The sequence below is a fragment of the Lagenorhynchus albirostris genome, chromosome 2, assembly GCF_949774975.1.
Source record: "Lagenorhynchus albirostris chromosome 2, mLagAlb1.1, whole genome shotgun sequence".
In the NCBI taxonomy this organism is placed as follows: Eukaryota; Metazoa; Chordata; class Mammalia; order Artiodactyla; family Delphinidae; genus Lagenorhynchus; species Lagenorhynchus albirostris.
This window is the reverse complement of record NC_083096.1, coordinates 55,669,875-55,958,232: the sequence shown is the minus strand read 5'-3', so window position 1 is coordinate 55,958,232 and position 288,358 is coordinate 55,669,875. Positions and strand designations below refer to the sequence as shown.

Sequence of the window (288,358 nt, the reverse complement as noted above, 5' to 3'; positions counted from 1 at the left end):
CACCGCTCAGCCCCCTGCTCGCCGCCCGCCTCCTCCCTGCACCAGTTCCTGCACGTGCCTCTCGTTGTGTGGCCTCTGCCCCGCGGCGGCCGAGCGCTGCTGGCTGGCCCCGACCCTCCGGCCCGCCCTCCGCCGGCCATTGGATCCTCTCTCGCCTTCCGTCCCCCGCGTGGCTGGGCCGGCTCCGGAGTGAGGAAGGGGGAGGGGAACAAAATTGGGACCGCGCAGGTCCCGGGTTCGGGAGGCCGGTGCGGAGGAGAGCTCGTCTGTTTGCCTCTGTTTGGTAAACTGTGCAAGTAGTATGGTCCAGCCGAAGGCCGGAGGGGGCAGGGGCCGGGCAGCATCGGCGGTCAGTTCCCCGGTACTCGTGCCCAGGGTCGCACCTCCTCCCTCCCTCCGTTCTGGAATTTGCTCCCTGGGGAAGGTTGGTGTCCAAAGCCAGAGTCAGAGGACACTGCTACTGGCTGAAGGTTCAGGAAGGGCCCAGCGTGTTATGTGAGGGTTCTACTTGCTGCAGTGGTATTTGCAGTCTTCTCAGCACAAAAAATTTGAAACCACCAGGTGCCAGATAGTGGCTGAAAGACTTTTTGCCCAGAACCTCCCCCAGCTGCTAGAATGTGATTTGATAACAGCTTTGGGAGGAACCCAGAACACTCTGTATGTGTGTGTGTCCTTCATTCCAGAACTTGCAACACCTTGAGGGAAGGGCTTTCTGAGGTTGTTCAGTTGCAGTGGCCATGGATAGCCAAGCACCTGGACACCCGTACCTCCCCCTTTGAGACCCTTTTGTTTCACTGCAGAGTGCCTCTCACTGCCCCTTCCCCCTTCTGCCTTGCTTCCAGCCTCAGGTAGACTTGCCAAATTGGTGACCCATGATCTAGCCTGGCAATCATACCTTTATGACTAGGAGTATATTGGCGTTACTGTGGTTGTACAGCTCCTGAATCAGCAAACTTTAAGTTGATTAGATTTAATGTGAAACATCCCAGATGTGTCTAGTTACATTATAGTTCTGGAGTTCCAGTGGCCCCACTACACTGTGGTCTAAGGTGTTAGAATTCCTTCTTGCTTTGTATCCCTTTTATATACAGTGTCCAGGTACATATATTACAGACAGAGGGTGCAGTTTATGAGATTAATCAAGGATTGGACAGGCCTGTGCAGAGCACCTGGGAGAGATTCTTATACCTTAGGCCTAACCAACCCCTTACAGCCCCTTAAATCCATTTTCCAGCTACTGATTAGGGGAAGAGCTAAGTTTTTTGCAAGAGAGGACTAGGCTAGAGAAAGGATGAGAAATGGAACATTCAGGCAATAAAGGCAGGGAAAGAATTCAGAAATACACACTATGCCCAGTCTCATACTCAGAATTTAGGTATTAGTATTTCTCCAAAACTCGATGGGATTTTCAGATAATGTTCCTTCCCATTCCTGCCTACAGCCCTCACCCTCATAAAACAAAATTTTCCCAGAACTCTTAGGTTGCAAATAAATATTAATATAAAGCATATTTACTGTAGCAATAGTTATAAATGATGTCACTATTTAAGCTAACCCTATTTGTTTGGGACTTTTTTGTTGTCATTTATTGTCCTCGATCTATCTTAATTTGACTAAAAGTGGTACCTTCTCAGGGAGCCATAAGTAGGAAAATGAGAAAACTATCTGCATCTAAACAAAAATATACAAGTCTGCCTTGGGTCAGGCATGGGATAGTACTATTTCCTGCCCTACCCCGAAAATAAGTTTGAGCCCTTTATATCATTGTAATATATGGATTTTTGCCTAATATAATTTTTCCAAACTCCATTCTTAATGTGATTTCAATTCATACTATCAATTTTTGATCCAGGTGTGTTCTGGAGAAAATTAAAATAATTTCAAACGTTACAGGTTCTACCCTGCCCCTGACAACTGGAAACAACTAAGGGGTTTGGGTGCTGCATTTAGTGAGTTTATTGAGCCCAGTCACTGTTTCTGTATGTGTGGGGTATAAGCAGCTTCTTCACAGTACATCTTCACCAAACAAAACATGGGTTTTCCCTGGGTTTTCTGGGGCTTAGTGAGTGGGGACCCCTCCCTTAAATGAAGAAACCTTTTTTGTCTTTTGAAAATGAGGAAAAAGGAAAGGGGTTAATGTAATTGTATTCCTCTGAAGAGCAGCAGTAGGGAGACTTAGAGGAGAGGCAGGCCACAGTAAGACATTCCCAGAGTTTATCCTGTTCCTAGCCATGTGGCAAACTAGAGTTTTGGCTTCTGGGAGAGGGGAGGATGTGAAGTGGCCTCAAACGAGTTCCTTAACATGATTCAGCAATACAGTCTCCTGATTCACAATGGAAAGAGAATGCCTGATTTTTCTAATTAATCACCTCTTTAACAATACAGGAAGAAGTGCCCTGCTCATTTTTTCTCAAGTTCTGGAGACTTTCCTTAAGTCTCATCTGACCCTTAAACAGATCCTTTACCACAGACTCTAAGGGCTACATTTTACTCATAGCTAGCTTATTTCAAAACATACTTAATGTCTTATTGCCCTTTATCAAAAGTAAACATGCCACACCCCTCCACAATCTTAAAAATATTACCCCTCTCTTCCCAGTCTTGCCATAGGGCCATCCATCCTTTTTGTAAGGTGGTCTTTTCCTTTCCTGAAACCTTGGGAGTTGAGTGGCAAATGTAGCCGGGAATTAGGTACTTTGTCTCTGCTTTCTTCTTTGTGCTTCAGAAAACTTGGCAATCTTTAGGGAAGTCAGCTTGGCTTCTAGGCTAGAGTTAAGTCATCTACTAGTTTAGGATCCTGCTTTAATGTTGTTAAGTCAACAGGAGTGTGGAAACAGTGTGTTAGGTTTTCCTTTTCAGTCGAAAGAGTAGTTTCTGTTGCCCAGGAGAAGGAAACAGTACTCCAAAGTTCTTGGTGACTTTTAGCTTGAAATGTACTTAAAACTTACACGAATTTAACCTTAGGCAATGATGATTTAGATATTAGTATTTCCCTAAGAATCTGTAGTTGTAGAAATCGACATTGGAGGCTATCATTTTCTACCCACTTGGTCTAACGCAAAAAGAATAATAAACTGCAAATGAAGAGATAGGTAAAACTCTTAAAATGCTGTTGTTTGGTCAGGGTACAAATATTGGATGTCCTATTTAGCAGGTTAGATCAGTAAACTAGTTTTACAGAAGTTTTTATATCTGTTCACTTCAAAGAACCAGCTGTCAGCTTTAATTTTACATATAAATAGAGGATAGAAGCCTATTTATTTCAGATTACATAATCTGTTTATTATTGTAGTCAGGCATTGGTCTAGATTCAGGGCATATTGGAACATCCATTACTGGAGGTGAATGTCAGCATATCTGTGCTTAGAAAAAAATGTAGAAAGAGTAAAAAGAAAAAAAAATTATTTCAATAAGTACTTGGTTTGAGTAGCACAGATTTTATTAGCTGAAAAGGACTCAGGGTGGCTCTAGAGTTATTAAAGGAGGCAGCATCCTTATAGTCTTTTTAAATATTTATCATGTTGAATTTCATATCTTTGATTGAATTGGGCTTTAAACATAGGCTTTTCTGGAGATAAGAAGATCAAAAAGCATTCCTCAACAGAAAAGTTTAAAAGTGATGTCTTCATAAGCACTCATTTGAAAAAGAAAGTCATTTTTGATCTAGGATTTGTGATTTTTCATTGTACGTGATGCTGGTGATAATCTATTCATTCAACTGTGACCTTCTTTTCCTTCATTCAGATGGGGCATTCTCTTCTCCCACCCTCGGGACTTTACCCCAGTGTGTACCACGGAGCTTGGCAGAGCAGCAAAGCTGGCACCAGAATTTGCCAAGAGGAACGTTAAGATGATTGCCCTTTCAATAGACAGTGTTGAAGACCATCTTGCCTGGAGCAAGGTACAGTGCCCGTTGGCATATGCTTTGAGGTTACAGATTAAGCTATAAATTTTATAGAGTAGCTTGGTTTTTTGAGGTGAAGGTACAAGTAAGGCTCAGATTCAGCCTTCACTGATTATTTGAAAGTCTGACTTGGACTGCACAGTGACCTCCACCTTGCTAAATCCAGTGGTCAGTTCTCAGCCCCCTTCTTTCTTGGCTTCCAGGACACCACTTCTCTAGCTGTTCCTGCTCATGTGCGGCATGAGCTTCCTCATCTCCCGGCTCCTAATACTGAATATATGCTGGAGTTGCCCTGGACTCACTTCTTGGACGTCTTCTCTTTTTATCTACATTCTTCACCTTGGTAAACTCATCCACCCACATCTCTATGCTATGATTCCCAAATTTCCATCTCTAGGCCAGACTCTGCTGGCTTCCAGATTGGTGAAACCACCACCTACAGCATCTCCCCTGGGATGTCCTATCACCTCAAATCCAGCATGTCTAAAATGGGACTCCTGTTCTTAACCCCGGGGGTCTTACTCATCTCAGCTAATGGCATCTGTATTTTTGTAGTTGCTCAGGCCAAAAATCCAGGAGTCATCCTTAATTCCTCTGGTGTTTTCACTTCACATGTCTGATTCATCAGCTAACTTGCCTGCTCTACCTTCAGAATATATCCAGAATCCTGTTTGGAAGACTCTTTCCCCAGGGATCTTTGTGGCTTGCCCTCACGCCTTTCAAGTCTCAACTCAAATGATACCCATTAAGGCCACCCTTGGCCTCCTTATCTAAAATTATAACTCCCCTCTGTACTCCCCATCCTCCCCTGATTTGTCTCCTTAGCACTTGTCACCGTCTAAAATACTCTGCACATTGCTGATTTCGTTTGTTTGTTTCTCCCCACCAGAGTGGAGGCTCAGCAGGGCAGACTCCTGTTTCGTGCACTGCTGGAACAGTGCTCAGTACTCAGGACCTCCTAGGCAGGCAGGCAGTCTGTATTTGTCAAATGAATGAACTGAAGGACCTGTGTTCTCCCAACAAAAGGATTTACTTGGATAGTAAATGTGGTGGTCTAGATTTAACTTGAGAACATTTTAATGACTTTGCTACAGTGTCTACTAAATAATGATAGGGAACTTTCAAAGGATGCTTACTGTGCACTAGGCACTATGTCGAGCACTTGACATGAAACTGAATATACGATGTAGTACTGACTTGTGAGCTGGCCACCTGGGCCTGCATCCCATGCCACTTTATACCAGTTAATTCTAAGTGTCTGAGATTAGAAGAATCATGTATAGGAGAAAAGGGAAGGCATTTCTCTTTCTTGAGGTGGATTGTTTTCATTCCTTACACTTGGCTGTGAATGGTCATTGGCATTTCCACAGTATCTCACAGGCAGTTTCTTGTTAGTTTCTGGGAGCAGCCCTGTAGGGAAGGTATATGGTTCCTGCTCCCAGCTTTTCAGATGAGAGTACTTTTTTCACCCAGGCAGTTGGAAGGACACACTAAAGACTTCCCTGCAAGAAAATGGTGGCAGTGGGATTTGAACCCCAAACTAATACTCTCTTTGATACTAGATGATAGAGAGTAGGAATTTGCTTGATTTTAGGATAAAGCCAAAGCATATTGTTCTTTGCTTTTCATGGGTGTAATGTAATGCCTATCATGCAAATGGCAGGGTTGAGAATTACTGCAGAGCAATCATTGCAAGTACAGGTGGCTGAAGGAAGAGTTTATAGCCAATTATATAATACCCTTCAAAGTATAGGAACACACCCAGGTTCATTTTCACTGGTGAGCTTGTGCCTTAGAATTTTCAAAATTGTGATTGCATTAAATAGGAAATAAGTCCCAACTTTCAGAAGCAGTGTCCAAACTTTGACACACAACTGGTTACGTAGGAAACCTCAAGGTGCCTCTAGTATGAAACCATATTGATTATTTTAGCTGTGGCGACCTGATAGACCGCCAGTGACGGCAGAAGGGAAGTTAAGCTAATAAAATTAAGAAACATGTTAAAATTTGTTGTTATCCATTTCAAAGTTCATGAATGCCACTTTTATCCTATGGCATCTCTGTTGAGAAATCCACAAAGGTTCATATCTGCTATGCCATCAACTCCTGTTTTACTTTCAAGGCTCCACATAATAAATCGACCTTATTCCAGCTTTAACGCCTCTTTTTCACTACTTCCTAAAACTCTACCCAGATAAATTCCTCTTTCGCCAGTCAACAGTTTATGCTCAGACTTGCCTACATGTTTCAGTAATATTGCTCCCCCTCCCTGGAATGCCTTCTCTTGCCCTGTGAAAATCTTATCCACCCTGCAAAGGCCCAGGAAAAAGTCATATGCCTTTCTTGAAGTCTCTCCTAACTCCAGCAGTCTTACAAATGGGGATGCTGGTGTACTTCAGCATTTGCCATTTACATATTACCGTCTTGCGTTTGTTGCTACTTCTTACGGAAATCATCCAACTAAATTAGAAGTTCCTTTAAAGGCAGGAACCATGTCTTCCTCATTTGCATCCCACACGTACTTACCATAATGCTTAGCCCACCTTAAGTGCAATGTCAACACCAGATCAAATAACGAAGCTAGATTTTTTTTTTTCCCCAAAAACTTCCCAGAATAGAAAAATGGATGAAGTTTTTAACTAGGGGAGGAAGGGATAGAGAGTGGAAGCAAGTACATTATTGTCCTTTAGTTCAGACTTGGAATGCTTTGTTTTTTATGTGGATTTCACCCTAGTGTAAATTCACCTCTGCCTTTTCACACATTTTTACCTTTGACTTGTCCTTGAAGTGAATATTCAACTCTCCATTCTTATGTTTGCTTTAAGTTTTGTGTTTTCTTTTCATGTCTTAATATCTTTGTTACAGTAGCTTAATGTCTGAGTCAGGGTGCTTTTGAGGCAGGGGCCAGATCTATAAAATTATCTTTGCATGTGCTTTAATTTCTGGATGTGAACTCATTGCTACTGATGGTTTTTATAGTATTTGGGTACGCATAGGTACCCTGGATTGAAGTCTAACTCTATATTATTCAACTTTTAAAGAGTTTAATGCTGCTTTCTCAGAGCAGTAAACGCATGCTGAATTGTAAGAGACTTGGGCATGAGAAGGCTCTAGGTTATAACCTAAGTACTACACCCTACCGTTATTCCTGTCAATGAGCAACTGGGATGAGGAGTGTTCATTCATTAATTTTCTTATTAAAATTGCTTAGAGAAATTATGATGATTATGGTCCTCTCTTCCCTGTCTTACAAGACAATGACTGTTAACTGATTGAATTCAGAGGATATGCCTGGTTTAGTTTCCTCTTTTCTCTCTCCCCTGTGTTTCAGGATATCAATGCTTACAATGGTGATGAGCCCACAGAAAAGTTACCTTTTCCCATCATTGATGATAAGAATCGGGACCTTGCCATCCAGTTGGGCATGCTGGACCCAGCAGAGAAGGACGAAAAGGGCATGCCTGTAACAGCTCGTGTGGTGAGTTGTATACATCCATTACATAGTCATTGCAACTAACCAGGCTACATATGTCCAAGTAAATGCTTGGACCAACTAAAGGAAATGGGGGACTATGTCCAATTAGGATATAAGTGTCCTGGTGGCACTCTCACTTCTTATCTAAATGCTGGTACAAAGTAAAATTTTTCAGCTAAACTTTTAAACTGCTTAATTCACAGCTTTTGAAAATACATAAAAATAGTTATCCTAGGGCTTCCCTGGTGGCGCAGTGGTTGAGAGTCCGCCTGCCAATGCGGGGGACACGAGTTCGTGCCCCGGTCTGGGAAGATCCCACATGCCGCGGAGCGGCTGGGCCCATGAGCCATGGCCGCTGGGCCTGCATGTCCGGAGCCTGTGCTCCGCAATGGGAGAGGCCACAGCAGTGAGAGAGAGGCCCGCGTACCACAAAAAAAAAAAAAAAAAAAAATAGTTATCCTACGATGTCACCTAAAATTGAGAAATCTTTTTCTGTAGTCCTCCTGACAGCCCACTCTTTAAGGCGGTGGGTCATAGCCTTCTTCGTAAGGCATCCCTGGTTTTGAATTCTTATTTGTTCTGTCCTTACCCACTAGGGAACAAACTTATTCCCACATCTGCAAAAATATACAACAATTTGAGGACCAGGATCAACTCCCATTAGTATTATTTTTATGATAATCTTCTGTAGTTAACATAGTACCTTCCTGAGGCCTTTCCTGGATTCAGTTCGCAAATCAGTGTTTCTTGCTGAGACAGCCAGAGCCAAATATAATTTCCTTCAAGTTTAGAAATATAACGTGGAGAAGAAAATCATGTCTACTCCAGCCACCCGGTTTGTTTGGTGTATCTTTCTAGATATTTGCAGATTTCTGTTGTTGTTTTGTTTTGAACATTTTTAATGACTTAAGAGCCTTCTGAGAGGCTTTAGTATCAAAAACATTCAAAGAGTTCTTCCTGTTTATGTGTCTATGTGCTTTGCAGGTATTTGTTTTTGGTCCTGATAAGAAGCTAAAACTGTCCATCCTCTACCCGGCTACCACTGGCAGGAACTTTGATGAGATTCTCCGAGTAATTATCTCTCTGCAGCTGACAGCAGAAAAGAGGGTTGCCACCCCAGTTGATTGGAAGGTAAAGATGTTAAAAGGGCAGATACCCAGCTTGCCTGGAAGGCCTATGGGGCCAGTCTCTCAGTGGCTACCTCCAGGGTCAGTGTTACGTGGGGCTCTTGTTTCTGGCATGCAAGTACACTGGGAGGGCTTTTCCTCCTGGCTGAGTTTAAGATTTGCTGAGAGGCCATTTTCAGGGTCTTTAACCCCTTTTATACAAACTCCCTGTATTTCTAACTTTTACATTATTTGGACAAATTAATTGGTCAGAATCATTCCTTTTCCTAGTAAAAGGATTTTTTAAAAAACCTTTAACTCTTCCCTGATGGCAAAATATTTATAACAGAACCTAGACTGGCCACTTAAGTCGTGGGTATAAACCTATGTGGTGTATTAATGTCTTGAAACATTTCATTTCTCTTAAGCTTCAGTCTTTTAAACCTATGTAGAATTCTCTGAAACCTGTTCATGAACTTTTAATCTCTAAGATTCCTGACATATGTAGGACATGGATAATATCACAAGACTGTCTTAACATTGCTACATTTTTTTAATATGCTAACCTGAACACCTGGTTTTGTTATTTTGTTTCTTCTGACAGGCAAACCATTTATATTCTGTTTCCATTCTTTGACCATATGTTTATTGAGCGCAGACAGTAGACACTGGGATGCAGCAATGAACAATCAGTGTAAAGTCCCTGCCCTCATAGAACTTAAATTCCAGTTGGTAGAGACAAACAATAAACAAGTTTATAGTATATTAGGTAACGATAAGTGCGACAGAGAGTAATCAAGGAGAGGTGGGGAGAAGGGGAGCACAGGTGGGAGGGTTGGTTTTATATTTGGCTGTCAAGAAAGGCCCTTCTCTGAAGGGACCTTTGGGAAGGACGTGAAAGAAGTGAGAGACCAAGTCACGCATATTTAGGAGGGAAGAGCACGGCAGGCTTGAAGGAACAGCTAAGAAGCTTTTCTAATAGTGAGCTTGGCATGTTCAAGGAATAGGAGAGCCACCGTGCTGGAAAAGCAGCAGCAGGAGGTGGGGGGAGAGGCCGGGGATGGGAGAGGAAGCCGGATTCAGTCACGCAGGGCAATGATAAGGACTTAGGTGGCAAGCCATTACTAGATTTAAAACAGGACTATTTCTTGTTAAGGTGGGGAAATACTTCCCTTCCGAAAGTGTCAAAGATCAACTTGCGAAAACAAAATTCCTCAGAGGGGATAGAGCAAAGGAGATTTGATTATTCTCATCAGCAACTGTAGCTACTTTTCTGAAGTTAATTATTGCCTTTAGCCTTCACTATAAGATTGAATTTCACCATTCACAATGTCTTTTCAATAGAATGGAGACAGCGTGATGGTTCTTCCAACCATCCCTGAAGAGGAAGCCAAAAAAATTTTCCCTAAAGGAGTCTTCACCAAAGAGCTCCCATCTGGCAAGAAATACCTCCGCTACACCCCCCAGCCATAGGCTGGCTCTCCACGGAGTTGGTGCTGGAGCTGCTCACTGAGCACCATGAGCCAGAGGATGCCAGCTGCCCATCATGTTTTCCTGCAGCAGTACCATAAAAACATCCTGGTGTGATCACAGCCAAGGTCTTTAGGTTGCTATACTACTGGCTTATTAAATGAAAATGGCACTACAAATTCCTTGGGATTCTTTGCTCTGTGCCTTTAGCAGCATTCTCTTCTGTTCATATATCTTAACATTCTCTGCTGACTCTCTTTGAAATCTGAGGCTCATCTTGTTGGATCTCTGCAGGGTTTATGACCAACAAGGTGGTATCAGTTTATGGTTGAAAAAGCCTGCTTTGCTCCATCATAGAATGAGTATCAGGTTTTTTCAGCTGTTCTAATCAAATCCTCTCTTCTGTTACCCATTTTGGGAAGGAATAGAACTTGGGGTTCAGCTTCCTCTGTACATATCTACATATGTAACCTAAGAACTGAGTAACCCAGATGTTCTTCAATATTTCATGTTTTGATCACAACTGGGGGCAAAACCTTTTCAATTCTGTAATTTTCCAGTAGATAACTGAAGGATGAGCAGGGGGAAGGAATCTTTAAGTATTTTGCTATCAAGAAAATTTTTCAATAAATTTCTATTGAAAGTGGGAAGCTACAGAAAAGGTTCCACTTGCCTGCCAGGGAGGTGTACCAGAGGCATGAGCAACACGACAGTGCCAGGTGCCTTTCAGAGTATTTCTGGATGTCAGTTGGCTCTACGATGAAGTGCACATGAAAGGGCACACCTTGGGAAGAGGGGAGAGGGTGACTGAAAATGTTTTATTATAGATTTATTCTTGCAGTGGGGGAGGGGGACTATTTTCTGAATTTTACTTCTTAGTGATCAGCAAGTAAATCCTTTATTAAAACGTGATCAGAAAATTCTGTTGTCACATTTTCAAGTACTAGTTCGGACTCATGTCCTGAGGGCAAATGTTTCCTTGCTAGATTTGACATGCTTTTCTCCAAAGACAGACACATAAAATTTCATATAATGAAAATGGAGGAGCGGCTGATGAAGATGTGATTCCAGGGACTTCCCTGGTGGTCCAGTGGTTAAGACTCCGTGCTTCCACTGCAGGGGGCACGGGTTTGATCCCGGGTCGGGGAACCAAGATCTCACGTGCTGCCCAGTGCGGCCAAAAATAAAGTAAAATAAAATGTGTTTCCTTTGCTTTGTAAAACAAAATAGAAAAGAAAATGTATTCCACCCCATCTCTTGGCCTACTTTACTCCTTCATGTTACTTGCCTGGGTCCTGTGGAATTTGTGACCCCCACTACAAAGAACTCTCCTAACCTGATACCTTAAAGGGATTCCTAGATTTAAGAATATGAATCTTGAGGATAATGGGACATCTTTTGCTTTTCTGGAAAGAGCACTAAGTATTCTGAACTCATAGTCTCTCAGACTTATTATGCTGTGCTAAGTCCTGGGTTTAGAAGGAAGTGTCCCATACCTGGTATAGTCTCTTGCATGTAGCCCTCTATACTTTTACTGAGTATAATAATGTAAAAGCTGATCCCTGGTGCCATGTTTTAGAGAAGTCAGTAAGCTTTTAGTTTCCTTGATTTCTGCACATGTAAAATTTGGGTGACACTAAGAAGGTTGAGAAGGAAGGTGAAAATTCCAAGTTACATATCCTGGTGAATGCTGGTCTGAAAGAGACTTAAAGGACTGGCATCTTGCTGTCATCTCTTATCCAAGTCACTATATTTTTTGGCCTTAAAGAACTAAGACTATCTGGTTCTCCTTAGCACATCTCTTCTGAACTAATCCCTGAATCCTCGCATTCTGTCACCTCCCTAACTGTGAGGTTCCGCACTGCTGTCTTCCCTTGGCTATTTGCCTTCTTCAGCCCTTGTCTCTCGGAGAGTCTCGCCTCAACTTTCTTTTATGGTGACAATTCAAAGTCTAAGTCTCCAACATTAATTATTCAAACTTGAGTCTTATCTTTACTGATCGATGGAACATTGGCCATTGAATTTATAAATTCAAAATCAAATTATCAGTTCTTCCCCCAATAAATCTATTGCCCCTTTTATCACTCACTCAGGCACCCAAACTTTGGTGGGCTATATCTACTCGACCCACATAGGTGCTGCCACTGTGAAAACGCTGAAAAGCTCAAGGAAAAGGGAGGTCATGTACCCGCAAAATGATCTCTGGTTCTATCATGAAGCAGCCATGAAGCCATAAGACTGTGAAAGTATTCTTCTCCAAATATAAAATGTTACATAATGAATATGCATTGCCATAGTATAGTATAGTATATTCTTAATATACTATGGGGCTTGGAGAGGAGAGTTCCCCTTTCCAGGATTGTTGCTCTGTTTTCATAGGGAGAACAGATTTAACAAATCCGAAGATTTATTAACTGTAAGTGAATTATACAGCCACTGTGGCTATGAGAGAAGCATAGGAATTTGAGAGGCAGTCCACCATGTGCCTTCTCAGACAATCAGCAAATGTTCTGGCTAGAAGAGATGGTCATCTAAGATTAGCAAAGTGATCAACTTGAGGCTCCTGTGTGGTCTTGCCAGAAGTCTGACCTCCCCTCCAACCTCTACCCTAAGGGTAGGAATATGCATTAAGAAGCTCAGGAAAGGGTAAGGAGCCAGAATGGCTGTGTCTAAAGGGCCAAGTCAAGATGCCAATTGGATGCAGTGAACTGGCACAGTGATTTACCCCATTTGACCCCTCCACTTTGGGGCAATGCAAATTGAGGAAGTACAGCTTTGATTCAAGCTTAAAGGGTGCATTAACTAGTTAAGAGGTCATTGCCACCTTCTTCTCAGTGATTGGTTCAGAAATGGGCATTGAGACACAAATAGAAGACCAACAGAGCTTCTGCAAGAATTCTTTCTCACACGAGAGCTACTGGGAGGCATTTTTCTCTCTCACACTGAATATGGACAAGAAAACATTAAACTGCTGCTGGCAGCCATGTTACAGCCTGGGAGCAGGGATCCAGCCATAGAATGAGGCTGTAAAGGTCAACAGCCAAGTGGAGAGAAAGAAAAACATCTGATTCTTTATGATCTTCACTGAATCTGCCAACTGTGAACCTGTCCTACCTCTGGACTTCTATTACATGAAATAATAAATAACCTTAGTGTTTAAGCTTTTTTGAGTTGGGTTTTCTGGTACCTGAGGCCAAAAGCATCCTAACTGATATGCATGGAATGAAGTATCCTCTAGCTGTTTCAAATACATGGCAGTGTGCCTCGTAAGCAAGATTGTAGAGCAGACATCTGTTTTCTGCTACTTCTTTACCCCCTACCTTAGGCATCTCAAGCTTCAGTATGCATTAAATCACATGAGGAATGGGTTAAAATGTGCAGGCCAGGGGCCTACCCCCAGAGATGGATTCTACAGATGGCCAGAAGTTCTTCATCTGTAACAACCCTATACCAGGTATGGGCTTGTGATGCAGAGTACAGCAGACACTGCAGTTCACCCAATATCCATTTCCCCTTATTCTTTACGAAAAATACCCAGATTGTATTAATGGTGGCAAGTTGAGGTGCCAGTTAAAATTCATCTTAAGATGACAGATCAGTGTGGTCATGTGATAGTGCTGGCCTGGGATGGGGTCCCTTCCTGACTAAAAGGCAAAGCCTAATAAAGAGAAAGCACCTTGCCTCACTGAAAAGCAAATGGGATGCCCAAGTTACAGATGTCATTTTGCCACCCTGAGGATAAAAGTCACAGGCCAAGGATGAAGGAGAAGGAGGCTACAAGGAGACTGGGTCTGTGATAACTTCCTTAAACAGCCAGGCAGTCCGGTGGGTCTGTAATGTGCAGCCACACCTGACATTTGTTGACACACAGGTGCTCCGCAGGCCACTGTGAGAAATACTGCCCTATTCTAGGTATCCAGAAGGTTCGTAAAAGGCTTGACTTTTTCTCTTACGTTTCCTTCTATTCTTCTATTATGGTTTTCCCTGGAGTAGAGAATCATTACTATTTTTTTGTAACTCTTTATTTTATACTGGAGTAGATTCTTTTAAAATCTTGTTGAAATGAAAAGGAATAATAGATTCTAAGTAAACAATCAGATCATAAAATTCTATTTTATTTGACTTTTTAAAATAAAATGAAAAGTGATATCAAACAGTACTATGCAATGTAAGATTGTTAACTTCTCCTAAACTGTGCTTTCAATAACTAAAGTTATGGAACCTATTCCGTTTTTCAATATTTACTAAATTGGGGACGGGGGAAATAATTTTACTCTGAAAAACATTAGGGAGGCACTAATTGTAGCAATATCACAAATCAAAATTATAGGTCCTATGCTTTAGATAGTAGTATGTTAATTGTACAGTGCTTTTGATAACTCCTGCTCTATTATAACTTGCTCTCAGCTGGATGCAGGATTTCATTTGCTAGGCCATAAGCTTTAGGATATCTTATATTATCCTGAGGAATTGTGAACATCTTAAATATAATGCAACTACTTAGAATTAGAGCTTTTGCAGCAGTCCATCAATTGCTTGTAAAATAAATGCAGCAGTAAATTGTTTTAGCAACTTCTAAGTAAACTCCTTGCCAGACAATCTTTCAGCACTTGAGTCAGGATATTAGCTCGGTCTTTAACCTGACTCCAGGTATCACATAAGTGCCATTAACGTCCTTTTCTAAAATGGTATCCAGTTTCCAACTATAAAAGAAAGTCAAAAGTAAAATATTTGACTATGAGCATTTCAGAAAAAAACTTAAGTGCAATCAGAAAACTTACTGAAAAGTTTCCATTATCTGGAACACTCCCTTTAAAACATCTTACATATTAAGGACTTTGAGTAAGTACATGTGCAACTCTATACCATCAAACATCATCTTGTAAAGAGAGATACATTAATTCAATTAGAGTAGTGTATCAAAGGCGCACTTAAAGAGCAATGTTAGGAGAGTTGAATTCCAGTTAACTTTGTGACTGAGTGCAAGGGAAGCTGGAGACTTCTTTCCTAAATTGGAATGAGCATTTTTTTAATAATGGGGCCTGGAAAAGACAGTGGCAAGTGAGGAGCCAAATCACTAGACTCCCAGTGAGGTTCCCCATTTGTGAAATAGGGTCCCTTTAAGAAAGGAGAGGATGGCCGAGGAAGACCACCTAAAAAGATTTAAATTGCTTTGTTTAAAGGAACAAAGAACTGTCAGTTTGGTCAATGCCACTGTCCTTCCCCCAACAAACACTGCAAACCACCGTGATTGTCATAAATAATAGTGGCAGGACCAGAATTTCTATTAGGAGGGTCTTAGGGTGGCTATCTGGTTGGGGATGTGATGGGCCAAGGGACTTCTCATGAAGCTGCCTTTACACAGCACATCACTTTTCCTTAGAAGACGTGTATTTGGAGTGACTTGGCAACTGGGGGAGGAAGGGTGCTGAAGGCCCCTGAAGCCCATTCTTGGCACCGTTGCTGCTACCTGGCCTACTTCTGCATTTGCCTATCGCCTATTGCTCTGTCAGAGCTGTCTTCTCCTCCACCCCACTCAGCAGTGGGCTCTGGCCCAAGGGAACTCTGTTAGGGGCCTTCACAGAGACACCCCCCACCCTTGCAGGCTACCCTTCTCCCCACCAGATTTGCCTCTACCAGCCCTCTCCCTCCCCAACTCTAGGCCTGGCTTCCAGCACTTCTCAGACTTTTCTAAATTAGCTCTGATTGCTGAGGAAACTAGGAAAAAATGTCAGGGCAACACATAAGTGACTCTCCATAATAAAATGTCTTGTTTCATCTTAAATTCACACAAATTTGTCATCCTACTCCATAGTGTGTTTGTTTCAATATAAAATATTTTAAGTAACCTAACAGCAAAATGAGTTAACTTCTCCCTTTGAAAGACTGTCAAATAAAATTGATACCCTAGGAAGATGCCCGTGATCTACCTGTGTGCCACCCCACCCCCAGCCCCACCCCCCACCCCCGCCAGAGAGACCCACACATCCATGGGAATGCGCACTCCAAAGAGAGAAGCATCCATATTTACATACTAATGTCTAACTGTGTGTATGGTGAATGGCCCTCCCCATCCTTAATCCCAGATAGCCCTACTTTTGAACTAAATATCAGGGGGGAAGGGAGTTAGGAGGGGGGAAATTGGGAGGGGGGGCTAGGGCAAAATTACAGTTTTCAAAAATATTCTATAATTTTAATTGTTAAGTAATTCAGGTGAACTTTAATCCCAATTTTCCCATATTAACGAGCTGCCATTTTTCTCACCACCTACATGTTGCTACTTGACTTTACAATTTATTTTCGCTGTGTAGTTTAATATTCACAGTAAGAAAAATCTAATCAAAGTGTCAAGTTTATTACCTCATTTTTTCTCTTCCAGTGATAGTCTCTCTTGGTCATTCCAAGACCGGTGTTGACTGAGCCAATCCAAATAAATGCATTAAACAGAAAAACTGAATTAGGAATTTAAGAGTATAGGTAGCAGGAGGATATTTTGAAATTTCAACTTACTTTCTCCCTGTAAGTGTCGCCTTTCTCTTCTCCCCTTTCAAACAGGCTTTTTACTTTTTTCCCTCAAGGACATTTGTTACTAGGCTCCCGAAAGTCCAATACAAGGGCTGGCAAACCCAAATGAGAGGAGGCAGGTCACACAAACAAAATGGTTTGGATATAACACAAGAGGGAGTGGACTGAGGCAAACCGTAGAGCATCTGCTTCCCCTGTAGGAGTCAGAGGTGCTCAGCTCTGTCTGATTGTTGCCACACATAGATATGAGGACCGAGGGTTGGCAGACTTTCTGATTTTTTTTTCAAGAAAAGCTCAAAATCTGGATTTTTTTAAATGTGAAATTTCTGGATGTTTACATATTTGACAATTTTAAAAGAAAACATGTATGTGGGCCAAATCCAGTGTACTGGCTGGATCAAGTCCATGGGCCTACCATTTGTGACTTTCCTCCCAAACACATCGTGGAATGCAGAGTGATATATATTTCCCTCACTCTAAAATAGCCCTCAGGGTGCCCTAAGGGGGCTGACATTAGACCCTGAGCTCCCAGCCTTGCCATACACTCCTGTGCCCCAAGAGTGCTGGGGAAGTAGCAAAGTGGCAGACCTAAAGACACTGTGAAGGCTGGGGTGATGGTCACCTCAGTGTTAGCCAACTTGGACAGGAGACCCAGGAGCAGAGGGAGCTCCCAATATCATGGTGCTGCGTATGACCCCCAGAACAGGGCATGCAAAGTGAGCTGTAAGAATGTCTGAGGTTGAATTTGCTTCTAGAGGAGAAGTGAAATTACTTCTTGAATATCTCTCCTCCTGACAAGGGCAGAGGCCTTGTTCGCTCACTCACCAACTAGTGCTTTGCACAGTGCCCAGCAGCATACTGTGGGGCTGCATTTTATAAGAATTATGCAAATGAGTAACACTGAGATGTAAACTATTGATAAAATGTGCCCTTTATGCACACAATTTGAAATCACGTAACCACCTCCCCCACAAATTAACAATTCATTAAGAATGCCTGAGCTAGCAGGTTACATGAATTGTAAGCACTGGGATGGTGCTAATTAGAGGAGCAAATCAAGGTTGATTGTGTTTTCAAGCTGGGGTAGCTGGGAAAATGGTGACACTAGGCTTGGTAAGGCAGGATGCTGAGCACTGAGTGAAAGATCTCGAATGTATTTTCCCTACAGCAAGGCCTTCCTATCTAGTCTTCTTTATAGTATGCTTAGCACCATGATATAAGCAATTGGGTACTAATATGCATTTAGTGACAATAATTACTTAGTGACTATCAAAGTGCACCTCAAAGCAAGTCACCTGAATTGTGGCTATGACCGTGGCTTTCAATGAGCATGGGTCAGATTCTATATTCCCTTTGGTCGTTGAGAGAAAACCGGCTCCCACACCTGGGCCTGCTGTGTGAGTCTATCCCCTCCCCATTCCTGCTCTGCCCCCAACAGCACTACGGGGCTCCAGCCTACAGGATCAGAGTACAAGGTAGAAGCTGCTGTCCTCCCACAAGGTTGTGGAGGGAAAGGCACGAGAGAGAGTAAGAGCCACCTGGATTTCAGTGTCTGGAAGTCTCCGATATGTGACCTCCCAGAAGCAATGTGGCAGCCAGGGAGGGCCCAAGAATGGAGATGGATGATAAACCCACACAACACCCTCAAACCATTTTCTTAGAATATCAATCTTACATGTAACAAAATTCCTTCTCAGTGGTTTTCTTACCACTAAAGGGCTACCCCTTACCCATGACCTTGGCATTATTATTATTTTCGGCAGGTGCAGGTGCTTGGATAACCAGCAGCTTGCTTAAATCTGAAGTTCCCTCCACCTAAAGGAGAAAAGTCAAAATTAGTCAAAAGAGCATTCTTTGATCTCTAAGATGGCTGCTTCCTAACCTTTCCAAAGAATATAAGAAATAAGCCAAAGCCTAGAACTCAGCCTCCAACCTAAGCTCTATCTTTCTCATTTCAAATCCTCTTTAACCTTGTTTCAAAAAGTCTTGGACCAGGAGGTTATCTTTTGGATATTTGTAAACATCAGAAAGGAAATTTCTACACCTTACTTGGAACGAATTTGGAAAATGGAATCCCCAGCATCCACTGAGTTACTTTTATTCTGACACTGACATTCAAGGGCTCAGGGCCCAGCCTTCCCAGATAGGAAAAAGAGCTCTCTTCCTCAAGCTTTTGCCCCATGTGCCACAGAATCTGCCCTCCCAGAATGCAAGGAGCATACATAAGTAACAATTATAACTATCAATAATTTCTAGATATTATCACATATTATCTCATTGAATCCCCACAAGAACCTTATGAGACGACTGCTGCTATTATCCTCATCTTACTAAGAGGAAACTGAGGGTCAGAAGGCACCTTTCCTCTGCTCACACACCTAGTGGGCACAGGTGTCAGGTTTTAAATCCAAGTATGCCTGACTCCTAACTCTAGTGTCTTAAACTAAACTGTGGGATTGCTCCCACTGTTCCCCACCCCTTGTTTCAAAGCTAAATTTTCATTTTCTGTTTAAAAAAAACATTTAAATTACCTTCACCCTCTGAATTGTTCAGAGGTTGACAAAATAAGAACGTTGGTTAGGAAAGTGGTAAATGCACTTTTTAGGAGATTTACCAACTTTTCCAGGACGTAAAATTTCATTAAATTAGTGAACGTTCCCAGCCTGAACAAGCAGAAAGGGTCCTTCCCAAACTTTTTACCAGATTAAAGAGATGTCAAGCTCTTTTCATGGCCTCTTGGTCCTCCTCATTCTTGGGCTCTGTCCTCACATCACTCCTGTGGTCCGACAGCATGGCTTGGCCCAGTAGGGACCTGGCTTCTACTCTTCCCATCCCCTGTTTTGTCCCAGGTGTTCACACTTCCCCCTTCCTTACAGAGGCGTGGAATGATGAGGCCCAGGGCCCTCTATCAAGTTGTGTCCCTAGCCCCTGATGTGTCAGCAAAGTGACATGGCCCCAATGCATCTCCCTTCTTATCAGCCAGCGCAGATAACTTCCAGAGCCATGCTAGCAAGCAGTGTCATTGCCTTGGCGTGAACTAGGAAAAGTGTACCCCATCCTTCCGCTGTGGACGCACAGCCCATGCCAGGACAAACAGCTTGGCAAGTAGAGAGCAGGCAGATTCCTGCCCCCCTTGTCCCTCAGTGACACTCTTGTGCGGGGCACAACTTGTACAACAGTACACAGAAGCCCTGGGTACATTTCGATTGTTTTGTTAAGGGCAGGTGAGAACTGTAGGGTCTTTCTAGGTTAAATTTCTCTTTAAGGTGGTTGGTTGAGTTTTAAAGTCACTTATGGGGCACAATGAAAAGCAAATGACTCTTTAGAAATGATCCTCCTTACCTGTTCACAGGTTTTAGGTAAAATGCAAGGTGCAAGATATGGTACCTCTGTCTTAGTATCAATAACACTGCCGTATACAAGAATAACGAATTTCATGTTCACATTATCAATAGTCATTTCGTTATAGCTTGATAAAGTCTCCACATATGCATGATTGAGGGCCACGCACTTCTGAAACTTTAAGTCCTAAAATAAAATGAGATTTTGTCCTATAAATCATACAAAATGACACACGGTATTAAGAAGAAAGCATATCCCACATGAAAAGATGCTCGACATCATTAATCATCAAGGAAATGGAAACCAGCTCACACTTATCAGAATGGCCATCATCAAAAAGACAACAAGTAAGTGTTGGCAAGGATGTGGAGAAAAGGGAACCTTCGTGCGCTGTTGCTGGGATTGTAAACTGGTGCAGCCACTATGGGAAATAGTAGGAGGTTCCTCAAAAAATTAATAAAACTACCATATGATCCAGCAATCCCACTTCTGGGTATTTACCCAAAGAAAATAAAAACACTAGTTTGAAAAGATATATGCACCCCTACGCTCACTGCAACATGATTTACAATAGCCAAGATATGGAAGCAACCTAAATGTCATTGATAGATGAATGGATAAAGAAGATGTGGTATATATATATATACTGTTGGACTGTTGGACTGACCTCTAAGTCAGTATATATATATATGGAATGAAATACTACTCCGTCATAAAAAAGAATGAAATCTTGCCATTTGCGACAACATGGATGAACCTAGAGCGAAGTGAAATAAGTCAGATAGAGAAAGACAAATACCATATGATCTCACTTACATGTGCAATCTAAAAAACAAAACAAATGAACAAACAAAACAAAACAGAAAACAACTTAAAGATACAGAGAGCAAAATGGTGGTTGCCAGAGGGGAGGGGAGGTGGGAGGTTGGATAAAATAGGTGACGAGGGGGCTTCCCTGGTGGCACAGTGGCTGAAAGTCCGCCTGCCGATGCAGGGGACATGGGTTTGTGCCCCGGTCCGGGAGGATCCCACATGCCGCAGAGAGACTGGGCCCGTGAGCCATGGCCGCTAAGCCTGCGCATCCAGAGCCTGTGCTCCGCAACAGGAGAGGCCACAACAGTGAGAGGCCCACGTACCGCAAAAAAAAAAAAAAAAAAAAAATAGGTGAAGAGGATTAAGAGGTAGTAACCTCCAGTTACACAATAAGTAAGTCACGGGAATGTAATATACAGCATAAGGAATATGGTCAATAACATTGTAATAACTTCGGAGCAGGTGGTTACTAGACTTATCATGGTGATCATTTCATTATGTATGCAAATGTCAAATCATTATGTTGTATACCTGAAACTAAGATAACATTGTATGTCAACAATATTTCAATTTAAAAAATAATGACTAAAATAAATGAAAGATCAAAAGTTTAAAAAAAGAAGAAGAAAGCAAATTCACTGATTTAGCTGAGTTCTTTGAGGGTGCCAAAGGGCAAATAGACCCTGGGGCCAACAGATAGAATTTATTTGGAGTTCAGAATGACTTCTGACAAGATTCTGAATTCAGAACTTTTATACTGACAAGATTCTGAATTCAGAGCTTTTATATTGCTACTGTTTAGTGGCCCTGAATGTGGTTGCCCAGCCCTGATTTATTTATAATCAGCCACAGCAGGGCAGTCAGCTATGCCTCTTGGATTTCTATTCACACAAGAACCAGAGTCCTAAATATGCAGAGGTTTTATCTTGCAGTAAGCAAAGGTCCCACTTGACAAGGAAACAAACAAAACAAAACAAAACTTAAGCATACGCCAAGTCTCATAAACATAGATTTTAGAGCTAGAAGAGAGCTGTTATGGATTGAATTGTGTCCCTCCAAAATTTATATATTGAAGTCTTAAACCCCAGTACCTCAGAATGTTACCTTATTTGGAAATAGGGTCATTGCAGATGTAATTGTTTAAGATAAGATGAGGTCAAACTGCAACAGGGTGGACACCTAATCCAATATGACTGGTGCCCTTATGAAAAGGGGAAATTTGAACACAGACATACATACAAGGGGAACTCCATGTGAAGATGAAGACAGCTGTCTACAGGCCAAGGAGGGAGGCCTGGACTAGATTCTCCACCATAGCCCTCAGTAGGAACCAGTAGTGCCAGGACCTTGATTTCAGATTTCTAGGCTTGAGAACTGTGAGACAATAAATTTCTGTCATTTAAGTCACCCAGTTTGCAGTACCTTGTGACAGAAGCCCCAGCAAACTAATATAGGAGCTTAGAGGTCAGTCCAACAGTAGTAATCTCTTGGACGGTGCCCTGACAGCAGCCATCAACTCATTCTGAACATTTCCAGCCACAGGAAGTACACAGCTACATGATTCAGCCCTCAGATCTTGGTCCCTGACATGCAAATCAAACACTTAATTGCTGAGGGCACCGGCATAGTTGGGGCACCAAAAACATAAGAAAATTAGCAAACTTATCTAGAATTTTACAACCAGAAAAATCTCGTAAAAAGCTATTTTGGTTTTTAAATGCATATAAAATTTGAATTGTGTGGTCTAGAGGAGGGTGTTCAGCATAATCTTGTTAGTCTTTGGGGGTTCTAAAAAGTCTTAATTGGTTAGTTCTTTAATGAAAAAAGACTAGAAGGAAATAAGCCAAAATGTTAAACAGAGATTTTCTGGGGAGTAAATTGGGGTAGAAAATTATTATTATCTTCTTACATTTTGTAACTGTGTTTTTTAAATTTATATAATGAATATGTGTTGCTTGTGAATTTTTAAAAAATGAAAGGACATTCACCTTATTATTGAGTTAAGTCTCACTCCATAGAGTTTCAACTTTTGGGTCCCAATTCTCTCCTCTGGAGTTTCAAAGTAGACTCTAAACTTGTCCTACTGCTCATGAAGAGGCAAAGCAAAAGGAAAAGAATCTACATCTCCTTACCCTTCTGTTAAAGTTTTTCTGAAAAATATTATTGCCACATAGTAAAAGACTGACTGCCTTAGCATGATGTGCTAATTTTTTAAGACAATTTTTTAGAGTAGTTTTAGATTCACAGCAAAACTGAGAGGAAGGTACAGAGATTTCTCATAACCCCCTGCCCTTATACATGCATAGCCTCCCCTATTATCAACATTCTCCACCAGAGTGGTACATTTATTACAACCGCTGAATCTACACTGATACACATAATCACCCAAAGTCCATAGTTTGCATTAGGTTTCACTGTTGATGTTGTACATTCTATGGGTTTGGACAAATGTATAAAGACAGGTATCCATCATACATGTATCGTAGAGTATTTTCATTGCCTTAAAAATCCTCTGTGCTCTACCTGTTCATGCCTCCTCACCCCAACTCCTAGCAACCATTGATCTTTTTATTGTCTTCATAGTTTTGCCTTTTCCAGAAAGTCCTATTGTTGGAACCATAGAGTATGTAGCCTTTTCAGATGGCTTCTTTCACTTAGTAATATGCATTTAAATTTCTTCCATGTCTTTTTCATGGCTTAATAACTCATTTCTTTTTAGCACTGAATAATATTCCATTGTCTGGAAGTACCACAGTTTATCCATTCATCTACTGAAAAACATCTTGGTTGATCGCTTCCAAGTTTTGGCAATTATGAATAAGGTATTATAAACATTTGTGTGTAGGTTTTTCATAAACAAAACAAACAGAAAACCTACAGAATGGGAGAAAATATTTGCAAATGATGTAACCAACAAGGGATTAATCTCCAAAATATACAAACAGCTCATACAGCTCAATATCAAAAAAACAAACAAACAAATCAAAAAATGGGCAGAAGACCTAAACAGACATTTCTCCAAAGAAAACATGCAGATGCCCAAAAGGTACATGAAAAGATGCTCAACGTCGCTAATTATTAGAGAAGTGCAAATCAAAACTACAATGAGGTATCACCTCACACTGGTCAGAATGGCCATCATCAAAAAGTCTACAAATAATAAATGCTGGAGAGGGTGTGGAGAAAAGGGAACCCTCCTATGCTGTTGGTGGGAATGTAAATTGATGCAGCCACTGTGGAGAACAGTATGGAGGTTCCTTAAAAAACTAAAAATGAGCTACCATATGATCCTGCAATCCCATTCTTGGGCATATATCCAGAGAATACCATAATTTGAAAAGATATATGCACCCCAGTGTTCACTGCAGCACTATTTACAATAGCCAAGACATGGAAGCAACCTAAATGTCCATCAACAGATGAATGGATAAAGAAGATGTGGTATATATATTCAATGGAATATTATTCAGCCATAAAAAAGAATGAAATAATGCCATTTGCAGCAACATGGATTGACCTAGAGATTATCATACTAAGTGAAGTAAGCCAGATAAAGACAAATATCATATGACATCACTTGTATGTGGAATCTAAAAAAAACGATGCTACAAATAAGCTTATATACAAAACAGAAATAGACCCACAGACACAGAAAACAAACTTATGGTTACCAAAGGGGAAAGAGAGGGGAGGAATAAACATATACACACTAATATATATAAAATACACACTACTATATATAAAATAGACAGACAGCAAGGATCTACTGTATAGCACAGGGAACTATACTCAATATTTTGTAATAATATATAAGGAAAAAGTATATATATATATATATATATATATATATATATAACACAATCACTTTGCTGTACACCTGAAACTAACAGAACACTGTAAATCAAATATACTTCAGTTTTTAAAAAAATCCATGTGTAGGTTTTTGTGTGGACATAAGTTTTGAACTCCTTTGGGTAAATATCAAAGAGAGTGATTGCTGGGTCATATGGCAAGAGTATGTTAGTTTTGTAAGAAACCGCCAAACTGTCTTCCAAAGTGGCTATGTACCATTTCGCATTCTCACCAGCAATGAATGAGAGTCCCTGTTGCTCCATACCCTTGCCAGCATGTGGTGTTGTCAGTGTTCCAAATATTGGCCAATTAATAGGTTTGTAGTGGTATCACATTGTTGTGTTAACTTGCATTTCCCTGATGACATAGGATGTGGAGCATCTTTTCCTATGTTTATTTGCCATTTGTATATCTTCTTTGATAAGGTGTCTGTTATGATCTTTGGCCCATTTTTTAATCAGGCTGTTTTTTTTCCCTACTATTGAGTTTTAAAAGCTCTTCATATATTCTGGATAATAGTTCTTTATCTGATGTGTCTTTTGCAAATATTTTCTCCCAGCCTGTGGCTTCTCTTCTCATTCTCCTGAGACATGCTAATTTTTTAACCCAATATTTGTATTCATATATATATATATATATATATATATATATATATCTCACAATTCAATGAATATTGTTGAACTTCAGGTCTGTCACTTCTCCAGTTGCTGACTCATGGTAGGGGCTCAAAAAATTACTAAATGGGATGTAAATATGGGGTTGTAAATTGTGCAGTCCAAGAACAGACTTGAACCACTACTTTCTGGAGAGAAAGTTCATAGATGAGGCTTAGTAAACTCAGTAAAAATTTGAAAAGGCAGCAGATTTATATTAACGTAGGTAGATAGAGTAGACTATAATAAACACCAGACTGAATGCTCATTAACTCATTCTAATTAATGCTATGTTTGATTCTTGGGGATCTACCTATTTAAGATTTGCTGACTTTATTATTTTTAAGGGATGACTGCAGGTAGCCTGGGAAAATCAGCTGTCACAAGGGGACTGATGACCTATAGGAAGTCAGGATAAGCAAGTGATGAGGACTCTGAAATATTACTTTGAAAGATCAGACACACCTTCCTTTCTTTGTCTCCAAAATATGAAATGCATTTTGTAAAAAATACAGTAAATAAAATTTCATTCATATTTTAATCATGCAACTTACCTCATCAATGAGACTTGATTCAAAATACTGATAGGCAATACTGAGAGCCAGCTTCAGCCATATTTTATATTCCAGGGATGGCCAGAAGACATCAAAGCCTTCATATAAATCCTCCAGGGAGATAAAGCAAGCCTGAAATTACAAGGTATCAAACAGTACGCTTGATTTGAAACTAAATGACAAGACCATCAGAAAAAAAAAAAAAAGCCTGTAGATTTCATCTTCACCTAACCTCCTAGAAAAAACTATCAACTCTAGTATAGTAATTATGATACTCTGCCGTTTAAGCATAAGATGATAGAATGTACAGTCCAATTAAAGCTATAGACTTAAAAACAGGACAGGAAACTTTATACCAATCAATAGGTAGGATAATCATGAGCCCAAGATTAAGGAACTAAGCCACATAAACTTATCTATTTTTATTGTCACAGTAGGTCACGTTGGCTCATTCATAGTATTTGTTTCCAGCAAAGTGACAATCCAAATAAGGAAGACAACTCTTTCAGAACTCACTGAAGTTCATTTACCTGAAATTCAGTGAATTCAATTCAGCCTTGTGAATACATTCATGCCTTCTATCCTCTTCCAAAAATGAAATGGTATGAAACTGATAAGGTGACATTCCTTTCTGTTTGTCACACTCCTAAGACTCTGGACACTGCTCTGTTGCATCTATCAGTCCCAAAAGCTTGAAAATTTTTTGTAAGTGGGAACTTTCACTAATTTCAATTTGAATCGCCCACAGCTAGTGCAATATCAGGCCATTTATTTGTTAAATAAACTTCTTATTTAGCAAGTGAAAAATGGAAGACAGAGGGTTGAAACACAAGTATACTTTAAAAACACCACTCTCGTTATGGTGGCCATTTATTGAGCATCTAAACGTGCCAGGCATTTTACATATATATTTTCCTTATCTTCATAACATCAAAAGTTAGATATTTTCTCTTTTAATAAAAAAAACTGGCATAGTCTCCTTGGTTAAAATATCAGCCTCCAGATCCCATAGCAGATGTGAGACACTAAACTGGCCTCTCTCAGCTAGTCTACACCTGCTTCACAGTAGCTGGTTGGGTGACTAAATAAGATATCAGAACCCAGAGGAACAAAGATGCTGGCACTCCTTATTGACTTGAGGAAGAATTAACTAACAACTCACAATATATACTGAACCAGTTTCTTACCTGTAAAATAGTTTCACAGATGGCAGTATATTCAATTTCACACTTAAGCAGACAGCTCAACTCTCCAATTATGTCTCCACTAGTACAGTACTCTGTAAACCTGGTCGCGGACTCTCTATCAGCCCTTAGGCTCCTGTCTATTCCAAAGGTAGGAGGTGAACTCTGCAGCTGCAAAGGGGAAAAAATTGTGCCAAGGGAAATATAAAATTAAAAGCCCTTGACCAAACCCCAGGAGCTCCCAGTTTTTCTTGCAATTATTACAATGGAAGGAAAACATTCTTTATGAATCCTTTCAGGTGTAAAGGAGGAATTAGGCTTCACAAGAATCATGGTTCCTTTCACATTTCAACTCTCCAAGGCAAGATTGTTTCTAATCTTTAGCTTTACAGATGACCCCTATTTACCTCCCTTGTATAAAAATTCTACCAAAAGTAGTCATTGCAGTCTGCCACTAATGCCACTCTATTAGATATTAGCATAATATCTATTAGATATTCTTAGCATAATAGGCTAGTGTCTCAGGTGGAAAAAACTTCTGGTTGCATGGATGCATAAATCGGATATCATGAATTAATATGCCTCCAAACCAAGCCGTGATTTCAGTAGAAGCCTTGCTTCCCTGAAGATGCTTAAGAATAATTACCATGAGATATTAACAGGAAAAGGTTTTAGGATGAACACAGGATGGTTGGGTTACTTCAGGAAAAGAACTGGTTAGGTGTAGGTGGGGGTAAAGAAAGGTATCAGATTTCAGGAGGAAGATGCGGGAATCAACCAGAAGGATTACACAACTTTCCAGAAAGTTTAGCTGTAAATATCAAAGAGGAAAGCTATTGTTCAAGACACAGGAAACGGAAAAAAGGTCACTGAAGGAGTTGCTATGAAAACTGTACCCTCTCCTAGTGATTATCATTCAAACTTTCAGAGGCATTCATGCTTCCAAAGGACTTGATTTTTTTTAATTTAATTTTGAATGCAATTCAAAGGCCTTTTGAGTAATCAAGAATGTCTCTGCTTTTTTGCAAACCAAGGAAAGGGGATAACATCTGTGGTAAGCAGAATTCTAAAGAAATCCTTCCAAGATTCCTGTCTCTTTGCTATTCAATCAAACATTTATCTATGAACTGCTGTGAAGGGATTTTGCAGATAGAATTCAGGATACTGCTAATCAGCTAAACTTAAAGAGATGATTCTGGATTATCCTGTTGGGCCCAATGTAATCACATGAGCCCTCAAAAGTAGAAGGGGGAATAGCTGTCAAAGATTGGTGGCGGGGGGGCGGGTGGTGGTGGTGGAAATGAATTGATTTCTCTGTCCATTAGTTTTCCACCTTACATGAGGTTGATGTAAGGATTCAATGTCATAACATATTGCCATTCTCGACCATCCTTTTAAATGTCACAATTAGCCATCTTCATCTCTCCATCACCGCTAACATACTATATATTTAACTTAGGTATTTTGTCCATTGTCCCATCTCCTTCTATGCCTCTACTAGAAATTAAACTCTAAGAAGACAGCGATTTTTGTTTTTGTCGATTCTATGCCTAGAATGAGCAGTGCCTGCTGCATGATAGTAATGAAGTAAATATATGTTGAATGAATGAGTGAATGGAAAGTGCCTGACACTTAATAAACTCTATACATGTGTTAGTATTTATTATAATAGTTTATTTCCATGATTAATTTTGGTATTTTTAAGGTCTGAAACACCCATTCCAAAAATAGAAAGCCAAATATATTATTTGCACTGTAATAAGGGTTTGTCACTTGTAACTGTCATCTAGGATCTAGGAATTATGTTGGTCATAGCTAGGGCTCACCCGTGGATTCAGCTACTAGTATTCAGTTTCTAAAGGATTCTTGTCCCTATCATTCTACTGACACCAAAAGCCTCCTACTGGTTAAAAATTGTATGATTTTCATCCTATCTGACCTCTGGGAGAATCTGATGTTGTGGTCTATTTCCTCATTCTTGACACTCATTTCCTTTAGGTGAGTAACCCAACCACTCCAAGTATTGGGTTCCTTATCTGAACGTCGAAAAGACTGTTCCTCCCAGGACTGTTGTGAGGAATAAATAATAATTATGAAAGCATTTTGTAAGATGGGAAGCACCTTTCGGATGGTGGGTATTATAATTATCTCTCAGCTGTAGTGTTCACTCTGAACAGAAATGGTTTCATCTGGAAAACAAATTATGTTAAAAATTTCAAAATATCTTAGTTCCTAAATTTCTCCTTATGTGATAATTACGTATTTCAAAATACATTTTCAGTAAATAATAAATAGTCCCTTACGATCGCCATTCCTGAAATAATTAAGTAGATTCCTTGTGGCATTTCACCTTCTTTACAAATGACATCTCCATAGTCAAAACAGGCAAGTTTGGCTCTTTCCTGAAAGAAAAAAAAAAGAAGAAGAAAAGAAAAGGAAAGAAAAAGAGAATTAACACAAATCTTTACAGTCTACTTCTCTAAATAGAAATAAATTTTAAAGCATAAAAACAAACTATATTCTCTGGTTTCTTAATGAATTACAACATTTTTGCATACCTCATTAACTTTTAGGTAAAAAAGGGACAAGCAAGCAAATTGTAGACTTTTGCTTAGGACCTAGCAGAGTGATAGAAACACCCAATAAATGCTAGGTTGGATAATGGTTACAATAAAGTGTAATAATTCTGATCAGGAGACACGGGCATGGCACTCTGGGAAAAAAATTCAGAAAGGTCACAGGACCCTGTCTTGGGTGTCCATGGGAGACTACACAGAGGAAGGAACAGCTAAGCTGAGACCTGAAGGAAGAGTAACAGATAGCCAGGATACGATGAGTTGATGACCATTTACGGCAGAGGATTCAGTTTAAGCAAAGATCCAGAAGTAAACAGAATAACTGCACTGGGGGTAACCATAGAAGATTCAATACATCTCAGGCAGGCAAGGAGGGGTGGAGACCAGGGCTGAGTTATCCATTAGGCATCAATAGGCACAGTGTCCAGGGTTCACAATACTTTTCGGGATTTACAACAATGTTTTAGTTTCTTTTAAAATCAGAAGAAAATAAAAGAACTTTTAGGTAGAGTAAAATGTCTTAATACTAAAACATCTAATACTAATATATTCATCTTTATACTAACACGATCATAAAGTATAATTTTTTTAGTGCTTTTTTACGGAGGAAAAGGCAGAAGTGCCTGGGGCCCAGGAAAGTCATATTGCAGCCCAGGTGGAGGCAGGACTGGAGAGGTGAGCCGAAGCCAGGTCTCCAAGGGGCTCACAGGCACGGTAAAAAGTCTGGGCTTTTCCCAAAACCAGGGGGTAGCCACTAAAAGGTTTGTAACAGGAGAATTATGGTGACAGATTTGCATTTTACAAAGATGTGTGTGAAACATACTTTTAAGTCATGCATAGTAGTTATCTCGAAGTGTGGGGTGGGGAGTGAAAGGTTTTCACTTTTCGCTTCTGATTTATTTTACAGTGTAGAAATAAACATGCATGACTTCACAATATTTTTTTTAAAAGCTCACCTAAAGCCAATTATCCCCCTTATGTATTATTCAGACCTTGTTTTTTTTTTTTTTGGCAGGTGCCATTCTTTTTTTTTTTAATACAGCAAGTTTTCATTAGTTATCTTTTTTTTAAACATCTTTATTGCAGTATATTTGCTTTAGAGTGTTGTGTTAGTTTCTGCTGTATAAAAAAGGGAATCAGTAATATACATACATATATCCCCATATACCCTCCCTCTTGCGTCTCCCTCCCACCCTCCTTATCCCACCCCTCTAGGTGGTCACAAAGCACCGAGCTGATCTCCCCGTGTGATGCAGCTGCTTCCCACTAGCTATCTATTTCATATTTGGTAGTGTATACATGTCAATGCTACTCTTTCACTTCGTCCCATCTTACCCTCCCCCCTCCCCCTGTCCTCAGGTCCATTCTTTATGTCTGTGTCTTTATTCCTGTCCTGCCCCTAGGTTCATGAGAACCATTTTTTTTTTTAGATTCCATATATATGTGTTAGCACATGGTATTTGTTTTTCTCTTTCTGACTTATTTCACTCTGTATGACAGACTCTAGGTCCATCCACCTCACTACAAATAACTCAATTTCATTTCTTTTTATGGCTGAGTGATATTCCACTGTATATATGTGCCACATCCTCTTTATCCATTCATCTGTTGATGGACAGTTAGGTTGCTTCCATGTTCTGGCTAATGTAAATAGTGCTGCAATGAACACTGTGGTACATGACCCGTTTTTTAAAAATTTATTTATTAACATCTTTATTGGAGTAAAATTGCTTTACAATGGTGTGTTAGTTTCTGCTGTTACAACAAAGTGAATCAGCTATACATAAACGTATATAACCGTATCTCCTTGCTCTTGCCTCTTCTTCCTACCCTCCCTATCCCACCCCTCTAGGTGGCATGACCCTTTATAATTATGGTTTTCTCAGGGTATATGCCCAGCAGTGGGATTGCTGGGTCATATGGTAGCTCTATTTGTAGTTTTTTAAGGAACCTCCATACTGTTTTCCACAGTGGCTGTATCAATTTACATTCCCACCAACAGTGCAAGAGGGTTCCCTTTTCTCCACACCCTCTTCGGAATTTACTGTTTGTAGAATTTTTGATGATGGCCATTCTGACCAGTGGGAGGTGATACCTCACTGTAGTTTTGATTTGCATTTCTCTAATGATTACCGATGTCAAGCATCTTTTCATCTGTTTATTGGCAATCTGTATATCTTCTTTGGAGAAATGTCTATTTAGGTCTTCTGACCATTTTTGGATTGGGTTGCTTGTTTTTTTGATATTGAGCTGCATGAGCTGCTTGTATATTTCGGAGATTAATCCTTTGTCAGCTGCTTCATTTGCAAATATTTTCTCCCATTCTAAGGGTTGTCTTTTCGCCTTGTTTACGGTTTGTTTGCTGTGCAAAAGCTTTGAAGTTTCATTAGGCCCAATTTATTTTTGTTTTTATTTCCATTTCTCTAGGAGGTGGGTCAAAAAGAATCTTGCTGTGACTTATGTCACAGAGTTCCGCCTATGTTTTCCTCTAAGAGTTTGATAGTGTCTGGCCTTTCCTTTAGGTCTTTAATCCATTTTGAGTTTCATTTTGTGTATGGTGTTAGGAAGTGTTCTAATTTCATTCTTTTACATGTAGCTGTCCAGTTTTCCCAGCACCACTTACTGAACAGGATTTCTTTTCTCCATTGTATACTCTTGCCTCCTTTATCAAAGATAACGTGACCATATATGCGGGGGTTTATTTCTAGGCTTCTATCCTGTTCCATTGATCTATATTTCTGTTTTTGTGCCAGTACCATACTGTCTTGATTACTGTAGCTTTGTAGTATAGTCTGAAGTCAGGGAGCCTGATTCCTCCAGCTCCGTTTTTCTTTCTCAAGACTGCTTTGATCATTCAGGGTCTTTTGCATTTCCATACAAATTGTGCAATTTTTTGCTCTAGTTCTGTGAAAAATGCCAGTGGTAGTTTGATAGGATTGCATTGAATCTGTAGATTGCTTTGGGTAGTACAGTCATTTTCACAATGTTGATTCTTACAATCCAAGAACATAGTATATCTCTCCATCTGTTTGCATCATCTTTAATTTCCCTCATCAGTGTCTTATAGTTTTCTGCATATAGGTCTTTTGTCTCCTTAGGTAGGTTATTCCTAGGTATTTTATTCTTTTTGTTGCAATGGTAAATGGGATTGTTTCCTTAATTTCTCTTTCAGATTTTTCATCGTTAGTGTTTAGGAATGCAAGAGATTTCAGTGCATTAATTTTGTACCTGCTACTCTACCAAATTCATTGATTAGCTCTAGTAGTTTTCTGGTAGCATCTTTAGGATTCTCTATGTGTAGTATCATGTCATCTGCAAACAGTGACAGTTTTACTTCTTCTTTTCTTATTTAGATTCCTTTTATTTCTTTTTCTTCTCTGATTGCCATAGCTAAAACTTCCAAACTATGTTGAATAATAGTCGTGAGAGTGAGCAACCTTGTCTTGCTCCTAATCTTAGAGGAAATGGCTTCTGTTTTTCACCATTGAGAGTGATGTTGGCTGTGGGTTTGTCATATATGCCTTTATTATGTTCAGGTAGGTTCCCTCTATGCCTACTCTCTGGAGAGTTTTTACCATAAATGGGTGCTGAATTTTGTTGAAAGCTTTTTCTGCATGTATTGAGATTATCATATGATTTTTATTCAATTTGTTAATATGGTGTATCACATTGATTGATTTGCATATATTAAAGAATCCTTGCATCCCTGGGATAAACCCCACTTGATCATGGTGTATGATCCTTTTAATGTGCTGTTGGATTCTGTTTGCTAGTATTTTGTTGAGGATTTTTGGATCAATGTTCATCAGTGATATTGGCCTGTAGTTTTCTTTTTTTGTAACACCTCTGTCCGGTTTTGGTATCAGGGTGATGGTGGCCTCATAGAATGAGTTTGTGAGTGTTCATTCCTCTGCTATACTTTGGAATAGTTTCAGAAGGATAGGTGTCAGCTCTTCTCTAAATGTCTGATAGAATTCGCCTGTGAAGCCATCTGGTCCTGGGCTTTTGTTTGTGGGAAGATTTTTAATCACAGCTTCAATTTCAGTGAAATGGAAATTTCAATTGAAAATTCAATTTCAGTGTGACTGGTCTGTTTATGTTTCCTATTTCTTCCTGGTTCAGTCTCAGAAGGTTGTGGTTTACTAAGAATTTGTCTATTTCTTTCACGTTGTCCATTTTATTGGCATATTGTTGCTTGCAGCAATCTCTCATGATCATTCATATTTCTGCAGTGCAGTCGTTACTTCTCATTTTTCATTTCTAATTCTGTTGATTTGAGTCTTCTCCCTTTTTTTCTTGATGAGTCTGACTAATGGTTTATCAATTTTGTTTACCTTCTCAGAGAACCAGCTTTTAGTTTTGTTGATCTTTTCTACTGTTTCCTTCATTTCTTTTTCATGTATATCTGATCTGATCTTTATGATTTCTTTCCTTCTGCTAACTTTGGGGTTTTTTTTGTTGTTGTTCTTCTTTCTCTAATTGCTTTAGGTGTAAGGTTAGGTTGTTTATTTGAGATGTTTCTTGTTTCTTGAGGTAGGATTGTGTTTCTAGAAACTTCCCTCTTAGAACTGCTTTTGCTGCCTCCCATAGGTTTTGGGTCATTGTGTTTTCATTGTCATATATTTCTAGGTATTTTTTTATTTCTTCTTTGATTTCCTCAGTGATCTCTTGGTTATTTAGTAGCATATTATTTAGCATCCATGTGTGTGTATTTTTTTACAGTTTTTTTCCTGTAATTGACATCTAGTCTCATAGCGTTGTGGTCAGAAAAGATACTTGATAAGATTTCAATTTTCTTAAATTTACCAAGCCTTGATTTGTGACCCAAGATATGGTCTATCCTGGAGAATGTTCCATGGGCATTTGAGAAGAAAGTGTATTCTGTTGTTTTCCAATGGAATGTCCTATAAATATCAATTAAGCTCATCTTGTTTAATGTCTCATTTAAAGCTTGTGTTTTCTTATTTATTTTCATTTTGGATGATCTTTCCATTGGTGAAAGTGGGGTGTGAAAGTCCTCTACCATTATTGTGTTACTGCTGATTTCCCCTTTTATGGCTGTTAGCATTTGCCTTATGTATTGAGATGCTCCTATGTTGGTTGCATAAATATTTACAATTGTTATAACTTCTTCATGGATTGATTCCTTGATCATTATGTAGTGTCCTTCTTTTTCTCTTGTAATAGTCTTCATTTTAAAGTCTATTTTGTCTGATATGAGTATTGCCACTCCAGCTTTCTTTTGATTTCCATTTGCATGGAATATCTTTTTCCATCCCCTCACTTTCAGTCTGTATGTGTCCCTACGTCTGAAGTGGGTTTCTTGTAGATGGCATATACATGGGTCTTGTTTTTGTATCCATTCAGCAAGCCTGTGTCTTTTGGTGGGAGCATTTAATCCATTCACATTTAAGGCAATTATCAATATGTATGTTCCTATGACCATTTTCTTCATTGCTTTGGGTTTGTTTATGTAGGTCCTTTTCTTCTCTTGTGTTTCCCACTAAGAAGTTCCTTTAGCACTTGTTGTAGAATTGGTTTGGTGGTGCTGAATTCTCTTAGCTTTTGCTTGTCTGTAAAGCTTTTGATTTCTCCATCAAATCTGAATGAGATCCCTGCCGGGTAGAGTAATCTTGGTTGTAGGTTCTTCCCTTTCATCACTTTAAATATATCGTGCCACTCCCTTCTCACTTGTATTGTTTCTGCTGAGAAATCAGCTGTTAACCTTATGGGAGTTCCCTTGTATGTTATTTGTCGTTCTTCCCTTGTGGCTCTTAATAATTTTGCTTTGCCTTTAATTTTTGTCAATTTGATTACTATGTGTCTCAGCGTGTTTCTCCTTGGATTTATCCTGCCTGGGACTCTCTGCACTTCCTGTACTTGGGTGCCTATTTCCTTTCCCATGTTCGGGAAGTTCTCGATGATAATCTCTTCAAATATTTTCTCGGGTCCTTTCTCTCTACTCCTTCTGGGATCCCTATAATGCAAATGTTGGTGCGTTTAATGTTGCACCAGAGGTCTCTTAGGCTGTCTTCATTTCTTTTCATTGTTTTTTCTTTATTCTGTTTTGTGGCAGTGAATTCCACCATTCTGTCTTCCAGGTCAGTTATCCGTCCTTCTGCCTCAGTTATTCTGCTATTGATTCCTTCTAGTGTATTTTTCATTTCAGTTATTGTATTGTTCATCTTTGTTTGTTTGTTCTTTAATTCTTCTAGGTGTTTGTTCTCTAATTCTTCTAGGTCTTTGTTAAACATTTCTTGCATCTTCTCGATCTTTGCCTCCATTCTTTTTCCGAGGTCCTGGATCATCTTTACTATCATTATTCTGAATTCTTTTTCTGGAAGGTTGCCTATCTCCACTTCATTTAGTTGTTTTTCTGGGGTTTTATCTTGTTCCTTCATCTGCTACATAGTCCTCTGCCTTTTCATTTTGTTTATCTTACTGTGAATGTGGTTTTTGTTCCACAGGCTGCAGGATTGTAGTTCTTCTTGCTTCTGCTGTCTTCCCTCTGGTGGATGAGGCTACCTAAGAGGCTTGTGCAAGCTTCCTGATGGGAGGGACTGGTGGTGGGTAGAGCTGGGTGTTGTTCTGGTGGGCAGAGCTCTGCAAAACTTTAATCTGCTTGTCTGCTGATGGGTGGGGCTGAGTTACCTCCCTGTTGGTTGTTTGGCCTGATGCAACCCAACACTGGAGCCTACAGGCTCTTTGGTGGGGCTAATGGCAGACTCTGGGAGGGCTCACGCCAAGGAGTACATCCCAGAACTTCTGCTGTCAGTGTCCTTGTCCCAGCGGTGTGCCACAGCCATCCCCTGCCTCTGCAGGAGACCCTCCAACACTAGCAGGTAGGTCTTGTTCAGTCTCCTGTGGGGTCACTGCTCCTTCCCCCTGGGTCCTGATGTGCACACTACTTTGTGTGTGCCCTTCAAGAGTGGAGTCTCTGTTTCCCCCAGTCCCGTCGAAGTCCTGCAGTCAAATCCTGCTAGCCTTCAAAGTCTGATTCTCTAGGAACTCCTCCTCCCATTGCCAGCCCCCCAGGTTGGGAAGCCTGATGTGGGGCTCAGAACCTTCACTCCAGTGGGTGGACTTCTGTGGTATAATTGTTCTCCAGTTTGTGAGTCACCCACCCAGGTGTTATGGGATTTGATTTTATTGTGATTGCACCCCTCCTACCGTCTCACTGCAGCTTCTCCTTTGTCTTTGATGTGGGGCACCTTTTTTGGTGAGTTCCAGTGTCTTCTTGTCAATGATTGTTCAGCAGTTCGTTGTGATTCCGATGCTTTTGCAGGAGGGAGTGAGTGCACATCCTTCTACTCTGCCATCTTGAACCAATCTCCCAGGTGCCGTTCTGAAATCCTCCCTCTAGCTCTTTCAGACCTTTTTTTTTCAACTTTTGTCTTCAGGCTTATCTTTGTACACTATTACCTTTTTAATTAACCACATCAGTTCGAGGGTGAAAGAAGGGAGGAGTAGTGAAAATTAACTATTGTTGCTGTGATGGAGACCAAGACTGAAATCAATGTCTACAATGAGGGGTGTTTGTTTTATTTATTACAGGAATTTTAGTTATCCATGCAATCCCTGGGCTGTTCCTAATGAGAATAATGCCCATATGCTCCCAATTCATCACATTTTTCTTTATCCTAGTGAAATCTGATTTAAATGGCTATTAAGAACCAACATATTAAGGAAAAAGGCCACTTAAAGAGTGAGCCGTATCTGTAAATGGGTAGAGAGGGTCCGGCAGCTTTGCATTGGCATGGCAGGTTAAGGAGGAGAAGAAGGTTGTGCCCTGGATATATAGTCACCTCAGGTGTATGGAAACCATTAATTTCTGGAGTTCTCTCTCATTGTTTTTCCCATCCCTCCCCCATTCACTGCAGGATGGTCCATTAATTATACTTGTGAAAGTATTACCTATAAAGAACCCCAAATTCAAATTTTATTTTCAAGTTGGATATTTTAAAAAACTGAACAGGATGCAGATTGTAATAAACACCCTTTAGATACCTTCTTTCCAGTCCAGGCCCATCCCTCACCTCCCACCCTCATTTATTTGAGGTCTGTTTTCCAAACTACCCCCAATGGCCCCTGCCCGTCAGGTTTCCTCCTCCTCACAGCCACACTTGTACTTCCCAAAGCTGGAGATCTGGTTCAAGCTAAGTCAGTTGGATTTCTCCCTTAAGAATTTGAACTGAGGGACAAAGAGCCTGGGAGTTGAGAACTGAGTCATCATAGCCAAGTGCTACAGGAAGGGTCCACAAATTCCTACCACTGATATCCCAGAGCTGGCCTGATTCTCACCCTGCTCAAGGTTAGTCAACTGTTTCTTAGCTTCTGTATACCACCACGATATATTTTCAGTAAGCTTCCCTTTTGCTTAAACTAGTTCAAGTAGGGTTTTGTTACTTTCAACCAAAGAAGTCTTAATCTAACTAAATACGAAATCAATTTCAAAAGAAAAATTCAAATATTTCTGGCATGAAGAAAACACTAGTATGGCCTAAATGAAATCAGATATTCAAAGCTCAGTAGAAACTCTACTAGGATCGCTGTCTTTCTAGAAAACAAGGAAAATGTCCCCTCGTTATAAATAAACAGATGACATAAATCTCCATGACTAGACAACAAGGTACAGTACAACCAAATTTGTAGTAAAGCAAGTACTGTTCTTCATCACAGAGTTTTCCTGATTCCAAAAATCTAACAGGTTTTAACAAGTTGACAAAAAAGTTATTATCCCTATAATTCATATAATAGCCACAAACTGGTGGTCCGTGAGTCACACCCAATCCACAGATATATTTTGTTTGGCTTGCACTGTATTTTTAAAATTCTGAACTTGTTACCAAGTTTTAAAATTTTGGAATTTTCACCTAAAAATTCAGATTTATGGATCCTCTTTTTTAAAAAACTGACCTCTACATTATTAAATCTAATAGTCAATTTTCAGTCTTCATCTTATTTGATCTCTCAGCCTCATTTGACATAGCTGATCACTTTCTCCTTGAAATATTTTCTTCACTTGGCTCTGGGGCACCATTCTTTTTTATTTTCCTCCTATGTGATAGATAACTCAATTCTTTTTTTCCCAGTTTTATTGAGATATAATTGACATACAGCACTATATAAGTTTAAGGTGTACAGCATAATGACTTGACATACACATATTGCAAAATGATTACCACAATAAGTTTAGTTAACATACATCACCTCATATAGTTACAAAAAAATTTTTTCCTTGTGATAAGCACTTTAAGAATCTACTCTCTTAGCAGTTTTCAAACATACTATAAATATATAACTATGTAACTATAGTCATCATGTTGTATACCCAGTATTTATCTTATAACTTGGAAGTTTGTACCCTTTGACCCACTTCTTCAATTCACCCAGCTTCGTCTCCCCACCTCTGGTAAACATCAATCTGATCACTTTTTCTATCCTCAATTCTTTTTGCTAATTCTTCCTCATCTCCCCACCTCTAAATGTTGGATAGCTCAAGACTCCATCCTTGAATGTCTGTAATAATTCCTTAAATTATCAAGTTTCAAGACCTTAAATATCAGCTCTATGCTGACAACTCTGAAATGTCTTTCCCCAGCTTGGCCTCCCACCTGCCTTCCGGTCATGTATCTAACTGCCTACTTAGCAGTTCCACTGGGATGTCTAATAGCTTGCTCAAATTTAACCTCTTCAGAAGCAAATTCTTGTCCCTCCCCATATAAATCTTCTCTTCCCCATCCAAGTAAATGGTTACTCTATTTTCAGACTATTTTCTAATTTCAGACTAAAATCCTAGAAGTCATTCCTTCTCTCTAACACTCACTCCATCAACATCTATATGCTTTCTCTTCAAAACCTATCAAGGGGGCTTCCCTGGTGGCGCAGTGGTTGAGAGTTCACCTGCCGATGCAGGGGACACGGGTTCGTGCCCCAGTCTGGGAAGATCCCACATGCCGCGGAGCGGCTGGGCCCGTGAGCCATGGCTGCTGGGCCTGTGTGTCTGGAGCCTGTGCTCCGCAACGGGAGAGGCCACAACAGTGAGAGGCCCGCATACCAAAAAAAAAAAAAAAAAAAAATCTATCAAGAGTCTTTCACTCATCCAAGCCACTGTCATCTCTTGCCTACATTATTGTAATCACCTCCTAACTGGATTCCCTGGCTTGCTCTTGACCCCTTACAGCCTGTTCTCAACACATCAACAAATGATCGTTTCTAAGTATAAGTTAGATCATGTCTCTTCAAAACCTTTCAATCTGTTTCCATTTAATTCAGAGTAAAAGCCAAAGTCCTTACAATGACCTACAAAGTTCTACAAACTCAGGCTCTCCACAACTGCTTAGGCTTCATCTCCTCCCTCCATCATTGTTTCGGCCACAGGGGCCTTTGTGATGTTCCTTGAACACAACACACCTCAGGGCATTGCACTTGCCTTCTCCTGGGTATCTATATGGCATGCCCCCACACTTATTTCAGATCTCTTTCCAAAGGAAACTTATTAGCGCAGTCTTCCCTAACCACCCCTATAAAATAGCTGCCTAACTATATTCCCTTTTTTCACCTTTTCTCCATATAGCATTTGTCACCATCTGACAGACTATACATTTATTCGTGGATGTGTTTATTGTCAATCTCTATCCATATAATACAAAGTCCATGAAAGCCGGAACTTATTTATTTTGTTCACTGCCATAACCCCAAACCTAGAACACAGAGGCTAAGATGGAATTGGTAATAATCAGGTAACATAGATAACTCATCCTAAGCAGATACGCAATTATAAAAAATATTTTTGCCCTTCAGGCTCAAAATGAAATCTACTCTTCTGGGTTTTGCTAGGCCTCTGTTTTGACTTACCCTTCACTGGACATTAAAGGATTCTTGCTTTGGATAAGTTTTCTTGTTAATCTTGCATTAGGGAGTGGAAAAAATGAAAACCAATTATCATTGAACCTGAGTTAGAATAGAAGACAGAATCTTTACCTTGAAGAACTCAATGAGAACATCTTTATTTTCTAGCCAGATGATATTATGAAGATATTTGTCAGGAGTAGGGGGAGGAATTGCCATTGGAAAGTTATTCAGTGATTTTATTTTTGAAAGAAGCACCTAAAAGAAACAATCAAAATAATAGTGATCAGATCCTGTAACAGAAAAGGGACATTAGGTAAAAATGAAGGAAATCTAAATAAAATACTGTTATGCAAATCTAACCATGATTTTGACTCAGAGCTTCTCTCACCCTATTTAAATTGTCCTCTAACTTTTTTTTTGTCCCTATTCTCCCCCTTATTACTATCTTTATTACTATTCCCACTGGTATATTAACTCATATTGAATTTATCATTTTTATAATCCAATTAACAGTTGTAGTTTACCCTATCTTAAACTCAAATTATCTAAAATTCACAGTTGATTACCATATGATTTAATGCCACTTTCTCTAAATTTTTTTTTCATGTGAATAATTTGCTTCTCTAAGTTCTTCTAATTTTGGAGGATATATTTCTAGTTTTGTAGCCTCTTAGAAGCCTTCCCTGACTCCCCCCACCAGTAAGAGATAATCACTTATCTGCCTTATTCCCATGGTATCTCTTACAAATCTCCCTTATGGAACTCATTACATTGTAGTATTATTATTTTTACTTATCTGTTACATGTAACTTTTGTTGATTGGCTGAATAAGTGACTAAATGAAAAAGAGAGGAAGAGTCCATGGACTTTTCAAGACCCCATGGCATGTAGTAGGTGTTCAACAAATATTTACTCAGCTAAACTGGCTAGATTTACCTAGCTCTTTATGACCTGGGATTGATAATTATATCTCTTTAGCTGACAATTAGGCAGTTGGTAGGCATTCAATAAATAACTGTTGAATGATTGATTTACCCATTACCTTTCTAAATAAACCTATAGGAAAAAATAGCCCTCTCTTCATAAGGGCTATTATTTATTTATTTTAACTAATGGGTATCAAGCATTCAATTGAATCTTATACAATATCCAAAGTAAGACGGGAACAATATACAAAAATACAAAACACAATGTGCACAGAGGTGTAACTTGAAGAATACTGTAAAGCGGTCTTTTTCACCCTTTTGACAGACACTAAGGAGAAATCATATTACCCATTTAGTCCTGTGCCATGACCTTATAGAGACTAATGAGGTAGAGCTATGACAGGGAAAGCTGGCCGGTCCCACGCCCACTTCCCTTCTGGGGCCATGGAGAGGGACTATGTGCAGGAAATATCCAGAAGCACAGTCCATGTGGCCTGTGGCTGAAAGGGACCAGTGACAAGGAAAAGCACTGACACCCAGGAGCAGCTTATTCTTGGGAATACACAGGCAGAATGTGGGACCAGAACTTCCATTTTTCTTCTCTATGCTAGGAGGCCAATAGACCCTTGTACAGAATAGAAAAAAACTTTCCTATTTTCACAATTTGCAGTCTGGATGGTAGAAGTGATAGAGTGGTAGGATTAAACATTAGATATTTTTTCCTCTGTCTTATGTTCCGAATTTTTTTCGCGAATTTATAATTTTTCAAAAGTCCATTTATCAGCTAACCACTTAGGGTGTCTTCCTTGTTCCTCTCAGAACTGTTCCCTCCCTGATCTTCACCAACACACACACACACACACACACGATGGTCCCCTCCTGTCTATGTTAACATTAGGAAATTACCACCTCCCTTGCCACAGCTGGTGGGCCTGGGCACTGCATATTCCACCAATGGACAGACAGGCAGAAAAATCTAATGACTTTGTAGAGGGAGCCAAAAGAAGATTCCACAGAGGGGCAACCCTGATAAGAAATGGAGAATCTGAAAGCTTTCTAGGTCATTGTTCAAGTCCCTTCCTGAGGCCTGGCCATGTGGTCTGGCTACCATGGGATCTGTAAAGTGCTCTGTGTCCTTATAATAAATCCTCCAACTCCATTTCTTTGCTAAACCTAGCTCAGATTGGTTCTGTTACTTGCAACCAAGTGGTTTTGACATGGATTGAACCAGGTAGTGCTGGCACTAGTTTCCATTGGCATTAACAAAGACTTAGGCAATTATAAAGTTTACAACTGTCATGACTCACCCTTTTCCCAATCTCCCTCACTAATTACACTCTGCTAGAGTAGCACTGCAGGCTTGAGTGCTCGGCTTATGGAATCCAGCAATATGGAAAATTGCTTTCTTACCTTCTTACCTTTTACCTATTACCTTTTTACCTTTTACCTTTTACCTATTACCTATTACCTTTTACCTTATTACCGTTCTTACCTTATTCATCTCAATGCCCTCATGTTTATCAATAATGCCTCTTGACCAAAGGAAGGTGAGGCTTTTCAGAGCTTTAGCAATCACGTTCCGGATTGCCTGCTTAGTTTTCAAAGCAATGACAACATCACGACCCTCATGCTCTATGAGTCCTGAAGCAAATAAAATTATCAGTAAGCAAACAATTCAATAACCACAATAATAACAAATATTTGCATAATAGTTTATAATTTCCAAAGTATTTACACAATATCCTTTCATTCCTGTCTCATATAGAACTTGTGAGACCAGTAGGACTAAAGTTATTTTCATCTTTATTTTACAGATGAGAGAATTGAAAAAAGGCTTCCTTCACCAGCTAAGAGAAAATCACTCCATCTTATTCCCATGGCATCTCCTACATATCTACATTATGAACTCATTACATTGTAATATTATTATTTTTCCTTATTTGTCTCATCCTCCATATTATATAATTTTTGGTGGGTGGATGAACAAATGACTGAATAAAAGTGCCCCTGGACTTTCGCTGGTGGGTCTTTCTGAGATCAAATCTCATATTCTTCCTCTTTAACAAGCATGAGAAATCAAGGGATTGACTGGGAGTCAAGGCTTAAACTGCATCTGTTTCATCCTTGTAATCCTAACCTTGAGCACAACACCTGACATCTGGAAGGTACTCAATCATTTTTTAACTGAATGAGCTGAGCAGTGAAATGAAGGACAGCATGGTGGAGAACATAGGTTTTAGTGTCTGATACACCTGGGCTTGAGATCTAGCTCACCACTTACCAGCCATAGGACCTCAGGGGAGTTAACCTTTCTAAGGCTCAGTTTCATTATCTATAAAATGAAGATGATAATAGTATTTGCCTCATGGAGCAATTATATGGATTAAATGAAATAATGCATATAAAGCCCTTAACACAATTCCTGATATAATTAGCATTCAGTAATAGGTTGCAGTAACCACACAGGAACAGGCACTCCCTTTCACATGACTGAATCAAGAAAACTTCGTAATATTCCATAGTGATCTAAAACATAAGACAGCGACTCCTAGGCCCCTAATCTTTAAAAGCACGGAAATAAAAATCTGCTTAATACATAAATGGAAAAAATGGGTCCTGGATTTTCTGAGACACTGCCAAAATATTCTGACCTATTGTCTCCAAACTTACAATTTCGTTCATTAGACCATGTTCTTTCAGTTTTGATGTGAAAAGTATGTATGATCCTCATAAATCCATATGGCGTCTTACAGTGTGGTTATGAATACAAAGTGGTTTTGCTTTATTTCTTTTATATTAACGTCCATTTGTTAGGACGTTACCATATGCCAGGCTCTCTACTAGATACTTTTGCACACACTGAGAGCTTGGCCCACAGCCCCCATATGAGAAAAACACACCCGAGAAGTTTTGTATAAAATCCTAGGACTCCCCTGTAGATTTCAACTCCAGCAGAGTGACTGTAGATGCTCAAAAAATGATACCCCTTGCAGCTCCACATTCCTTTGCAAAGTAAAGCAAAACAAAAACAACACCCTCTGTCAAAGGTAATCTTCATGTGTCTTTTTCTTACAACCTTAAGGCAGGGGTCCCCAACCCCTGGGCCATGGAACAGCACCAATCCGTGGCCTGTTAGGAACCAGGCCACACAGCAGGAGGTGAGCGGCGGGCGAGCGATCAAAGCTTCATCTACATTTACAGCCATTCCCCATCACTTGCATTACCGCCTGAGCTCCACCTCCTGTCAGATCAGTAGTGGCATTAGACTCTCATACAAGTGTGAACCCTACTGTGAACAACACATGCAATGGATCTAGGTTGCGTGCTTCTTATGAGAATCCAATGCCTGATGATCTGAGGTAGAGCTGAGGCGGTGATGCTAGTGCTGGGGAGCGGCTGCAAATACAGATTATCATTAGCAGAGAGGTTTGACTGCACAGAGACCATAAAAAATCAATTGCTTACAGACTCAAATCAAAACCCTATCAGTGAGTGGAAAGTGACAATTAAGCTGCATCTGGTGGCAGGCTTTAAGTCAGAATCCGACAGTTATTTTAGGCCGTGCATGGCCCGCCCGTTATTTTATTTTATTTCTTTTACCCATTATTTTATTCTCCACCTCCATCCGCACCTCTTTCCCGCACTCCACACTTGTCTCAATCACAGTTTTGGTAAGCCCACAAGCTAACCCTAGCCAAAATGAGTAAAAAACAAGCATCACTGAAGGGCTTCTTTGAAAACGGGTAAAGACCTGATGATGATACAGCAGAAGACTCTAAGACTGTCAACAAAAAGAAAGCTGCATTTAAAAGAAAATACTGGGGGTGGGGGTGGGGGGGCAGAGTCAAGATGGCAGCATGGGAGGACACAGAGTTCATGTCGCCCCACAACTAGGATGCCTGCTGGACACTGGTGGGGGAACTCGATGCCCAAGGAGGCGGGAGGAACCCCTGAGTGACTGGATAGGATGTGGGGGTAGTGAGGGGGAAGGAGAAGTGGAGGCCGGACAGGACCAGCACTGCTGAGGGGTGGCTGGGAGAGAGGAAGGGTTCCCATGCCTGCAGGGACCCTCAGGGATGCAGAGGAGAGAGGGAACCACACCTAGTGTTTTCCCTGCCCAATCGGCCCGCAAGAAGCCTGCTGGGCTTCCAGGCTGAGTCCTTCACCCTCTAAGGCCCCCTCTGAAAGATGTTGGTCCTGGGCGGGGGGGTGGCGGGACCAAAAGGAGAAGCGGACAGGGAGGGGCCCTCCGGGATTGGAGGATCAGGGGAAGTACCATGGGCGTTTTCCCCACGCAATCGGGCCCCCAGGAAGCCTGCTCCTGGGCCTGATCCTCCACCTCCAAGGCTCCCTCCAGCTGCGGGGGTCCTAGGGGCATGGGGTGGGGGCCAGAAGAAGAGAGGCCAATGGGAAGGGACCCTCTGGGATCAGAGTTGGGGGGAACATGCCTAGCGTTTCCCCCACCCACTGGTGCCCAGGGAGCCTGCTGTGGTCCTGGACCTGGTCCCCTGCCCACTCCTGGGCCCCTCCTGCCACATTGAGCCTAACCCTCACCTCCCACCCTTCAGGACCTTTTCAGGCCCTGTGGGACCTAAGCATAGGCCCTGCCAACTGCCTAAACCCTGCTCCTGCCTAAGCCCCACCCACAACAGCCAAGACCTTGTCCCTTTTTCTCCTCTTTTTTGCTATTGTGATTCTGTTTCACCTTCCAGTTGTATTCAGTATTTTTATTTTTTTATTTAAAAAGATATTTTTATTTTTTTATATTTTTACTTTTTCTAACATATCTGTTAGTTTTCTATATATATTTTTATTTATAAAAATACATGGAGAAATTTCTGTTTTTTATTTTTATATTTTTATTTTTTCTAACATATATATTTTTTTTTCTAACATATCTGTATTTTATCTATATTTCTATTTTTTCTAACATATCAGTTAGTTTTCTAATCTTATTTTCTGTTTTACTCTTTGATATTGTTCTGCTCCTTTTTTTTTTTCTTTTCCTGCTCTGCAAGGCTTGCAGGATCTTGATTCACGAGCCAGGGGTCAGGCCTGAGCTCCTGCAGTGGGAACTCTGAGTCCAAACAATGGGACTAACACAGAACCTCAGACCCCAGGGAATATTCATCAGAGTGAGGTCTCCTGGAGGTTCTCATCTTGGCAATAAGACCCAGCTCTACCTAACAGCCTACAAACTCCAGTGTTGGAAGCCTAAGGCCAAACAACCAGTAAGACAGGAACAAAATCCCACCCATCAGAAAAAAAACAATGAGATGACAAAAATATATGTCACAGATGAAGGACCAAGGTAAAAACCAACAAGACCAAATAAATGAAGAGGAAATAGGCAATCTACCTGAAAAAGAATTCAGAGTAATGATAGTAAAGATGATCTAAAACCTTGGAAATAGAATGGAGGCACAGATCGAGAAAATAAGAGAACTGTTTAACAAAGATCTAGAAGAACTAAAGAACAAACAGAGATGAACAACATAATAATTGAAATGAAAAATACACTAGAGGGAATCAAGAGCAGAAAAAATGAGGCAGAAGAATGAATAAGTGAGCTGGAAGACAGAATGGTGGAAATAACTGCTGAGGAGCAGAATAAAGAAAAAGTAATGAAAAGAACTGAAGACAATCACAGAGACCTCTGGGACAACACTAAATGCACCAACATTCAAATTATAGGGGTCCCAGAAGAAGAATAGAAAAAGAAAGAGTCTGAGAAAATATTTGAAGAGATTATAGGTGAAAACTTCCCAAACATGGGAAAGGAAATAGTCACCCAAGTCCACGAAGTGCAGAGAGTCCCATACAGGATAAACCCTAAGAAAAACACACCAAGACACATATTAATCAAACTAACAAAAATTAAACTCAAAGAAAAAATATTAAGAGCAGCAAGAGAAAAACCAAAAATAATATACAAAAGAATCCCCATAAGGTTATCAGCTGATTTTTCAGCAGACACTCTGCAGGCCAGAAGGGAGTGGCAGGATATACTAAAAGTGAAGAAAGAGAAAAACCTACAACCAAGATTACTCTACCCAGCAAGGATCTCATTCAGATTCGATGGAGAAATCAAAAGCTTTACAGACAAGCAAAAGCTAAGAGAATTCAGCACCACCAAACCGGCTTTACAACAAATGCTAAAGAAACTTCTCTAGGTGGGAAACACAAGAGAAGAAAATGACCCACAAAAAAACCCATAACAATTAAGAAAATGGTGATAGGAACATACATATCGATAATAAACTTGAATGTAAATGGATTAAATGCTCCAACCAAAAGACACAGGCTCGCTAAATGGATACAAAAACATGACCCATATATATGTTGTCTATAAGAAACCCACTTCAGACCTAGGGACACATACAGACTCAAAGTGAAGGCATGGAAAAAGATATTCCATGCAAATGGAAATCAAAAGAAAGCTGGAGTAGCAATACTCATATCAGATAAAATAGACTTTAAAATAAAGACTGTTACAAGAGATAAGGAAGGACATTACATAATGATCAAGGGATCAATCCAAGACGAAGATAAACAATTATAAATATTTATGCACCCAACACAGGAGCACCTCAATACATAAGGCAAATGCTAACAGCCATAAAAGGGGAAATCGACGGTTAACACAATAATAGTAGGGGACTTTAACACCACACTTACACCAATGGACAGACCATCCAAACAGAAAATAAATAAGGAAACACAAGCTTTAAATGACACAACAGACCAGAAAGATTTAACTGATATTTATATGACATTCCACCTGAAAGTGGCAGAATACACTTTCTTCTCAAGTGCACAAGCACTTGTTTCTTCTAAAGCATTGTTTCTTTCTTTTTTTTAAAATAGATCTTTATTGTAGTATAATTGCTTCACAACACTGTGTTAGTTTCTGTTGTACAACAAAGTGAATCAGCCATATGCATACACATATCCCCATATCCTCTCCCTCTTGAGCCTCCCTCCCACCCTCCCTGCCCTACCTCTCTAGGTCATCAGAAAGCATTGAGCTGATCTCCCTATACTACGCTGCTTCCCACTAGCTAATTATTTTACACTCGGTATTGTATATATGTCAATATGAAGCATCTTTTCTTACCACAATGCTATGAGATTAGAACTCAATTACAGGAAGAAAAACCTGTAAAAAACACAAATATATGGAGGCTAAACATGCAATACTACGTAACCAAGAGATCACAGAAGAAATTAAAAAATACACAGAAACAAATGACAATGAAAACAGGACCACCCAAAACCTATGGGATGCAGCAAAAGCAGTTCTAAGAGGGAAGTTTATAGCAATTCAATCTCACCTCAAGAAACAAGAAAAATCTCACATAAAAAATCTAACCTTACACCTAAAGGAACTAGAGAAAGAAGAACAAACAAAACCCAAAGTTAGTAGATGGAAAGAAACCATAAAGATCAGAGCAGAAATAAATGAAATAGAAATGAAGAAAACAATAGCAAAGATCAATAAAACTGAAAGTTGGATCTTTGAGAAGATAAACAAAACTGATAAACCTTTAGCCAGACTCATCAAGAAAAAAAGGGAGTGGATGCAAATCAATAAAATTAGAAATGAAAAAGGAGAAATCACAACTGACACTGCAGAATACAAAGGATTATGAGACTACTACAAACAACTATATGCCAATAAAATGGACAACCATGAAGAAATGGAAAAATTCTTGGAAAGGTACAATTTTCCAAGACTGAACCAGGAAGAATTAGAAAATATAAACAGACTTATCACAAGTAAAGAAATTGAAACTGTAATTAAAAACATTCCAACAAACAAAAGTCCAGGACCAGATGGCTTCACAGGCGAATTCTATCAAACATTTAGAGAAGAGCTAACACCTATCCTTCTCAAACTCTTCCAAAAGACTGCAGAGGGAGGAACACTCTCAAATTCGTTCTACAAGGCCACCATCACCCTGATACCAAAACCAAACAAAGATATCACAAAAAAAGAAAATTGGAGACCAATATCACTGATGAACATAGATGCAAAAATCCAGAACAAAATACTAGCAAACAGAATCCAACAACACATTAAAAGGATCATACACCATGATCAAGTGGGATTTATCCCAGAGATGCAAGGATTCTTCAATATATGCAAATCAATCAATGCGATACATCATACTAACAAATTAAGGAATAAAAACCATACGATCATCTCAACAGAGGCAGAAAAAGATTTTGCCAAAATTCAACACCAATTTATGATAAAACTCTCTAGAAAATGGGCATAGAGGGAACCTACCTCAACATAATAAAGGCCATATACAACAAACCCAGAGCAAACATTCTCAATGGTGAAAAACTGAAAGCATTTCCTCTAAGATCAGGAAGAAGACAAGGATGTCCACTCTCGCCACTCTTATTCAACATAGTTTTGGAAGTCCTAGCCATGGCAATCAGAGAAGAAAAACAAATAAAAGGAATACAAATTGGAAAAGAAATAGTAAAACTGTCACTGCTTGCAGATGACAAGATACTACACATAGATAATCCTAAAGATGTCACCAGAAAACTATTAGAACTAATCAGTGAATTTGGTAAGGTTGCAGGATACAAAACTAATGCACAGAAATCTCTGGCATTCCTATACACTAACAACAAAAAATCTGAAAGAGAAATTAAGGAAACACTCCCATTTACTATTGCAACAAAAAGAATAAAATACCTAGGAATAAACCTACCTAAGCAGGCAAAAGACTTGTACTCAGAAAACTACAAAACACTGATGAAAGAAAACAATGACATAAACAGATAGAGAAATACACCATGTTCTCGGATTGGAAAAATCAATTATTGTGAAGACGACTATATTACTGAAAGAAATCTACAGATTCAATGTAATCCCTATCAAACTATCAATGGCATTCTTCACAGAATTAGAACAAAAAATTGTACAGTTTATATGGAAACACAAAAGACCCCGAAGAGCCAAAGTAATCTTGAGAAGGAAAAACGCAGCTGGAGGAATCAGGCTCCTCGACTTCAGACTATACTACAAAGCTACAGCAATCAAGACAGTATGGTACTGGCACAAAAACAGAAATATGTATCAGTGGTACAGGACAGAAAGTCCAGAGATAAACCCACACATCTATGGTCGCCTAATTTATGACAAAGGAGGCAAGGACATACAATGGAGAAAACACAGCCTCTTCAATAAGTGATGCTGGGAAAACTGGATAGCTACACGTAAAAGAATGAAATTAGAACACTCCCCACCACCATACCCAAAAATAAATTCAAAATCGATTAAAGACCTAAATGTAAGACTGGACACTATAAAACTCTTAAAGGAAAACATAGGAAAAACATTTTTTGAGATAAACCACAGCAAGATCTTTTTTGATCCACCTCCTAGAGTAGTGAAAATAAAAACCAAAATAAACAAATGGGACCTAATTAAACTTAAAAGCTTTTGCACAGCAAAGGAAGCCATAAACAAGATGAAAAGACAACCCTCAGAATGGGAGAAAATATTTGCAAACGAAGCAACGTCACAAAGGATTCATCTCCAAAATATACAAAGAGCTCATGGAGCTCAATATCAAAAAAACAAACAATTCAACTAAAAACACGGTGGAAGACCTAAATAGACATTTCGCCAAAGAAGACATACAGATGGCCAAGAGGCACATGAAAAGATCTCAACATCACTAATTATTAGAGAAAGGCAAATTAAAACTACAATGAAGTATCACCTCACACCAGTCAAAATGGCCATCATCAAAAAATCTACACACAATAAATGCTGGAGACGGTGTGGAGAAAAGGGAACCCTTTTGCACTGTTGGTGGGAAAGTAAATTGATACAGCCACTGTGGAGAGCAGTATGCAGGTTCCTTAAAAAACTATATATAGAACTACCATATGACCCAGCAATCCCACTACTGGGCATATACCCTGAGAACACCATAATTCAAAATGACACATGGGGGCTTCCTTGGTGGCACAGTGGTTAAGAATCCACCTGCCAATGCAGGGGACAAGGGTTCAAGTCCTGGTCTGGGAAGATCCGACATGCCGCAGAGCAACTAAGCCTGTACGCCATAACTCCTGAGCCTGTGCTCTGGAGCCCGTGTGCCCCAACTACTGAATCCCATGTGCCACAACTACTGAATCCCGCGTGCCACAACTACTGAAGCCTGCACACCTAGAGCCCATGCTCTGCAACAAGAGAAGCCACCACAATGAGAAACCCGCGCACCGCAACGAAAAGCCCCCACTCATCGCAACTAGAGAAAAGACTGCATGCAGCAACAAAGACTCAACACAGCCAAAAATAAATAAATTTAAATAAAATTTTTTAAAAAAAGGACACATGTACCCCAATGTTCATTGCAGCACTATTTATAATAGCCAGGATATGGAAACAACCTAAATGTCCAACAACAAATGAATGAATAAAGAAGATGCAGTACATATATACAATGGAATATTACACAGCCATAAAAAGGAACGAAATTGGGTCATCTGTAGAGATGTGGATGGACCTAGAGTCTGTCATACAGAGTGAAGTAAGCCAGAAAGAGAAAAACAAATATTGTATAGTAACGCATATATGTGGATTCTAGAAAAATGGTACAGATGAACCTATTTGCAGCGCAGGAATATAGATGTAGATGTAGAGAACAGACATATGGACACGGGGGTGGGGAAGGGGAGGGTGGGACGAATTGGGAGATTAGGTTTGACATAAACACACTACCATGGGTAAAATAGATTGCTAGTGGGAACCTGCTGTATAGTACAGGGAGCTCAGCTCGGTGCTCTGTGATGACCTAGATGGGTGGAATGGGGGCAGTGGGAGGGGGACCAAGAGGGAGGGGATATAGGTATACATATAGCTGATTCACTTCATTGTTACAGCAGAAACTAACATCACATTGTAAAGCGATTATACTCCAATAAAAATTTAAAAATTAAAAAAAAGAAAGAAAATACCAAGAGTCTTACTTATAGGTTCATTGCAACAGGTGATTCACATTCTCCAAGCCCACTTTGTATAATATGTGGTGACCTGCTATCCAATGAAACTATGAAACCTTCAAAACTGCTTTGCAATCTAGAAACAATAAATGCTGGAGAGGGTGTGGAGAAAAGGGAACCCTCTTACATTGTTGGTGGGAATGTAAATTGATACAGCCACTGTGGAGAACAGTATGGAGGTTCCTTAAAAAGCTACAAATAGAACTACCATATGACCCAGCAATCCCACTACTGGGCATATACCCTGAGAAAACCATAATTCAAAAAGAGTCATGTACCAAAATGTTCATTGCAGCTCTATTTACAATAGCCCAGAGATGGAAACAACCTAAGTGTCCATCATCGGATGAATGGATAAAGAAGATGTGGCACATATATACAATGGAATATTACTCAGCCATAAAAAGAGACGAAATTGAGCTATTTGTAATGAGGTGGATAGACCTAGAGTCTGTCATACAGAGTGAAGTAAGTCAGAAAGAGAGAGACAAATACCGTATGCTAACACATATATATGGAATTTAAAAAAAAAATGTCATGAAAAACCTAGGGGTGAAACAGGAATAAAGACACAGACTTACTAGAGAATGGACTTGAGGCTATGGGGAGGGGGAAGGGTAAACGGTGACAAAGCAATAAAGAGGCATGGACATATATACACTACCAAAAGTAAGGTAGTTAGCTAGTGGGAAGCAGCCGCATAGCACAGGGAGATCAGCTCGGTGCTTTGTGACCGCCTGGAGGGGTGGGATAGGGAGGGTGGGAGGGAGGGAGACGCAAGCGGGAAGAGATATGGGAATATATGTATATATATAACTGATTCATTTTGTTGTGAAGCTGAAACTAACATACCATTGTAAAGCAATTATACTCCAATAAAGATGTTAAAATAAATAAATAAATAAATAAATAAATAAATAAATAAATAAATAAATAAAAAACTGCTTTGCCACATGGAGACCAAGCATGCTGCATTAAAAGACAAGCCTTTGGAGTTTTCAAAAGAGAAAAGTGTGAACACGAAGAACAGAAGCACTTATTGAAGGCCACCATTTCATCAAATGTGTCTGCACTGAGAGCATCATTCTTAGTGGCTAACTGCATTGCTAAACCTAAGAAGCCCTTTACTATTGGTGAAGAGTTGATCCTGCCTGCTGCTAAGGACATTTGTCATGAACTTTTAGGAGAGGCTGCAGTTCAAAAGGTGACACGTGTTCCTCTTTCGGCTAGCACCATAACTAGATGAATTGGTGAAACAGCAGAGGTTAGTGAGGCACAACTGTTAGAGAGGATTAATGAGTCACCGTGGTACGCAATCCAGGTTGACGAGTCTACTGATGTTGACATCAAGGCAACAATGCTTGTCTTTGTGCGATATATATTTCATGTGCATGAGGATATGTTATGTGTACTTTTGCTGCCAACCAACACCACAGCTGCAGAACTATTCAAGTCTCTGAATGATTACATAACAGGAAAACTGAATTGGTCATTTTGTGTCAGTATATGCACGGATGGAACAGCTGCCATGACTAGACATCTTTCTGGTTTCACTACTTGGGTCAAAGAGGTCGCTTCTGAATGTGAGTCTACGCACTGTGTCATCCACAGAGAAATGCTGGCTAGCCGAAAAATGTCACCTGAACTTAACAACGTTTTGCAGGATATGATTAAAATTATCAACCACATTAAAGTACATGCCCTTAACTCACGTCTGTTCGCGCAGCTCTGTGAGGAGAGGCACACACGTCTTCTCTTATACACAGAAGTGAGATGGCTTCTAAAGGTAGATCACTGGCCAGAGTTTCTGAGTTACAAGAGCCGCTCCAGAGATTTCTTTTAGAAAAACAGTCACCACTGGCAGCATATTTCAGTGACACAGAATGGGTCGCAAAACTTGCTTACTTGTGTGACACATTCAACCTGCTCAACGAACTCAATTTGTCACTTCAGGGGAGAACGACAACTGTGTTCAAGTCGGCAGATAAAGTGGCTGCATTCAAAGCCAAACTGGAATTATGGGGGTGATGAGGGAACACTGGGATTTTTGACATGTTTTAAACATTAGCAGAGATTTTGAAAGAGACTGATCCAGGGCCTTCTTTCTCCCACCTGGTGTATGATCACCTACCTCAGCTTTCAAAAGAGTTTGAGCATTACTTCCCAACCACAAAAGACCCCCGAACTGGGAAGGAATGGATCTGCGACCCATTTGTGAATAAGCCAGGCGAATCGACTCTGTCCCTGCTAGAAGAGGATCAACTGCTTGAGGTGGCAAATGACAGTGGCCTTAAAAGTACGGTTGAGACAACTTCAAATCTCCATAGGTTCTGGATCAAAGTCAAGGCAGAATACCCTGAGATTGCCACAAAAGCACTGAAAAGCCTGCTTCCATTTCCAACATCCTACCTTTGTGAAGCAGGGTTTTCTGCAGTGACAGCCACCAAAATGAGATTACGGAGTAGACTGGACATAAGCAACACAATGTAATAATAATAGAATCATCCCGAAACCATCCCCCCCACCCACCGTCTGTGGAAAAATTGTTTTCCAAGAAACTGGTCCCTGGTGCCAAAAAGGTTGGGGACCACTGCCTTAAGGAATCTGATCTTGCCACCTTAATACACTTTCTGCACTCTTCATTTTTTCTTTTATGCTTCCATAGCAAATAATAGAACTCCTCTAACTTTCTGCAATTATCTATTGACATGCTCACACTTCCCACCAGTATCTACACTTTATGTACACCTGGCCCATTAAACGGATTCAAAAAATGCTTATTGAACGAATAAATGAATGAGTGAATGATTGAATGAAAGCATGAACTTGTCTTCCTTTGGTTAAATTATGGGATGATAAGGTGTGATTTCAGGAAATTAGATATTCCAACTACTTACCTAGTTCTTTGACAGCATCTCGTTTGTTGGTTTCCAAAATTTCATATAATTTCTGTGAAAAGTTAAAAAAAACATTAATTTCTAATTACACCAAGTGCATTACTGGCTTTAAAACCTGAGAAAAAGAAGTATGGTAGGGGCTTCCCTGGTGGCACAGTGGTTAAGAACCCGCCTGCCAATGCAGGGGACACAGGTTCAGGCCCTGGTCCAGGAAGATCCCACATGCCACGGAGCAACTAAGCCCGTGCACTGCAACTACTGAGCCTATACTATAGAGCCTGCAAGCCACAACTACTGAAGCCCGCGCACCTAGAGCCCGTGCTCCACTACAAGAGAAGCCACCGCAATGAGAAGCCTGTGCACCACAACGAAGAGTAGCCCCCGCTCGCCACAACTAGAGAAAGCCCGCGTGCAGCAATTAAGACCCAACGCAGCCAAAAATAAATTAATTAAATAGACAAAATTTAAAAAAAAAAAAGAAGTACGGTAGAAGAAATCTCACTTAGATTAGCGTTTGGGGGAGATATTTAGCTCAAATCTTCCCTCTCTGTCAATTCTGCTGCTTTCCCCAGGCTCACACTCATAGTGCAATGGATGCTGTGTAGTAGCTTACATAACTACTGTGCCTAATATTTCTTAGAAAAGACTAGTGTACACTCCACTGTGCATCAAGGAGAATTCTCATAGATAGCGTGCCACGAGAGGGTGGCCAACAGAGAAGCTGTTTGGGAAGCCAGTCTATCGGGAGTGCAAAAACGAGTGGAATAATGAGAAAATATGGTGTCAAGTAGGTCATGTTTCCTACAGATAACTCCTGACATAACTGAAGAAACAGGTCCACTCTGGGCTAACCCATCTCTGTTCATTCACACAATAGGTATTTGTCCAATTCCCACCATGTCCCAGGCATGGCTCTACATGGAGCTTGCCCTCTAGGTTTGAGTCCTTCTGGAGCTTCCGCTTGGCCACATCAACAGCTCTGGGACTAAACAACTGACAGTTCTCTAGGATGGTCAGGTACAGATGGCTGAAATTCTGCACCCAAATCATGCATGGTATCTTCCTATTTACAAGGAACAACTGATTTGTTATCTAAAGTTTAAGCAGTTAAAGTTAAGTGTGTGTTGTTTTGTTTAGAGAAGTCATATTAATCACTCATTTTGGATATAAGAATGAAGTATACAATTTTTTTTTTTTTTTTTTGGCCACCGCATGTCTTGCAGGATCTTCGTTCCCCGACCAGGGATGGAATCCGTACCCTTGGCAGTGAAAGCACGGAGTCCTAACTACTGGACTGCCAGGGAATTCCCTGAGTATATAGTTTTTATTAAATTATTTCTTCTCACTTGATAACACTGAATCAGCAATGTGAAGGTACCAAATTATTAGCCTGCACATGACACCCACATACTGTGCTCCAGCCCTGCTTGCAACAGTTCATAGACAGCAGCTAAGCCCCCTTCATACTACCAGCTCTGTAAAACTGCCACAGAATGACGTTGCATAAGACATCATTAGGAACCGACTCCTGCCCACAAAGAGAAAATAACCATGAAAGCCTAGACATACATGCGACTTCTCTAAAGGTGAGCTGCCACTGGCCAGGTTCTTGAACCGTGTCACTTTCAGAATAAACACCAGTCTGATATCTAAACACATCTCAATAAGACATTTAAATGTTTACTGAAGTCTCCTTTAAAAATGCCAAAGGGGAATTCTTTTCATGTCTTACACTTCCTGGCAAATCTCTGCCCCCAAATCGCTATGCCTTCACCCAAACTCCTCAAAGCACATTCTTAACTTCCCCCACTGGCTCTTGTTTTTCTTCTCTCCTCTTCCTGTTTCTGAAATATTTTCTCCTGTGAATAGCTTTATGTTCTTTCTAATAGAGATCAACCTAAACTTTCAGTAGTTCTTTTAATTTTCTTCTCCAATATTCTAAGTAAATCAACAGGATAGAATTCTGTTGCACATTAATATTTGATCCAATAATCAATACTCCTGTGATAAATCTAGATAATATTTCTCTATCCAGTCTATAAGGATATCATATAAGATGTCAGATGCCTTCCTAAAATTCAGGTATACTCTTCCTATAGTAGTACCTGATTATAAAAAAGAAATCTTAAATGCTAAAGATATTTAACAATATATCTTTTATGTATTTTAGAAATGAAAAATTAAAACATTAAATTAGGTGTCTTCACAGCCTCTCCCTCTCCTGAATTTGATAAAGAAAGAGGCTCTCTTTCTTGGCTGAGAACCTGAGGCAACCAACAGTCATCACAAAAAATAGGCATAACAACCGGAAGACATAACCCCCAGCGCACCCTGATTTTGTTTTTACGCACACAATTATAAGATCTAGGGCTTCAGTAATTAGGATTTAAATTCATTCTTGGATTAAAACTCAGGAGTCTCACTTGGGCTGAGAAAACACCCTTTAGCTATTGCTACTACTCAATTTAGATTTTCATCTACATATATGAAAATATAATCCCAAATCACCAAACACTGGGTGGAAAAACTGAATGAAAGATAAGAACCAAACACAACAAATAGAAGAATGAACCTCAAAGAAGCAGAATTGAAACAGGAAACAGAAATTCTTAAAATAAAGAGGTTCAAGAGAATATCACATTCTTTTAAAAACAAAAAAGAAACAGTTACTATGAAAAAGAAGCAATCAAAGTTCTTGATTGCTTGACAAAAAGTATTTGCCAAAAACAAAGTTAACAGATGGACTGAATAACAGAATAGACACAGCTAAAGACTGACTTAGGAACCTGGAAAATCACACTGGGGGTTCTCAATACAAAGAGGAAAGAGTTGAAAGTTATGAGGAAAGTTGAAAGAGGGACTCAACACAGATATTCAAAACTCTTTAAAAAGTGCCAAAAGGAGAAAATAGAAACCACAGAGGGGAGAAAATAATCAAATAAGTAATGGAAGGAGGATGGTAATCTTCAGATTATAAAGGCTCCACCATGTGCTGAATGGGACAAATTTTAAAAAAAAATCACACGTAGACATATCTTGGTGAAATTTCAGAACTCCAAGGATAAAAAGAAAATCCCAAAGACTTTAAAGAATGAGGGAAAAAGTCACCTACAAAAGCAAAAGTAAAATCAGTCTTGTATCAGCAATGCTGAAGACAGAGGGGCAATGACTTCAGGAAAATGGTTTTGGAGAGTCAAACTATTAAAATCAAAATCAAAACAAAAAGAATTTTGGACTTCGGGAAAATTTTTTGTACGTATGGAAAAAATTTCTTATGGACATAATCCAGCATAATAGAAAGGAAAGTAAAAAGGGAGCTCACATGAGACTCCAGAAAGAGTGGCTGAGGAATATAACCTAAAGGAAGAGAAGGAAGGTATTGTTAAAAAAAATTAATTCATTTGCTGTTTCATAGAGAAGAGTCTCCTTCAAGTACAAAAGGTTTAATGACATAGCATCATATTTCCTCTGTTATGGATTCAATCAAATGATAGGTTCTAGAGTGAATAACATTTATACAATCATAATATTTATATAATCATAAAGTAGAGGTTGTTTTTTGGTTTTCCATGTATAGAGTAATTTACTGAAAAGAATGAAGACAATTATACTTACAGCATAGAAGGTAAATGTTATAAACCGTCTGCCTGTAAAAATAATAGCTCCAAAAATTTAAGAGAGAAAAAGAAAAGGTTAAAGGAGATGAATGTTTAATCTCCTTATATTGCACAGCAAAGAGTAAATAAAGGCTGTTTAGAAATAATAAATCAAGAATTAGATCCAGCAGAGGGCAGACAGCAGAAGCAAGAAGAACAACAAACCTGCAGCCTGTGGAACAAAAACCACATTCACAGAAACATAGACAAGATGAAAAGGCAGAGGGCTATGTACCACATGAAAGAACAAGATAAAACCACAGAAAAACAACTAAATGATGTGGAGATAGCCAACCTTCCAAAAAAAGAATTCAGAATAATGATAGTGAAGATGATACCGGACCTCAGAAAAAGAATGGAGGCAAAGATAGAGAAGATGCAAGAAATGTTTAACAAAGAACTAGAAGAATTAAAGAACAAACAAACAGATGAACAATACAATAACTGAAATGAAAACTACACTAGAAGGAATCAATAGCACAATAACTGAGGCAGAAGAACGGATAAATGACCAGGAAGAAGGAATGGTGGAATTCACTGCTGTGGAACAGAATAAAGAAAAAAGAATGAAAAGAAATGAAGACATCCTAAGAGACCTCTGGGACAACATTAAACACAACAACAGCCGCATTATAGGGGTCCCAGAAGGATAAGAGAGAGAGAAAGGACCCGAGAAAATATCTGAAGAGATTATAGTCGAAACTTCCCTAACATGGGAAAGGAAATGGCCACCCAAGTCCAGGAAGCGCAGCAAGTCCCATACAGGATAAACCCAAGGAGAAACACACCAAGACACATAGTAATCAAATTGGCAAAAATTAAAGACAAAGAAAAATTATTGAAAGCAGCAAGGGAAAAATGACAAATAACATACAAGGGAACTCCCATAAGATTAACAGCTGATTTCTCAGCAGAAACTCTACAAGCCAGAAGGGAGTGGCATGATATACTTAAAGTGATGAAAGGGAAGAACCTACAACCAAGATTACTCTACCTGGCAAGGATCTCATTCAGATTCGATGGAGAAATCAAAACCTTTACAGACAAGCAAAAGCTAAGAGAATTCAGCACCACCAAACCAGTTCTACAACAAATGCTAAAGGAACTTCTCTAAGTGGGAAAAACAAGAGAAGAAAGGGACCTACAAAAACAAACCCAAAACAACTAAGAAAATGGTCATAGGAACATACATATTGATAATTACCTTAAACATGAATGGGTTAAATGCTCCAACCAAAAGACACAGGCTTGCTGAATGGATACAAAAACAAGACCCATATATATGCTGTCTAAAAGAGACCCACTTCAGACCTAAGGACACAAACAGACTGAAAGTGAGGGGATGGAAAAAGATACTCCGTGCAAATGGAAATCGAAAGAAAGCTGGAGTAGCAATACTCGTATCAGACAAAATAGACTTTAAAATAAAGAATGTTACAAGAGACAAGGAAGGGGACTACATAATGATCAGGGGATCAATCCAAGAAGAAGATATAACAATTATAAATATATATGCACCCAACGTAAGAGCACCTCAATACATAAGGCGACTGCTAACAGCTATAAAAGAGAAAATCGACAGTAACACAATAAGAGTGGGTACTTTAACACCTCACTTACACCAATGGACAGATCATCCAAAATAAAAATAAATAAGAAACATAAGGTTTAAATGACACGATAGACCAGATAGATTTAATTGATAGTTATAGGACAGTCCATCCAAAAACAGCAGATTACACTTTCTTCTCAAGTGCACATGGAACATTCTCCAGGACAGATCACAACTTGGGTCACAAATCAAGCCTCAATAAATTTAAGAAAACTGAAATCATATCAAGCATCTTTTCTGACCACAATGCTATGAGATTAGAAATGAATTACAGGGAAAAAAACGTAAAAAACACAAACACATGGAGGCTAAACAATACGTTACTAAATAACCAAACGATCACTGAAGAAATCAAAGAGGAAATGAAAAAATACCTACAGACAAATGACAATGAAAACACGATGATCCAAACCCTGCGGGATGCAGCAAAAGCAGTTCTAAGAGGGAAGTTTACAGCTATACAAGCCTACCTCAAGAAACAAGAAAAATCTCAAATAAACAATCTAAACTTACACTTAAAGGAAGTTGAGAAAGAAGAACAAACAAAACCCAAAGTTAGCAGAAGGAAAGAAATCATCAAGATCAGAGCAGAAATAAATGAAATATAAACAAAGAAAACAACAGCAAAGATGAATAAAACTAAAAACTGGTTCTTTGAGAAGATAAGCAAAATTGATAAACCATTAGCCAGAATCATCAAGAAAAAGAGGGAGAGGACTCAAATCAATAAAATTAGAAATGAAAAAGGAGAAGTTACAACAGACACCGCAGAAATACAAAGCATCCTAAGAGACTACTACAAGCAACTCTATGCCTATATAATGGACAACCTGGAAGAAATGGACAAATCCTTAGAAAGGTATAACCTTCCAAGACTGAACCAGGAAGAAATAGAAAATATGAACAGACCAATCACAAATAATGCAATGGAAACTGTGATTAAAAATCTTCCAAAAAATGGAAGTCCAGGACCAGATGGCTTCACAGGTGAATTCTATTGAACATTTAGAGAAGAGCTAACACCCATCCTTCTCAAACTCTTCTAAAAAACTGCAGAATAAGGAACACTCCCAAACTCATTCTATGAGGCCACCATCTCCCTGATACCAAAACCAGACAAAGATACTACAAAAAAAGAAAATTACAGACCAATATCACCGATGAATATAGATGCAAAAAATCTCAACAAAATACTAGCAAACAGAATCCAACAACACATTAAAAGGATCATACACCATGATCAAGTAGGATTTATCCCAGAGATGCAAGGCTTCTTCAATATACGCAAATCAATCAATGTGATACACCATATTAACAAATTGAAGAAGAAAAACCATATGATCTTGATAGATGCAGAAAAAGCTTTTGACAAAACTCAACACCCATTTATGATTAAAAAAACTCTCCAGAAAGTGGGCATAGAGGGAACCTACTTCAACATAATAAAGGCCATATATGACAAACCCACAGCAAACATCATTCTCAATGGTGAAAATCTGAAAGCATCTCCTCTAAGATCAGGAACAAGACAAGGATGTCCTCTCTCATCACTATTATTCAACATAGTTTTGGAAGTCCTAGCCATGGCAATCAGAGAAGAAAAAGAAATAAAAGGAATACAAATTGGAAAAGAAGTAAAACTGTCACTGTTTGCAGGTGGCATGACACTATACATAGAGAATCCTAAAGATGCCACCAGAAAACTACTAGAGCTAATCAATGAATTTGGTAAAGTTGCAGGATACAAAATTAATGCACAGAAATCTGTTGCATTCCTATACACTAATGATGAAAAATCTGAAAGAGAAATTAAGGAAACACTCCCATTTACCAATGCAACTAAAAGAATAAAATACCTAGGAATAAACCTACCTAAGGAGACAAAAGACCTGTATGCAGAAATCTGTAAGACACTGATGAAAGAAATTAAATATGATATCAACAGATGGAGAGATATACCATGTTCTTGGATTAGAAGAATCAATATTTTGAAAATGACTATACTACCCAAAGCAATCTACAGATTCAATGCAATCCCTATCAAATTACCAATGGCATTTTTTACAGAACTAGAACAAAAAATCTTAAAATTTGTATGGAGACACAAAAGACCTCGAATAGCCAAAGCAGTCTTGAGGGAAAAAAATGGAGCTGGAGGAATCAGACACTCTGACTTCAGAGTCTACTACAAAGCTACAGTAATCAAGACAATATGGTACTGGCACAAAAACAGAAATACAAATCAATGGAACAAGATAGAAAGCCTAGAGATAAACTCATGCACATATGGTCAACTAATCTATGACAAAGGAGGCAAGGATATACAACGGAGAAAAGACAGTCTCTTCTATAAGTGGTGCTGGGAAAACTGGACAGCTACATGTAAAAGAATGAAATTAGAACACTCCCTAACACCATACAAAAATAAACTCAAAATGGATTAAAGAACTAAATGTAAGACAGGACACTATAAAACTCTTAGAGGAAACATAGGAAGAATACTCTTTGACATAAATCACAGCAAGATCTTTTTTGATCCACCTCCTAGAATAATGGAAATAAACAAATGGGACCTAATGAAACTTCAAAGCTTTTGCACAGCAAAGGAAACCACAAACAAGACGAAAAACAACCCTCAGAATGGGAGAAAATATTTGCAAATTAATCAACGGACGAAGGATTAATCTCCAAAATATATAAACAGCTCATGCAGCTCAATATTAAAAAAACAAACAACCCAATCCAAAAATGGGCAGAAGACCTAAACAGACATTTCTTCAAAGAAGACATACAGATGGCCAAGAAGCACATGAAAAGCTGCTCAACATCACTAATTATTAGAGAAATGCAAATCAAAACTACAATGAGGTATCACCTCACACCAGTTAGAAGGGGCATCATCAGAAAATCTACAAACAACAAATGCTGGAGAGGGTGTGGGGAAAAGGGCATCCTCTTGCACTGTTGGTGGGAATGTAAATTGATACAACCACTATGGAGAACAGTATGGAGGTTCCTTAAAGAACTAAAAATAGAATTACCATATGATCCAGCAATCCCACTACTGCACATGTACTCAGAGAAAACCATAATTCAAAAAGACACATGCGCCCCAATGTTCATTGCAGCACTATTTACAATAGCCAGGTCATGGAAGCAACCTAAATGCCCATCAACAGATGAATGGATTAAGAATATGTGGTACATATATACAGTGGAATATTACTCAGCCATAAAAAGGAACGAAATTGGGTCATTTGTAGAGACGTGGATGCATCTAGAGACTGTCATACAGAGTGAAGTAAGTCAGAAAGAGAAAAACAAATATCGTGTATTAACGCATATATGTGGAACCTAGAAAAATGGTACAGATGAACCGGTTTGCAGGGCAGAAATTGAGCCACAGATGTAGAGAACAAATGTATGGACACCAAGGGGGGAAAGTGACGGGGGGTGGGGGTGTGATGAATTGAGCAATTGGGACTGACATGTATACACTGATGTGTATAAAACTGATGACTAATAAGAACCTGCTGTATAAAAAATAAAATAAAATTCCAAAAAAAGAATTAAATACATATGCATATTATTAAAATTATTATTGCCTAATAGTAGAGGAATTTAACCCAGGAGTGGTGGCTTTGGGGCTGTCTCTGGGAGATGGTAGAGTGGAGGGCTGAGAGGGATAATTTTATTTCTTTTATTATATTATTTCCAAGTTGCAAAATTATGCATGAATATTTTTTACCATAAGTGTTCTGTGTGTGTGTCTGTGTGTGTATATTCAAAGATCTTACCTCTTAGGCCATGGAAGTGAATACTCTGAAGCAGAAAATCATATATGAAAGTTAAAATAGCCCTTTTAGGAACGTGACTCTGCTAAATTGCAGAGGGGCCTGAAGTGGACAGACTGGTGTGAGGGAAGCTGGTTAGGAGGTGATTCATTCCACCTATGAGTTCCTAATGTGCTTACGTCCTCATCTCCCATTTGGTACTTAACTCATACTGCCTGGAAATGAGGAGGATCTTGAATGATAAAAAAATAATAATAATAAATATGACCACTCATGCACTCCTCAGTACCAGCATTTGAAGTTTTCACTGTCAAATCTTTGTTCTCTTTCCCTCTCTCTCCCGCCACTTCAGACCTACCCTTTCCTTAAAGCCTTATTCACGTCTCATTTCCTATATGAAGCCTATTTCAAGTGTCCTACCCTTCGAGAGTGTTACAAAGACAGAATCTTTACTCTGCACTCAGAAAATAAAAATGAATAGATTTTCTTCTCTGAAGATCATAAATGAGTTTGATAATCATAGCTGAAATTTAAAGAGCAGAGACTGTTCTCTGCAGCACCTCGTATCACATAATAAACAACTGAATCCCTTTCACTTGATATAATTTATATGTTGGGTCAAATACATGCAGAAATGGTCTTAAAAGAAATCAAGACACCTAAGTGATGTTTTCCCCAAATGACCAGTGCTTGTCTCTCACCTGATTTATGGATTTTCGGCTAGAAATTTGTTTTATTAAAAACTTGGTATCCTCTTGACTTTTGACATAGCCTTTTGTAATACTATACATCAAGCTGAGGCGCTTTTTGATCTGCACATCTACAATATTCATCAGCAGTGGTATTAGTACCTGGAATAACGGAGAGAAAAAAACTGAAAATTTAATGAGGAAAAGCACCCTCTAAGGCAGATGTTCTCAAAGTGTCATTTCTAACAAGCTTGTTAGAAACACAAATGCGACACCATTGCTGAAACACAAATTCTCAGGCCCCACTCCAGACCTGCTGAATCAGAAACTCTGGGGATGGGCCCCCATATCGGTGCTTTAACAAGTCCTCCAGGTGATTCTATGCACGCTCAAGTTTGAGAGCCACTCTAAAGAAATGAAAGCTCAATGAATAACTGTTCTGTAGCTTTAAGGGGAAATCCCTACCCTGCGCTTTCCCTCATTCTCCATATCACCAGTTTTCAGGGGACAAGAGAGGTCACCCCAATAACTTGGGTGATAGTAACCAACTGAATAAATCTCTCTACACCTCAGTTTCTCCACTTGTAAGATAAGGACCTTAGGGTATCTAAGATCCTCCTTAGCTCTAAATTTCTCAAATCATAAGCTGAGGAAGGAGAGTGCAGTGACTGAGGAGAGTGGGATTTTTAAATATAAACCTCCCTGGGTTCAAATACCAGCTCTGCTACTCACCAGCTCTGTGACCTTGAGCAAGTTACTTAGTGACTCTAAGGACTCAGTGTCCTCATCTGTTCAATGAGGATATTAATACCTAAGTACCAGAATTCCAGTGGAGTGGCCCTCACGAGCAATGCAGTGAATCACAGAGACAGATGCACATCAGAGCACAGGGAGGATGGTGAGGGGCCAGGTAACACAGGAGGAACATGTGACCAGGAAAAGGACATCACAGAGAAGGAGTCACAAGAGCAGAGAAGGGACAGATTTTTTTAAAACTGTTATTCTGGTTGTGAAACTTTGGGCAGAGGGAGAGATATTAAAGAGGTTTTTTATAAAGTTTTATTCCATGATGCACTGGCACCCCCTGGGCCGATCTGAAGTAAAGGTCTCCAATATTCTTCAAAGTTTTCCAATACAGATTTGTTTCTTTTGAAAGCCACACTCTGCTGAGACTGGCTATTAGGACACCTAACTTGATAGAGTGGTGACACCTACTTCACAGGGCTCTTATAATAATTTAACTAGATAATGTAAGTAAAGTGGTCTGCACAGTTCCTTGAACATAGTAACTGTTCAGTAAACAAAAGCTAATCATGACTATATTTACTTAAATACACTCCACTGGGACTTGTCAGAGCATGTTAAACAGAAATAGCAACTAGTTCACACTTTAAATAGGGTTGACTTCCACAATAACACATCTTTAAATCTTTATTTCACTCAGAGAGACTTTTCACAAAGTATTCCTTCTAAAATAATTATTTTACATTCATCTGCATAAGATCCCTGTATAAAAACTGCTTATCTAAGGACACCTCTACCTTCCACATTAAGACTTAGCCACATTCTACATATCCTCATTTCTAGAGGCGTTTGTATTATGGTGGGTTATACCTTATGTCGACACTTTGCTCTAAACTCAGCTCATAGGGAAAAAATCATAAATAAATTGTGCATACAACTCTGTAGAGTCATCCTTATGAACACTAAAGTTTGGTAACATTAATAAAGAATCGAGGAAGGAACAAAAAAAGGAAGTCAACAAGCACAAGTCTGGGCATTCAGACGATTTTGCCTTTAAGATCACTATAAAATTGCTTGGAGAACGGGGACTAGATGGAGGATTCTAATGTATGCCTTTTGCCGTCAGGGTTTACAGCAATGTTTTTTCATATTAAGCCTCTATAACTTCAATACATACTAAAAGACTTATTTGATGTAATAAGAATTAAGCAACTCAAAAATATGGAGTGGCAAGTGAAATCATCTAGAGCACCCAAGTTAAAAGCTTATATAGGGCTTCCCTGGTGGCGCAGTGGTTGAGAGTCCGCCTGCCTATGCAGGGGACACGGGTTCGTGCCCCGGTCTGGGAAGATCCCACATGCCGCGGAGCGGCTGGGCCCGTGAGCCATGGCTGCTGAGCCTGCGCGTGCGGAGCCTGTGCTCCGCAACGGGAGAGGCCACAACAGTGAAAGGCCCGCGTACTGGAAAAAAAAAAAAAAGCTTATATAACGCAACTGCATTGGAAAGAGAAAGGAGGCTTAAGAACGGAGACTGAAAATCTGAAGCTCTACCTTCAGAATCAAAACCAGAGCCACGAAAAGAAGAAATGGTCATTGTTAAGGAGATTGAAGGCCACAGTAAAACTGAACTTCATAGGCAGTGGGCTATGTAAGTAGTGTGGGCTCTAGGGTAAATATTTTTATGCTTCTGCACAGTTAGGGCTTTATGAGCAAATTTTACTAAAACTTGGAGAACTTGTTTCTGGGTAATCCTGCTGCAGGGGCACCACTGTTTTCATTTATTCATTCAATACATAACTTATTAAGTACTAACTATATACTAGGTACCATTCTGGAGCCACAGGTTACATCAGTGACCAAAACAAAGATCCCTACCTTGTGGAAAGCACATATAACATACAGTAAAAAAGTGATAAGTGCTACGCAGAAAAATTAAAATTTAAACAAGTGGAGGGGGATCAGAGAGATGGGTGGAACACGCTGGGAGTATGGAGGGCAGGTTGCCATTTTACGTAGCGTAAAAGAAGGTCAGGGAAGACCTTCTCCATGAGAAGGTGAGATTTGAGCAATGACTTGAAGGGAGTGAGAGAGTGAACCATGCAGATACCTTTAAAGAGAGGGTTCCAGGAGAAAAGACAGCTCCCTCCCTCATTTCTTTCAAAATAGTGAGGTTTCTTAATTCATTTGACAAATAGTATAGGAAAAAAAAAAGTATTTTAAAATTTGAAGTTTTACCTTGATAAGAGGAATAAATCTAATTATTCTGAAATAACCTATTATTACTGTAAACTGAATAAGAACCAAGTGGTCTGGTCTCAATCTGACAAAGTATATACAAAATATATCAACGATTCCAATAAGCACGATACAAAATTCCAAAGTATTCCAATGTTGATGAAAATATCTGCTTTTCAAAATTGTTATCTGTTTAGAAAACATATAGAATGTACATCATTTCATAGCACTATACAATGATATGGGGAGGGGATTCTTTAAAATTAACAGTTAAATCCTCAACTACAAATGAGTTATATTCCAAAAGATGGGTTTTAAGTCATTCATTTGAAATTCAAAAAAATCCTACATCAAAAATTATAATTTGATTCCAAATATACATAATCTATTATGAAGCTGTAATGCCAAAGAAAAGCAATGAAAAGTACTAAACAGATTCACTGCAATACTATTAATTATAATTAAAGTATGAAAATGTAATGCTGATAAATCATCTTTGAAGCATTTATCCTAAAAAGTAGTTCTCATCTTATGACAAGTAACTAGCAAACCATTTTGGTTTTATTCACTTATTTATTCTTTGCATCATTACAGGGAGTATTTGAGGGAAACAGCAAATGTCTAGATTTTCAATTCTTTTTTGCCTGATCTTTGAGATTCTCTCCACTTTTATACTTCTCTTATCTGATATCCAAGACTAACTGTTTTACTGATTTCATTATTAAACTCAGAAAATTCAAAAAGATTACTAAAATTCCAGGATCCTATCAACTGCTACAGCAAAAGGCTTCTAGTATCAATTATTTCCAAAAAATGACAAAAATAGATTCAAATTATCTAAACTGTTCTTTTTATAGGATACATTTCTATTTTAAACAGTACCTTCAATGCTGATTCTAACAGATATAAAAATACAAAATAGTAGTTTACTAATATCAGTGCTGACACATTTAATTCTCTTGCCATTGGCCATAGATGCATTATCATAGGATAAATGTACATTATCCGTATAATATGTCCTGCATATTCAAATTCTTCTGAAAATACAATGTGATATATAAAAATCAGAAATTTATTATTCCTGAAAAAAAACAGATCAAATAAAATGTCAGATCACTTTAAAGGTATAACAATTAAAATCTGAAGTTCATTTGTTTAAATAAATATTAACATTAATTTGAAGAAAGATACAAATAATATGAAACAATAGCTAAGCAAAAATCTAAACCATACTTTCTAGACATAAAAATCATAAGGGAAAAAGATAAAAATATGGCTCTTGGTAATCTAGATCAGGGCTGAGGAGCTTTTTTTTAAAGTTAATGTCTTATGCTTATTATTCACCCAGGTAGAAGAAACATTTTCATTAACCTCTGCCAAAACATTAGGTACTATAAATACATATTCATTTGGGAGGGTGGCTTTTGGGGGTGTGTGTTTTTCTTCCAGTTTTCTTAAGATATAATTGACATACAGCACTGTATAAATTTTAAGGTATACAACATAGTGGTTTGGCTTACATACATCACAAACTGATCATCACGGTAAGTGTAGTGAACATCCATTATCTCATAGAGATGCAACATTAAACAGAAAATTTCTCCTTGTGATGAGAACCCTTAGGACTTACTCCCTTAACAGCTTTCATATGTAACATGCAGCAGTGTTAACTATATTCATCATGGTGTAATACATTACCTCCCTAGTACTTATTTATCTGACAAATGGAAATTGTACCTGGTGACTGTTTTCATCCACTTCCCCCTCTCCCACCCCCCACCTCTGGTAACCACAAATCTGATCTTTTTTTTCTATGGATTTGTTGGTTTGTTTTTGAAGTATGATTGACCTAGAACACTATGTTAGGTCCTGTTACACAACACACTGATTCAATATTTCTAGACCTTTTAAAATGATAACCACAGTAAGTCTAGTTATGATATGTCACCATACAAAGATACTACATAGTTACTAACTATATTGCCCACACTGTACATTTCATACTGGTTACTCATTTATTTTGCAACTGGAAGCTTGTACATTTTAATTTCCCTCACTATTTCTTTCCTCCCCCGACCCCTCCCTTCTGGACACTACCTGTTTGTTCTCTGTATCTATGACTCTGTTTCTCTTTTGTTACGTTTATTCATTTGTTTTGTTTTTTTAGAACCCACATATAAGTGAAATCATACAGTAATTGACTTTCTCTGTCTGACTTACTGCATTTAGCATAATACCATCTAAGTCCATCCACATGGCAAATGGCAAGATTTCATTCTTTTCTAGGGCTGAGTAATATTCCATTATATATATGGAATATATACATACATATTGAACCATCCTTGCATCCTTGGGACAAATCCCACTTGATCATGGTGTATGATCCTTTCAATGTATTGCTGAATTTGGTTTGCTAATATTTTGTTGAGGATTTTTGCATCTATTGATATGCTCATCAGTGATATTGGCCTGTAATTTCCTTTTTTTGTGATATCTTTGCCTGGTTTTGGTATCAGGGTAATGCTGGCTTTATAGAATGATTTCAGAAGCGTTCCTTCCTCTGCAATTTTTTGGAATAATTTGATAAGGACATATGTGTTAACTCTTCTCTAAATGTTTGGTAGAATTCATCTGTGAAGCCATCTGGTCCTGGAATTTTGTTTGTTGGGAGTTTTTAAATTACTGATTCAATTTCAGTACTGGTAATTGGTCTGTTCATATTTTCTACTTCTTCCTGCTACAGTCTTGGGAGATTGTACCTTTCTAAGAATTTGTCCATTTCTTCTATCTTATTGGCATATAACTGTAGTACTCTCTTGTGATCCTTTGTATCTCAGTGATTTCAGTTGTAACTTCTTTTTCATCTGATTTTATTGATTTGGGCCCTCTCTTTTTCTTGGTGAGTTGGGCTGAAGGTTTATCAATTTTATTTATTTTTTCAAAGAACCAGCTCTTAGTTTCATTTATCTATTCTATTGTTTTTTAGTCTCTCTTTCACTTATTTCTGCTCTGATATTTATGATTTCTTCCTTTCTATTAACTAAGGGCTTTGTTTGTTCTTCTTTTTCTAGCTCCTTTAGGTGTAAGGTTGGATTGTCTGTTTGAGATTTGTCTGGAGAGCATTTTCTAAAATCAAGGCTAATCACACATAGGAACAATGCAAAAATTCATACATCAAAAGCAAGAAACAAATTAATTTTGAGAAAAACATCAACACTGCTTAAAATTAGGAACAGAATGAAATATTCTATTCAATATTACTATGACATTTAAAAAATTTTTTTCTATTCATCTAAAGTAGAAGCTGACAAAAAGAGGTTACTTGGATATATGTCAAGATCCTAGGGTTTTAAATTTTTATATTTTTCTGTAAACTTAATCAATGGAAGAAAGTAAAAAATTATCATAATTTGTTACGAAAAGCATGTTAACACCCACTTAAAATTTATTAGCATTAATGGTCCCAGTATTTTCTCATTTGACATCTTTTTTTTTTTTTGCAGTACGCGGGCCTCTCACTGTTGTGGCCTCTCCCGTTGCGGAGCACAGGCTCCGGATGCGCAGGCTCAGCAGCCATGGCTGATGGGCCCAGCCGCTCCACGGCATGTGGGATCTTCCTGGACCAGGGCACAAACCCATGTCCCCTGCATCGGCAGGCTGACTCTCAACCACTGCACCGCTAGGGAAGCCCTGACATCTTTTGTTAGTAGAAAAACCTTGTCTTTCTGCTCTAAAAAGTATATAAGCTCACAACTTATATAACAAAACAAACAGTCTACACAAGTTAAAAAAAATCTGTATCTTGCGTTATTTTGGACGTTGTTTATAATTATTATTAAGGCCATGCTGTGTTTTTCCTAATTATAGACATCAACAGAACTATCCCATGGCACATGAAATTAAGTTGAGAGCTAGATCTAGTCTTTGAGTTTGCTATTTCTCACCCCTGCTCATCCCAGAAGAATATGAAAGAAGTCCAACATGTAATGTGACCCTAAGACATGGTAATTCAAACTTGAAGAATCCAAATATGACCATCCTTTTCATCTTTTTTCTACCCACTCTCTAATAGAGGTGCCAATGAAATTGGTAAAACAGAATGGAGAAAGAGAAGCAAGAACTTTGTTCCTTCCGCACTCAATCAATAAGACTTGACTATAATATTAGTTGGGTTTTTTTTTTTTTTTTTAGGGAAGATCAAAGTAATCTATTCTGACAATGTAGAAAAGGTCATATTTTCAAGTACATTGCTATTACAGGTTCACAGTACTTACCCATATAGAGAAAGAGGTGTCTTATCTTCATGATATTCCAAGAAAGTTAATATGTTTTTAAACTTCATAAGCCAACTTCTAGCTCTTACATAAGTTGAAACATCATAAATACTCATGAATCTAATAGAGAAAAATATACATATGTGTTATAATGAAAAGCAAGTGCTATACCTTTGGGTAATATAAAATAGAAAGTTATACTAAACATAAATGTAATATGGGTTTATTAAATATGCCTCTGTATCCATCCACCTACCCACCCATGGTCATAGAACAGAAACATTTTTAGTGGGAGACTCCTGCTGTCCATGTTCCTGGAACTATCTGTGACCTGAGGTAGAACATAATTAAAACTTCAGAATCCAACTCTTTGGGGTTTAGAATCAAGCTTCCTTTTGTCATGCCTTGACTAGCCCAAGATTCTCCAAGGCCCTGAAGTCTCTGTCCTTCCCAAACTTTATTTAGGAATTGATGCTACATCTCCCAGATATATTACCAGGCTGCTGAAATGTTAACTATCACCCAGACAGAATCTCCTATCACTGTTGCCCCACAGGTTTGTCTTAGACCATCCATTATCTAATGTTTCAGGACTGTAACCAGGTATCAATGTATCTCTAAGATACTGAGCTTTTCCCATCATATTAATTGCATCTATCAGTTCCATGGGTTGGATCAATTCCTCCAGATCCTATGATCCTATTCCACCCCAGAGAGCAGTTTAATGTCAGGCTCCAGGCCTCCTTACTTCCCCTATGCAGTAATTTAGTAAATATGATATAAAGACAAAATAATTATCACCATAATTAAAACTATATGGGTTCTTTTTCATGGCTCCCCTTGTCTCTCATATAATTGCTCTGTAGTCAAATCTTCCTCCAGAAACTCCCAATGTCATCAAAGTTATGAATTTTCAGGGAGAAAAGTATAAACAAGAAAAATAGGAAGTAAAATAGAAAAGTAAAGTAAAGTAAAATAGGAAGTAGATGGATGGATGGATGGATGGACGGACAGATAGATAAGATAAAAAGATTGATCAATCTGGACACTGAACTCTCAGTTTCTTCATTCTCTATCACATACCCATTCAATTTTGGAAATATCAGTTAAAGAAGTATTACACTTACTTTCCTTGGATGTGGCAATAGCTTTTGGTTGCACCAATTAATGTCCGGGCTGCCTCTACACTGAGGACTCCGTCATTACACTGTTTTTCAAAGCTACTCTAAACATACAATTTTAAATAAAAATTACAAAGGATGAAAACATTAATGTAATGTACTCTGCTTGACCTTTACATACCCCTCACTATTATTATTGAACTCAATATATGAAAATATACTATTCAAAAACTTCTAGAGCAAGAAATAAATTTCATTCAATTTAAATATTTACAGAATATTCCATTTTTGCAAAGTACTCTCTCAGGAAACTCAAAATCTATACAACTCAAAGAGTTTACTTCAGATGTTCAACATCACTAATTATTAGAGAAATGCAAATCTAAACCACAATGAAGTATCCCCTTGTACTGGTCAGAATGGCTATCATCAAAAAGGCTACAAGGGGCTTCCCTGGTGGCGCAGTGGTTGAGAGTCTGCCTGCCGATGCAGGGGACACGGGTTCATGCCCCGGTCCGGGAAGATCCCACATGCCGCGGAGCGGCTGGGCCCGTGAGCCATGGCCGCTGAGCCTGCGTGTCTGAAGCCTGTGCTCCGCAGCGGGAGAGGCCACAACAGTGAGAGGCCCACGTACCGCAAAAAAAAAAAAAAAAAAGGCTACAAATAATAAATGCTGGAGAGAGTGTGGAGAAAACAGAATCCTTGTACACTGTTGGTAGGAAATGTAAACTGGTGCATCCACTAGGGAGAACAGTATGAGGTTCCTTAAAAAACTAAAAATAGAGCTACCATATTATCTAACAATTCTACTTCTGGGTATATATCCAAAAAAAAAAAACCCCAAAACTCTAATTCAAAAAGATACATGCACCTCAACATTCATAGCAGCACTATTTACAATAGCCAAGACATAGAAACAACCCAAGTGCCCATCAACAGATAACTGGCTTAAGAAGATGTGGCATATATATATATATATATATATATATATGAATATTACTCAGCCATAAAAAAGAATGAAATATGCCATTTGCAGCAACATGGATGGACCTAGAGATTACCATACTAAGTGAAGTAAGTCAGACAAAGACAAATATTATATCACTTATATATGGAATCTAAAAAATAATACAAATGAGTCTATACACAAAATGGAAACAGACTCACAGACATAGAAAACAAACTTATGGTTACCAAAAAGGAAAGGTGGGGAGGACAAATTAGGGATATGGGATTAACAGATACAAACTACTATACATAAAATATACACAATAAGGATTTACTGTATAGCAAAGGGAATTATAGTTAACATCTTATAATAACCTACAATGGAATATAATCTGAAAAAAACCAAACTGAATCACTATGCTGTATGCCTGAAACTAACACAATATTGTAAATCAAATATATTTCAATTTTTTTAGAAAAGATAACATGCAGTGGGTCGTTACATGGGATTGTTCGTTTAAAAAGTAAATGTGGGGGCTTCCCTGGTGGTGCAGTGGTTGAGAGTCCGCCTGCTGATGCAGGGGACACGGGTTCATGCCCTGGTCCAGGAAGATCCCACATGCCGCGGAGCAGCTGGGCCCGTGAGCCATGGCCGCTGAGCCTGCGCGTCCGGAGCCTGTGCTCCGCAATGGGAGAGGCCACAACAGTGAGAGGCCCGTGTACCGCAAAAAAAAAAAAAAAAAAGTAAATGTGGTAGGTCATTAGAACAATGGTCCCAATGTAGCATGCCTTTCCCATGCCTCTTTGTAACTAACACTGCTGCTCCTTCCTTCAAAGGTGGGGTCTTCACTCATTGAATCTGGGCTAGCTTTGTGATTTACTTTAACTAATAGAACGGGGGTAAAAGTGATGTTATTCAATTTCCAGAGCCTAGGAGATACAGAGGGCTTGCAGCTTGTCCTCTCACCCTGTTGGAACCCAAAGACCACCATGTAGTAAAGAAGCCCAGTTCACTCTACTGGAAGATAGGAAGCCATGTGGAGGAGAACCAAAGTGCCTTTAGTCTACCCTCTCAAGCAGACTAAAGGCTTTCTCAGACTCACATTGTCTGACATGTGGCCTGTATGAAAAGGAATTGCAGAGTAGAGTGGACTACAATGCGACTCATTGAAAACACATGAGTTTTTAAGGAAATTGTATCAGATTGGACTAAAAAAGACAGTACGAGTTCTAAATAAATAGGAATTTCCATTTCTACTGGCAGAAATCAGTCTGAGAAGGTTACTCAGCCACAAACATGGGTTATTTCCTATGAAAATGTAGAGAATGGGGAGAACTGGGACATATGCCCATCTGGATTTCAGAATTGCCAAGGACCAGTGATTAATCAGTGCTTCCTGTTCTTCACCTTCTTGAACAGAGGTGTCTGTTGATCACCACTGAATGTTGTGGGTGGAGGTGGGGTAGACAGATAACTTCTCTTTTTAGTCCACAGGTCTCTGGATCAAGAGGAATCATACTTAAGGAGATACAACCAAGAAGCCTCAGCAGACCTAGACTAAATGCTCATCATGAGATACTGGACTTTGAATCTGATACCATAATAGGATGAAGGCTTGCCAGGGTTCGGGGTGGGCGTGCAGTGTCTTAGAAAAAGATGAGTGTGTTTTGCTTCGTAGGAGGGGTAAAAATATTTGTGGCCAGTGAGTGGAACATTTAAATATGGTCACAAATTCTTTGCATCTCTTACCATCGCGAGGTTGAATCTACTGTCCCAAGCCTCAAATTAAAGTGGCTTCGTTCCCAAGTCTGGTAGTAGGGTACTGACTCTTGGCTGTATGCCTCAGGTTACTTCTATGTGGCCTCTCATTCTTCAGAGGCTAGGCCAGCTTCCTCACATGACAATCTCAGGGTGGTATTCAAAGTGGAAGAAGGGGGAAATTGCAAATCTCCTCAAGGCCTAGGCTCCAATACATGCCCAAAGTCCTTTTGCTACATTGTACTGGTCAAAACAAATCACAAGAATGCCCAAATTTAATGGTGGAGAGGGATATAGACACCACCTCTTAATAGGAGGTCTTACAAGGAATTTGTGACCATACTTTACCTCTCTGGGTAAGAGCCTTTCAAATTCTGAGAACATTTTAAATTAAGTACAGAAATGTTTTTAAAATGAAAATATAGTGTTAATATTTTTGTATTAAGAAGAAATATGTTCTTCAACAGAAAAAATAAAAGGAGGAATTTATAGATTAAAAGAGACAAAGTACATATTCATTCATTGCAATACGTGATTTTACTGAAATGCAATTTAAAAATATAAACTGTGAAAATACACATTGATCACATTTATGAGATAATTGGAAATTTGATCATCAACCCAATATTTGATGTTATTAAGGAATTATTAATTTTTAGGTGCAATATTAGTATTTTACTATGTTTTTAAAAAGACCAAATTTTAAAAAGACTAAATTTTAAAAATTTAGAGATACATACTGAAATATTTGCAGATGAAATGATATAATATCTGGGATTTGTTTCTAAATAATATGGAAGATGGAGGAGTGAATGAGGGTGCAGATAGGGCACAGTTGGTCATGTGTGGATGGTTTTTAAGGCTGAGTGATGGGTACTTGGGAGTTCATTACATTATTTTATCTACCTTTGTATATTTTAGAAATTCTTCATAATAATAAGTTCTAAAATGAAAGTAAAAAAGAAGGATTCTGAGCATAACGAGTATTTTATATACTTGTAAAATTGAATAAAATTTGTACTATTAGAATAAAACCCCAATTTTAAATGTGCAATTTGATAAGTTGATTTAAACTTGATTTTACCTAGTAATCTTCCTACGTTTATAACATTTAAATATTAAATTGTAAATATTTTAAGAGAATTTTGCTTCATTAGATTTATTTTAACTCATTAGATTTACAAGAGTTAAATAAGCACTTGAGAGAATATTGTATAAGAGGAACTCAAATACGTTAAATTTATAAAAGCAGTTTCAAATATTTGAAGAATTTTAATTAAGTACATAAATGGCACCAAACATTATTCAAAGACTCCCCAAAAGTGAACTGATAAAATTAGCTAGACTTAGAAATAGAATAACATTTGTGACTTGAATTTAAATCCTAAGAGATTTCTTTTATTTTTTAACTTTCATAAATCAAACATAAATTTTAACAACCAATCAAAAGATGAAAATATATCTTCTAGTCACCTGAAAACCATACGTAAGAATTAAAAGCATTGCAAGAATAATAAATAAATAAAAAGCAGATTATGTGAAGGGTACCAACCATTTGTATTATAGCTACATGCAATCTGGCCTCTTCTATTAAAACTTCATCTGTTGGGGACTCCTCCTTCACTTTTTTATCACATGAAACATGAGGAAACTGAACAGTATCAGACTAAGTTTAAAAACACACAGAGATAAAGTTACAAATAAGTAAAAATGATTAGGAGCTGTCAAATACTTCGCTCAACCAAGATTCCAATAACTCAAATCAGAATCGCTAAAATGAAGGGGTGTATAAGTGAAAAACGTTCTCCATATTAGAAATGTTGCTTTCAATTGTGGCGAAGTAACTATTCACTTGGGGAGATTTAGAAGCCAAATTCTTCCCCAAGCTAGTTGTATGCTTGACTGCTCTCTGGAGCAGCCTATGTTTTCTGTTTTGATAGTACTTATACAGGGAGAGATCTCTCACTTCCTCAACCAGTTGGAAACATCACCCTGGCAGAGGCCATTCATAGTTACTCAATCAGCCAGTTTGTAAAAACACCAGTTCTCCTGTATTTGGCAAATAAGGCTAGATCACCAACACCTTCTCTTTAGAGACAGAATTCAAACTATTTTGCCAATATAGCAAAGCTAGTAAATGTATCTCCCTTCAGTATCCTGACATACAACTAGCAGAATCAAGTTTTTTATAATAAACTAAAGAAAAAGGCATTTGCATAATTTTTTGCCAGGTATCAACTCACAGGAATGATGTATTCAATCTTTGTTTTTTCTTCTACTAAGGTCCAGTTAACATTTGTCAAAATTTTTTCTGTTTTAAATAAAGTTATTCTGTTCTGTATTATCTTCTGGATGTGCTTAATGGCATTTTGCATGGCCATTTGTCTTGGAAGGGAGATGGCACACAAACCTGTGACAAAGAAAAGGAAGGGCCTTAATAAAATACAGTGAAGATTGCACAGGGAAGAGAAATGTTGCATAATGTAGTGAAATCTTGGCATCACTTGCATAGCCAAACCAGAGTACTTAGAGCAAGGACAACTATTTGTCCAAAATTTTCCAGAAAATTACCCAACAATCCATTTCCTTTTGGCTGTACAGCTCAACTTTTTCTGACTCAAGTGCTAAAGAATGTCTTCTTAGTTTCTTTTTGTTCCCTATAGCTAGATACATGACTCACTATTTAAAGGCATCCAATCAGTATTTCTCCAAGTATTGAAAGCTACCTGTGTCTACAGGTAAAGGAGCTGCCTATTAAATTATGCAAATTCCTGAGCTTTACGCCATGTCTGGAGAATCAGAGTGGCCTGGGAATTTGCATTTTAACAACTTCTCCAACTGATTCTTATACATAATAAAATTTAATGGCCACTGCAATAGAGATCCCTCAAATTTAACATCTCTATTTCCTGGCCAGCAAATCTACATGTCCAAAACTTGTAGCAGTTTGTATCATCTTGAAGTATCAATTTGAAGTTTTAGATATGAGGCTTGCTTACCAAAAAGAAGAATTTAATTAGTGAGTGAGCTTAGTCTACTCATTCAGAATTCCATCTCAATAAAACTGTTCTCAGTAAACAACAAGGTTCTACTGTATAGCACAGGGAAATATATTCAATATCCTGTGATAAACCATAATGGAATAGAAGATAAAAAAAGAATGTATACATATGTATAACTGAATCACTGCTGTACAGCAGAAACTAACAAAACATTGTAAATCAACTACACGTCAATTAAATAGATAAATAAATAAATAATAAAACTGTTCTCTCTGCATAATTGCATATGAGATGTCTCATAAAGAGTTTTAAATGTTTCTAAATGTTTCAGTTTAACTTTATTGCATTCTCTACAGGACACTGTGGTGGCTGTATTTCAAATTTTCAGGGATTCAAAAAGGTTTGTAACCATATCCCTCTCAGTTCTCTACGGTCCAGAGCAAAGATGCATCTGACTGCCATGCTAAAGAGTTAGAACGTGTCAGCTTTGGATTTAAAATTTCCATGGCTGAGAGCACACAAGGAGAAAGTTTATTCATTTGCCTAATTACATCCCACCCATTAGGATGGAGCAACGGCCACTTTCCGGTTGCTCTGGGGAAACATGGGTATAAGTGGACTACTCGATGGCACCAGTACATTTGAACAAACTCCTGTGTTTAAGATGATCCTGGAAGAATATGAGGATAGATCTCTCTCTCTCTCTTTTTTTTTTTTAAATATTATTGAAGTAGAGTTCATTTCCAATGTTGTGTTTAATTCCTGCAGTACACCAAAGTGACTCAGTGAGATATATATATATCTAATATATATATCTATATATAGATATATAGATATGTGTGTGTGTATATATATATGTGTGTATATATATATATTCTTCATATTCTTTTCCATTATGGTTTATCACAGGATACTGAATATAGTTCCCTGTGTATACAGTAGGACCTTGTTGTTTATCCATCCTATATGTAATGGATTGCATCTGCTAATCCCAAACTCCCAGTCCTCTCCCCTACTCCCTTCCCCCTTGGCAACCACAGGTCTGTTCTCTATATCTGTCAATCTGTTTTTGTTTTGTAGATATGTTCATTTGTGTCATATTTTAGATTCCACATATAAGTGATAGCATATGGAATTTGTCTTTCTCCTTCTGACTTACTTCGCTTAGTATGATAATCTCTAGGTCCAGAGGATGAGTCTCTTAAAAGCATTAGACCAGACGGAAGAAGTTGGTCTGAAACTCTTCCTGATAAAACTCAATTTTGTCAATTACCTGTTAACTTGCGAGTGTTTCTAGAAAGGATGAGCATTGATTCTGAGGATAAAGTACTTGCCATACATGTTTGTTTCACAATGAAAATTCTGAGGTTCAGTTAATACAATAAAAAAAATTGTATGGGAAGAAAAGGAGAAGAAAAAAATATTTCCATGATAGTAAAACCTCTTGCTCTTGTCTTTGTGATTATCAGAGTAAGAGCAATCTCAAGAAAGCAAGCATGGGAGAAAACTAGATGTTATATCATAAGCAAAGAGAGCAGAGTGGGTCTGGATCCCTGAAAGTCAAAGAAAACTGGTGGGAAGGGAGGTGTGAGCAAACCTTCACGGACCGAGTTAACTTTACTCATGCTCCAGGGTAGGCTTTTGCTGATCCAACCTCTACTTTCCACTGCAAACAAGAGCAAACACATAACGTGGGGAGAAGGAGAGCTGCCAAAAATCTGCCCCATTTACTAGTCCTATTTGCATATTGGGACCATGGACTTTGAGGTAAGCTACCACAGGAAGTTCTGCAATAGTGTAGATGGGGCACCGTTTCAGGAGTGGGCAGAACTGTGAAAAGACACAAGCAGAGGGGCTAAATTCACCAGGCTACTTCCCTGTTTATAAGAACTCTCCTTCAACATTACCCTTCCTTGACCTCTCACCAGTTCCACGCTTTCCAAGAAACCTTCTGATTACTAATTTGATTTATCAAGGAGATTGGTATTTAGAGGTGAATACCCTGAATAATGATCACAATTATTTCTGACATAGAAAGAAATCACCCTCATTATAAATTAATAACTTGATTTTCTGCTGCATCTGTATTCTCCCATGAGTGCAATATATGTAAATTTCCAGCCTTTTGATTAAGTCTAGATACCCTGACAAAATCAGGTCTCTGCACCAGCAAAGCTGAGGACCAGGCCACAGGACACTGGGGGATACTAAGGCCCTACTCTAAAACTTTGTGTAATCCCACCCTGCCCTTTCTCTCACCCTTGACTCCACAACCACTGATTATCTTACCCTGATTTCTCTACTGATCATCGGTCTATTTGTGATTTTATTATATTTAGTTATTTTATTATCAACAGCTTCAATTTTTTTCTAGAAATAGGCAACTGTGGCAGAGCCTGCTGACTGCTCCCAATATTCATTCTTCCCTTCTTCCTTTAACAATAGAATCTCTGAGTTTTGGCTAAGCACATGGACAGTCAGTTAAGATAATATTCCCCAGCTTCCTTTGCCCACGTGTGCCCATGTGACTAAGTTCTGGCCAATGGACTGTGAGTGGTAATGATATGTACAACTTCTGGATTGTGCCCTTAAAAGGAAGCTGCTTACCCTCCATTAACACCATCACCACCACCATCACCCCAACCCGATCTTCCCTTTCTAGTTGATTGGATTGACGATACAGTGGCAGTGAGCCAGCATCTACCCTGCAGACAAAAGCAACACCCTGGGAAGCTGAGAATCAACAAAGGAGAAGGATCTGAGTGAGATCTTTGGACAACCTTGTGGAACAGAACCATCCCACTTCTCTGGACTTTCTGGTGGAGGGGAAAAAAACAAACAAACAAAAAAAAACTTTGTCTTGTTTAAGCCACGGTTAATGTGGTTTCTGTTAAACTGGCTGAATCAATATCCCAATTCATACATCATCTATAAATAGGGAGTGAATGAAAATGAGTGATTTCATAATCAATTCCTTGAGCCCCATAAGAAATGTCTCCACCACCCCCCAACAATAATCTCTTTGCATTACTCTCCCCAATTAATTAGACTTTACCTAATGTCCTGGCTGAATAAGTCATCATGTATGAATTTATTCCCATAGTCATTAATGATATTACTTGTATATACAGTATAAACTGAAAAACAAAACACAGAGAGTCAAAACATTAATAAGTTCTCCAAAGGGAATCATTGTTCAGTTAACCACCAACAAAATTCTACCTTAATCCACATTTTAAAATCCTGCCTCTGATAAGAAGAGGCAAAAGGGTTATTTTGTGGACACTGCTTGAATATAATCCACTGGGGTAGAAATCAGTTCTCAATCAGAGTAAGAAAAAAAAATAGATTTTGTAGTTTCTGAGAGGGATAAGGACACTGAGAGAGGAGCTCTCCATGGTTGCTGCCGTCAACAGTGGCCATGCAAAGCCTGGAAAGCCAGCACGGTGGTTGATTCTCAGACGTTGCTGTGGAACCTACAGGGCTGGGGAGCAACCCCGGCAATGGCAGGCAGTGGTGATAGGGAAGTGCACCTGCCACAAGCATTTACTACAGCCATACGAGAAGCTCTGAAGAAGCAGACAGGAACTGTGCTGGGGTCAGGAGAGGCACCAAGCAGAAGCAGAAGCAGAACCACATTTGTAGGTCTTGGCTCTGCCATTTACTAGCCATGTAATTTGAGGCCAGTTTACCACTCTGAGTCTCAATGTCCTTTACCGAAAAACAGAGTTAATAGCAGTATGTCTTCAGAGAGTATTTCCCAAATGACTGATCACAATAAGCACCTGAAATGCTTCTTAAAGACACTGACTCCCAGGCTTATTCCCTGCAGATTCTGATTCTGTAGGGCTGGGGTGGCATCAAAGGGATTCTTAACATCAAACAGATTTGGGAAACACTGAAAAATGATACTCAAATGTTAGTTAACATTTCTTTGATTTGGTTTTAGGCCAATTCCTTGCACAAAAGAAAACTGAAGGAGCTCATTATTCTTTTCCTCTGGAACATGGAAGGACCCAAAGTCCCTGCAAAACCACAGGTGTGTTTGAACTCCAAATTAATTCCCGGACCATGCCCACAGATATGAAGTGTAAATCCTCAGGAAAGATGGTGAGGACTATGATACTCCATTTCTTAAAAAGCAACATTAAAAATAAACTCTTTCTCTTTGGGGAGTTAGGGTGCCTGAGTTCTTTCACTAACATGCTATTCTCTTTATTTTGGTTCCCCTACATACAAGATAGAGAGGGTGATAGTTGCTCCCCCCAACAAAGATATTTGAAAAATACCGGGCTCTTAGGGTCTTCTAGGACAGGAGTAAAATAGCAAAGAAGAGAAAATTCTGAACTTGAAGTTGGATACTATCAAGAAACTTGGTACATCTACCTCCAGATTAAAGTTCTTTGGGAGGTGGGTAATGTTCTTAATTTACATTATTCAAGTGTTCTCCCTCCCAGGAGCAGGTTTGGGGTTCATCTGACTGGGAAGTGGTGGGGGTGTCCTGGGGATTTCTAGAAACTTCTCACAACTTCTCCAGCTAGCTCACAGAGTACTGTCACGAATGACGAGGTACCCTCACGCTGTCCACAGATGCTCTGGGCTCTCTGGACCTTCCCTGGAGTCTCACCAACGCTGCCACCACCAGACTACCCAGAAATCCACTGGCTGGCCCATGGGGAAAAGGCTTTGAGAGAGAGTAGAAAGGAAACCGAGATTTGTCTTTCACTATGTATAATATAGTCTTCAGCCAAAATTTTTCAAGAAACTAATTTTCTATTTAGCCCTAAAAGACATAAATATGACTAGATCCTGAATTCAAAAATTTACAAAATCTTTCTTTCCTTAGCATATTTAATGAGCATTTCAGTTTTTGCTCTAATAGCTATAGGAATTGGAATGCTCTAGATAAGGAATTATTTTTTTCATACCTTCTGACAGCTCTTGAAAAACAGCATTTATACGTTCAACAACATATGTTGAACATTTACTGAGTGTCAGGGACTTTGCTAAGCATCATTTCGATCCTCCACTGGAAACTGAAGTGCCACAAGTCTGGGGAACTTACCCAAGGCCACTCAGCCTGTCAATGGTGCAGCCAGGGTTCGATCCCAAGTGCACCCAACTCCCACATCTGGAACTGTTATTTGATTTTTGGTCCCTTTCACACTGTCAACATAAATAAACTTTCCCCCAAAAGTTCCTTCCTACTTAGAAGACTGCATTCTTCAAGCCTAATTTTTCAAATGGTTAGCTTTATTATTGGGTACTATGCCAAGTGCTACAAAACAAAAATGAGTCAGTATGAATAATCATGGGATATGATTTTTCTTACCAGCTGTGGTGACTCTACTTTTTGTTCAGCCAGATTATGAACATCTGGAGCCAAGAGTAAGCTAAAAACTCCTTTAATTCCAGACCATGCTATAACAATGCCCCATCTCCAGTTATACTCATAATTCGAATGCCTCAGAATAGGGCTCACTAATACAACAGTAAGTAACCTGTGGAGAGAAAAACATTTATTTTTATATCACATCTTATGTATTAATGTTATTTATGGATGATACTAGCTAGTAAATACTAAATTTCATGTAAAAATTTTTCAGAAAAGAGAAGACGATCCAGTTTATCCATAGGTTGTTCAAACTTTCTGAGACTAACCAAACTTATGATCTAAATTTTGCATATAATACTCAAATCTTGAAAAATAATGCTAGAAATTCTATACAAATATAAGAAATTATCACTAACACTAGGGTGTAGTGTTTAGGATCTTGGTAGTAAATTCCTGCAGGGAAACTTCTTCAAATGACATTAACAAGCTCCCTGGAAGGCCACGACTAGATGCAGAAATTAGACCACAAGGACCTTGTAGATCATGACGAAAAAGTAAAATTATTGTAGACACTTTAATAAATTCAGCTCAACCAAATTTTTCTTGAGCTTCCACAAGAATCATACACTAAACACCATGTAAATAATTTCAATGTGTGCCTCCTTTCTCTACAGGTCATTTTGTTATAGGATCCTATGCCAAAATCTAGATTCTATCTATAGTGGACTTGCACCAAAAAAATATCAGTACTGTCCTTCAAGTGAAATTTCAGCAGAAATATAATTGACATGTTCTCAGCCTCAAAAAAGATACTGTGTATCAGTCACTTAACCGGGAATTTCGTATGACAATTTAGAGAATTCCTGTCATTGAGAAACAGAAAATCTACAATTTGCCATCTATAATATATATAATTAATTTGGGCAAACTCCTCCACCTTGCATTTAAAGATTTTTGCAAAGTAATTCTTATCAACCTTTTCAGCCTTACTAAATGATCTTTCTCTAAAATACCACTGACTCCAGCCAAAACAGAACAATTTATGTCATTTCCTGATTATCAAAAACAGGGAGGCAGTATAGCAAAGGCTCTGGAGTCAGTCTACCTGGGTTCAAATTTAGATGTCTTTTACTATGTAACCTTAGGCAAGTTATTTAACCTCTCCAAGCCTCAATTTCTTCATCTGCAAAATGGAGAAATAATAGTCATTGAACTTGCCTCAAAGGACTCTTATGAAGATTCAATAAAATGAGGCAACATTCACAGGGCTTAGCATGATGTTTAGAATGTGGTCAGCACTTAACACACGTTAGCAATGATTATGACGTCCAGGCCTTTGTTTGGCTCATCATCTCTGAAACATTTTTCTCAACAAGTCTCTTATGGAAAGTCTACCCATACTTTCAGGGCCCCTTAGGATGACTCCCTCCACTAAAGTCTCTCCTCTAGTGAGGTGGAACCATAAGTTCACAAAAGATCTCTGGCACTCACTAGCCATTTGACATTGGGCAAGGCACCTTGCCTTTTTTGGACAGTTTTTTTTTTTTTGGTTGCACAGGCATGTGAACTCAGTTGCAGCATGCATGCGGGATCTAGTTCCCCGACCAGGGATGGAACCCCGGCCTCCTGCATTGGGAGTGCAGAGTCTTACCCACTGGACCACCAGCAAAATCCCTTGGACAGTTTTTTTATCTATAAAATGGAGATAATAATTCTTATCTCCCAGTGTCATTATGCAGACAAAATGAGATAATGGATGTGTGCAAAAAGCCATGTATCTTTCTGCATACACTGAGACCAACCTCACCTTGCACTTGTGCTCCTGTGGTGGAAAGAAACATAAATTGTACACCCACCCTTCTGTGTGACAGTGCCTATCCGAGTTGCCTGCAGTGCCTTCAGAGTCAGCAGAAGCAATGTTTCATGAGAACATCTTATAAAGTAAGCTCACTCAGCCAGGCCTAACCTGAGTGGAAATGACAATACTTTCAGAGACACTGTCACGAATTCTTATGGAAGACACAACTGCCACGTGTGGGCAATGTCACTCAAAAAATAGCATGCTCTTGGGAGTCAAGTTTAAATCCCAACTCTTCCTCACAATCTGGGTGACTCCAGGCAAGTTTTTCACCTCTCGGGGGCTTCATCTGTGAAATGATGCAGAAACACCTACCACATAGAGTTGCATTAATACTAATGGCATAATGTACATGGTTAATGTTTAACAAATGGCTTTATCATAGTTATGATGATAATAAATGATGATGAAAGTCAACAAAATGTTAGGAGCTATTAATCTGGTCCAGTGGTGCTCAAACTTTAACAAGCATGTTGAAACAGTTTCCTGGATCTCAACTTCAGAGATTCAATTCAGTAGAATGGGATGGGCCCATGAATTTGCATTTCTGTCAAGCTCATGGGTTATGCTGATGCTGTTGTTCTGCGCCTTCTCATTTTACAATGAAAACTTGAAGAGTAAATAGACTTCCCCTCAGTTGTGCAGCAAGCTATTGTCAGGACCTTGACAACAATACAGGTTTCCTGACTGCATGTCCACAGCTCTTTTTGCTATAACCCACTTCTTCTCAATTGTAATTCTGGGCTTGAGAACCTAAATCTAGTAAGCAAACTTTAAATTATACTTCTTACCTTACAAAATTCACTGTTGCAAATAAGATGAGCATGAAAACTAAAGTGTGAAACTGTAAATACTTGATTTCTCCACATCCAATGACAATGCCAAAGAAAGTGTATATTAAATGTTGGTATACAGATGAAAACATCATTAGAAACCTAGGATAAATGGAAAGGAAATCACATTTTAAGGGATGTGTTTTTTAAATCTACACGTCTAGCCTCACCCCCAGAGATTCCTACTGCGAGACCAGAGCACAGTGCTTAGGGCATGGAGCTGTTCTGGTTCCATGTGGTAACACACCTGGGTCTGGGCCAGGTCTGACTTCCATGAGCAGATCTCAAGTCCTGCCTCTTCTTGGTCCCCTCTATTCAGACCTTCCCTTTCAGAGGACTGGGTGACTGTGTCTGTCCCACAAACCAGTCTCCCTATGGGTAGGTCTCAAGATCTACACTGGGAAAGAAGCATTAGGAAGCCTCGTTTTAGCTGCAGATATAAACCATGTTCTCTGATACAGCATTACTCCAATCAAGCAGATAGTCCAATTCTCTATCCGATTCCTGTCTCTTGATTCAATTGATTCAGAACTCCTAGAAGAAAAGGGTATGAGCGGGACCTCAAACCCCAAAGCTTAGTTTTATAAAAATTCAGAAATGATGGAATAACTGACTGAGTAGAATACGTTTTAAAATGTCTCCACAGGACCTTAAAAAATGCCTTACATATAGTTAAGATCCCAATAAACATATAATCATTTACACTTATTATTAGTTTCTTACATAAACATGTCCACCACTTAACATGAGTGTCTTCTAGAAGGGACTTATTTTCATAGCCCCAAACCTAGGATACAATGTCCAGGCCACAGGAGATATTAAGAGAGGATTGGTTGAGTAGCTAAATGAATATACAACTGAACGAATAAAATGAGTAATTTATAATGATGCTGACAGACAGCATGACTGAGCTCAGAAAACTGTCCAAATACAGACAAAAAGTACGTGTCCCAAGAACTAGTTATTCCTAAGCTTCTGGCTTTTAAAAACCAGTAAAGTATCATTCATATATACACAAAACTAGAATAAGTTACAGGTGCCATTTTTTTTTTTTTTTTGCCAAGTAGAGTTATAAAAAAAAAAAAAGTACCGTCTTCTATGAGTGGAATTTCATGAGAGAAATTACATATTAAACACCAAAAAAGTAGGAAGAACGTAATTTCAGAACAAAGAATAGTCCTTTATATTAAAGCAATGACTCTTCATAGGAAAACTCAGGATAATGCTTATTTTTCTCATTTCAACATTTGCTTTCATCCAATGTGAGAATTTCTACACTAGACTATGATTTGGTGTGAGATAATTCTGAAACAATTCTATAATTTAGCGCAGTCGCTCAGAGAACAGCTAACTCATTTGTCTGAAAAGACAAATGGCTTTCCCTCTGTCCACAGATGTCCATATGACACCAGATGTAAAGGCTAGATAAGAGTTTGCTGGTGTTGCATCTTTCTGCTACTTTTCTTTTCCAGCTCTTCCCATACTTGGATACTGTCATTCAGGTACGTTATGAAGGAAACAAAGGAATAAAGTATTTTTTAAACTTCCCACAATTCAAAGTAAATTTTTATCAAAGAGTTATGTATAGAAAGTACTATGATCTCTGAGCCACTGATACATTATTCATAATAGGAATACCAATTAATGTCAATAATTGTTGGTAGCTTAAGTTCTTTTCAAATATAACTGGCAGTAAAATTTAAAATTAGAACATAGAAAAAAGTTATAAAAAAACTTTAGTAGTGTTCATTAAGCCAGGACCACTTAAGCACTAAATTTCTATGAGATCTATATCAAGTACACAATAGACTTACTTAGTAATTATTAACTCGATCCTCGGTTTAAAGCTTAAGGAATCTAAATTTAGTCCTACAGCGACTAAAGCAACCATACCTGACATTCCCAAAAATTCCCCTGGGGAGAAAAAAATGAATAAAATTAGTTGCATTCAAATCTGTACACTGAGCTACTTTATCTTGAGTGAAGAATTGTTGGGAAACTTAAAAGGGTAGTAGTATTTCTTGGAAAGTTGCTTAAAGGGACTGGCCTAATCCTTAGGATGAGGAGTTGACAAACTCTTTCTGTTAAGGATCATATGGTAAATATTTAATCTTTGTGGACCATATGGTCCCAGTCGTAACTACTCAACTCAGCTGTTCTAGTGCATAAGCAGCCGTAGATAATACGTAACTAATGAGTGCTCAATAAATAATAGACACTGAAATTTGAATTGCACATAATTTTTGCATGCTGCAAAATATTCTTCTTTGGGGGTTTTTTGAAACCATTTTAAAATGTAAAAACCATTCTTAGCTCATGGGCTATACAAAAAATAGGCATATTTGGCCCACAGGCTATAGTTTGCCAACCCCTGCCATAGACCATCCTTGAGGATAGAGCTAATGAAAAGTAAGTTTAACAACCTCTGCCCAGCACCTCAAGGACACTGTGCTGCATGTCCTAGGGGTTGTGGTCCAAGCTCAGTGCTTCCTTGGTGACTGCAGGTCCTGAAGCCTACAGTTCTTTTGCATGATACAGGCTCCCCTAAAACTGTAATTCTCTGGGCTCTAAACAAATGTGTAAATGTAGTCTGAGGCAGGTAAACCAACTATGAAGAATGTTTGAACACCATAAATACCAACAGTCCTAGCTGCAGAACCTTCAAATAGCACATTACAAATGTCAGATGGAAGGGAAAGTATGTGCAAGGTAGGAGTGGAAGCCCTTTGGAGCAAGGCAGAGCTAGTTGCCCTGGGAATGTGAGCTCCCCTTTCTCCGTTAGTGTCCCTGCATCTGTAAAGTGGGTGTAAAAGAATAATGCCTCACAGAGTTGTTGTGAGGATAAAATTAGATAACATGAAAAGTGCTTGGCACACTTTTAGAGCATTATTATTATGCTATTAATTATTTTTATATGTTCACCTTACTGCTTAGTAAATTTATACTGTTTATTCATTTGAAGAGGATTTTATTATTCTTTTGGTTTGTCTAATCACTTAAATCCACTTTGGATTTCTTTTAACCTACTTATTTAACTGAATTTAATATAAATAACAAATGGCAATAAAACCAGTGGTGCTGGGAACTGTGACAATAGGGAAACTGTTTCTCAAGGTCTTATTTCCAATTCCCTATGACTCGTAGTATGGGATTTTAAAGCTTATAGTCTTTTTTAGTAACAGTCACTACTTAGAGATAACATTTGCTATGAGGAAACCACTAAGTAACTTTATTTTAAAACTGATATTATTTAGTATAATCCCAATGTTACAAGAACATATGGTGTGAATGCATACATTTAATACATGTATGTACATTTATATGTATTTTTTAAAGATTGAGTACATTTAACAAAATGTATCAGTGGTTAAATTTATGACATGGGTTTATAGGTGATTCCTTCTTTGACTTTTCAGAATTTTTCCAAAACTCTACATGAACATGTATTACTTTTATAATTAGAAAAACAAAGTCTTTTAAAAATTACAAACGCTATTATATTAAATGGTGTTTTAAATGTTCAAGAAGGGGGAAAAAAGTCATAGAACATGTAATAAAGGAAGTAATTTTCATCAGCATAAACCCAAGTAGTTAAAAATAGAGTTGTAAAAGTTTTCTGATTCAATGGAAAGAAACCACCACAGAAAACTGATGCCACAGGAAAGTGGCTCTCTCCATCAAACTCTGTCTCTCTCTTTCCTTCTGTGCCTGAGAAAAAGTGAAGGTCCTCCTACCAGGAGAATCAAAGGGATTTTGTCTCCAAAAAACAACAGGATTCAGGAATCGACATTTCCTAACTAGAAAATATTAGGGTGATGACTGAAGTCCTTTGACATTTATAGCCTAGACCAATGACATAACAAAAACGAGTGAGAGCAATCAGCCCTGGCATGGGTAAGACAGAAATGCATTGTTTGTAGAGAGTTTTAAAACAATAAAACTGACTAAAAGCTGTCTACTTTTTATTATCTCCATTCACCAGAAATTCTGACCAATGTCACTGGATAAAATATTCCTTTTGCTAGGACAGACCTCTCCCACCACCTCTCTTGCTGTACCTCTGGGCTAGACTTTTATATAACCCACCATCTTTCATGAATTATACACTGCCTTTTATACACTAAATTCACATTTTCTTCCGTGGGCTGATATATTAATATTTCTAGCTGCACTACCTGTCAACCAACAATGCTTCAATATGTCTTTTATCTGTGCAGCAATGTCTGTGCAATATTTTGACTATTTTATTTTATGGAAAAGAATGAATGTGTTGATACAAGTGATTTCTAAAAGCCCAAGTATTGTGAATTTAATACAATAGAGACAAAAATGTGCTCAAAGAGGTGACTCCCTAACCTCAATCAGACACTCCCTGGATTTAAGCCAGTTAACAGTGTGTTCATTAATGAAGGGAAAAAAATAAAATTAGATAACATGACAGAAATGTAACATTTGAGAATGCGTAAATGAAAATTTTACCTATGTTTAGCTTTCTGGCAATGGAACTTCTCCTTATAACTGTCTATTGCTGACTTTTGTTGTCAGGATCTGATTAAGTATAAGAGGAAAGAACTGCCTGAAATTGTTTTTAATTCCTGAAGCAGAGGAAAGTGTAATGGTTGAGGGAGGGGTATTCATTTCCTGGGGCTGTTGTAACAGAGGGCCACAAACTAAGTGTCATAAACAACAGGAATTTATTGTTTCATAGTCTGGAGGCTAGATTTCCAAGACCAAGGCTTTGCAGCAGTGATTCCTTCTGAGAGCTGCGAGGGAGAATCTATTCCAGACCTCTCAAGCACTGACTGGGAGCACCTCCATGAATTAGGAGGAAAGGGGAAAGGAACCAATATTTATTGGCTGCCCTACCTTGAGCCCAGTGGTATGCTGGTATATGTTTAAAAGTGGCAATCTGGGGGGTAAAAAAAAAAAAAAGCCCCAGTTGGTAGTGTCTGTCAATTTCCATGGTCCCACTATGGGCAATTTCAAGCTACCAACATTATGTCACTTGAATAGAGCGTTGGGAAGAGATGTGGATAATCAGCTCTCATGAGCCAGCAAGAGCTACCTCCAGGACACCAGCATGAGGGAGTCACCCAACACAAATTACCTCACTAATGCCTGTAACGCCCCTCTAAATTAGGTTATATCACTTTTATAGATGAGGAAACTAAAGCTTAGAGAGGTTAATATTCCAAGGTTACCGAGCTAATAAATCATAAAGATTGGATTTCAAGTTAGCTCTGCCTAACTTCAGAGCTCTCTAAAGACTAACAGTTTATTCAAAGAGCATGTGTTAAATTACTGTTGGGCATATGGCAAGCATTGGGCTTGGCTGGGGGGAAAAGAGAAAAGAGAATAAATATACAGATGAATAAGAGACAGCCTCCACCTCAAGGAACTTAGGATCTAATGGGAAAAAAGGAAATATTAAATTAATTTTTTTCTTCAGACACTTAAGGCATTCATAATAGGTACATAAGGGAGGGAATAAAATGAAGAAAGTTGAAAGAAATGACTCTTCAGTGAATGTTTTCTGTATTTTACTGATTTGGGGTAGTGAGCAACAATAGGTAGCAATTTATCTTTAGAGGAAGCAGTTCTGTTTGGTCACTGGAGGTGAAAAGAGGAGTAATTAACCTCTTGATATCTGAGGGCTTCCATGGATGGAAGTTGCTCCACTGTGTGAGGTAAGAGCAGAAGCAGAATTTGGCCGTATTTTTACCACGGTTACTATGGCTTTGGGGGACTGGTTACCTCAGTCAGGGGGGTAAAAACTATAGCTCCCAATCTCACTGGACTAAACTAGGAAACGATTGTTAAAGGTCTACCAGTGCTAGGCACTCTGACTCCTGCGATCATTCCACTCTCCTGCTTCTCTTCCAGTTGTAGACATACCTGAATTCTGTTTCCTTCCTCCTAGCCTCAGGTAAGGGCCGCCATTTCTACAGTCCCCTTAGTTTGGTACCCATTGAATGGGTACTGTTGAGCTGGAAAAAGACCTCAGGAGCATGTCTCCCACCTTTCTCATTTTAGAGATGGGTTGCTAAGGGTCAGAGCAGAAATCAGCTCAGGTCTGATTCCACTTCCAGGGGACTGCCAGTGAATAAACGTAAGATCAAAGGGTGGAGTTAAAAAAGAGTAAGAGAGTTACCACAAGGAGGAGGAATGCAAAGGGAAGGGACACGGAATTGAAATTGAGGGGATGTTAAGAGAGACCAGGAAAGAGCTAGAGGTGGCAGCCAGATAATATGACAAGACGCACAGAGGAGCCACATCAAGGGGAAAGTGGTTGGGAAGAAGCAAATGGATTCAAGAAGAAGGAAAAACTTAAATGCATAAAGTTCACTTTAAGGATGGCATATTTTATATCTGTTTCTGCCTTACCAATGTAGAAAGTCAAGTACACCATTGAGATGCAAAGCACGATATTGGTCAGTGTATTGCTAAACAGGTCAGTCAATATAAACTGAATGATCCTTGCACACCAATATCCACATATTATGCTTCCCAAAATGTCCAAGCTGAGGCCCATGATTATATATAACTCTAGAAAAAGAAAATAAGAAAAGCAAAAGTTGAGCTATAATTTTTTTCTTTCATTAATGGCATTTGGGTCTATGCCCTTTGGTTTGCTCTTGAGATTATGAGTGGGGACCTTGCTCTTCAGCAGATGGGAGTTTCCTATGAAAGCCTGGCCAAAGAGGCTTTCTTGGGGATATATTTCCCTTACAGTCTGCAGCTTGAGGTTTGCTCCTCTGGGGACAGCAGACTCAAACGCCCTCAGGAGTCAGGCAAGGAGCATAAATGTGAAAAAGCTATGACAAGCTGGACAGTGAATGATCAACCAAAAGCCATTCAAATTCAATTTTTTTTTACAAACTGTGGCAGGGTCAGGCACACCATGTCCAGGATCCCCACCAACCTGCAGTCTATTTGTGACTCCTGCCCCCATCCCAGGGGATATTTGGGAAATGGAGAAGGAAATTTTTCCATTGTCACAGTAACTGGGGGCAATAGTGGCAGTTAGCAGATACCAGACAAAGCTGAGGGCAGTCCTAAATAACAAACATTGTTCCACCCCAAAAGCCTTTACTCCCTCACTGAGAAGCACTGCAAACCTCTATTACCAAAATTTCTTTCTCCTTGTAGCACCTCTCTCCTCCTACTAGTATTTCATATATGTATCAGGAAGACACATTTTCCCTCTTCATGCTGTGATTTCTCCTCCTTTTTTCTCTCCTTAGTACCACATCTGGAAACCCAGGATATCAACCTATTCCATATCCCAGTGAACTTTAACCACATGAGTCTGACTATTATCACTTCTAGGACCTGACTCTCCAGAATTGTTTAAACCATTCTGCTTTCACCCTCAGACTCAAATCCAGGACCAAGCCAGTTCTTTATTTTTTTTTTGCAGTACGCGGGCCTCTCACTGTTGTGGCCTCTCTCGTTGCAGAGCACAGGCCCCGGACGCGCAGGCTCCGCGGCATGTGGGATCTTCCCAGACCGGGACACGAACCCGTGTGCCCTGCATCAGCAGGCGGACTCTCAACCACTGCGCCACCAGGGAAGCCCCCAAGCCAGTTCTTAACATGCACTCATTGAGATCCAGATTGGTCTAGGAAAGAAGTAAATCTAAACTAGATGAACACAATTGTGTGTGTGTGTGTGTGTGTGTGTGTGTGTGTGTGTCTGTGTGTGTGTGCGTGTCTGTGTGTGTGTGTGTGTGTGTGTCTCTGTGTGTGTGTGTGTGCATGCATACTCGGGGAGATGAAATCATTTCTTTAACAATTTTTCCCCCATAATCTCTGAGAAAACACATAGATGGTAATTATTTTCTTGTTACCTGATATACTATTTTAATTGGTCCATGAGTAAAGTATAGGGAAAGCAGTAAAGTTAAGACATCTTGAATATATTTTAATTTCAGTATGAATTGAAATGTACCATATAAGAATGATTTTAGAAAATATACAGAGAAAATAATGCTCTTACCCCTATAATTGGAAATGCTAAGTATGCTGCTCCGAAAAACTCCAAAAACAATGGATGTGAAGCCACAGATAATCATTGATTCTCCTCTAATGATATCAGTATACATTTTAGAAATGCCTGGAAAGGGAAATATAAAATATAATTTAATATAATGCACGAAAATGATGCTCTTCCACAGGAAACACAAAAATAGAAGAGAAGGAATATGGTAGAAAAAAAGGAGATCATAATGGGATGGGTCCATATGACAATCACGATCATTTTTTAATTTTTCCATTATGCTTTCTATATCTCCAGTGGCAAAGGAACATGGCAATAGCACTTCTTGAAGTGTCCATTGCCTCAAAGCATGATAGAGCTTTGCAATGAGACAAAACACTTCTCAGGTCACTACATTTAGCTTGAATAAATATGAATTGTTAGACTCCAAAAGAATCACATTTTAGAAATAAGTACAAAATATGAGACAGTAATTCTACTCCTAGACATATACCCAAGAGAACTGAAAATATATGTCCACACGAAACTTTGTACATGAATGTTCATAGCAGCATTTTCATAATAGTCAAAAAGTGGAAACAACACATAGCCCTTCAGCTGATAAATGGATAAACATATGTAATCTATCCCTACAATGGAATATTACTCAGCCACAAAAAGGAATGAAGTACCGACTGATACATGTTACAACATGGATGAACCTTGAAAACATTATACAAAGTGAAAGAAGCGAGACACAAAAATCACATATTGTATGGTTTGATTTATATGAAATGTCCAGAACAGGCAAATCCATAGACAGAAAATAGATTACTTGTTGCCAGGAACTTGGGAATGCGGGAATGGGGATGAATGACTGCTAATAGGTATGAGATTTCTTTTGAGGTTGATGAAAATGTTCTAAAATTAGACAGTGATGATGGTTCCGTTAACTCTGTAAATATATTAAAGACCACTGAATTGTACAATTTAAAAGGGTGAATTTTATGATATGTGGGTTACATCTCAATTAAGCTGGTATTTAAAAATTAAGCACAAAATCTTATTGGTACTTAACATTCATTAACAGTTTAGTTTAATGGAAAATATAATCAAATTAATTGCCTAGTGTTATACAATTTATAAGTAGGGTGATAGTGATTGGTACCTGCCCATCCAGTATCTATCCTCTGTTCTTGGTAACAAAACTGGTTTTATTCAGGGTGGCAATGTGCTCAGATAAATGACAATTTTTCCCCAACTCCTGGGCTTCTAAGAGTAGCCACTGAGACATAAGTGGAAGTTACTGAGTGGAACTTTTGGGAAATTTCTTGGAGGGAGAGGAGACTTGATTGAAAAGACCATCTTTCTGACCCTTGCTCTTCTTCCTTTTCCTGCCTGAAATATGGGGTGATGGCTAGAACTTTAGTAGCCAACTTGCAATCCTGAGGATGGAAGCCATACACAAAGGGGAGGAGCAGATAAATAAACCCCACAATAGACTGCTGTCATTTTGCTTTAAATATTATCTTTTAAAGAGATTAAAAATAAGAAAAAGTCATATTTTCCCATCTGTTTACAATTATGGTATTTTTCATTCTTTTGCGTAAATGAAAATTTCCATCTGATTCCATTTTGTTTCAGCCTGAAGGACTTCCTTTAACATTTTTTGTAGTGTAGGTCTGTTGGTGATAAATTCTTTCAGCTTTTATACGTTTAAGTCTTTTTTTCTCCTTTACTTTTGAAAGATATTTCCACTGAGAATTCTAAGCTGGCAGTATTTTTCTTTTAGGACTTTAAAAATATTGCCCACCATCTTTTGGCTTGCAATATTTCTGAAGAGAAGTCTGTTATGATTATTATTTTTGTTTCTCTGTAAATAATGTATCTTTTTTCTCTGACGGCCTTTAAAATTTTCTCTTTACCAATAGTTTTTAGGAATTTGATTTTTATGTGCCATGGTGTAGTTTTCTTTGTGTTTCTTTGGCTTGAGGTTTGTTGAGCTTCCTGAATCTGTGGCTTTATAGTTTTCATCAAATTTAGAAATTTTTCACCCATTATTTTCTTCAAATATTTTTTGTTCCTCCCTCTCTCTCTCTCCCCTCTCTTTTACGAACTTGTATATTAAGGCACTGAAGTTGTCCCACAGCTCACTAATGTTCTGTTTATTTATTTAGTTTTTTCTTTTTAGTCTTGTTCTGTCTGTGCTTCATCTCGGATAGTTTCTATTGCTACATCTTCAAGTTCACTAGTCCTTTCTTATGCTGTGTCTCATCTGATGTTAATTCCATCCAGTGTATTTTTCATCTCAGACATTGTGGGTTTCATCTCTAGAAGTCTGATTTAGGTCTCTTTTATATCTACCATGTCCAGTGGTGTGCTGATAAACCAGCTTTCCAAAATTAAAAAAGGCCTGATTTGTAGCATTTGCCAACTTCATGTGCAAACACTCCCACAAAAACTAATTCAAAGCTACCAAAGGTTTAACCACTAGCATGCAAAATTCCTAATTATTTAACAACTGGCTCTCATAAGCTGATGGGAGCAATCATACCCCATACTCAATCTTTCTTCTAATTTTTTGAACCAATGGAATATAGTTACAACAACTGTTTGTTTGTTTTTTTGCAGTACGTGGGCCTCTCACTGTTGTGGCCTCTCCTGTTGCGGAGCACAGGCTCTGGATGTGCAGGCTCAGCGGCCACGGCTCACGGGCCCAGCCACTCCGTGGCATGTGGGATCTTCCCGGACCAGGGCATGAACCCGTGTCCCCTGCATCGGCAGGCGGACTCTCAACCACTGCGCCACCAGGGAAGCCGTTCTGTCTAGTTTTTTAGTTGGTTCAGGCAGAAAGGTAAATCTAGTTCCTGCTACTCCATCTTAACTCCAGGAGTTATATAGAGGGACCCAGTGTTCCTGATGAGTTCATGGAGCTGCAGGCCAGCCCTGGACTTCTTTTACTTAAGAGCATAAACCCAAATTTAAGAACATGTGACACACTAATTTAACCACAAATTGATATAGAAAGAATTATACAACTATATGTTTTTTTAAAGCAGCTGTTTAATATATTCCATTGCATCAAAATCCAAACTGATCACATTAAATGACACTATTTTTTTTTAATCCAAGCAGAACTGAATCTGATTAAGATTCTACTTTTTTTCCTTTGGTGTCTTTGAAACACATAACAATTAAAAATGTATAGCTGGGGGTTCTCATTATTACTATTCTTAAGATACTCTACGTAGCTGAAAAGAAAGTAAATCTCTGCTTTCCAGTGTTTGATCTGAGTATATGAAATATCAGAATATTCAGATTCTATTTATCTTTACAAAAACTCTCCTGAATGATAAGATAAATACCAGGATAATATAGAATTTCTGATAACTCAGTGCCTGATTGTGGATCAATATTCAGGCTGTTTACTTCTGTTCTTTGTGCTTCATTATTGTAGCCAATAAAGAAAGCAAAGAAAATAAAAGGCAAGTAAGTTATAATCATCTTATATTACTACTTGTTACTAACTTTGACTATGACAGAAGACACAAAATACTGGTTACACAGGTTTGAAGATTATTATTAGCACATCTGATTTAGCTGGTCAAGAAACACTTTAATTCTTCGCTCAGATTCAGTGAGTCAACCAGGAGCAAGTAAAGCATAACGTTTATTGTATGAAGTTTTGAATTTGATGTATAGTTATTTTTAATAGTAAAACACCATAAGAATTACTCCCCACATTTTTTATTGGCTTAATGTGAACTAACTTATATTCACTAATTCACTGTAAAATTTGGAAAAGGAAAGAATGAAACAAAAATCATCTGTAATTCCACGACCCAGATAAAACCATTTGAATGTTGAAGTCTTTTTCAAAGCATATAATTCCTTTTACTTAATTGAGGTCATACTAAAACTTTGTATTTTATTCCTTTACAAGCTCCCATTCCAGATTTGTTTTAAAGTAAAAATTGTTTGAGCCCTGTGCATTCTTTTAAAATAGGTAATGAATAGACAAGTTCCTTTTAACTTACATGTGAACATCCACTACTTTTTTCAGTGGGTCAGGCCACCTCAGACTTAACTTATGCAGGTTTTATAGTGCACAAGGGTGCCACATCAAATGAAACACCAGTCACACTGTAGGAACTGCAGTTTTGTATATTATTATGGTAATTTTAGGCATATGGCAAAACATATTTTTCCTTAAAAAAGTAATGTATTAGGACAATTAGATAGAAAGGATCATTTTTATCTAATTCACACAAAGGTAAAGAGGTCACTAGGTAAGGATGTCACTGAATCCAGAACATGCATCACCTTAGTATTATTGACATAAAGAAAATATCAACTAAATCAAATACCTTTACTCGTTTTCTTTTAAAGAAATAGAAGACTTCTTTTTTTTTTTTAATATGTACCTTTAATCAGATTAGTAGAACCAATTCCAGAAAACCCAGAATCCTCTGAGAAAACATATCCTTTAGAGCCACTTGTAACAAATTATCACAGAGTAGTTTATTTATTTTATTTATTTATTTTTTTGCAGTATGTGGGCCTCTCACTCTTGTGGCCTTCTCCCGTTGTGGAGCACAGGCTCCAGACGCGCAGGCTCAACGGCCATGGCTCACGGGCCTAGCCGCTCCGCAGCATGTGGGATCTTCCCTGACCGGGGCATGAACCCGTGTCCCCTGCATCGGCAGGCGGACTCTCAACCACTGCGCCACCAGGGAAGCCCGAAATAGAAGACTTCTACTCCTTTTCTGAAAAAATTTTTGAATATGGAAACAGCAATAAATAAAGTTTATAGTTTATTAGAGCCTCTTACACTCAAGAGATTGCACACAAGGGAGCAGGAAGATAACGAGGTAAATAAAACAAGTGGCAAATACAAATGGCTAAAAGAGAAAAAGAGACGAAGAAAAGATAGAAAAAACTGTACCTATGGGGAAAAAAAGAGAGAAAGAGGACAGGATCAGACTCTGAGAAATATCTGGCACAATTTAGAATATCACCAGCAAAAGTGTCAATACCTCTTATGTTTTCTCAACTGTAAGTATAAATGGGTGTAAAAATGGGACTATCACCTCTCTGGTGGGTTGTCCCGCCCCAGTTGTAAGGCAACATTTTTCCACTACATATAACTGAAACCTCAAAATTGGTTAAATATTTCTGAGTCAAAAACAGAAATCATAGCATCTAACCATTTTATGTTTTTACTGCTGTGTTAATAAAACAGGATATTTCACAGTGAAATTACTGCTGTGTTAAAAAACAGGATATTTCAGGGCTTCCCTGGTGGCGCAGTGATTGAGAGTCCGCCTGCCGATGCAGGGGACATGGGTTCGTGCCCCGGTCTGGGAGGATCCCACATGCCGTGGAGCGGCTGGGTCTGTGAGCCACGGCCACTGAGCCTGTGCGTCCGGAGCCTGTGCTCCGCAACGGGAGAGGCCACAACAGTGAGAGGTCCGTGTACCGCAAAAAAAAAAAAAAAAAAAAAAAAACAGGATATTTCAGAGTGCAATTACCTTTTACCAAATAAGATGGGAAGTAATGAGAACCCCTAATCCTCTTGGAAATAAGCTTTTATTGAATATCATATTTGCCAGACTAATACTTTCACCCCATTTCTTTTAAATAAACTACAACTCCCTCTCCCACATGCCCAAGGTTAGCTGCTCCAAAATAAAGGCAGTTCTAACAAGAGGTACCTAGGCCTTGGAAAAGTGCCATTAGAGGTAGAGACGAATCTCTACCTTGTGGCTTAAAACTCAATGGAATGGAAGAATGCTTACTTTTATCACCTTCTAGAAAGATAACATTTTCTCTTGAAAAAAATTATTTGAGATTATTTATCCCAGATCCCGGGTTGCCTTATCCACTTTGCATACTTCAATCAATGTTCATCTCCAAGGAAAAAAAGCACAAATATCTACTCTGCTGGATACACAATTCGTGCAAGAAAAATATTATCAAAAGGAAATAATTTATCCTCATATCTTCAAAATAAGAGAGAGAAATAAATCTGACATACCAATAGTTTTCAGTGAATTCACAGAGTGAACAGGATCTGTCATGCCAAGGGTCATGCTAAAGAGGAGGCAAGATTGCAAATCCCATGAATCTTTATTGAATTTCAGAACCACATATCCAATTACGATGAATGCCGTAGAGAAGCTAATTAATCCGGTTAACATAACCTGTGAAACGAATTCATAACACAGTATTAGATTTAACACCTAAACATGGTATGACTGCATTTACTCTTGTAAGAATCAGATCTCATTATATATTTTATACAGTTACTCGGGAAGATAAATGTAAAAGGTATTCTAGTTTACCTGCCTCAAAGAAACCATCCCTTCCAAACAAATGAAATTCTACCTATGAAAAGACCAATTCACCCATCTTTCTTGTTACTATTCCAGCTTAACAGTTCTCCACATCAGAATGTTCTAAAATGGAATGCAAATTTTTCTTGCTTCCATGTAGAATATTTCCTGGTGTTTCTGAAGTGATGATCTGCAGGGCTCCAGGCAGAAAAAAAGGTAAAACAGTGGGCAAAAAGCACATGCCAGCTGATTTGGCTCCCTTATTAAGTGCTTTCTGGAAGAAGCCATGGTCAGCAAACTTTTGTATACATTTCATTGCCCAACGGTTTTCTAACACTACCACATCTGTCAGGGATGCTGGGAAATGTAGCACTATTTTACACTGGGCCCACTACCATTCTATACAAAATACAGTAAGTCACTCTGTTAGTGAGAAAGAAAGGAATAGGCAATCAAAATGCCTGCCTTAAATACAGCAACAGAATGCAAAACTTTTAAACAAGCAGAAGGAACAAAAGGGATAAAGAAAACTGAATCAGTTGATTTTTTTAAATTTATCTTTAATTTACATACAGTAAAATTCACTCTTCTGATGTATAGTTATATGAGTTTTGACAAATGCATACAGTCATGTAAACATGACCAAAATGAAAAAACAAAGCAGATCCATCACCCCAAAAAATTTTTTCATGCTGTCCCTTTGTAGTCAATTTCTTCCCTCATTCCCACTCCCTGGCAACCAATGATCTGTTTTCCAAAGCTATAGTTTTGCCTTTGCTAGAAGGAAGGTCTATGAATGGACGAATGGAATTATACAGTATGTACCCTTTCGAGTCTGGTCGAGTCTTAGCATAATGCATTTGAAAGTCTTCCATATTGTGCCTATCAATAGTATTCCATTGTAAGATGTGCCACAATTTCTTTATTCATCACTGGCTGAGTAACATTTGAGCTGTTTCCAGACTTCTGTGATTTTTTTTCTTTCTTTTTCTTTTTTGGCTGAGCTGCACAGCTTGCAGGATCTTAGTTTCCCGACCAGGGATCAAATCCACGCCCTCTGCAGTGGAAGCGCTGAGCCCTAACCACTGGACTGCCAGGGAATTCCCCAGACTTTTGAGATTATGAATAAAGCTGCCATAAAGATTCACACAGAGGTTTAGTATAAATTAAGTTTTCATTTCTCTTGGATAAATACATAAGAGTGGAATTGCTGGGTCATAAGGCAAGTGTATATTTAACTTTATAAGAAACTCCCAGACTGTTTCTCAAAGTGACTGTACCATTGTGCAATCTCACCAGCAATGTATGAGAGTTCTAGGTTCTCTGCATTCTTACCACCACTTGGTATTAATCAGGTTTGTTATTGCTGCTGCTGCCATTCTAATAGGAATGTCAGTGGTATCTCAGTATGGTTTTAATTTATATTTCCCTAATAACATTTAAGATGTTGAGCATCCAATAACAAAAAAACAAACAACCCAATCCAAAAATGGGCAGAAGACCTAAATAGACATTTCTCCAAAGAAGATATACAGACTGCCAATAAACACATGAAAGAATGCTCAACATCATTAATCATTAGAGAAATGCAAATCAAAACTACAATGAGATATCAACTCACACCAGTCAGAATGGCCATCATCAAAAAATCTAGAAACAATAAATGCTGGAGAGGGTGTGGAGAAAAGGGAACACTCTTGCACTGCTGGTGGGAATGTGAATTGGTACAGCCACTATGGAGAACAGTATGGAGGTTCCTTAAAAAACTACAAATAGAACTACCATATGACCCAGCAATCCCACTACTGGGCATATACCCTGAGAAAACCATAATTCAAAAAGAGTCATGTACCAAAATGTTCATTGCAGCTCTATTTACAATAGCCAGGAGATGGAAACAACCTAAGTGTCCATCATCGGATGAATGGATAAAGAAGATGTGGCGGGCTTCCCTGGTGGCGCAGTGGTTGATAGTCTACCTGCCGATGCAGGGAACACAGGTTTGTGCCCCGGTCCGGGAAGATTCCACATGCCGCAGAGCGGCTGGGCCCATGAGCCATGGCCGCTAAGCCTGCGCATCCGGAGCCTGTGCTCCGCAACGGGAGAGGCCACAACGGTGAGAGGCCCGCGTACAGCAAAAAAAAAAAAAAAAAAAAAAAAAAAAGATGTGGCACATATGTACAATGGAATATTACGCAGCCATAAAAAGAAACGAAATTGAGCTATTTGTAATGAGGTGGATGGACCTAGAGTCTGTCATACAGAGTGAAGTAAGTCAGAAAGAGAAAGACAAATACCGTATGCTAACACATATATATGGAATCTAAGAAAAAGAATATCAGAAAGAACTTAGGGGTAAGACAGGAATAAAGACACAGACCTACTAGAGCATGGACTTGAGGATATGGGGAGGGGGAAGGGAAAGCTGTGACGAAGTGAGAAAGTGGCATGTACATACTACCAAACGTAAAATAGATAGCTAGTGGGAAGCAGCCGCATAGCACGGGGAGATCAGCTCGGTGCTTTGTGACCATCTAGAGGGGTGGGATAGGGAGGGTGGGAGGGAGGGAGATGCAAAGGGAAGAGATATGGGAACATATGTATGTGTATAACTGATTCACTTTGTTATAAAGCAGAAACTAACACACCATTGTAAAGCAATTATACTCCAATAAAGATGTAAAAAAAAAAAAAAGATGTTGAGCATCTTTCCAAGACATTTACATATCTTCCTTGGTGTTTCAAATCTGCTAAAATCTTTTTCCCTTCTAAATCTATTTTTAATCACAACAAATATTACCCCCAAAATCCAAAAAAAGCCCAGCAGAGATTCTCAACCTGGATAAAATAACAAAATCCAACTGTATATTATCAAAAAGACATCTAAGCATAAGGACATCAAAATCTTGAAAGTAAAAGAATGGAAAATTTTTAGCAGGTAAATACTAACCAAAAGAAAGCTTGTATAACTATAATACCAGATGAAATTGACTTAAGGCAAAGGCATTATTTGGGACAAAAGGGTAACTAAATAATGAGGAAAAAATTAGGAAAATAACAATACTTCAACAAAAATCAAAGAGTTGATATACAAAACACATTCTCTGATCACAATGTGACAAGAGAAATGATAATTTAGAAGCCATATTTGGACATTTAAAAATGACTTTTAAATAATTAACAGGTCAAAGAAAATAGTATAATAAAATTTAGGTAGGAGGGATAAAAATGAAAACACTAAAATCTAAACATTTGAGGTGAATATAAAAGAGTTGTTACAGGAAAACTTAAAACTTTAAATGTACAAAATGCAAAAATAAAAAAGCTAAAAGTCAATCAACTAATACCTAGCTCAAGATGTTAGAAAAGTACAGAATAAAATCAAAGAAAATAAAACATTTTGAAAAGAAAAATAAAATAATCTGGCAAGCATGATTAAGAAAAGAAAGAGAGAGAGAATGCATAAATAAAACAACCAGAGCAGTGAAAATGTACAAATCTACAGATAGACAGCTGAGAGGAAGTCAGAGGTGGGATTAGGATCCAGGTTCTGCCGTTTATCAGCCTTGTGACCTCTGAACTACACTCTGCTTATATGTGAAATGGAGATAATAACTCAGTGCCTAGTCACAGTGGTCACTCAGCAAATATTCATTCCTTCTCCCTCCCCTCAACTCTCTTTAATTAGTGGTTTTGCAGAATGAAGGGGATAAAACAACTAAAAATGTGAGATTTATGAATTATTAATCTTCTTTGTAGAGAGTCAGATTCTCTGTCAACATGAATAAGCAAGAATGGACCATAATTTGTCTTAAAATGTGTTCTTACCTGCCAAAACACATTCTTGAGTATATAGAAGTCCACATTCAAAGCAGCCATAAATATAATTAAAGGTGAAAAATAACAATAAATTGAAAAACTTGGTGTTCTTAGAAGAGGGTAGACGACTTGATGCATCTAAAGTAACAAAGGCAAACAAGAAATTAGTTTGCTACCATTCTGAAGTATTAGAAATTAAGTTGATGCTCTGTCAATCAATATAAATTTTATAATATTCCAATTTGCAACTAATGAGAGATTATCTACAAGGCCAGTCCTGGGGGTCTTGTGGTAGATTTCTTGATCTAACTAACCATCCACATGAGTTAAATGCATAGTCCTCTACTCACCAGAAATGTGTGTGAGTTTAGGCTACACAAACATTGCTTGTGGTAAGTAATCAGTATTTTCAAAAGTCGTACTTCACCATCGGTGATCCCTGAGGTGATTTTAGGTGGTTCACAGATAGGTACTTCTTATTTGACTGTTAGATAATTATCTTAATTTGCATAAGAGGAAAAAAAGAACTGTGCATGGATACTTGTGATTTCACAGATATTTGCTTAGGATTTTAAAATCTTTCAGTGAGTCAAGGAGAGAAAAATAATACCTAGATAATAGTACAGATCGTGTATATAGGACATAAATCATGAAGGTTATACACAGATGAATGGAAAACACTAACAACAACGACTGAAGTGCTATAAATATTCCCTCCTAAAAAGTCTTTGGCCCAATTAACAGTTTAATCTTCATTGCTTAACATCTCTGTGCCTCAGTTTTCTCATCAGTAAAATGGGAACAGAGTACCTACTTCCATTGGGTTGCTGTGAGGATGAATGAATTAACTCAAGAGTTAATAATAAGTTAATAAATTTACTAAAAAGAAAACAAAGAACTTAAAAGGGAGCCTGGCATATAGTTAACACTAAAAAGATGTTAGTTGTGTGGTGTTTCAGAAGAATAACAAGAGGCTTTTACAATCCTAAATAGGTACAAGCATTGTCTCCACTTCTTTTTAAATAAAAGAATGAGTGGAGACAAATTGTTGTTGATCACACAGCTATACATTTGAAATCATGTCAATAAATTAAATTAATGAAGTTTTTCTTGGATCTATATTATGTTTCCTATGATGCACGCTTTGCATTTAATCTGGCAGTTAGAAAATAGTAACCTTGCTTCCTCATGACAGTAACTGTTGCCTTTTGTAACTACACTCTCCGAGGGTGCTGAAGACAATAGCAGGAGAGAGTCCAGCGTATGTACAGGGGAAGGAAACAAGAGTAAGGACCAAAGGCAGGTGACGAAGAACCCAAGAATGCAATCACATTTTACTCACTTCCAAATTACTGCTTTAAGTCTCTCTAATTTGTTTCCTTTCTTGGATGGTTTTTCATTTTCAAAAATTTAACACCAGATAAATTTTTCTCAGTAGCTTGTCACATAAAAGAAATAATAATTCCACTCATTCAGGGATGGGGATGGGAGTTGACCTTGTTTTTGGTCTTTGTTCTTTATGCTATTCTCTAAGTTTTCGTATGTACGTCACCTCAACAAAATTGTAGGCCAGCTGTCCTATCAAAAATCCAACAAGAGAAAGAATCGTCAAGACAATGACTTCAGAATTCTTTAAAAATGCCCTCAGAAGTCCTAAAAAAAAAAAATACATGTATGTGTTATTTGGACATAAGGTATGGTTTAAAAACAATTTAATATTACCTCTCTCTAGGTATTTGACTTTAAACTTCCTCTGAATGTCATATCATCATGAATAAACAACTGACAGCTGTCTCTTAGTATAAGACACACATAATGAAGTTCCAACAACCTCCCATTTGCCCACCCAGTGGCACGTTAGGATCACTGTATGGGTATCTTGCCTATGGATCTGATGATGAGAAATTATGAAAAACCAAATTTCATACCTATAAAGTATGCCTTATATTAATCATTACTCCTCCTAAGCTACAGTAACATATATTCTATAGTTTTCTTAAAAACCAGAAATACTTTTAACTGAGATCTAACCATAGGGAAAACTGCCTTCACCAGCAAGTGTGAAAAGACACTAGCTATCCTATTTATATGCATTTTCTTGCCTTAAAACTCCCTACTCTAAGATTATTCAGCTCATCACCTCCTGAGGCAATATATCAACTATAATCCAATTAATTTATGCCTAAAGGCAAGACTCATTGGCATCTCAGAGTCTGCATTTCCTTCCTTCCAGCCAGAGGTCATGACAAATCAGTAAATATTTTTTGAACACTTCTTATGCATAAGGCTAGCCAAAGAAATGTTTCTCAAACTATTTCTGCAATACCCTTTACTGCTGGAGCACTTGTCTCTCTGTAATCATAAAGGATCCAAAGCTAGCGAAATACATGGTCAACAGCACCTTCTAGTACCAAAAGGGACCAAGGTCACTAATGAGTGTTTTAAAGACCCCAGAGAAAGCAATTTCGTTCCCTGAAATGAGTAAAATTGAAGTTCTTCATGTGTATTTGCTTCGTTGTTTGTTTCTTTATAGTCTTCCTAGTTCCAGAAAGGATTTTAAAGCAGCTGACATTTTTCCCAAATAAAAAAATTTTTAAGGGGACTAGAAAATTTTCTCTAATCGCTAGCATTGAATTATGGAATAACGCATCTGTGTTTTTTAATACGTTATTTTATCTGCATGAGTATCATTCACCATACCTATTGAATTCTTAACCATTGTTTAAGAGTCCTTACAGGTGAAGCTTTTCCTATTCCCCACTACGGGGTGGGTGGGTGGTGCATCTTCCCTAAAGAAAAATCACATAAAAGCTATACTAGAATGGACAAAATTGATGATGTTAACTAAGCAAGTTGTAATCCATATATCTGAGTTCTATTTGCCCCATTTGCCCTCCCCTCATCCCAGATATTTTGGGCACGTTAGGCCTGGCAGGCCATCAGGCAGCCAAGCATGTGAGGCTCTCCCTCTCCCTTGTTACCAGAGATTCTGGACCATACCTTTATAGTTATACTAATGACGATGCATTGTAATTATCTGTCTGCCTGTCTCCCCCACGAGAGGGCTCCTTGAGCTTAAGGACTATCTTATTCTCCACACTGCTGTGCTCAGCAAATGTCACTGAATGAAGGAGCACAGTATAGGTGATACTTACAAATAAATGAAACAAGACTAATAGCATTCAGTAACATCTTATAATTTCACTGGCCCCCTTCTTTTGTTATTGTTGTGATTACATTCTGCACTAGGAAAGGTTCAGAGGGCAGAGGAGAGATGAGGTATAAAAACAACCACCTTGGGGTGGCGCAGTGGTTGAGAGTCCTGGTGGCGCAGTGGTGGCGCAGTGGTTGAGAGTCCGCCTGCCGATGCAGGGGACACGGGTTCGTGCCCTGGTCTGGGAGGATCCCACATGCCGCGGAGTGGCTGGGCCCGTGAGCCATGGCCGCTGAGCCTGCGCGTCTGGAGCCTGTGCTCCGCAACGGGAGAGGCCACAACAGTGAGAGGCCTGCATACCCAAAAAAAAACAAAAAAAAACCAAAAAGAAACCAACCACCTACCTCCCAAAACAACAGTGGAACATACAAGAATTGGGAAATGCTCCTTTGTTGGCATGTAGTCAGCTGACCGTCCACAGAGTAAATCAGTCTGGTTACCTTCTTTTTGCACCCAGAAGGACACGTTTGCTTTTGCCATTGCTTTTTCAGTCCCAATTGATGAACCTGGATGAGAGTTACTGTTGACATTTTCACTAGTACAGACTAATCCGTTATGATACACAAAAAAGAAGAAAATGAGACTTGCCAGGACCCAATCCATCCACATTCTTTCTACCTAAGATTATACCATAGTCAGATATAAGCACATTTCTTCTTGCCACAAGGTACATGTTAATACTGCCTGTTCCACCTTTGCTCTAAGAACATTAACAGCAGTGTTAGTGTTTCTTCCACATACTGCTCCGTGTGTACGGGGGAGGGATTGTATTGATTTTTGCACATACCATGTATTGTACGATTTTGCCTTCCCCACTGGACAGTGAGTTTCTTGAGGGTCAGGGCTGACTACTGATTTTCCTTAAGGCTGTGCACACAGTATGCGGCACACAACAGGCTCTCCATAAATATGTGATGAACTGAACTCTTTGAGGGGGAACTCTTTCTCCACGGGTACAAATCATTCTAGAATTTTCTTTTACTACTGCCATCCCTTGTCCCTTTTTTCTTCTCTCAGGCCCCTCCAAATCCAAAATGGCAAATGAGAAACAAGGTCAAAGCTGAGTCACGTCAGTTAAGGTCGGGGATGGGGAAGGATGTGAACTAACCTCAAAACAAAGGAAGAGACAAAAGTTGAGGTTTGCTCATATGGTAGCTTTGAGTGAATTAGGAAAAGTCTCCCTTGCTAACAACAGGGCACATGGCTTGGCACATGAATAACAGGCTGGACTTCAGCCCCAATACCCACCCCCATCACAGCTGCCCCTTTGTGGAGGACATAGCTTGCACAAATCTATGTGGGGTCCTGAGAAGAGCTCATTCCCTTTTTCTTTTCCTTGCAGCTAGAGTTAACCTAAAATTCCTGAAGGCTCCTGAAGTATCCCCATTATTTGTGGAGCTCATCTTTGGATATTTATTTTGCATTTGTTTGGTCTGCAAGCCACAATGATTTTGGTGTGAAGCAGAGGGTGGGCCAGAGATGGGATTCAAAACGTTGTATCTTCAAACCTGTCCCTCAAGTAGCACTTCACATCCTTGCCACCTTCACAGCCCACTCATCATTACAGCATCACTCTCAAATCAAGTTCTCTAAACTGTTAAGACCAGCAATACCTTCTGCCAAAGCTAAGCAGGTTCAGAGTTGAAATCAAGATGAAGGCACTCGAAAATCATAAAAAATGCTCAGCTCTGTGTCTGTTTGCCACAGACAGTACTGCCAACTGATTTCACATGAAAGCCATTTTCATGCCTAATTCCTATTGGTTTCTTGCCAACTTACTTTCATTCTGATTGGTTACACACATTATCCCCACCCCCAATCCAGAAGAGGCTAAGTGATCCCAGTTCCAGGGAAATTTGCATTTCTTAATGTTCAAGCTGTGTCTATATATACAACTGTTTTAACTGATTTTCTCTGCCTGATGTAATGGCTGAAATGGTCATGGACCATGCAGACGGAACCTCCTCCTATACGGTTTCTTAATATATACTGTTTTTCTTTCTTCAACCCTAACCCTTTTCAACACTGCTTTGTCTCCCCTCTGACTTTTTCATTCATCATTTTCTGTTTTCTCTTTTTCCATCTCTCTTTTCTTCTCAGTGGAGTTTCGCCTTTTCCTCCTTAACTCCTATTTGTCATTGGGTTTTGGTCCTTGAAGAAACAATATCACCCATTCTTCACAGGACAAATGCATCCCAAATTCTGTGATGCCTAACATGATATCTTTACCTCAAATCTAATCATTAAAAACAAATACAGCATAAATTTAAACAAATGAACAAGCTATTAATTTGTAGTTTACTTTCAAGGAAGTTATTTTGTGACAATGAAATTCTATCCGCTCATCCCTGTGCCACACTAATCAAATCCTCTTCCCCTGGGCACCAAGGATAATACCACAGCAGTGAGATTACTAACTCTGTCGTCGATCTTCTCCATCACTATATCAAGGAAACGTGAACAAACGAAAGTCCCAATTCCTACTTGAGACTAAGTAGTATCAGTCAACAGCTCTATGTCTCCCTCTGACTGCAGCAACCACCACTGGCACTCACATGCCATTCCCCTAAAATAGATGCTTGACAGCGTTTTGTTGCTGTCATCTGGTATGGTTCCTTTAAGCCACTGGGTCCACCCCTACCATAAATCCCAAGGACCACGTTGAAAAAAAAATGTCTTATTCTCAGGCTGTCTCCTGAGAGACCCATTCTTTACTCATTCCCATCCTGCCCTTACTGAACTCTTCTGGTTACCAAGTTCACTAACTTTTCTCCCATTTTCATCTTAACCTTATCTACATTGTTTGTCACCTTGATTTCTCTCCTCCTCAGGTCACTTTGAGTCATGTCCTTCCAGTTCTATCTAGTTCCTATCCCACTGCTGTCCTCTCAGGCTCACCTGGGTCACCTAGACCCTCCAGGTAAGACTCATACAGTTTCACATTTCCAAAGTCAGATTCTCCATGGCTTTTGGAAAAATACTCATACCTCAAGAAAACTTGAACAAAATTCATAGAGTCGGCTCTAGATTACATATAGTTCTGAGAGCTACAGATAGCACATAACTAAAATACACAGAGATGACCACATTTCTCTACATAACAGTATTTCCCATAGAGCAAAAAAGAAAGCAATAATAAATGTATATTTCACCATTTTTGGTAGAGCCAGTTGAACAGACGTTGGTGGCTTTGAATGTTGAGAGGTGAGAGGCTTTCCAGTGTGTTTCCCCCAAACTCCATCTTTTGACGATAGACTATACTGTCTCACTAAGAAAGGCACATAACAGGTTGATTAGTCATAGTTCCCCAACCCCCTAACACTGTGATTGGTTCAGAGCATGGGACTCAGACAAGACCAATCAGATGATGCCTTAATATATATACCATTATTGGGAGAGAGCTGCTCTCTTTCCATTTGAGTTTAGTTGTGGTGATGACTGCCTAGAACAGCTAGAGGCCACCTTCCCAGCTGCACTGAGAAAGCACACCTCAAGTCTGAGACTGAGAAAAGCTTTTCTGAGTCTGAAAGTTTCCATGACACACCACCTGGATATCTCTGAGGTCTTAAAAAATGACCTCACAATCCTGCCTGAGATTTTACCTTTTCTCAGAAGCCGTTTCTTAGTTTGAGAATTTTCTGCCATCTAGAAAGGCTAGAAATGAGAACTAATTTTATTTTCAAACCTAGCAAGTACTGAATCCTTTATATTTCTTTTAAATGTTATTTGAAAACTGAACTGTTCCTTTTCAGCTCATCTCTCTCCTCTCATATTTTAGTAGGAGAATCCAGGTGGCAGTTGAACACTGGAAAAGTCCTTAGCAGGATCACTGAGCTCATTACTTAGACAAAAGTGTGGCCAAACTTACCACCATCACATAACAAGGGCCCCTTTTCTCCAGCTTCTAATGATATTTTCCTCTCTTTCCTGTAAATTCCCACTAATAGCCTCCTAGACAGCCTTAAAGATTCTGCTAATAATCTAAGGCTCTGCAGGCTTTCACTAACACTCCCCTCTGGCCCCTTCCAGCATCTGCCTACTACCCAGTCCCAAAATAGCAACGCCACATTTTAGGGTTTGTTATGTCAATTTCTCACTTCCTGGTTCCAAAATTTTTATGCTATACATTGCTGCATAACAAACAGACACAAACCTTAGTAGTTTAGAACAACAATCATTTATTTGGCTAAGATCAACAATTTTGGCAGGGCTCAACAGAGGCTTGTCTCTGCTCCATACAGCATTGGCTGTGGTGGCTCCACTGGAGGATCCACTTCCAAGATGACTCACCTGTATCACTGATGACTGCTGGCTGGAGCTCAGCCAGGGCCTCAGTGCCTGTCCATATGGGTCTCTCCAAGCCAGCATCTCAAGAGAACTAGGTAGAAACTGTATCACCTTTTATCTTTTATGATCTATGGAAATCACATAGTATTACTTCTACTGTAATCACAGGCCTACCCAGGTTCATGATGAGAGAACAGAGACCCACCTCCCTATGTCAGGAATGTCATGACCGTGGGATGGGAGATGCGACCATCTTGGAAAATACAATCTATCACAAATTAGATGCAACATTGGGATGGATTATCAGCCCTTTATAATTTGGGGCATCATGGTAGCCTAAGTAGCAGTCTGACTGCTTTAGCTCAGTCTAGAGCAGTTCTCAAAGGGTAGACCATATGCCAGTTGTGATTCATAACAAAATTCCATCACATATAGCGAAATGAAAACATAAAAGTCTATAATAAAACTTAATTTATTCAACTTAAAGAGCAGAGCCTTACACTGAAATCATATCTTCCCCTTTTTTGGTGTTAATATGTCTTTTCTTCTCTTAAATGATAGCAATAACAGATAATAGCTGTTTTCTTAATGATGTCATACCAATCTCCTCCCTTTTTTATTTTTTTACAGTTTTCTAATCAATGAAAAAAAATACAAAAGCCTAAGGAACCACTATCTAGAAGTTATCAGAACACTTAATGTAGCCTTTGCTTTACTACCTCTCAAATAATGTGATTTTTAATTTACTAGTATGCACCTTGAAATAGTAATTAATTATTCTGTGGGTGTGTGGAAAAAGTCATGCAGCTACTCGAGTAATAGCTAAAACTCAAAGTATAAGGACCTTTCACACTCCTGTGAATATACTTATAATTCAATGCAACAATAGGTCACAAGACATATCGTATCTCTCAAAACATACTAAAGTAACAGATCTACAGATATAAATGTATATTCAGACTGTCACAACAATGAAATCTTTGAAATGAGATCCAGGAATTCCTTGGTAATCACCAGGTTCATATGCCTAAAAAGTAATGTGGCATTCAAGAAGAAAGTTTAAAAATAGACAATTAGAGAAGAAACTAGATATACAGTCATAATGCTCGACGTGTGTGTGGCTTGTCTTCTGGAGGAGCAGGAGTGGAAATAGGGCACTGACACTAGCAAAATATGGAGAAAAGGATTCAGGATTCATTTCCATTAAGGCGAACAAGCTTTATAGATGAATGAAGACTACTGAGTTCTATGAAAAACATGGCACCGAAAGAGAATTCATTCAACTATTATTTACTAACTTACTATGTTACAGGTTCTTTAGGAATGAAGAAAAACAAGACAAAGCCCCTATCCTCAAAAAGCTCAATAGTTCACATGTGAACAATTAAATAGAATACAGTATGAAGCTATTAATGCTATGGGTGCCCCAAAGAAGGAGGGATTAATTCTTCCTAACACTGGGGATAGAGGTCATGGAATGGAGAATTACAGATTGCCTCGCCAAGGGTCAGGATTGACTTTTTTTCAGCTTTATTGAGGTATAATTGACAATATAATTGAATATTGTCATATTCAAGATCAAGGCTCAGAAAATGTAGAATTAGAGTAGAAATAACAAAAACGGCACCTGGCCTTTTCCCAAATTATTGCGGTGCTTAAAGATAATAGACTTCTCACAATCTACAATATTAAGAGAACGGAGCAAACAAAGGTCTTCTTTGCACTACTCCATAAACACCCACTGGATCTACCAGAGAGGGGAGTGAGAGTCATTCCCCTTTTCTTCTGCTTAAGGCAACTGAAACTGAATTGCTCATACATAAAAAAAAAATCTCAAAACTTTTAAATTTGTGAGACAGTGTTACCTCAAAATCATGGTTGAGAAAATGCCAACTGACAAGGAATTACTGAATTGCTCATTTCTTTTCCTTCCCCTCAACAACGAAAAACTAGCTTTCAGGATGGGACAAAGAAGGAAGAGAATAATTTTCTTTCTATACAACTTTTCCGGAAAGTCACAGAGTAGTAGAAGGTTCAGGGACTCTTAGACAAAGTAGATAAAAGGACATTCCAAATCACTAATATGAAACCAACAATGATATCTAAAATGTAGGTAATATAAAACAAAAGGAAAATGGCAGGTAGTACAGATATAATAACTATATTGCTAAACCTACTGAGTAGGGGAAATCTAAATATAAAACTAAACAGATTTGTATTTATTAATTTAAAGACAAGGGTGTTAAAGATAAACAAGAAGATTTACTAAGAGACTATATCCCACCTTAAAGGTGAATTTTAATTTGGACATAAAAAAGTAATAGCTGTATAAGCAGAGGACCCTGATCCAAACCATCCTTAATATTTCCTTGCTCCAGAATGTCATCCCATAGCTTCCCTTTTGAGAGAGGGAGAACAAATTTTTCTTCTGGAAATGGCCAACATGTCTTTTTTTTTTTTTTAATAGAATTCCTCACTTGAACAGAAATTTCCTGCCTCAGTTACACAGAAAACTGTTAGATTCTCTAAGTAGCTTTTAAAGCTTCCATATGGTCTTTGTGAGTGACTCACAGCCAAGTGCTTTCTGGAAGGAGTACGTGGAACTCACATGAAACTGACTTGCAGAGGCAGAGGCAAGGCCAGAGAGTCTGGACATAAGCATGCTGAATGGGGTAAAACGAAACGAGGGAGATTTAATTTCATACTTAAACATTTTTATAAAACCCCACATCTATTTAACTTCAGTCGGCATGAATAGGTTTGCCTTTATAGATATAGAAGAAGATGCGGCCTTTTATAAGACTTCTTTTCTGACCATGGCTTAGAATACAGATTTGGCACTTTTCACTTGACCTGAAAGGAAGCAGATTTTTAAATTACATTTAATTAGCTTGCTATAGCAAACAAAAATGAAGCCAGTTTTTAAAAACAATGGGCATGAAATCATAATGTCCAAGCCTGAACCAGTCATTAATGAAACCTTGATGTTTGTATGTCAATTCAAGTATTCCCACCTTTTTTTTTAATATTTAAAGCTGTGAGATCACACTTATATAATCAGTATTACTGTTCCTAATTCAGCCATGTGAATAAACTGCTTAACCTCATGTGTTTGCACTTTCTTCATTGTAAAACAAGGGGGTCATTTCAGAGGTTCCATCAAGATCTAACATTTCTATAATATGAACATGCAAGATACTGGGGTGCTTGGAGGGGACAGAGAGGACTTGGGTAAAGAGGCAATTTTTTTAAATTGAAGTATATTATATTTACAATGTTGTGTTAATTTCTGCTATACAGAAAGTGATTCAGTTATACATATATATGTATATATACATATATATTCTTTTTCATATTCTTTTCCATTATGGTTTATTACAGAATATTGACTATAGTTCCCTCTGCTATACAGTAGAACCTTGTTGTTTATCCATTCTATATATAATAGTTTGCATCTGCTAATTACAAACTCCCAACCCATCCCTCCCCTACCCCCCCCTTGGCAAACACAAACCTGTTCTCTATGTCTGTGAGTCTGTTTCTGTTTCGTAGATAAGTTCATTTGTGTCATATTTTAGATTCCACATATACGTGATATCATCATATTTGCCTTTCTCTTTCTCTAGGTCCATCCATACTGCTGCAAATGGCATTATTTCATTCTTTTTTATGGCTGAGTAGCATTCTGTTGCATATATATACCACACCTTTATCCATTCATCTGTTGAGGGACATCTAGGTTGTCTCCATGTCTTGGCTATTGTTAATAGTGCTGCTATGAATGTAAGGGTGCATGTATCTTTTTGAATTACAATTGTTTCTGGATATATGCCCAGAAGTGGGATTGCTGGATCACATGGCAACTCTATTTTTAGTTTTTTGAGGAACTTACATACTGTTTTCCACAGTGGCTGCAGCAATTTACATTCCTACCAACAGCACAGGAGGGTTCGCTTTTCTCCACACCCTCTCCAGCATTTGTTTCTTATAGACTTTTTAATGATGGCCATTCTGACTGATGTGAGGTTGCACCTCACTGCAGTTTTGATTTGCATTTCTCTAATAATTAATGATGATAAACAACTTTTCATGTGTTTATTGGCCATCTGTATGTCTTCTTTGGAGAAATGTCTATTTAGGTCTTCTGCCCATATTTTGATTGGGTTGTTTTTTTGTTATTGAGTTGTATGAGCCATTTGTATATTTTGGAAATTAAGCCCTTGTCGGTGGCATCATTTGCAAATATTTTCTCAAAGCTTTTAAGTTTGATTAGGTCCCATTGGTTTATTTTTGCTTTTATTTCTACTGCCTTGGGAGACTGACCTAAGAAAACATTGCTACGATTTATGTCTGAGAATGTTATTCCTATGTTCTCTTCTAAGAGTTTTATGGTGTCATGTCTTATATTTAAGTCTTTAAGCCATTTTGAATTTATTTTTGTGTATGGTGTGAGGGTGTGTTCTAACTTCATGGATCTACATGTGGCTGTCCAACTGCCACCACCACTTGCTGAAGAGACTGTCTTTTTCCCATTGTGTATTCTTGCCTCCTATGTCAAAGATTAATCAACCACAGGTGTGTGGGTTTATTTTAGGGCCTTCTATTCTGTTCCACTGATCCATATGTCTGTTTTTGTGCCAATACCACGCTGTTTTGATTACTGTAGTTTTGCAGTATTGTCTGAAGTCTGGGAGGGTTATGTCTCCTGCTTTGTTCTTTTTCCTCAGGATTGCTTTGGCAATTCTGGGTCTTTTATGGTTCCATATAAACTTTAGGCTTATTTGTTCTAGTTCTGTGAAAAATATCATGGGCAATTTGATAGGGATCGCATTAAATCTGTAGATTGCTTTGAGCAGTATGGCCATCTTAACAATATTAATTCTTCCAATCCAAGAGCATGGGATATCTTTCCATTTCTTTGAATCATCTTCAATTTCCTTTATTCATGTTTTATAGTTCTCAGCATATAAGTCTTTCATCTCCTTGGTCAGGTTTATTCTTAAGTATTTTTTTGATGCAATTTTAAAAGGGATTTTCTTTTTACATTCCCTTTCTGACATTTCTTTGTTCGTGTAAAGAAATGCAACCAATTTCTGTATGTTAATCTTGTATCCTGTTACCTTCCTGAATGCAATTATCAGTTCTGATAGTTTTTGTGTGGAGTCTTTATGGTTTTCAATATATAGTATCATGTCATCTGCATATAATGACAATTTTATCTCTTCCCTACCAATATGGATATCTTTTATTTCTTTTTCTTGTCTGATTGCTGTGGCTAGTACTTCCAAAACTATGTTGAATAGAGGTGGTGAGAGTGGGCATCCTGTCTTGTTCCAGATTTTAGCGGGAAGGCTTTCAGCTTTTCACTGTTGAGTACTGTATTGGCTGTGGGTTTGTCATAAATAGCTTTTATTATGTTGAGATAATATTCCCTCTATACCCACTTTCATAAGAGTTTTTATCATGAATGGATGTTGAATTTTATCAAACGCTTTTTCTGCATCTAATGAGAGGAACATGTGGTTTTTGTCTGTTATTGATGTGGTGTATCACACTGATTGACTTGCATATGTTGAACCAACCTTGTGACACTGGGATAAATCCAACTTGGTCATGGTGTATGATCTTTTTTATATGTTGTTGGATTCATTTTGCTAGTATTTTGTTGAGAATTTTTGCATCTATATTCATCAGAGACATTGGCCTGTAATTTTCTTTTTTGGTTGTGTCTTTGTCTGGTTTTGGTATCAGGGTGATAGTGGGAGTGTTCCCTCCTCTTCAGTCTTTTGGAAGAGTTTGAGAAGGATCGGCATAAGTTCTTCTTTGTATGTTTGGTAGAATTCTCCTGTGAAGCCATCTGGTCCTGGACTTTTGTTTGTAGGGAATTTTTTTTATAACAGATTCTATTTCACTTCTAGAGATCAGTCTATTCCAATTACCTATATATTTTTGATTCAGTTTTGGTAGGCTGTGTGTTTCTAGAAATGTGTCCATTTGTTCTAAGTTGTCCAATTTGTTGGACAGACTCCTCGTAAAGCCCAAGGTTGTCAAAAAGAGGACCAAGAAGGTCATCAAGCACCAGTCAGATCAATATGTCAAAATTAAGCAGAACTGACAGAAATCCAGAAGCATTGACAACAGGATGCACAGGAGATTCAAGGGCCAGATCTTGATGCCCAACATTGGTTATGGGAGCAACAAGAAAACAAAGCAGATGCTGCCCAGCAGCATCTGGAAGTTCCTGGTCCACAATGTCAAGGAGCTTGAAGCGCCACTGTTGTGCAACAAATCTTACTGTGTTGAGATTGCTCACATCTCCTCCAAGAACCACAAAACCACTGTGGAAAGAGCAGCCCAGCTAGCTATCACAGTCACCAATCCCAACACCAGGCTATGCAGCAAAGAAAATGAATAGAGGGCTTCCCAGGTGGCGCAGTGGTTGAGAGTCTGCCTGCCGATGCAGGGGACACCGGTTCATGCCCCGGTCCAGGAAGATCCCACATGCTGCCGAGCGGCTGGGCCCGTGAGCTATGGCCGCTGAGCCTGCGCATCTGGAGCCTGTGCTCCACAGCGGGAGAGGCCACAACAGTGAGAGGCCTGCATACCGCAAAAAAAAAAAAAAAAAAAGAAAGAGAAAATGAATAGATTGCTCATGGGCACATTGTATTTGTGTTAATAAAACCATGAAACTTGACAAAAAAAAAATCTGTGTACTGATTTATTTAAGTAATTTACTTTCCAATTGTGATTTTCTCTTTCCTATAGATTCTTGCTTCTTTTCTATTTAGAGAAGACCTTTCAATATTTCCTTTAGAACAGGTTTAATATTGCTGTATTCTTTTAGCTTTTGCTTGTCTGAGAAATTCTTTATCTCTCCTATTTTAAATGATAATCTTGCCAGGTAGAGTATCCTATATTGCAGATTTTTCCCTTCAGGACTTTGAATATACCTTGCCACTCCCTTCTGGCTTGCAACATTTCTGTAGAGAAATCAGCTGATAGCCTTATGGGGGTTTCCTTGTAATTAACTCCTTGTTTTCCTCTTGCTGCCTTTAGAATCCTCCCTTTATCTTTCACTTTTGCCACTTTAATTATAGTATATCTTGGTGTAGGTCTGTTTGGGTTCATCATGTTTGGGACCCTTCGTGCTTCCTGTACCTGGATACGTTTCCTTCTTTAGGTTTGGGGTGTTTTCAGCCATAATTTCTTCAAATACATTTTTGATTCCCTTTTCTCTTTCTTCTCCTTCTGGGATCCTTATTATGTGTAGACTGGCGTGCTTTATATTATCCCATAGGTCTCTTATATTGCTTTCAATTTTTTTTCATTTGGCTTTCTGTCTGCTGTTCTGATTGGGTGATTTCCATTATTCTAACTTGCAGATCACTTATTCGCTCTTCTACATTATTCAATCTGCTACTTATTGCCTTAAACTCAGCTTTCATCTTAGCAAATAAGTCTTTTAATTTGTCTTGGTTCCTCTTTATAGTTCCTGGTCCTTTTTATAGTAATCTGCATTTCTATCAATAGCCCTTCTTAATTCCTTAAGTATTTTCAGTATCTCCTTTTTAAACTCGGTGTCTGTTAGACTGAAGAGGTCTGTTTCATTATTTGTTCTTTCAGGGGAATTCTCTTGATCTTTTAATTGGGAGTGGTCCCTCTCATTCTTCATTTTACTTATATTTCTCTTACTCTATGAGTTTAGTAGAAACAATTATCTACTGTGGTCTTGGAGAGCTATTTTTATGTAGAAGTGTCCCTGTGTAGCTTGTGTGGGTTTAATATTTTTGGTGCAAGGGCTGTTTTTTAGCATGGATGGCTGCCACATCTTTCCTCAGTGTCTGCTGGCTGTTATCCCACTGACGGGGATATGACTGATGTTGTGGAGAACAGAGTAGGTGTTGGATGTTGAACGGGGCCTCCTCTTTGCTCTGTGGTTGTTACAGCCCTGCTGGGGGCAGGGTCTGCTCCCTCGTTGTTGGCATAGAAGCCCCCAGATCCATTTCTAAGCTGCAATGTGACGTAGGCAGGATTGGAGCGCTCCCACTGGAAGAGAAGCCACTGAGTATTCCTCCATTGGAGCTGTCCATCGGGGAGTTCACTCTGTGATGTCACCTGTCACCCACTGCATGAGCTCACAAAGTACACTGTTGTGCACACTACCCTCGGCCCCGCCTCCACTGTGGGAATGCAGGCTATCAGCCCTGGTGCCCCTCAGGCGCTGTGATCACAAAGCCACCAGCACAGATCCATAGGCGTCAATCCACTGAAGTCAGGTACCAGGACCACAGCAGTTGCGCACCTGGACCTGCCATGGGAGCTAGGGACATAGCCCAGACTCTGGCCCCACCTCCACGTGCATGCAGCCACAAAGCCCACAGCTGCTAAGGCCAGACCCGTCCCAGCCATAGGAGCACCCGTTGTCCACTCAGATGTCCCACAGGCACTGAGTTTACAAAGCAAGCGGCGGTGCTGTGGATCACATGCCATGGGGGGAAGGCTCTGCTTTCTGCCCCACCTCCACGTGTGGGCAACCTGCTGGTGCTTGCATGCTCCCAGAGCTCATAGAGGTGGCAATGAGAAAGAGGCTGCTATGGCAAGCCCCACCCCCCACTTCACTTATGCATTAACAATGGGGTTTCAATGGCAGCACACACTGGCCGTAAGCATGCCAAAAGTGAGGTTGCAATGGCGGGTCCTGTCCTTCTCTTTGAGTGCCTCTTAACAATGGCACTTCACTTCTACGGTGGGCCAGGCTTCTTCCACATACATCCTGCAACACACATCCTGCAACATCCTGGTTGCAGCCCTTACCACACTCCAGGCCCTTCAGGCTGCCTCCACAGGGTTAACCCCAGTACTCTCCCCAGGTCTGTCCTCTGAAGCCCGAGTTTTTGCAAACAGCCCTCACATGTAGGTCCACATCTCGGACTGGGGACTTCAGCAAGGCAGCACAGATCCTCTGTGCCGGTCTCTCTCTGTTCTTCCTGCTGCAAACCAGCTTCTACGCTCTCCTCCAAGCCTCTGAAGCTCCCTTTCTGTCCCAGGTGATCTCTCCACCAGTGCGGGGGCTTCCCAGGGTACGAGAACCTTTCCTCTTTCATAGCTCTCTCCCAGGGGCACAGGTCCTATCCTGCTTGCTTCCTTTTTTTTTTTCTTTCATCCTACCCAGTTACATGGAGATCTTCCTCGCACTTCTGCGTGTCTGAGATTTTCTGCCAGAATTCAATAGGTATTCTGTGATAACTGTTCCACATGTAGATGTATTCATTATGTATTTGTGGGAAAAGGTGAGCTCCACATCGTTCTATTCCACCATCTTGATTGGAGCCTCTGCAATTCTTCCTCAGAGATGAGAAGGGAAGGAGGGAGGGTTGTTGGGCCAGACTAATAATAGTGGTAGCTTGGGGGGGAAAGGTGGGAAGTGAACTGTATAACCAACAACTCGTCTTAACCATCTCATTCCTGGACTATACTGGTCTCACTCTCTCTGCTCTCTTCTCCCACCAATCCATTTTGCAAGGACAGCCAGATTATTCTCCACTACTTAATCCCTCGTCTCTCCTACCCCAAACAAAGCCTTTAATGGCAACCCACTGCATTGAAAGTAAAGTCCAAACTTTGAAGCTTATAATTCAGTACTTTTTAAAAATTTATTTATTTAATTTTTGGCTGTGTTAGGTCTTCATTGCTATGCACAGGCTTTCTCTAGTTGCAACGAGCAGGGGCTACTCTTCATTGCAGTGCGTGGGCTTCTCATTGCGGAGGCATCTCTTGTTGCAGAGCACAGGCTCTAGGCACACGGGCTTCAGTAGTTGCATCACGTGGGCTCAGTAGCTGTGGCTTGTGGGCCCTAGAGTGCAGGCTCAGTAGTTGTGGCACACGGGCTTAGCTGCTCCATGGCATGTGGGATCCTCCCGGTGCAGGGATCGAACCTGTGTCCCCTGCATTGGCAGATGGATTCTTAACCACTGCACCACCAGGGAAGTCCCTAATTCAGTACTATTAATGAAATGATCACAAGCTAACTTTCCAACCTTATTTTCTACTCTTCCTTAATGTGTACTCAACTACAATCAGCCAGATGGATACTGACCACTTCCTTAGTCCCATATTTCAACTTTTCATCATTATGTTGTGTTTCATTCCAGAATTCCCTACATATTCCACCTTGGTTACCTATCCTTTCAGGTAATTCCTCTTTCTTCATGATGCCTTCCCTTTATGCTTAGGCTTCCCTGAATATACACAGCTCTTAGTTTATCTTTTCAAGTAGGCATGTTTACTCACAAAGTGGTTGGTGGACTCCTTAAAGACAAGGATGGTGCAAAGGCATCTATTTCCCTTCAGGGGACCTAGGAGAGTGCTATGTGTATGCTCATTCGACATTAGGTACAGTTGGCAAGGGACAGTTTGTCATACTACCTAGAACAGATTCAGTGCCTTAACCTTTAAAAAACCATGGCTCCTTTCGATAAACATAAAAATTTTAAGTACTGGGTATCCACATACAAAAGAATGAAGCTGGACCCCCTAGCTCACACCATATACAAAAATTAACTTAAAATGGATCACAGACATGTTTAGACATAAGGGCTAAAAAAACTACAAAACTCTTACAAAAAAACATAAAAGTAAATATTGGTGACCGTAGATAAGGCAATGTTTCTTAGATATGACACAAAGCACAATCAGCAAAAGAAAAAATAGATAAATTCGACTTCATCAAACTTAAAGCCTTTTGTGCTTCAAAGAACACAATTAAGAAAATGAAAAGATAATCCACATAATGGGAGAAAATATTTTCAAGTCATATATCTGATAAGAGACTTGTGCCCAAGATACATAAAAACCTTTACAATTCAACAGTAAGAAGAAAAATACATACATGTGGAGACTAAACAACATGCTACTAAAAAACCAATGAGTCAATAAATAAATCAAAGAGAAAAACAGAAAATACCTCAAGACAAACAAAAATGGAAACACAACTTTCCAAAATCTATAGAGGATGTAGGAAAGGCAGTTCTAAGAGGAAAGTTTATAGCAATATAGGTATACCTCAAGAAACAAAAATATCTCAAATAAACAACCTAACCTTCCATGTAAAGGAATTAGAGGAACTTCCCTGGTGGTCCACTGGGTAAGAATCCATGCTCCCAATGCAGGGGGCAGGGGTTTGGTCCCTGTCGGGGAACTAGATCCCACATGTATGCCACAACTAAGAGTTCACATGCTGCAACTAAGAAGCCCGTGTGCCGCAACTAAGAAGCCCACATGCTGCTACTAAGAAGCCTGCATGCCACAACTAAGAAGTCCGCATGCTGCAAATAAGATGTCCACATGTCAGAATTAAAGATCCCACATACCACAATGAAGATCCCGCATGCCGCAACTAAGACCCAGCACAGCCAAAATAAATAAATACAATAAATAATAAATTTAAAGTACCGTCATTTTAAAAAAAGGAATTAGAAAAACAAACAAAGCCCAAAGTTAGCAGATGGAAAGAAGAAAATAAATATCAGAGCGAAAACAAACAGAGATCAAAAAACAACAGAAAAGATCAATGAATCCAAGAACTGGTTTTTTGAAAAGGTAAATAAAATTGATAAACCTTTAGCCAGGCTCATCAAGAAAAAAAAGAGAGAAGACCCAAATAAACAAGAAATGAAAGAGGAGAAATAACAACTGCTATCACAGAGATACAAAAAAAATCATAAGAGAATATTATGAACAGTTACATGCCAACAAATTGAACAACCTAGAAGAAATGGTCAAATTTCCAGAAAAACACAACTTTCAAAGACTAAATCAAGAAGAAATAGACAATCTGAACAGACCAATCATTACCTGTGAAATTGAAACTGTAATTTTAAAAACTTCCAGAAAGCAAAAGACATGACTAAATGGCTTCACAGAAGAATTGTACCAAACATACAAAGAAGAGTTAATACCTAACCTTCTCAAACTATTCCAAAAAATTTTTAAGATGGGAGAACACTCCCAAATGCATTCTATGATGCCACCATTACCCTAATACCAAAATGAGTCAGGATGGCGGTGTGGGAAGACTCCAAGTTAGCATCTCCCCACAACTAGGGCACCTGCCAGCCGCTGGTGGGAAACCCTGACGCCCAAGGAGATGGGAGGAACCCCCAAGTGAAATGGTGGGACTGAGAGGGGAGGAGAAGTGGAAGCCAGACAGAATCAGCACCGCTGAGGCCGGGAGATCAGGACAGGCAGGCGGGAAGAGCCTTCCAGGAGGAGTGGGAAAGCAGCAGAGGGCAACTGCCCCACCCATTCGAGCCCAGGAAGCCTCCTGGGCTCCCAGGTGAGGTCCCCCACTCTCTGAGACCAGGGGTGGTAGGCAAGCCTGAGCACCTTCTTTTGTGTTGAGGCTAAACCCCGCCTCCCACAGCCCCCAGGGCCTTTTCCAGCCCTGTGGGTCCTGAGCATAGGCCACGCCTACCACCCAAACCTTGCCCTTGCTTAGGCCCTGCCCTCCATAGCTAAGGCCTCCCCGCCTTTTTCCTTTTTTCTTTTTTTTTCTTTTCCCTCCTCTTTTTCACTATTGTGGTACAGTTGTAAATTCTGGTTGTTTAGTTATCTACATTTTTATTTTTGTATTCTTTCTCACATATCTGTTAGTTTACTAGTTTAATTCTATTTTTTACTTTGTTATGATTCTCTCTTTTTTTTTTGCCACCCCACGTGGCTTGCAGTATCCTGGTTCATGAGCCGGGGGTCAGGCCGAAGCTCCTGCACTGGGAACTCCGAGTCCGAACCACTGGACTAACAGAGAACCTCAGTCCCCAGGGAATATTCATCGGAGTGAGGTCTCATGGAGGTCCTCAACTCAGCACCAAGACCCACCTCTACACAACAGCCTACAAATTCCAGTGCTGAAAGCCTCAGGCCAACCAATCACCGAGACGGGAACACAATCCCACTCATTAAAAAAAAGAAAAAAATGAGACAGCAAAAAAATATGTCACAGATGAATGAACAAGGTAAAACCGTACAAAACCAAACAAATGAAGAGGAAACAGGCAATCTACCTGAAAGAGAATTCATTGTAATGATAGTAAAAATGATCCAGAATCTCAGAAATAGAATGGAGGCATGGAATGAGAAAATAAAAAAATATTTAACCAAGATCTAGAAGAACTAAAGAACAAACAAATAACTGAAATGAAAAATACACTAGACAGAATCAATAAGAGAATAACTGAGGCAGAAGAACAAATAAGTGAGCTGGTAAACAAAATGGTGCAAATAACTGCCAAGGAGCAGAATAAAGAAAAAGCAATGAAAAGAATTGAAGACAATCTCAGAGATCTCTGGGACAACACTAAATGCACCAACATTTGAATTATAGGGGTCCCAGAAGAAGAAGAGAAAAAGAAAGGGTATGAGAAAATATCTGAAGAGACTATAGGTGAAAACTTCCCTAACATAGGAAAGGAAATAGTCACCCAAGTCCAGGAAGTGCAGAGAGTCCCATACAGGATAAACCCTAAGAAAAACACACCAAGACATATTAATCAAACTAACAAAAATTAAATTCAAAGAAAAAATATTAAAAGCAGCAAGAGAAAAACAAAAAATAACATACAAAGTAATCCCCATATGGTTATCAGCTGATTTTTCAGCAGAAACTCTGCAGGCCAGAAGGGAGTGGCAGGATATACTTAAAGTGATGAAACAGAAAAACCTACAACCAACATTACTCTACCCAGCAAGGATCTAACTGAGATTCAACAGAGAAATCAAAAGCTTTTCAGACAAGCAAAAGCTGAGAGAATTCAGCACCACTAAACCAGCTTTACAACAAATGCTAAAGAAACTTCTCTAGGTGGGAAACGCAGAGAAGAAAATGACCTACAAAAACAAACCCAGAACAATTAAGAAAATGGTAATCAGAACATACATATCGATAATTACCTTAAACATGAATGGATTAAATGCTCCAACCAAAAGACACAGGCTTGCTGAATGGATACAAAAACAAGACCCATATATATGCTGTCTACAAGAGACACACTTCAGACCTAGGGACACAAACAGACTGAAAGTGAAGGGATGGAAAAAGATATTCCATGCAAATGGAAATCAAAAGAAAGCTGGAGTAGCAATACTCGTATCAGACAAAATAGACTTTAAAATAAAGACTGTTACAAGAGATAAGGAGGGACACCACATACTGATCAAAGGATCAATCTAAGAAGAAGAGTTAACAATTATAAATATTTATGCACCCAACACACAAGCACTTCAATACATAAGGCAACTGCTAACAGCTATAAAAGAGGAAATCAACAGTAACACAATAATAGTGGGGGACTTTTAACACCTCACTTACACCAATGGACAGATCATCCAGACAGAACATTAATAAGGAAACACAAGCTTTAAATGACACAACAGACCAAATAGATTTAGTTGATATTTACAGGACATTCCATCCCAAAACAGCAGATTACATACACTTTCTTCTCAAGTGCACATTGAACATTCTACAGGACAGATCACATCTTGGGTCACAAATCAAGCCTCAGTAAATTTAAGAACATTGAAATCATATGAAGCATCTTTTCTGACCACAACGCTATGAAATTAGAAATCAATCACAGGGGAAAAAACATAAAAAACACAAACACATGGAGGCTAAACAATACAATACTAAATAACCAAGAGATCACTGAAGAAATCAAAGAGGAAATCAAAAAATACCTACAGACAAATTACAATGACAATACGACAATCCAAAACCTATGGGATGCAGCAAAACCAGTTCTAAGAATGAAGTTTATAGCAATATAAGCCTACCTCGAGAAACAAGAAACATCTCAAATAAACAATCTAACCCTACACTTAAAACAAGTAGAGAAAGAAGAACAAAGAAAACCCAAAGTCAATAGGAGGAAAGAAATCATAAAGATCAGAGCAGAAATAAATGAAATAGATACAAAGAAAACAATAGCAAAGATCAATAAAACTAAAAGCTGGTTCTTTGAGAAGATAAACAATATTGATAAACCATTAGCCAGACTCCTCAAGAAAAAGATGGAGAGGACTCAAATCAATAAAATTAGAAATGAAAAAGGAGAAATCACAAATGACACCGTAGAAATACAAAGGATTATAGGAGACCACTACAAACAACTATATGCCAATCAAATGGAAAACCACAAAGAAATGGACAAATTCTTGGAAAGGTACAATTTTCCAAGACTGAACTAGGAAGAATTAGAAAATATAAACAGACATATCACAAGTAATGAAATTCAAACTATAATTAAAAATCTTCCAACCAACAAAACTCCAGAACCAGGTGGCTTCACAGGTGAATTCTAACAAACATTTAGAGAAGCACTAACACCCATCCTTCTCAAACTCTTCCAAAAAATTGCAGAGGGAGAAACACTCCCAAATTCATTCTACAAAGCCACCATCACCCTGATACCAAAACCAGAAAATATATCACAAAAAAAGAAAATTATAGACCAATATCACTGATGAACATAGATGCAAAAATCCAGAACAAAATACTAGCAAACAGAATCCAACAACACATTAAAAGGATCATACACCATGATCAAGTGAGATTTATCCTAGGGATGCAAGGATTCTTACATATACACAAATCAATCAATGAGATACACCATATTAACAAATTAAGGAATAAAAACCATATAATCACTTCAATAGATGCAGAAAAGCTTTTGACAAAATTCAACACCGATTTATGATAAAAACTCTCCAGAAAATGAGCATAGAGGGAAACTACCTCAACATAATAAAGGGCCATATATGACAAACCCACAGCAAGCATCATTTTCAATGGTGAAAAACTGAAAGCATTTCCACTAAGATCAGGAACAAGACAAGGATGTCCACTCTTGCCACTATTATTCAACATAGTTTTGGAAGTCCTAAAAGAAATAAGAGTATTCCAAATTGGAAAAGAAGGAGTAAAACTGTCACTGTCTGCAGATGACATGATACTATACATAGAAAATCCTAAAGATGCCACCAGAAAACTACTAGAACTAATAAATGAATTTGGTAAGGTTGCAGGATACAAAATTAATGCACAGAAATCTCTGGCATTCTTATACACCAACAATATAAAATCAGAAAGAGAAATTAAGGAAACAATCCCACTTACCATCGCAACAAAAAGAATAAAATACCTAGGAATAAAACTGCCCTAGGAGGCAAAAGACCTGTACTCAGAAAACTATAAAACACTGATGAAAGAAATCAAAGATGACATAAACAGATGGAAAAATATACCATGTTCTGGGATTGGAAGAATCAATATTGTGAAAATGACTATACTACCCAAAGCAATCTACAGTATCAATGCAATCCCTATCAAACTACCAATGGCATTCTTCACAGAATTAGAACAAAAAATTTTACAATTCATATGGAAACACAAAAGACCCCAAATAGCCAAAGCAATCTTGAGAAAGAAAAATGCAGTTGGAGGAATCAGGCTCACCCACTTCAAACTATACCATAAAGCTACAGTAATCAAGACAGTATGGTACTGGCACAAAACCAGTATAGATCTATGGTACAGGATAGAATGCCCAGAGATAAACCCACGCACATATGGGCACCTAATTTATGACAAAGGAGGAAAGAACATACAGTGGAGAAAAGACAGCCTCTTCAATATTGGTGCTGGGAAAACTGGACAGCTACATGTAAAAGAATGAAATTAGAACACTCTCTAACACCATACACAAAAATAAACTTCAAGTGGATTAAAGACCTGAATGTAAGACCAGACACTATAAAACTCTTAGAGGAAAACAAGAAAAACACTCTTTGACATAAAGACACTATTTGCATATGACAAGATACTCTATATAGAAAACCCTAAATTCTCCACCAAAAAACTATTAGAACTAATAAATTAATTCAGTAAAGTTGCAGGATACAAGATTAATATACAAAAATCTGTTGCTTTTCCATATGTTAATAATGAACTATCAGAAAGAGAAAGCAAGAAAACAAGCCTGTTTAAAATCCTATTCAAAATCACATTAAGAAAACCTAGGAATAACTGTAACCTCAGAGGTGAAAAACCTATACTCTGAAAACTATAAAACATGAATGAAAGAATTTGAAGATGATAAATGGAAATGGAAAGACATCCCATGTTCCTGAATTAGAAGAATTAATATTGTTAAAATGTCCACACTACACAAAGCAATCTACAGATTTAATGCAATCTCTCTCAAAATACCAATGGCACTTTCCACAGAACTGGAACAAATCATACTAAAATTTATATGTAACCACAAAATACCCCAATTTTCCAATGCAATCTTGAGAAAAAAGAACAAAGCTGGAGGTATCACATGCCCTGACTTCAGAGTATACTACAAAACTACAGTAATCAAAACAGCATGGTGCTGGCACAAAACAGAAAATTAGATCAAGGAACAGAAAAAAGAGCCCAGAGATAAACCCATGCACATATGGTCACCTAATTTATGACAAAGGAAGCAAGAACGTACAATGGAGAAAAAACAGCCTCTTTAATAAGTGGTGCTGGGAAAACTGGACAGCTACATGTAAAAGAATGAAATTAGAACATTTTCTCACACCATATATAAAAATAAACTCAAAATGGATTAAAGATCTAAATGTAAGATCTGAAATGATAAAACTCCTAGAACACAGCATAGGCAGAACACTGGCATAAATCACAGCAATAATTTTTTGGATCTGTCTCCAAAGGCAAAAGAAACAAAAGCAAAGATAAACAAAGGGGACCTAATTAAACTTAAAAGCTTTTACACAGCAAAGGGAACCATGGTCAAAAAGGAAAGACAACCTACAGAATATTTGCAAATGATGCAACCAACAAGGGGTTTTTATGCAAAATATACAAACAGCTCAGACAACTCAACATCAAAAAACCAAAAAGTCCGATTAAAAAATGGGCAGACCTGAATGTTTCCAAAATTCAGACATTTTTCCAAAGAAGACATACAGATGGCCAACAGGCATACAAATAGACACTCAACATCACTAATCATCAGAGAAACACAAATCAAAACCACAATGAGTTATCCCCTCACACCTGTCAAAATGGCCATCTTCAAAAAGTCCATAAATAACAAATGTTGGCAAGGATATAGAGAAAAGGGAACCCTCTTGCACTGTTGGTGGGAATGTAAATTGGTGCAGCCACTGTGGAAACAGTATGGAGATTCCTCAAAAAAACTAAAAATAGAACTACCATATGATCCAACAATTCCACTCCTGAGTGTATATCTGAAGAAAATGAAAACACTAATTCAAAAAGAAACATGCATCCCAATTTTCATAGCAGCATCAATTTACAACAGCCAAGATATAAAAGCAACCTAAGTGTCCCTCAAGAGATAAATGGATATGGAACTCCCTGGTGGCCCAGTGGTTAGGACTTGGTGCTTTCACTGCCAGGGCCCAGGTTCAATCCCTGATTGGAGAACTAAGATCCCACAAGCTGACTGGCATGGCCAAAAATAAAACCAAAAAAACAAAGCAAAACAAAGAGATGAATGGATAAAGAAGATGTGTCGGGGTGTGTGTGTGTGTGTGTGTGTGTGTGTGTGTGTGTGTGTGTGTGTGTGTGTGTGTGTGTGTGTGTGTGTGTGTGTGTGTGTGTGTGTGTTATATATGTATGTTTACTCAGCCATAAAAAAGAATGAAATTCTGCCATTTGCAACAACATGGATGGACCTAGAGGGTATTATGCTTAGTGAAATAAGTCAGAGAAAGTCATATGCTCTATGTTATCACTTACATGTGGAGTCTAAAAAAATTTTTATAAAACAAATGAATATAACAAAACAAACAGACTCACAGATATAGAGAACAAACTAGTGGTCACCAGTGGGAGAGAGAAGATGGGAGGGGCAAGATAGGGGTAGGGGATTAAGAGATATAAACCACTACACATAAAATAAATAAGCAACAAGGATATATTGAACAGCACAGGGAAGTGTAGCCATTATTTTGTAGTAACTTTAAATTCTATTAAAATATTGAATTACTATGCTGTACACCTGAAACTAATATATTATTATAAATCACCTATACTTCAATTAAAAACATAAGAAGACAACTCAACTTAAAAATGGGCAAAAGATTCAGAGACATTTCTCCAAAGAAAATATACAAATGGCCAGTAAGCACTTGAAAAAATGTTTAACGTCATCAGTAATTAAGGAAATGCAAATCAGAACTACATTAAGTTACTTCATACCCACTAGAACAGCTAAAAAAAATTTTTTTAAGATAATAACAAATGTTGATAACAATGTGGAGAAATTGGAATCCTCATATATATTGCTTATGGGAATGGAAGTTTGGAAAAAGTTTGGCAATTCCTCAAAAGGTCAGAAATAGAGGTACTATATGACCCCAGCAATTCTACTCCTAAATATATACCCAAGAGAAATGAAAGCATGAGGCCACACAAAAATTTGTACACAAAAATTCATGGCAGCATTATTTATAATAGTCAAATAGTAGAAACTCAAGTGTCCATCAATTAATGAATGGATAAAGTTGAATCCATACAATGGACTATTGTTCAGCGATAAAAAGGAATACTGACACATATTACAACATGGATAAACCTTAAAAACATTATGCAAAGTGAAAGAAGCCAGATACAAAAGGCAACAGACTATATGATCTATCTCTGAAATGTTCAGAACAGGCAATCCATAGAGATAAAAAGTAGATTAGTAGTTGCCAGGGACTTGTGGAAGGGAGGAATGGGCAGTGACTACTAACAGATACGGTGTGTCTCTTCGGGCTGGTAAAATGTTCTAAAATTAGACAGTGGTGATGATTATATAAATCTGAAAACCGCTGAATTTTTCATTTTTTAAATGGTGAATTTTATGGTATGAGAATTCTATCTCAATAAAGCTGATATTTTTAAAATCTTAGGTACACCTGCCACCAAGATTCTGACAGTGCACCTTCTCCACTGACAGGACAGTATTCCCACAATAGGTTTTTCAAACTATAGAGTTACATTACTGAAAATGTTTTTTTCAAATTCTGCCGCTCTATCTCCTTGAAGGACATGTCTTCCTGGTTGAAAATCACTGGTCAAAACTATAGTAAATTACATAAAATTAAATGATTAATGATGGTAATAAGATTAGTACTAGACATTCTCTGTAGAAATAACTCTGTCATTATTTTTATTATTAATATTGTAACTCAATGAAACTGAGTTATAGATTAGTGCCTGTAACAAGGTTAATGGCTACTTAATGAAGATTGTTGAAATCAGATTATCTCAGAAATAAAAACATTGAACCTAATTTTCATCTTTTCTGACACTCAAACCATTTTTATCCAAAACTTACGTGGTGTAGCCATTTTTGTGAAGATAGGAGTCACAATATCTTCCAATTGCTGTTTCTGCTCAAAAAGCTCATTAATGGAAGCTTCTAAATGGGTTTCCAGCCATTCATTTTTTATACGGCATGCATTGAGGATGGTATTCTAGAGACAGTAACAAAGAATTTACCTTCCACTTGTTTATTTAAAAATAAAACTCTATATAGTAACTCTAAACCAGCACTGTGCAACAGAACTTTTTGTGATGATGGAAATGTTCTGTATCTGCATTGTCCAATACAGTCACCATTAGACATACATAGCCAATGAGCACTAGAAAAGTGGCTGAGGAACTGAATTTTTAATTTTATTTAATTTTAATTAATTCTAATTTAAATAATCTCATATGGCTAGGGGCTACTATATCTGACAGTGCAGCTCTAACATTAGTGGAATGTGCGTATAAAGAAACTCATAATCTAGAGTCATGAAGCCTTGGGCCAGTCTACACCTTCTCCCTAATTCTTTATTTTCAATGAGCCTGTGATAAAGAAAAGTGTTTGCAAAGGTTGGAAAAAAACGGGTGGATGGTATGAGCTGCATGCAACTCAACGGGCAATGCCGAGGATATTTTATTCTTTCTCAGGTGGTTCACAGAAGAAAGTGCAAGAAATGCAAAAAGAGCTTCACCTCACTGAAAACCTCTCAATCTGCATTGCAGAACCATCTCTTTGCACATGAGCAGCAAACTGCTGATATCTGATTTAAGATGTTCATTACTCTATAGTTTGTAATAATATAGAGACACGAATAAATGTATATGCAAAAAAATAAAAAATAAAATAAAGGGCTTCCCTGGTGGCACAGTGGTTGAGAGACCGCCTGCCGATGCAGGGGACACGGGTTTGTGCCCCAATCCGGGTAGATCCCACATGCCACGAAGCGGCTAGTCCCGTGAGCCACGGCCGCTAAGCCTGCGCGTCCGAGCCTGTGCTCCGCAACGGGAGAGGCCACAACAGTGAGAGGCCCGCGTACCGCAAAAAAAAAAAAAAAAAGGAATAAATGAAGGAAGGGAGGGAGAAGAGAGCAGTGAGGACCGCTACCTACCTCTAGTGCATTAGTGTAGAAATTAGAGATACAAGGCAAAAATCTCGGAAGACTTCAGAGCAAACTATAATCACAATGCAGTACCTTGTCTTCCTTAAAAAGCTTCCCTGGTCCCTTTGCTGTATCTGTAACAATTGCAGAGACGTTTGCGATATATTTTTTTAGCGCCAGCCTTGCATCTGAAAGAATAGAACAGTAAAATGCATATTAATAAGACAAAGACCAAAAAATATGCATGACAAACATTACATGCTTGTAATGTACATTTATATCTCCAGAGTTTTATAAAGACTGTATAGGAGATTTGTTGCAGTTGTTTTCCTTGGGGAACTTCAAAAGGATAACATTCAACTAGCACAGCACTTTGGGGCACTCACTGTATTCCTAGAATTGCGCTAAAATTTTTAAAGAGCAAATAAACATAAAATGTGATACCCGATACCAAAGAGACTATAGTCTATCAAAATACCTACTCTGGGGAAAGGAACAAAAAACATTTCCAAGAGAAAAACTGTCACTTGCTTTACCCTTCTTTATCCTTCAAAATAAATTCAAATAGCTTCCCTCTTTAAAAAAAAAAAAAGTGTTTAAAATAATTCCATTCTCTATAGCACACGTCGCAAAATTTGCAAGACCTGTTTAAACAAAATTACAACACTTTGAGAGAAATAAAAGACTCAAGTAAATGGAAAGCTTTACCATATTCTTAGACAGAACAACTGACTATAGTAAATGGTAGATTAGCCTCAAATTAATTTAACAATTGATGTATTCGTTTCCTGTGGCTGCTGTAACAAATTGCCATAAATTTGGTGGCTTAAAGCAACACAAGTTTATAGTTTATCCCCTTACAATTCTAGAGGCGAAAAGCCTGAAATCAGTTTAGCTGATTGTGTTGGCGGGGAGATTCTTTCTGGGGGCTCTGAAGGGAAAATCTATTTTCTTGCTGTTTTCAACTTCTAGTGGCAGCCTGTACCCCTTGGCTGTGCCTCCTTCCTCCATCTTCAATCAAACTACACCACTCCAATGTCTAGCTCCATCATCAAATCACCTTCTCCTGGGCTTCCCTGGTGGTGCAGTGGTTGAGAGTCCGCCTGCCGATGCAGGGGACGCGGGTTCATGCCCCGGTCTGGGAAGATCCCCCATGCCGCGGAGCGGCTGGGCCCGTGAGCCATGGCCGCTGAGCCTGCGCGTCCGGAGCCTGTGCTCCGCAATGGGAGAGGCCACAGCAGTGAAAGGCCCGCATACAGAGGGAAAAAAAAAAGAATCACCTTCTCCTCTTCTGTGTCAAATCTCCTGCCTCTCACTTATAATAAAGACAGTTGTAATTACATTTAGGTCCCACCGGGATAATCCAGGATAATCTCCCCATCTGAAGATCCTTAATTTAAGGATCTGCAAAATCCCATATGAGGTGACATTCACAGGTTCCAGGGATTAGAACCTAGATATCTTTGGCAGACTTTTTTCAGCCTACCACAGTCGGCCCTCTGACCTCCCAAAACTCCTACATATCCCCCATGCAAAATACATTTACCCCATGCCAACATCCAAAAGTTTCAACCCATTACAACATCAACTCATGTCCAAATGCTCATCTAAAATATCATCAGCTCAAAAGTCTCATCTCATCATCTAAACAAGGTATGCATGAGACATTAGTATGATCCATCTATCTTGGGGTAAAATTCCTCTCCATCTGTAGACCTGTGAAACTAGAAAACAAAGTTCTCTGCTCCCAAAATACAATGGTGGGACAGGCACAGAGCAACAGTTATAGATAATGCCATTCCAAAAGTGAGAAATTAGAGGAAAAAAGGAGTCACCACACTCCCAAGTAATTTTGAAATCCCACAGGGCAAATTCTATTAGGTATCAAAGCCTGGGGATAATCATCTGTGGTGTAAGGCTCCATCCTCTTGGCCTGCAGCTCCAGCCTGAGTCATCCTTCCTTTTTCATGAAAGACAGCACGTTTTTGCAGCTGAATAGTTTTGTCAGTCACAGCTTCAAACCCACCATTCATGTTGCAAACAGAATTAATTCCCTAAACTGGAATCCAAGGTTTAGGTTTTGGCTCCACTAGCTGGGTGACCTGGAGTCAGTAGTGGCCCCAGAATTTCAATACAGGATGAAGTTTAGCAGAGGAATTAGCTGGAAGAGGGGACTAAGGGACTTGTCATAGAACTGCATTTATATAATAAGCACACCGATTTTACTAACAGCATATATTTATTTGGGGTAGCGTGGTAGAGAAAGGAGCTTACTGCAAGCATCCTCTTAATGCCACCATAGCTGTCTTACTGCATTCAGGCTGCAAAATACCACAGACTATGTAGTTTATAAACAACAGAAACTTATTTTTCACAGTTCTGGAGGCTGGGAAGTCCAAGATCAAGCTGTCAACATGGTTGCAGTCTAATGAAAACCCTCTTCCTTTATTGCCAGCACCTTCTCACTGTGCCCTCACATAGTGGATGGGGCTAGGGAACTATGTGGGGACTCTTTTATAAGAACACTAATCCCATTCATGAGGGCTCCACCTTCATGTCCTAAGCATCTCCCAAAGGCCCCACTTCCTAATACCATCACATTGGGCATTAGGATTTCAACATATGAATTTGGGGGGAACACAAACTTTCAGACCATAGCAATATCTTAACCCCACTAACCTCAGTTTCTCCATCTAGAAAATGGAAGTATTATAGCACCATCCTCATAGGGTTGTTGTAAGAATTAAACACAATGTATTATAGTATAATGCATGCAGACGTCTTGACACAGTGCCTGTCACACAGTAAAGCACTCAATAAGTTTATTATTATGTCACTCCTCTCCTCAAAACTCTGTAAATGACTCCCTATTGACTACTGAATAAAATGTGGGGCCTTCCAAGATCTATCTAGCCACAAACTAACTTTCCAGCTTCATCCCTTGCAACATTCATCCAGAGACCCTGTCCATTATTTACCCCCTGTTCCCTCTGCTCCCAGGCTCACTCCTTCAGTTCCTCAGGTCTCTGCTCGAGCATCACCTTAACAGAGAAGCCTCTCCTGATTGCCCTCTATAAAATAACACACTCTCACTTGCTGGCAACTTCATAACCCCGTTACCACTCTATTTTTCTCCGTAACACTGCACAGATACATAGATTTAGATAATTTTATTTTCTGTGTCTCCCTACCACAAAGTAAACTCCATAAACATAAAGACTGTTTTATGCCTAGTTGTGTATGTATTCTCAGCTCCTAGAACGGTATTTAGCACATAGGAGGTGCTCAATAAATATTTATAAATGGTTGTCTAAAGGTTTACACAGAATTTCTTTGCTTATTATGTTTCCTCAACCTAAAATGCCCTCTCTGCATTGCCACCCACCAAAATTCTACTCATTCTTCAAAGCTTACTTTAAAATGCACTTCTGTGAAACTCCTAATTCCCCCAGGTAGATCTCATTGTTCTATCAATTGTGACATGATTATAATCTGATTTAGCTCTGAGTTTAATCTGTCTTGTAGTTTTTTGCTTCTACGTCTAGACTGTAGGTTCCTTAAAGGCAGAGTCTGTGTCACCTTCTTATCATATACCATGCAGCCTCACCATCTCTTTTTCATTTACCACGCCAAATTCCCCACCCCTCACCCACTACCTGATAGTACCACATTGCCACCAAAAAGATATAGGTCAAAAGGGGGAGGGACTCAGCATTTGCTTGACTATTTGAAGGGAAGGACATTCCAGAATGAAAAACACAGAAGCAGATGCTAGGTTGTATGAAATGATAACAGCTATAGCTACTTTGTAAGTAGATGTGAAAGTACCATACTTCAAAGGGTTGGGGAGGATCTTCAAGATGGCAGAGGAGTAAGACGTGGAGATCACCTTCCTCCCCACAAATATATCAAAAATACATCTAGAAGTGGAACAGCTCCTACAAAACACCTCCTGAATGCTGGCAGAAGACCTCAGACTTCCCAAAAGGCAAGAAACTCCCCACGTACCTGGGTAGGGCAAAAGAAAAAAGAAAAAACAGAGACAAAAGAATAGGGATGGGACCTGCACCTCTGGGAGGGAGCTGTGAAGAAGGAAAAGTTTCCACACACTAGGAAGCCCCTTCACAGGTGGAGATGGGGGGGGGATGTGTGGTAAGGTTCGGAGCCACAGAGGAGAGAACAGCAACAGGGGTGCAGAGGGCAAAGCGGAGAGATTCCTGCACAAAGGATCGCTGCCAACTAGCAATCACCAGCCTGAGAGGCTTGTCTGCTCACTTGCCGGCCGGGACTGGTGGGTGCTGGGAGCTGAGGCTCGGGCTTCGGAGGTTGGATCCCAGGGAGAGGACTGGGGTTGGCTGCTTGAACACAGCCTGAAGGAGGCTAGTGCGCCACAGCTAGCCGGGAGGGAGTCCGGGAAAAAGTCTGGACCTGCCTAAGAGTCAAGAAACTTTTTCTTCCCTCTTTGTTTCCTGGTGCGTGAGGAGAGGGGATTAAGAGCGCTGCTTAAAGGAGCTCCAGAGACAGGCGCAAGCCGCGGCTATCAGCGCAGACACCTGAGACGTGCATGAAATGCTAAAGATGCTACTGCAGCCACCAAGAATCCCATGTGCAAGCACAGGTCACTATCCCCACCTGCCCTCCCGGGAGCCTTGCAGCCCACCACTGCCAGGGTCCTGGGATCAGGGACAACTTCCCCGGGAGAACACACGGGGCACCTCAGGCTATTGCAACGTCACGCCAGCCTCTGCCACAGGCTCACCCCGCATTCGAATTATAACTACTGTACCCCTCCCTCCCCCCAGCCTGAGTGAGCCAGAGCCCCCTAATCAGCTGCTCCTTTAACCCCCTCCTGTCTGGGCGAAGAATAGACGCCCTCAGGCGACCTACATGCAGAGGCGGGGCCAAATCCAAAGGTGAACCCCAGGAGCTGTGTGAACAGAGAAAGGGAAATCCCTCCCAGCAGCCTCAGGAGCAGCGGATTAAATCTCCACAATCAGCTTGATGTACCTGCATCTGTGGAATACCTGAATAGACAGCAAATCGTCCCAAAATTGAGGCCGTGAACTTTGGGAGCAACTGTAGACTTGGGGTTTGCTGTATGCAACAGACTAGTTTCCGATTTTTATGTTATCTTAGTATAGTTTTCAGCACTTGTTATCATTGGTGGATTTGTTTACTGGTGTGGTTGCTCTCTTTTTTTTATTAGTTTTTTAATTTTTTAATTTTAATAACTTATTTTATTTTATTTCTTTTTTTTCTCCCTTTTCTTCTGAGCGTGTGGCTAACAGGGTCTTGGTGCTCTGGCCAGGTGTCAGGCCTGAACCTCTGAGGTGGGAGAGCCGAGTTCAGGACACTGGGCCACCACAGACCTCCCAGCCTCACGTAATATCAATCAGCGAGAGCTCTCCCAGAGATCTCCGTCTCAAGGCTAAGACCCAGCTCCGCTCAGCGACCAGCAAGCTCCAGTGCTGGACACCCCATGCCAAACAACTAGCAAAACAGGAACACAACCCCACCCATTAGCAGAGAGGCTGCCTAAAAGCATAGTAAGTTCACAGACACCCCAATACACACTACTAAATAACCAAGAGATCACTGAAGAAATCAAAGAGGAAATCAAAAAATACCTAGAAACAAATGACAATGAAAACATGACCACCCAAAACCTATGGGATATAGCAAAAGCAGTTCTAAGAGGGGAGTTTATAGCAATACAATCCTATCTCAAGAAACAAGAAAAATCTCAAATAAACAACCTAACCTTACACCTAAAGCAATTAGAGAAAGAAGAACAAAAAAACCCCAAAGTCAGCAGAAGGAAAATAATGATAAAAATCAGATCAGAAATAAATAAAAAAATAAATGAAGGACACAATAGCAAAGGTCAATAAAACTAAAAGCTGGTTCTTTGAGAAGATAAACAAAATTGATAAACTGGTAGCCAGACTCATCAAGAAAAGAAGGGAAAAGACTCAAATCAATAGAATTAGAAATGAAAAAGAAGTAACAGGGGCTTCCCTGGTGGCACAGTGGTTAAGAATCCCCCTGCCAAAGCAGGACACATGGGTTCAAGCCCTAATCCGAGAAGATCCCACATGCTGCGGAGCAACTACAGAGTCTGTGCTCTAGAGCCCGTGAGCCACAACTACTGAGCCCGCGCACCTAGAGCCCGTGCTCCCAACAAGAGAAGCCACCACAATGAGAAGCCTGTGCACCACAACGAAGAGTAGCCTCCGCTCACCGCAACCAGAGAAAACCCGTGTGCAGCAACAAAGACCCAATGCAGCCAAAAATAAAATAAATAAAATAAAATAAATTTTAAAAAAAAGAAGTAACAACTGACACTGCAGAAATACAAAGGATCATGAGAGAATACTACAAGCAGCTATATGCCAATAAAATTGACACCTGGAAGAAATGGACAAATTCTTAGAAAAGCATAACCTTCCAAAACTTAACCAGGAAGAAATAGAAAATAAAAGCAGACTGGTCACAAGTAATGAAATTGAAACTGTGATTAAATATCTTCCAACAAACAAAAGCCCAGGACCAGATGGCTTCACAGGCGAATTGTATCAAACATTTAGAGAAGAGCTAACACCTATCCTTCTCAAACTCTTCCAAAATATAGCAGATGGAGGAACACTCCCAAACTCATTCTATGAGGCCACCATCACCCTGATACCAAAACCAGACAAAGATGTTACAAAGAAAGAAAAATACAGGCCAATATCACTGATGAACATAGATGCAAAAATCTTCAACAAAATACTAGCAAACAGAGTCCAACAGAACATTAAAAAGATCATACACCATGATCAAGTGGGGTTTATCCCAGGAATGGAAGGATTCTTTAACATACGCAAATCAATCAATGTGATACACCATATTAACAAACGGAAGGAGAAAAACCGTATGATAATCTCAACAGATGCAGAAGAAGCTTCTGACAAAATTCAACACCCATTTATGATAAAAACCCTCCAGTAGGCATAGAGGCAACTTACCTAAACATAATAAAGGCCATATATGACAAACCCACAGCCAACATTGTTCTCAATGGTGAAAAATTGAAAGCATTTCCACTAAGACCAACAACAAGACAAGGTTGCCCACTCTCACCTCTCTTATTCAACATAGTTTTGGAAGTTTTAGCCACAGCAATCAGAGAAGAAAAAGAAATAAAAGGAATCCAAATCAGAAAAGAAGAAATAAAACTGTCACTGTTTGCAGATAACATGATACTATACATAGAGAATCCTAAAGATGCTACCAGAAAACTATTAGAGCTAATCAATGAATTTGGCAAAGTAGCAGGATACAAAATTAATGCACAGAAATCTCTTGCATTCCTATACACTAATGATGAAAAATCTGAAAGAGAAATTAAGGTAACACTCCCATTTACCACTGCAACAAAAAGAATAAAATACCTAGGAATAAACCTACCCAAGGAGACAAAAGACCTGTATGCAGAAAACTATAAGACACTGATGAAAGAAATTAAAGATGATACAAACAGATGGAGACATATACCATGTTCTTGGATTGGAAGAATCAACATTGTAAAAACGACTATACTACCCAAAGCAATCTACAGATTCAATGCAATCCCTATCAAACTACCAATGGCAGTTTTCACAGAACTAGAACAAAAAATTTCACAATTTGTAAGGAAACACAAAAGATCCTGAATAGCCCAAGCAATCTTGATAAAGAAAAATGGAGCTGGAGGAATCAGGCTCCTTGACTTCAGACTATACTACAAAGCTACAAAAATCAAGACAGTATAGTACTGGCACAAAAACAGAAATATAGATTAATAGAACAGGATAGAAAGCCCAGAGATAAACCTACACACATATGCCAACTTATCTTGATAGAGGAGGCAAGAATACACAATGGAGAAAAGACAGCCTCTTCAATAAGTGCTGCTGGGAAAACTGGACAGCTACATGTAAAGGAATGAAATTAGAACACTCCCTAACACCATACACAAAAATAAACTCAAAATGGATTAAAGACCTAAATGCAAGGCCAGAGACTATAAAACTCTTAGAGGAAAACATAGGCAGAACACTCTATGACAAAAATCACAGATCTTTTTTGACCCACCTCCTAGAGATATTGAAATAAAAATAAACAAATGGACCTAATGAAACTTAAAAGCTTTTGCACAGCAAAGGAAACTGTAAACATGATGAAAAGACAACCCTCCGAATGGGAGAAAATATTTGCAAACGAAGCAACTGACAAAGGATTAGTTTCCAAAATATACAAGCAGCTCATGCAGCTCAATATCAAAAAAAACGAACAATCCAATCCAAAAATGGGCAGAAGACCTAAATAGACATTTCTCCAAAGAAGATATACAGATTGCTAACAAACACATGAAAAGATGCTCAACATCAGTAATCATTAGAGAAATGCAAATCAAAACTACAATGAGGTATCACCTCATACCAGTCAGAATGGCCATCTTCAAAAAATCTACAAACAATTGGGCTTCCCTGGTGGCGCAGTGGTTGAGAGTCCGCCTGCCGATGCAGGGGACATGGGTTCGTGCCCCGGTCCGGGAAGATCCCACATGCCGCAGAGCGGCTAGGCCCATAAGCCATGGTCGCTGAGCCTGCGCGTCCGGAGCTTGTGCTCCGCAACAGGAGAGGCCACAACAGTGAGAGGCCCACGTACCACAAAAAAAAAAAAAAAATCTACAAACAATAAATGCTGGAGGGCGTGTGGAGAAAAGGGAACCCTCTTGCACTGTTGGCGGGAATGTAAACTGATACAGCCACTATGGAGAACAGTACGGAAGTTCCTTAAAAAACTAAAAATAGAACTACCATATGACCCAGCAATCCCACTACTGGGCATATAACCTGAGAAAATCACAATTCAAAAAGAGTCATGCACCACAATGTTCATTACAACGCTATTTACAATAGCCAGGACATGGAAGCGACCTAACTGTCCATCAACATGGATGGACAAAGATCCGATGAATGGATAAAGAAGATGTGGCACATATACACAATGGAATTTTGCTCAGCCATAAAAAGAAACGAAATTCAGTTATTTGTAGTGAGGTGGACCTAGAGTCTATCATACAGAGTGAAATAAGTCAGAAAGAGAAAAACAAATACTGTACGCTAACACATATATATGGAATCTTAAAAAAAAAATGGTGCTGAAGAACCTAGGGGCAGGACAGGAATAAAGACATAGAGAATGAACTTGAGTACACTGGGAGGGGAAAGGTAAGCTGGGACGAAGTGAGAGAGTGGCATGGACATATATACACTACCAAATGTAAAATAGATAGCTAGTGGGAAGCAGCCGCATAGCACAGGGAGATCAGCTCCATGCTTTGTGACCACCTAGAGGGATGGGATAGGGAGGGTGGGAGGGAGATGCAGAGGGAGGGGATTTGGGAGGATATATGTATACATATAGCTGATTCACTTTGTTATACAGCAGAAACTAACACACCATTGTAAAGCAATTATAGTCCAATAAAGATGTAAAAAAAAAAAGGGTTGGAAAGGATATAGGTAAGTTGTTTCCATGAAATTCTATTAAGATAATTACAATTTAAATTTATTAGCTAGCAAAATATTAGTAAAGTATTTGTTTTTCAGAAAACTGAAGAGGCTCAAACTATTCTGGAAAAAAACAAGAAAAAGTGTTCCTAAGAAATCCAAGGTGATTGGCTAGGCAACACCTTTTCAGTCCAGTGTGGTTCTCTATGACATCACTGAATTTATCCCTGAATCACTATGACTGATGATGTTACAGTGATCATCAGTGTATATTTTGCTGACCAGTAAAAGTATCTTCAGTGCTTTGACTGGAACACCATGTTAACTAATACTCAGGGCATTTCTGCTCTGTCTGTAACCAATTTTTGACTATAAATGCTTTTTCCATTTGAGAAAGAAAGATGCCTTCTCAAGGACTATCCCTGATTTTTCCTCTGTTGTTTCTCTGCTTCTTCAGGGAGAGTTTCTGCATTTGTGATGGTACTACCTGGACAAAGGTTGGATGGGAGATTTTTCCAGAAGAAACACATCATTTGAAAGTTAAGCCTTCTCCATCTCACCGTCTACCTTACCCTCTGAACAAACTATGCTGCAATTTTGCTAGTACGGATATATTTCAGTGTCTTTTACATCTTATTTATATTTTAGTACAAGTTCTCTTTTCAATCCTGTCTGTTTTATCTGCTCATTACCTGTGGCTGAAATGGAAGAAACACAAAAAAAAGGTGAATTAGTGATGCAAATAATAATAGTTATAGAATATCAAAGAGTTTAAAAGATAAGATTATCATCTTCTTTGAGAGAAAGAACCATGTCTTATTCTTCTTCATAACCTCCCCAATTTCCACCATTCATCCCCAGCATGTAGCAGTTTCTTGCATATGTCAGGTGTTCAGCAAAGGTGTACTCAATTAGAAGGTCCTTAAAATAACCTGTTAATTATAGATCGATTATTTTAAGTTACGAAACACACCAAGAAAGTAGTGAGCTACAGTGAATAGAATGCATAGGAAGTGAAGGTATCTGTCTGGGCCCTTAGGTAAGTCACTGTATCTTTCTCAGCTGCCTGATCCATAAAATTAAGGATATGGAACGACATTTTGTTAGATCCCTTCCCGATCTGTCTAAGAAAGCTAAGTATACAAAAGTCGGCATGTATTTTTTTAATGGACTGCAAACTAATTTCTAATTTTAGTATAACTTTCTGGAAAATAGCACTCTTAAACTAATTTCCCACTTTGCCAGTGACACCATATTTTGAGGCAATCTTAAAAGCTCATTGACCTTCACAACAATTAGATATTTATAAAATTACTATGACTTTATCACATTATACCTTAAGGTTGTTTAGGAAAGGAAAATATTTTACTAATATTCAAATAATTCCTCCCAGCAGAATGCTCTAATCACAGAAAGTACTTATTAAATGTTTGCCGATGGTGATAATGATCGCTATAACCTTATACAAGGGCATATAAAAAAGAGCATTTCTTCTGCATTTATACCTTTCATCTACAGTAACTTTTTCTTTGCATAAATAACTAACATGTGGTATTTGGAGTTTAAGTGTATATATCCAGAAAACAAATTTAATTTGAACTACAGTAATAAAAAAATCTCTAATATGTTTTTTTCTCCTTTTAACTGAAGAAACAAGCCTCCTTAGATACAGCTAGTAATGATCTAGAAAGCCAGCCCATCTATGACATTGACCAAATACTCTGCAGACCGGTGGCCACAACATCAATGATCCCCAAGTACCTGAATCAGGTGTCCCATCATCCTCCAGCTAAGAAAGTCAAGCACCAAAAACTAAAGGGGAAGAAGAGTGAAGGAGAAGGAGCCAGAGGATACTAGACATATCCATATGCAAATATAGCTCAGTCCATTATGAAGACTACACAAGAAATCTATTGCGAGAACTCATGTAAGGACAAAAATCGTTCTTTGGCATCCTTTGTAAATTTTTTGCCAGGTTCTTTAAGGAAACCTTCCAACAAAGTCTGGATTGAACAGTTATTTCTATTCAGCTAAAACGGCTCCATACTCACTAAAAGTAATGGGAAAAGACTGTATACGATCACTGCTTCATGTTTAAGTGCTTTGTCCTTTTCAATGCGTTCGATTACTAATCATTAAGCAATGTGTAGAACAGAATCTTCATTTAGTGTTTCAGTAAATCTCTGATTTAAATAATATTTGTGATTTTTCTTAGTTTCCTGAGCAAATTTTATGGCCACACTGAGACGTTTAATTTCCCATCTCATATTGTTAAAATGGTATGGAAATACTAAGGAACAGATTAATTTTTTTAAGTATAAATGTTTCCATTTTCAGTAAAATAAATGAGGAATTAAGTATCAACACTTTTTTAATTTCAAGCTTTTGTTGATAAGATGCCTCAGTTTTTTTAAATATTCCACACTTTTGTTGATCAGTCACCTCAATTTTTTTTTTAAATATGGTTTCCATATTTTCCAAACAAAAGCTGAGAGACTGGTCTGAGACTAGGACAGATTTTCTTAACAACATGTTGAAGAATCCCAGAAAAATATACCAGATCTATAATATACCTCCCATCAATATAAGGGGAAAAAAACTTTTAAAAAAACAATCCTTTGTACAGTAATAGATAATGCTACAGTCTTTATAAATAACAGAAGAGAACAGTGCCTGCCTTGGGTTATTGTGGATTATTAAAAGTTTGTTTATGGTTCCACTTTCCACTCCCCTACTTACTTCCACTCTTGCCTAACCACAACCCTACTCCCACATGTCCATGAATGTCTGCTCCGTACCTTCAGAGCTCTGAACTGTCAACTAATTCCCTCTAAGAGAACACTTATATGTATCTCTATTAATGGAGGACCCTTGAACACTTCAAAAGTCTACGAACCTCAAAGACCCAATGAAATTTATCTCTAATAGTCAAATTTTCAGTAGTATAGAGGAGTCTCTTGGGTAGGGAGTCCTCAGCCCCGTAAACCTCTCATCATTAGAGCAAGAAATGGAAGTGGTTTATACTCTTGTTCAGTCTGAATTAAACAAATGTTACATTTTATGTTGCGTAGTTTGTGTTTTGACATTTCACAGCTACATTACCATGAAGCGCCAATCCTTGCAATCCCATCATTGATCTGGAAACAGAAGACTAGTTTATAGTATTATAGTCTTCTTATCTTCATCACTAGGAAATGGTAGGTCTAATTCCCCTAAGACTGTAAGGACCCAAACTAAACAGATGGACATGAGGGAGATGGAAAGTGGGGCAGGCACACGGCCTTTAGCATGACCGTTGGCTTGGCGGTTAGAGGTCCCGCTCTGCCAACAGTCAGCCTCACAGTGGTCCTCATGGCAGAGAGTGCAGTGAGAGGTGGATCGCGTCCTTCTCCCTCGGGCCCTCCAGGCCCTCTGGCTTCGGGCCTGGCAGGTGAGCTGGGAGGCCCAGGGACAGGCTGAGGGCTATGTCCCGCAGAGCTCCAGAGCACTCGCCAAAGCCGCCCACTGGCCAGGCCCAGGCCTGGAAGCAGCAACGAATCTCTCCCCCATCCCCACCTCCTCGACCAAAGGGCAGTGACATCTCCATGGGTCCCGGCCACTGTTTGGGTGCCCTGAGGAGTCAGAGGGCCAGTTGGGTCCTGGGCACCTGGCTTCCTCAGTGATGACGGCTGGGCAGGGTCTGGGAACCTGGCCCTAAGCGTTCCGCCAGCTGAGATCTGCCTCCTCAGCCGGGGCTGGGCACTGGCGGGAGGACTCAGACTGGGTGCTGGACAAACGCTCCCCGGCAGGGTAACCGGCTCATGCAGGGACCCCTCCTCTTGGCCAGGCCTGGACCTCAGAGGATGAAAGTACAGCCTTGGGATCTTGCCCTTGTCAGAACACAGAATAATGTTTATTTTGGTGGAGGTTTACAGGAACATCATGACCTGACCATGACCTGACCTCAAGAACAAAGAATCTGACACCAAGACGTTTGCAACAACTAACCATGACCCTCCCTCACCTTTCCTATAAAAGGGCTTTGCTGAAAGCTTTCAGGGAGTTCGGGGTTTTTAAGGTATAAGCCACCCACCTCCTTGCATGGCCCTGCAATAAACCTTTCTGTGCTCCAAACTCCAACGTTTTGGTATTGTTTGGCCTCACTGCATGTCAGACACAGGGACTTGCATTTGATAACAAAACCAATGAAACTTAACACCATAAGCCCGAAACTTTCAGAAAAGTTACAGCAAAATTTTTTCCTGGATTGTGTTTTCTAAATGCCATGGGTCATTCTTCAAAAATGGATTTTACACAGAACTAGAACAAAAAATTTCACAATTTGTATGGAAACACAAAAGACCCTGAATAGCCAAAGCAACCTTGAGAACAAAAAATGGAGCTGGAGGAATCAGGCTCCCTGACTTCAGACTATACTACAGAGCTACAGTAATCAAGACAGCATGGTACTGGCACAGAAACAGAAATATAGATCAATGGAACAGGATAGAAAGCCCAGAGATAAACCCATGCATATATGGTCACCTTATCTTTGATAAAGGAGGCAATAACATACAGTGGAGAAAAGACAGCCTCTTCAATAAGTGGTGCTGGGAAAACTGGACAGCTACATGTAAAAGTATGAGATTAGAACACTCCCTAACACCATACACAAAAATAAGCTCAAAATGGATTAAAGACCTAAATGTAAGGCCAGACACTATCAAACTCTTAGAGGAAAACATAGGCAGAACACTCTAGGACATAAATCACAGCAAGATCCTTTTTGACCCACCTCCTAGAGAAATGGAAATAAAAACAAAAGTCAACAAATGGAACCTAATGAAACTTAAAAGCTTTTGCACAGCAAAGGAAACCATAAACATGACGAAAAGACAACCCTCAGAATGGGAGAAAATATTTGCAAATGAAGCAACTGACAAAGGATTAATCTCCAAAATTTACAAGCAGCTCATGCAGCTCAATAACAAAACAACAAACAACCCAATCCAAAAATGGGCAGAAGACCTAAATAGACATTTCTCCAAAGAAGATATACAGATTGGCAACAAACACATGAAAGAATGATCAACATCATTAATCATTAGAGAAATGCAAATCAAAATTACAACAAGATATCATCTCACACCAGTCAGAATGGCCATCATCAAAAAATCTACAAACAATTGGGCTTCCCTGGTGGCGCAGTGGTTGACAGTCCGCCTGCCAATGCAGGGGACGCGGGTTCGTGCCCCTGTCCAGGAGGGTCCCACATGCTGCGGAGCAGCTGGGCCCGTAAGCCATGGCCGCTGAGCCTGCGCGTCCGGAGCCTGTGCTCCACAACGGGAGAGGCCACAACAGTGAGAGGCCCGTGTACCACAAAAAAAAAAAAAAAATCTACAAACAATAAATGCTGGAGAGGGTGTGGAGAAAAGGGAACACTCTTGCACTGCCGGTGGGAATGTAAATTGATACAGCCACTATGGAGAACAGTATGGAGGTTCCTTAAAAAACTACAAATAGAACTACCATATGACCCAGCAATCCCACTACTGGGCATATACCCTAAGAAAACCATAATTCAAAAACAGTCATGTACCAAAATGTTCATTGCAGCTCTATTTACAATAGCCAGGACATGGAAGTAACCTAAGTGTCCATCATCAGATGAATGGATAAAGAAGATGTGGCACATATATACAATGGAATATTACTCAGCCATAAAAAGAAATGAAATTGAGTTATTTGTAGTGAGGTGGATGGACCTAGAGTCTGTCATACAGAGTGAAGTAAGTCAGAAAGAGAAAAATAAATACCGTATGCTAACACATATATATGGAATCTAAGAACAAAAAAAGTCATGAAGAACCTAGGGGTAAGACAGGAATAAAGATACAGACCTACTAGAGAATGGACTTGAGGATATGGGGAGGGGGAAGGGTAAACTGTGACAAAGTGAGAGAGTGGCATGGACATATATACACTACCAAACGTAAAATAGATAGCTAGTGGGAAGCAGCCGCACAGCACAGGGAGATCAGCTCGGTGCTTTGTGACCACCTAGAGGGGTGGGATAGGGAGGGTGGGAGGGAGGGAGACGCAAGAAGGAAGAGATATGGGAACATATGTATATGTATGACTGATTCACTTTGTTATAAAGCAGAAACTAACACACCATTGTAAAGCAATTATACTCCAATAAAGATGTTTAAAAAAAAAAGGATTTTAAATTATATAATGTGAATTTCACCTACAATAACTATTCATGAAGGGATCAATTAAATTCTTCGCTATTTTCTTTTTGCATATATATATATATATATATATATATATAAAATCACAAAATCGAAGGTATTGACAGAAATAATGCCCCTAGAAAATATTCAATACAAGTGGACAATTACGTATAAAATAATCTACAAAGTATAACTCATCTTTCTCTTCCCAAATATGCTACCTTCCCTCAATTTCCTTACTTCTATTAATTCTCCCAGTACCCTTCTCATTTTACTAATAAGCAAGCTCCTTATGGCTGCCATATGAATCTTCCTAAATATCACTCTAAACCTCTTCCTCGTCTACGTAAAATCTTTCAGTAGCTTCCAACAGCTACAGAAATGAAATCACCTTAGCCTGACATTTGGGAGTATAATCTGACTGTAATAATAGTAGCATCATTCTTCGAGTGTGATCACACACCAGGCGTTGTGCTAAGTGCTTAATATCATCTCATCTCATTCTCACAACGATGCCCGCAAGAGGTAAGAACTATTATTGGCTCCCTTTTCTGGAAATTAAGACTGAAGTATAAAGAATTTAAGTATTTTGTCCAAGGTCACATAGGTTTCAAGTAGAGACACCAGTATTTAAACTCAAGCAATCTGATTCAAAAGCCCATGTACTTCTGCCTGTGTCGTAGCCTAGCTGTGTCAATTATGACTTGCTATTCTAGTAAGGCAATCTCATCACTTCTTCCCCAACATGTCACTTTCATTCATAAGATTTTGCTCACACCCTTTCCCCTTACACTGTGTATGCAAATCCAACCCTTTCTTCAAGGCCCACCTCAACTCCACCATGCTCTGACTTCATGTTCTCTGACCACCCCACAGCATGTACCACTTGCTCTGCCCCTTTTAACCCTTAATTATAGTCTTTCTGATATTGTTATTTAACTCTAGAGTGTGTCTACAGGTTATCATCCCTCGCCTAACAAATGTCCAGAGGGCAGGAACAATTAATTGTACCACAACGGTGCTATGCTCATAGTGGGCATTTAATAAATGCTTGCTAAAAAAACACAAATGCAGATAACTATGTAAAATGAATGCCATGAACTTCCTTAGTACTAGTTTTTTAACCAATGTTTGTATGCCTACATAATTACACAGGTATATCTTCGTGAAATCTCTAAGCTCTATTCTACAGGATTACGGAAATGATGTAAGAAAAATATTAGTGAAACTCAAAACAGTACATAGTTTTTTGACCTTTGATTAAAGCATAACATACATATAGAAAAGTGCAAAATTTATAAGTGTACAGCTCAATGAATTTTCACAAATGAGCACACCTTGTAAACAGCAACCAAATTAAGAAAAAAATATTATGCCCCAGAAGTCCCCCTCATGCCACAATGATACCTGCTATTCTGACTTCTACCACCATAGATTAATTTTGCCTAGCAAACCATTTTAAATTATTACAATTGTTTCTACCTGGGGAATCAAATATATTCCTCAAGTATGCCATTTTTTTTAAACATTTAAGAAATGGTCCACTCTGCCTAGGTCTCTCAGAAAATGGCCTTGAACATATTTTATACACATATTCTTATAGAAAATTATTGGTGAAATTGTTAGAAGGTGATAAATCAACCAGCTTCCAACCAATATAGTTTCTATTAAGTACAATGTTTTAGGCCAATAGCAAAATAGCAACAACAACAACAAAAAAGGCAGATTTCACATATTATCACCACCAGTGACTATGGTTAGGCCTACAAATAAAACATCTTGATAGAAGGTGAAAATGTTTATCACCTCTTTGCTTTGTTAAATACATAGCCTATAACCCTGTAACTTGAGTCAGTTTTCTACTTTCTACTTTCCCTACCTTGTGAGCTCCTTACCTGCCCGGTCCAGGAACTCAACACACTCAGTCTGGGAATACCGAGCAGCAACATCTCGAGCTCGCTCTTCCTGGAAGTTCAGAGATTCTATATCAACATCCAATTCCACCAGTGCTTTCAAAGTTTCCAAACGACCCCAGGCTGCAGCACAGTGTAGGAGTGTGTAACCTAACAAATAGAATGAGGATGGTCAGGTCAAGAAGACTGTGCTGTTTTAGGCTATTTTATGGACTAGAAGATCACAATGGCAATCAGGTACTGAACAATTACTACAGGCTAGGCACTATTCTAAGTGCTTTACATACAGTAAATTCATTTAGTTCATAAAAACCCCATGAGGTCAGAACTATTATAATCCCTATTTTACAGATAAGGAAACAGAGGTCCAGAGAAGCTAAACTTGCCCAAGGAACACAGCCAGTAAATGATGAACACAAGGCACCAACACAGGCAATCTGAACTCTGAGCTCTTCAACATCTTCTTAAGGAAGATGGCAATCTCCCTAACAGTCATCTACTGGAACACAATTAGACCTATGACTTTAGCCTAAGGAATCTGCATCAACTCTAATTACTCTATTATCGCTAACACAATCATACAAATTACTACAACTGGTATGCCTTTGGTTTGGAAATTAATCATTTGAATTAAAATGGAAATGATGACCTATCCAATTAGAAAGTTATTTCTAAGATTTACTGAGGCAACTACCATGAGATATAATTGTAAAGGTGAAAAACATGGGCGGCATCTTTAAAATTTTCAGACTGGTTTAAAAAATCAAGTCAAAACTGATTGTTTTAACTTACCCATGAGGATACATTTGTGATTCACTTAACTTGGCCAAAGAGGCATATAGTACTACAAGAAGAGTTGAGCAGAAGAATGAACTAGCATGTATTAAATGTATTAAGTACTAGGTACTTTATGGGCTACTACTTCATTCAATCCTTCCACTAACACTATGAGGTAGGTTATTATCAGCCCCATTAAAGGATACAGAGGAAAGTGCAGATCAGAAACACTATACCTTGCCTAAGGCCACACTGGTAGTAAGCAGCCAAAGCAAAATCAAACCCAGATCTGTTGCCAAATAAAAGGTTTATAAGGAAAAGGAAATAGCACTCAAATGTGTGCCACTGGTTAGAGTAGGGAAAGAGAGAACAAGGACTCCTCCACTTCCTTCCAGAAACCTCCCCCTTGGCTTCCTATTTACCACATTCCCACAGTCCTGGGTCTCAGACCAAGTTGTAAACTATCTTTGTCTTGAGGCTATCATAACCAGAAGGGATAATAAAGAATTAATAAGGAATCAAAAGGAGCATGAAGTAAGCTACTCCAGGGCCAGCCAAAAGTGGAATTACCTCCCCTCTTTGGCCCAATTCTTTTTTTTAATGTTACAACAGTGAGACATATCAGAACACCAAGAGATAAAGACTGGCCCAAGAATGTGATCATGGCTTTAGCCCCTACAAAATGGAGGGCCAAGAAATACCCAGATACCAACCCTCATTGTTCCTGCCTTCCGAAGATGCATTTCTTCAGCCAAACGGCCCAGGGCCCCTGGTTTGCTGGGAGAGGGGGACACTATCTACGGAAAGGACACTGCAATAGCAGGAGCAGGAGGCCATTCCAAATGAGATATTCTGGGTCCTGATATTGCTTTTCTCAAGGCTGAAGTTACAGGCCAGGCCAGCAATAACATCTAAATTTTTTTTCCTATTTTTAATATACATAGTTTAAAAACAAGAAAACATGATTTCTAAACAGACACAGGCTTTGACCAAGGAATTTAAAACCTATGGGTTTAAACCATGGGTTTAAAAAAACCATTGTATGTTTTCTTTTTTCCCCTTGTGGGAGATGGTGTGTTTTCTAGAAGAAAACACACAGATCTTTGTACTATATGAACCCCACAGCCTTCCCAGGAAAAGAAGAACATTTAAATAAGATGATTTCAAAAGCATCCAGACAAGAAGGGGATTTTCCTAAAGTTCTCCCATAATATTGGCAATGAGTATTTGATCCCAGAAGGGAGATACAGAAGGCTACATTTAGAAATCCCAGCAGGAAGAAAGGGACCATAAATGGAATTCTGAAAAATTGGGATTGGTTCTAAGAGAAAAATAATTTCTTTGTGGAAGACTACTGGTTACTAAATAGAGAGAGTCAACTGAGTAGATAGTTCACAGTAAGGCAAAAGATCAGACAAGAAGAAAAGTAATCTTTTTCCTCTATGCAGGCACTGTTCTGTGTGCTTCACAAGTATCAACTCATTTAATCCTCACTACAATCCTATGACGTAGGCACGAGTATTTTTCTCATTTACAGATGAGGAAACAAAAGCATGGAGAGGATAAGTACTTTTCTCAAGGTTGCTATAAATTGATGAAGGTCATTAATAAGGTCAAAATCCAAAAACTCCGATGATGATAGTCACAAACAAGTAATAGGCCATGGAACAAAATACTCACCTACCTAGAATATTTTTCACAATCTGCATACCACCAGCAGTACCAGACTCTTTGAATTCCCCAAATTCTGTTGTTTCATGTCTCTATAACTTTGCATATGCTGCTTTTTTCTGACTGATACAGTAATTACAGTAGAAAAATAAAAAATAGAAGTATAAATTTTATATTTACTTAGCATTAATACTGGTATTTTGTAAAACTGAGTTCAGAATTCTTTTTTTAATTAGTGTAACTAATACACTTTATTTTTTATTTATTTATTTACTTTTTATTTATTTTTTGGCTGCGTTGGGTCTTCATTGTTGCATGCAGGCTTCCTCTAGTTGTGGCGAGCGGGGGCTACTCTTTGTTGCAGTGCATGGGCTTCTCATTGCAGTGGCTTCTCTTGTTGTGGAGCACAGGCTCTAGGCACGCGGGCTTCAGTAGTTGTGGCACACGGGCTTCGTTGCTCCATGGCATGTGGGATCTTCCCAGACCAGGGCTCAAACCCGTGCTCCCTGCATTGGCAGGTGGATTCTTAACCGTGGTGCCACCAGGGAAGCCCACTAATACACTTTAAATACAAAAATCTATAAGCATAAGATATCAGATAAAAGCATAACTATCAAATAGGAATATTAAGTATATATTGTCATTCTATTAGCAATATAAATTGTCAGATAAATCAAAATTAAAGATTAAAAAACAAATACTAGGGACTTCCCTGGTGGTACCGTGGTTAAGAATCCGCCTGCCAATGCAGGGGACACGGGTTCGAGCCCTGGTCCGGGAAGATCCCACATGCTGCAAAGCAACTAAGCCCTTGCGCCACAGCTACTGAGCCCGCGTGCCACAACTACTGAAGCCCGCGTGCCTAGAACCTGTGCTCTGCAACAAGAGAAGCCACCACAATGTGAAGCCCACGCACCACAACAAAGAGTAGCCCCCACTCACCACAACTAGAGAAAGCCCACGCAGCAACGAAGACCCAATGCAGCCAAAAATTAATTAATTAATTAATTAATTTTTAAAAATACTACAAAAATGAAGAAACTATAATCATGAAAATTGCAAATAAAACATTATTTGATTTTTTAAGTGTGTCAATGGTATCAACAGGATATTTCTGTACAAATTTTTTCAGCTACTGAAGTTTTTCTCACTCAACATTAGTTGGAAGTAGTTATAAACCAATACCAAATATTTTCCTTCGAATTACCTCAACTCTAATTTTAAAAGAGATATCTCCGAACAGCTTTTTGCTTTTTTGATAGAACTGCAATCTTTTTATTGAGAGTAAGTTGTAATCTTTATCGCCAAAGAAAACATTGCTGGTTCATATTTGTCTTTTTTAGTTTCCACATATACAGAGAGAGATTCCATTTCAGTTTCCTGATCAATTTCAAAACTATGAGATTCACATTCTACTTGTTTGGGAAGTTTGTGAACTTAAGAATTATTCTTACAATAGAAATTTTGTAATACCACAATATGGACCGTTTAAGTTTGTAATCTTCAGTTTGTCTTTTTATATACACTGAGCAATTAAATCATTGAAATTGTTCTTAACCCATAAATGACTCTGATTTCATATTTTTAAATACCAAATAAAACTATTATACCTATAAAAAGGCCAGTATTTCATTACCTAAAATAGTGGGTAAGTATACCAGAATAACAACAATATTGTAACACTAAAATCTGATACTACAGTTACTATACTGCCTGCCATGACCAATCCTTCAACCTCCTTTGTCTGGTAAACTCTTGGTCATTCTTCAAGATTCAATATATTGGACTTCCGTGGCAGTCCAGTGGTTAAGATTCCGCGCTTCCACTGCAGGGGCGCGGGTTCGATCCCTGATCAGGCAACTAAGATCCCACATGCTGCGTGGTGCAGCCAAAAAAAAAAAAAAAAAAAAAATTCAATATAGTGCCTCCTCTGTGAAGCCTTCCTTGACCATGTCCAACACTTCCACGTAAAGTTGACTAATCTCTCCTCTGAGCTATCACTGTACCCTGTCCCACTGCATGTTAATTATCTATTTACACATCTGTTTTCTGCTAAACTGTGAACTTGGCCAAGTTTGTTGAATTCACTCATCTTTCCCAAGTTCCCAGCACAAGACCTGGCTAGTCCTCCATCCTTAACAAATGTTTGCTGATTGTATGGAAAGACAGAGTTTAAAACAGTAATTAGTTCTGATCATGCCTGTTTGAGTATGGCCAGGTTTAGAGACCAAAGCCTTGCCAGAACCAGAGGAGGTTCCACCATCAATAAACTGCAAACTGCACACACCTGTCCTTGGCTCAAACAGAAAAAAAGGCACTTCCCAATACACCAGAAGTCAGCAGTACAGAGAGCTGAGACTGTAAGAACTGTTTCATTCTCCTCCCTTTGGATCAAAAGTGTCCAATTCTTCAGTATTTAAAAGGAAAGGAAATCCTGAAAGCAAATGTGATCCATCAATCACCTGGAAAATCATTTTCCTTCCTATCCATCTGAGTATCATCCACAAATAAATGGCATACATCTTCTTACTTTAGAGATATCTACCTGCAGTTCTTCAACCAGAAGTCCCTTAATTTTAGGCCAATGGCTTCTTATGTTCCAAAAATTAATAGTGTTCACATATATGCACACAATTATCATCCTTTAAAAAAAAAAAGAAAATTCTGTCATTTGTGACAACGTGGATGAACCTCAAGGGCATTATACTAAGTGAAATAAGCCAGACAGAAAAAGCCAAATACTACATGGTATCACTTATATGTGGAATCTAAAATAAAAATTATAAGTTAAACCCATGGAAACAGAGCAGAAAAGTGGTTACCAGGGGCTTGAGGGGTGGGGTAAACAGGGAGGGGTTGGTAAAAGAGTACAAACTTTCAGTTACAAGATGAAAAAGGTCTGAGGACCTAATGTATAACATGATGACTACAGTTAATAACTATATTGTATAACTGAAATTTGCTGACAGTAGAACGTAAATGTTCTCCTCCCAAAAAAATGCAAAAAACCCTGAATTGATCTGTTCTCCCACATCAACAAGCTCATGGGAACTGAGTCAATACCAACCAAACAAGAAATTTACTGGTAAACTGTAATGTAATTCATTATTTTATAATGATTAAAATAATAATTGCCAAATTGGTACAATTAGGTTTGCCAGTTCATGCATACTTTCCATTATAAAATCATCTTCATGGAATGCCAAATAAGCTTAGAATTTCCCAAATCATCAAGTCCTGGTTCCTTTTAATTTACCAGTTCTCTCAATTTCTCTCCTCTCCATTTTACTATAAGCAGCAAGAAGCAAGCAGAATGCACCTTCAACCTCTGCTAAACAAGATTTCATGGCAAGCATGATATCAGAATGAAGAAATGGATTATCTTAGAGCACATCATCAAACTTGAAAGACTGTACACCTATATCCACACACTGGAAAATACCTAACAAGAGGATGGCAATACTCATATCAATTAGTCAGAACACCACATTCCTTGAATAGTACTAGAGGCACACTGTCAGATATTGATTTGGGGCTCTCATTTTCTTTTATGTAGTATGATTTTAGATATTACTATCAGTCCCACTTTTTGGGTGAAGAAACTGTAGCATGGAAAGGTTATATAATTTGCCCAAGTCATAGGTAAGATTCAATACTAGGTAAGTTTGCTTCAGGTTTTCAATAGCCTTAAGGAAGGCTTCTTCTGTTCCTATTTCCCTAAAAGCTTTCATCATGAACGAGTGCTGCATTTTCTTTCAAAAGACTTTTCTACATCTATTGATATGATCATGTGGTTTTGTTTATTTAATCTTTTAATGTAGTGAATTATACTAACATTTTTTTCTAATGTTAAAACCATCCTGCATTAATGGGATAAACCCAACCTAGTCCAATAAATGTTTTAACACACAATCTTAGATTCAATTTGTTAATATTTTATTTAAGATGTTTGCATCTGTGTTATTAAATGACTGGCCTATAATTTTCCTTTCTAGTGCTGTCCTTAACTAGTTTTGCTATAAAAGTTATCTCTCATAAAATAAGTTAAGTAGTTTTCCAACTCTCTTTACATTCTCTGGAACCTTTGTATCAGCTAGAGATTACTTTTTCCCTACAAGTGTAGTAAACCTTACCTTTTAAAACATTTGAGTTTGAAATTAGGTGGGGGTGGGACGAGGCAGATTTTGATTACTTATTCAATTTTTTTAAATAACTATTGTTCTAGTCAAGTTCCTAGTTTTTCCTTGAATCAATTTTGGTAATTTATATTTTATTGGAAAATTGTCCATTTCATCCAAGTTTTCAAATGTACTGTCATGAAGTTGTTTATGATACTTTCTAGGAATTTTTTAAATCTTAGTTTTTCCTGTGTGAATGCTTCATTTTTAAAATTCCAAATGTTGTTTATGCTCTCTCTTTCTTATAACACATATCAAAAACTATCAATATTATCAAAGGTTTTTCAACTCTTTTTCACTAAACCAGATTTTGGTTTTGTTGATTCTATTGTGGTTTTTTGTTTGTTTGTTTTTTGGTGGGTTTTTTTGGCTGCACTGTACAGCTTGCAGGATCAGGGATCTTAGTCAACAAGGGATCGGACTGAACCTGGGACACCTGCAGTGGAAGAGTGGAGTACTAACCACTGGACCACCAGGGAATTCCCTCTCTATTGTTTCTTTATTTTCAATGTCATTATTTTACTCTATTAGTTTCTCTTCTTCTTTCTTTGGATTTTCAGTTGTTCTTTTTCTAACTCCTTGAGTTAAATACACTGCTTTCTAATTTTCAATATTTCTTATATTCTAATATATGCATTAAATTAGAATTTTAGTTTTATTCCACAGGTTCTGACATAACTAGATCCTGTTGCCACTTAAATATTTCATAATTTCTATTATATCTTTTGTCACCAACAGATAATTTAAAGTGTGTTTTTGTTTCCAAAATTATAGGGATTTTCAGTTATCTTTTTGTTACTATTTTCTAATTTTATTTTATTGTTGTCAGAGACCACAGACTGCATGCTACGGATTCTTTGGTATTTGTAGACACTTCCTTTATGGCCTAACATATCAATTTTTTAAATTGTTCCATGTGAGCATGAAGAAAATGTATAGTCCCTATTTGCTAAAGATCATTGTTTTATTTTCTACAATGACCATGTTTTATATTTGCAATCTGAAAAAACAAGTGACTGAATTTAAAGAGTTAATTGGATAATGACTACAAAAAATAAATCTTCAAAGGAAAGAGATAATATTATTGAGTATTTACTGTATACCAACTTTATATTTATCATATTTAATCCTCATAACCTATAAGGAAAACCCTATAAAGAAAATACAATCATCCCCATTTTGTAGATGAAACAGAGACACAAAAAGATTAAGTAACTTGCCCTAGTCACACAGCTAATAAATAGTGAATTCTGTGTTCTTAACTACTATGCTATACTAAATACATCAACATGTATATACACACATTCATATGTGTGTATATACACACACACACACATAATACATGCAAAATATAAAGCAGGCACATCAAATTTATCCAAATTTAAAGATAATACATAGCATCTTTAGGCAGTCATAAGTAATACTGATAAGAGAAAAAAGACGAAATACCTCTGGTGGTTTTTTCATTCAGATTCACACCATATTTGGCTAAAGCTCTAATCACATCACTTTGCCCAGCCATGCAAGCTGCATACAACAAATTTCTCCCAACAATGTCTTCTTCCAAGAGTAACTGCATGGCCTGTTCATGGTGAGGGTTCTCAGGATCCTCAAAAATCTTCTGCAAACCTTCTACATCCCCTGTGAGAGCAGGGGGTAAGAGGGGATTAATGGTGGCAGTTTCCTCTGCTTCTTTGGATTCTTCTTCTTCTTCATTATCATCTTCTTCCTCTTCTTCTTGCTGTGAGAAAAATATTGATTTTTCTGAACTCTCTGACTCTGGGGGTCCTTCTGACTCCATTAACTCCAAAAATACCTGAGACCAAAAAAAGTAATAGAAATCTACTCAAACAAATCATTATTTGTTTATTTATTTGTTGATCACTCAACTGACATTCAGTCAACTGAATGAAATGAAAGTACTTAACTGGTTCAAAATAAACCAGTTATAAAATAAGATCCTGCATCCATTCAATCAATAAAGTTTATTGTGCACCAACACACTGCCTGAATATATACTAAAATGCTGAATGTGTGATGTAAACAGTAAATTCAGTAGGAACAGGAGAAGAAATATCAACCTGGGTGAGATTCATTAGGAAAAGATTGAAAGAGAATGTTAAAGAGGCTCACCTGCCTAAACAAGGGTCCGTGGTGGGGAGAAGTGAGAAATACAGCTGGATCACTGAAGCCAGATTATTAAGAACTTAAAAATCAGGCACTGACATTTAGACAGAATTCATTCACTCAGTAATACTTACTGAAAGCCTACTAATATACTAAGTGCTGTATAGGCACTATGTAAATTACCAAGAAAAATCAAATTTATTTCCTGCCCTTAACAACTTACTATTACAAAGGAGAAAATATGACATGTACAAAATAAGTGTAATAAATGGTGACAAGTGCTAAGAATCATAAAATATGAAGTGCTATGGGAGTTTAGAAGGGACCAGATTAAGTCCTGGTAAAGTTAATCAAGTAAGTCTTAATAGTACTCACTCTGTCATATTAATATGATTTAATTAATATTAAATCATATTTAATGATTTTAATATTTATGATTTAATTAATATTAAATTGAGGATGATTCAGAGAAGAGTAGCATGGTTCCCTCATGTGTACAAAAATGTTTGTAGCTGTTCATAAAAGCAAAAATCCTGGGCAGGAAAAAAAATCAAATGCCTATGAACAGGAGCATAAACTGTGGCATATTCACACAAAATTGTATATGGTAGTTAAAATGAAGAAATTACAGTAATATACTATGTGGAAGGCAGCTTCTGATATGGCTCCCATGACCCTACCCCACCTCCTGGTAACCTCCGGCCAACAGCCAGAGGGAACCGAGGCCCTCGGTACAATAGTCAGTGAGGAATTTAATTCTGCCACCAACCACTGAATGAGTTTGGAAGTGGATCTGCTCCAGTTGAACTTTGAGATGACTGTGGTCCCAGGCAACGCCTTGACTGCAGCCTCGTGAGAGACCCTGAAGTAAAAGATCCAGCTAAGCTGTGCCCTGATTCTTAACCCAGAGAAACTGTAAGATACTGAATGTGCTATTTTAAGCTACCAACTTTGAGGATAGTTTGTTATACAGCTATAAATAACTAAGGCACACAACGATATAAATGAATATTAGCAATACAGTATTAGCTGAAAAAAGTAAATCCAAAAGATTAAATATACCAAGATATATTTTTGTAAAGTTCAAAGCAATTAAAATTATGGTTACCAAGGGGGAGGGATAGGGGGAGGGACAGTTAGGGAGTTTGGGATTGACATGTACACACTGCTATATTTAAAATAACCAACAAGGAAAAAAATTAAAATAATAAAAATTAAGTTAAAATAGACTTTTTAGGAATATAAGTAGGTACAATAACACTATTTTAAAAAGAAGAAGAAAAGCAAGATTGAACACAAGATTCAGGATAGTGTTGAGGGGGTGGGTAAAGATGCAGGGAATGGGATAAAGGGAATCACATTTCTAGTAAAGAATATGGCATTTAAGCTGTGCCATAAAGAATTGGCAAGATTTGGTCATTCACAATTCAGAAGGAATGGAAATCTAGTTAGACAGAATAATATCTCTTTATACCATAGCCCCATATTAATCTCTACCGTCACTAAATGTGTATAATACTTATAATCTGTTGAAGTTAGGAATTCTCTGATTGCAAATAATAGAAAAATAATAGGATTTACTTTTAAAAGTAGGAGATGATTTTCTCACATAGCAGGAAGTTTAAAGGTGGAGATGGTTCAGCAGCTCAAAAATATAGATCTAAGCTCTATTTTTCTATTCTATCACAGTTCATAAGACTTCCATCATCATGGCTGTTGCCTAATGGTGACAAGATGGCTGTCATAATTCCTGGCATCACGTCTGCATTTATAGCAGTAAAAAGGGGGAATCCCCCTGAGGACACTAGTGGCATTCATCCCTTTTGAGAGGAAAGTGAAAAAAAAAATCTTTCCTAACAAGACCCAACAAACTTCCAGTTATATCTCAAAGGCCAGATTGTTTCCTTATATTTAAGAGAAGGAAAAAAAAAGTTTCTTGATTTTCCTGCCTCAGTAACAGAAGCAAGCAAGGTAGATGGGGTTGGGGATGGGAGTTGAGTTAGCCAATCAATCATGACTCCACCATAAAATCTGGTCCAAATCTTATCTTTGAGACTGTTTTAGTCAATCCCTTCATTTTACAGAATGAATATAGAGGAAACTTATAATCCTCTGAGTGCCTGACATCCACAATCCACCCTCCCAACACACATCCCTGTACGCATAAACACACACACACTCACTTCCTTAAAGAATCCCAATCTCCATTTAAAAAAATTCTCCTAATGGAAGATAAAGCTAACTCCCCACTACAGAAGCCAGAGAGGCACGATCCTACTTCTCTCCATCTCAGCACAAGCTTGGGAGCAGGCACATAAGCTAGGTTCAGCTAATCAGCTACTAAGTCCCAGGATCTTGACTTTTTGTTGTTGTTAATCATTGTATTATTTTTGTTGTTGTTGACATATAACACTGTATTAGTTTAAGGTGTACAACATAATGATTTGATATATGTATATATTGCAAAATGATTACCACAATACGTTTAGTTAATATCCATCATCTTGCATAGTTACAAAAAAGTTTTTTCCTGTGATGAAAACATTTAAGATCTAATCTCTTAGCAACTTTCAAATACAATATTGTATTCAATGCAATACAATATTGTTAACTATAGTCACTATGCTGTACAGTACTTCCCCAGAAGGTATTTATCTTGCAACTGGAAGTCCTTTTGACCACCTTCATTTATTTCACCCACCCCCTACACCTGCCTCTGGCAACTACCAATCTGTTCTCTGCATCTATGAGTTTGGGTTTTTTTAGCTTCTACATATAAAAAAAAACAGGATCTTGACTCTTGAACATGGGCCACAAGGACATGAGGCTCCTTGAAGGACATTCAACAAGTGACAGCAACAGTGTACTGATCGAACTTCCTGCTATGAGAACATGCTGTGGTTCTTGTGGTGTGAGCCCCCCAGAGCTCCCCTGGTTCCTGCTCATCCAGCCTCCCTAATCATGTGGGCCCCTGGTAAGTAGAGCACTCAGATAATTAGTTCTTTCTCAAAATCTAATCTCCCTCCCTCTTTTCTTTTAACCATACTTTTTTTTAACCAATATTTATATTGGAATAAAACTATTTCCCAGGCACTCTTGTAATATGGTGTGGCCATATGTCCAAGTAGTAAACAATAAGATGTAAGTAGATATGTATTGATAGTATGTAACTTCTAGAAAAGTGTAATTCCTTCTCACTGGATTGCAAGCCTGATACCTAGAGCTTACACAGCTCATTTAGACCATGAGGTAGATGTCCTGTCCAAATACATATATATTACTTCAATTATAATACATAGCATATAGTAGCTTGTCATATCTTGTTTTAATTATACATGTAAACATATGTAACATCTATTAATAGGGTAACCAAAGAATTAATTTTTCAGTAGTAATGGACATTTTTATCTTGGGCACATTGCATTTATGGGTATATTTGCATACATATAATTAAACAAAATATCATTTATCCTTACTACATGTAACATACTGATGTTTTTAATCCCATCTATTTTTTAAGGCTGGGTGCCACCCACTAAATTGATTTCATGACCCACTAATGGGTTGCAACCCACAGTGTGAAAAAATATTAGTCTTGTATAACCACTAAGGAAACTACCATGAAATCAACAAGAGAGGGTCTAACAGAAGTTAGACAACATGTGCTTGTGGTTTATAGCTTAGGTGACATATGTCCTCATGCACCCAGGACAGTTCCAGTGACATCTCTTCCCCTGGTGTGATTTTTTTTTTTAATTTATTTTTGGCTGCACTGGGTCTTCGTTGCTGCGCACAGGCTTTCTCTAGTTGCTGTGAGTGGGGGCTACTCTTCGTTGCAGTGGGTGGGCTTCTCATTGCGGTGGCTTCTCTTGTTGCGGAGCATGGGCTCTAGAGCGCAGGCTCAGCAGTTGTGGCGCACAGGCTTAGTTGCTCTGCGGTATGTGGGATCTTCCCACACCACTGCTCCAACCTGTGTCCCCTGCATCGGCAGGCGGATTCTTAACCACTGCGCCACCAGGGAAACCCCAGCCCTGATGTGATTTTTAATAGCATCCTCTTTCACTCTCAAAGCGTCCATTACTACTACACAATAAATTATTTTGTCACCTTACTAATAACGTGATATTCTGGAACATTCTACTAAAGATATCTATATTCAAACCTTAGAGAATAGAGGCAGGATGTGTTTGAAATGCCTTTCCTCACTGGTCCATCAGAGGCCCAGACATGAGACCTTGAAGATACTGAGAAAATTCTATTTGTATTTCAGATGTATTCCTGCTAGGCCTAGAATAGCTTTCTTTTTCTCCTCCACTCCTACCAGCCAAATCCTACGTAGGCCAAGCTATAAACCTACCTTCTTCCTAAAACGTTTCTTCACTACTCTCTAGAATGTACCCAGGCCTTTCCCTCCTCTGAACTTCAAAGGTCATTACATATATTCTATACCATACAATCTACCAAATATGGTATTGTATTATTCTCTATTTGTTTCAAGTACTTAAAACACCAACTCAATTTGACTGTAAACTGGATAGGAGCAAGTATCAAGCTTTTGTTTCTCTTGTGTCACTTTCAGACTTACCACAATTCCTGGCTTGTCGTATGCATTCAATAACTCTTAACATCAGGCTTGCAATTCCCCCTGCTTTTCTTCACATCCAAGAGCAATGGATTTTGGAGTTAGAAAGACTTGAGTACACAATGCAACCCTGCAACTTATTAGCTACATAATACTGGGAAATTTACCTAATCTCTGCTAGGAATAACACTAGAACCTAGTTTATATGATTATCCTGAGACTTAAAATAAATCAGATGATGCGTGTGCTAAGCACATGGTGAGCACTTGGTATGCGGACCCTATCATCACCATTGTACCATCATTCCTAGAGCAAAAGCATCCATGAAGCAAAAGACAAGATGGTAATTCTATTAGTTCTTTTCTTTCTTTAATACACAGTTTTCCTACATAGGGTTTGAGTAAATGACTTTCTACTCTACGACCACCGAACACTTGATTACAGACAGATTATTCTGCATCTAGAGATCAATCTAATCACAGGTTAATTCAGAGATGTGGAGATAAATTAGATCAAATCTAGGAATATGATTCAGGCCAGAATACTAAAAGCTACCCTTGGTACACCCTTGAATAGAGTTTAATTTCCATATCAATCCAGAAGTAATATGATTAGGGCAGCAGTTCTCAAATTCTATGATCTCAGGGCTCTTCACGCTCTTAGAAATTGAGAACACCAAAAGTTTTTGTTTATGAGGGTTATATCTATCTGTATTTACCATATTAGAAATTAAAACTGAGAAATCTTTAAAATATTTATTAATTCATCTTAAAACAATTACATGTTAACACAAAAGTACAGCTTATAAAAAATAACTATATAAAGACAAAAAAATGATGAGTGGCATTATTTTACATTTTTGCACATCTCTTTAATGTCTGGCTTAATAGAAGACAGACGGATTCTCATATCTGTTTCTGCATTGTCTGCAATGATGTGTGATATTGTGATACCACATGTCATGTGGCCTCTAGCAAACCACTGTGACATGTGAGAGAATGAGAGTGCAATGGCAAAAAACATCGAAGAATTAATATGAAGATAGTTTGACTGGCAGACTCCCTGAAAATGTCTTAGTGATCCCCAGGGATTCTCAGACCATACTCTGAGAACCACTGCACTAAGACTAACCCTCAAGCCACTCCACTCTATAGTCAAGCTCCCAAGACTGTTCTAATCCAAATCTAGACTGAACTAGGATCAGCCTTTCTGTAATAAAAGGACAAAGTGAAGTCTTGTAGGCCATTTATCCTTAGGCCTAACTTTTGAAAGACAATATCTAATTAGGAGAATAAAAGTAAACTCTCATGTGTTTGGTGGTCTATCGCTGACTATGCCTTTCATCATATTGTCCTTTGAAGACAGAGCAAAGAATTCTATTTTCTATGGGTTTTTTCTTCTTATAACATAGAAGATTTAGAATATTTTAAAGTATTTTTACTGTGAATATAAGTTGTAACAGGGTGATCATACTAACATAGCTTTTCCTTTCTTCCTTTTATCAACATTCTAGATATTGAAAAAACTTAACTCACTAACATTTTTGTTTTAGAAAACAGTTTTTCCCATGAGAAATATGTAACTTATGTTTAATATATAGTGGGTTTATTTGTGTTATTGTTAAAACAATAAACTGTTTTAAATTCTCAGTTTTAAGTTCTAATTCTTACTATACCTATAATATTTACTGTATGGACAGATACTTTCTTTGCCCAGAATAGTTATAACATGAATCAAAATTGCAACCCCACTACATATAACCAACAGTTCACATAGAAAATGAGCGTGGAGAGGGGAGAGGGAGGGCTGGAACTCTGAAGGCAGAATGACTGTGAGTCAGAAGACCCATGCTTTAGTCCTGATTCTTGTATTTATTTTATTAAATATGCGACTTTTCTGAACTTACTCTCCTCAATTGTGAATTGAGAATAGTTCTGCCTTACTGAATTAGTGTGAATTTTAACTACTAAGTGTGAATTCTTTTGAGGCTGCTAAGGCACTAATAATAGAAAATCACATAGGTCCCTACTCCACAGGCATCCCAGTCTGGTTGGAAAGACACAAGTAAATCAGCAATGACAGAGTGAGATAAGGGGCATAATGGACATAAGCAAAGGGTGCTTGGAGAGTAAAGAGGCTGGACCTCTAAATTAGACTCCCGAGTGGGGAGGTCCCGGAAAGGCTTCGCAGAAGAGGTGACACTTCAGTATCGAAGAGCAGGAGTCTTAAAAGGAGAAAAGGACAATCCAAGTAATGGGATTAGCATAAACAAAAGGCAAGGAAGGCAGACAAGACACTATGAAGTTGTGGTAGAGGAATAGCTCTTAAGGGCCTTTTAAGCCAATTGAATTTTTTCTTCAAAAAATGTAGTCCCTTAAGGATTTTAAGTCCCAGCTCAAGGGAAAGGCCTCAAAGGGCAGCCCTGGGCTCCCAGGATTAAACAAAGGGAAGACCCGAGGATACAGACAGTGGCAGCCCCAGTGCGAGAACACGGAGGTGGGGCGGAGGGGGTACCGGTCATGCCTGGGCACCATAGTTCGCCTTTCCGCCTGAAGGCCGAGGGACCGCCCGCGGAGCGTGACCGGCTACGCAAAGCTCGGGGCAAAGGCAAAAACTGAGGACGCCGCGGTTGAAGCCCACTCCCCTCCAGCCCCTGCCGAGAAGCGTGGAGGGGAGATGCCCATTCTCTTCCACGCCCATGCGGAGCGCCCACCCCAGGCCCCTCGGACCCCGGACCCGCGACCCTCCGACCCGCACTCACCGCTCCCTAGGCCCGGGCTTCTGCGGTTACCATGGCGACGGCGCACCGGCGCTCGGCAGCCCCACCCCCCCTGAGCGCGGCGGCTCCGGCTGCGCGCAAGCGTCAAGGGTACAAGGTGCCGGAAGCGAGAGGCCAAAGGCGGGGAGGAGTTCGTCAAAATGATTTAGATTGCTGTGTTTGGACGGTGGCGTGCTGGTTTTTTCTTTGTTTTGTAAGTTTTGAGTAATATGGTCCATATTTATTTTACAAATTTAAAAGATAAAATCTAAAAATAAGGTGTGTATATTGGTTGCCGGCCAGTCTTAGACGTTTGGCCTTTAAACGAAAGAATTTTCAGGAAATATGAGGATGCATTCTAAAACAACGGAAGATTGTAAATATAAAACGGACAACTTGCTTAATTTTCTAGTCTACTGAGGATCTTTCTCCTATGGTTCACAGTTACTGTCGCCAACAAAAGGCGTTTCTTGAGACCTCACAAGCGCCCACTATGGCAGGAGCAGAAGCAGTTTGGAAACTGTGTCTCTTTTGATTCAGGAATTTAACATCCAAAACAGTCTTTTAAAAAGGGGGAAAGGAATGTAGGTGGGATAGGAGCATCGAAAGAAACCAGTAGAGAAGAGGTAAGCGTACCCAGAAATTATGTAAATATTCATATCGATCACGGAGGGAAGACCGGGAAGTTTTTGTACTGAAAAGGAAAAAAACCTTCATTTCTTTCATCATCTATTTCTACAAGGAAATCATTAAGGAAGAGGTACCATTTTAGAGAAACTACAAACATTTTAGCTGAAGGCTGAATAGCCTAGTTTTAAAGAGAATATTTGGCCAAAGGCCCAAGCAAAACATCACTATCATAGATCTGAACTTCTGAAATACAAGAGAAATTTTGAAAAAATTTTAAACTGTAGTATTAAAATTTCTTATTCAGATAAGTTGTGGTAATCAGAATTGTAGAGATGACTTTGTAGACAGAGACAGTAGTCTAGAAGCTTTGTCAGCTGCTAACTTGCTCCGGCAATCACCAATACTGCGTATTTGCTCTACTAAACACTCATTTCCTACTGAAGTTGGTGGAGGAGCAAGACATTTTAGGCATTTCACTTTTAAGATGTTCTTTTTCATAGTCTTTGGTTTGGGGAGAGTCTTTTAATGTCTGAATGCAAGATGACTTATGATGCATGACTGTGCATGATTATGTTTTTAATTAATCTTCATTGGTTGTGAAGGAGTCCCAAATACAATTGTTTCTTGAAAGTCTTAAATTGAATTAAATAACTAAAAATTAAATAGAGTTCTTAAAGATTACTTTTAGTACTCTGAATGCTAGAAAGTATGGGAATACACTAAATAGGTCTGAGAAACCTAAAAGCAAAGGGGCCTTGTTCTCTTCTTAACTCCATGTCAGAAACAGCTGCATGATTCATTGGGGCAGACTAGGTTAGAAACAGCCTTACAAAGGAGATTCCCGCCTCCAGTGTGGCCCAGATGCAGCAGATAGACTCCTACAATCACCTCTAACTCCCATGCCCGCCACCCAAAGCTTGGGATAAAGAGCCATTGGATCTGAAGGGGGCAAATGGATGTACGAGAGACATGTCGACAACAACCTGTAGGTACTAACAATGGGGGTCCAGATAAGACAGTGAAGCCCTGATGTACAAATTACTTAAGGAGCAGATGAGATAAGCACTCTTCCAGCTCCCCTAAAATCAGGTCAGCTCCAAAAAATTATGGTAGAGAGGTTTCCAAATTGATTGAAATTCATTTTTTCCACTCTAGGAGAATGGGTCCTCTGATTAGAATTTAAATTATTGGTCTTCCCTGGTGGTGCAGTGGTTAAGAACCCACCTGCCAATGCAGGGGACACAGGTTCGAGCTCTGGTCCAGGAAGGTCCCACATGCCATAGAGCAGCTAAGCCCATGCACCACAACTACTAAGCCTGCACTCTAGAGCCCGCGAGCCACAACTACTGAAGCCCACGCACCTAGAGCCCGTGCTCTGCAACAAGAGAAGCCACCGCAATGAGAAGCTGGCGCACCACAGTGAAGAGTAGCCCCTGCTTACAACTAGAGAAAGCCTGCAGGCAGCAATGAAGACTCAACACAGCCAAAAATAAATCTATTTTAAAAAAAGAATTTAAATTATTTTAATTATTATATTTCTTAAATTCCATAGTTCATAGACTGAGAATCATGTTCTTTATAGAAGTTAATTTCTGGTGAAATAACAGGATAAATTAGTTGAGAAAGTTAAAGTTACTCCAAGGTAACTTAATGTACTATATTAATATTTATATTTCATTAACTAAAGGCCTATCATATGCTGAGTACTATGTAAGTGATTCTTATAAATAATCCCTAATCCTCAGAGCAACTCTGTGAAGGTAGTATTATTATTCTTCAAACTGACACTCAGCAAAGTTGGGTCACCTACCTAAGACCACACAGCTAGAAAAGAGCTGAACCAGGGTTTGAACCTAGGTCAGTGTGGTTTAAATTACCACAGGTTTGCCACTGGTTAGCTATAAACTAATTATGTATTAGAGGATGCCTGTCCAAACTGATAATTTAATTTTAAAATAATCTATCTTGAGCCATTGTTTTGGCAGTAATTAGAAAATATCAATGCCACTCCTGCCGTATAACTAAAGGACTGTTTCTGCATATAGCTAATCTTCACAGCTGAAACCTGAAGGAGAACGTACTGAACATCCATTGTTTCTGCCTGCCCATCCTTCCTCTTCTGGTTACAGCACACAGTTTTCTAGTGGGCAATCCCTTTCACACACTCTCAGCCCAGGTCGTTTGGGTGGGGCCAGTCCCGCTCCAGATCAAGTCCCAGCCAAGCAGTGTTTTCTACACCCCTGGGCACAGTGATTAGGTCAGGAAAAAGCATGGGACACAGATCAGTGTAATCAAAGCTAATCCTGAATTTTTGCCAGAGCAGTAGGTAAATAGGCATTCTTTTTTCAGCAGGGGTTGATGAGAGACAGTCAGCCTGAGTTGCCAGTAACCATCTTGCCACTATGTGGAGAGAGCTTGACAGAGCAACGAAAGAGCCAAGAAATGAATCCTGAGGCCATTCCTTGAGCCCTGGAGCTAGAAATACCCAAAGCCATTTTTTATCCCCCTTTTTCAATTGTGTAAGTCAATAAATTACTTTTTTCTAATTCAAAAAAAGATTGGATTTTTGTTACTTGTAACATCAATGTCCCATAATATGGAGGGGGGTATATATAGGATGGCTTTATTTTAGAAACATGCTATCCCTAAGGGTAAATACCTGAAATTTGGAATGGATATTATTGCAGTTACGAGTTTCACTTATGGATGGACCACCGTGCTTGAATATTATTGGTTAGTTGATCAATGTTAACCTGGAGGCAGGTTTCTAGTAAAATGCCCTAATGTTCTGTCACCCTCTCCATTTCACCATCTCTGAGTTAGTGACTTAAATATAACTATATAAGGCATACTTATCAGATGACCCAAGCCTTGGAATAATAAATAATATGAGAGAGGATGGCAGAGTGAAAATCCAAACTCAAAAGATAACTAGAAATTCAACAGGCAAAGGAGTAGAAAAAGGCAACCCAAAAGAAATGTAAAAATGCACGAGGCACAAAATAAACAGCAAAGTGCATTAGTGAATACCTAAGTAGGTTAAAATAGCAGGAGAATATGTGGTTGGGAGAGAGGCAAGAGATGTAGTTAGGGGGATTAGACGAGATCAGACAGCAATGGGGAGAATGATTTGGAGAGGATAAGACTGCAGGCACAAAGAGGAGTCAAGGCTGACTCCCAGGTTTCTATCTTGTGTGACCAGGTGGTTTGTGGCTTGTGGTTTCCTAAATAAGAGAGATTTTGAGGAAGGGCTGGGTCAGAATCAGGATAATGAGTTCAGTCTTAGAAAAGGTAGAAATATCAGTGTGCCTGATATCAGTTACTGTATATTTGAATCCAAAGCTTAGTAGACGAGACCAGGATATAAATATAGATTTGGGAGTCATTGGAGTATAAATGTTATCAAAAACCTAAAAAGAAGATGAAGTCATCCAAGATGAGTGAATAAAAGAACAGAGGGCTGAGGACAGAGCCCTGGGGAGCAATTACATAAGAAGTAAGCAGAGGAAGATAGGGAAAGAATGATCTGAGAATGAACAGACCCAGATGAGTGTGGCAACATAGAAACCAAGGAAATAGTTTCAAAAAAGACTGAAAAAATGACAATGGAATTTGGCACTTAGGAGTAACCTTTGTGGGATCAGTTTTAGTGAAGGGTGGTAGGCAAAATCTAGATTTCAGTGGACCGAGGAATGAATGAGAGAGGTCAGGAAGTAGAACCACTAAGTTTTTTTCTTTTTTTAAAGGCTTTTTTGTTTTTGACTCTCTAAATGCAAGAAATATCTTTATTTTTAATGTACGATAATTTTGGCATTTGTCAGATGTAACATCAGGGTCATCAATTTAACAACTATAATTGGAAATGAGGAAGTGCTGGCTGTAAATATACACTACTCTTTTGAGAAGTTTGACTAAGATGTGGAGGGAGGAGATTGCCCAGAAGTTAAAGGAAAACAAGGTATTAAGGGAGATGTCTTGGCAGGGGGAGGATCACAGAAGCCTGAGTGTATCTATAGGATGATATCAAGGAACTAGTAGAAAGAGAAGATTAAGAAAGGAGATGACAGGTGAAGTAAGATCCTAAAGGAAATTAGAGGGAAAAGGGTTAAGGTATAGATGGGAGGGTTGGCCTCAGAGAGGAGGAACGTGGCTTGGTCCTCTAATTCTGAAATGAAAAAGGTAGCAGTGGTGTGGATACAGATAATTATTCTGGACTATGGTATTGGAAGTTAAAGAAACCAAGCCTGATGGCCTTGAACAAAGTATGCTTAAACTGAGGGAGGAAGAGATGAGTGAGGGGCTTGAAGATTTGGCAAAATAATGTTTAAAAATATTGATGGCAGGGCGCAGTGGTTGAGCGTCCGTCTGCCTATGCAGGGGACACGGGTTCAAGCCCCGGTCTGGGAAGATCCCACATGCCGCGGAGCAGCTAGGCCCATGAGCCATGGCCGCTGAGCCTGTGCGTCATCATGTGTACCCTCCTGGATCTTGAGCACCTTAACGTATAGTCCCTTTCCTTCATCATCAGGTCCATCATATCCCCAGTGACTTAACTCTAGTTACTGTATTGGCCTGGAAGGTAGAGCTGACCCCGAAAGGGCTCGAGTTGTCCTGCAGAAAGGAGGATCACTAGCCCTAGGGAGGTGGGAGTCATTTCCTTGGCTCAAAGTGTTCATGGACCTTTGGGAATTAAATATGTTAGGTGCATGAACCCAGATATCCCCATTCCATATGTCAAGGTCCCACTTTTTCCTAATTAGCACCACGTCCTTGGCATACCAGACTTGCCAATATTGAGAGTTTAAGCTCCTTTGAGGCTCTGCTACACTTATGATTAAGCCCTGGACCTGGTCCTCAGCTATTCCTGCTCTCCAGTTGCAGAAGATGAGAGCTTCTATATTTGTTACCAGGGAAATCCTTTAGCTTTCATGTTTAGTTTTTAATAACCAATTAATCACTCTCAGTATTTCATTAAATAGCATCAAATAAGCTTAGCAACATCCACCCATATTTCTTCTATATATCTCTAACACCTGATACACTGTACCCACTAGAATATTTCCTCCCCACCAGTTTGCTAATGGTGAAAGTTTTTAACGTATGCACTGCAATTGCGTCAGGGACTATTTATACACTTTCTACTAGAAGTGATGATATCTTCTGCCAGCCTGGCAGCAGGTGATCCAACACCACCATCTTAGTGACTGCTTCTTGACCCACTCCTGGCATTCCTGGCACCAACTGTCATAGTTGGGTGACCCAGGAAGCATATGCTGAGATGGAGTTTGCATGCAGGAAATTTATTAGGGAGTGCTCTCGAGAGCAACACCTGGAAAGAAAGGTAAAGAAACAGGGCACAAGTAGAATCTGGACTGCAATATAGTCTCAACAAAGGACGATGCAGACCATCTGGGGAGCTCTGAAGTTGGGTGGCCCTTCAGAGCTGTCCCAAGATGGGGCAAAGGAGCTGTACCTTGTACCCCTGCGTCAACCAGTTACTGGCTGCAGGCTGCCCCAGGAAGGGAGTGAGACCTTGGGCAGGAAGCCCCTCTCTTCCACCAAGGTGCTTCCCAGAAAGGGCTGCCAGCTGAGATCTCTCTGCCACTAGCACTTCTACTGGCTGGTGGATCATGTCCCTCATTCCCTGAAAGATGTCTGACTGGTGCATTACAGGATTCACTATATGCCACCAATTTGTCATACAGTTTGGCCCATTTGTTTTTCAATATTCAGGTATTGCTTTTTTCTCTTCTGATTAAATTTTGTTTTAAAATTGTTAAAGACATTTAAATAAAATGCCTTTAATTTTATTGAAATAAAAAATAAATGTTATTTAATAATATATAATAATAAATAATAAAATAAATTTTTATTTAAATAAAATGTAACTTGCTTAAATGAATTTTTAGTTATTAAGAACATTTAATAAATAAAAATATAGAATTGAATACTTTCAGAGGAATCTGGCTTCCATCTCTAATTCATCTACCCTGTTCCCTCCTTTCCCCTCTAGCTAACCATTTTTATTCTCAGTTTATCTTTCCATTTTTTTTAAAAAATAAGTAAATACACATATATACACTTGCACATACTTCTACCCCTTTTTAAATCAAACTTAGCATATTGTAAACACTGTTCACTTAGGTTTTGTTACTTAACAATATACCCTGAAGATCATGCTGCGTAAGTATACAGAGATTGTCCTCACTTCTTTTTTTTAGCAGCATAATCCTCATTATGTGGATATCCCATTGCTTATTCAATCAGTCCCCTATTGAGAAGCCTTGGAGTTGTTTCAATTCTTTTGCTCCCACAAAGAATCCTGCAGTTAATAGCCTGGTGCATAATTTTTTTAATTTTTGCAAGTGTTTCTTTAGTGAGTTTGCTGGGATAGTGAGTTTGCTGGGTCAGAGGTAAATGCAAATATAATTTTGCTAAATCTTGCCAAATGCCTCTCCATAGAAGTTCAATCATTTTACACACACACTAGCCATGAATGAGAATGCCTTTTTCCCCACAGTCATGCCAACAAACATGTTGTCCAATTCTGGATTTTTGCCTACCTGATGTCTTAGTACAGCTATAATTTGCATTTATCTTAAGATTATTATTATTATCTTATTATTTATCTTATTATATTCAGTCTTATAAGACTGAATATAATTTCTAGTGTTTAAGGGCCATTTCTATTTCTGTGAACTGCCTGTCCATATATTGCCCAAGTGTTGTTATTCTCCATTTGTTGTTTTTCTCCATTTTTTAGAGCCAGGGATGTAATACATTATGAATCCTATATTGCAAATATGTTTTTCCTAATTGTCATTTTCTTACTTCATTTGTAATATTTTTTCCATGGAAATTTTTATGCAGTCAAATTTATCTTTTTGCCTCTAGATTTTGAATCACAGGGAAGTTTTCCTCCACACTTAATAAAAAAATTCATCTGCATTTTCCTGTACTATTTTTATACTTTCATTATTTGCATTTAAACTTCTGATACATTTGGTTGTTGTGGGATAGAAAGACCCAGCTCCTTTATTCCAACTTGTGAAAACTCTGAGGGGCCATCCCTGCTTCTGAGCTTCCCATAGTGTCTTCAGAGGCCTTTGTTGAGACTGCACTGGGGTTCAACTCCTCATATGGAATGCATTCAATTTTATCTTTTTCCATAGTATAGTATAATTTATGCAACAGTCCATATATTCCCCACTGATTTGAGATATCACCTTTATCACATGCTAAATGTCCATGTGTTCCGAGGTCTATTTCTGGATTTTCTACCTTGCTTTATTCATCTGTCTGTTCATACACCAAAATCACAGTTTTAATTATAGAGGTTCAGAACATGTTGTAATAATATGTTAGGGTTAGCCCTCCCCTTTGCTCTTTCTACTTTTAGGCTATTTCTGGATATTCGCATTTGTCTATTCTTTCATATGAACTTTATAATCAACTTATCTAGCTGTGTCAAAACTCTGATATTGATTTACTTGGATTGCATTAAATTTATAAATTAATCTATGGAGCACTGTCATCTCTATGAAACTGAGTCTTCTTCTCCAGTAACATAGGATGTCTTTCTCTTTGCTCAAGCCTACTTTTGTTTCTTTCAGGAGTGTCTTATGGCTCTCCTCATATAGTTTCATATAACTATAATGACTCTTGAATGAGAGTTGTAAAGAATTCAGATTCCATTTTACACATGAGAAAACTGAGGACCAGAATGACCAAGTGATTGATTGAGGTCACAGAGTTAGCACTAGGACTCAGGTCTCCTGGCTCTCATCATGGTGCTCTCCACCCTATAATTCTATGGATGCATCTAGGCAACTAGGAAATGCTCTTTCATTGTCTGATTTGTGCTCATTCCTCCTGTTATATTCCTGAACTTTCCAAAGCACTTTCCCATTTCACCAGCTTTGTCTCACCCTGCTCTCTCCAGTGAACTCTTGCCAAGATGTCCTTGCCTCTCTGGCTTTTGTGTCTTTGTCTAGAACACTCCTCCGTTCCTTCAAACTCTGTCACCTAGTAACTCCCATCATCCTTCATATTCCTACGTAAGAGTCACTCCCTCAAGGAAATCTTTTGTGCTACTTACCTATTGCTGCATAACAAGTTACCCAAAATTTAGTAACTAAAAACACAAACATTTATTATCTCACAATTTTTGTGTATCAGGAATCCAGGCATGGTTTAGCTGGATGCTTCTGCCTCAAGGTGTCTCATGAAGTTGCAGTCAGGCTATCGACAAAGTCTGAAATCTCAACTGGGAAAAGATTTGCTTCCAACCTCACTCACGTTGCTGATGGCAGGATTCAGTTCCTCGTGGGCTATTGGATTGAGGGCTTCAGTTCCTCACTGAATGTTGGCCAGAGGTCTCTCTCTCTTCATTACCATGAGGATCTCTCCATAGGGCATCTCACAATATGGCAGTTGACTTCCGTCAAAACAAGCAAGTGAGAGAAGACATCCACAACAGAAGCCACAGTCCTTTTGTAAACTAATCCTGGAAGTAACATTCCATCACTTTTAGTATATTCTATTTGTAAGTTACTAGATACAGCTCACAGTCAAAGAAGGAAATTGCACGGGGGCATGAATACCATGAGGCAGAGAACACTGGGGGCTATTATGGACTAATTTGTGCCCCACGACCTCCCAATTCACATGTTGAAGCTCTAAGTCTCATTTGAAGATAAGGCCTATAAGGATGTGGGACCCAGAAACCAAATCAGCTGGCACCTTGATCTTGGACTTCCCAGCTTCCAGACTGTTGTTTAAGCCACCCAGTCTGTGGTATTTTGTCATGGCAGCCTGAACCAAGACAGGAGCCATCTTAGAGACTGTCCATCTCACTGCCCCTGATCCTCCAGACCAGATCTGGGCTCCCTACTATATATCTTCTTTAGCATGCTAGAGGTCTCTTTCAGACAATTATCCCAATAGTGATTAAACAATTAGTTGTGTAATTCATGGTTTCATTTTAGAACCCCTGTCTCCTCAAGAATGAAATTCCATAAAACAAGGAACCTTGGGAGTCTTATTTACTGCTAAACCTTGAGTCCAAGCATAATATTTTATACACAGCAAAAAAGATATAATTTCTTTTTTTCTATTTATTGACTTTTTTGTGGTAAAATATACATAGAATTTACCATCTTAACCATTTTTAAGTGTACAATTCAGTGGCATTAAGTAAGTTACAGTGTTGTACAACCATCACCACTGTTCACCTCCAGAACTTATCATCCCAAATAGAAACTCTACACCTATTAAACAATAACTTCCCAGCACCCTCCTTCCAGCACCTGATAACCTCTATTCTAAAAAACAAAGGTGTAATTTCTAATTGAAATATTATAAGGTAACCTCAGCAGCCCCTGATAACTTGTTTGACTGTTATTACTGCCTCACACCCAATCCAGGTAAAATCTATTTCAGGGATATTTTCAACTAGAAATGCAGGTTTCCCAAGGGCGTAGTCTTACTAGGGGTGACAAAAATCCTTTGGTTGTTGCAAATGTCAGGTTTACTGTATTCATATTTCTAAATGGATGTTTTTAGACTTTGACATAAATAGAAAGGGTTGGTTTGCGTTTAATGCTCCACTTTAAAAAGAAAAAGTTAGTAGAAGCACAAATCAGATTGCAGTGGGGTGGAGAATGAATCATAGCTTTATAAAAATAGGAGAGACTACTCTTATCCTGGCCAAGTATTTAAAAACTCAGTCATTGTTTAGCAGCAGTCCTTAACATTTTTATACCCTCCTCATTATAATTTCCTCACGCTGTAGAAGAAGCTAAGGGTCACTTTGAAGACATTTTTCACAACAGACAATTTATAGAAGAGAAATCTGAATATGGGCTACACATGAAAAGACGCCTTGACTGCACTAAGTAATCAGAGAAATGTACATCTAAACTATAGTGAATTACCATTTTATACATATCATATTGGCAAAACAAATTTAAAGTTGGGAAACACCAAGCCTAATGATAATATAGACCAACAAGAACCCTCAGACACTGCTAGTGGGAGAGGCAGCATAGCACTATGGCTGAAAGCATAGACTCTAGAGCCATTTTGCATGGTTTCAAGTCCTGGCTCTGCCTCTTTGGCTTAACTTGACTTTGGGCAAGTTAGTTAATGTCTTGGTGCCACCTGTATGATTGAAATGACAGTAATAATAGTCTCTACCTCAAGAGGACTAGTGTGAGTATTGATGAGTTAATCTAAGAAAAACAGTTAGAAAAATGTCTGGCATGCAGTGTATGCTATGTAAGTATTTGCCAGGAACAGCAGCAGCAGTAGTAGCAGTGGTAGTAGTACTTGCTGTTGTTGTCATATAACCACATTGCAGAGCAATTTGGCTAGTGTAAAGTTGAAGAAATGCATTGCATACAACCTAACAGTTTTATTCCTACTTCATATCCCAAAGAAACTCTTACAGGTGTACACAAGAGACATATACAAGAATTTACACTGTAGAGTTATAATAGGGAAAACTGGAAATAGCCAAAATATCCATCTGTAGGATAATAGTTTTTTTTAAAATCTGTGATATATTCACACAATAGAATACTATACAGCAGTGAAAATAAATAAATTAGAGTAGTGGTTCTCAAACTTTAACATACATTGTAATCACCTGGAGGTCTTATTAAAACACAGATTACCAGCCCTCACCTCCAGAGTTTCTGATTCAGGAGGTCAGTGGTGGGGCTTAAGAATTTCCACGGCTGAGTGATGCTGATGCTGTTGGTCCAGCATCACATTTATAAACCGCTACAATGGAACCTTCATTGATCAATAGGGATAAATCTTAACATATAATGTTGAGGGATAAAAGCAAGTTGCAGGAGAATACATACACTTTGGTATCATTTATATAAATCTTAAAAACATATGCACACACATACACACTACATATAAATATGTAGTAAAAATAAATACAAAGAAAATGCATAGTAATGTTAAAGCAATAACTTTAACTTTGGAATGATGTTTACCTTGTGATGAAAGGAGGATAAAGAATCAAGAAGCTTATATAAGGGGCTTCAGTTATATTTGTGACATTTTATTTCTTAAACTAAGCAGTGGATATAACATGTTTATTATAATATGCTTTATACATTTTAATTTAAAGTGAATTTCTTACAGACAATATATAGTTGTCTTGCTTTTTCTTATCCAATCTGATCATCTCTACCTTTTAATTGGAGTGTTTAGTCAATTTATATTTACTGTGAAATTACTGATATGGTAGGCTTTTAAGTTCACCATCTTGCTATTTGTTTTGTAATTGTGCCATTCACTCTTCATTCCCTTTTTCCTTTTTTTAACCTTCTTTTAGATAAATTTGATATATTTTATTATTCCATTTTGTCTCCTTTGTGGGCTTATTAGCTGTAGCTCTTTGTTTTGTTGGAGTATTTTGTGGATGCTTTAGGGTTTATAGTATACATCTTTAACTACTAAAGTCTACTGTGAAATAAATTATAAGGCTTTCATGTATGTAAATATATAAGAGCCTTACAACGATATACTTCCATTTCCCCCCTCCTCGCCTTTATGTTATGGTTGTCATTCATTTCACTTCTACATATATCATAAACCAAACTATACATTATTATTATTTTTGCTATAAACAGTCATTAATCTTTTAAAGAGATTAAATATAAGAAAATATTCTTTCACATTTACCCACATATTTACCATTTCTGGTAGTTTTTGTTCCTTTATGTAGGTCCAGATTTCTACTGCATATCATTTTCCTTCTGCATGAAAGATTTCCTTTAACATTTCTTGTACTGCAAATCTGCTAGTGATGAGTTCTTTCAGCTTTTTTATGTGTCAAAAAAAATCTTGATTTTGCCTTTGTTTCTTGAAAGACATTTTTGCTGGGTACAGAATTCTAAGTTGACAGGTTTTTTCTTTCAATGCTTTAAAAATACTGCACCAGTCTTCTGATTTGCACTGTTTTCTATTAAAATGTCTATTGTCATTCTTTTTTGTTCCTTTGCATATAATGTGTCTTTTTTCTACTTTTAAGATTTCCTCTTTATTGCTGGTTTTAATTGATTTGATTAAGGTATTCATTGATGTAGTTTGCTTCATATGTCTTGTGCTTCCTGCATCTGTGGAATTATAGTTTTCATGAAATTTTGAAACTTCTCAACCAATATCTCTTAAAATATTTTTTATGCTATCCCACCCCTGTCTCTTCTTCAGGAACTCCAATTACACATATATTAGGCCACTTGAAGTTGTTCCCCAGCTCAATGATGCTTTGTTCATTTTGTTCAGTCTCTTTCTCTGTTACATTTTTGATAGTTTCTATTGCTATGTCTTCAAGTTTACTAATCTTTGCTCCTGCATTGTCTAATTTGTTTTTAATCTGATCCAGTGAATCTTTCATCTCACACATTTTTGCTTCCATATCTAGAAGCTGGAGTCTTTCTCTAATATCTTCTGTGTATCTTCTTAATATGTTCAATCTTTCCTCTACCTCCTTGAAAGTATGGAATATAGTTTTAATAACTCTTTTATTATCTTTGTCTACTAATTTTATCACTTGTGCCATTTCTGTGTCTGTTTCCACTGACTAACTTTTCTCTTCATTATGAGTCATATTTTCCTGCTTCTTTGAATGCCTTGTAATTTTTTATTTGATACCAAATATTGTGACTTTTACTTTGTTCAGTGTTGCTTATTTTGGTATTTTTATAAATATTCCTAAACTCTGTTCTTGAATGCAGTTAAACTATTTGAAAACAATTTGTTCTCTCAAGACTTATGCTCAAGTTTTGTTACAAAATATCAGAGCAATCTTTAATCTAGGGATAATTTTGTCCCACTACTGAGGCTACACTCTTCTAAGAATTTTACCCCATGTCCTGTGAATTATGGAATTTTTCACTCTGACTGGTGAGAATAATCCCACCCCTATGTACATTCCACAGATTGTTCCTTCTAATCCTAGTGTTTTCCCAGGCCTCAGGTAGTGTCTTCACTTGTACATATTGATCGGTACTCAGATTAAGATTCAAGAGGGGGAACATCCCTGGCAGCCCAGTGGTTAAGACTGCACCTTCCAATGCAGGGGGTGTGGGTTCAATCCCTGGTCAGGAGCTAAGATCCCACATGCCTCGTGGCTAAAAAAATCAAAACATAAAACAGAAGCAATATTGTAACAAATTCAATAAAGACTTTAAAATGGTCCACATCAAAAAAATCTTAAAAAAAAAAAAGATTCAAGGGGGTCCCACCTTAAAACTTACATAATGTTATATGTCAATTACATCTCAATAAAGTTGGGAAAACAAAGATTCAAGATAAATACTCTGAAGCTGTCTGGAACTCTCCATGTAGCTCTTTCCTCTTTGGTACTCTGCCCTGAAAGCTTGGGTTGCCTTAGTCTGCCCAGACTCCTAAATTTGTCTCATCAATTGAAGGAGATTGTCAGGCTCTGCCTGGATTCTCCTTTCCTGATCTGTGGCCAAATCTCCAAGAAAGAATCTGGGACAATCATAAGCTTCACTTTGCTTGTGTCCACTCTCAGTGTTCATATTCTGTGCTGCCTGAAACTATTATTTCATATATTTTCTCCAGTTTTTAGTTGTTCTTGGTGGGAGGGGAAATTCAGTCCCTGTTACTCCATCTTTCTTTTTTTTAAGAAACATTTTTATATCTTAATTATTTCATAGTCATTTCATCCTCTTCTGTGAGTCACTGAGCTTTCCCTTAAATTTTTCATTTAAAAATCTAGGTAATTGGGGCTTCCCTGGTGGCGCAGTGGTTGAGAGTCCACCTGCCGATTCAGGGGACACGGGTTCGTGCCCCGGTTCGGGAAGATCCCACATGCCGCAGAGCGGCTGGGCCCGTGAGCCATGGCCGCTGAGCCTGCGCGTCCGGAGCCTGTGCTCCGCAATGGGAGAGGCCACAACAGTGAGAGGCCCGCGTATTGCAAAAAAAAAAAAAAGAAAAAAATCTAGGTAATTGCATTTGTTGAACATCTATGATGTTCCAGGTACTTCCTAAGTACTTCACATGTATCATGACATTTATTCTTCATAAGTCGAGACAGCACATCATCATTAACTTTCTTCTTGGACCAGGATAAGACATGACCTTGACTAGGTATTATTTGGGGCATGTATATTCTGGTGTTTAAAATATATATTTTTTGATAGCATTGAAAGGGTTCCACCTGGCAGAAGTTTGAGCACACTCTAAACACTTATTAGGTGTATTTCCTACGTAGATTCTTCAGTGATTATTGTGATTTTTTTCTTTATTGATGAAGTTTTTTCATAGTTTTTACAATGGTATGGTTTATTTTTCATGTATATATATGTGTGTGTCTGTATATACACACACACACACATATTTAAATACATATAAATATGTACAGATTCTCATGTGAACTCTCTATTCAACATGGAGATCTGAATTGTGCATGAGGCCTTTGCCTTAGGATTTGCATTTAAATGGGCTCCGTCAAACTGCAATGTATAGGAGAAAATTTTTCACACATCCTATGTTGGTAGGGTTATGATTCCATACCTGCTTTACTCTGACTAACAGGATGGCCCACAGTGCATTATGAAAAACAAACAAACAAACAGAATTAGCCCAGTTCTTTTAGGAATTCTCCTTCACTTTTATGTATAGAAAAGTCTGCATGGGTGGCTCCTCCTTGAGCCTTGAGGGAATCTGACATATCCAAGTAAGTAAATTCTCTAAATTTAATGTCTCAGATTACGATCAGCTACTCAGGATTATACAAATCCCTGGGGCTCTAACCCAGGGCTATAATCAGATGTATCATGATGTCATGAAAAACTCAGATTTGTAGCTGTCCTTGGCAAAGAATTTCTCACCCTTACTCTTTATCTGCAGTCTTGAGAAACTGGTATCTGACTAAAACTCATCTAAGGGGATTTACTATGTTTTTCCTCAGAAATATGCTCACAGCATGCTTAGAGTTCTACTTTTTTTAAATCTTCTATTTCTTCACATCTGGGAATAGCTCTAAAGTCTGCCTCCATTTTTATGGACCTTAGTTTCTGGTTACCTTATAAGCCATTAAAATTAGTTTAAATGGTACCTATTTGTAAGTGGTTAGTGTTGCTTAAATGTTAGATTGCTCCTCTACCACAAAATAAACCCATTTTGTGAAATAACTTTGTTTTTCCTTAGCTAATGACTTATTCATCATATGACTGGAGGGTTAGTAGGAGGCAGGGAACAGATTTGAAATTCTAAACTAAGTTGGTCACTTTCTCCTTAATGAAAGCAATGGGACTCTGGAGGCAATCACATCACGTGCCTTCACTCTACTCAGTTCTCTCTGGTGACCTAAATGGGAAGGAAATCCAAAAAAGAGGGGATATATGTATACGTATAGCTGATTCATTTTGCTGTACAGTAGAAACTAACACAACATTGTAAAGAACTATACTCCATTAAAAATTTTTAAAAAAGAAAAAAAATAAATGCAGAGGGTTCACAGTATACTGAAGGCATACACAGCACTCAGATTTAGAACCTCTGAATTAGGTGCTGACTAGTCTTATAGATTTTGATAGGCTTTAATTTAATCATGAGTCTAAATTTTATCCTGTGGATAACTGAGAGTCTATATTATATTTTAAGCAAGGATGGAATATGATTATAGTTTTCAAAGAGCATGATTGAAGCAAGTCATTTAAAGGAGGTTCAAACATTAACATATTTGCCATTTAAACAGTAACAATCTGCCTACAATTCATATATATATATTATATATATTTTAAAGACATTTAAAGTTTTCTCTCCTTAGTTTCTAAAAGTTATTTTTGTGGGGTTTTTTAAATTGAGGTATAATTGACATATAACATTATATTCATTTCAGGTCTACAGAATAACTATTTGATATTTGTATTTATTACAAAATGATCGCCATAGTAAGTCTAATTAATATTTATCACTATACATAGTTACAAAATATTTTTTCTTGAGATGTGAACTTTTAAGATCTACTCTCTTAGCAACTTTCAAATATGCAATACAGCATTATAAACTACAGTCACCATGTTGTACATTACATCCCCATGACATACTTATTTTATAATGGAAGCTTGTACCTTTTGACCTACTTCACCCATTTCACACACCTCCTGCCTTCGCAACCATCAGTCTGTTCTCTGTATCTATGAGCTTGTTTTTTGTTTGCTTGTATAAATGAAATCATATGGTATTTTTCTCTGTCTGACTTATTTCACTTAGCATAATACCCTCAAGGTCCATCCATGTTGTCACAAATGGATAAAATGTCATTATTTTTTATGGCTGAATAATATTCCATTATATATATAACATTTTCTTTATCCATTCATCCACTGATGGACACTTAGGTTGTTTCCATATTTTGGCTATTGTAAATAATGGTCCAATTAACTTGGGGGTATATATATCTTTTTGAGTTAGTGTTTTCATTTTCTTCAGATAAATACTCAGAAGTAGAATTTCTGTATCATATGGTAGTTCTATTTTTAATTTTTTTAGGAACCTCCATACTGTTTTCCATAGTGGTTGCACTAGTTTACATTCCCCCCAACAGTACACAAAATTCCCTTTTCTTCACATCTTCACCAACACTTATTTCTTGTCTTTTTGAGAATAGCCATTCTAAAAGATGTGAGATGATATCTCATTATGGTCTTGATTTGCATTTCCCTGATGATTAGTGATGCTGAGCAACTTTTCATGTGCCCATTGGCCATCTGTATGTCTTCTTTGGAAAAATGTGTATCCAGGTCATCTGCCCATTTTTAAATTAGATTGATTTTTGTTTGTTTGTTTTTTGCCAGTAAGTTGTATGAGTTTTTTATATATTTTGGATATTAACCCCTTATCAGATATATGTGTTGCAAATATTTTCTCCCATTTAGTAGGTTGCCTTTTCATTTTGTGCAGAAGAGTTTCCTACAATTCATATGACAAATTTTTAAATTATAAGATGAGGGGGAGTGACATTAGATTGATTTTATTTAACTCTATACTTTATCACTTACTAGTTTAATGCTAACTAGCTGCAGAATCTTAAGTCAGTCACTTAACACATATGTACCTCAACGTCCTCATCTATAGAGTGGGGATAATCTCTCTCTCCTAGTGTTTTGTTTTTAAGGCTATTTTTTGTAGAATTTGTGGTGATTATTATCTAATAGTTCCTATAGTACTATGAATATTGTAAAATTATTTTCCATTTTACAGAGGAGTTTATATAAGCACAAGTTGGGTTGCTTACACAAGATATCCAAGTTCATGGATTTTAAATCATAGATTTAAATTAAATCTACATAAAACCAACCACATACCCCTCCTGATATCCTAAAACTCCCTAGGATTTCCTATCCCCAACTCAAAACTCACTGCTTTCTGGCTTAGTCTCATTATTTTGCACCTGAAGTCAACCTTAAATTCCCAAATGAGAAAGTAAAGACTGAGAGCTATCTTAGTGCCTACATTTGGTTCCTTTATAAGTCATTAACACACTCTGGGACTAATGATTAGCTATGGATGGCAGTTATTTTAGATTATAGCCATTAATTAATTGTATGATTGAATTCTACCAAGGAAAAATTTCTTTTTTAAAGTCCCCAATTTAATCAAATAAAATCTGCCTTTATTTTCCATCAGCCATAGCAAGAACAGTTCTGGAAATATTGATCTGTATTCTTTCTCACATGTGACTGTCCCTATAGTTAATATGGAACTTCCACATTTTCCTCCTCTAATTTTCAAGGTTTTGAATTTAGGATCAACTGTTAAACCTAAACTGAGCTGAAATATCTCCAAATATCTTCCATAGAATTTAAAATAAAATCTGAACTTCTTACAATGTCCTACAAGACAATATATGATCTTGTTCTCGCCTATCTTTCTTACCTCATATCTAATATTATTTCTAGTCACAGTGGCTTTTTTTAAGTTCCTTGAACAGGATGAGCTTATTTATGTCTCAGGTCATTTCCTTTTGCTATTCACTCTGCTTGAAACACTCTTCTCCCAGCTTTCCACCTGGATTGCTTCTCCCTCACCTTTCAGATCTCAACCCACCTTTTCAGAGAGCACTTACCTGATCATGCTAGTTAAAGCAGCCTCTCGTTTCCCTAAATAGTCACTCTCCATAACATCACCTGTTTAGCTCCTTCCTAGATAGCATTTGCCACTGACTGAAATTATTTTACTTATTTGTTTACTTGTTTATTTTGTCTATATCCTTTTACACAAACTAGTATGCTTTTGGCTGCAATTAATAGAAACCCCCAACTCGCTTATTGGAAATTTATTATCTCACATAACTACAAGTCCAGCAATAGGGAAGTGTCCGGGCAAGGGAGAATGAGTAGTTTAAAAACTACATTCAAGAACCCCAATTCTTTCAGTCTCTCTTTTCTACCATCCTTATTGTCTAGCTTCATTCTCCTCTGCCTTCCCTCATAGTTGCAAAACAGTTGTGGTCTTCCAGGTGTCTCATCCGGGCACAACAATGGCCAAAGGGAAAAGATGCTATTTCTTCCTGCGTCTCTTCTAAAAATGCTAGGAAATCCTACCCCACAGTCCCCATTAGATTTCCTCTGATTTCTCATTAGTCGGTATTGGTTATTTGCATGGAGATGGTTTAGACCAATTACTCATAATGAAAAAGTTGTTCGAAAGTCAACCATCATAACCACATAAATGATCATTAGAGCTTCAGGATGGTGTCTATCTTGTTCACGACTGTATTTCCAAAGCCTAGCATGGTACTTGGCATGCAATAAGTGCTCAGTTGAGTCCATTTAAAGAAAGAGGAGAGAAAACTGACATTTGTTGAGTGCCTACTAAGTGCCAGACACACACGATCTTCATTATAATTGACTTCTCTCAACAATTGTATAAAAAGAGTATTATTTCCCTTTTATACAAAAGAAACTAATGCCTAAGAGATTAAGAAATTTGACCAAGGTCACAAATCTGGTGAATCACAGGACTAGGATTTGAAACTATCGGTGTCTGGATCTAAAGACCATGCATTTCCTACTACAAGCAAATTAACAAAATGCATTCTTTCCCTTTCAGACACAACTGCAAAAATCTGTGTAGATTCCATGTGAAGAACAGCTAAAGAAAATCTGGTTACGTTCATGCTCAGCCTATAATAGTTATCAGGAAACCAGCAACAGTCTTTCACTGATATTACTGAAATTGTATCCCCCACCCTATCACTTGTTTGTTTTCTAAACATATAGTGAAAATTAGGTGGCTGTGTGCTTGGGAAAATCAGGCAAAGGACAAACTGACAAAGATTTTTTTTTTTCTCAGTAATACTAAAGTGAGTTCAGAGAAGTGTTTGGTGAAGTGTCTCTTGTAGAATACTAAGTAAAAGGGAAGCTGACATAGCCTTAAAATCCTGAGTAAAACCCTGGTGTCTTGAAAGCTAAACTGGGAAATCTGGAGCCTAATAGATATATGGGGCCTAATAGATATATATCGACTGCATGTACGCATGTGTCAATCATTCAATCCACAATAAGGAAAAAGATTGCGCCAACAGGAAACGCACCAGCTACAAATAAATCAAAATTCCTGGCTTTCCGTGACTCCTCCCATCTTTCTATTGGCTTCTGATGGGGAGAAGAAAGAAGCCTTCAGTATTTAAATATTGCCAGTTCAGCGGTGAACTAGCACAGTGGTCACGGTGGGGATACAAGGAACTGGTAACGAGGACTGGCAGTCTTTGAAGGGACCTAAGCCCCCAACAAAGGGCGCATCTACTTCCTTATCTGCGCCGGAACCTCTTGGCAGAGTACGTGGGTTCCAGAGGGAACGATTTAGAAACAGGACTACTTCCTGCTGCTGAAGTGGGGCGGGGGGTGTGGGGGAAATAAGCTCGAGGAGCGGCATCCTCCTTGCGCTACCCGAGGCAGAGAAGAGGCCAGAGACGAGGCGGCGGGCGGAGGAGGCAGAGGAGCCTACTGCAGAGAAGAAAGTGTCGGAGCCGGTAGGTTAGCAGCCTTAGAGCAGGGGACAGTGGACAGCACCCAGGACTCGCTTTGCAAATCTGTGGTCCCAAGTTGCCGAGCTGCCCATTGGGTAGGGGCCGTGCGTCTCCCGCCGCCTGTCAGTCGGCACCAGGAAGGGACTGTTGGGGGACTGGGGCTGGGCCTTGCGGGGCACCAGACTGCGCTCGAGCTGGCTGACAGCCCTACCCCGGAGCCAGGGGAGCCGCTGGGCCGTTCTGCCTGAGGGCGTGGGGTTCCGCACCCTGGACAACTTCCCTAGACAGGGGTTGGAATTTGTGGGGAAGGAAGTGGATATCGTGAGTCCCACTTAACCCTCGGGACCTAGCGAAATCTTGCCAAGTGGGTGGTGGACATTGTTTCGGGAATTGAGGGAAGGGCTTGTAAAGAGGATGTTAGTTTGGAGCCATAGTTTCTCTACCCTGTTCTATCTGCCCGGGCTATCGAAAGTGGAGTTGTTTGTACTTAAAGGCAAGTGACTACTCCTACTCCTGTCCCTTCGGGACAACTCAACAGCTTTCAGATCCGTTGTTAAACCAGCGTGTTCCCTATCCGATCTATCATGTTAGTACTGCTATGGGTATCTGGTGAATACTCTGTAGATATACTTGATAGGTCAAAGTTAAATGTCTCCAAAGCACTTTTTGAAGAGAGACAAGACTAACCTAGCAGTCGGGACTATTTAGCGCACTTACCCTCACATTCACATAGAATCTTTTTAGCATTCAGAGTAAAGATGGTCATCTTAAAGGTACTAGGTAAGGGTTATGATTGTGCATCTGCAAAAGGCCTGTCGTATAATAGGATATAAAGTTCTTTATCACTGAACGAAATTATTGTATAGAGATTGTTATCGGAAAGATCAGAAATAGTTTTTAAGTACTGCTTTTCTATTGTCTTAGGTTCGGCTTTAGAGTGTGGTGAAGGGTACTTTTCATGTTGCATGGAAGGAAAGCCAATGCGCAGGTAGGCATTTAGGAAGAAAACCTTCGGTTTCACTAAATGCAATTCACATAATAATCCAGGGCTTCATTTAAAAAATTTTTTTAAACGTTTTCAAATCTTACCAAATTCTGCTTGTAACTAATGGTTCTTGTTCTAAAATAAATCAAAAGTAGTATCAGGAATTAATAGCTTTTTAAATAGAGTAAGATATAAAACTTAAATTGCTAAAGAGTGCTGTGAGTTTTATGTAGTTAACACTTCAGTTTTCCTTTTTGCATGGTAATTTTTTGTGGTAATCACTAAGTGTACTGTGATACTGTATGGGTTTATTATAGTCTTCAACCATAGAATGTAGAGGGTTCTGTTTCCACATAAGACTAATGATTGCTTATAATACGCTGTACTGAATGTCTAATTATGGTTTTGGTTATTTCATTGATGTTCGTTAATACATTTGTTCTATTAATTAAAATAGCTGCATTGCAGGGAAGTTTGGTCGAGGACTAAAAAAGATATTGGACATAACTTAGTCTATAGAAAAATAGAACAGTGTGTGGGAAAACATAGACAATTCTCCTAACCCTAGAATTTAGAAATTTGGTAATGCTTTTTCTCAATCTGTTCCAACAAATAGGACTCAAATCCTTATTGAAAATCAGCCCACTTCTATTTCTTCATTTGTAAAACTCATTTTACATTTATTGAACTGTATTTAATCATTTTTGTTTAACATCAAAGATAAATAGCTCTGGTAGACCCTTTTAAGAGAAGAAGCATTTTGTGATGGGGTATGACTTAGAACCAGGAGGAAGAACCAGAATATAAATGTTTTTTCCAAATCAGTTATTGATTTTTTTGATTGCCCTTGACCTGTTCACCTTCTTTGTGCCCCAGTTTACTTCTGTAATGTATCTGACCAGGATATTGGGAATTAATGAATGCTTGCAAGTGCTTTGAGATCGCCAGATGAAAAGATGTTATGGATATAACAAATACCATTATCTTATTTGTGTCTGACTCTAAAGTAGGAATAATATTTGACTGAAAGTACGTGAAGAAATTAACAACACATATATTAAATGCTTCATCACTTCAACTTCTAACATGATTGCAAGAACCACTGATTGCTTCTCATCCTCAGCTGCCATAAATATATCTTATGTAATTGTTTAATATGAGCTTATTTTTCAAAATGAGAAGGCACAGCATGAGAATGTTTTTGGTTTATCAGTAATTTCTGTATAAAATATTTGCTTAATCACTCATACCTACCCTTTTTTTTTCTTGCTTTTTTTAATATAATATTGCCAGTTGTTTAAACATATTGGAGAATTCTGATGCCATTAATTGTTAAGTTACAGTTCTTTTTTCATCACCATCACTTGGCCAGAGCCTGGCCTACCACTGCTCTCTGGTTTTACTTTTACCTGCTACCTATGTTAAGTCTTGGTCACACCCTTTCCTTATTGGGCTGTCATTCTTGCTGCTGCAACCCAGAAAGCTGTCTCTGGAAAGTAATGTTGGGTTTATACCTACCAGCTATTGGAGAAGCTTTGAATGAGAAATAACTGTTTATATTGAGATTATTTGAATACATGTTTGTTCTCACTACTAGAGTATGAGCTCTTTGAGTGTCATATGTCTTCTGTATCTTTGTATCCCTGGCACCTAATGATCACTGAATAATCGTTTGAATGACTGAACAGCTGAACCGTATCTACAGACTTTTCCCATGGGGGGAAAGACTATGAACAAGAAAAGATTGAAAATTGCTGTTAGGGTATTCCAATGCTTAATCATAAAGCTTTATGAAACTGATTGGCATTTTATTAGTAAAGCTTCATTGCATTCATTTATTTAACTACCTATTATGGGTAAATGCTACAAAATTTAAAAGCTAAGATATTCAATGAAAAGTAAGTCTCCCAATGCTGACCCTAGCTCCCAATTTTCCTCTCCAGAGGAACCACTTGAAAGCAGTTTCTTTTGCATTTTTCAGTATTGTAATGCATATACAAGCATATATAGAATATCTCCCCTTTTTAAAAAACACTAATGTTTACACATCATGCGCAGTCTTCTGTATCTTTCTTTTTTCACTTCACACATTATCTTGTAGATATGACAAATACATAGACCCACCTTATTCTTTTTAATAGTTACATAGTATTTTATTATCTGTAAGTACCGTAGTTAACCAGTCCCTTTGAGAGGCGTATATTTCAAACGGTTTGCTGTTACAACCAATTCTGCAGTGAATATCCTTGTATGTGGTTTTTGCCCATATCCTTGTATGTGGTTTTTGCCCAGTTGTGTAAGTATAGGATAAATTCTTAGATGTAAAATTGCCCAAAGAGTATGTGCATTTCAAGATTTTGGTTAATATTAACATATTCCTCTCCTTAGAGATTATACCAGTCTGAAGTCTCACCAACAGTGTGCCCGTCTCCCAAGATACTATTTTTTAATCATTGATTTAATTTAGAGATACTAAAACATTTTGCAATGTAATTCTTCCATCTTTTCTTAAATATACAAATAGGAAACTGAGCCTGATTTTATTAGGAATTGGTTTATTCACTCACCAAACATTTATATAGTACTTGTTCTATGCCTGTATACTGTACGTATACAGATGAAGTGATGGAAAGACATGTAAACAGGTACCATAATACGACATGAACAGGACTTTATTTTTTTTGGCTGCGTTGGGTCTTTGTTGCTGCACATGGGCTTTCTCTAGTTGCGGCAAGCGGGGGCTACTCTTCATTGTGGTGCGTGGGCTTCTCATTGCGGTGGCTTCTCTTGTTGCGGAGCACAGGCTGTAGGCGAGTGGGCTGCAGTAGTTGTGGTGCACGGGCTCAGTAGTTGTGGCTTGCGGGCTGTAGAGCACAGGCTCACTAGTGTGGCACACGGGCTTAGTTGCTCCGCAGCATGTGGGATCTTCCCAGACCAGGAGATTGAAACCGTGTCCTCTACATTGGCAGGCGGGTTCTTAACCACTGCGCCACCAGGGAAGTCCCATGAACAGCATTTTAGTAGAGATGTAAACCTGTGCTCTGTGGAGATGAGGAAAGCTCATCTTCACAGAGGTGGTGATATTTGAGCTGGATCTTTTAGAAAGGATAAGAATTTGCTTTAAAGAATGTGCTTTAAAGGATAAGAATTAAAGAAGGGAGATAATAAAGACACCATAAACAGAAGGAACAGCTGTGCCAAAAACAAAAATGAAAACACAAAAAGACACCAAGACCTGGAAGTGTATAACATGTATGGAATGGTAAGTATATCTGGAGTGTAGAGTATATGAGGGAGGAAGAAGGGGAAACAAGGGGGGAAAATCATGGAAAATGAGGCTATAACCATGGGAAAGAGTTCAACTTTACCCTTTAGGTATTTAAGAGCCAATGGATGTCGTTATACAAATCAGATTTGGTTTTGGGGCTGATATTTAAGAAGATAGGATGTAGACCAGAAAGAGGGAAAAAATAATGGCAAAAATACTAATTTAAAGGAGTTGTAGTAGTTTAGATGAAAGCTGATGAGGCCCTGAAGTAGATCAATGGCAGTGGGGATTGAGAGAAGAGGATGGAATTAAGAGTTTAATAGTAAAATCAAAAGGATTTGGTGAATATAGAGTGAGGAAAAGGTAACGACATAAATGACTCCAAAGATCTTAGCTTGGGAAACTAGGTGCTGCCATAATGAGATCAAAAATACAGGAAGAGGGGCTTCCCTGGTGGTGCAGTGATTGAGGGTCCGCCTGCCGATGCAGGGGACGCGGGTTCATGCCCCAGTCATGGAGGATCCCACATGCTGCGGAGCGGCTGGGCCCGTAGGCCATGGCCACTGAGCCTGCGCTTCCGGAGCCTGTGTTCCACAACAGGAGAGGCCACAACAGTGAGAGGCCCACGTACCGCAAAAAAAAAAAACAAAAAAATACAGGAAGAGGAACAGGTTTTACTAAGCCAAGAATAGATTCTCTTTTGTATTATTTAAGATTATTGTCTAGGAAACAGCCAGGTAGAGATAGCCATCATGTAATTGGACTATGGATCTGGGGTAGAAGAATGGTTTGGGCTGGAGAGAAAAAAAAAATTGTGAGTCACCAGTATGCAGAAGATTCTTGAAGTTGTAGGTGTGAATGAGGGTAGAACAGAAAAGGAAGATGCCAAAAGCAAAATCCTAGGGAGTACCAGGGGTGTTTAAGGTGGGGCCTAAGATGAAAACCCATTGAAGATTCATAAATGGGTAAGAAGCTTTAGGTTCTTTGGGTTTTGTTTTATTTAATTGTATCTAGAGATTTTATTGATAACGTTCACTCATGGTGAAGATCACAGATGAGCTCCTTGAGTTCAACATCAAAAGACAAATCCCATTCAGATCTCTTGTCTTTAGAATTTCCAGTTTATTTTACTTAGTCTAAAATGTATGCTTTAAAATAGTAGTATAAGGAGACTTCCCTAGTGGCGCAGTGGTTAAGAATCCACGTGCCAATGCAGGGGACACGGGTTCGATTCCTGGTCTGGGAAGATCTTACATGCCGCGGAGCAGCTAAGCCTGTGTGCCACAACTACTGAGCCCACATGCTGCAACTACTGAAGCCTGTGTGCCTAGAGCCCGTGCTCTGCAACAAGAGAAGCCACCGCAATGGGAAGCCCACACACCGCAACTAGAGAAAGCCCATGTGCAGCAATGAAGACCCAACTCAGCCAAAATATAAATTAATTAATTTAAAAAAATAATAATATAAGATACACCTGCTTGATTTGGCTCTTTCTTGGTGTGCCATGCCAAGTTGGCTTACTCAACACCTCTCCTTTCTTTCCTCCTTCTACTATATAGACACAAGAAAAAAATATTATACTTGATATGTTTAATATTCTTTGCATTTGAGGTTGGCTGTGTAACACAGTGCTGCCAATGAAATGTCAGTGGAAGTTGCTGAGAGGTATCCTAGGAAGACTTGCTTTCCTGACATAAAGGGAGACCAGCTTGTTTGCATGGCCAATTGCCCTTTCTCCATCTTACCTTAATTGCTGGGCCAAGGCACCCAATGCTGACCCTCATTTTGTCCAATAAACAGTGATGCCTTAAGGCTGAAGAATTCATGACCTACTTTCAGATTAAGGAATTAACTGCCTGGCTTTCTGGTGTGGTAGGGAATGTACTGCCTAGTGGATGCTCTTCTAATAAGCCTCACTGGCACTTTGAGATGTTATTTCTGTTTTAAGGATTTGTATGCTCAAATCTCTAGCTCTCCCTATTCGTGTGTGCTTAGGACATTAAATGAGGGTCAACTCAGCTGAATCTTTTAAGAGCAGGCTGTTAATTTCCAAATTAAAACAAATGTTTGAAGTATAAAGGGAGAGATGCTCATTTGGTAGATAAGGAGCACAATTCCAAGCTAAGGAAAGATTCTGCAGGTCTTTGGACTAAGAGATAAAACTTGATTATAAATGCTTTAGAAGGCTATGTTTTTCTAAACTTTTTATTGTGTTTGATTTCAAATTATCATAGCCACTTATAGAACATGACTCTTTCCTCAATTAAGACTATTACTTTTGAAGTAGATCTGAGGAACGAGTGCCATGATAGCTGTGAAATTTAAGTTGACTCAAATATTTGGGGTATGTGGAAATGCTGTTATTAAATGTACTTAGGGAGGTACTAAAGTTGTAGCATTCCTTTAGCAAACATGAATATTTAAGATATTTTATTTGTTCTTTGGTTTATGTTTCCTACATGCACATGACTTGATTCTTCTATCATTCGAGATATCAGTATTCATGGGAATGACCCATGCATTTATCTAGCCTGCATTTCCTTGACCTCCTAAATTCTTGGGACTTTTACCTTCACTCACTTCAAAAATTCATTCCTACTCTCACTCAGAAAATCTCTCTCTGAAATTGTTTTAAGTCCTGATAACTTGTTTTCTGACCATAACCTCTTGAATGCCCATTCCAGCTGTTCTTTGACCTAATCATAATCAACACACTTTTGTCTCTTGTGTTTTTACAGTTTACTCCTGCAACCACTTTAACCATTTTCTAGCCACCACTCACTGAACTCCCGAGTTTGTCCGTGGCATTTACCCATTCTAGATTAAGGCAGGCATTTATATTCTGTAATTTGGGCTGTTGATTACTGCTGGATAAAACCAGCCACAGGGAATTCATGCTACTGTATTCAGTCTTTAATATCATTTGGGCCAACAGTGTCATCCAACAGTATTTCTATGAGTCCCTAATCAATGCTTACTCATTCCCCACAGTAGCTATTTCACATCCTTACCCATTCTTCTCATAATCCTTTTAACACTCCTTTCAGTGGCAGCAAGTGACCTGCTCCCCCAAATCCCAGCTTCACAGAAAAAAGAGGCCATCAGGTATGAACTTCCTCAAGCTCCTGACACCTCCTTACCCAAAAATAAATGTGTCTGTTTCCACACTATGTTTCCTCCCACGCCCTTACTCTGACCTCTTATGGTGAGGCCCTCTCCCTTTTGTCTAAGATCCATTCTTCTGTATTTTGTTTCTAAATACCCCCACTTTTCAAGAATTTTGCTCCATCATTTATTCTCTCCCTCTTTACATATATTTTAAAACTTCTCCCTCCTTCTGGTTCTTTGCATCAATATATAATCATTTTCCAGTTATTACTCTCTTTAAACAGACATAGTAGTTTATGTCTCTTTTCACAGCCAAGCTTCTTTCTAGAAATACTGCATACTCTCTCTCTCTTCACCTTCATTGACCACTGCCATTGAATACCTCAGGATTTTACTGAAAGTTTAGGGATAATGAAGGAGACCATAAAGGTTTGGCCATTCATTATTTTCTCACTGGCTGTTTCTCTCCTTAAATCACAACCTGCCACAACCAGTTTTAATCAGTCTCTGTTTCTTTTCCTTTCTAATTCTCTTTCTCGCCCTAAAACTTTCTCCCTTTGAAATTACTGTTACTTTATTATACTGAGTAGTTTAGTTCTCTTTGTTACAATCTTGCTGCCTCTAGAACTGAGGTTAAAAAACAAAATCCTCGGGCTTCCCTGGTGGCGCAGTGGTTGAGAGTCCGCCTGCCGATGCAGGGGACACAGGTTCGTGCCCGGGTCCGGGAAGATCCCACATGCCGCGGAGCGGCTGGGCCCGTGAGCCATGGCCGCTGAGCCTGCGCGTCCGGAGCCTGTGCTCCGCAGCGGGAGAGGCCACAACAGTGAGAGGCCCGCGTACTGCAAAAAAAAAAAAAAAAAAACAAAATCCTCGTATATCTTATAGGTGGTTCATATAAGTGCATGGCATAGTTTCACATAAGAGAGAGTGGTGGGGTCTGTGGTGAACTAAGATTCCAAGCCCTCCTAATGATATTCAAATTCAATTTAAATTTCAAAACAAACCCAAAAATACTGCAGACGAAGTACATCTAATGGTCTTTATCATCCCAAGGGGCCCTCACCTTGTGTTTTATAATTAAAAGGCCCAAATAGATGTTTTCTTAAAAGCACCATCTGTCTCTGAAATAAACATTGCCCTTTCCCACAGAATGTGAAAGAATAATTGAAAAAATTTTAATAGCAGCTTTTTCCTTCCAATTATATGTACAAATTCAAATGTAGTAATTAGTTTTTTGTTTTTTGGGGGTTTTTTTGGCTATGTTGGGTCTTCGTTATGGCACGCCGGCTTCTCTCTAGTTGTGGCACGCAGGTTTTCTCTCTACTTGTGGTGTGCGTGCTCCAGGGCATGTGGGGTCTGTAGGTTGCAGCCCCGAGCCTCTCTTGTTGAGGCGTGAGAGCTCAGTAGTTGTGGCGCGCGGGCTTAGTTGCGCTGCGGCATGTGGAATCTTTTTCCCCGACCAGGGATCGAACCTGGGTCCCCTGCATTGGAAGGCAGATTCTTTACCACTGGACCAACTGTAGGGAAGTCCCTACAGTTTCTTAAAATGATTTCATACATAATGTCTGATTTTTTTAGATTTATTGACATTTTGGTAAATGTGAATCCTTCTTGTTTTATTTCATTTTGTATGTTTGACAAGACTTTGCTCTTACTTTTTTTCTTTCCTTTATAGCTACATTTTGAATCATTACTTTCTCCATGTTGTTATTTCCTTTCAACTTAGGTCAACATAGTCTCTTTGTAAAAACCAACAGTTTCCGCTAATAAAGAAATTTTATTTATTAGTCAAATTTATTAGCCAGTTATTAGTCAAACTTTAATTTGTGTTAAAATAACCTGCTTGCTAAATGCAGACTCTGTAACTACACCCCCAGAGATATTGATTCTCTAGCCCCCCTTAAGAATCTGCACTTTTACCAAGCACCCCCGCATAGCTGGTGTTAGAGAAACAGTATTTTAAGACTTAATGTAACAGCCTAACAGGAATTGGGCAATCAGCCATGAAGAAAGAGTATCTAGTCTTCTAACAACATTTTTACTTCATTTGAAAGAAAAGGCACAAATTCAAACCATAATTCTAAATCTATCAGTACCATATTTAGAAAATCTGATAATAATGGAGCAAGAACCTCTATATACAGGAATAGTTGGCCAGTCAAAGCAAGGGCAATTTTTTTGTATTAGTGTTGTTTAGTAAATTTAGAACATGTGGCTAATTTTACTGTTTCACATTTGTGTGTGTGTGTGTGGTACGCGGGCCTCTCACTGCTGTGGCCTCTCCTGTTGCGGAGCACAGGCTCCGGACACGCAGGCTCAGCAGCCATGGCTCACGGGCCTAGCCGCTCCGCGGCATGTGGGATCTTCCCGGACCAGGGCACGAACCCGCATCTCCTGCATCGGCAGGCAGACTCTCAACCACTGCGCCACCAGGGAAGCCCTGTTTCACATTTTAACTACTGTGTTTTTGGTATCAGAAAGTTTGGGGCTGAAAGTAACAAAGTTTCTTGACTCAAACTGGCTTAATCGATATGGACATCTTTTGTTTACATAACGAGAAGGCCATAGGTAGTATGAGCTCCAGGACTGGTCGATGCATAGCCTGATAGTACCTCCTTCGACCCAAGTTCTCTCTGCGTCTCCAGTGTAGCCTCTTCACTATCAGCTTCATCCTGACCTAAAATTGCGAGAGAATTTGGGATTCATCCTTAAAGCTGGGGACATGGTCAGCTTCCCCTGAAGTACATGGCTGGTAGAACGAAATAAGATTTTGTTAAGGTTTGAGAGAGTTGATGGTAAAATATGCCATTAATAGACTTTATCTTGAAGTTATGTTTTTCATAAGCACTTAATGAATACAAAATCTGCTAAACTGATTGGCAGATTTTATACCCTTTTGGTTTTAGAAAGACTGATTCTTTCCTAGAATTGGCAGTCCTTCCCCCCCCCTTTTTTTTAACATCTTTATTGGAGTATAATTGCTTTACAATGGTGTGTTAGTTTCTGCTTTATAACAAAGTGAATCAGCTATACATATACATATATCCCCATATCTCCTCCCTCTTGGTGCTGGGAAAACTGGACAGCTACATGTAAAAGAATGAAATTAGAACACTCCCTAACACCATACACAAAAATAAACTCCAAATGGATTAAAGACCTAAATGTAAGGCCAGACACTATAAAACTCTTAGAGGAAAACATAGGCAGAACACTCTATGACATAAATCACAGCAAGATCCTTGTTGACCCACCTCCTAGAGAAATGGAAATAAAAACAAAAATAAACAAATGGGACCTAATGAAACTTAAAAGCTTTTGCATAGCAAAGGAAAACGTAAACAAGACAAAAAGACAACCCTCAGAATGGGAAAAAATATTTGCAAATGAAGCAATTGGCAGTCCTTTTGTGGGAGAAGGCAAAAGCTCTATTTGGTCTCCTTAGTTCGTTAACTGTGGATAGAGTCCAGAATAATCCTTCCACTTAGCTCCCTCAGCCTTAAAACATATGTAAATTAGTCTTGAAAATTAAGTTAATAAAAATGTTATTTGAGTTCAATTTCTTTATGTATATATTATATATATATATATATTTTTTGTAATGTCATTAGTTCACTATTGGGATAGAAAAGCAAATAATTTGAGACCCTCTGGTTTCTCCAGATGAATTTTCACTTGGACAATCAGGCTTGCTCCCCCAAGCCTTTAATTAAAAGCTTTCATAATCAAAAAAAAAAACAAGAAAGCAAATGAACTTATTTACAAAATAGAAATTGACTCACAAACATAGAAAACAAACTTACAGTTACCAAAGCAGATAGTGGGGGGGGCGGTATAAATTAGGAGTTTAAGATTAACATATACACAGTATAAAATAGATGAACAATAAGGACATACTGTATAGCACAGGGACATATATTCAATATCTTGTAATAACCTATAATGGGAAATAATCTGAAAAAGAACATATATATATATGTATACATATATGTATGTATAACTGAATCACTTTGCTCTGCACCTGAAACTAACAACATTGTAAATTAACCATACTTCAATTTTTAAAAAGTGGTTTAAAAAAATAGCTTTCCTAGGGCTCTTTCCTCTTGCTGGGGAGCAGTTCACACTTTAGTTTACCACCCCACCCCTCAAATCATTAGAGTACTTAATCCATCAGACTCCAAACAAAGAATTTGTGAATATAGATGTGACAAGGTATGAACACAACCTATTTCTGGGACACTTATTATAACTTTCCCTCAAAGATGCCCAGAAAAATGTATGGGGATGTACGGGGCGGGGGAGGTAGAAAAAACGAACCATTTCTGCCAGTAGAACCCTTTGGATGTGATGAGACTGTTGGAGGATGTGGGCTTAGATTTTTTGAAAGTAAACATTTACAAAAACAAATAGCAGAACCACAGAAGAAATAACTTAATGTATAGAATTAAATATAACGTCTAGAATTAAATTGCTAGAAATAAATACAACTTCTCAGAAGATTTAAAATGAGGCACCCCTTATCGTCTCAGTGATCCTTGTTCTTGCTCCTTCTCATTCTCCTAAAAGAGCAGCATAGTCCAGCCATGTGGCAGCATGCTTGCCTTTTCTCCCTTCTAAGAACAACAACCACGTAAACCAGATTGCCAGGATCATTTCCGCCTCAAATGCTCCATCTAGTTGACCAAAACAGTTCAGGATAAAGCACTGACTTTGGAGTCAGAGGACCTACATTCAGACAAATCCCAACACTGTCATTTTCCTTGTGAGGTAAGTGTAATTATCCCCACAATTACAAATGATGAACTTGAGGATCAGAGACGTTAAGTAATTTGCCCAAGATTATACCTAATAAATGATGCAGCTAAGGTTTGAATCTATGTTTGCCTGGCTACAAACTGGGCATTCTTTCAAGAGAACCAGACAAGAAAGTTTGGAGGGTATAGTTTATTTTGGCAGGAAGAAAAGCTGAATTTATTTGACAGCTATTTAATGAGCACTGGATCCACATGTTGAAGGATAGCATTGAGTAAAAGAGAACAGAGGCCTTGTTTTTATGGAGCTTATGTTCTGGTTGGGAGAGAAAGCCAATACATTATATCAGGAGGTAATTATTCAAGAAGAAAAATTAAGCACAGTAAAGGGTATAGGGTAGTAGAAGAAAGAGATGCTGTTTCGTATAAGGTGGTCTGATAAGTTGACATTTGAACAGAGATCTGAAAGAAATAAGGGAATGAGCTCTGCAGATATTTGGGGAAGAACCTTTCAGGAAGGAGGATTAAGGCTCTGAAGCAAGAGAGGCCTTGGCGTGTCCCAGAAATAGCAAGGAAGTCTGTGTGACTAGAGAACCATGAGTGAGGGGAAAGTGGGAGACGAATTCAGAGAGTTAGCCAGGGGAGGAGTCATATAGAAGTTCGTAAACTCTATAGGCTTTGTTTTTTGCTACTGATATGAGTGTTTAAAGGATTTTGAGCAGAGGAAAGGTATAGTCTGACTTTTCTAAAGGATCAGTTTGGTTGTTTAGAGAAGAGAATATAAATCAGCAAAGGTGGAAGCAAGCAGACCACTTATGAGGCTATTATCATATAAAGAAGTGTGAGGATAGCCTGAATTAGGGTGGGACTAGTGGAAAGGTAGAGAAATGGTTGGATTCTAGGTATTATTTGGAGGTAGAATGACAGAATTTGCTGATGGATTGTGTTTGAGGGTATGTGGAAGGGAAGGGGCTCCAAGATATTTGGCCTGGGACGTCCCTAGTGGCACAGTGGTTAAGAATCTGCCTGTCAATGCAGGGGACACAGGTTCGAGCCCTGGTCCAGGAAGATCCCACATGCTGCGGAGCAACTAAGCCTGCAAACCACAACTACTGAGACCGCGTGCCACAACTACTGAAGCCCGCGTGCCTAGAGCCTGTGCTCCACAACAAAGAGTAGCCCCCGCTCGACACAACTAGTGAAAGCCTATGTGCTTTAGCCATTCACATATGGGTGATGGGAACCATGAGATTAAATGCACTTCCCCAAGAATGTGTATAGAGAGCAGAGAAAACAGAACTTTTGAGAATGACCACATTTATGAGAATTCCTTCCAAGTTTGCAAACCAGACAGTTGATAAGAATAGAGAAATTACCAATTATTGAAAGTCAGAATCTATACAATCTAATACAATCATAAGTGTTTTTATTTGCATACTGTTTTTTTTAAAAAAGTAGATATGTAGAAATTAGCTTTCATATTGTACTTAGGTGAAATAAAAAATTGTTTATGTCTGAGTTCAACAGTACCATCTTTGTGTACATAATTAAGGTCACAACAAAAACTCTTTAATTTCAACATACAATGTCAGTATTATAATGGAAAATTTTTAAATGGTCTTGTCTTTAATGGTGTACCACTGTTAACCACGTGATGTATTATTTCAGCATCTACTATAAACAAGAGACCATTAAGTACTGTGGCTGAAAGCTTTTTTGCTTGTTTACATGGGTGGTAACAATTATCCTTTAACTCAGTTTTGCTCAGTTTTATGTTTCAGTTTTAAATTGTCAAGCATAAACAGTGCTGTTTCTACCAGATGTCAGGAATTATGAACAGTTTGTACTATAGAATACAGTTACCTGTAGGCTGAGGCCAAGCGTAGAAATATTGAACGTATAAGTACTTGGGAAAAACAGGTTGCTGCTGAAGAAAGGAAGAGCTAAGTGTAGTTTCTTCTTCCTAAAATGTCCTTTTATATTCTCCTCTCCTTCCCAGGGGATTCTGTCAACACTCTAGTGTTTTATTATACTGTAGGTCTTGTCAGTGCTACAGCTTTAGGGGTAGTAAACTGATACTGTCTCTTGCAGGCCAGTATTAGACTATCTCAGTACAGTCATAGATGATTAGTTTCTGAGACTCACATGAGTCACAAGATTGCTTAGTAAGTAGAGAATCAGAAACAGAAGTATAACGATCTGAACCATGTGTGTAGGATATTTCACCTAAGCTCTGGAAAAATGCAATGTAATATTCCTACTTCACACACAAAAAAATACATACCCTTGTAGTAACCTGATAGCTTATGCCAGGTCTATGTTCCAGTATAAACAAATAACTATAGATTTTGCCTTTCTGAACCACATTTTTTATCCTGGTTGCCCCCTTTCTGGCTATTCATGTGTCTCTCTCTCCTTCTAGATAATTAGGTTCCCTGATTACCTCTTTATATTTCTTTGAATTTTCCTCAGTCCATAGCAAAATGCTCTGTAAAATATAAGAACTAGTAAATATTTGTTAAAAGCATAGTTATCATCTTAACTGAGGGGCATAGATTCTCTTTTTTCTCCATGTTGATAGATACAGTGTGATGATTATGAAAATCCAAATATCTTAGTTCTAATTATTTGTCAATAATTTAAGTTTGTGGCATTTACCTAGTAAGTTAGCACCTGAATTTCTACATACAATATACATGTGAAATGCAGGAATTAGCTTCTAAAAATATTGCCATCTTCTCTTCTCTCTCCCACCCCCATCTCTGTAGGTGTACCAACATTCGACCAGGAGAGACTGGAATGGATGTAACAAGCCGCTGCACCCTTGGAGACCCCAACAAACTGCCAGAAGGGGTTCCCCAACCTGCCCGCATGCCCTATATCTCAGACAAGCACCCTCGACAAACCTTGGAGGTGATTAACCTTCTGAGAAAGCACCGGGAGCTGTGTGATGTGGTGCTAGTTGTGGGCGCTAAGAAGATATATGCCCATCGAGTCATTTTGTCAGCCTGTAGTCCCTACTTCCGAGCTATGTTTACAGGAGAATTGGCAGAGAGCCGTCAGACGGAAGTTGTGATCCGAGACATAGATGAGAGGGCTATGGAACTACTGATAGACTTTGCGTATACCTCCCAGATAACTGTGGAAGAGGGCAATGTTCAGACCCTTCTGCCAGCTGCTTGCCTCCTTCAGCTGGCAGAAATACAGGAAGCCTGTTGTGAATTCTTAAAGAGACAATTAGATCCTTCTAACTGCCTGGGCATTCGGGCTTTTGCTGACACACATTCATGTCGTGAGTTGCTAAGGATAGCAGACAAGTTCACGCAACATAACTTTCAAGAGGTGAGTTGTACTTGGTGATTTGATGCATTCACAATGTATTTGTCAGGAGAACAATATGGGTTCACCATTCTGCTAACACATACCTATTTAGGTATTTACTGCTAATTCTAACTCATAATATCAAAGAAATGTTATAAATTCTAAGCCTGGTTTTTATTTTATAGGACAATTTTGTGTTCTTTTAGCAAAAACTAAAGTTTTCAGGGATTGATTTCCCTAGACATATTCATAAAAGGCTAATTTATAAGCCAGAATACAGTTTATTACTGATAGGATAGTTGGTATTGGTCGTTTTTATAAAGCACTTCCTTCCTGATTATATGATTGTTCAGCAGAATAAACTGTAGATTGTTTGAACTAATAATCAGAAAAATGAAATTGGATGTTATTAGAAGGATTTTTTTTATTAAACCTGTTATTTTTCATTTATTCATTCATTTAATAAGTATTTGTAAAGCTACTATACTTCAGCCACTGTGCTTGGGAACAGAGGCTACAGTAATGAACACGATGCCTAGAGTGTCTGTTCTAGTGGAAATTATAATCTAGCAGGGAAGATAGACATTGAATTCATAATTACATAAATAAATAATTACAGTTAATGGGTGCTACAGAGAAGAAGCCCTGGATGATTTAACAGTGTATTACAGAGAGATTTAACTTTGGTTCTGGAACACTTCATACAAAATTCTGAAACATGAAGAAGCATAACAAGTTCAAGGAACTGAAGGAAACCCAGTGAGATCCAGAGGGCAAAAGGGAGGATGTAACATAATGATTTTATAGAAAGAATAGAGCCAGATCACAATGGAGCTAATAGACCATGTTAAGAATTTGAAATTTAATCTTAAGACCAATAGAAAACCATTAAAAGGGCTTCCCTGGTGGTGCAGTGGTTAAGAATCCACCTGCCAATGCAGGAGACATAGGTTCGAGCCCTGGTCTGGGAAGATCCCACATGCTGTGGAGCAACTAAGCCTGTGTGCCACAACTACTGAGCCTGTGCTCTAGAGCCCTGAGCCACAACTGCTGAAGCCTGCACGCCTAGAGCCCACTCTCTGCAACAAGAGAAGCCACAGCAGTGAGAAACCTGAACACCACATGAAGAGTAACCCCTGATCGCCACAACTAGAGAAAGCCCACGCACAGCAATGAAGACCCAACATAGCCAAAAATAAATAAATAAATAAATTTATTTTAAAAAAGAAAAGAAAACCATTAAAGGGTTTTAAGCAAAGGAAAGACATGGTTCATTTTATTCTTTAATACCACTCTTCTGTCCAACAGGATAACTTCCAGTGGATCAAAGATTTAAAAAATACAAAGTGAAACCATGAAAATAGTAGCAGATGACATGAAGCAATTCCTTTATAATCTTGAAATGAAGAAGGCCTTTCTAATTGACTAACCCAGAAAGCATAGAAGAAAATATTGATAGACTTGACTATATAAAAATTAAAAATTTCTGCATGGTAAAACAAAACAATATCAAGACAAAAATCAAAGACAAACTGGGGGCAAATATTTTCAATTCATATTACAGATGATATATCCTTAATACATTAAGAGCTCCTATTGGTCAATAAGCTAGACCAGTGACCTAACAGAAAAATGGGCAGTAAACAAGAAGTTCAGATTGCCCTTAAACATGAAAATCTGCTTGTTTGTTCTTAATAACTTAAAAACGAATTAAAACTATACCAAAGTACTATTTTTTATGTATCAGATTACAAATTTGTAATCTATCAGATTGCAAGTATCCAGAAGTTTGATTACACACCCTGTTGACAAGACCATGGAGAAATAGCTACACTGCTAGTGTAAGTATAAATTGATATAACCCCTCTGGAAGGAAACTGGGCAGTATATCAAAATTACACACTTTTTGTTTACACTCTTTGACTCGGCAATCTCATTTCTGGGAATCTGTACTAGAAATGAAATGGACAGGGGAACAGTTTGAGGAGGTAAAATCATGGGTTCCATTTTAGATATATTCAGTTTGAGATGCCTGTGAGATAGCTAAATAGAGATACTGAGCAGCTCACTGTTTATATGCATCTGTATCTTAGAAAAGAAGTTAGGCTGAGATTAAAATTTAGGAGTCATCAACATAGTAATGAAGTCATAATAATTAAACTATGGCTTAACCCTTTTTAGGCAGGATATAACCCTGAAGCCATAAAAGAAAATTGATATGTTTGATTGTATATAAATTTAAAACTTTTTAATATTTTATATAAATATAAAACTTTTTTACAAAAAGCACTGTAAACAAGGTTAAAAAAATCAATGCCAATGAGATCACATAGTAGGAAGAGAGAAGAGAAAAGCCCTAAATTTTTCCAAATATTGAAGGATGATTAGCAAAAAAGCAAGTGACAAAGGAAGCTGGGAATAACTAGCATAGAGAAAGGAGGAAAACCAGCAACGTGGGGGTTTACACACATACATATAGTTGGCCTTCCATATTTGCTGGTTCTGCATTCACAGATTCAACCAACTGTGGATCAAAAATATGAAAAATTCCATAAAATTCCCAAAGATAATGTTTGAATTTGTCAGGTGCTGGCAACTATTTACATAATATTTATATTGTATTAGGTATTATAAGTTAATCTAGAGATGATTTAAAGTATATGGGAGGATTGTGTAGATTATGCAAATACTGTGCCATTTTATTTGAGTCTTGAGCATCCATGAATTTTGGTATCCTGGGAGCACAGGGGAGTGGGGTAGAGGGCAATCCTGGAACCAATCCTCCTCAGATACCAACGGATAACTATTTATGCTGGAACAGCCAGGTAGTTTCCAAAATTTAATATTAGAATCATTGGCTTTAAGAAATATTACAACAATACAAACAGTTTGGAACTAAAGAAGGAACAGATCAGTGGCACTGAGAAGGGTCCAGAAGTAGATGTTTCAAGTCAGTGGAGGAAAGTAAAATTGTTTAATATGTGTCTTTAGTAAAACTGGTGATTTGGGGAAAAAATAAACTCTTTAAACAGATGGAATTCCCAACTGATAAATTAAACCTAAAAAATTAAATTCTAAAAGTACTAGAAGAAAGCATTAGTAGGCTGGGGGTAAAAATGGCCATTCTAAGCAGGATATAACCCAGAAGCCATATAGAAAGATTGATAAATTTGATTGCATAAAAATTAAATATTGTTCAACCAAAAAAGTACCATAAACTAAGTTAAGTAATGCCAAACTCAGAAAACCTATTTTGCGCATATGTGTCAGAAAAAACACTAATTCCCATAAGACTCATACAAATTCAATGAGAAAAACCATAAAAAATACATTAGAAAAATAGGCAAAGGATATGAGTAAGCGATGTGTAAAAAAGATATTCAGGTATAAAATAAACATATGAAAGGATACTCACCATTACACATAACTAAAGAAACATACATCAAAACATTTCTTAACCTATCAGATTGGAAAGATAATTTTTAAACTTTATTTGAAAAAAATTCAAATGTATAAAAAATTGTAGGAAAAAGAAAACTTTCATGTTCCCTTTACCAAGATTCACCAGTTGTTAACATTTTGCCACATTTTCTTTATCATTTTGTCCTTATTATATAAATATTTTTCTTTCAACAATTTGAGAGTATACTGCATACATCATATTCCTTTACTCCTGAATGCTTCAATGTGTATAATCCCTTATTGGTCATATCATTTGCAAATATTTTCTCCCATTCAGTATGTTGTCTTTTTGTTTTGTTGATGGTTTCCTTTGCCATGCAAAGGCTTTTAAGTGTAATTAGGTCCCATGTGTTTATTTTTGCTTTTATTTCCTTTACTTTAGGAGAGGCATGCAAAACAATATTGCTGCGATTGTGTCAAAGAGTGTTCTGCCTGTGTTTTCCTCTAGGAGTTTCATAGTATCTGGTCTTACATTTAGGTCTTTAATCATTTTGAGGGGTTTTTTAAAATGTTTTTTCAAAAGCAGCCAGTTTAATTCATAGTAGTATTCATAGAACTTTTGTGGGGGATGTTGTTTATTTTTTAAATTTTTATTGAAATATAGTTGACTTACAATGTTGTGTTTCAGATGTACAGTAAAATGATTCAGTTATTCTTTTTTACATTCTCTTCCATTGTAAGTTATTACTAGATATTGAGTATAGTTTCCTGTGCTAGACAGTAGGTCCTTGTTGGTTATCTATTTTATATATAGTAGTATGTATATTTGAATCCCAAACTCCTAATTCTTTTGAGTTTGTTTTTCTATATGGTGTTAGAGAATGTTCTAATTCTCTTTTATGTAGCTGTCCAGTCTTCCCAGCACCACTTATTGAAGAGACTGTCTTTTCTCCATTGTATATTCTTGCCTCTTTTGTTGTAGATTAATTGACTATAAGGGTGTGGGTTTATATCTGGCCTTTCTGTCCTGTCCCATTGATATATGTGTCTGTTTTTGTGCAAGTATCATACTGTTTTGATTACTGTAGCTCTGTAGGATAATCTGAAGTTAGGGAGCATGATTCCTCCAGCTCTGTTCTTTTTTCTCCAGATTGTTTTGGCTATTCGGGGTCTTTTGTGTTCCCATACAAATTTTTTAATTATTTGTTCTAGTTCTGTGAAAAATGCCATTGGTCATTTGATAGGGGTCGCATTGACTCTGTAGATTACCTTGGGTAGTGCGGTAATTTTAACAATATTGATTCTTCCAATCCAAGAACACAGTATATCTTTCCATCTGTTCGTGTTGTGTTCAGTTTCTTCCATCAGCGTCTTACAGTTTTCAGAGTACAGGTCTTTTGCCTTCTCAGGTAGGTTTATTACTAGGTATTTTATTCTTTTCAATGTGATGATAAATGGGATTGTTTCCTTAATTCCTCCTTCTGATACTTCATATTAGTGGACAGAAATGCAACAGATTTTTGTATATTAATTTTGTACCTGCAACTTTACCAAATTCTTTGATGAGTTCTAGTAGTTTTCTGGAGGCATCTTTAGGATTTTCTATGTATAGTATCATGTCATCTGCAAACAATGACAGTTTTACTTCTTCTTTTCCAATTTGGGTTCCATTTATTTCTTTTTGTTCTCCGATTGCTGTGGCAAGGACTTCCAAAACTATGTTGAATAAAAGTGGTGAGAGACTTGGTGGCACAGTGGTTAAGAATCTGCCTGCTACTGCAAGGGACACGGTTTGATCCCTGGTCCAGGAAGATCCCACATGCCACAGAGCAACTAAGCCCACTACTAAGCAACTAAGTTGCACCACAACTACTGAGCCTGTGCTCTAGAGCCCACGTGCCACAACTACTGAAGCCCGCGTGCCTACAGCCCATGCTCCACAACAAGAGAAGGCACTGCAATGAGAAGCCTGTGCACCGCAAAGAAGAGTAGCTGCTGCTCGCCACAACTAGAGAAAAGCCCATGCAGCAATGAAGACCCAACGCAGCCAAAAAAAAAAAATTAAAAAAAAAAGTGGTGAGAGAGGGCATCCTTGTCTTGTTCCTGATTTTAGAGGAAACACTTTCAGCTTCTCACCATTGAGGGTGTTGTTAGCTGTGGGTTTCCCATATATGTAGTCTTTATTATACTGACGTATGTTCCCTCTATGCCCACTTTCTGGAGAGTTTTTATTTTATCATAAATCGATGTTGAATTTTATCAAAAGCTTTTTCTGCATCTTTTGAGATGATCATATGGCTTTTATTCTTCAGTTTGTTAACATGGTGTATCACATTAATTTGCACATATTTAAAAATCCTTGCATCCCTAGGATAAATCTCACTTGATCATGGTGTATGATTGTTTTAATGTACTGTTGGATTCAGTTCGCTAGTATTATTTTGTTGAGGATTTTTGCATCTGTGTTCATCAGTGATATTGGCCTGTAATTTTCTTTTTGTGTGTGATATCTTTGTCTGGTTTTGGTGTCAGGCATCAGCCATCAGGTATGATGGCTTCATAGAAGAGTTTAGAAGTGTTCTTTCCTCTGCAATTTTTTGGAATAGGATAGGTGTTAAGTCATCTCTAAATGTTTGGTAGAATTCACCTGTGAAGCTCTTTGGTCCTGGACTTTTGTTTGTTGGGAGTTTTAAAATTACTGATTCAATTTCAGTACTGTTTCAATTTCTGTTTCTTCCTGGTTCAGTCTTGGGAGATTGTACCTTACTAAGAATTTGTCCATTTCTTCTAGGTTGTGCATTTTATTGGCATAGAGTCGTTCATAGTGGTCTCCATGATCCTTTGTATTTCTGTGGTGTCAGCTGTAACTTCTCCTTTTTCATTTCTGATTTTATTGACTTGGGCCCTCTCCCTTTTTTTCTTATTCTCTCTCTCTCTTTTTTAATTGAAGTGTAGTTGATTAACAATGTTGTATTAGTTTCTGGTGTACAGCAAAGTGATTCAGTCTATGTATATATCAATTTTATATATCTGTATATTCAGTTCTTTATGAGATTCTCTTTCATTTTGGTTATTACAAGATACTGAATATAGTTCCCTGTGCTATACCATAGCACCTTGTTGTTTATCTAGTTTATATATAGTAGGGTATATCTGTTAATCCCAAACTCCTAATTTATCCCTTCCCCATCCTTTCCACTTTGGTAACCATAAATTTGTTTCCTATGTCTGTGAGTCTGTTTCTGTTTTGTAAATAAGTTCATTTGTATCATTTTTTTAGATTCCACATATAAGTGATATCATATAATATTTGTCTTTGTCTGGCTTACTTCACTTAGTATGATAATCTCTAGATGCACCCATGTTACTGCAAATGGCATTATTTCGTTCGTTTTTATGGCTGAGTAATATTCCATTATATATAATGGAATATATATAATATAGGGTATACATACATATTATATATATACACCACATCTTCTTTATCCATTCATCTGTTGATGGACACTTAGGTTGCTTCCATGTCTTGGCTATTGTAAATAGTGCAGCTCTGAACATAGGGGTGCATGTGTCTTTTTGAATTAGAGTTTCTGTCTTTTCTGGATATATGCCCAGGAGTAGGATTGCTGGATCGTATGGTAACTCTATTTTTAGTTTATTAAGGAACCTCCATACTCTCCATAGTGGCTGCATCAGTTTACATTCCCGCCAACAATGTAGGAGGGTTCCCTTTTCTCCACATCCTCTCCAGCATTTATTATTTGTAGACCTTTTAATGATGGCCATTCTGACCATTGTTATGATACCTCATTGTAGTTTTGGTTTGCATTTCTCATTAGCAGTGTGGATATCTTTTCATGTGCCTGTTGGCCATCTGTATGTCTTTGTTGGAGAAATATTTATTTAGGTCTTCGGCCTACTTTTTTTTTTTTTCTTTTTGCGGTACACGGGCCTCTCACTGCTGTGGCCTCTCCCGTTGCGAAGCACAGGCTCCGGATGCGCAGGCTCAGCGGCCATGGCTCAGGGCCCAGCCGTCCCGCGGCATGTGGGATCTTCCTGGACCGGGGCACGAACCCGTGTCCCCTGCATCAGCAGGCAGACTCTCAACCACTGTGCCACCAGGGAAGCCCTGCCTACTTTTTGATCGGTTTGTTTGTTTTTTTGATATTGACCTGTACGAGCCGTTTGTATATTTTGGAAATTAAGCCCTTGCCAGTTGCATCATTTGCAAATATTTTCTCCCATTCTGTAGGTTGTCTTTCTGTTTTGTTTATGGTCTCCTTTGCTGTGCAAAAGCTTGGAAGTTTGATTAGGTCCAATTTGTTTATTTTTGTTTTTATTTCTATTGCCTTGGGAGACTGACCTAAAAAAATATTTGTATAATTTATATCAGAGAGTGTTTTGCCTATAATCTCTTCTAGGAGTTTTATGGTGTCATGTCTTATGTTTAAGTCTTTAAGCCATTTTGAATTTATTTTTGTGTATGGTGTGAGGGTGTGTTCTAACTTCACTGATTTACTTGTGGGTGTCCAACTTTTTCAACACCACTTGCTGATGAGACTCTCTTTTTCCCATTGTATATTTTTGCCTCCTTTGTCGAAGATTAATTGACCATAGCTGTGCGGGTTTATTTCTAGACCCTCTGTTCTGTTCCATTCTGTTCCATATGTCTGTTTTTGTGCCAATACCAATACAGTTTTGGTATATTGTTATATATATTGGTATATATAGTTTTGGTATATTGGTATATATACCAACGTAGTTTTTCTGAAGTCTGGGAGGGTTATGCCTCCAACTTTGCTCTTTTCCTCAGGATTGCTTTGGCAGTTCTAGATCCTCTGTAGTTCCTTATATTTATATATTTTATGATTATTTTTTCTAGTTTTGTGGAAAATGCCATTGGTATTTTGATAGGGATCACATTAAATCTGTAGCTTCCATTGGGTAGTATGGCCATTTTAACAATATTAATTCTTCCAAGAGCATGGGATATCTTTCCATTTCTTTGAACCGTCTTCAGTTTCCTTTATTAATGTTTTATACTTCTCAGCATGTAAGTCTTTCACCTCGTTGGTCAGGTTTATTTCTAAATATTTTATTATTTTTTTGATGTTATTTTCAAAGCAATTTTTTTTTTACTTTTTTTTCTGATATTTCATTGTTAGTATAAAGAAATGCAAGATTTCTGTATGTTAATTCTATATCCTGCTACCTTGCTGAATTCGTTTATCAGTTCTAGTAGTTTTTGTGTGGAGTCTTTAGGTTTTTGTATATATAGTATCATGTCATCTGCATATAATGACAATTTTACCTCTTCCCTTCTGATTTGGATACCTTTTATTTCTTTTTCTTGTCTGGTTGCTGTGGCTAGGACTTCCAATACTATGTTGAATAAAAGTGGCAAGAGTAGGCATCCTTATCTTGTTCCAGATTTTAGCAGGAAGGCTTTCAGCTTTTCAGTGTTGAGAATTATGTTGGCTGTGAGTTTTTCATAAATAGCTTTTATTATGCTGAGATATGTTCCCTCTGCACTCATTTTGATGAGAGTTTTTATCATGAATGGGCGTTGAATTTTGTCAAATAGTTTTTCTGCATCTACTGAGATGATCATGTGGTTTTTGTCTTTTGTTGATCTGGTGTATCACATTGATTGATTTGCTGAACCACTCTTATGACCCTGGGATGAATCTAACTTCATCATGATGTATGACCCTTTTTATGTGTTGTTGGATTTGGTTTGCTAATGTTTTGTTGAAGATTTTGGCATCTATATTCGTCAAAGATACTGGCCTGTAATTTTCTTTTTTGGTAGTGTCTTTGTCTAGTTTTGGTATAAAGGTGATGACAGCTTCATAGAATGACTTTGGGAATGTTCTGTCCCCCTTAATCTTCTGGAAGAGTTTAAGAAGGATTGTTATAAGTTCTTTTTATGTTTGGTAGAATTCCCCAGAGAAGCCATCCAGTCCTGGACTTTTGTCTGCAGGGAATTTTTGGTTTGGGGCTTTTTTTTCCTTTTGTTTTATTTTTAAATTACAGCTTCTATTTAAATTCCAGTGATTGGTCTGTTCAAATCATCTATTTCTTCTTTTTTTTTAATTAATTAATTTCTTTTTGGCTGCATTGGGTCTTTGTTGCTGCACACGGGCTTCTCATTGCAGTGGCTTCTCTTGTTGCAGAGCACGAGCTCTAGGCGCACAGGCTTCAGTAGTTGTGGCACATGGGCTCAGTAGTTGTGGCTTGTGGGCTCTAGAGCGCAGGCTCAGTAGTTGTGGTGCATGGGCTTAGTTGCTCTGCAGCATGTGGGATCTTTCCGGACCAGGGCTCGAACCCATGTCCCCTGCATTGGCAGGCTGATTCTTAACCACTGCACTACCAGGGAAGCCACATCTATTTCTTTTTGATTCAGTTTTGGTGGGCTGTACGTTTCTAGAAACTTGTCCATTTCCTCTAGGTTGTCCAATTTGTTGGCATATAATTGTTCGTATTTTTTCTTACGATTTTTTGTTTTTTTGCAATGTCAGTTGTTATTTTTCCCTTTCATTTCTTATTTTGTTCATTTAGGACCTCTCTCTTTTCTTCTTGGTGAGCCTGGCCAGAGGTTTATTGATTTTGTTTATCCTTTCAAAAAACCAGCTCTTAGTTTTATTCGTTTTTTCTGTTTTTTTTTTTAATCTCTCTTTTATTTATTTCCTCTCTGATCTTTGTTTCCTTCCTTCAGCTGACTTTAGGTTTTGCTTGTTCTTCTTTTCTAATTCTTTTAGGTGGTAGGTTAGGTTTTTTATTTGAGATTTTTCTTATTTTTGAGGAAGGCCTGTATTGCTATGAACTTCCCTCTTAGGACTGCTTTTGCTGCCTCCATAGATTTTGTATGGTTGTGTTTTCATTGTCATTTGTGTCGAGATATTTTTTAATTTCCTTTTTTATTTCATTGTTGACTCACTGGTTTTTTAGTAGCATGTTTTTTTGTCTCCATATAATCTTTTTTTTTTTTTCATTTCTCATTCTGTGGTTGATTTCTAGCTTCATACTGTGTGGTCAGAAAAGAGCCTTGAAATAATTTCTATACTCTTAAATTTGTTAAGAGTTGTTTTGGGGCTTCCCTGGTGGCGCAGTGGTTGAGAGTCCGCCTGCCAATGCAGGGGACACGGGTTCGTGCCCCGGTCTGGGAAGATCCCACATGCCGTGGAGTGCCTGGGCCCGTGAGCCATGGCCGCTGAGCCTGTGTGTCCGGAGCCTGTGCTCCACAACGGGTGAGGCCACAACAGTGAGAGGCCCCAGTATCAAAAAAAAAAAAAAAAAGAGTTGTTTTGTTTCCTAGTATGTGGTCTTTCCTAGAGAATGTCCCATGTGTGCTTAAAAACAATGTGTATTCTGGGTTTTTTTGGATGTAATGTCTTGAAGATATTAATTAAATCTAACTGTTCTATTGTGTCATGTAGGGTCTCCACTGCCTTATTGATTTTCTGTCTGGAAGATCTGTCCATTGATGTCAGTGAGATGTTAAAGTCTCCTACTTTTGTATTCCCATCATTTTCTCCCTTTATGTCTGTTAGTATTTGTTTTATGTATTTAGGTGCTCATATATTGGGGACATATATATTAATGAGTATAACATCCTCTTCTTGTATTGATCCTTTTATCATTATATGATGTTCTTCTTTATCTTTCTTTATGGCCTTTGTTTTAAAGTCTATTTTGTCTGATATGAGTATTGCTACCCCAGCTTTCTTGTCATTTCCATTTGCCTGAAGTATCTTTTTCCATGTGTGTGTCCTTCACCCTAAAGTGAGTCTCTTATAGGCAGCATATTGTAGGCTCTCATGTTATTATCCAATCTGCCACTCCTTGTCTTTTGATTGGAGCATTTAGTCCATGACATTTGGGGTAATTACTGATATATATGTATTTATTGCCCTTTTAAAGCTTATTTTCCAGTTGATTTTGTATTTCTTCTCTATTCGTTTCTTTTTCTTTTTCTTTTCCTTTCATGTGTGATGGTTTTCTTTTCTATTATGCTTGAGTTCTCTTCTTTTTCCTTTTTCGGAATCTATTGTATGTTTTTGATTTGTGGTTACCCTGGTTTTCAAGTATGCTAACCCATTACTAGATCTACTTGCTTTAGACTGGTAATCACATAATCTCAAACACAGTCTAAAAAAAAATCTACATTTTCTTACTTCCCTCCCCTACATTTTATCATTTTGATGTCCTATTTTACATCTTCATGTTTATCCTTTTGCTGTTTATTGTAATTGTAATTGCTTTCACAAAATATTTTGATTTTTTTAAAATAACCTCTGTACTGGTAAGTGATCTACAATCCTTTTATATATTTGCTTTTCCTATTGTGATTTTTTCTTTCCTATAGATTCTTATTTCTTTTCTATTTGGAGAAGACCTTTCAATATGTCTTTTAGGAAAGGTTTAGTATTGCTGTATCCTTTTAGTTTTTGCTTGTCTGAGAAATTCTTTATCTCTCCTTCTATTCTAAATGATAATCTTTCTGGGTAGATTTTCCTAGGTTGAAAGTTTTTCCCTTTCATGACTTAGAATATATCTTGCCGCTCCCTTCCACCATGCAGCATTTCTGTAGAGAATTCAGCTGATAGCCTTATGGGGATTCCCTTGTAACTGACTTTTTGTTTTTCTATATCTGTAACTTTTGCCTAATTTAGTTATAATATGTCTTGATGTAGGTCTGTTTGGGTTCCTCTTGTTTGGGACCCTCTGTGCTTCCTGTACCTGGATATCTATTTCTTTCTTTAGGTTTGGGAAGCTTTCAGCCATAATTTCTCCAGAGAGATTTTTTTATCTCCTTTTCTCTTTCTTCTCCTTCTGGGATCCCTGTTATGCCTAGTTGGCATACTTTATATTATCCCATAGGTCTCGTATGTTGTTTTCATTTTTTTTTTCGTTTGTCTTTCTGTCTGCTATTCTTATTCAGTGATTTCCATTATTCTGTCTTCCAGATCATTCATTCTTTCTTCTGTATTATTTAGTTTGCTATTTCTTATTGCTTTTAGCTCAATTTTCACCTCAGCGTTTAAGTTGTCTAATTTTGATTGGTTCCTCTTCAAAGTTTCTTGTTACAGTGATCTTCATTTCTATCAATAGCCTTTCTTAATTCCTTCTGCATTTTTATTACCTCCTTTTTGAACTCAGAGTCTGGTAGACTGGAGAGATCTGTTTCATTGTTCTTTCGGGCATTTTCTCTTGTTCTTTTAATTGGGAGTAGTTCCTACCTCTTCATTTTACTTATATTTCTCTGACTATGAATTTAGGAGAAACAGTTATCTACTGTGGTCTTGAAAAGCTGTTTTTGTACACAGGGAACATCCCTGTGTAGCCTGCATGAATCTAATATTTTTGATGTGAGGGCTGTTTTTGATATGGATGCCTACCATGTCTTTCCTCAGGGAGTGCTCGTTGTTATGCCCTTGATTGGGGGTGTGATTGGTGTTGTGGTGACCAGAGCCTGCGCTGGATGTCACATCCCTGTTGGCGGCAGGGTCGGCTCCCCAATTGTTGGAGTAGAAGCTCCTAGAATCGGTTCTAAGCTGTGGTGTGAGATAAGCTGGACTGGAGCACTGTCACTGGGAAAGGAGCTACTGAGTATTCCTCTGCAGGAGCTGTTCACCAAAACATTTACTCTTTGACATTGCCTGTCACCCCTTGTGCACATTCACAAAGTACAGCGTTGTTGGCACTGCCCTCAGCCCCACCTTAGCTGTGGGAACATGGGCAATCAAGTCCCTCAGGCGCTGTGTTCACAAAGCTGCCAGTGCAAATCCACTGAAATTGCAACACCCAGACCTGCTGTAGTTGCACACCTTGACCCATCTGGGAATGCTGGGAATCAGCCCATATCCCAGCCCTGCCTCTGCATGTGCACGCCCACAAAGTCCACTGCTTCTAATGCCTGACCTGCCCCAGACAAGGGAGCAACAGTAATCCACTTGCATATCCCACAGGCACTTCGCTCACAAAACTGCCAGCTGCATAAATTCACCAGAGTCACGCCCCTGCCGGCAATTGGATCAGATTTGAGCCCCACCTGTGTGTGGGCAACCCACCAATGCTTGCTGATAGCAGCAGAGTTGTGTCCGTCATGAGCACGCTGAGAATGAGGATGCTATGATGAGGCCATGCCCCTCCCTTTGTGTGCAAGTTGATAATGGAGCTCCTGTGACAGACCCGGGCTCTGTCCTGCCCACACCCCAAGCTGTGGCCCACACCACACTACATGACCTTCAGGCTGTCTCCACACAGCCAAACCAAGTCCTTTTCTCAGATCTTTCTGTTGAAGCCCAAGTTGCAGCACCCAGCCACTGTACGCACCAGCAGGAGTGTGTCTTGGGCTGAGAAGTACACCAGGGTGTCCAGGACTCTCTGTGCTGGTCTTTCTCTAGCCTACCTGCCACAAGCCAGCCGTTGCACTCTCCTCTGAGCCTCTGAAGCTTCCTTTCTGTCCCAGCTGATCTCCCAGTAGGTAAAGGAGGTTCCAGGGTAAGCGAACCTTTCCCCTTTCACAGCTCCCTCCCAGGGGCACAGGTCCCATCTCAATTCCTTTTATTTATTTTCCTTTCCTCCTACCTGGTTACATGTTGATCTTTTCTTGCAGCCTTGGATGTACGAGATCTTCTGCTAGTGTTCAGTAGGTATTCTGTAATAACTGTTCCACATGTAATGTATTTTGATTAATTTGTGGGAAGAGATGAGCTGCATGTCCTTCTATTCCACCATCTTGATCTCCCCTCCCTTTTTTTGTTGATGAGTCTGGCTAAAGGTTTATCAGTTTTGTTTATCTTTTCAAAGAACCAGATTTTAGTTTCATTGTTCTTTTCTATTTTTTTTTTACTCTCTAATTCATTTATTTGTGCTCTGATTTATGCTTTCTTTCCTTCTACTAACTTTGGGTTTTGTTTGTTCTTCTTTCTCTAGTTCCTTTAGGTGTGAGGTTAGGTTGTTTATTTGAGATTTTTCTTGTTTCCTGAGGTAAGCTTGTATTGCTGTAAATTTCCCTCTTAGAACTGTTTATGCTGTGTCCCATAGGTTTTGGATCTTTCTGTTTTCATTTCTCTCTAGGTATATTTTAATTTCCTCTATGATTTATTTCTTCAGTGATCCATTGGTTGTTTAGTAGCATATTGTTTAGCCTCCATGTGTTTGTGTTTTTTGCAGTTTTTTTTCTTGTAATTGATTTCTAGTCTCATAGTGTTGTGGTCACAAAAGATGCATGACATGATTTCACTTTTCTTAAATTTACTGAAGCTTGTTTTGTGGCCTAGCATGTGATCTACCCTGGAAGATGTTCCATGTGCACTTGAAAAGAATGTGTTTTTTGCTGCTTTCAGATAGAATGCTCTTTATATATCAGTGAAATACATTTGGTCTAATGTGTTATTTAAGGCCTATGTTTCTTTGTTGATTTTCTATCTGGATCATCTGCCCATTGTTTTAAGTGGGGTGTTAAAGTCCCCTACTATTATTGTGTTACTGTCGATTTCTCCTTTTATGTCTGTTAATATTTAACGTATATATTGGGGTGTATATATATTTACAATTGTTATATCTTCTTGGATTGATCCTTTGATCATTATATAGTGTCTGTCTTTGTCTCTTGTAACAGTCTTTATTTTAAAGTCTGTTTTGTCTGATATAAGTATTGCTACTCCATCTTTCTTTTATTTCCATTTGCATGGAATATTTTTTTCCATCCCCTTCCTTTGATTCTATATGTGTCTCTTGATCTGAAGTGAGTCTCTTGTAGGCAGCACATACACAGGTCTTGTTTTTGTATCCATTCAGCCAGTCTATGTCTTTTGGTTGAGCCTTTAGCCCATTTACACTTAAGATTATTATCAGTGTGTATGTTGCAATTGCCATTTTGTTAATTGTTTTGGATTTGTTTTTGTAGGTCTTTTTTTCCCCTTTCTTATTCTTTTGTTCTCTTCTATTGTGGATTCCTTTTTCTTTTTTGTGTGTATATCTATTATAGAATTTTGGTTTGCAGTTACCATGAGGTTTTTGTATAGCAGTCTATATATAAACATGGTTGTTTTAACTTGTTGATCTCTTAATTTCATATGTATTCTAAATACCCTGAATTTGTACTATCCTCCCCTCACAGTTACTATTTTTGATGTCATATTTTACATCTAATTGTTTGTGTATCCCTTAACTGCTTATTGTGGATACAGATGATTTTACTGCTTTGGTCTTTTTTTTTAAATAAATTTATTTATTTATTTTTGGCTGCATTGGGTCTTTGTTGCTGCATGCAGGCTTTCTCTAGTTGCAGCCAGCAGGGACTACTCTTTGTTGAGGTGTGCAGGCTTCTCATTGTGGTGGCTTCTCTTGTTGGAGTGCACGGGCTCTAGGTGCATGGGCTTCAATAGTTGTGGCACATCGGTTCATGGGCTCTAGAGTGCAGGCTCAGTAGTTGTGGTACACAGGCTTAGTTGATCCATGGCACGTGGGATCTTCCCAGAGCAGGGGTTGAACCTGTGTCTGCTGCGTTGGCAGGTGGATTCTTAACCATTGAGCCATCAGGGAAGTCCCTGCTTTTGTCTTTTAACCTCCCTACTTGCTTTGTGTGTGGATGATTTCCTACCTTTACTGTATGTTTGCCTTTACCGGTGAGCTTTTTCATTTCATAATTTTCTTGTTTCTATTTGTGGCCTTTTCTTTTTCACCTAATGAAGTTCCTTTAACAACTTATTGACTGGAGACCAATTAATGCATCTTTTATTACCTGAACGTTATTGACCAGAGGTGTATCAATATGTTTTTAGAGAGTGATATAATTAACATCACCATGTGAAGTTGTTAGAGCTTAAAATTGATCAAGGGTTCATTTTACAACTTATGATTGTTTTTATTCACATTTTGCTTTGTTAGGTTTTTGTTCCAACCTTGTATATGTTATAAACGCAAGTTCATTACCATAAAAAATTTTTAAATGACTCATCACAAAATATGAATGAAGAATTTTTCAGTGAATTTTATGCAGATACTTTCTCCGACTGTCCAAATGACATATATGCTAGTGTGTTAGAAGATGACAGTTCCTCAGAATATAGTTCTGATTCAGACGATGTGAATATTAGACCAACAAAAAGACAAAAAAAACCTTAGTGATTGATTCTGATACAGAAAGTGAAAATGAAACTCATGGTTCTGGAAAATGCTCCTTTGCTTCTACAGAAGAGTGTATTGAAGACAACATTTCATGAAAATTAGAAGACTTTACAGGTGTGTCAGGTGTAACTGTTGAATGTAATATCCCGCAAAGTGTTAGTGAAATAACAGAACTAATTTTTGGTAACGACTTTTTCGAGTTGGTCACTTCTCAAACTTGTATCACCAACAGAATGAAAAATCATATAAAAAGTATTAGAAGGCTTTAAAATGGACTGATGTAATCAATAGTGACATGAAGAAGATTCTTGGATTAATAATTTTGATGGGACAAATAAGAAAGTCACACTGGAAAGAATATTGATCGACTGATCCCTTACGTGAAGTACGTATCTTTCCAAAGATTATCATGAGAAGAAGGTTCGAACAAATGATGACATTTCTTCACTTTAATGATAAATCAGAAACTCCACTTCCTGCAGACAGAATTTCAAAAGTTAAACCTCTCTTGGATTATTTTCTACCAAAATTTCAGTCGATCTTTATACCCAAACAAGAGCTGTCACCTGATGAGGCAATGATAAAGTGGAGAGGACGACTCAGTTTCAAAGCGTATAATTCCAGAAAACTTACAAAATATGGAGTTTTGCTCAGGATGGTTAGCTAAAGTGAAACTGGGTATACATGCAAACTTGAAATTTAAACAGGTGAAGGAAAGAAACTGCAAGAAACAAAATTATCAGTCATACAACTTTATCTTGGTTCATGGCACCATATTTACCAAGACAATTATTACAACAGTGTGTCCACATCTGAAATATTGTTGAAAAATAAAACCAGAGTTTGTGGGACTATAAGAGAGAATCATGGTCTACCAAACCAATTAAAGGAGAAATTTTTAAAAGTCTACAGAGGGGAGAAATGACATTCTTATGGAAGGGAGAAGTGATTCTTCTTACATGGAAAGACAAGAGGCTAGTCCGCATGGTGACAGCTATTCATGAAGACTCCACAGCATCTACAGGAAAGGAAGACAGGAGGACTAGCCATCAGATAACTAAGCCCACTTGTATACTAGAGTATAATAAATATATGAAAGGAGTTGATTGATCTGATCTATATCTGGCAAACTTCAGTATCCTCTGGAAAACTCGAAAACGGTATAAGAAAGTGGGTTTCTATTTGAGTAATTACAGTTTATTCAATGCGTTTAAAGTTTATTGTCGCCTTAATGCACAGAATAAAATGACTTACAAGCAATTTTTGTCAGCAGTAGCTAGAGAATGGGTAACTGAGCATTCTGATGAATATAGTGGTAGTCCCACACCTGGTCCTTCTTGTGGCATTTCTAAAAGAGCCGCCTGCAAAGATCCACCTTGTCGACTATCAGGTAAAATAAAAGAACATATTCTAAAGATAATAATACCAACAGGACTAAAAAATAAATAAAAATGCCACCAGAAAGTGTAAGTCTGCTCTTCCAGGGGAAAGCACAGTGAAACACAGTATATTTGTAATAGATGTTCTTTTCCCCTGCACAGAGGTTCCTGCTATATTGCCCATCACACTGTAATGAAATATTAGAATGCTTTAGTAAGATATGTACAAAGTTTCAAATAAATACATTAAGTGCAAAAAAAGTTGATATTTACTCAAATGCAGGTGTTTCAATATTCACTTATATAGCAAATCACTGGCCACAGGTGTTAGTTTCTGTAAAAATCCCCCGGTCAATAATGTGTCAACATTTGTTACAAAGCTAATTTGGTGGTGCTGAACTCTTAGATTTTGCTTGTCTTTAAAGCTTTTGATTTCTCCATCAAATCTGAATGAAAGCCTTGCTGGTGGAGTACTCTTGGTTGTAGGTTTTTCCTTTTCATCACTTTAAATATATTGTGCCACTCCCTTCCGGCCAGCAGAGTTTCTGCTGAAAAATCAGCTGATAGCCTTATGGGAGTTCCCTTGTATGTTATTTGTTGCTTTTCCCTTGTTGCTTTTAATATTCTCTCTTTATCTTTAATTTTCGTCACTTTGATTACAGTGTATCTTGGTGTGTTCCTCTTTGGGTTTATCCTGTGTGGGACTCTCTGAGCTTACTGAATTTGGGTGATGGTTTCCTTTCCCAGGTTAGGGAAGTTTTCAGCTAGCATGTCTTCAAATATATTCTCAGGCCCTTTCTTTCTCTCTCCTTCTTCAGGGACCTCTATAATGCAAATATTATTGCACTTGATGTTGTTCCAGAGATCTCTTAAATTGTCCTCATTTCTTTTCATTCTTTGTTCTTTTTTCTGTTCAACAGCAGTGATTTCCACTACTCTATCTTCCAGCTCACTGATCCATTCCTTTGTATCATTTAGTCTGCTACTGATTCCTTCTAGAGTGTTTTTCATTTCATTTATTGTATTCTTCATCTCTGTTTTGTTCTTCTTTATATTTTTCTTTATATTTTCAGTCTTAACCACTGGAGCACCAGGGAAGTCTCATAAGTAAAGTTGTCTTTTGTTTTTTTTTAAAAAACTTCTGACTTCTCATTCTGTGCATCCATTCTTCTCCTGTGTTCTTTGATCTTTATGATCATTACTCTGAACTCTTTCTCAGGTAGATTGCTTTTCCCCACTTCACTTAGTTCTTCTGGGGTTTTATCTTGTTCTTCCATCTGCAATATATTCTTCTGCCACCTCATTTTGTCTAAGTTGGTATTTTATTTTTATGTATGTGGTGTGTTAGTTACATTTCTCAACCTTGAAGAAGTGCCCTACTCTAGGAGACGTCCTTTGCATCCCAGCAGTACACTCCCCTCTTGTCACCCAAGCTGTATGCTCTAGGGGTTCCCTGTAAGAGGGCTGTGTGGGTCCTTCTGTTGTGGAGGGCTGACTATGTGTGTGGACTGTTAGGCTTGGTTGGCCCCTAGTCCAGTTGGTTGCCAAGCTCTGCCTTGTGTTGATGCTGCTGGCTGCTGTTTAGTAGGGCATGGTCACAAGGCAGATGATTGCAGAACCTAGGGGGCCCCAGGGTTATGGTTCACTGGTGGGTGGAGTCAGGGTCCCAAAGACCCTGGGGCCATTGCCCACCCAGTGGTGGGTAAAGCCAGATTCTGGGGCTAGTGCCAGACTACCAGAAGACAGAGCTGGCTCCTGGAGTCTGCTGCAGGGCCCAGGGATCCCCGAGCTCATTTCAGATTATTGCGGAATATGAGGGCATTTCCTGACACAGTTGGGTATGGGGTCCACAGTGTCCCAAACCTTGCATTGGCCTGCTAGTGGGCAGGGCCAGGTCCCAGCTGATTCCAGGGTATGGTCTGGCCTGCTGTTGGTGTACTCGATCTACAGGCTACAGGATCATAGTTTTCTTGCTTCTGGTGTCTGCCTCCTGATGGGTGAGGCTGGTCTAGAGGCTAGAGCAGTCTTGTTGGTGGGAAGGGCTGGTGCCTGCCCAGTGGTGGGTGGAGCTGGGCCTTGGCCCTCTGGTGGGCAGAGCTGTGTCTAGGGGCGTGTTTAGAGAGAGCCATGGGCTCAGGAAGTCTTTAGGCAGCTGATGGATAGGGCTGTGTCCCTGCCCACTTAGTTGTTTGGCCCAAGGCATCCCAGCACTGGCACCTACAGGCTATTGGGTGGGGCCAGGTCTTGTTGCTAATGAGCCATTATAGCAACTGCCAGTAGCATTGTTCACACATTTGAATGTTCCCCAGTAGGTCTGCCACCAGTGTCTATGTCCCCAGGGTGAGCCACTGTCACCCCCCACCTCTCTAGGAGACTCTCCAAGACCAGCAGGTAGGTCTGGCAGAGGCTCCTATCAAATTACTGCTTTTTCCCTGGGTCCCAGTGCACGTGGGATTTTTGTGTGCATGCTTTAAGAGTGAAGTCTCTATTTCCCCCAGTCCTGTGGGGCTCCTGCAATTAAGCCCCGCTGGCCTTCAAAACCAAATGCTCTGGGGGTTCTTCTTCCCAGTGCCTTACTCCTGGCCTAGGGAGTCTGACATGGAGCTCAAAACTCTCACTCCTTTGGGAGAACCTCTGCAATATGATTATTCTCCAGTTTGTTGGTTGCCCTCTTAGAGCTATGGGATTTTTTTTTCTTTTTTTTTTTCTGCACTGCATGCCTTGTGGGATCTTAGTTCCCCAACGAGGGATTGGACCCAGGCCCTCAGCGGTGAAAGTGCAGAGTCCTAACCACTGGACCACCAGGGAATTCCCTGGGCTATGGGATTTGATTATATCACGAGTCTGCCCCTCCTGTCAGTCTTGTTGTGGTTCCTTCTTTATATCTTTAGTTGTAGAAGATCTTTTCTAGTAGGTTCCAGTCTTTTTCATCGATGGTTCTTCTGCAGATAGTTGTGATTTTGGTGTGCTCATGAGAGGAGGTGAGCTCGGGGTCTTTCTGCTTTGCCATCTTGGCTACTCTCCCCTCTTAGCTCTTTTATATTCTTATTTTTTGTCCACATGTTAGTCTCTTATTATTAATGTGTTTCTATCTATTACCCCTTGCATTATCTGTAGTTATATTTGTTGTCACTATGTTGCTTGATGAATATATAATCCTTTTGTATCTTACTTATAAATTGTAACTTTTAGCTTTGTAAAGTGTCCTCCTTTGTCAGATTCAATTATTTTGTTCTCTGAATTCTATTTTGTCTGATATCTGGCTTTCTGTTCCTGTTTTCTTATTGTTTTCAGTTGCTTAATGTATCTTTGCCCATCCCTTTACTTTTAGTCTTTTTGCATCATGATGTTTTAGGTATTTTTCTTGAATTGGGTTTTGCTTTATGAGCCAGTTTGAAAATCTTTTTCTTTAAATAGGCAGTTAAAACCTACTTGTATCTATTGCTATGACTGATATGTTTGTTCTCAACTCTGTTATATTTTTGTAAATAGTATCTGATTTAGTTGTTTTTACTCTATTTCTCTGTATAGTGTCTTCTTTGCTTTTCATTTTAGTATATAGGAAGGTTTGTATTTTTGTTCCAGTGGTTACTTTTGTAAACTAGAAAAAAAGAAGAGCAAATTAAACCCAAAGTAGAAGGAACAAAGTATAAAGGATGAAGCAAAAATCAATGGTACTTTGAAAAAAATTGATGAACCTCTAGCTGTACTGATAAAGAAAAAACGGAGAGAAGATACAAATTACCAGTATCAGAAATAAAAGAGAGGACATCACTTCAAATCCCTCAGACATTAAAAAGGACAATAAGGGAATATCATGAGCAATGTTTTGCCAATAAATTCAACAACATGAAATTGACAAATTGTTTGAAAAACACAAATTACAAAAACTTAAGAAACAGAAAACCAGAATAACCCTATATCTGTGAAAGAAATTTTAAACCAATGATTTAAAAACCTTCCCACAAAAAAAGACACCAGTCCCAGAAGGTGAATTCTATCGAACATTTAAGAAAGAAATAATACTAATCTTATACCAAATCTTTCAGAAAAAAGTGGTGGAGGTTGCCAAACAAGGTCAAAATCACCCTGATGTCAGAAACACAGACACTAAAATAAAACTACAGATCAATATCTCTCATGAATTTACATGAGAAAGTCCTTAATACAATATTATTAAATTGATTCCAACAAAATATAAAAAGAGGAATACACCATAACTAAATGGAGTTTATACTTCATTAAAATTAATTGAGTCAGTATTTTATAGTCACACTTAATTTCTCATTCAGAGTAACTCCTTCACACAACTTCTTTAACAGATTTGACTCTTAACTACATTCCACTATTTTTAAATATCAAATCCATTCTCCAAAAAATAAAGATTTGCCATCATTTAGGATTTCCAAAATAATTTGCCAAAGTCATTGGACCCCAGATTAAGAAATCCCTGCAGTTCTAACCCTGCCTCCAAAGTCAACTGATGTATTGAAATCCCAGTGAGGAAACCTTACCCTTGATCATGGACTAGAATGGTTCTGTGTAGATGCAAAGAAAGTTACCATTTGGGGCTGAAAACTTGTGATTCATTTATTTTCGAACTTAAATCTATATTTAATTTCCTTCTATTTTATTAGGCATAACTTAATTCATACAGTGTTACGCTTGCTCATAAATTTAAATTTTTTCTTTCAACTCAATGTCACTGAATTCACCATTCATTTCTGTTACAACTCTAGAATACTTTCCTTATTCATTCTTATTGTTTTCAGCTTTATTCATTCTTCAGATTGTATCTACATTTATCTGAAGAAACTAAAAGTAAGCGCATTACCATAATAGTGTGGGACTTAAAATTAGATCTCCTGCAAACTCTTATTTTAAAAGCGGGTATTTTAAAGCATTATTTTCTTAACCTGGTTGTTTGGTTCAAGGATAGACTTCAGTGCTAGATTTGCCCTAATGGTAGATCATTAACATCTTTTTCTTGTTGATGGAAAAAAGAGAAGTGACGTTTTAATCAGACTTTGTTCATCAAAAATATTATTTTTGCTCTTTGCTCTTAGTGCCAAAAAATATTTTCTCACACAGATGTTTGTGTCTTCTTGCCATCTTGGTGTTCCTTGATATTTATATATTTGTTTTATAATCACTAAATTGGGGAAAAAATTTATACTCTGACAAGATCCTAAAAGAATGTTAACGTACTTCACAAAGATATACAATACCACTTGTCTTAAGTAAAGAAATCAGAGTAAAAAGAAAATAAGAGGAAAGAAAGATACAACTATGGCTAAAAGGTTGTATGCCGTGAAGGCCAGCATACTTCATTTGGAGCTAGGCCCCAAATCTGGCTCTTGACTTTATAGCCCCCAACATAAGGCTGTCACATAAAATACAGGATGGCCAGTTGAATTTGTTTCAGATGAACAACAAATAGTTTTTAGTATAAATATGCCCTGTACTCTTATTTGCTAAATCCAACAACCCTGCCACAGAGAGTACAATGCAGGCATTCTAACTAAGTGACCTGGCTAAGCAACCTCACCTAAAATTTAAAGGTTTCCTATTTCATTCCTGAACCCCAGAAAGTCTCTCACTCAGATGATATGAAGACTTGTGCCATAAGACTCAAAGTACTCATTAGTGTTTTCTACTATAAGTACAGATGACTTTATAGCCCTTAACTTTTATTTTGAGATTTGCATTTTTTCTAATGTACTTGGGGGAAAATTCTTAATCACATATTCAAATTGTTATGGCTTATCTTGTTTCCTGCTAAATATTCTGACTTTTTGATGAGCATGAAAATAACCCTGTCCCGAGAGAATACATCATCTGCATCAGAGGTTGCATGGTGGGAATCTGAGCTCTTAAACCATATCCTTCCTACACTAACAGACATCACATGTAGCATACTCTTCTGAAGGGGAGAACAAACCACATGGAGTATAGCGTGACCATTTCCCTTCTCTGCATTGCACCTTGTCCCTTTTACTCTACATACCGATGACAAGCTTTACAAGATTTTGGGATTTGTGGCTGGACTGCACAGCAATGTTGCCATTTCATCTGCATTCTGACAATGCCCTAAAGCCTTGGGTACAGATAAATAATTGGTGTGTTTGTAGTTTCATATATATATATGAGAATATGAACATATCAGAGTGGTTTGGTCCTCAGAGGGGTTTTCCTGGGTCTAATGCTCTCATCGTTATGTTCATTCTTGCTTGTAGAAATGCTGACATGCTCATTCTTTTTTCAAACTGGCCCCTTGGGTGTTTCTGCCCCAGACATTGCCCTTTCAGCAACTAACCTTCCTCTGAAAGCTTGTCCTGATTTTTTTTATATGCCTCTTATATTTCTGGGAGTTCTAATTTGGTATAGTTTAGTTTATTTTGAATATAAATTTTTATCTTCATACTTCATTTTGGAAAAAAAGTATCATTTTTCTTAAATCACAAATTATTATTTTTCCTAAGTTTTAATTGTGCCCTCTGTATTCTATGTTCCCTTTTTAAAAATTAATAACCTGTATGTTTTTAGAGCAGTTTTAGGTTCCCAGCAAAATTGAGCAGAAAGTACAGTTCCCATGTACCCTGTCTCCACACACACATAACCTCTCCCAATATCAACATCTTGCACCAGAGAAGTACATTTGTTACAACTAATGAACCTACCTTGACATGTTATTATCACCCAAAGTCCATAATTTACATTAGGGTTCACTCTTGGTGTACATTCTATGAGTTTTGATGCATGTATAATGATATGTATCCACCACTGTAGTATCATACAGGATAGTTTCATTGTCCTAAAAATCCTCTGTGCTCCACCTATCTCTGTTTTCTTTTTAAACTTTTCTTGTTCTCTGGTACTATTTTGAACTTCAGCTCCATTGTGGAATAGAGTTTTGCCCTACAACCCTGAAGAAAAATAGTAAAACAATCAAATCTGATCACAGAGTTCTTTTTTTTTTTTTCTTACTGAACTTCAAACAGGTGATGGAAAGTGAAGAGTTCATGTTGCTTCCAGCCAATCAACTCATTGATATAATATCTAGTGATGAACTAAATGTTCGCAGTGAAGAACAGGTGTTCAATGCAGTGATGGCCTGGGTTAAATACAGTATTCAAGAAAGACGTCCTCAGTTACCCCAGGTATGATGGAAATGCTTCTTTAAGTAACTGTTTTGTACTGGATGAAATAATATGTATTTGACTTGCAGAAAAGAAACAATCTTCACTAGCCTTCATATTAGACTGTAAAAAAGACCATCTCTTTCCAAATAATCAAGGAGATAAGTGTTAAGAAGCATTTTAAGCGTTTATCATTATGAACTTTTTGCTCCTTCTTCTGTTTTGCATCAACTCTAGGTTTGGGCCATAGCACAAATCAGAACTTAAATGATACAAAATGAACAAGAGAGAGCAAGGATAGCAATTATCATGCTTCCCTTCCCTATGGCTTGGAAATCCCACCACAGTTTGAAGAGTAAAGAATTAAATGGGTCATAAGTGGTCACTAAATGAAATATTTAATGTTCTTGTTATTATGATGATAGTCCTTAGCAATTTAATGGGATATTCTTCTAGATTGTTAATTACAGCCATGTGAGCTAATTATAGAAGAGCTTATAACAACATACTTCTGAAAGCATAAAGTAGCATTCTAAAGTGATATTAGTGTGCTTTCAATTTTCTGATTATTCTAATTACTGAATTGGTTGTTAGAATAAATTTAGTATTTATGCCTTCCCTCCATCTTCATTGTTTATTAGTTAGATCAATTAATTAATCCAATTAGATCTCAAAATAGTTGGAAACACAGTAGGGAGCACAGGTTATGTATTCTCTTAAATATCTTGCAGATGGGAGTTTGTGCCTTTAATAGTGTTTATTATCTCATAGGTGCTGCAGCATGTTCGTTTGCCTTTGCTTAGTCCCAAGTTTCTGGTGGGTACTGTAGGCTCTGATCCCCTCATCAAAAGTGATGAAGAATGCAGGTATGAATGACCCTGGATGGGAAAAATCAACAACGAAACATTCCTGTCCTCTCCTAATTTCCTTATTTATATTGCTTCCTAAATATTGTGTTTTTTAGTGCTGAAATCAAGGCAGTAGTTAAGTGGTTTTTCTTCTGGGCTAGGGTCAAAAGGAGATGGAAAAAGAGATGACTGAACTTACAGTATTCCATTCCATTAGTTTTTTTATGTGTGGTATTTATTGGTGTAGAAGTGGCAATAAAGAGGTAGATTTCTAAGATTTAATGCAAGCTTGAGTTTGAAGAGGCAGTTCTCTGCTAATACATCTTTTCTTGAGATAAATAATGCTCTTGACTCCATCAAAAAAGTGTATGAGGAGCACTTTTTCATTCCATCACATATGCCTAGTTAGGGAATAGGATCAGCCTTGCTTTCTGAGATGGTGGACAGAGTTAAAGGTCTACTACACCCCTAAAGTAGCTATGGAAAGATTTCCACTAGAGCTTGATGAAGCAGTTTCATAATGTTATTTTGACTGAAAGAAACTCTAAATGCTTTTACGTGACCAACAAACAGAACACCTACTTTCTTGGGCTATCTCTGTACTATATACAAAATTTAATAAACTACTTTTCCACTTGACAGATCTTAAGGTTCAGTTTCAAATCTTAAACCATATGGTGTTTTTAACTGTTGTTTCCCAGCATGTTCCATATATAAAAATGAAAGAGTGAGTCAGAACTCTCTTTAAACTATACCAACCTTTGGATCTTCCTTTGTGACTAAAGAAACTTGTTCTAGAATCAGGAATCTCTAGAACAAAGATAGGACATATAGATTCATTTGCATTTCTTCTATAATCTGAAGTGTGTTCCTTTAACAGGAGATGTTAGAGGGGGTTTTAGGTGTTTACCTTTTAAACTTAAAGACAAGAGGCAATTAATTCCCCCAAAATATTTATAACAGCAGAAGGAAAACCACATGAACTATGGCTGCTGAAATCTGAAGAAACAATACAAAGGTGCCCCTCTCCCATAAAATAGAAATTGGATTGTACTGATTCCAATGCAGAAAGTCACTTCTAAAGTCACTTTTAAAAGAAGCCTGTTCCTGATATCCTGACCTTATTATTTACTAGCTGTGTGACCTTATTCAAGTTACTTAAACCTCTTTCTGGTACAGTTCCTTTATCTATAAAATAGGGATAATAACAGTACCTATTCCACAGGGCTGTGGTGGAGATTAAATGAGTTAATATGTATTAAGCCCTTATTATTGTTACTATTGATTTTGTGTTGGCCACTAAGTATTAGCCCTATAGTACTCTTTCTAGGAACCCTTGAACAACTTAATTAAAAACCAGTAATTAGGAGATCACAGTCTTTGTTTTTAGCTGAGGAAGCTAGAAAAAGTTCTTGGCCATCAGCTTGGGATTTGGGGGGAGTTTTGTTTGTTTTTGTTTTTAGCATAAATAAACTCAGATGAGGCCTTAGCAAAGCCATATACTGGAAGTACATTACTGGGTCATGCCTGGGACTGGTCCAGCAGGAATAAATTACTCGATGTAATATAAAGTAAATAAAGAAATGAAAATATAGTGTAATTTAGGAAACACTTTCAGAGTTGAGAAAGAACAGTGACAGATTGAATTTGCACTAGTCACACATTGAATCACTCAAAGGACTCAAGTGAAGTAAGTACATAAATAGTTTGAGTTAGGATATTATATTTAACAAGTGTAATTACTAGGTTCTTATAAAGTACCTCAATAGAAAAAAAAAAAACTGTGTTCATCCTCAGTAGACTTGTTGAGAATAAACTATTCATACAGTACCAGATAGAAAATTAATATTAAATGACAATAGTGTTTCTTCCTAGCAATCCAATTTTTGACCTAGTTTTGTTACTTTAATCTAGCAAATATCTAGTGTCATGGCTGATGTGCTACTTTGCCAGTATCCTGCAAAATCTAGTAAAATTCATTAGAAAGCAGTAACTATGCAGGCTGATAATTAACTTGTAATTTTTAGTTTCCCATAAGTTACTGTTAGCATCAAGCATGTTGAGTTTTAGGCTAAATTTGCGGTAAGATATGAAGTCATGATGGAAATACCAATCAATTCACAGCTCACAGTGTGACTGGCATCATTGCTCTCATGTTTGTTACCTTTTTAATGTTGGCTGGCATTCATGATTTGGTTTGATTTATGCTTGCTCCCCTTTGCCATCTTACATATTCCTTAACCATATTGGGATTTGACTAACAATATTATTTAGACATTTGGAATAATGGCAGAATTTTTCCACAGAGACTTGGTAGATGAGGCTAAAAACTATCTTCTATTGCCTCAAGAACGACCACTAATGCAAGGACCAAGGACAAGACCACGGAAACCTATTCGATGTGGAGAAGTACTCTTTGCAGGTTTGGATCTTAATACACTGTGACTAAACCGAATATTTTCCCACTTGAGAGACTGTCATTTGAGTATCCTTTGGTCGGTTGTGATATCTGTAAGAAATATAATAATTTATGATGTGGACTTCCCTGGTGGTCCAGTGGTCAAGACTCTGTGCTTCCACTGCCTGGGGCACAGGTTCAGTCCCTCGTTGGGGAATTAAGAACCAGCATGCTGTGCAGCACATAGCCAAAAAAATAAAATATATTTTTTTAATTGTAAAAAAAAAATGTTCACACCTTTTAAAAACAAACAAAAAATAACTTATGATGTATCTTGACTCTTAACTCATGATCCAACACTGGTGCTCTCCAAAAGAGTGCTGCATTTTTATATAAATCTAAAAATGTCATGCAGTGGATGTTTTGTTATAATAAATCATATGCATGAATTTTATATTCCAGTGTGCCAGTCACCTCATAATTACATGGAACTGTCAAGAAACATTACCTTACATTCAACAGTTACACTGTTTCCTAGCTCTCCTGAGCTAGACTGAGCCCAAGACATCCTGCTGTATCATTCTGCTCCCACTGTCTGCCCCTAAATATCTGAGAACTTTCAATCTTAGATATTTCACTTCTGTGCACATAAATTCAGCTCTCTTAGTCACTTGAATAACAACTTTCTCACTGTTTGGTAAAACTTCTCACTAGTTCTGTCTTAGTCCGTTCAGACTGCTATAACAGAAAACCATACACTGGGTGGCTTATAAACAACAGAAATTTATTTCTTATAGTTCTGGAGGCTGGCAAGTACAAGATCAAGGTGCCGGCAGATTTTGGTGTCTGGTGAGGGCCCACTTTGTCCTTCTTCATAGACTCCGTCTTTTCATCTTTTGCTATGTCCTCATGTGGAGGAAGGGGCATGGGATCTCTCTGAAGTCTCTTTTATAAGAGTACTAATTCCATTCATGAGGGCAGGGCACCTCCCTAAGGCCTCACCTCCTGATACCATTACATTGAGGAATAGATTTCAATATATGAATTTCAGAGGGACACATTCAATCTATAGCAAGTTCTTTCTCTTCAAAATTTTTTTCAAATCCTGATTCATGGAACTAGCTGGAACCTATTGTATTCTTTGTATTTATGCTCCCACATTTCAGTAATTCCATGGCTATTAAGTGTAGGCTTCCTCGGATTCTGTTTGATATGTTAAGTGTTCTATTCCTTTTCATCAGGGAATTCTATGTAATCACTGGAGCATAGTATCCTTTCCCTTCAGCCTAACCACTTGCCTATCTTTTTCCCTTCAATTTTATTTTCTCTTGGCATGTGGGAATGTATTTTCCCTTACATTTTTAGAAGAAAAATTTGATAATTTATGTTTGAGATCTCCTTTTTAAATTTTTTCATCTAAATTTCTTCACATAGAGGACTGTAGCATTTCTTCAAGAAGAAAATTGATGCCACATTTTCTTTTTCTGTCTAATCCTCATCGGGCTTTTTCCTTCTCTTTTGAAAGATTCCTTCATTCCTGTTTTAGATTTCAAACTTGATTATTAATTCATCATGTACTGAATTCTCCCATACTCTCAGTATCCTATGTCTCTTGTTTATTGTTATTAATAGATTTATTTCTATTATCATTCTTATATATTCCTATGACTTTCATTCCTATATATGCATGCACAGGTACATATTCACATACTCATGTGAGTTTACTTGCTTGCATGCTCACACCTATGTACATCTGCCTCCTCACTCCCACATACCATCTATAGTTGCCATAAATCGGTGAATAAATTCATTGCCAGATCTGGTTAAGTTCCCAGGGAGGTCTTTACAACATTTGTTTAGCTTTGTTGGTTAAACTAGATAAATTATATTGTTAAATGTCTTTTATTTATAAAAGTAGTTTATGTGCCTGCTCCCTATACATACAAGAATGCTATAAATTACATCAGAGTTTCTGTTTCCCCAATTATGAAAGTCAGTTATCTTTTTCTTTTTTTAATTAGAAGGATGCAAGATCTAATTATTTGGTACCTAAGGTTTATTTTCATGATGTCATGTTGGTTTCAGGAATTCTAGTACTAGTAGGGCCATCTTTGTGGAGGTATATCCACTGTTATCAAGATCTATTAACTATTTTATTTGGCTGTTATGGTACCTGGAGAAGGGATGACAGTATACTACTGTTTCATCAGCCTCAGAACATTCTGGCAGTGAATTAAGAACTAGATTAAGGAAGAGGGGAGGATAATGGGAACTCAGGAGAAAATGGAACAGAAGAGAACCTTCCTATGATCAAAAGCTAGAAACTAAGCCAAATAGGTTTATGGAAAGTACAATACATTTCAGGGTCTTTATGGATTCAGTGGGGGTTACCAATCCAGTGGAACTAGACAAGGTACACCTTTGGGGATGCTGAGAGACAATAATGTAACTCCATTAAATAGAAATTTAAACTTGACTTGAATTACTCAACAGCTGCCATCTTTATCCTGCTGGTTCCTACCATATTCTTCCAATATAACATGATTATAAATTGTCAGGTGCCATGTTTTCAATGTGTAACCATCTTCACTAAAATCTCATTTGCCTCTGTTGATTAAATCATGGTATTAATGAAATCACACTTTGCCTTCTTTAGAAGCCAGTTAAATTGGATCAGTTTCATGATCTCAAACTTTTTTTTTTTTTTGCGGTATGCGGGCCTCTCACTGTTGTGGCCTCTCCCGTTGCGGAGCACAGGCTCCGGACGTGCAGGCTCAGCGGCCATGGCTCACAGGCCCAGCCGCTCCGCGGCATGTGGGATCTTCCCGGACCGGGGCACGAACCCGTGTCCCCTGCATCGGCAGGTGGACTCTCAACCACTGCGCCACCAGGGAAGCCCCATGATCTCAAACTCTTGCTAGTAATCTCATAATTTCATATTGCTGATTGGGTATCTGATTCCTCTACTATATTTTTAACTACTTCAGAGCAAGGACCATTTCTGATTTATTTTTGTAGTTTCCAGATTGTATAGCAATCTTGTCAGAGCAGGCATCAATAAAGATTAATTGCATGCTGTTGATCCTGAGGAACACTAGTGAGAAATTAGCATCGACCCATCATGATTAATGGAAAAGGAAAATTGGAAAACAATAATGGATTGCTAATGTCAGTTTGTGCATGAAAGATAACCTATTTTTATATTTTTTAATATTTAATTAATTTATTTATTATTTTTGGCTGCGTCGGGTCTCAGTTGCGGCATGCAGGATCTTCGTTGCGGTATGTGGGATCTTTCATTGCAGCACGGGCTTTTTTTTTTTTTTGCGGTACGCGGACCTCTCACTGTTGTGGCCTCTCCCGTTGCGGAGCACAGGCTCCGGATACACAGGATCAGCGGCCATGGCTCACGGGCCCAGCCGCTCCGCGGCATGTGGGATCTTCCCGGACCGGAGCATGAACCCGTGTCCCCTGCATTGGCAGGCAGACTCTCAACCACTGTGCCACCAGGGAAGCCCCAGCACGGGCTCTTTGTTGCAGTGCACAGCCCTCTCTCTAGTTGTGGGGTGCGGGTTTTCTCTCTGGTTGTGGCGTGGGCTCCAGAGCACTTGGGCTCTGTAGTTGTGGTGCGGGCTTAGTTGCTCCAGAGCACTTGGGCTCTGTAGTTGTGGTGCACAGGCTCCAGAGCATATGGGCTCTGCAGTTTGCAGTACATGGGCTCTCTGGTTGAGGCACATGGGCTCAGTAGTTGTGGTGCGGGCTTAGTTGCCCCGCAGCATGTGGGATCTTAGTTCCCCGACCAGGGATTGAACCCGTGTCCCCTGTACTAGAAGGTGGATTCTTTACCACTGGACCACCAGGGAAGTCCCACAATAACCTATTTGTAAATAACACTTTTTTAAAGTTTTTCTGATTATAGAAGTGAATACACATGAAATATAGAAATATTTGTTAACACAGGAAAACATAAAGAAGAAAAGTTAAATCGTCTGTCACCTCTTTTACACTATTAAACTAAAAGTTTCCTTTTTCATTTGTAGAGAAAAACCATTAGGTCTTTTTCTTAAAACTGTATTGGTTTTCCCTGCTTTCTCAGTCTTTTTATGCTATCCAGATCTGACCTCTATTCTTGAGTGATACTGTTCCACTGACATTATTTTAGATCTTGACCCACCTGTCTCTACTTAAAACTTAATCCTTAATTTGCTTTGGTTTTTATTGCAATTTTTTCATTATCTTTGGAATGCCAAATTACCAGTTCTCACTTAACTTTGGAAAATTGAGTCTTCATTTCTTCATCCTGGAAGCCTAAGATCAAATCTATAATCTCAGTAGTTTTATTACTCAGCATTTTACTCCTACTGATGTCTTCTGGTTTGTCCTCTTGTTTTCCATTAGGTTTCTTGATGCTTCTCAATTCTGTGCTTCTTTTTTGTTGGGGATTTTTTTTTTTAGTATTCAGTTCACTGATCCTTATTCCAGACACTTTGTGAAAGTTGCCTACTTTAAGGTAACACTTTTTGATCAAATCTGTCTGTGAAGTAATTCTTTTCACAGTCAACATCTCACGCATATAAAACTATATGTCACCTTTTCAGCAATATTTTGTCTTAAGTACATCACTTAACACAAATTGAGTGTTCTCACAGCAGAAACTATGCATATACTTATCTTGCTAAGTACAGTGTACTGGCTTGTAATAATAACTTAGCTAGTTCTGTCCCCGTTATGCCATCACCTGCTGCCTTGGAAATCATAATGCACATAAAATTGCTATGAGGCAGTGGAATTGAACAACTTTTTCCTTTGCTTTTTTCCCCAGGTCACAGGAAAGGTTTAAATTTGATTTCCTAACGGCCTATTTTTTTTTCTTTAGTATCAAAGAACACAGATTATGAAGTGATATTAACTTGATTTGGAGCCATGTAATCCAATAAACAGCTGGTTTTAATAGCTTTCATTATAAATTGTGCCTGAGGTTTAACAATTAGGCTGTTTGATTTGTCTCAAGTGCTTATAACCCTCACATTTGCAGCCAAATTTTATGTTGGAAGTTAAGATGTTTTCTCTGATATTGAAACTCCAGGCATATATCCCAGAACAGAATTCAAATTTAAGCAAATTAATACAGACAAAACTTACTGTGATTTAGTATTAGTTGAATATCCTAATTTAAATGAAATCATAATAAAATAAAATGTATACAGCATATTGAGATTTGAAATAAGGAATGAGTTTTCAAATCCACCAGAAGAAGGTTAGAAACATTCGCATTTTATTCTGGCTCAGGAAGTTATTGAGACCTCCAAGAAACCATTAGTTTTCAAATGTTTTGAGGTTAAGTTATCCTTAGACTTCACTTTTTAAGCTCCAGAATCTAGCTCTTATTTTAGATTGACATAGAGATGATTTTAAGGAATAACAAATTAAATTTATCTGCTATAATTACACTTTTTTTCAGGAAACACTCAGAGAAGCTTTATTGAACTCAGTTTGAACCTGTTATTCTGAGTATTACTTACTTATGAAAAATGTAATTTCTTCAAAATGTTTTCTGATCCTGAATGTCATGTTGGATATTGTAGAATTCAGTACAGACTGCAGATTAAACAGAAGGCAAAACATTTTATAAGTCGTAAGAATTTTTGTATTATTTTTAGTCACAAGATGAGGTCATGAGCAGATGAGCCGAAATCCCTCTCCCCTAATAGAATAAAAGAAATTTTTTTTTAAACAGGCTTCTGAGGTATGGTTCTTCTTTTGGTTTTTGATAATACATTACATTTATGTAGAGGCAACAGCCAAGCCCTAGTTTTCTAACTAAATTCAATGTTTTGGCCATTAAATGCCACATTACTTCCCAATATAATTTGAATTGGTGTCCTTGCCCTCCTCTGTAAAATGGACCTAATACTAACTTATTTAGAAAATTCTAAAGATTACAGCAATCCCAGTGGAATAAGTAAAAATCATAACTTATGTTTTAATCTGCTTCTAGAGGCGTTTGGTAAGTCCAAGCATTAGGACTTAACCAAATAAAAGTTAGCAGTGAGTGATACATTCTATGCTTTAGGACAGGTATTCTCCTGACCATTTCTGTTACTTCCCCAGTTGGTGGTTGGTGCAGTGGAGATGCCATTTCCAGTGTTGAACGATATGATCCACAGACCAATGAATGGCGAATGGTAGCTTCAATGAGCAAAAGGCGATGTGGAGTTGGGGTCAGTGTTCTTGATGACCTGTTATATGCAGTAGGAGGCCATGATGGGTCCTCTTATCTCAATAGTGTTGAAAGGTAAGTAGGGTCAATTTGAAATTTTTTTCTCTCCTATTCATATTGTTTTGTTTGAGATGTTAATTAGAAACAGATGTAACGTGTTGCTTTAGTTTTGTGTCTGTGGCACTAGCTGGCAGCCTAGACCACTTACTGTGACATACAAGTCCTTTATGATCTGACCTCCACCTGTTTCTCCAGTCTGTCTCCCCTGGCACACCACTATTCCCTAAACACGCTAGTGCAGACCCACCAAATTGTTTGCAGTTCCTTAGACATGCTGTCCTCTTTCGTGCCTCTTTGCCTATATATATGCATGCTATTCGTTCTTCCCTGGAATATCTTTTCAAGATTCAAATGTTACTTCTTATATAAAGGCTTCTCTGGCACCATAGAGACAGGTTAGTTACTCAGTCCTCTGATCTTTCACAAGTATTTTGAACATACTTGTACATATCACATTGGCTGTAATTGTTTATTGAAATGTCTTTTCCCACATCTGTGACAATGCCTGGCACATTAGAAACCTACAATAATTTATTTTTTAATAACTTCTAGCTTCTTGTTCTTATCCAACCCTTTTTCATTCAGCTGTGTTCTTGATACTTACCAAACATATCTATGAAACCCTGCAGCATATCAAGATCTAGAGATACAGATTGTATAGTTGGAAAGAAAAAACAACAACAACAACAGAGGGATCAGCTCCATAGAAGTTTTTTAAAAAAAAAGCACACTTAAAAACAAATTGAGTTAACTAAATAAGGGTGGAAATGATTACATATTTACAACTTAATAACAGTGAAGCCCATGAATATCAAAATGTGTGGTCTGCAACTAAAGTAATATTCAGACGCAGATTTATATACATTATAACTTATGTGCATTCATTTGAAAATAAGAAAGATGGGAAAATAAATCATGCTTTTAAATAAAAAAGTTATAAAAAGAGCAACAAAACCCAAGAAAATAGAAAGAAGAAATTAACTGGAAAGAAAAGTTAATGAAATTAAAAACAAATATATAGCTACAAAAAGAGCAATTTGATAGTATTTTTTTTAATTAAAAATGAAGAGGGGGACCTTCAAGATGGTGGAGGAGTAAGACATGGAAATCATCTCGCTACCCACAAATACATCAAAGATATATCTACAAGTGGAACAACTCCTACAGAACATCTACTGAATGCTGGCAGAAGACCTCAGACTTCCCAAAAGGGAAGAAAATCCCCACGTACCTGGGTAGGGCAAAAGAAAAGAGGAAAAACACAGACAAAAGAATAGGGATGGGACCTGCACCTCTGGGAGGGAGCTGTGAAGGAGGAAAAGTTTCCATACACTAGGAAGCCCCTTTACTGGTGGAGATGGGGGGTGGGGGGGAAGCTTCAGAGCCACGGAGGAGAGCACAGCAACAGGGGTGCAGAGGTCAAAGCGGAGAGATTCCTGCACAGAGGATCGGTGCCGACCAGCACTCACCAGCCTGAGAGGCTTGTCCGCTCACCCACTGGGGAGGGTGGGGGCTGGGAGCTGAGGCTCGGGCTTTGGAGGTCAGATCCCAGGGAGAGGACTGGGGTTGGCTGCATGAACACAGCCTGAAGGGGGCTAGTGCGCCACAGCTAGCCAGGAGGGAGTCCGGGAAAAAGTCTGGACCTGCCAAAGAGGCAAGAGACCATTGTTCTGGGTGCACAAAGAGAGGCAATTCCTTCCCTCTGTGCCCACAGAAGGCAGAGCACTGCCTAAGCAAGCTCCAGAGATGGACACAAGCTGCGACTATCAGCTTGGATCCCAGAGATGGGCATGAAATGCTAAGGCTGCCACCGCCGTCCACTAACAATCCAGTGTGCAAGCACAGGACACTATCCACCACCTGCCGCGGGAGCCTGTGCAGCCTGCCACTGCCAGGGTCCCGTGATCCAGGGACAACTTCCCCAGGAGAACACACGGCATGCCTTAGGCTGTTGCAATGTCACACTGGCCTCGGCTGCCACAGGCTCGCCCCGCATTCCCATTATGACTACCGTACCCCTCCCTCCACCCAGCCTGAGTGAGCCAGAGCCCCCTAATCAGGCGCTGCTTTAACCCCCTCCTGTCTGGATGGGGAAAAGGTGCCTCAGGTCTTGGTGGGGAACAGATGCCTAACGGTGACCTACACACAGAGGTGGGACCAAAACCAAAGCTGAACCCCAGAAGCTGTGCAAAGAAAGAAGAGAAAGGGAAATTTCTCCATGCAGCCTCAGGAGCAGTGGATTAAATCCCGACAATCAACTTGATGAACCCTGCAACCTGAATAGACAACAAATCGTCTCAAAATTGAGGTGGTGGACTTTAGGAGCAACTGTAGACTTAGCGTTTGCTGTCTGCAGCTGATTTGTTTTTGATATTTATGTTTATCTTAGTTTAGTTTTTAACACTTGTTATCATTGGTGGATTTGATAATTGGTTTGGTTCTCGTTTTTTTTAATTATTATTTTTTATGTTAATAATTTTTTTTTATGTACTTTATTTTATTTTACTTTATTTTTTCTTTCTTTTTTCCTCCCTTTTCTTCTGAGCCATGTGACTGACAGGGTGTTGGTGCTCCGGCCTGGTGTCAGGCCTGAGCCTCTGAGGTGGGAGAGCCAAGTTCAAAACACTGGACCACCAGAGACCTCCTGGCCCCATGTAATATCAATCAATACTAAGACCCAGCTCCACTAACAGAGAACTATGCAGCTGATGAAGCAGCAAGGTAAAAACCCACCAGACCAAACAAATGAAGAGGGAATAGGAAGTCTACATGAAAAAGAATTCAGAGTAATGAGAGTAAAGATGATCCAAAATCTTGGAAATGGAATGGAGAAAATACAAGAAACGTTTAACAAGGACCTAGAAGAACTAAGGAGCAAACAAACAATGATGAACACCACAATAAATGAAATTAAAAATTCTCTGGAAGGAATCAATAGAATAACTGAGGCAGAAGAACAGATAACCGACTTGGAAGAGAAAATAGTGGAAATAACTACTGCAGAGCAGAATAAAGAAAAAAGAATGAAAAGAATTGAGGACAGTCTCAGAGACCTCTGGGACAACATTAAACGCACCAACATTCGAATTATAGGGGTCCCAGAAGGAGAGAAAAAGAAAGGGTCTGAGAAAATATTTGAAGAGATTATAGCTGAAAACTTTCCTCACATGGGAAAGGAAAGTCAATCAAGTCCAGGAAGCACCGCAAGTCCCATACAGGATAAATTCAAGGAGAAACATGCCAAGACACATATTAATCAAACTATCAAAAATTAAATTCAAAGAAAAAATATTAAAAGCAGCAAGGGAAAAGCAACAAATAACATTCAAGGAAATCCCCCATAAGGTTAACAACTGATCTTTCAGCAGAAATTCTGCAAACCAGAAGGGAGTGGCAGGACATATTTAAAGTGATGAAAGGGAAAATCCTACAACCAAGATTACTCTACCCAGCAAGGATCTCTTTCAGATTCAAGAGAGAAATTAAAACCTTTACAGACAAGCAAAAACTGAGAATTCAGCACCACCAAACCAGCTTTACAACAAATGCTAAAGGAACTTCTCTAGGCAGGAAACACAAGAGAAGGAATAGACCTACAAAAACAAACCCAAAACAATTAAGAAAATGGTAAGAGGAACATACATATCGATAATTACCTTAAATGTAAATTGATTAAATGCTCCAACCAAAAGACATAGACTGGCTGAATGCATACAAAGACAAGACCCGTATATATGCTGTCTACAAGAGACCCACTTGAGACCTAGGGACACATACAGACAAAGTGAGGGGATGGAAAAAGATATTCCATGCAAATGGAAATCGAAAGAAAGCTGGAGTAGCAATTCACATATCAGAAAAAATAGAGTTTAAAATAAAGACTGTTACAAGAGACAAAGAAGGACACTACCATAATGATCAAGGGATCAATCCAAGAAGAAGATATGACAATTATAAATATTTATGCACCCAAAATAGGAGCATCTCAATACATAAGGCAAATGCTAACAGCAATAAAAGGGGAAATCAACAGCAACACAATAATAGTAGGGGACTTTAACATCCCACTTTAACCAATGGACAGATCATCCAAAATGAAAATAAATAATGAAACACAAGCTTTAAATGACACACTAGACAAGATGGACATTAATTTTTATGTATAGGACATTCCACCCAAAAACAACAGAATACACTTTCTTATGTGCTCATGGAACATTCTCTAGGATAGATCATATCTTGGGGCACAAATCAAGCCTTGGTAAATTTAAGAAAATTGAAATCATATCAACTGTCTTTTCTGACCACAATGCTATGAGACTAGATATAAATTACAGGGAAAAAACTAAAAAATCCAAACACATGGAGGCTAAACAGTATGCTACTAAATAACCAAGAGATCACTGAAGAAATCAGAGAGGAAATCAAAAACTACCTAGAAACAAACGACAATGAAAGCATGACAACCCAAAACCTATGGGATGCAGCAAAAGCAGTTCTAAGAGGGAAGTCTATAGTAATACAATCCCACCTCAAGAAACAAGAAAAATCTCAAATAAACAACCTAAACTTACACCTAAAGCAATTAGAGAAAGAAGAACAAAAAAAACCCAAAGTTAGCAGAAGGAAAGAAAGAAAGATCAGATCAGAAATAAAACAAAATTGATAAACCATTAGCCAAACTCATCAAGAAAAAAACGGAGAAGACTCAAATCAACAGAATTAGAACTGAAAAAGAAGTAACAACTGACACTGCAGAAATACAAAGGATCATGAGAGATTACTACAAGCAACTATATACCAATAAATTGGACAACCTGAAAGAAATAGACAAATTCTTAGAAAAGCACAACCTTCTGAGACTGAAAAGGAAGAAATAGAAAATATAAACAGAACAATCACAAGCACTGAAATTGAAACTGTGATTAAAAATCTTCCAACAAACAAAAGCCCAGGACCAGATGGCTTCACAGGCGAATTGTATCAAACATTTAGAAAAGAGCTAACACCTATCCTTCTCAAACTCTTCCAAAATATAGCAGAGGGAGGAACACTCCCAAACTCATTCTACGAGGCCACCATCATCCTGATGCCAAAACCAGACAAAGATATCACAAAAAAAGAAAACTACAGGCCAATATCACTGATGAACATACATGCAAAGATCCTCAACAAAATACCAGCAAACAGAATCCAACAGCACCTTAAAAGGATCACACACCATGATCAAGTGGGGTTTATCCCAGGGATGCAAGGATTCTTCAATATATGCAAATCAATCAATGTGATACACCATATTAAACTGAAGAATAAAAACCATGAGATAATCTCAATAGATGCAGAAAAAGCTTTTGACAAAATTCAACACCCATTTATGATAAAAACTCTCCAGAAAGTAGGCATAGAGGGAACCTACCTCAACATAATAAAGTCCATATATGACAAACCCACAGCCAACATCGTTCTCAATGGTGAAAAACTGAAACCATTTCCTCTAAGATCAGGAACAAGACAAGGTTGCCCACTCTCACCACTATTATTCAACTTAGTTTTGGAAGTTTTAGCCACAGCAATCAGAGAAGAAAAAGAAATAAAAGGAATCCAAATCAGAAAAGAAGAAATAAAACTGTCACTGTGTGCAGATAACATGATACTATACGTAGAGAATCCTAAAGATGCTACCAGAAAACTACTAGAGCTAATCAATGAATTTGGTAAAGTAGCAGGATACAAAATTAATGCACAGAAATCTCTTGCATTCCTATACACTAATGATGAAAAATCTGAAAGTGAAATAAAGAAAACACTCCCATTTACCATTGCAACAAAAAGAATAAAATACCTAGGAATAAACCTATCTAAGGAGACAAAAGACCTGTATGCAGAAAACTATAAGACATTGATGAAAGAAATGAAAGATGATACAAAGAGATGGAGAGATGTACCATGTTCTTGGATTGGAAGAATCAACATTATGGAAATGACTGTACTACCCAAAGCAATCTACAGATTCAGTGCAATCGTTATCATACTACCAATGGCATTTTTCACAGAACTAGAACTAAAAGTTTCACAATTTCTATTGAAACACAAAAGACCTGAATAGCCCAAGCAATCTTGAGAAAGAAAAATGGAGCTGGAAGAATCAGACTCCCTGACTTCAGACTATACCAAAAAGCTACAGTAATCAAGACAGTATGGTACTGGCACAAAAATAGAAATATTTATCCATGGAACTGGATAGAAAGCCCAGAGATAAACCCACGCACATATGGTCACCTTATCTTTGATAAAGGAGGCAGGAATATACAGTGGAAAAAAGACACCTCTTCAATAAGTGGTGCTGGGAAAACTGGACAGCTACATGTAAAAGAATGAAGTTAGACCCCTCCCTTACACCATACACAAAAGTAAACTCAAAATGGATTAAAGATCTAAATGTAAGGCCAGACACTAACAAATTCTTAGAGGAAAACATAGGCAGAACACTCTATGACATAAATCACAGCAAGATCCTTTTTGATCTACCTCCTAGAGAAATGGAAATAAAAACAAACAAATGGGACCTAAGGAAACCTAAAAGCTTTTGCACAACAAAGGAAATCATAAGCAAGACGAAAAGACAACCCTCACAATGGGAGAAAATATTTGCAAACGAAGCAACTGACAAAGGATTAATCTCCAAAATATACAAGCAGCTCATGCAGCTTAATATCAAAAAAACAAACAACCCAACCCCAAAATGGGCAGAAGACCTAAATAGACGTTTCTCCAAAGAAGATATACAGATTGCCAACAAACACATGAAAGGATGCTCAACATCGCGAATCATTAGAAAAATACAAGTCAAAACTACAATGAGGGAGCTTCCCTGGTGGCACAGTGGTTGAGAGTCCGCCTGCCGATGCAGGGGACAGAAGTTTGTGCCCCAGTCCGGGAAGATTCCACATGCTGCGGAGCGGCTGGGCCTGTGAGCCATGGCTGCTGAGCCTGCACGTGCGGAGCCTGTGCTCCGCAACGAGAGAGGCCACAACAGTGAGAGGCCCGTGTACCGCAAAAAAAAAAAAAAAACTACAGTGAGGTATCACCTCACACTGGTCAGAATGGCCATCATCAAAAAATCCACAAGTAATAAATGCTAGAGAGGGTGTAGAGAAACAGGAACCTTCTTGCACTGTTGGTGGGAATGTAAATTGATACAGTCACTATGGAGAACGGTATGGAGGTTCCTTAAAAAACTAAAAATAGAACTACCATATGACCTAGCAATCCCACTACTAGGCATATGCCCTGAGAAAACCATAATTCAAAATGAGTCATGTACCACAACGTTCATTGCAGCTCTATTTACAATAGCCAGGACATGGAACCAACCTAAATGTCCATCGACAGATGATTGAATAAAGAAGATGTGGCACATATATACAATGGAATATTACTCAGCCATAAAAAGAAACAAAATTGAGTTATCTGTAGTGAGGTGGATGGACCTAGATTCTGTCATACAGAGTGAAGTAAGTCAGAAAGAGAAAAACAAATACTGTATGCTAACACATATATATGGCATCTAAAAAAAAAAAAAGGTTCTGATGAACCTAGGGGCAGGATAGGAATAAAGACAGACATAGAGAATGTACTTGAGGACACGGGGAGGGGGAAGGGTAAGCTGGGACGAAGTGAGAGAGTGGCATGGACATATGTACACTACCAAATGTAAAATAGATAGCTAGTGGGAAGCAGCTGCATAGCACAGGGAGATCAGCTCGGTGCTTTGTGACTACCTAGAGGGGTTAGATAGGGAGGGTGGAAGGGAGATGCAAGAGAGAAGGGATATGGGATATATGTGTACGTGTAGCTGATTCACTTTGTTATACAGCAGAAAGTAACCGAACATTGTAAAGCAACTATACTCCAATAAAGATGTTTAAAAAAAAAATGAATATACTCTTTGCTCCATGATTCTGCTTCTCATCATCCATTGCACAAGGAGAAATATACAAGGGTGATCACTGTTTTTAATAACAAAATGTCACAATGTAAGGATACATCAATAGAAATATGATTTAAATAATATATGGCACACACAATATAATTAGATAGTTCAAAAGAGAAATCTAGAGCTATATCTATTATGACTAGATCTCAGAAATATATTGAGTGAAAAAGTAATGCATAATATGTGGCATTACTTATGTACATGCTTGCATATAAAGAAATATATATATATGGATAGATATATACTTATTTAAAAGAATTTTACCGAAAAATCTTGAAGGATGTACACCAAATCAAAATGGGAAAAGAACAGAAGTTGGGTGGAACTCAAAGAGAATTTTAGCTTTATCTATAACATTCTGAAAAAAATTTTTAAAGAAAATATATTTATATGTAACTTTTTAAGTAAAATTGAATTTCAAAAACTATAAATTAGACTATCACATATTTAGTTATTAGCCTATATTTGGGGAAAGAATATATATATCATATTATATATCATTGCATGTATAAACATAGCCCTCTTTGTGTAATACGAACTGTGTTCTTGACGTGTTCTCTGCAGGTATGACCCCAAAACAAACCAATGGAGCAGTGATGTTGCTCCTACAAGCACCTGCAGGACAAGTGTTGGTGTGGCTGTGCTTGGAGGCTTTCTCTATGCTGTGGGTGGCCAGGATGGAGTGTCTTGCCTCAACATCGTTGAGAGGTGATTTTTTTAAAGTCATTTTCAGTTTTTTAAAAGAAACAATTTAGGACACTAGGGATTCACTATTCTGTAGATTTCCCATGGGCTTTAAGGAAAAAGTTTTCAGTTAACTTTAAAGTCTAGGAAGATGAAAGATATAACCCAATTTTTTAAATTATGTGTTACACTGACTGAGCCTAACATTGAAGTGTTGGAATCATATTTTAAATTTCATTTTATATATGATATCAAGGATACCACTTCTGAAATCTGTTCTGATTTTTTTCCCCCAGTAATTGGAATGACTTTGCTCAGACTTCCTCCAGAAAAAATGATTAAAGCAATAATTCTTTGTGTAGCATACCTTATAAAAACTCCAAGGTATTTTGTATGTGGATTCTCATTAATTCTTTTTTTAAGTTTTTATTTATTTGTTTGTTAATTTTGGCTGCGCTGGGACTTTGTTGTGGCACGCAGGGTCTTTGTAGCAGGGCTTCTCTAGTTGCGGCGTGCAGGCTCAGTAGTTGAGGCATGCCGGCTCTCTAGTTGCGGTATGTGGGATCTTAGTTCCCCAACCAGGGATCAAACCCAGGCCCCCTGCATTGGGAGCATGGAGTCTTACCCACTGGACCACCAGGGAAGTCCCTGGCCCCTCTCATTAATTCCTGAAGTATACTTGGGGAAATCTTGGTGGGTTGCCATAATCTACTGTATACTTTTTTTTTTTCTTTTTGTCTGCGTTCGGTCTTCGTTGCTACACATGGGCTTTTCTCTAGTTGCGGACAGTGGGAGGTACTCTTCCTTGCCGTGTGCAGGCTTCTCATTGCAGTGGCTGCTCTTGTTGCAGAGCATGGGTTCTAGGTGCACAGGCTTTGGTAGTTGTGGCTTGCAGGCTCTAGAGCACAGGGTCAGTAGCGGCGCATGGGCTTAGCTGCTCCACGGCACGTGGGATCTTCCCAGACCAGGGCTCGAACCCGTGTCCCATGCATCGGCAGGCGGATTCTCAACCACTGGGCCACCAGGGAAGCCCCTATTATCAGATTTTTTGAAGCAATACTTTATGCCAGAAGAAAATGGAGTAACATATTTTAGATAGGGAGGGTGGAAGGGAGATGCAAGAGGGAGGGAGATTCAACAAAGAATTCTTTGTTGGGTGGGGGAGGGGCTGTCCTGTGCACTACAGGGTGTTTAACAGCATCCTTGGCCTCTACTGATTAAGTGCCACTAGTACATGCCTGGTTGTAATAACCAAAAATGTCCCCAGACGTTGCCACATGTCCTGGGGGGTGGGGTTGGAGGCACAATCACCCCAGTTGAGAACCAGTTGTGCTAGATCCATCTAGTCACTAGGAACCCTCAAAATTGACCAGCCAAGATGGCTTTCCAGGACAGGGCCCACACTTCTGGGAGCAGAGTCAAAATTGAGCAGAACAAGGACAACAGATACAGTGAAAAGAAGGCCAGGTTAAAAGTAGGAGTATTGAATAAAGCCAATACATCTCAGGAGGCAAACCACTATATTTTTTAATGCTACATGAAAAAAAAAAAAGAGGGAACTCCATGAAACTGGAAATATTAGCACAAACCACTCTTTCTTCTAAGAGTTCAGGAAAACTCATTTCATGTAAAAATGAGCAACAGAAAGTTGTTGAGGCTAGATCCCATTAAAGTTAATATATGAAGAGAGAATAAGCAGCAATTACGTCTCTATAGAGAATGAAAGCATACCAGAAAGATACAACTACAGAACAGATCAAAACTATAATCAACTATTTCAAAAATATGCTAAAAGGCATTAGGAAAACAGTGCGAGATATGAAAACACACAAGTCAGAATCTGAAAAGCTCAGAAATGAGATGACAAAACTCAGAAAAATACTAGAAATGTAAGAAAAAAATCACTGTAGAATGAAGGGTTAAATTAGAACAAATGAGCAAAACAGATAATGCCAAAAGACAAATAGAAGGTGAAAAAGAGGAAAGTTTTAAAGTCAAAAAGAAATAAAGAGGTAAAAAGGATTTGAGAGACAGCAACAAATATTGAAGACAGGTAAAAATCCACTATACAGACAATAGGAGTCCATGAAGAAGAAAATGAAAACAAGGGAACAGAGCAGATGCTAAAAACTGTGATTCAAAATTATTTTCCTGTTGTAATTTTTTTAAAATTGAAATGGTTTATTGAAATAATACACTATATCCTCTGAATACTGACCCAGAACAATGAACACTAAGATATATTCTAATACAATTACTGGACCTTGAAGAAAAAGGAAAAAAATCCTTTAGTTATCAACAAAAAAATACATGTTACTTATAAGGGAAAAAAATTTAGATTATTATCAGATTTTTTTTTTTTTCGGTATGCGTGCCTCTCACTACTGCGACCTCTCCCATTACGGAGCACAGGCTCCGGACACGCAGGCCCAGCAGCCACGGCTCACGGGCCCAGCCGCTCCATGGCATACGGGATCCTCCCGGACCGGGGCACGAACCCACGTCCCCTGCATCAGCAGGCGGACTCCCAACCACTGCACCACCAGGGAAGCCCCTATTATCAGATTTTTTGAAGCAATACTTTATGCCAGAAGAAAATGGAGTAACATATTTTAGATATCCAAAGAAAATGTAGGCCAATGATTTTTTACCTAGAGAAACTGACCTTGAAGTATAAAAGGCAGAGACAAACTGTTAACATGTAAGAAATCAGGAAACGTTGTTCCCATGAGTTCCTGAGGAATCTACTAGAGAACAAGCTTCAGAAAAATTACTAGAGAGAGATTGACAGAGGACTAATAGTGAACATGAAACATACAGTAAATCTGAGAACTATGACTAAATAAGGGTTATAAGAGAGTGTAGCATGCCCTGGCTGTATTGTCACTCAATGTAAATTAGTTCAACTATTTTTTAAAGTGGGGGAAGAATGGGAAGAGATATGCAGAAAGAAATTTTAATTCTCAGGAATAGTGAAATGATAATATTGCTATTTTAAGACTGCTATGTGTATAATGTGGAATAAAGAAAATGAGTATAGGTTATTCTGATTCTGTCCTCTTCTGTGTCCTTGAAAACCAGGAAGATATGGAATAATATGGATGTAAAATAGAAGAGTTTAAGTAAAACACCTTGTGCTGAATTTGAGTTAAATTTTTCTTAAAAAAAAATTATATTCTAGCTCTATCAACTGAAGAGGCCTAGAAATAATGACCAGCCAAGTCAGTGAACATCTCCACTCCCTGACTGTCTTGAATTCCTTTTCCCACTAAAAGAAACCAGGGCTTCTTAGAGAAATGTCTGATTCCAGATTTAGGACAGGGAATGTATAGATGAGCCTGGACCATCTTTTCATACCAGATAGCAAGCAAGCTATCAAAGACTACTAGATATCAAAAAGATTCAAGAGTCAATTTGAAGATGTTCCACTGACCAAAGATGATACAATTTTAACCTTAAAAGAGATAATTGTAACTGATTAAAATCCAATAAATATATTTAAATCTATGGGTTCCTGTTGATATTTTTAAAAAAACCTAATTAGTTACCTTTGGAAGATTTTATTTATTATCTTGAAAACTAGTAAGCATATATCCAGGCTTTCTTTTACCAACTGTATCGCATATGAATTGGGTAATAAAATAGTAGGAAACAGAGGCAGAGAGAGAGAGAGAAAGAAACAGAAGCAGAGAGAAAGTGAGAGAGAAGGAGAGGCAAGGAAGCGGGGAGAGAGAGGATCCGTAGATAAGAGGATTGTTTCTTTTTATAAAGTATTCCAGCAAAAGAAAATAAAGGATAGAATATCACCATATTGCAACACTCAGTAAATTAATGCACCTAGGAATTAATAACAGCTCCTAACACACCACCTTCTGTAGTGTTGCCAAAGGGACCAAACGTGGTTTGACCTAACCTCTGAATCCAGCTGCCAGTTTGCAGAACATACAGAGGACAGGCCAATGTGTAGAGCTGCACTGTAAGTGTACAGTCGATCAAATCCATATTGTGGGAGAAGTTGCAGGTCAAATGCCCAGGTTCTAAAACATGAATTCTGGGAGTGGGGGAGGGAGAAGGAGAATAGAGGAAAAACCTGTAGAAAAAAGGAGACTTTTTAAAAATATGAAAAAGTGGTCCAGTTGTTAAGACCCCGCGCTTCCATGGCAGGGGGCACGGGTTAGATCCCTGGTCGGGGAACTGAGATCCTGCGTGCTGCATGGCACGACCAAAAAATAAAAAAATACAAACTAAGTAAATAAAAATACAAAAAGAAATTAATAAGTAAGAGTAAGTGTCTAGGGATGCATACGTGGCTGATAAAACTATAAAGAAATGCAAGGAAATGATTACTGTAAAAGTCAGGATAATGGTTACCCTGCCTGGGGGAAGGTTTTGAGATTGGAAATGGACACGTGGAAGGGCTTCCAGTGTGGCAGGCAAAGTTATTTTTCTTGGCCTGGATGGTGGTTATAAGTAGACTTTCCTTATAATAACTTATTAAACTATACATTTGTTCTTGTGTGGCTTTCTGTATCAATATTTTATTTTACAATAAAAGGGTTTAAAAAGTTATGCAAAGGCTTTTGCTTCTAAGTAGAATGCAATAAGTAGTGACAGCCATCATTCCCACTGCAACAACTAGGAAAAAATGACAAAGTACAAATATCATATTTTTAAAATCATCAGAGACATGTAGAAGTAACAAGGACTAGATGAGCTAAGAGTCCACTGAAGAAAGAGCCCATCTTATGTGAGATGAGATCATCAGCTATTTTCTTCCCAAAAACATTTGCCAAGTTTTAACATGGGTTGAATACTGGACTTGGTCTAGGCAGAGGGGTTCTCCTGGAGGAGGATAAATCAGGGGAACTTTTGACAATCATGTAGGCTGGCATGACAGATTGGATTCTGGAACATACTTTTGTTTTTCCCAGTGGGACGTTTGCTGAGTGCTGGGATAGCACAGGAGAGCAGTGGACCAGGTTAAGTGAAATCTCATGCAATCTTAACAGTGCTTAGAAGATAAAGTCCTACTATAGGGAGGGGCCTGCAACAAATACAAGACATCTCATCCTTGAGACATTTAAAAACAAAGGTGGACTGAGTCTAACTAAAGCTCAGTTCCTTTTTTTAAAAAATATTTTTATTGGAGTATAGTTGATTTACAATGTTCTGTTAGTTTCAGATATACAGCAAAGTGAATCTTTATACATATATATCTATCCACTCTTTTTTAGATTCTTTTCCATAGGCCATTACACAGTATTGAATAGAGTTCCCTGTGCTATACAGTAGGTCCTTATTAGTTACCTGTTTTATATATAGTAGTGTGTATATGTCAATCCCAATCTCCCAATTTATCCCTCCCCCCAACTTCCCCCTGGTAACCATAGGTTTATTTTTTTCTTATTGGTGTAAAATTGCTTTACAATGTTGTGTTAGTTTCTGCTGTACAATGAAGTGAATCAGCTATGTGTATACCTATATTCCCTCCCTCTTGGATCTCCCTCCCACCCCCTCCCCCCATCCCACCCATCTAGGTCATCACAGAGCACCGAGCTGAGCTCCCTGTGCTATACAGCAGGTTCCCACTAGCTATCTATTTTACACATGGTAATGTATTTATATGAAACCTAATCTCCCAATTCATCCCACCCTCCCCTTCCCGTGCTGTGTCCACATGTCCATTCTCTATGTCTACATCTCTATTCCTGCCCTACAAACAGGTTCATCTGTACCATTTTTCTAGATTCCACATATGCATTTATATACGATACTTGTTTCTCTCTTTCTGACTTACTTCACTCTGTATGACAGACTCTAGGTCCATCCACATCTCTACAAATGACCCAATTTCATTCCTTTTTGTGGCTGAGTAATATTCCATTGTACATATGTACCACATCTTTATCCATTCTTCTATCGTTGGACATTTAGGTTGTTTCTGTGTCCTGGCTACTGTAAATACTGCTGCAGTGAATACTGGGGTACATGTGTCCTTTTGACTTATGGTTTTCTCAGGGTATATGCCCAGTAGCAGGATTGCTGGGTCATATAGTAGTTCTATTTTTAGTTTTTTTAAGGAACCTCCATACTGTGTTCTCCATAGTGGCTGTATCAATTTACATTCCCACCAACAGTGCAAAAGATTTCCCTTTTCTCTACATCCTCTCCAGCATTTATTGTGTGTAGACTTTTTGATGGTGGCCATTCTGATGGTGTGAGGTGATACTTCATTGTAGTTTTGATTTGCATTTCTCTAATAATTAGTGATGTTGAGCATCTTTTCATGTGCCTCTTGGCCATCTGTATGTCTTCTTTGGAGAAATGTCTATTTAGGTCTTCTGCCCATTTTTTTTTTCTTTGCAGTACGCGGGCCTCTCACCATTGTGGCCTCTCCCACTGCGGAGCACAGGCTCCAGACGTGCAGGCTCAGCGGCCATGGCTCATGGGCCTAGCCACCCCGTGGCATGTGGGATCTTCCCAGACTGGGGCACAAACCTGTGTCCCCTGCATCGGCAGGCAGACTCTCAACCACTGCGCCACCAGGGAAGCCCCTTCTGCCCATTTTTTGATTGAGTTGTTTGTTTTTTTAATAGTGAGCTGCATGAGCTGTTTATACATTTTGGAGATTAATCCTTTGTCCATTGATTCATTTGCAAGTATTTTCTCCCATTCAGAGGGTTGTCTTTTCGTCTTGTTTGTAGTTTCCTTTGCTTTGCAAAAGCTTTTAGTTTTCATTAGGTCCCATTTGTTTATTTTTCTTATTATTTCCATTACTCTAGGAGGTGGATCAAAAAAGATCTTGCTGTGATTTATGTCAAAGAGTGTTCTTCCTATGTTTTCCTCTAAGAGTTTTATAGTGTCTGGTCTTACATTTAGATCTCTAATCCATTTTGAGTTTATTTTTGTGTTTGGTGTTAGGGAGTGTTCTAACTTCATTCTTTTACATGTAGCTGTCCAGTTTTCCCAGCACCACTTATTAAAGAGGCTGTCTTTTCTCCATTGTACGTTCTTGCCTCCTTTGTCATAAATTAGGTGACCATATGTGCATGGGTTTATCTCTGGGCTTTCTATCCTGAACCATTGATCTATATTTCTGTTTTTGTGCCAGTACTATACTATCTTGATTACTGTAGCTTTGTAGTATAGTTTGAAGTTGGGGAGCCAGATTCCTCCAGCTCCATTTTTTTTTATCAAGATTGCTTTGGCTATTCAGGATCTTTTGTGTTTCTGTACACATTATAAAATTTTTTGTTCTAGTTCTGTGAAGAATGCCATTGGTAGTTTGATAGGGATTGCACTGAATCTGGAGATTGCTTTGGGTAGTATAGTCGTTTTCACAATATTGGTTCTTCCATCCAAGAATATGGTATATTTCTCCATCTGTTTACGTCATCTTTGATTTCTTTCATCAGTGTTTTATAGTTTTCTGAGTACAAGTCTTTTGCCTCCTTAGGCAGGTTTATTACTAGGTATTTTATTCTTTTTTTTGCAATGGTAAATGGGAGTGTTTCCTTAATTTCTCTTTCTGATTTTTCATTGTTAGTGTATAGGAATGGTAGAGATTTCTGTGCATTAATTTTGTATCCTGCAACCTTACCAAATTCATTGAACTCCAGTAGTTTTCTGGTGGCTTCTTTAGGATTTTCTATGTATAGTACCATGTTATCTGCAAACAGTGACAGTTTTACTTCTTTTTTTGCAATTTATATTCCTTTTATTTCTTTTTCTTCTCTGATTGCCATAGCTAGGACTTCTAAAACTCTGTTGAATAAGAGTGGACATCCTTGTCTTGTTCCTGATCTTAGTGGAAATGCTTTCAGTTTTTCACCATTGAGTATGATGTTTTCTGTGGGTTTGTCATACACAGCCTTTATCATGTTGAGGTAGGTTCCCTCTATTCCCATTTTCTGGAGAGTTTTTATCATAAATGGGTGTTGAATTTTGTCAAAAGCTTTTTCTGCATCTATTGAGGTGATCATATGGTTTTTATTCCTTAATTTGTTAATATGGTGTATCACATTGATTGATTTGCATATATTGAAGAATCCTTGCATTCCTGGGATAAATCCCACTTGACCATGGTATATGATCCTTTTAATGTGTTGTTGGATTCTGTTTGCTAGTATTTTGTTCAGGATTTTTGCATCTATATTCATCAGTGATATTGGTCTGTTATTTTCTTTTTTTGTAGTGTCTTTGTCTGGTTTTGGTATCAGGGTGATGGTGGCTTCATAGAACGAATTTGGGAGTACTCCCCCCTTTGCAATTTTTCGGAAGAGTTTGAGAAGGATCGGTGTTATCTCTTCTCTAAATGTTGGATAGAATGCGCCTGTGAAGCCATATGGTCCTGGACTTGTTTGTTGGAAACTTTTTAATTACAGTTTCAATTTCATTACTTGTGATACGTCTGTTTATATTTTCTAGTTCTTCCTGGTTCAGTCTTAGAAAATTGTACTTTTCCAAGAATTTGTCCATTTCTTCGTGGTTATCCATTTTATTGGCATATAGTCATTTGTAGTAGTATCTTATAATCCTTTGTATTTCTGTGGTGTCAGTTGTGATTTCTCCTTTTTCATTTCTAATTTTATTTATTTGAGTCCTCTCCCTGTTTTTTTCTTGATGAGTCTGGCTAAAGGTTTATCAATTTTGTTTATCTTCTCAAAGAACAAACTTTTAGTTTTATTGATCTTTGCTATTTTACTTGTTTCTATTTCATTTATTTCTGTTAGAAAGAATAAAAAAATAAAAATATAGATGAAACAACAACCAGAAGGTAAAATAGAACCACAATAGTAAAAAGGAGGAAAAAAAAAGCAGAAAAGGCCTTGGCTCTGGGGGGCGGGGTTTAGGTGGTGGGTGGGGCCTATGCTTAGGTCCCACAGGGCCGGATAAGGCCCTGGGAGGGTGGGGGCTTAGGCTCAGTGCAGCAGCAGTGGCCCAGGAGTGCCTCTGGCTTTGGAGGGTGGAGGACCAGGTCCAGGACCCCAGCAGGCTCCCTGGGCCCGAGAGGGCAGGGGAAACGCTAGGTGAGTTCCCCCCGATCCTCCAATCCCTGGAGGGCCCTGCCCCATTGGCCTCTCTTCTTCTTCCCCCCCTCCTCCCTCCTATGCCCCTAGGACCCACAGATCCAGAGGGGGCCCCAGAAGGCAGGGGACCAGACCAGGAAGCCCAACAGGCTTTCCGGGGGCAAGTGGGCAGGGGAAACGCCCTCTGTGCCTCCCTGATTCTCCAATCAAAGAGGGCTTTGGGGCTTCCCTGGTGGTGCAGTGGTTAAGAATCCACCTGCCAATGCAGGGGATGTGGGTTCAAGCCCTGGTCCGGGAAGATCCCACATGCCATGGAGCAGCTAAGCCCATGCGGCACAACTACTGAGTCTGCACTCTAGTGCCTGCGAGCCACAACTACTGAGCTCGTGTGCCACAACTACTGAAGCCCGTGAGCCTAGAGCCCATGCTCCGCGACAAGAGAAGCCACTGCAATAAGAAGCCCACGCACTGCAACGAAGAATAGCCGCAGCTCGCCGCAACTAGAGAAAGCCTGTGTGCAGCAATGAAGACCCAACACAGCCAAAAATAAGTGAATTAATTAATTAATTAAAAAAAAAAGAAGGCTCCACCCTGTCCTCCTCTCCTCTTCTCCCCCTGCCTCCCTCCTACGCCCCTAGGACCAACATGGCCCAGAGGGGGCCTCAGAGGGCAGAGGACCTGGCCCGGGAACCCTGCAGGCTTCCCGGGGCCCGATTGGGCAGGGGAAACGCTAGACTTGCTCCTCCTGATCGCCAAGCCCCCCAAGCGTTCCTCCAGTTATGAGAACCCCTTCCCCCTCCCAGCCACCCCTCAGGGGCGCCGGTCCTGTCTGACCTCCACTTCTCATCCCCCCTTACTCCCCCCACGTCCTACCCGGCCTCTCAGGGGTTCCTCCCATCTCCTTGGGCATCGAGGTCCCCTACCAGTGTCTGGCCAGAGCCCTAGTTGTGGGGAGGCACGAACTCAGTGTCCTCCCCTGCTGCCATCTTGACTCTGCCCCATAAGTTTATTTTCTACATCTGTAACTCTATTTCTGTTTTGTAGATAAGTCCATATGTAGCCTTTTTTCGGATTCCACATATAGGCGATATCATGATATTTGTCTTTCTCTGTCTGACTTACTTCCATCAGTATGACAGTCTCCAGGTCCATCCATGTTGCTACAAATGGCATTATTTTGTTCTTTTTTATGGCTAATATTCCATTGTATATATGTACCACATCTGCTTTATCCATTCATCTATCGTTGGACATTTAGATTGTTTCCATGTCCTGGCTATTGTAAATAGTGCTGCAATGAACATTGGGGTGCATGAACCATTTTGAATTATGGTTTTCTCCAGATATATGCCCAGGACTGGGATTGCTGGATCATATGGTAGCTCTATTTTTAGTTTTTTAAGGAACCTCTATACTTTCTCCATAGTGGCTGTACCAGTTTACATTCCCACCATCCACACCCTCTCCAGCATTTATTGTTGTAATTTTTTGATGATGGCTATTCTGATGGTGTGAGGTGATACCTTATTGTAGTTTTGATTTGCATTTCTCTAATAATTAGTGATGTTGAGCATCTTTTCATGTGCCTCTTGGCCATCTGTATGTCTTCTTTGAAGAAATGTCTATTTAGATCTTTCGTCCATTTTTTGGTTGGGTTGTTCGTTTATTTGATATTGAGCTGCATGAGCTGTTTGTGTATTTTGGATATTTTCTTCCATTCTGAGGGTTGTCTTTTCGTTTTGTTTATAGTTTCCTGTGCAAAAGCTTTGAAGTTTAATTAGGTCCCATTTGTTTATTTTTGTTTTTATTTTCATTACTCTAGGAGGTGGATCCAAAAAGATCTTGCTGCGATTTATGTTATAAAGTGTTCTGCCTAGGTTTTCCTCTAAGAGGTTTATAGTATCTGGCCTTACATTTAGGTCTTTAATCCATTTTGAGTTTATTTTTGTGTATGGTGTTAGGGTGTGTTCTGATTTCATTCTTTTACATGTAGCTGTCCAGTTTTCCCATCACCACTTATTGAAGAGACTGCCTTTTCTCCATTATATATTCTTGCCTCCTTTGTCATAGATTAGGTGACCACAGATGCATGGGTTTATCTCTGGACTTTCTATCCTGAACCATTGATCTATATTTCTGTTTTTGTGCCAGTACCATACTGTTTTGATTACTGTAGCTTTGTAGTATAGTTTGAAGTCAGGGAGTCTGATTCCTCTGGCTCCGTTTTTTGTTCTCAATATTGCTTTGGCTATTCAGGGTCTTTTGTGTTTCCACACAAATTGTAAAATTTTTTGTTCTATTTCTGTGAAAAATGCGATTGGTAATTTGACAGGGATTGCATTAAATCTGTGGATTGTAAAGCTTAATTCCTGATTGGATTGAGGTGTTCAACATTTCACCGTGTCTGCCTAACATAAGAAAGAGTGAATCCATTGTTTGTTTGGGGCATAGGTGTTGTCAACGGGGGTATAATATCAATTTCTGTTTCTAGGATTCCATTATTTTATGATAATGCCAAGCATACAATAAAAAAATATATGAGACATATAAAGAAACAGAAAAATGTGGCCAATAATTGAGAGAAAAAGTAGACAACAGAAGCCGACTTATAGATAATCCATATTTGGAGATGACAGAAAAAGACTTTAAAATAAGTATAATAAATACATTGAATAAAATAGAGGAAAAGATCAATGGGTTAAAAAGTTGGAGAATTTTAATATAGGATTGGAATCTAAAAATAAGATGTACATTTCTACAATTGGAAAATATAGTATCTAAAATGAAGAACTCATTGAATGAGATTAAATAGGGTAGAAGTAGACTGGACACAGCAGAAGACAGAGTTAGTAAACTCAAAGTCAGATTAATAGAAAATATCCAAAAAGAAGAACAGAATGTAAAGAACAGACCATAAGGAACTCAGGGAACACAAATAGACTAACATATATGTAATTGGAGTCCCAGAAGGAAAATAGCAATAAGAGCAGAAGCAATATTTGAAGACAATATTTGGCTGAGAATTTTCTAAAAGTGATGAAAAATAAACTTTATTCAAAGTACATGAACCTCAAGATACCTTTACTGACTAACCATAACCTTTCTCCAGGGCCTCCATTCTGCAGCACTTATATCTCTGCTTCTTTCATCTCTGTGAGTTACTACATTCTCAGAATTTGTTTGGAGGTTTTTCCTTAAGAATGTGCTATGTCTCCCCAGCTTGCTTCTTAAGAACAAGGGCTATTTTTAGTATTATTTATTTTATATCCTGTAATATTGATATAGTTTGCTATACAATACTTAATATACTAACAGAATTTTTCACCTATGTAATAAAATGCCCAGCACAATTCCAAGTCATTTTTGTCATATTTATTTCTGAACACCAATAATTTATCAATCAGGGCTCAGTTAAAAAAAATGGAAACCATATCAGCTATTTTGGTAAAGAGAATTTGACATTAAAAAATTGGCTAGGGCTTCCCTGGTGGTGCAGTGGTTGAGAGTCAACCTGCCGATGCAGGGGACATGGGTTCGTGCCCCGGTCCAGGAAGATCCCAAATGCTGTGGAGAGGCTGGGCCCGTGAGCCATGGCCGCTGAGCCTGCACATTCGGAGCCTGTGCTCCGCAATGGGAGAGGCCACAACAGTGAGTGGCCCGTGTACTGCAAAAAAAAAAAAAAAAATTGGCTAGCACATATTGAAGGGCTGGAAAAAAAAAAAAGAAAAAAGGACACTGAAGTAACTGTAGGAACCCTAGGTCTGGGAAGACAAGGAAAGAGATTAGAGTTATTAGAGCCTAGAAGCTTGGAAGAGAGGTCCCATAGAACTAGGACCATCAGCACCTGAGGAGAGGGTGCCCTGAACAGCTGTGACTCACATCTCCATGGAGGGTTATCTGCCTGGCTGGTTCTGGAAGGCTGTATTTTCCAAAAATGGTTACAATACCTGACATCTCACATGCTCTTCATACAATCTGACTTTGAAACTCTTCACTGAGAGATGAGGTCTGTGTTTGCTCCCCTCGAATTTGGGCTGGCTTATCAGTATATGGTAGTAGCTCTATGTGACTTGTGAGGCTAGGTCATAAAAGATGATACATCTTTCACTTGTAACTCTTGGGGCACTCACCTTTGAAGCCTTCAGCTGTCTGAGGTCGCCATGCTGAGAGGAAGCCCAACTAGCCTACATGGAGAGACCCTGAGGCTACATGGAGACATGCCCAGCCAGCGCCCAGCTGCTTCAGCACCTGGCTGTTCCAGCTCTAGCCACAATTTGACAGCAACCACATGAGACACATGAGCCAGAACTTTCCTGTGAAGCCCTTCCTAAATTCCTGATGCCTGGAAACATAAGAATTAGTAAAATAATTATTGTGGAAAGTCACTGAGTTTTGGGGTGGTTTGTTACACAGCACAGATAACCAGAACACTGGTACTGTTATCTCAGGAGCTCAGAGGAGCTGCCTCACAGAGCTGTGACTGAAACCCCCAACAAGGCTAGCTTTGGAAGTGCCAGAAAAAGTCTAGAAACTGAAATTAACTGCTACTGTCAGAGTGGAATGCCAATGTTGAGACAATATTGACAGGGTTGGCAAGCAAACAAAGTGTCTAGTCCTTCCTTTTGGCAGTCTAGTAGAGAGCCAGCTTGGCAAAGGAGAAATGTAGTTTTCAGAGTTCTAGCCCCAGTTCATAAGTCAGAGTACTGATAACTATGTAAAAATGTTAGATTCTCTCTGTACATTTGACCTTAGCAAATCTATGTATCTAACATATCTTTAGCATAATTTCATACCTTATGGAAAAGGCTTCACTTAATAAAAACATGCGTGCAGTCTTTGGTTTCTCTTACCGCAGGTATGATCCGAAGGAGAACAAGTGGACTCGGGTGGCTTCTATGAGTACTAGGAGACTAGGCGTGGCTGTGGCTGTGTTAGGAGGGTTCTTATACGCTGTAGGTGGCTCTGATGGGACATCTCCACTCAACACAGGTTAGTTCCTTCCAAAGTCAGTCTGGTTTCCCCAAAGCAATGCATTTTTTCTTAGGAGAGTCCCCTTACAAAAAGTATAAAAAGTTCATGCTATCCTATCATTTATTAAGAAAATTATTTTCCCTCTAGGAGAGTTCAACTGTTAGCTCTTCCTCAGCTCCTTCTGCAGTCATAGTCTACTAGTATATTCCCAAAGTATTTCTTTCTCCCTTCATTTCACAAGTTGCTAGGAATTTATAATGAATAAAACAACTATTTTCTTAATATTATTTCCCTCCCCCAACCATCTTTCCTTAAAAAACAAAATCCTCTGTATTATAATCTAAAAATAAATAAAAACTTATAAACTGGTTTATAGTCTAATCCTGTCATTTAAAGATAAGGAGAGATGCCACGAGTCACGTAGCTAATGAGTCATATAGCCAGAACTAGAACTGGGTACCTTAACTCCAACACATGCCCCTTCCATCAACCATACCTAAAAGAAATCAGTCCCTGATGAGAATATAGTAGTATTATCCAAAGGTAGATGATTCCTTCTCAGAAGCAAAAATCAGATTGCTTATTGAAAATATATGTTATCACAAAGTGAAGGTAGCTATGAAGAAAACTAGAGGTGAAAGGAAATGATTGCATGGTCACTTACTGGTTTTTCTTTTCCCTGCAGTGGAGCGTTATAATCCTCAGGAAAACAGATGGCACACCATAGCCCCTATGGGGACCCGGAGGAAACACCTAGGCTGCGCAGTGTATCAGGATATGATCTATGCCGTAGGAGGCAGAGATGACACTACAGAGCTTAGCAGTGCTGAGAGATACAACCCCAGAACCAACCAGTGGTCTCCAGTGGTGGCTATGACATCCCGCCGTAGTGGAGTAAGTGCCCGGCTACTGAAAACTTTGAAAAGCAAAAGCACCAAGAGAGGGCTGTGCAGAAGGAGAAGTCTGATCTGTAAAGTATAATACAATGGGACAGTGAGGAGATGCACTGTATAGGCAAAACAACCCGTCACTTTTGTACTGGAAAAAAAAGTTAATTTCTTTTGATTACTATTATCTCAAGAAGTTAAATATCTTATATCCAATCATATCTTTAATTAGAGAATTATTTTTATGATTTATTTACTTTTATTGAAGTATAGTTGATGTATAATATTAATTTCTGCTGTACAGCAAATGATTCAGTTATACATATATACATTCTCTTTTAATATTCTTTTCCATTATGGTTTATCACAGGATACTGAATATAGTTCCCTCTGCTATACAGTAGGACCTTGTGGTTTATCCATTCTATATACAATAGTTTGCATCTTATGATTTATCTTGTAATCAGTTGCTTCTTTGAAAGGCATCGCCCTGTCTTATCTACTACCTTATCTAACTTCACTCGAATTCATTGATATTGGATTGGATTGGATATATAGATTCATCCATATCTAATAGAGAGCAGCTTCTTCAGCAGCCACTGTGTTTTGGTCCCATAGGTTGGCCTGGCAGTAGTGAATGGACAGCTCATGGCTGTAGGAGGTTTTGATGGCACAACGTACTTGAAGACCATTGAAGTTTTTGATCCTGATGCCAATACATGGAGGTAACCTTTAAGCTATGTTGCAAATCACCTCACTGCTGACTTGAAAATCATGGGCTTGAGATAAAACATGACCATCAAAATCAAGATGGTCAGTATACTGAATTACCTCTTGCAGTACTTTGAAAAGGGCTCAAAGTTACCCATATTCGATGGCTTATTTTGACTTCATTGCTCTAAAGTGGCTGACATCTTACAAAATTCCTCTCTTTGGTAACTGTCCAGTTTTATAATTGGAGGTAGCAAAAACAGAAAAAACAATCTCCTCTCTAGCTCCGTCACATTCAGCTGAGGAAACTAAAGCACTGAGAAATAGAGACCTGCCTAAGCAAGTTAGTGACAGAGTTAGAATTAGAACCTAGACCTTTGGCTGTCAATCTGTCATTGCAATTTTTATGCCCAGGAAAAACAAATTGCAGTTACCGTTTTAAAAATAATATTTTATTTCATTTTAAAACTGATTTTTTCTCTTGAGTTTTAAAAATATTTAAATATGTTATTACTCTATTTTAATGTCTAGTAAATTGTAACAGTCACTTTTAGCAAGGAGGCTACATCTTACTTAGGAGAATTTAAGTTAAGCTGTATTCATAGGCTTAATTTTACTTTGCTTTTAAATCCTTAATTGTCTAACAAATCCTTCCTAAATACTTAAGTAGTTCTTATAAATTCACATAAATTGGGTGACTCTTGCATTTATTTTAAATATTCAAAAACTTTTACAAATGTAGCAAAATTCTCTTAAACCTTTCAACTTAAAATCCTAAGTCTAAATCTTTGCTCAGTCATACATTTTAAACTTGATCTTTGCTCAATCACACATTTTAAGCTTGATTGACAAAACTAATCTGATAGATGCTCTAATATGCCAAAGTCTCTTAAACACTACAAGTTTAAAAGGTCAAATATATAGTTAATTCTCATTTTTAATATAAAATATTAATAGTATGGGTTTGAGGTACTTTATATCTATACTAATATCTATTTTAAATACTAGCTTTGAAAAAAAAAACAGTTTTACCTTCTAAGCAGTTCTTTCTCAAAGAATTGGGCTTATTTGCCTAAACACGTCTGGGGTAACCATCTCAGTGGTTGAGGTTGCACATAAATCACAGATAGCAGTCTAGATATGATATCTGAGGCAGAAGACATTCTGAAAGATTTTTCTCATGACCATGAAAGATAAGCTGACGTCTTTTATAGTCACTTTTATATTCCAGAAGGGGCAGTCTTGTAGTCCATTCCTGCTGCATTCTGAGTATACATTTTCTAATTTTGAGCCTGTAACTATCACCCAGATTTTTTTCATTAGTATATAAGATTCAACTAATGAATTTACTGGGTTCTTTTTATAGTCTTCATCTCTGGGAAACAGGGAAAGCCACAACTTTGACAGATATCTGAATGACATTCTTTGGATTCTGCATCTCTCTCATGCTCTGCATGGCTCAGTGGTCACAATACTAAAAGTCAGACTAATAACACTGTAGCACTTTTTGCTTATACATCACATTTTCACAACCTTTTTCATGAAGTAAAGATTTACTGAGTGCTCTAGACCCTGGGGATACAAAAGTGAACACAACAAAATTCCCTGCCCGCCTGGAGCTGACATTACAAGGGAGATAGTGCCATACCAGGGGTGGAAGTGCTATGGCAAATAGCAGAGAGGCAGGGAGTCCAGGGAGGATTATCCACTTTAAAAGGTAGCCCAGGGAGGCCCCACTGAAAAGGTAACATTTCAGCAAAACCTAATAGAGGTTAAGGGAAAGAGAATGGCAGGTTTTCATGAATAGGAGCCTCTCACTTATGGTGTATTTTCTTCCATATACAGCTTTCTATTTTTAGTGGGAATCTGGGTAAGCATAATTTGGGAAGACAGCCAAGTTTATTTCTGCCACTTAATGACTATCATCCTATGTAAGGACTTGTTTCTCAGTAACTATTACTAATATATGTTAGTAATATTTGACCAAGTAATATTCATGAAATTCTTAAGGACCATCTGTTGAGGGATTACTATATAAATTTTTGTAGTTACATATCCCAAATTTAAAGCCAATTTAAAATCAATACTTACAGTTGACAGAGGATCTAATATTCTTTTCCATGGAAATCCTTAATTTTGAAGATGATCTTTTTCACATATCAAAAACTAGATGCAGACTTTATTTAATCATATCCAGCTTTGTTCCATAAAGGGTTTGAGAAGACTTCTAAGAGTACATACAAAACAAAAGGATAGAAATAAATCACTGAAGTTTAGGCAAAAGCAAAATGTGGGTGGGAAAATATTATAGCCAGGGTCAAAATTAGACACAAAAATGTAGAATATGTGATTCTGTGTAATTGTTATAAGTCAGTCTACATGTAGAGTTATAAAGTTACAAGGCAAAATGGATATGGTGCTCTCTTAAAACAGTGTTCTAAAAGTCAGAGAATTTCAGTCAATGTCTGAAATAATTCTGCTACTTGCCAGTGCTCAATTCCAGCTCCTACTCTTTGGAAGAGATGTATGAAGCTAAAAATATTAGTTGTAATATAAAACAAAGAATTGTGTTTTATTAACATCTACATTATGGAAGAAATAGTGCTTTTTCTATTTAGAAATCTGATTGTGTTTCTTTCTTTGCAGGTTATATGGCGGGATGAATTACCGTCGGCTTGGAGGTGGTGTAGGAGTTATAAAAATGACACATTGTGAATCCCATATATGGTGACCATATAGAAGACAGTCATGCATTTGCTCCTCTGTATTGTGGAGAGCTTTGACTTTGGAGCTTTGTACAGCTCTAGAATACACTAAACAAATTTTATTATTTGCCGGTGCCTCAACATGTGGAAATACAGATACATTGAAAGTACTTCACCTGCAAGACGCCACCTTTGCACAATAATTTTCAGTTTTGTGCAGAAGAATATTTATTTTTGGTTTTAATTTATCATGGGATTTTTGTTGCTGGGTTTTTGGTTTTTTGTTTTGGGATTTAGCCTTCCTCCCACCAAAAGAGAAAAAAAGGAAAGACAAAAAAAAAACATTTCAAGCAGTAAAACCTTATTTTTAAGATACTGATTAAGTTTGAAACTACTAATAAGGGAAGAGGTCTATATGGGATCTAGTTGTCAGTTCTAAGCACTCCATCCACAAGACTCCACTACTTACAGGGACTTATCAGTGACAAAGATAGGTATGCAAGGTGTGTTAGTTAGGCATCATTCTTGCAGTAAGCACCAGAAGACTTAAAAATCTAAAAAACAAAACAAACATCTCATTTAACTAGAACAATTCAAAAGGAATATTAAATCAATAAGACCAGGACTCAGATGCCAAAGTTTTCATCAGTGGAAGCTCACATCTTGTTTCCTTCCTTATGGACTTGCTTGCCACTATAAAGTCTTTTTTTCTAGAGTTCCTGCTAGATCTAGAGCTGTGCTCAGTGCCTCTACAAAAACAGTATATGATTCTCATATACTGTCTTGAGAATCCCCCAGTAGAATCACGTGTAACTCTGCAAGTTTTTGCTCAAAAATGTTACTGACTGAAGCAACTTTCCTTTCTATTTCCTATTGCTACTAAGGACCAGCAGGGAGAAATGGCCTCTCCCCAGCAGTGAATACTGTTATGCAATTTACACTTGATGCTCAGGCCTGCTGAAGCTGAGGCTTACCTGTAATCACAGCCTCCAAGGGAATGAATTCTTCAGTTCATGAAATAGTATGCTAACGAGTATAAAATCAATTGAGGCATTTAACTGATAAAATCTTGGTTCTTTTATAAAAACTATATATCATTATCCTCATTCTATAAAGCCACTATTACCACCACTCTCAAATTGCACTTTCTGGTAAAAAGTTAACATTTTTAAGGAAAAAGAAGAACACAGATTTCAGTGGTTAAAGTGGTTTTGTTATTGTGATCATACACCAATTTTTTCAATGTATCTTGCAGTAAAAGCTTTGAAAAAGACTTTAACCACAACCATAAGGAATAACCTTCTTCTCCCTCCCCTCACTACAAAAATGTTTGGCAACATTTGTGTTTACATTTAAAGATCATTTGCACCTTTATAAGGAAAAAAAATAAGTATTTGGTAAACAATTGTTTACATGCATCATTTATGCTTTTTTCTAGCATGTATAACTTTTTAAAATAAAGGTAGTACTTACCATAAAAAAAATTTGGTTAATGCTTTTTAATGCTTGTATCTCTGCTACTTAATTTAGATTTTCTGTTTCTATATCATTTACACTTCCTATTATAAAGTTAAAAGTACTTACAACCTGAAGGAATAAAGGGATTACCAGCTAGAATTATGAATGAATTTTTATTATATATTTTATATAACAGTAGTATATTACCTAACCTCTAAGAACTTATTTTCTTGTGTGGGACTTGGAATCAAACAATTTTGAGCTAGAAGGACTTTTAAAAATCATCTGGTCCAGGGACTTCCCTGGTGGCACAGTGGTTAAGAATCCACCTGCCAACACAAGGGACACGGGTTCGAGCCCTGGTCTGGGAAGATCCTGTATGCCGCGGAGCAACTAAGCCTGTGTGCCACAACTATTGAGCCTGCCCTCCAGAGCCTGTGAGCCACAACTACTGAGCCCATGTGCCTCAACTACTGAAGCCCGCACGCCTAGAGCCCGTGCTCCACAACAAGAGAAGCCACTGCAATGAGAAGCCTGCACGCCGCAACTAGAGAAAGCCCACGTGCAGCAATGAAGACCCAACACAGACAAAAATAAATTAATTAAAAAATCATCATCAACATCAGGCTTCCCTGGTGGCGCAGTGGTTAAGAATCCTCCTGCCAATGCAAGGTACACGGGTTCAAGCCCTGGTCTGAGAAGATCCCACATGCCACGCAGCAGTTAAGCCCATGTGCCACAACTACTGAGCCTGTGCTCTACAGCCCTCAAGCCACAACTACTGAGTTCACATGCCACAGCTACTGAAGCCCACTGTGCCTAGAGCCTGTGCTCCACAACAAGAGAAGCCAATGCAATGAGAAGCCCGTGCACCACAATGAAGAGTAACTCCCACTCACCGCAACTAGAGAAAGCCCGCGCACAGCAACAAAGACCCAACACAGCGAAAAATAAATATTTTTTTTAATGACTAAATAAAATCATCATCATCATCTGGTTTAAACCCATTTATCGCTCTGCTTTAAGACTGAAAACCAAGGAAGTCCTGCCTAAGTGTAAATAGTCAATGATAGAACCAACATTTGAAATCAGTTCCCCTAACTCCTACTTCATTTCTCTTTCTATGCCATACAGCCACTGCAGACCTACCTGAAACATGGCCTGGAACTAAATATACTAATAGACCTTAATTTTAAGGTCTGGTATGCAACATTGAAAAAGTATAAAAATTTTTATGAGATCATTACGGTACTGCATCACTAACAGTCAGTCTTCAAGACAAAATCACATATTTCCAAAGACTCTACTATTTCATATATTTGAAGAAAAGGAGGGGAATAGTAACAGCAACAAAATTCTAGGGGTTAGACTTTCCATAAGCAGGGAAGTCCCCAGTGAGAGCAATTCACATGGCAGTGATTCAAGAGTAGAGACCCAGGAACTATAGCACTGGCCAAAGTAACCATCGGAGTCTAAAGGGTCCTTTTTTTCCTTACACTGAAGGTGCTCCAGTTTTATTGAGTGAAGTGTACTTATTCTATAAAAGACATTGGTGTAAAATAGAATATTTATTAACTTATTTGCACAGTGATTTCCACAACACTATGAAGTAAACTTGGGTTGGGTTGGTGGTTATCTTCATTTTATAAATAAGTAAATTGAAGCTTAGAAAAGTTAAAATGACATGGTAGATGCTGAACCTCAAATGCACATCCCCTGATTCCAAACCCATTCTTCTCTATAGTTCTCTCCACATTCCCATTTCTAATGTCACTGTTCCCCAGTTTTGTTCTCCAATATTTTATCTACAAATAATCTACACTGCAGAGACTAGTTCTTGACAACTGTAAAGTAGAAAAGGTCCCTCCTGAACAATATTTGAGTGAAAGTAGGGAAAAAGCATTTCAAACTTTATATTAACTTAGGAAACAGATGGGAAAAGAAAAAAAATGGGATAAGGAAAGAAATAGAGGAGAGAAGAAGGAAGAGGCAAAAACAGACCAGTAAACCCAAATATCACTGGCTAGTTGTCTAAGTACTTTGTGACACTGGCTCTTTAAATTGCTTTGAGGTCTCTGTACTGGAAGTGACTGATAAGAATAGCTCCGAGAAATGACAAAACTCTTCAACTAGAGTTGTCTTAAGTGTCCTTAACAATAGTAACCTTTAAGTTATTTAGTCATGGTTAGGAACTTTTAAATGTAGAAGACGGATGGTATTATACTAACATTAAATATTCAGGGTGTTCCAATAACTGTCAGTAACCTATTAATATCCCTATCCTAGAAAGTTAGAATATTTACTAAAGGGATTCTGAATTCCTAGGAAAAGAGGACATGTATCTTCAGTGTGAATTTAGATCAATATATATTTGGACTCCTACTAAACAGAAACAGTCCCTTCCTTCAAAAAGCTTACAGTTTCAAGTAGACCTTCAAAATGGCAGAGGAGTAAGACGTGGAGATCACCTTCCTCCCCACAAATACCTCAGAAATAACATCTACGTGTAGAACAACTCCTACAGAACACCTACTGAATGCTAGCAGAAGACCTCAGGCTTCCCAAAAGGCAAGAAACTCCCCACGTACCTGGGTAGCGCAAAAGAAAAAAGAATAAACAGAGACAAAATAGGGACGGGACCTGCACCAGTGGGAGGGAGCCATGAAGGAGGAAAGGTTTCCACACACTAGGAAGCCCCTTCACGGCTGGAGACTGTGGGTGGCGGAGGGGGGAAGCTTCGGAGCCACAGAGGAGAGCGCAACAACAGGGGTGCAGAGGGCAAAGCGGAGAGATTCCCGCACAGAGGATCGGTGCTGACCAGCACTCACCAGCCTGAGAGGCTTGTCTGCTCACCGGCCGGGGCAGGCGGGGGCTTGGAGCTGAGGCTCGGGCTTCGGAGGTCAGATCCCAGGGAGAGGACTGGGGTTGGCGGCATGAACACAGCCTGAAGGGAGCTAGTGCGCCACAGCTAGCCAGGAGGGAGTCCGGGAAAAAGTCTGGAACTGCTTAAGAGGCAAGAGACCATTGTTTTGGGGTGCACGAGGAGAGGGGATTCAGAGCACTACCTGAACAAGCTCCAGAGATGAGCACAAGCCACGGCTATCAGAACAGACACCAGAGATGGGCATGAAATGCTAAGGCTACTGCTGCAGCCACCAAGAAGCCTGTGTGCAAGCACAGGTCACTATCAACACCTCCCCTCCCAGGAGCCTGTGCAGCCCACCACTGCCAGGGTCCCGCGATCCAGGGACAACTTCCCCAGGAGAACACACAGTGCGCCTCAGGCTGGTGCAACGTCATGCCGGCCTCTGCCGCCACAGGCTCTCTGCATTCCGTACCCCTCCCTCCCCCTGGCCTGAGTGAGCCAGAGCCCCCTAATCAGCTGCTACTTTAACCCCATCCTGTCTGAGTGAAGAACAGACGCCCTCAGGCGACATACATGCAAAGGCGGGGCCAAACCCAAAGCTGAACCCCAGGAGCTGTGCAAACAAAGAAGAGAAAGGGAAATTCCTCCCAGCAGCCTCAGGAGCAGCGGATTAAATCTCCACAGTCTACTTGATGTACCCTGCATCTCTGGAATGCCCGAATAGACAACGAATCATCCCAAAATTGAGGCGGTGGACCTTAGAAGCAAATGTAGACTTGGGGTTTGCTTTCTACATCTAATTTGTTTCTGGTTTTATGTTTATCTTAGTTTAGTATTTAGAGTTTATTATCAGTGGTAGATTTGTTTATTGATTTGGTTGCTCTCTTCCTTTTTTTTTATACATAGATATATATTTTTTTCCTCCTCTTTTTGTGAGTGTATTTGTGTAGGCTTCTTTGTGTGATTCTGTCTGTATAGCTTTGCTTTTACCATTTGTCCTGGGGTTCTGTCTGTCCGTTTTTTTTGTTTGTTTGTTTTTTAATATAGGTTTTAGCACTTGTTATCATGGTGGATTTCATTTTTGGTTAGGCTCCTCTCTTCTTTCCTTGTTTTTTAATTACTTTTGAATTATTTTTATTTTTAATAATTTTTCTTACTTTTTATTTTAATAACTATATTTTATTTTATTTTATTTTTTTCTCCCTTTTCTTCTGAGCCATGTGACAGGGTCTTCATGCTCTGGCAGGGTGTCAGGCCTGAGCCTCTGAGTGGGGGAGCCCAATTCAGGACATTGGTCTACCAGAGTCCACCTGGCTCCATGTAATATCAAACAGCATAAGCTCTCCCAGAGATTTCCATCTCAATGCTAAGACCCAGCTCCACTCAATGACCAGCAAGCTACAGTGCTGGACACCCAATGCCAAACAACTAGCAAGAAAGGAACACAACCCCACCCATCAGCAGAGAGGCTGCCTAAAATCATAATAAGGTCAATGACACCCCAAAACACACCACCGGATGCAGTCCTGCCCACCAGAAAGACAAGATCCAGCCTCATCCACCAGAACACAGGCACCAGTCCCCTCGACCAGGAAGCCTACATAACCCACTGAACTAACCTTACCCACTGGGGACAGACACCAAAAAAAACGGGAACTACAATCCTGCAGCCTGTGAAAAGGAGACTGCAAACACAGTAAGTTAAGTAAAATGAGAAGACAGAGAAACACACAACAGAAGGAGCAAGATAAAAACCCACCCAACCAAACAAATGAAGAGGAAATAGGCAGTCTACCTGAAAAAAGAATTCAGAGTAACAATAGTAAAGATGATCCAAAATCGTGGAAATAGAATGGAGAAAATACAAGAAACATTTAACAAGGATCTAGAAGAACTAAAGAGCAAACAAACAATGATGAACAACACAATAAATGAAATTAAAAATTCTCTAGAAGGAATCAATAGCAGAAAAACTGAGGCAGAAGAACGGATAGTGACCTGGAAGATAAAATAGTGAAAATAACTACCACAGAGCAGAATAAAGAACAAAGAATGACAGAGACCTCTGGGACAACATTAAATGCACCAACATTCGAATTATATGTGTCCCAGAAGAAGAAGACAAAAAGAAAGGGACTGAGAAAATATTTGAAGAGATTATAGTTGAAAAATTCCCTAATATGGGAAAGGAAATAGTCAAGTCCAGGAAGCGCAGAGAGTCCTATACAGGATAAATCCAAGGAGAAACATCCCAAGACACATATTAATCAAACTATCAAAAATTAAATACAAAGAAAAAATATTAAAAGCAGCAAAGGAAAAACAACAAATAACATACAAGGGAATCCCCATGAAGTTAACAGCTGATCTTTCCGCAGAAACTCTGCAAGGCAGAAGGGAGTGGCAGGACGTATTTAAAGTGATGAAAGGGAAAAACTTACAACCAAGACACTCTATCCAGCAAGGATCTCATTCAGATTCGATGGAGAAATTAAAATGTTTACAGACAAGCAAAAGCTAAGAGAATTCAGCACCAGCAAAACAGCTTTACCACAAATGCTAAAGGAACTTCTCTAGGCAGGGAACACAAGAAAAGGAAAAGACCTACAATAACAAACCCAAAACAATTAAGAAAATGTTACGAGGAACATACATATCGATAACTACCTTAAATGTAAATGGATTAAATGCTCCAACCAAAAGACATAGAATGGCTGAATGGATGCAAAAACAAGACCCATACATATGCTGCCTACAAGAGACCCACTTCAGACCTAGGGACACATACAGACTGAAAGTGAGGGTATGGAAAAAGATATTCCATGCAAATGGAAATCAAAAGAAAGCTGGAGTAGCAATTCTCATGTCAGATAAAATAGACTTTAAAATAAAGATTATTACAAGAGACAAAGAAGGACACTACATAATGATCAAGGGATCAATCCAAGAAGAAGATATAACAAGCGTAAATCTTTACACACCCAACACAGGAGCACCTCAATACATAAGGTAAATGCTAACAGCAATAAAAGGGGAAATTGACGGTAACACAATCATAGTAGGGGACTTTAACACCCCACTTTCACCAATGGACAGATCATCCATAATGAAAATAAATAAATAAACACAAGCTTCAAATGAGACATTAAACAAGATGTCCTTAATTGATATTTATAGGACATTCCATCCAAAAACAACAGAATACACTTTCTTCTCAAGTGCTCATGGAACATTCTCCAAGATAGATCATATCTTTGGTCACAAATCAAGCCCTGGAATATTTAGGAAAATTGAAATCGTATCAAGTATCTTTTCCGACAACAATGCTATGAGACTAGACATGAATTACAGGAAAAAGTCTGTAAAAAATACAAATGCATGGAGGCTAAAGAATACACTACTAAATAACCAAGAGATCACTGAAGAAATCAAAGAGGAAATTAAAAAATACCTAGAAAGAGATGACAATGAAAACACGACAACCCAAAACCTATGGGATGCAGCAAAAGCAGTTCTAAGAGGGAAGTTGATAGCAATAAAATGCTACGTCAAGAAACAACAAACATCTCAAATAAACAACCTAAACTTACACCTAAAGCAATTAGAGAAAGAAGAACAAAAGAGCCCGAATTTAGCAGAAGGAAAGAAATCATAAAGATGAGATCAGAAATAAATGAAAAAGAAATGAAGAAAACAATAGCAAAGATCAATAAAACTAAAAGCTGTTTCTTTAAGAAGATAAACAAAATTGATAAACCATTAGCCAGACTCATCAAGAAAAAAAGGGAGAAGACTCAAATTAATAGAATTAGAAATGAAAAAGGAGGGCTTCCCCGGTGGCACAGTGGTTAAGAATCCGCCTGCCAATGCAGGGGACACGGGTTTGAGTCCCGGTCTGGGAAGATTCCACATGCCGTGGAGCAACTAAGCCCATGCACCACAACTACTGAGCCTGCGCTCTAGAGCCCGGGAGCCACAACTACTGAGCCCACGTGCCACAACTACTGAAGCCTGTGAGCCTAGAGCCCATGCTCCGCAACAAGAGAAGCCAACGCAATAAGAAACCCGCACAACCCAACGAAGAGTAGCCCCCGCTCTCCACAACTAGAGAAGAACCAGTGCTCAGCAACGAAGACCCAACGCAGACAGAAAAATAAATAAAATAAAAATTTTTTAAAAAAATCTTCCAACAAACAAAAGCCCAGGACCAGATGGCTTCACAGGTGAATTCTATCAAACATTTAGAGAAGAGCTAACACCTAACCTTCTCAAACTCTTCCAAAATATAGCAGAGGGAGGAACACTCCCAAACTCATTCTACAAGGCCACCATAACCCTGATACCAAAACTAGACAAAGATGTTACAAAGAAAGAAAACTACAGGCCAATATCACTGATAAACATAGATGCAAAAATCCTCAACAAAATACTAGCAAACAGAATCCAACAGCACCTTAAAAGGATCATACACCATGATCAAGTGGGGTTTACCCCAGGAATGCAAGGATTCTTCAATATATGCAAATCAATCAATGTGATAAAACATATTAACAACTTGAAGGAGAAAAACCATATGATTGTCTCAAAAATGCAGAAAAAGCTTTCAACAAAATTCAACACCCATTTATGATAAAAACCCTCCAGAGGGCTTCCCTGGTGGCGCAGTGGTTGAGAGTCCGCCTGCTGATGCAGGGGACACGGGGTTCGTGCCCCGCTCCGGGAAGATCCCACATGCCGCGGAGCAGCTAGGCCCGTGAGCCATTGCCGCTGGGCCTGCGCGTCTGGAGCCTGTGCTCCGCAACGGGAGAGGCCACAACAGTGAGAGGCCCGCGTACCACACACACACAAAAAAAACCCTCCAGAAAGTAGGCATAGAGGGAACTTACCTCAACATAATAAAGGCCATATGTGACAAACCCACAGCCAACATCATTCTCAATAGTGAAAAACTGAAACCATTTCCTCCAAGATCAGGAACAAGACAAGGATGTCCACTCTCACCATTATTATTCAACATAGTTTTGGAAGTTTTAGCCACAGCAATCAGAGAAGAAAAAGAAATAAAAGGAAGCCAAATTGGGAAAGAAGAAGTAAAGCTGTCACTGTTTGCAGATAACATGATACTATAAATAGAGAATCCTAAAGATGCTACTAGAAATCTACTAGAGCTGATCAATGAATTTGGTAAAGTAGCAGGATACAAAATTAATGCATAGAAACCTCTTCCATTCCTATACACTAATGATGAAAAATCTGAAAGAGAAATTAAAGAAACACTCCCATTTACCATTGCAACAAAAAGGATAAAATACCAAGGAATATAGGGGCAAGACAGGAATAAAGATGCAGACCTGCTGGAGAGGGTGTGGAGAAAAGGGAACACTCTTGCACTGCTGGTGGGAATGTGAATTGGTACAGCCACTATGGAGAACAGTATGGAGGTTCCTTAAAAATCTACAAATAGAACTACCATATGACCCAGCAATCCCACTACTGGGCATATACCCTGAGAAAACCATAATTCAAAAAGAGTCATGTACCAAAATGTTCATTGCAGCTCTATTTACAATAGCCCAGATATGGAAACAACCTAAGTGTCCATCATCGGATGAATGGATAAAGAAGATGTGGCACATATATACAATGGAATATTACTCAGCCATAAAAAGAGACGAAATTGAGCTATTTGTAATGAGGTGGATAGACCTAGAGTCTGTCATACAGAGTGAAGTAAGTCAGAAAGAGAGAGACAAATACCGTATGCTAACACATATATATGGAATTTAAAAAAAAATGTCATGAAAAACCTAGGGGTGAAACAGGAATAAAGACACAGACTTACTAGAGAATGGACTTGAGGCTATGGGGAGGGGGAAGGGTAAACGGTGACAAAGCGATAAAGAGGCATGGACATATATACACTACCAAAAGTAAGGTAGTTAGCTAGTGGGAAGCAGCCGCATAGCACAGGGAGATCAGCTCGGTGCTTTGTGACCGCCTGGAGGGGTGGGATAGGGAGGGTGGGAGGGAGGGAGACGTAAGCGGGAAGAGATATGGGAATATATGTATATATATAACTGATTCATTTTGTTGTGAAGCTGAAACTAACATACCATTGTAAAGCAATTATACTCCAATAAAGATGTTAAAAAAAATAAATAAATAAAATAATATGTGGAGCCATCTTCCAGAAAGTTACAGTCTAATTAAGAAAAACCAATTCGTATGGAATAATATGAGATTTGCAAAGTAACATTAACACAGGAAAAATGGAACATAGTCCATGCAAAAGAAACTTTACAACATTGTTTTTGTTATGATGGAATTGATTGATTTATTCAGTTTTTCATCAACTATATTTTGCGTACTGTCTGTCCAACATTGTTTCAGACATTGAAGATGCAGTAGTGAACAAAACAGACTAAAAAACCTACCCTAAGAAGTTTACATTCTAGAAGGGGGAACAGAACACATAAAAATTAAGCACATAGTGTATTAGAAGGTGATGAATGCTATGGAGTATAAAAGCAGAGAAGATGGACAATGGGGGAGGTTACAATTTTAAGAAGAGTGGTTAGGGTTTATAATATATCTTTTATTAAAATCATGTTAGTCTGTAGGAGCCAAAGTTGAAACAGGGCCAAGCTTTTCTCTCTAGTGAAGGAATAAGTGGAAGGAAGTAAATGAAAGAATGGAAATGGCACCAGGTACTTCACTTATCCCTTTTCTGTTCCTGGATCTGTCCTTCTGTTTGGGTAAGTGTTTAGAAGTACATTTGGTGTTTTGGTAGGGTCCACTGGCCCTTGAGATAAAATGGGGTGAGGTGTGTGGTGCTGAAGATATTCTCACTGATAGTAGAGCACAGTTCCACTCACCTTCCCCTGAGATCTCGGCACACATTGTATGTGGTTACAAAGAATACTTTTACTGAATAGTATTTGGGATAATGAGATTTTCACTTGTAGAAAATTTTTTTTCTCTATCCTCTTAAAATCTCAAGAAGTCATCATAGTTAAGAAAAGTCTCTGTCTCTTCCATGTCTCTTTATCAAACCAAGTCTACCAAAGTATTGAATAGTTGTTCATTCATTGAGTGACTAATTTGTGCAGAAAATGTTTTCTTTTTCAAGTGTATCTGAGTATTTCCTTGTCACAATTTAAAAAATGCCTAAGAGATATGGGAACATATGTATATGTATAACTGATTCACTTTGTTATAAAGCAGAAACTAACACACCATTGTAAAGCAATTATACTCCAATAAAGATGTTAAAAAAAAAAAGCCTAAAAAAAAAAAAAAAAAGAAATCTACTAGAGCTGATCAATGAATTTGGTAAAGTAGCAGGATACAAAATTAATGCATAGAAACCTCTTCCATTCCTATACACTAATGATGAAAAATCTGAAAGAGAAATTAAAGAAACACTCCCATTTACCATTGCAACAAAAAGGATAAAATACCAAGGAATATAGGGGCAAGACAGGAATAAAGATGCAGACCTGCTGGAGAGGGTGTGGAGAAAAGGGAACACTCTTGCACTGCTGGTGGGAATGTGAATTGGTACAGCCACTATGGAGAACAGTATGGAGGTTCCTTAAAAAACTACAAATAGAACTACCATATGACCCAGCAATCCCACAACTGGGCATATACCCTGAGAAAACCATAATTCAAAAAGAGTCATGTACCAAAATGTTCATTGCAGCTCTATTTACAATAGCCAGGAGATGGAAGCAACCTAAGTGTCCATCATCGGATGAATGGATAAAAAAGATGTGGCACATATATACAATGGAATATTACTCAGCCATAAAAAGAAACGAAATTGAGTTATTTGTGGTGAGGTGGATGGACCTAGAGTCTGTCATACAGAGTGAAGTAAGTCAGAAAGAGAAAGACAAATACTGTATGCTAACACATATATATAGAATCTAAGAAAAAAAAATGTCATGAAGAACCTAGGGGTAAGACAGGAATAAAGACACAGACCTACTAGAGAATGGACTTGAGGATATGGGGAGGGCAAAGTGTAAGCTGTGACGAAGTGAGAGAGTGGCATGGACATATATACACTACCAAACGTAAAATAGATAGCTAGTGGGAAGCAGCAGCATAGCACAGGGAGATCAGCTCAGTGCTTTGTGACCACCTAGAGGGGTGGGATAGGGAGGGTGGGAGGGAGGGATATGCAAGAGGGAAGAGATATGGGAACATATGTATATGTATAACTGATTCACTTTGTTATAAAGCAGAAACTAACACACCATTGTAAAGCAATTATACTCCAATAAAGATGTTAAAAAAAAAAAAAGATGCAGACCTACTAGAGAATGAACTTGAGGATAGGGGGAGGGGAAAGGGTAAGCTAGGACAAAGTGAGAGAGTGGCATGGACGTATGTATATACACTACCAAACATAAAATAGATAGCTAATGGGAAGCAGCCGCATAGCACAGGGAGATCAGCTCGGTGCTTTGTAACCACCTAGAGGGATGGGATAGGGAGGGTGGGAGGGATGGAGATGCAAGAGGGAAGAGATATGGGGACATATGTATATGTATAACTGATTCACTTTGTTATAAAGCAGAAACTGACGCACCACTGTAAAGCAATTATACTCTAATAAAGATGTTTAAAAAAATACCAAGGAAAAAATCTACCTAAGGAGATAAAAGACCTATAATGCAGAAAACTTTAAGACACTGATGAAAGAAATTAAAGATGACACAAACAGATGGAGAGATATACCATGTTCTTGGATGGGAAGAATCAACATTGTAAAAATGACTATACTACCCAAAGCAATCTACATATTCAGTGCAATACCTATCAAACTACCAATGGCATTTTTCTCAGAACTAGAACAAAAAAATTCAAAATTTGTAAGGAAACACAAAAGATATGAATAGCCAAAGCAATCTTGAGACAGAAAAACGGAGCTGGAGGAATCAGGTTTCTGGACTTCAGACTATACTACAAAGTTACAGTAATCAAGATAGTATGGTACTAGCACAAAAACAGAAATATAGATCAATGCAACAGGATAGAAAGCCCAGAAATAAACCCACTCACATATGGTCATCTTGTTTTTGATAATGGAGGTAAGAATATACAATGGAGAAAAGACAGCCTCTTCAATAAGTGGTGCTGGGAAAACTGGACAGCTACATGTAAAAGTATGAGATTAGATCACTCCCTAACACCATACACAAAAATAAGCTCAAAATGGATTAAAGACCTAAATGTAAGGCCAGACACTAACAAATTCTTAGAGGAAAACATAGGCAGAACACTCTAGGACATAAATCACAGCAAGATCCTTGTTGACCCACCTCCTAGAGAAATGGAAATAAAAACAAAAATAAACAAAAGGGACCTAATAAAACTTAAAAGCTTTTGCACAGCAAAGGAAACCATAAACAAGACAAAAAGACAACCCTCAGAATGGGAGAAAATATTTGCAAATGAAGCAACTGACAAAGGATTAATCTCCAAAATTTACAAGCAGCTCTTGCAGCTGAATATCAAAAAAACAAACAACCCAATCCAAAAATGGGCAGAAGACCTAAACAGACATTTCTCCAAAGAAGATATACAGATTGCCAACAAACACATGAAAGGATGCTCAACATCACTAATCATTAGAGAAATGCAAATCAAAACTACAATGAGGTATCACCTCACACCAGTCAGAATGGACATCACCACAAAATCTACAAACAATGAATCCTGGAGAGGGTGTGGAGCAAAGGGAACCCTCTTGCACTGTTAGTGGGAATGTAAATTGATACAACCACTATGGAGAACAGCATGGAGGTTCCTTAAAAAACTACAAATAGAACTACCATACGACCCAGCAATCCCACTACTGGTCATATACCCTGAGAAAACCATAATTCAAAAAGAGTCATGTACCACAATGTTCATTGCAGCTCTATTTACAATAGCCAGGACATGGAAGCAACCTATGTGTCCATCAACAGATGAATGGAGAAAGAAGATGTGGCACATATATACAATGGATTATTACTCAGCCATAAAAAGAATGAAATTGAGTTATTTGTAGTGCAGTGGATGGACCTAAAGACTGTCATACAGAGTGAAGTAAGTCAGAAAGAGAAAAATACCGTATGCTAACACATATATATGGAATCTGAAAAAAAAAGAAAAAAAAGGTTCTGAAGAATGTAGGGACAGGACAGGAATAAAGATGCAGATGTAGGGAATAGACTCGAGGACATGGGGAGGGGGAAGAGTTAGCTGGGACGAAGTGAGAGAGTGGCATGGACATATATATACTACCAAATGTAAAATAGCTAGTGGGAAGCAGTTGCATAGCACAGGGAGATCAGCTCGATGCTTTGTGACCACCTAGAGGGGTGGGATAGGGAGGGTGGAGGGAGGGAGATGCAAGAAGGAGGAGATATGGGGATATATGTATACATATAGCTGATTCACTTTGTTATAAAGCAGAAACTAATACACCATTGTAAAGCAATTATACTCCAATAAAGACATTAAAAAAGAAAAAAAGCTTACAGTTTCAAACTTTGAGTTTGATTAGTGGCTCTCAAAGTGAACCCTGAAGTACTCAAGATTCTTTCAGAGTATCCATGAGTCAAAGCTTTTTCCTTAATTATCCTAGGAAGTTTTTTGCCTTTTTTTTTTTTTTTTTACTGTGATGACATTTGCACTTTTGATGCAAAAACAATGGTAGATAAAGTTGCTGAGGTGTTCGCACAGTTCAAGGCAGTGGCACCAAACTGTACTACTAGTTATAATATTCACCACCATCCACTTACAGTTCAAAAAAAAAAGTCAATTTCACCTAAGATATCTCAACCCTTAGATATATGAAATATTGCTGCTGCATACCGAAAGAGTGATTGTCACAAGAAAAATCTTTGTGTGATTGTTTTGAGTTGCAAGCTGAACAAGCCACTTCTTTTTGAAAGAATGACTGAGAGACAAAGTTATTCAGACTCAGGTGGTGGTGAACATTTTGTGGAAAATGAACACAGAGAGGCTGTCACTTCAAGGAAAACAACTGACTGCATTTTATCATCAACGATGAACTTCTAGCTTTCAAGAGAAAATGAGAATTTTGTGAAAGTTGTATGGACCACTGTGGTAGTTAATTTTATGTGTCAAGTTGACTTGCCTAAAGGATGCCCAGATAGCTGGTAAAACATTTTTTCTTGGTGTGTCTGTGAAGATGTTTCTAGAAGATCTTAGCATTTGATTCAGTAGACTGAGTAGATTTCCACACTCACCAATATGGGCAGACATCATCCAATCTGTTTGGGGCCATATGGAACAAAAGAGGAAAAGATGGCAGAATTCTCTCTCTCTTCTTGAGCTGGGATGTCCATCTTTTCCTGCCCTCGACCATCAGAGCTCCTAGTTCTCAGGCCTTCAGACTTGGACTGCATTATACTGCTGTCTTTCCTCGTTCTCCAGCTTGCAGAGGCAGACTGTGGGACTGCTCAGCTTCCAGAACTGCATGCAACAGTTCCTATAATAAATAGATAGATAGGGACTTCCCTGGTGGTCCAGTGTTAAGACTCTGTGCTCCCAATGCAGGGGGCCCAGGTTCGACCCCTGGTCAGGGAACTAGGTCCCACATGCTGCAACTAAAGATCCTACACGTGGCAACTGAGACCCAGCACAGCCAAATAAATAAATGAATATTTTAAAAATTAGCTAGCTAGCTATCTAGCTTGATGATAGATGATGATAGATAGATAGATAGATAGATAGATAGATAGATAGATGATAGATATAGATCCCTGGTCAGGGAACTAGATCCCGCATGCCACAATTAAGAATCTGCATGCTGCAAGTAAGACCTGGCGCAGCCAAACAAATAAATAAATAAATAGTCTGGCGGGGTATAGACTGGAAGAGTGATCAGAAAGGAAGTTATGGCTGAAAAAGGTTTGAAAGACAGAGTAGTTTTGCTAAGTAGCAAGAGTGGAAAGGACATTCCAGACAGAGTAGCATGTGCAAGATATACAGAATAAAGTCAGTGAGACAAAATGGACTGTTTGGGGAAATCAAAGCAGTTTGGTTTATCAGGAGAATAAAATGAAAAAAGGCAAGTGTCCAGAAATTAGACAGGAGAAGCAGGCAGCCGGCAGGTACCATCATAAAGGACCTCATTGCCAATAGTTTCCTCTCTTAGCTTTCTTTTCTGATGTTTATTCCCCAAGTCTTTTTTTCTGTGTGGGTGTGGTGGCTAGGTTCCAAGATGCCCCTAGTGATCCCTGCCTTCTGATCTCTGTGTAATCCCCTCTTGCACTGCGGTAAGGTTGGTCTGGTCTGTGAGTCTAATTGTATGCTACAAAAGTGATGGTATGTCACTTCCAGATTAGGTTATGAGACCCTGCTTTCATATTGGGTGCCTTTCTCTCCCTCTCATCTCTCACTCTGGGAGAAGCAAATACATGAAAAAAAAGAATATAACAAATCCACAAATGCCCATGTACCCACCATCCAGCTTCAATTTTTGCTAATACTTTGCTAATCTTGTTTTATCTATTCCTTCCCACTCTCACTTCTCCCACCATCACTGGAGTATTTTAAAGCAAATCCCAGGCACCATGTTATTTCACTCACACTTGAATATTTAATTTTTACATATAAGGTCTACTTATAATAACACTATCACATCTGATAAAATTAACAATTCCTTAACATCACCTAATACCCAGTCCATATTAAAATTTCCCTAATTATCATTTTTTTTATGTTTACAATTATACCTTGGAGTTTGCTTTTTTCCTGTCCTTCCATTTACTCATTTGGTTAAATTGCTTTTTTGTTCCTTTGCTCAATCATTTTTGGAAATTCTTCTCTAGTCTCTGTAGTCTCTATTCTATGTATATGTGTATATCACCCCATTGTAAAAGAAGCAGTCAAACTTACATTTCTCTATAAAGATATTCAAATTAAATAATATTTAGAAATACTTCTTAAGGACATATGTAATACCTGGACAGCCCATTATGTCCCTTGTATCATTGTTGTCATACATTTCACTTATATATAGACATATATAAATACATATTTATATGTATATATTATGTAATATATTTATATATAAACACATACTTATGTATATTATATATAAGCATACATAATCAAATATTGTATTATTTTGAACTGTCATGTTATATCAATTAAGAATAAGAAAAATAAAACTTTTTACTTTACCTTCACTTATTCCTTCTTTGATGTTCTTCATTACTTCATACAGATCCAAGTTTCTGACATATATTATTTTCCTTCTCTCTGAAGAACTTCTTTTAACATTTCTTGCAAGGAAGTTCTACTGATGACAAATTCCAACTTTCACTTGTCCATTAAAATATTTGTGTTTCCTTCACTTTTGAAAGATAATTTCACAGAATTCTAGGTTGCTGGGTTTTTTTTTTAACACTCCACAGTCTTCTTGCTTGCACAGTTTCTGAGGAGAAGTCAGATGTAATTCTTATCTTTGTTACTCTATAGGTAAGGTGTTTTCTTCCCTCTAGCTTCTTTCAGGATTTTTTCCTTATCTTTGACTTTCTGTAGATTGAATATTATATGCCTCAATACAGTTTTTTGTTTTTTTTTTGTTTGTTTTTTTTATCCTGCTTGGAGTTCTCTAAGCTCCCTTGATCTGTGGTTTGGTGTCTGGCATTAATTTGAAGAAATTCTCAGTCATTATTGTTTCCAATACTTCTTCTGTTACTTTCTCTCTCCTGGTATTCTCATTGTGTGTTAACAGTTGAATCTTGAACACAGGTTAGGGGCACCAACCCTCCACACAGTCGAAAATCCATATATAATTATAGTTGGCCCTCCATACACACAATTCCTCCATATCCATGGTTCCTCTGTATCTGCAGTTCCACATCTACAGATTCAACCAAACTTGGATCACATAGTACTATAGTATTTACTATTGAAAGAAATCTGTGTATAAGTGAACCAGCATAGTTCAAACCCATGTTGTTCAGAGTCAACTGTATGTTATACCTTTTGCAGTTGTCCCACAGACCTTGGCTATTGGTTTGTTTGGGTTTCTTTCTTCAATCTTTGCTCTCTTTGCTTTTCAAGGATTCTATTGATATATTTTCTAGCTCAGAGATTCTTTCCTCAGCTGTGTCATCTACTAATAAGCCCACCAAAGGCATTTTTTTTTTCTTTTTGGCTACGTTGGGTCTTTGTTGCTGCGCACAGGTTTTCTCTAGTTGCAGCAAGCAGGGGCTACTCTTCTTTGCCGTGCGTGGGCTTCTCATTGCGGTGGCTTCTCTTATTGCAGAGCACGGGCTCTAGGGCGCGCAGGCTCAGTAGTTGTGGCGCATGGGCTTAGTTGCTCTGCAGCATGTAGGATCTTCCTGGACCAGGGATCAAACCTGTGTCCCCTGCATTGGGAGGCGGATTCTTAACCACTGAGCCACCAGGATGTCCCCAGAGGCATTCTTCATTACTGTTACAGTATTTTTTATCTTTAGCATTTCTTTTTGGTTCTTTCTTAGGATTTCCATTTCTCTGCTTACACTGCCCATCTGTTCTTGCATGGAAATACTTTATCCATTGGATCCCTTAACATATTAATCATAGTTGTTTTAAATTCCCAGTTTGATAATCCTAACATCTGCCATGTCTTGCTCTGATGCTTGCTTGATGTGTTCCTTCAAATTGGTTTTTTGGGGGGTTTTTTTGCCTTCTGATATGCCTTGTAATTTTTTTCTTGATAGCCAGACATGATGAACCAGGTAAAAAAAACTGCTGTAAATAGGCTTTTAGTAAGGGGGTAGTGAGGTATGGGGAGAAGAGAAGGGCTCTGTAGTCCTATGATTAGGTCTCAGGCTTTTAGTGAGCCTATGCCTATGGACTGTGAACTTCACAAGAGTTTCTCAGTTTTTTCTCCCCACTTAGGTGGACAGAATAGCTAGAGCAGGCTAGTGTTAGATATTTCCCTTTCCCCAGGTCAGTTAGGCTCTGCATAACTAATCTCCCCTAAGGGCAGACTTTGTTAAGAAAAACCAACTGCTCTGGTATATTTCAAAATTGTTCTTTTTCCCTCCCCTCTACCAGAAGCATGAGAATTTTTCTCTGATATTTACTGTAGGAACCTGGTTGAGCTCCTGGAGATAAATCTCACAATAATGTGAGGGCTCCCCTATGACCAGGTTCCCCTGGAGTTCTTAATTCTCAGGTTTATCCACACTGAGCCTCCAGCAATTCATCAATTGTAATTCATGTTTTCCAACCCTGGCACTGGTTCCTGCAGTGGTTTCTGCTCATGAGCCACTGCTCCTGTAAGCCATGATTGCCCATATTGGCCTGTTTGTCTCTCCAATCATGGAGGCAGCAGTTTGTTCTGTGTCCTCCCCTTTCTTACAGACCCAAGAATAGTTGATTTTTCCATCTGTTGATCTCTTTACCTGTTAGGACAGAGTGGCGACTTCCAAGCTCCTTACGTGCAGAAGCCAGAAGTGAAAGGTGTGGCTTTAAGTAAAAAAAATAACAAAAAAAAAAACATGAATCATCCCAATAGATGCAGAAAAATAATTTAACAAGATCCAACATCTATTCATAATAAAAATCTTCAGGAGAGTTCCCTGGCGGTCCAGTGGTTAGGACTCAACACTTTCACTGCCAGGGCCTGGGTTCAACCCCTGCTCAGGGAACTAAGAATCCACAAGCTGTGCGGCGAAAAAAGAAAAGAAAAACAAAACCAAAAAAACCCTTCAACTGGGCTTCCCTGGTGGCGCAGTGGTTGAGAGTCCACCTGCTGGTGCAGGGGATGTGGATCCGTGCCCTGGTCCGGGAGGATCCCACATGCCGCGGAGCGGCTGGGCCTGTGAGCCATGGCCACTGAGCCTGCGCATCCGGAGCCTGTGCTCCACAATGGGAGAGGCCACAACAGTGAGAAGCCCGCATACCGCAAAAAAAAAAAAACCTTCAACAAATTAGGAATAGAAAAGAACATCTTTAACCTTATAAAGGACATCTATGAAAATCCTACAGCTAACAGCATATTTAATGGTGAAATATACTTTCCCACTAAGATCAAGTGCAAGATAAGACTGTACATTCTCACTACCTCTACCAGCCATTGAACTGGCAATTCTAGCCATGGCAATTTGGCAAGAAAAAGAACTAAAAGGCATCCAGATTGAAATTAAGAAGTAAAACTGTCTTTTTTCAATGGCATGAATCTTATATATAGAATATCTGACAGCATTCACTGAAAAAGCTACTAGAATAAACAAGTTCAGCAAGATCATAGGATACGAGAGCAATATACAAAATCAATTATATTTCTATACACTAGCAACAAACAATCCAAAAATGAAATTAAGGAAACAATTCCATTCTCAATAGCATAAAAAACAATTCAGAAATAAACTTAACAAAAGAAAGTGCAAAACTTGGACACTGAAAACAATAAAACATTGTTGAAGAAAATTTTGAAAGATTTAAATAAATGGAAAGATATCACACATTCATAGATTGGAAGACTTAATATCATTATGAGGGCAATACTCTCTAAATTGATCTACAGATTCAAGGCAATCACTATCAAAATCCCAGCTTTTTTACAAAGATTGACCAACTGATCCTAAAATTCTTATGAAAATGCAAAAAATCAAGAAGAGTCAAAACAATCTTGAAAAAAGGACAAAGCTGAAAGACTCACCTTCCTGATTTCAAAACACAGTACAAAGCTACAGTAAGCAAGACAGTGTGGTACTGGTGTAAGGACTGACATTTAGATCAATGAAATAGAATTGAGTCCAGAAATAAACCCAAACATCTATGGCCACTGATTTTTAAGAAAGGTAACAGACAATTCAATGGGAAAAAGACAGCCTTTTCAGTAAATGATGCTGGAACAAATGAATATCTGTATGCAAAATGATGAATCTGAATGCTTACCTCACACCATACATAAAAATTAACTCAAAATGGATTACAGATCTAAATTTAAGAGCTAAAATTATAAAATGCTTAGAAGAAAACACAGGAGTAAATCTTCAGGACCTTGAACTAAGCAATGATTTCTTAGATACAACACCCAAAGTACAAGAAACAAAAGGAAAAATTTGACAGATTGGGCTTCATCAAAATTAAAATTTGCATTTCAAAAATAAATGAGTTCATTCCGATATTTCCAATTCAAAGTTAATATTACAGAGTTTCTACTTAACTTACTTGATTTTATAATTGTATTTTTCTCTTACAATGTTAGAAATCTTGGTTTCTAACATTGTTATAGTCACATATATTTTATCCTGTTATGAAAAGTGGTAAAATAACAATACCAATATTATTAAAAATAAGATAACTTAATGCAATTTAAGACTCCTTTGCTGCTCTTCTTTTCCTAGGATATAGCCCACTGATGATATACAGTCAAAATACAAGGATTTAGAGATACTAAAAATGATTCTTTGTGTGATTATGGTCTGAACATAATATAGTTAGGTTCATTTGTTTTCAGTTTTTAAGGATTGCTTTTTCTTTTTGATCTAATTTTGTTTCATAATTACATAAAACACTTATATGGTTCCAAACTATAAACAAGGAACATTCAGATGAGTCCTAACTTTCATTCCTGTCCCTTCTACACAGTTGGTTCCCATCATTCCATTAGCAATCACTTTTACTAGTTTTTGGTTTATCCTTCCATTGTTTTTGTAGGGAAATATACACACATACTCATATTCCACCCCCATTCCTTCCATAAAAGATAGCATACTATACACTCTATCCTCATCTTGCTCTTTCACATAACAATATATCCTAGAGAGAACTCCATGGCAATATTATATATCTTCCTCAAACCCTTTTATAATTACACAGTAGTAGTTCACTGTGCAGCTATACCATAATTTATTCAACCAATCCCTCTCTGATGAGCATTTGGATTGTTTTTAGTCTTGCTATTACAAATACTGTTGGAATAAATAGCCTCGTTTCTGCTTCACTTTATATTTTTGCTAGTGAATTTTGGGGATAGAATCCCAGAAGTGGGATTACTAGTCAAAGGGTAAATCACACATAATTTTGTTAGATATTGCTAACTTCTCCATGAGGTTGTACCATTTCTAACAACATTTTACCTGTTTTCCCTTTTCCACTCTTGTCCATCTACAACTCATTCTCCATGATATCTTATAAAATCTTGTAAGATACAAATTGGATCATATAACTCTTCTGCATAAAACTTCAGTGGTTCCCCATTGCATTTAGAATAAAATCCAGTCTCTTCATAGTACCTGTAAAAACTTAGATGATGTGGATTCTTCCTCTCTGTATCAGTTAGCATTAGGTTTGACTATGAGCAAGAGAACCAAAGTAACAATAGCTTAAACAAGATAGAAGTTTACATCTCTGATACATAAGTCTGGAGGAAGAACATCCCGGTTGGCACTGGAGTTCAGCTTCAAGAAGTCCTCAGGGCACAAACTCCTTCCA

The 288,358-nt window shown here is 38.5% G+C and overlaps 5 protein-coding genes, 2 long non-coding RNA genes and 1 pseudogene across 13 annotated transcripts in view; 5 read left to right on the top strand and 3 right to left on the bottom strand.

Moving 5' to 3' along the window:
- PRDX6 (peroxiredoxin 6) overlaps positions 1 to 10,134 on the top strand; it is a 10,415-nt gene extending 281 nt beyond the window's left edge. The window contains exons 2-5 of the mRNA XM_060133112.1: positions 3,745 to 3,901; positions 7,236 to 7,382; positions 8,364 to 8,510; positions 9,830 to 10,134. Of these exons, the coding sequence (XP_059989095.1) occupies positions 3,745 to 3,901; positions 7,236 to 7,382; positions 8,364 to 8,510; positions 9,830 to 9,958 (580 nt within the window). The 3' untranslated portion in view covers positions 9,959 to 10,134. The remainder of the gene's footprint in view (positions 1 to 3,744; positions 3,902 to 7,235; positions 7,383 to 8,363; positions 8,511 to 9,829) is intronic.
- A 63,160-nt stretch (positions 10,135 to 73,294) lies between these two features.
- Positions 73,295 to 106,586, bottom strand: SLC9C2 (solute carrier family 9 member C2 (putative)). The gene is made up of 12 exons (XM_060142181.1): positions 106,501 to 106,586; positions 105,168 to 105,296; positions 101,042 to 101,207; positions 95,026 to 95,142; positions 93,412 to 93,573; positions 88,842 to 88,941; positions 86,986 to 87,129; positions 84,334 to 84,502; positions 82,057 to 82,138; positions 78,243 to 78,409; positions 77,552 to 77,650; positions 73,295 to 73,396 (listed from the first exon to the last, which is right to left on the bottom strand). The coding sequence occupies exons 2-12, from the start codon at positions 105,294 to 105,296 to the stop codon at positions 73,295 to 73,297; spliced, it is 1,437 nt and encodes a 478-aa protein (XP_059998164.1). The 5' UTR covers positions 106,501 to 106,586.
- Positions 106,587 to 114,983: 8,397 nt separating this feature from the next.
- On the bottom strand, positions 114,984 to 167,929 carry ANKRD45 (ankyrin repeat domain 45). 2 transcript variants are annotated; one of them, XM_060142184.1, is made up of 6 exons: positions 167,897 to 167,929; positions 159,876 to 160,242; positions 151,783 to 151,950; positions 134,227 to 134,321; positions 133,062 to 133,200; positions 114,984 to 115,512 (listed from the first exon to the last, which is right to left on the bottom strand). In XM_060142184.1, exons 2-6 carry the CDS (start codon positions 160,225 to 160,227, stop codon positions 115,481 to 115,483), a joined length of 786 nt encoding a protein of 261 aa, XP_059998167.1. In that variant the 5' UTR covers positions 160,228 to 160,242; positions 167,897 to 167,929; the 3' UTR covers positions 114,984 to 115,480. The 2 variants fall into 2 exon arrangements, with proteins under 2 accessions (XP_059998167.1, XP_059998166.1); XM_060142183.1 differs by lacking the exon at positions 114,984 to 115,512 and adding an exon at positions 122,307 to 122,603.
- LOC132516432 (large ribosomal subunit protein eL32-like) lies at positions 115,608 to 119,074 on the top strand (annotated as a pseudogene).
- On the top strand, positions 144,074 to 145,529 carry TEX50 (testis expressed 50). The gene is made up of 2 exons (XM_060142180.1): positions 144,074 to 144,395; positions 145,315 to 145,529. The coding sequence occupies exons 1-2, from the start codon at positions 144,074 to 144,076 to the stop codon at positions 145,527 to 145,529; spliced, it is 537 nt and encodes a 178-aa protein (XP_059998163.1).
- Positions 167,930 to 167,999: 70 nt separating the features above from the next.
- Positions 168,000 to 169,970, top strand: LOC132515829 (uncharacterized). The gene is made up of 3 exons (XR_009539197.1): positions 168,000 to 168,107; positions 168,338 to 168,519; positions 169,679 to 169,970. It is a non-coding gene; the product is annotated as an uncharacterized LOC132515829 (long non-coding RNA).
- An 18,462-nt stretch (positions 169,971 to 188,432) lies between these two features.
- Positions 188,433 to 267,089, top strand: KLHL20 (kelch like family member 20). Of its 5 annotated transcripts, XM_060133085.1 has the most exons (13): positions 188,471 to 188,555; positions 189,477 to 189,540; positions 195,853 to 195,910; positions 203,436 to 204,009; positions 228,911 to 229,069; positions 229,820 to 229,914; positions 232,203 to 232,318; positions 238,406 to 238,589; positions 247,135 to 247,278; positions 261,139 to 261,272; positions 261,940 to 262,148; positions 262,760 to 262,866; positions 265,499 to 267,088. In XM_060133085.1, the coding sequence occupies exons 4-13, from the start codon at positions 203,467 to 203,469 to the stop codon at positions 265,581 to 265,583; spliced, it is 1,776 nt and encodes a 591-aa protein (XP_059989068.1). In that variant the 5' UTR covers positions 188,471 to 188,555; positions 189,477 to 189,540; positions 195,853 to 195,910; positions 203,436 to 203,466; the 3' UTR covers positions 265,584 to 267,088. The 5 variants fall into 5 exon arrangements, with proteins under 5 accessions (XP_059989058.1, XP_059989036.1, XP_059989050.1 ...); XM_060133053.1 differs by lacking the exon at positions 195,853 to 195,910 and having other exon boundaries at positions 188,439 to 188,555; positions 265,499 to 267,089; XM_060133067.1 differs by lacking the exon at positions 195,853 to 195,910 and having other exon boundaries at positions 188,440 to 188,559; positions 265,499 to 267,089.
- Positions 221,277 to 283,529, bottom strand: LOC132510760 (uncharacterized). 2 transcript variants are annotated; one of them, XR_009537424.1, is made up of 6 exons: positions 283,097 to 283,529; positions 281,155 to 281,396; positions 264,944 to 265,079; positions 261,919 to 262,222; positions 261,134 to 261,336; positions 221,277 to 221,548 (listed from the first exon to the last, which is right to left on the bottom strand). It is a non-coding gene; the product is annotated as an uncharacterized LOC132510760 (long non-coding RNA). The 2 variants fall into 2 exon arrangements; XR_009537425.1 differs by lacking the exon at positions 221,277 to 221,548 and adding an exon at positions 259,661 to 259,947.
- Positions 283,530 to 288,358: the final 4,829 nt, after the last annotated feature.

Excerpts from the sequence above, each read along its gene's own strand:
- TEX50 (XM_060142180.1), top strand. The coding sequence starts at position 144,074 with ATGCCTTCTCAAGGACTATCCCTGATTTTTCCTCTGTTGTTTCTCTGC. Across the intron at positions 144,396-145,314 it reads ATGGAAGAAACACAAAAAAA|AACTGAAGAAACAAGCCTCC; the intron begins AGGTGAATTAGT and ends TTTTCTCCTTTT.
- SLC9C2 (XM_060142181.1), bottom strand. The coding sequence starts at position 105,296 with ATGCATCAAGTCGTCTACCCTCTTCTAAGAACACCAAGTTTTTCAATT. Across the intron at positions 93,574-95,025 it reads TAGCATTTCCAATTATAGGG|AGTTATATATAATCATGGGC; the intron begins GTAAGAGCATTA and ends TTCTTTTTCTAG. Across the intron at positions 77,651-78,242 it reads AGATTGAATACATCATTCCT|TTTCCTCATGTTTCATGTGA; the intron begins GTGAGTTGATAC and ends GATACTGTTCAG.
- ANKRD45 (XM_060142183.1), bottom strand. The coding sequence starts at position 160,227 with ATGGAGTCAGAAGGACCCCCAGAGTCAGAGAGTTCAGAAAAATCAATA. Across the intron at positions 133,201-134,226 it reads AGCTTTTTAAGGAAGACAAG|AATACCATCCTCAATGCATG; the intron begins GTACTGCATTGT and ends TACTGTCTCTAG. Across the intron at positions 122,604-133,061 it reads CACAAAAATGGCTACACCAC|GGGACACAGGTTCGATCCCT; the intron begins GTAAGTTTTGGA and ends CTGCCAATGCAG.
- KLHL20 (XM_060133053.1), top strand. The coding sequence starts at position 189,518 with ATGGAAGGAAAGCCAATGCGCAG. Across the intron at positions 189,541-203,435 it reads GAAGGAAAGCCAATGCGCAG|GTGTACCAACATTCGACCAG; the intron begins GTAGGCATTTAG and ends CCATCTCTGTAG. Across the intron at positions 204,010-228,910 it reads CGCAACATAACTTTCAAGAG|GTGATGGAAAGTGAAGAGTT; the intron begins GTGAGTTGTACT and ends AACTTCAAACAG.